Here is a 276081-nt window from a genome sequence, read left to right as displayed (position 1 = left end):
ACCTCCAGCCCCCCCCACCTCTGCCCCAGCGCGGCACCTGCCCCCACTGGGCTCCCAGCCCCCCACACCTCCAGGCCCCAGCGCGGTACCTGCCTAGGGCCCCGCGCCCCCGTCCCTGCGCCTCCCCACGCCGGGTCCCCGCCCCCGCCCGGCTCCCAGCCCCCCGCGCCCCCGGTACCTGCGCCCCCCGCCAGCAGCAGCAGCACCAGGGTCCCCAGGAGCCGCCGCCGCCCCGGCGCTGGTTTCATCCCTCCCGCCATGGCCGCGCCGCGCACTTCCGCTCGCGCCGTCATCAGCCCTCCCTAGCAACCAGGGGGACGGGCGGGCCGCCGGCCTATGGGCGCCCGCGTGTTCAGTGACGTAAATCCCCGCTCCCTAGCAACCGCTCTGGCCGACAGCCCTCCTCAGCCTATCAGAGAGCGGTTCAGGTCTCGCCCCGCCCAGCTGCCGCCCAGCTCTAGTCTCGCTGACTGACAAGCTAGATAGCCTATCACAGGACAGCTCGGCCCCATAGTAACTCTTAGACCGGCCCTCGGTGACCGACCAGTCCCATGGTAACTGTTAGACCTTCCCCCTAGCAACTACGGTGACTGACAGCTTCCCCAGTATATCAGAATACAATACAGCCCACACACTAGCAACCGGGCTGATTGACAGGCCTCACCACCTATCACGAGACGTCTTTGCCCCATCGCTATGTTTGACTCATGGCTGTACCAACCAATTGTAGGGTCCGTGGGGGGCGGGGGGGCGGTGCTCGATTGTTATTGTAGGGTCCCTCGTGGGGGGAGGGGCTGGGGTGGGTTGTAATTGCAGGGTCCCTCGTGGGGGGAGGGGCTGGGGCTGGGTCGTTATTGCAGGGTCCCTCGTGGGGGGAGGGGCTGGGTTGTTATTGCAGGGTCCCTCGTGGGGGGAGGGGCTGGGGCTGGGTTGTTATTGTAGGGTTCCTCGTGGGGGGAGGGGCTGGGGCTGGGTTGTTATTGCAGGGTCCCTCGTGGGGGGAGGGGCTGGGTTGTTATTGCAGGGTCCCTTGTGGGGGGAGGGGCTGGGGCTGGGTTGTTATTGTAGGGTCCCTTGTGGGGGGAGGGGCTGGGTTGTTATTGTAGCGGCTCTTGCATCAACCCCCTCTGACCACAACACCCCCTTTTCCAAGTCCTTCCACCTGCTGCCTGTGCTTCACTGCCCTGGGGCCAAACAACTCTCCCCCCCTTCCTCAGAGCCCTGCCCCTCCCTGTCCACCCTGCTCTGCCAGCAGCCCCAGCCTTGGCCGCCTGCCTGCTGCTCACACAACCCTCCCCGTGCCATCTCCCAGGCTAACAGGCATGGAGCACCTGCCTTGACACTGTCCCCTGCGCCGCTACGAGCCCCACCCTGGGCTGTGACGCCTGCAAGGAATCAGCCAGCGGGTGCTGGCGCAAGTGGGCTCTTCCTCCATCTCTTTGTGAGTCGCTATATATAGCGTGACAATTGCAGCTATTAATACAGCCATTGCATCTCATTGAATGTCCCCCTTCCTTCCATGCACCCGGCACAGCCCACCGGGCTCCATCAGCCCCCGACCCGGCAAGCCCACGCATGCCTAGCTCCGTGCACGGGAGCACACGCGTCAGTAGGATCAGGGCCTAAGCTAATCAGCATGGGCACCGTGGACAGGACACGTGAGTTCTATTCCTGTGACCCTGGGCAGATTCTTTTCCCCCCCGTGCCTCAGTTTCCCCTTTTTCCTGATCTCTTAATGTGTGTCTTCCTCTGTGCTCAGACAGTGCCTAACCTACTAGGGCTCTGTCCCTGACTGATGCCTCTGGACACTGCCAACGGCTGCCAAATAATAAAGAAATCAGCCCAGTAGATCAAAGTGGGGGCCAACTTCTCCCCAGTCCCGCTCCCTTTTGCTCTGGCTCACGGTTCTTTCCCAGCCTTTAATGGAGTTCCAGAGGCCAGGAGCTTCTCTGACAATATCCCCAGCTCGCCACGCTGCTGCGTGTGGGTGGGCGGATGTGATGCCTGAAAGGAGCTGAACAGAGAGCCTCTGGCTGCATTCGCCCCCAGCTGCAAACGACGCTGAGGTCATCGGACTTAGACCGAGGGGGTGAGGTGGGCTTAGGCCCCTTAAGTGCAGAGGTGGCCCCTGAAAAGCAGCGAGGAAGGCAGCGTCTCTGTACCCCCAAAGCGGGGCAGCCGGCTAGATTTCCAGCAGGAGATGTGAAGTCCTCTGCGGCCAGGAGGCTCCTGCTTTCTGCAAAAGGGAATTTAAAAAAGGAAAGTTAAAGGATCGTTTCTAGCCTGGCAGCGACTCAGTTCCTCACTTTCAATGGGGAAATACAGATGATTGGGGCTAAAATATAGAACCTGAGCCACTGGATTTTGTGGCTTTTCCAGTTTTCTGGCTGTGGGAGCTTTTATTCTGCTCTCAGCCCTACGGTATCTCAAGCCAGGCTCTGATTAGACACAGCTGCTGGGTAGGACAAGGTGCAACAGTGTGCCACAAACTCAGAGGAGGTGGAGCAGTGGAACCAGGGCTGCAGGACAGCAACTGATGGAGGCAGTGGACCCGGTGGAGAAATGCACCACTGTGCAGGTGCAGGGTGGCGATTTCAGTGTGGAGGGCTATCATGCCTAGTGGTCAGATGGCAACAGGCCGGCTGCACCCAGGATTTGACAAATCCTGAATTTGCCCCATCCCCAAATCTCATTCCAATTGTAGTGAATGAATTAAAGTCCCGACTGGTTTCACAGTCCCCTGTTCCGGTCAGAACAGGGTGACCCCACTCCATCCACCAGAGGTGACAGAGTCAAACCGACCGGCTGAGGTGCTGGGGTTCAGGCCAGCCCATGCCAGGGGCCGTGCCCTCCGGCTGTGCCCTGCCTCCCTGCCCGATGGGCTCGTGACGCGCCACGGCTTGGAAAACACAGGGCATGCCAGCAAACAGCAGCAGGCGCGGCCATGAATCATCCTCTCCCTGCAGCCTCCCCCAGCCCATGCTGCTGCAGGCAGCCTCAATCCGGGGCTGCAGTCGTGAAGCCCAGGGCTGCCTGGCGCAGGGCCCTAGGGTTTGCGACCCACCGTAAGAAGGGCCGGGCAGTGTGGAATTTTGGCCAGGCCTGAGCCCCGGCACCGCTAGGCTTGGCTGTTCAGAGCCCCGGCACCCGTGCTAGAAGCCGCTCGCTGCACCAGTTATGGATTGAAGCCCCAGCACTTCTGTACTGAGAACAAAGCCCAAGGTGCAATTCGCAAACCTTTTCCCTGCCTGCAATGTAACCCCAGGGGCTTTTCACGGAGGGTAATTCCCCCAGGCAAAGGTGGGTGGTGAGGATTGCACGTCTCTCCCTCCCACGCTCTGCTCCGTTTGCCGCTACAATTCGGGCTCCCTGCTCTGTTACTCAGCGACCCCTGCCAGGGGCGAAGGGCTGAGCAGGGGAACACACACAGGCCTTTGCAGTGGGGGAGGGGGTGAAATTAGAAAGGGGGCCTGTGCCGAGCCCTCGCAGGGGCATCTCCAGGAGAACAGTGTGGCTGAGCATGGTGCAGATTGGGATTATCTCTGACCACACCCATTCAAGATCAGGGAGCAACAGTCAGTGCCCCAAAGCACTTACCACTGAGAAAGGATGGGAGGGGAAACTGAGTCACAGAGGTGTGGGGGAAGGTCACCCAGCCGGACTGTGACAGAGCAAGAAACAGAAGCCAGGTCTTGTGAGTCAGGCCAGCGGCCTGGCCGTTAGATCAGAGGCATTCTGTTTATTGGCCTCTATTTCATTCTGAACTGGGATGTTATTATTAATACAGTCATTAAACTCTCCTATTTCATCCCCCTACCAAACCCACACAGCCCTCCAAATAAACTCCCACCTTTTGTCCCAGTTTCGCTGTATGTGCCAGTGAAAAGTGGGACAGCAGCAGTGTGTACAGGGATGCCTCCCCCAGCACTGGGATGCAGCCACCTCTGGAGTGCGGCAGGGCAGCTGTTTGTCAGGGGACCCCGTGCTCAGCGCTGGGATGCAGCCACCTCTGGAGTGTGGCATGGCAGCTGTTTGTCAGGGGACTCCTCGCCCAGCGTTGGGTTGCAGCCAACTCTGGAGTGTGGCATGGCAGCTGTTTGTCAGGGGAACCTGTGCCCAGCACTGGGATGCAGCCACCTCTGGAGTGTGGCATGGCAGCTGTTTCTCAGGGGACTCCTCGCCCAGCGCTGGGTTGCAGCCACCTCTGGAGTGCGGCATGGCAGCTGTTTGTCAGGGGACCCCGTGCCCAGCGCTGGGATGCAGCTGTCTCTAAAGGTGGGAGGCAGCAGCTGGCTGACGGTGAACATGGCAGTGCAGAACCGGGTGGGGCCAGCAGCGGTAATGGCAGGGAGAGGTGGGTTGATGCAAATTGGGCCCCTGGGGGGCGGGAGTTTAACCAGAAGCACAGGGGGGGCGGGGGGGTCACAGACTCCCCCCGTCTCTCTTTTTCTCATGTTCCATTTGGAAGGCTGGGGTTGGAGGTGGGGGGGGCACGTACAAGGGAAGTGGGGGAGCAGTGGGGGAGGGGAAGGGAGTGGGGCTGAGGGGAGGGGGTGCAGGGAAGGAAGCGGGGGGACAGGGAGATTCTTGCCGATCCTGCTGTTCCCAGCCACCACCCGGCACTTTCATGCCAAGTATTTTCTCGCTCGGGGACCTGGCAGGGCCATGCCCACACGCTGCCCACAGTGCCCGGCTCTCCCTGGGCGCCAGCCTGGGCCTTCACCTCCTCCCTGCACTGGCCCCCCCTGCCTAGCAGGCTGTGGGGGAAGGGAGGGGGCTGCTGCCCCTCCTGGGGGGTGAGTCCTTGCTGTTCACCTGCCCCCCTCCTTCCTCGCCAGCTCCAGCACCCAGCGTGAACCCCACTGCGCCATGCGGGGGGCAGAGTCCAGGGGTCTCGCTGGTCCCTGGCCAGGCTGCTCCCATCGTCCCACCCAGGGGCTTGCGGCACAGGAATAGAACCCAGGAGTCCTGGCTCTGGGAGGGAGGGGGGAGGGCGGGAGCCAGGACTCCTGGGTTCCACCCCCAGCAGCGGGAGGGGCGTGTGGCCCAGTGGTCGGAGCAGGGCTGGGGACTGCACGGAGCAGGGAGGAGCCGCCGCTCGCGGGCTGCAGGGGCCGCTGGTCCCCCCCGCCCGCCCAGCTGGGCCCGGCCCGTGGGCGGCTGGTGCCGGCTCGAGGAGCCAGCTCCGGCCGCGTGGGCGGGGGATGTGCGTCAGCGAGGGGGCGAGCGGCACGTGGGATCGGGCCAGTGAATTCCAGCCCGGCCGGCCCCGAAGAGCTCCCGGGGGGCAGGGCCAGGCCGCGAGGGACCCCGATCCCCCACCCCTCCGGGGCCCCTGACCCCACATCCCGCTGGGGGGCCCGATTCCCCACCCCTCCGGGGCCCCTGACCCCACATCCCGCTGGGGGGCCCGACCCCACATCCCACGGGGGGACTAGAGCCTCCATCCCTCTGGGGACCCCAATCCCGCAGGAGCTAGAGACCCCCATTCCTCTGGCGCCCCCGATGCCCCATCCCTCTGGGGGCCCCGATTCCACGTCGCATGGGGGGGCTAGAGCCCCCCATTCCTCTGGAGCCCCTGATCCCACATCCCGCTGGGGGCCCCCAATCCCCCAGGGACCAATCCCACATCCCTCTGGGGGCTAGAACCCCCATCCCTCTGAGGACCCTGATCCTCCAGGGGCCCGATCCCTCATCTTTCTGGGGCCTGATCCCACATCCCCGTGGATCTCCCAAACCCCCATCCCCAGGGAGGACTAGCACCCCTCAGCCCTACGCAGCTGCCCTGATCCCCACAGCCCGGGGAGGGGGGTAGAGATAGGCTGGATTCACATGGGGGGATTACATCCCCACCCCAATCTCTTTATCCCTCCGGGGGCCACTCTGATCCCCACAAGGGGCTGGAGCAGCTCAGACCCCACTGCCCAGAACTCCTGGGTTCCCTCCCCAGCTCTGGGAGGGGCGTGGGATCCAGGGCCGGCACTTCCATTTAGGTGGCCTAGGCAATTGCCTAGGGCGCCAGGATTATTGGAGGGTGGCATTTTGCTGGGGGGCGGGGGCGGCAGGCAGCTCCAGTGGACCTGCTGCAGTCGTGCCTGCGGAGGGACCCCTGGTCCCGCAGCTCCGGTGGAGCTCCCACAGGCACGGCTGCGGCAGCTCCACCAGAGCCGTGGACCAGTGCGTGGGGTGGTGAAATGGCCGTGCACCTAGGGCGCTAAAAACTACTAGCACCGGTCCTGGTGGGATCTAGTAGGTTAGGGCAGGAGGGACTCCTGGGTTTTATCCCCCAGGGCTGCCATTGACTGGTCCTGTGTCCATGAGGGGGAGAGGGGTCCCCGTGCCTCAGTTTCCCTCTCTGTAACACATGGACAGTAATGACAACGGAGCTTGCGGGAGGGGTTTGTGAGGATTCACGAGCCTTTGCAAACTGTGGGGGACCGTTATTAATGATGAGGGGGCGAAGCCACATGGGGCATCATCTCGTCTGACTTCCTGAGTCAGCCCTGGCCTGGACCCAACTGCACGTGAGAGCTGTGACTCACCCCCCCCCCCCAAGACTAGGGTGGGGTCTGCCCCACAGAGCAACTGCTGCTCAGGACTGAGGGGCACCAGCAGGGCTGGGGGTGGGGAGCCCAGGGCTGGGCTAGCAGGGGCTGTGGGTCGGGAGTGAGGGGCACTGGCAGGGCTGGGGGAGCCCAGGGCAGGGCTAGCAGGGGGCTGTGGGTGGGGAGTGAGGGGCACTGGCAAGGCTGGGGGAGCCCAGGGCAGGGCTAGCAGGGGGCTGTGGGTGGGGAGTGAGGGGCACTGGCAGGGCTGGGGGAGCCCAGGGCAGGGCTAGCAGGGGGCTGTGGGGTGCCACGGTGAGTCCCAACCTTAGTCCATACATGTCCCTGTGCACACGTGTCGCACACAAACCCTCCAGGGCCCTCGACATCATCCCCCCACCCCGCTCCACACTAGCCTGTGCTCGGCGGGGCCCTGGGGGGCTGGGACCAGCAGGAGCTGCTGCTCTGAGGCATGACAGGGAGTGGGTGGATTTGGGCGCCCGCCAGGCAGTCCCGGCCCTGCCATCTCGCTGAGCCACCAGCCTGCGCCGGGGACCTGAACGGGGCTATAAATAGCTACCGGAGCGCGGCTGAATGAGCTGCGTGGGCGCCACAGAGCAAAGGGGCAGGGGGAGGCTGGGGGGATGGGCAGGGGGTGTGGGAGAGGGGCAGGGGGCTGGCTGGGGGGGCAGGGAGCAGGGGTGGGGGACTGGCTGAGGGTGCAGGGAGCAGGGGCTTCCCCTCTCACAGCAGCAGGGAAGGGAGAAAAAGGCCACAGGGCACCTGCTCATCAGCCCCCCGCAGTGCCCATCCCTGATCCCCACATTGCCCCCAGCCCAGCCCTGCCCAGGAGCCGCACACAAACCCCCTGCAGCCCCTGGCCCCTGCCTGGAACAACAGGCCGGTGCTCAGACTCCCGTATAACAACCCAGCTCCAGCGATGGATTTGGGGAAGAAAGAAGCTTAGATCCCGGAGGAGAGCGGGAGGGAGGGGGCTGGGAACCCCAAGGGGTTAACCATGAATGAGGGGCCAGATCCTCAGCTGCTGTGAAGTGATGTAGATTCAACATCACTGACCCCAATGGAGCAGCCTCAGCCCATTCACGCCAGCCGGAGATCCAGCCCCACTGACCCCTATGGAGCTACGGCCCATTCACACCAGCCGGGGATCCGGCCCCACCAACCCCAATGGAGCTACGGCCCATTCACGCCAGCTGAGGATCCCGCCCCACTGACCCCAATGGAGCTACGGCCCATTCACGCCACCCGAGGATCCTGCCCCACTGACCCCAATGGAGCTACGGCCCATTCACGCCAGCCGAGGATCCCGCCCCACTGACCCCAATGGAGCTACGGCCCATTCACGCCAGCCGGGGATCCCGCCCCACTGACCCCAGTGGAGCTACGGCCCATTCACACCAGCCGGGGATCCCGCCCCACTGACCCCAGTGGAGCTACGGCCCATTCACGCCAGCCGGGGATCCTGCCCCACTGACCCCAATGGAGCTACGGCCCATTCATGCCAGCCGGAGATCCGGCCCCACCGACCCCAATGGAGCTACGGCCCATTCACGCCAGCCGAGGATCCCGCCCCACTGACCCCAATGGAGCTACGGCCCATTCACGCCAGCCGGGGATCCCGCCCCACTGACCCCAATGGAGCTACGGCCCATTCACGCCAGCCGAGGATCCTGCCCCACTGACCCCAATGGAGCTACGGCCCATTCACGCCAGCCGAGGATCCTGCCCCACTGACCCCAATGGAGCTACGGCCCATTCACGCCAGCCGGGGATCCCGCCCCATGGAGCCCGACAGAGCTACGGCCCATTCACGCCAGCCGGGGATCCGGCCCCACTGACCCCAATGCAGCTATGGCCCATTCACGCCAGCCGGGGATCCCGCCCCACTGACTCCAATGGAGCTACGGCCCCTTCACGCCAGCTAGGGATCTGGCCCCACTGATCCCAATGCAGGTATGGCCCATTCACGCCAGCTGGGAATCCCGCCCCATGGAGCCCGACAGAGCTACGGCCCATTCACACCAGCCGGGGATCCGGCCCCACTGACCCCAATGGAGCTACGGCCCAGTCACGCCAGCCGGGGATCCCGCCCCACTGACCCCAGTGGAGCTACGGCCCATTCACGCCAGCCGGGGATCCCGCCCCACTGACCCCAGTGGAGTTACGGCCCATTCACGCCAGCCGGGAATCCTGCCCCATGGAGCCGGACGGAGCTACGGCCCATTCACGCCAGCCGGGGTCCAGCCCCACTGACCCCAGTGGAGCTACGGCCCATTCACGCCAACCAGGAATCCTGCCCCATGGAGCCCGACGGAGCTACGGCCCATTCACACCAGCCGGGGTCCAGCCTCACTGAGCCCAGTGGAGCTACGGCTGTGGGGCTCACCTCCCATCCCACCCCCACAAGGCAGAGAGAAGGAGGGGGCAGAGGCAACCCACGCCGTGACCTCTGCTAGCGAGATGAATCACTGCTCCCTCTGCCCCAGCAAAGGCCACAGCCCACGTGGTGCTGGTGGGTGGGACTGAGCGCCAGGCTGGATCTCCCCTCCCTCCTGCCCCACTCCAGTGGGGCTGAACCCAGGGCCTTCCTCCCAAAAGGAGCTAGAGGAGTAGCACCCTTGGTGGGCAGCGGCAGTAGAAAGCTGTTATCCTCCCCGCCAGGGCAGCTGCTGTGGGGGCCACGGCACCCAGCATGATACAGGTGGGGGGACTCTGGCGATGGCACCCCAGCCATTGGGGGGAGTTTTCTTCGCCGGGGGAGCGCTAAATGGGGGGTGCTTGTCCTCAGTGCGTACCGGGAGTACAGGAGGTTAGAATCGCCTAGGGCCCAAGATGGGCCCCCCGGGGAACCGGCACCCGCTTGGCGTGGGCTCGTCAGACACTGCCCCAGGCCTCCCGCCCAGCAGCACCGAGGGGTAGGGGAGGGCGCTGTGACCCACACTCCCTGGGTGGAGACAACACGAGAGAAGCCCCCCCCCATGCTCCTTGTCCCCCTTGGGTTGGTGCCCCAGCTTTCTGGATCTGCTCCTGTGCTCTCTCCTGTGTCCTGCCCTACCTGCACCCTCCTCTCCATGGGGGACCCCCCGTGCTTCCTCTGGATCCTCTAGGGATGCCCCCTGCGCCCCCTGCCCCTGGGGCTCCCTGCACCCCCTGCCCTAGGGACCCCTGCGCCCCTCTGCCCTGCCCAGCCTGCACCCTCTTCCCTTCCCCCGGGCTCCCCACACCCTCCGCCTCCCCTGCCCCTGTCCCCCCCCTCCATGGGGACCCCCCCGTGCTTCCTCTGGACTCTCTAGGGATGCCCCCTGTGTCCCCTTGCCCTGGGGACCCCTCGGCCCTGCCCAGTCTGCGCGCCTCTGCCCCCCTCCCGCAGACCCCCCACACCCTCCGCCTGCCCAGCCTGCGCCCCCCTCCCCGGACCCCTCTCGGGGGCCAGCAAGGCGGAGGGAGGCGCCGCTGGAACCCGCCCCCGGAGCCTCCCACGCGCCGCGCAGCGCAGCCGGGCGCTGCTATTTCTCTGTAAATCCGGTGTGGGCGGTGCGCAGAGCGCAGCGGCGGAGGCAGCGAGCGGCCATCGCTGAGCGGGGTAGCGGCGGCGCGATCCAGCGGGCCCGGGGCAGCGGGACCCCGGAGACCCCCCGGCCCGGCCCCCGCTGCCTGGGAGTTGGGCTCCACAGCGGCTGGGCGGGGCGCGGCGCGGCTCCAGCCAGGCCAGTAAGCGAAGGGGGGGACATGGGGCTGGCACAGCAGGGTGGGGGGCTAGCATGGGGGGACCTGGAGGTTGGCACGGCAGGGAGAGCTGGGGGTGGGGAGCCGGGGGGCTGGCACAGCAAGGAGAGCTGGGGGTGGGGAGCCGGGGGGCTGGCACAGCAAGGAGAGCTGGGGTGGGGAGCCGGGGGGTGGCTGGCACAGCAGGGAGAGCTGGGGTGGAGGGCTAGCATGGGGGGACCGGGGGGGTTGGCATGGCAGGGAGAGCTCGGGGGGCAGGCGGCTGGCATGGCAGGCAGAACTGGGGGGCAGGCATGGGTGTTGCTGGGGGCAGGGGGCAGGGGGCTGGCATGACAGGGAGCTGGGCAGGTGGGACAGCAGGGGGAGTTGGGGGCTGGCATGGGGCATAAGCCTGGGGGCGGGAGGTGCTTGGGGGAGGGAGTGGGATGGGGGGGCTGGGGCTGGTCCTGGGGAGGGAAGCCTGGGGCAGGAGGTGCACAGGATGGCATGGAGGGAGGGGTCTGGGTTTTGCTGACACTGGACCATGAAGGTCTCCCAGAATCTGGGAGGTTGTGGGTGCTGCCCCCACCCCCCATGGCCTGGAGCAGTATTTGCCCCTTGCTGTCCAGGTGCTGAGACGTCTCCTGAGGGGCTGGCTACCCTGCCCAAAGCCAGGCCGGAGCTAGGGGGGATGGACATCTCAGGACTGTGACCCCCCCCCCACCGTTGCTGCTCAAAATTTCTTGATGGGAGAGGCACCAGGACTAAGGCGCCTGAGCTGAGATGCTGGGGAATGTGTATGGGGGGGGGTCCCTTCCTTCCTTCCTTCCTTATTCAGGGATGGCACGTCCCTGCGGTTGGGGTGCTGGGACAGCACTTTGTCCTTGTGGGGCAGTGAGCAGTGGGGCGACCCTTCCAGCCTTGTCCCCACCCGTCTGGGGGCCGCCACTGCCCCAGGGTCCTTCTCTTGGCTCAAGGAGAGAGACCCTCCAGATTGCATCGTAGTGGGACTGGGCGGGGGAGAGGGGAGATCCTGCTTATCAGGGTCTCCAAGCCAGTTGCCAACGGCTCTGGCTCCAGGGGGTGCTGGCAGTGGGGCTGCGTAGGTGCCAGATTGGAAGGGGTCAAGCTGTGCTCACAGGACTTGTGTGCCCCGGGGCGCTGAGCTGATCCAGAGAGGAACCCTTCAAAACACTGCACACACAAGCACGCCCATTGCCCTGAATCCACGGGCATCTCCCTGGAGCCCGCGGGAAACACCAACGCATGTCTCAGGCTCCCGGTGGCATGTACAAAAGCCGGATTCTCTGTGAGGGTACAAGGCACTGCCCCTTAGTGGGGGCTGGGCTACATGGGGGGGAGTGTAAAGGAGGTGCTGGGTGTAGTGTGGGGTGTTGGTGGGGTGCTGTGCAGAATGCAGTGAGGGGGGCTGCAGCCATGCAGTGGCGGGAGGTTAGGGTGCTGGGTGCAGTGCGGGGAGGTGGGTGGGGTGCAGTACAGAATGCAGTGAATGGATTGGCAGCCATGCAGTGTTGGGAGGTTAGGTTGGTGGGGTGCAGTGCAGAATCCAGTGGGTGGGTTTGCAGCCATGCAATAGTGGGAGGTTAAGGTGCTGGGTGCAGTGTCGGGAGGTTAGGGTGCTGGGTGCAGTGCAGGGAGGTTGGTGGGGTGCAGTGCAGAATCCAGTGGATGGGTTTGCAGCCATACAATGGCGGGAGGTTAAGGTGCTGGGTGCAGTGTGGGGAGGTTGGTGGGGTGCAGTGTGGGAAGTGGTGGGGTGCAGTGCGGGGAAGTTGGGGTGCTGGGTGCAGTGCAGTGATTTTGGTACAGTGTCCCGGGCTCTTACCACACACTAGCCGGTGACCTTCCCTCTCCCAAGGGCTGGGTTGGGGACCCCAACTCTCCCGGCCGTGTCGAGCTCTGGCTGGTGGCTGGGTCTCCAGTCATCTCCCCCTCCCTCCCCATGCCCTGCCCTGGCACTGACGCCCCCTCTTCCTCCCACAGGCCTGCCCCTCGCCATGGCCCTGCCCCGCACCCTGGGCGAGCTGCAGCTGTACCGGGTGCTGCAGCGGGCCAACCTGCTCTCCTACTACGAGACCTTCATCCAGCAGGGCGGGGACGACGTGCAGCAGCTGTGTGAGGCGGGCGAGGAAGAGTTCCTGGAGATCATGGCGCTGGTCGGCATGGCCACCAAGCCCCTGCACGTCCGGCGCCTCCAGAAGGCCCTGCGGGAGTGGGCCGCCAACCCTGGCCTCTTCAGCCAGCCCATGGCCTCCCTGCCCGTCAGCAGCATCCCCCTCTTCAAGATCTCCGAGAGCGGCGGGCGCAAGTCGCTCAGCAACGGGCACGCCAGCCCTGGCGAGGCCCCGGGCAAGGCCACGCCGCCCGCCTGCAGCCCCTCGGAGCCGGGGGAGAAGCTCTCCCCCCTGCCCACCCCCCAGTGGCCAGGGCGGAGCACCCCGGAGTCGGAGGGGGGCGGCGCAGAGGAGGACGGGGGGCCGCCCCCCTTCTCGCCAGGGGCAGGCGGGGATCCGGCCCCGGAGCAGCTGGACCCGGAGCTGGCGAGGACGGTGGCGGAGAGCGTGGAGCGGCTCCTGCAGAGCTGCCCGCGGGGGGGCGAGCCCGGGCTGCGCACCCTGATGAAACTCAACAAGAAGCTGGCCAAGGCGGTGGGGCACATCTTCCAGCTGGACGACGGGGACCGGCGCAAGGAGGAGGAGATCCGGCGGCACAGCGCCATCTACGGGCGGGGCGAGGCCCGGCGCCGCGACGGCAAGCCGCTCACGCTGCACGAGGTGAGCGGGGGCAGCACACGCCGCCAGGGTGGGGGGCTTGGCAGCAGGGGGGCCACAGGGGAGCCCTTGCCCAGACCACCCCCCCAGTGCAGCCACCTCTGGGGTGGGATGGCTCCGGAAGGGGACTCCTGTGTCTGACTGCAACAGTCCATGGATGGGAGGTGGGGCTGGGAGCCAGGACACCTGGATTCTATTCTGGACCTCTTGCCATCCCTCCATCCTCTGTTTATCCATCCCTAGATCCTTTATCCTGCCTTTGGCCCATCCATCCCCGGTTCCTGTCTCTCTGCCCCTCCCCATGGCGTCAAGGCTCCTGGGGTCCCCCTCAGCCCACGTCTAGCCCCCCGCCCCGCTAACAGCCTGTCTCGGCCCCCCAGCTCACCATCAACGAGGCGGCCGCGCAGTTCTGCCTGCGCGACCACACTCTGCTGCTGCGCCGGGTGGAGCTGTTCTCCCTGTCGCGCCAGGTGGCCCGGGAAAGCACCTACCTGTCCTCGCTCAAGGGAGCCAGGTGAGCTGGGCCCCCCCGGAGAGGCCCCCTGCTGGGGGGGCCCTTGGCCCTGGCGTTGCTCGGGGTATGGGGCAGCAGACCATAGAGGCTGCAGGGAGGCCAGTGGGGCGCAGAGGAGTGGGGTGGGGTGCAGGGGAGGGCAGTGGGGTGAGGGGCACAGGGGGTATCAGGCTGTGGGGAGGCTGCTGCAGACTCCTGCTCCCCCCACAGCCTCTCTCTGCCCCCAGTGCCCAGCAGAGCCGCCCTGCCCGCTCCCTCTTGTGGGGGAGGGGGGCATTGGAAGCTGCCTTCCTCATCCTCCTCTTCCTCCCCTCCATGCACAGGATTTCTCGTCCCCCCGCCTCCGCCGAGCCAGCTGCCCACCTGCCCTGCAGCCCGGCCCAGAGTTCCTCTTTCACTTTGGATATTTTCCATCTGAGCCACTGCTTCCCAGGGAGGGCGACGTTGGGGAGCCCGGGGGTGGGGGGGCAAGGTGCCACAGGTGCCGGATTGCAACCCCCTCCTCTCCCTGGATTAGCCGGGGCTGGTCCCCCCCAGGGAGTGGTGGGTGGCTGAGCCGGAGGAGACCCGGCGTTGGAGCGGCACCATGACCCATCGGCTCCGGTATCCTCCGGGCTGCAGGGTCTCTGCCTGCCCCTCGAGCCGCCGGGGTCTGAGCCCTTCTGCCCTGGGGGGCTCCCGGCAGTGCCTCCCGGCCCCTGACGCTTTGTCCTGTCGCTTCCGCACAGGTCGCATCCGGACGAGAGCGGAGCCGTGCAGCCCAAAAAGCTGAAGCAGGAGGTGGGTGCTGGGCGGGCGGGTGCCCGTGTGTGTCCCGGGGGTGCTGCTGGTGGGGGGGGGGGAAGACACCCGGCTTTGGGGGCGCTGGAGCAGCGGGCGAAGGAGAGGAGCTGGCACTGGGGGTGGGGTCCGGCTCACCCCCGCGTCAGCTACCTGCGGCTGCCTGAGCTTGGTGCCTCTATCCTGTCCGGCTGGGCACTAGGCGGGGTCTGACACCCCCTCCACCCCCCTCTAAACAGCCGCTTGCCCCGCAGGTGGGTGAGCAGAGCCGCCCTGAGCCCCTGCAGCTGCCGGGGGGGTCGGAGTCCTACGCCCCCCCGTACAGAGCCAGCCTGGAGGAGGACACGGCCAGCCTGTCGGGAGAGAGCCTGGATGGGCATCTGCAGGGTGAGTGGGGAGCGGGGGTGGCGGGGGGCTTTGTACTGATTAGCCCCGTCAGCACCACAGGGACCTTCCCCGGCCAAGGGCACTCGCCCAGATCCAGGGCAGGACAGACCCCCCCCCCCCATGTGTTCCTGGGCTTGGGGGGCAGGGTTCCCGTGCATCTACCCCCCAGAGCTGCTATAGGGAGGCAAAGACTGCAGCCCCTGGCACCCGACTCTGTCCCCGACCCCCATGGGGCCCACTGACCCACACTCGCTCTCTCTGCAGCCGTCAGCTCCTGCCCCCGCCTCACGCCGCCCCCCAGCACCGCCCCCGACCTGCCCCTCAGCCTCCCCCCCCACGGGCTCTGGAGCCGCCACATCCTGCAGCAGACGCTGATGGACGAGGGGCTGCGCCTGGCCCGGCTGGTGTCCCACGAGCGTGTCGGGCGCCTCAGCCCCTGCCTGCCAGGCAAGTCCCCGGGCCCAGGTGAGCTGCCCCCTCCAGCCCTGCTCCCAGGAGGGGGAGGGGTGAAAGGGGGTCATGGGGCCTGCGCCCCGGGGGTTAGGGATGGGATAGTGGGGGTGGGGCAGGTGCCTTGGGGTGGTACCTGGCTGGGGGAGAGAGGTCAGGATTTATACCCACATGGGCTGTTCCCTGCACCCAGCTTGGGGCTGAGAGCTGTGGGGGAGCCCAGGGGCTGCAGGTCGGGAGTGAGGGGCACCGGCAGGGCTGGGGGTGGGGAGCCCAGGGCTGGGCTAGCAGGGGGCTGCGGGTCGGGAGTGAGGGGCACCGGCAGGACTGGCGGTGGGGAGCCCAGGGCTGGGTTAGCAGGGGCTGCGGGTCGGGAGTGAGGGGCACCGGCAGGACTGGCGGTGGGGAGCCCAGGGCTGGGTTAGCAGGGGCTGCGGGTCGGGAGTGAGGGGCACCGGCAGGGCTGGGGGTGGGGATCCCAGGGCTGGGCTAGCAGGGGCTGCGGGTCGGGAGTGAGGGGCACCGGCAGGGCTGGGGGTGGGGATCCCAGGGCTGGGCTAGCAGGGGCTGCGGGTCGGGAGTGAGGGGCACCGGCAGGGCTGGGGGAGGGGATCCCAGGGCTGGGCTAGCAGGGGCTGCGGGTCGGGAGTGAGGGTCACTGGCAGAGCTGGAGGTGGGGAGCCCAGGGCTGGGCTAGCAGGGGCTGCGGGTCGGGAGTGAGGGGCACCGGCAGGGCTGGGGGTGGGGATCCCAGGGCTGGGCTAGCAGGGGCTGCGGGTCGGGAGTGAGGGGCACCGGCAGAGCTGGGGGTGGGGATCCCAGGGCTGGGCTAGCAGGGGCTGCGGGTCGGGAGTGAGGGGCACCGGCAGGGCTGGGGGGCCCAGGCCCAGCTCTGTGATTTGCTCTTTGTCTCACCGGTTACTGAATGGAAAAAAGAAACAATTGTGGAAATTCCACCCAGCCCTGCCCCCTCCCAGCCCCCGCCCAGACCAGAGAGGAAGGAAGTGGTGGGGGCGGGGGTGGATGACGTCCTGGGAACCCCATTGAAAGCAGCCTGTGGGGGTGGGGGGAGGGTGTTTCCTCTGGGGGGGCCCTCAGGCTGACCTGATCCTGTCTCCCTGCAGAGTTCGAGGACGGGCTGGCAGAGGGGGCCCCCCCAGCCCAGGCCGAGTCCCACCGGAGCAGTGTCAAGGTGGAGCAGGAGACCAGCCGGCAGTGAGCTGCCGAAGCCCCCCGGGTTGGGGGGTGGGGCCCACGGCAGCTCCCCCGTCTCCACTAACAAGCAATAACCACAGGACTGGAAGGCCCCCCCATGATCTCTCCTGGAGCTGGAGCCCCCCCCCTCTCCGTGTGCTCCCCAGAGAGCCAGGCCCAGGGGCACCGGGAGGCTGGGCAGCAAGCAGGCCATGCCCAGGGCACAGGGACAGTGCCAGCAGGGAGGGCACAGCGCCGTGAATGTAACCGGCTGGGCAGAGTCCGACTGCCCCCCCTCCAGAACCCACCCTGGCCCCCTGCACTCGCAGCTGGCTGCTCTAGCCCCAGGTCTCCCCCCAGCTGGGGTGATAGGAAGTGTAACTCTTCAGTTCCAGGAGGTTTTAAGGGGGGGTGACATTCATTTCCCCCCGGAGAGACAGGGAGAAGAAAGGAGCTGGGGGGGGGAACCCCAGGAAGAGGGAAGGGCTCTTGCAGGCAAAGCACAAGAATGGGGGGGCTGAAAGGGCCTGGGAGGGCTGAAGGGGCCAGGGGGTGATCCCGGGGGGCCTAGGAGAAGGATTCTGAGTTCAGAGGGTCTGGCCCAGCCTCCCCCGCAGGGAGGTCCTGAGGGGGGGACACCCCCCCAAATTCCCTCTTCCACCACTGCTCCCTATCTACCCCCCACATTCACCGGCCCAGCAATTGTCCCAGTCTGCAAGCCCCACACCCCAAAACCTAACACCCATCCCTGCTCCCAGCTGACCACTCCTGCAAGGCTGGGGATGTGTGTGGGGGGGACATGCTGTCCTTTGTGCACCCCCCTCCTCACCCCAGAGGCTCAGGAGCCAGCTGTTTGCACACAGTTCAGGGTACAGGGCAGAGAGTCCACCTCCCCGGACCCTGCCCCAGCCCCCAGCATAGGGGGGCCTTAGCACGGGGGGGGGGAGAGATTTAATGGGACAATCAGGGTACCCCCTGCCCCATGTCACCACCACAGGGGGGCAGAACAGATTAAATAGCCACCTGGCTGCTGGGGGGGCACCAGGGAAAAGATGGGGGGGCTCAGCACCAGTGTCACTGCCCCCAGCATATTCCACAGGAGGCTGTTCCCCTCCTCACTCGCTGGGGCGGGTCTGGGCTGCACTTTGGAGCTCCCCCCGTTCCCGGCTGCACTGGTTCGAGACCCGGACACCCTCCCGTAGGCCGCCGGCTTAGAGCATTAGCAACGTTTCCTTTGCAGCGTGTACAGTAGATTATTTATTTTGTTATTTTGGAATAAAACTTTATTTTATGGCTTAATCCCCTCTCCGCTCCCGAGCTGCAATGGGGGGTCGGGGGCTGGGATGGGAATGGGCAGCAGAGCACAGGGGGCAATAGACGAGGGGCAGCAGCAAAGGTCGGGGAGAGCTGGGCTAGCAGGGGGCTGGGGCGGGAGCGAGAGGCACTGGCTGCCCTGTGGGTGGGGGTGGGGAAACTGAGGCAGAATCTCTTTCCGTAGCGTTTAGTAGCAAAGCCCCATGCAGGCAGCGTGCATCGACTCTGCCTCTGGCCCCCTGCAGGTGGGAGGGCTGAGCCAGCTTCCCCTGCCCCCCCATGGGGCACGTGGGGCAGGCCAGCATCCAGCTCTACCCTCTGCCGGGCTGTGGCCTTCATGCCAGCCCCGGGGCAGGGCCTGTGACCAGAGACGGAGGAGGGGCAGGTGCCTAGCTGGGGGGCAGGGAAGGATGGCGGCGAAGGCTGGAGGGGAGGCCCTTTAAACCAACTCTCAGCCCCCACCCTCTAGACTCATCCCAGCCCCCCTAAGAGCCTTTCCCCTGCCCCCCCCGGCTCCTCCAGCCAGGCCCTGGGTCTGGGCCCCCCGCCCCGGCTCTGGGGAAGAGGGGAGGGGGGCACCTGCTGCAGGAACCGGCTGTGGGGATTGATCCCTAAGGGCTCTGCCCAGGCCCAGAGGAAATCAGACCTCACTGGGGGAAGGGGGCCTGGCTGCCCCCCTCCCCCTGGAAAGCTTTGCTGGTTCCTTATCCCCCTGCCCAGCCCCAGCCACTAATGCCCAGGGCCATCCCTAGGCTGCAGCGATGGGGGGGCCACATAGCCAGCCTGACCTCACTCTCCCCTGCCCAGAGAACAGGCTCCCCCCAACACGCACCCCAGGCTGAAATCCGGGCCTCCCAGAGCCCCTTCTCCAATGGGTGCTCCCTTCCTCCCGCCCCCCCCTCCAGCAGCCCAGTGGGGGTGGGGGGGAAGGAGGGTGCCCCTGCTGCCATGGGTGCCAGCCCCAGGACAGGCTGGGGGGGGGTCAGTGTGTTCCATGGTGTGATGTTTGTAAGTGGCTGATACAAGGCAGTGGGGGGGGGGGACACGCTGACGGCCCCCAAGTGCCACACTGCCCCCCCCCCAGTCAAGCCCTCAAGTGTGGCTCAGTCCCACACACAAGTCCGGCTGGGGCAGGTCCCGAGGGTCCTAGCCGAGACCCCCAGCCCCTCGCCCCGTCTCTCCTGGAGGGGAGCTGCTCTCCAAAGTGTCCAGCAGGAGGCCCCCCCGCAGCGAGGTCACCAGCTGGGGTTGGCCATGGGGTCCCCGTAGCTGCAGGGCTGTGTGGGGGGCTGGAGCCCCTCCTCCATCTGTGCCTCGTACAGGAGCTGGGTGATCTCGTCCTCCGAGGGCAAGTCCACATTGTTGCCCAGGCTGGCGGGGGGGAGAAAAGAGGTGACGGGTTGGGAAGGTGGCCACAGCCCAGCCCCCCATCCCTCCCCTCCCCTCTGGGGGCACTTACCTCGCCGCCAGCAGCTGGGGAGGGGCCGGCAGGAGGGTCCCAAAGGGCGAGACGTGGCCGGTGGGTGAGAAGGGGGCGATTTCCGGCATCTCCTCATCCATGGGGTTGGGCGACAGGTCCTCCAGGACAAGGGGCAGGGGGTCCCCCGGCAAATACCTGTAGGGCATCAAATCCCTGCGGGGCACAGAGCAGCTGGTGAGAGGGAGCTGGGGGAGGAATGGGCACCGGGCACCAGTCCCCACCCTGGCCCCGTGTCCCATTCCCCGCCCTGGGGCCTTTCTTCTGTAGGGGGCGCCAGCTCCTTCCCTGGCCCCATGTCCCATTCCCCATCCTGGGGCCTTTCCCCTCTAGGGGTGCCAGCTCCCCCCACGCCCCACCCTGGGGCCTTTCTCCTCTAGGGGGCGCCAGCCCCCGCCCTGGCCCCATGTCCCATTCCCCGCCCTGGGGCCTTTCTTCTGTAGGGGGCGCCAGCCCCCACCCTGGCCCCACGTCCCATTCCCCGCCCTGGGGCCTTTCCCCTCTAGGGGTGCCAGCTCCCCCCACGCCCCACATCCCATTCCCCATCCTGGGGCCTTTCCCCTCTAGGGGTGCCAGCTCCCCCCACGCCCCACCCTGGGGCCTTTCCCCTCTAGGGGGCGCCAGCCCCCGCCCTGGCCCCATGTCCCATTCCCCGCCCTGGGGCCTTTCCCCTCTAGGGGGCGCCAGCCCCCACCCTGGCCCCATGTCCCATTCCCCGCCCTGGGGCCTTTCCCCTCTAGGGGGCGCCAGCCCCCACCCTGGCCCCATGTCCCATTCCCCGCCCTGGGGCCTTTCCCCTCTAGGGGGCGCCAGCCCCCGCCCTGGCCCCATGTCCCATTCCCCGCCCTGGGGCCTTTCCCCTCTAGGGGGCGCCAGCCCCCACCCTGGCCCCATGTCCCATTCCCCGCCCTGGGGCCTTTCCCCTCTAGGGGGCGCCAGCCCCCACCCTGGCCCCATGTCCCATTCCCCGCCCTGGGGCCTTTCCCCTCTAGGGGTGCCAGCTCCCCCCACGCCCCACATCCCATTCCCCATCCTGGGGCCTTTCCCCTCTAGGGGTGCCAGCTCCCCCCACGCCCCACCCTGGGGCCTTTCCCCTCTAGGGGGCGCCAGCCCCCGCCCTGGCCCCATGTCCCATTCCCCGCCCTGGGGCCTTTCCCCTCTAGGGGGCGCCAGCCCCCACCCTGGCCCCATGTCCCATTCCCCGCCCTGGGGCCTTTCCCCTCTAGGGGGCGCCAGCCCCCACCCTGGCCCCATGTCCCATTCCCCCTCCTGGGGCCTTTCTGCTCTAGGGGGCGCCAGCTCCAACGCTAGCCCCAGGGTAGGCAATGGGACATGGGGCTTTTCCCCTCTAGGAGCGCCAGCTCCCGCCCTTGTCCCATTCCCCTCTAGGGGGCACCAGACTGGGACATGGGGCTTTTCCCCTCTAGCTGGCCCCAGGGTGGGGAACCCTGGGGTAGGGGTCTCGCAGAGGCGGGGGCTGGTTGTCTTACGGCGACAGGGGCTGGCAGCCGAAGGCGACGTTGGGGCCGAGGGGCAGCGGGGTGGTCGTGGTGCTCACGGGCGCCGGGAGGAGTGTCGGGGGGCTGCAGCAGGGATAAAAACGGGGAGTTTTTAAAGGGGCTGCAGGAGACGGGTAAGGTGAGATTAACCCCTTGCTCTCCAGGGACTGGGAAACACCACTGCCCCCTCAGCAAGTGCCCCAAAGGGTCCTAGAGTGGAAGCTGGCCCGGGGGGTCCAGCCCTCCCCACTGCAAGCTGGACTGGCTGGCTCGGGGGTGGGGAACAGGGCACGGGGCTTTCGATCCGGCCCCAGGGCTGGGTCTAGGGGCAGGGCAGGGAACTAGGATTCCGGCTTTTCCCCTCGAAGAGGCTGGAGTGGATGGAGGAGCATCCAGCTGGCCTGGAAAAGCTGCCGGAGCAGGTGCATTGGCCTACGGGCAGCAGCTGCTCCCTGGTTTCACTCGTACAGCATCCACCGCCCATGCCCCACGCAGCCCAAATCGGCCCTGGCCCCCTTCTCCCAGAGCAGCCCTGCCCGCAGCGCCCGCTGCACCCCAGAGCCTGGCGCGAGCGGCACTGCCCCTACCTGTGGAAATTGGAGGCACTGGGGATGCCCATGCTGGTCTCCTCCGGGGCATGGAACTGGGGCAGGACCATCTGGGCAGGGAACGCGGGAGGGCTGGCAGCAAACACAGATGCACACGGCCTTAGCACTGGGTCAGAATCTCAGGCCCCTCAGGCCGCTCCGGCAACAACCCCCAGCGTAAGGGCCGTGGCGGGAGCACACAGCATTATGGGTATTCTCCACATGCCAGGGTCCAAGAGCCTAAGATAGAGCAGCCCTGGGGCTGCTCTAATTGCCCCAGGGAGTGACACAGCAGCAGGGGACACAGGCTGAACTGCAACATCCGGGGCTGGATGCCGCAGGGCACTGGCCTCTCCCCCATGGCCATCTGGGGTTAAGACCTGGCTTGGGTCCCCGCTTGGCACAAGCTTGGCTGGCTTCATCCAACCCCTGTGGGCACAGATCGGCAGTCCGACCTGCTGGCCCCTGTGCTGGGGCCTCACATATCGACCAGGCACTTACTGAAAGCAGCAGGGTGGGAGCTGGGGTCTTACCGCATGTTGGGCGCCAGCACCTGGCACAGGTGGTCCATGGGCTGCTCGGGGGGTGGCGCTGGCAGGCTGTACATGTTCGCCGGGGCGGGGGGTGGGACAGACTCCTGGGGGGGCAGCTTCTGATCCCTGTGGAGACACATGGCCACCATTCATGGGAGCAGCATGACGGGGGGACAGTGAGAGGGGCAGCGAGGGGGGCTGTCAGGGCGTCGGGGGCACACGCATGGACTTTTACTTGTCCTGGTGGGTGCTCCATCCTGGCTCCGCCCCTTCCCCATGGCCCCACCCTCACTCCCCCTCTTCCCACCCCCTCCCCCACGGCCCTCCCACACCCCCCACACCCCCGCCCCCCCGCTGCTCTCCACCCTCCCAGGAGCATCTCCCTCCACTGGCCAAACAGCTGATGGGAGGCCAGCCCTGGGGAACGGCTGACGGGCAGCTCCGGGCCCCGGGGAACAACACAGCCTGGGGCAGGGCTGCCCCTCATACCCCACAACCTACCTTTCACTTTCCACTGTCATCTTGATGGCGGTGGAGACGTAGCCTCTGCCGTCCTTCCCCATCTGCTCCTCTGCAGGAGGAAAGAGCTGGTGAACCCTCCGGGAGTCAAACCCAGGGAAGTGGGGGTGGGGGGACACTCTGCTCCAAGGTGGGGAGGGGTCCATGTGGGGGTGGGGCCAGGCAATCCCCTCTGCTCACCTCACCACTTGGGGACTTTACCTTCCTGGGCCTGCCCTGGCCCGGGGCGGGGATGCAGCTGCACCGATCCTGCTCCCATCACCCTCTCCGGGGTATGTTGCCCAGCCCTGGATTTGATCTTGCCCCATTCGGGGCAGCACAGAACCACCCACCTGCCGCACCCTGCAAGGGACGGGGGCTGGGGGCAGAGAGGCCCTGGGGTCAGGCCGGGAAGGGGTGGAGGGCTCTGGCTCTGCTGTCACCCGCCCCATAGGCCCAGTGGGGGAGCGGTGAGCCCGCGGCAGCAGGGGCCAGGAGTCTGGAGGCTTTGGGGGTGCGTGGGGGAGCCCCCCGGACACTCACTGTTGTAGTGGCTGCCGAAGGCCTGGTCCTTGGGCTTGTCGGGATAGAGGTTGCGGAGCTGGGCCAGGTCTCGGATGCGGTCACCCAGGGAGCGGATGTGCAGGTCCTTGGCAGAGAAGGGCTGGATGTTCTCCACCTGGACGGAGCCTGGGGTGTGCACAGCGCGGCGGCTCAGCGTGGGCGGGGGGGCCCCCTGCTCCGGCCCCCTTACCCCTGCCTGGGGCTCAGCTCTCCTGCCCCCTGCTGGCTGGGGCCGAGTGCTGCGCTCTCCGGCACCCAGAGAGAACCCTGCACCCCCCCCAGCCCCGTCCAGCGAGCCCCTAGCCGGGGGGCAGGGCAGGGGGCGCCCCCCTCCTACCGTCCTTGCCGCGGATGACGTGGGCGATGGTGATGCCGCCGATCTCCGAGTCGCTGAAGCGCAGCAGGAAGGTCCCGTCGGGCTTCGGGCCCAGCAGCTTGCTGACGTACTGCTTGCTGATGAAGCCGATGATGAGCCTGGGGGGGAAACGGCCGGGGGGGGGGGGGGAACAACAGAGGGATCAGAGAGCAAGCTACAGCCACTCCTCTGTCTGCCTCCCTCCCCTCCCATTTCATTGGGCAAGGGAAACGGGGGGGCCTTTTCTAGGATGGAGGGGGAGGGCTGGGTCTCAGGACGCCTGGGTTCTTCAGTCCTCAGCACCAGGAGGGCAATGGGGTCTAGTGATTAGAGCAGGGGGCTGGGAGCAGGATGCCTGGGTTCCATGCCTAGCTCTGGGAGGAGAGCGGGGTCTATTGGTTAACCCGTGGGGGCTGGGAGCAGGATGCCTGGGTTCCACCCCTACCTCTGGGAGGAGAGCGGGGTCTATTGGTTAACCCGTGGGGGCTGGGAGCAGGATGCCTGGGTTCCACCCCTACCTCTGGGAGGAGAGCAGCGTCTATTGGTTAACGTGGGGGGGAAGGGCTGAGAGCAGGATGCCTGGGTTCTATCCCTAGCTCTGGGAGGAGAGTGGCGTCTATTGGTTAACCCGTGGGGCGGGGAGCAGGATGCCTGGGTTCCATCCCTAGCTCTGGGAGGAGAGCGGGGTCTATTGGTTAACCCGTGGGGCGGGGAGCAGGACGCCTGGGTTCCATCCCTAGCTCTGGGAGGAGAGTGGCGTCTATTGGTTAACACGTGGGGCTGGGAGCAGGATGCCTGGGTTCCATCCCTAGCTCTGGGAGGAGAGTGGGGTCTATTGGTTAACCCGTGGCGGCTGGGAGCAGGAAGCCTGGGTTCCACCCCTACCTCTGGGAGGAGAGCAGCGTCTATTGGTTAACGTGGGGGGGAGGGGCTGGGAGCAGGATGCCTGGGTTCTATCCCTAGCTCTGAGAGGAGAGCAGCGTCTATTGGTTAACCCGTGGGGGCTGGGAGCAGGATGCCTGGGTTCTATCCCTAGCTCTGGGAGGAGAGTGGCGTCTATTGGTTAACACGTGGGGCGGGGAGCAGGACGCCTGGGTTCTATCCCTAGCTCTGGGAAGACAGCGGGGTCTATTGGTTAATGCGTAGGGAGGGGAAGGGCTGGGAGTCAGGACACCTGGGTTCCATCCCTAGCTCTGGGAGGAGAGCAGCGTCTGTTGGTTAACACGTGGGGCGGGGAGCAGGACACCTGGGTTCTGTCCCTGGCTCTGCCACTCTTGAGGTGAACCCCTACACCCCCACCCCATCCAGCCTTTACCAGGCCGACGCCGAGGCACCCACCTGTCTGACCAGTAGCTTTTGAGGCACCTCTTGGTGAGGTCGAGGACCCCGTCAAACCACTGCCAGAAGGTGAATCCCCGGCCAGGCAGGATCTCCTGTGAGCAGCCGGAGAGAGGGGGTGAGGCTGGGTCCCCGAGGGCACAGCCTGCCCCCCCCAGCCTGCCCTGGCCGCCCCCCACCCCTCACCTTGTTGAACTGGGCCCAGGAGACGCTGCGGTTGTGGAAGTCCTCGGGGCTGGCGCTGCTGTTGTTGAAGATTTTCTGGGCCAGGAAGAAGTAATGTTCCGGCAGCAGCCCCTTGCTGGTCTGCACCTCCGCCATGAAACGCAGGTTGAGCGTCTCGCACATCTTCTCCCAGGGCACCCGCTCGGCCACCACGAACGGGACCCGCTCCTGCCCCAGGACACGGAGGGAGGGTCAGGCCCCAGCCCCGGCACCCCAGCCCCCTGCCCTGCCACACCGGGAGCCGGGCCACTGGGTTTCCGTGTCCTCGGGGTAGCCGCGTCCGGGCGCCGAGCGGCCCAGGCCCCACCAGCACTTGGCAGCCAGCGAGTTCGGAGTTAAACTCTCCTCCTCGTTCCTTCATTAGTGCGGAGCAGCCAGGCCAAGATCAGCAAATGAACCCAGGAGCCCTGGTTCCCAGCACCCCTGCTTTACCCACTAGACCCCACTCCCCTCCCAAAGCCAGGGAGAGAACCCAGGAGCCCTGGTTCCCAGCACCCCTGCTTTACCCACTAGACCCCACTCCCCTCCCAAAGCCAGGGAGAGAACCCAGGAGCCCTGGTTCCCAGCCCCCCTGCTTTACCCACTAGACCCCACTCCCCTCCCAAAGCCAGGGAGAGAACCCAGGAGTCCTGGTTCCCAGCCCCCCTGCTTTACCCACTAGACCCCACTCCCCTCCCAAAGCCAGGGAGAGAACCCAGGAGCCCTGGTTCCCAGCCCCCCTGCTTTACCCACTAGACCCCACTCCCCTCCCAAAGCCAGGGAGAGAACCCAGGAGCCCTGGTTCCCAGCCCCCCTGCTTTACCCACTAGACCCCACTCCCCTCCCAAAGCCAGGGAGAGAACCCAGGAGCCCTGGTTCCCAGCCCCCCTCCTTTACCCACTAGACCCCACTCCCCTCCCAAAGCCAGGGAGAGAACCCAGGAGTCCTGGTTCCCAGCACCCCTGCTTTACCCACTAGACCCCACTCCACTCCCAAAGCCAGGGAGAGAACCCAGGAGTCCTGGTTCCCAGCCCCCCTGCTTTACCCACTAGACCCCACTCCCCTCCCAAAGCCAGGGAGAGAACCCAGGAGTCCTGGTTCCCAGCCCCCCTGCTTTACCCACTAGACCCCACTCCCCTCCCAAAGCCAGGGAGAGAACCCAGGAGCCCTGGTTCCCAGCCCCCCTCCTTTACCCACTAGACCCCACTCCCCTCCCAAAGCCAGGGAGAGAACCCAGGAGCCCTGGTTCCCAGCCCCCCTCCTTTACCCACTAGACCCCACTCCCCTCCCAAAGCCAGGGAGAGAACCCAGGAGCCCTGGTTCCCAGACGCCCTGCTTTACCCACTAGACCCCACTCCCCTCCCAAAGCCAGGGAGAGAACCCAGGAGTCCTGGCTCCCAGGCCCTCTGCTCTAACGACCGGAGCCCGCTCCCCTCCCAGCTCTGGGGAAAGAACCCAGAGTCCAGCTCCCAGCCCCCTCGCCGCACTCACCAGCTCGGAGAACGCGTTGTCCCACAGCACGGTCGCCTTGGCATTGTTGTCTTGGTTCCCGTGCACAATGACCACGATCGGCAGAGACAGGGCCTGGAGGGGGGAGCACGAAGCGCCGGCCCGTCACTGGGGGCAGGGGATGGGACCCCTGTGCCCAACCCCGCCCTGGCATCAGGCCGGGCGACGGCCCAGCAGGTGCACACACCGACACTGGGGTAGGCAAGGGTCCCAGGCGAGCCCCGGGGTGCGTCTGTGTCCAGCAGCCTCGGAGGAACGGAGCCGAGTCCTGGCCCCCGATGCAAATGGACCCAGGCGTCCTGGTGGGGACCCTCGGCTCTGCTCCCTCCCCCACCGCCGCAGGCAGGGTCCAGGGGCAGGACAGGGAGCTGGGAGCCACCCTCCCCTGGAGCAGCAGCCGCGTACCTGCAGGTGGAAAGGCAGGTTGCCGGGACCCAAGGTGACGTCGGTGCTGAAGAGCACGGCGCATTTCTCCTCCGTTACCGACTCAGAGCCCTTGCGTTCGCAGCGCCTGATCTTCTTCAGCAGCTGCTGGGACAGAGCGAGTCACCCCCGGGCCTGCGGTGACACGGTCCCCCCAGGAGGGGCGCAAGCACCTTCGCTTGGCGTTACCAGAGCTCCCACCCCCAGCTCTGCCGGTGCCCCTCACTCCCGACCCGCAGCCCCTGCTAGCCCAGCCCTGGGCTCCCCCCAGCTCTGCCGGTGCCCCTCACTCCTGACCCACAGCCCCTGCTGGCCCAGCCCTCAGCTCCCCCCCCAGCTCTGCCGGTGCCCCTCACTCCCGACCCGCAGCCCCCGCTAGCCCAGCCCTGGGCTCCCCCCAACTCTGCCGGTGCCCCTCACTCCTGACCCACAGCCCCTGCTGGCCCAGACCTGGGCTCCCCACCTCCAGCTCTGCCGGTGCCCCTCACTCCCGACCCGCAGCCCCCGCTAGCCCAGCCCTGGGCTCCCCACCCCCAGCTCTGCCGGTGCCCCTCACTCCCGACCCGCAGCCCCTGCTAGCCCAGCCCTGGGCTCCCCACCCCCAGCTCTGCCGGTGCCCCTCACTCCCGACCCGCAGCCCCCGCTAGCCCAGCCCTGGGCTCCCCCCAGCTCTGCCGGTGCCCCTCACTCCCGACCCGCAGCCCCCGCTAGTCCAGCCCTGGGCTCCCCCCAACTCTGCCGCTGCCCCTCACTCCCGACCCACAGCCCCCGCTAGCCCAGACCTGGGCTCCCCACCTCCAGCTCTGCCGGTGCCCCTCACTCCTGACCCACAGCCCCTGCTGGCCCAGACCTGGGCTCCCCACCTCCAGCTCTGCCGGTGCCCCTCACTCCTGACCCGCAGCCCCTGCTGGCCCAGACCTGGGCTCCCCCCAACTCTGCCGGTGCCCCTCACTCCCGACCCGCAGCCCCCGCTAGCCCAGCCCTGGGCTCCCCACCCCCAGCTCTGCCGGTGCCCCTCACTCCCGACCCGCAGCCCCTGCTAGCCCAGCCCTGGGCTCCCCACCCCCAGCTCTGCCGGTGCCCCTCACTCCCGACCCGCAGCCCCCGCTAGCCCAGCCCTGGGCTCCCCCCAGCTCTGCCGGTGCCCCTCACTCCCGACCCGCAGCCCCCGCTAGTCCAGCCCTGGGCTCCCCCCAACTCTGCCGCTGCCCCTCACTCCCGACCCACAGCCCCCGCTAGCCCAGACCTGGGCTCCCCACCTCCAGCTCTGCCGGTGCCCCTCACTCCTGACCCGCAGCCCCTGCTGGCCCAGCCCTGGGCTCCCCCCAACTCTGCCGGTGCCCCTCACTCCTGACCCACAGCCCCTGCTGGCCCAGACCTGGGCTCCCCACCTCCAGCTCTGCCGGTGCCCCTCACTCCTGACCCACAGCCCCCGCTAGCCCAGACCTGGGCTCCCCACCTCCAGCTCTGCCGGTGCCCCTCACTCCTGACCCGCAGCCCCTGCTGGCCCAGCCCTGGGCTCCCCCCAACTCTGCCGGTGCCCCTCACTCCTGACCCACAGCCCCTGCTGGCCCAGCCCTGGGCTCCCCACCTCCAGCTCTGCCGGTGCCCCTCACTCCTGACCCGCAGCCCCCGCTAGCCCAGCCCTGGGCTCCCCCCAACTCTGCCGGTGCCCCTCACTCCTGACCCGCAGCCCCCGCTAGCCCAGCCCTGGGCTCCCCCCAACTCTGCCGGTGCCCCTCACTCCTGACCCGCAGCCCCTGCTAGCCCAGCTCTGGGCTCCCCCCAACTCTGGCGGTGCCCCTCACTCCTGACCCGCAGCCCCCTGCAATTCTCCCTACCCCCCAAACTGCTCTTCTTGACTCCTGGGCCCAAGCACTCTCTTGTCGCCAACGGGGGTGGTGGTGAAGGAGGGCACCCCAGCCAGACTCACCATGTTCTTGAAGGTGGCGCAGGACGTGATGTTGGTGGAGTTGATCTCCAGGGCGACCGTATTGTGCACGATCTCCCCAGTGCTTTCGCTGCGGGGGTGGAGGGAAGAGGGAGGGCGATCAGCGAGGGGTTAACAGCCCAGGGGGACACAGCGTACAGCGCGGGGGAGCATCTGTCCTCCCACCACCACCACCCTAGCAGGACCGGCTCACCTGAGCGGGGTGCCATAGCCACCAAGCGCCAGCTCCCGGGCCTGCTTCTCCGTCACCATGTCGGCTTTGACCACGTAGGGCTTCGCCGAGGCCTGGAGCAACCGGGGGCCCAGCAGGAAACGTACACTGGCCTGGAACTTGGTCTGGGTCTTCAGCACCTGCGGGGGCTGCTTCTCCACCAGGAAGGAGCTGGGGGGGGCAGGGAAGGGGTCAAGGGTTGCCCGTGACTTGGCCAGAAGTAGCCACAGACGCCGGCGCCGAGGCAGGAGGCTCCCAGCGTCCCAGCCCCAGACGGCTGAGATGTTAACCCCGCCCTGGCCCAAACCATCCCAGCCTCCCAGACCCACCCTGTTCTGCTCCGAGCCCCCCGCCCCTGCCCCCACCAGAGCCAGATCAGAGCACAGGGCTGGGGCCACGTTCGCCCTTCTACCAGGAGAGGCAACAAGGCTGGATAGGAGCTGGGATCCAGGACGCCTGGGTTTGAATCCCAGCTCTGGGAAAGAGGTGGTTAGAGCAGGGGGCTGGGAGCCAGGACTCCTGGGTTCGCTTCCCAGCTCTGGGAGAGAAGTAGGGTCTAGTGATTAGAGCAGGGGACGCCATCAAGTCCCATCCCCCCGGCAAGCTACTGCCCTCCCCGGCCGGGGCCCTGCCCCGTGGTACCTTTCGACCAGGGCACTCAGCACTGTGTTGAGCCGCTCCAGGAGCCGGGAGAGCAGGTCGGAGCCCAGCTCCCCGCCGACAGCTACCACCTGGTGCTGCAGCTGGAAATAAACGTCCACCAGATTCTCGCACCTGCCGAAAAAGCAACCGGGCAGGGGACACGTCTGAGCCGGCGACAATGGCCCAGCTCTGGTCCCTGAGCTGGGGCCGGAGGCCAGTCTGTGCCGATGGATCCCACCCCGTCTCAGGAGCACCACCTAGTGCCCAACAGACCAGGGGCTCTGGGAGAAAGGCGGCAGCTGATCTCTCTGCATCTCAGCTTGACACCCCCCCACCACCACCACCACCAGAGACCAGTCCAGCCAGGAGCCCTTCCTACCCTCGGGCGGGAGGGAGAGGGGCTCAGATCCCAGTGGGGCCGCCAGCAATGGAAACAAGGGATAGCACAGGCACTGGGAGAAGGAGGAGATCTGTGCCCCCTCTGGAGCCCCCAAGAAGTGGGGAGAAATGCCTCTGCCACGCCTCAGGCACGGACGCTCCTCCCTCCCCAACACCCCCCGGGGCTCACCTCTTCTGGAGCGGAGCCAGGTTCTCCTCGAAGACAGCCCCGTTCCCCGCCAGCTGCTGCTGCCGCTTCCAGATGTGCAGCCTCTTCAGCACCTGCAGCTTGGCGCCTTCCAGCTCCTTCACGGCCTCCAGGATGAGAGCGGGCAGATCCTGGGGTGAGGCAAGACGGGCGGCTTGGCGGGGGGGAGGCGATGAGCCGGCCAGCTGGGGCCCGGTGCGGTACCTGGCACCCCCTGCCTTGGAGCGACGTGTGGACCTGCCCCCCACTGCAGCCGAGCCCGGCGGGATGAAATGGGCCAGGGACGGAGCAGCTGACACCAAGCCACCTTGGCCCCCTGCCCCACATGCACATCCTGGGGAGAAGGAGGGCAAGGTGCCCTGCCCGGCCCCCATCTCTGCCCTCCCCACCAGGCCTCAGCGGAGGGGCCTGCACTAGCAAGGATATGGCAGGCTGCAGTGTCACCCCCCCGCCCCCCCGCATCCACTCACACACCAGCTGACTGTGTAATACAGCTTCCGGGAGCCTTTGCATCACTGCAGCAGGACACCAGCTGCTCTTTGCTGACAGCTTCCCAAGGCTGCAACTGATCACATGGAACCTAACCCCCCTCCACACACACCCCCACACACACCTGCCCCTCGACCCACGCCTTGCGTCTCCCTTGGGAAATCCAGAGTCTTTGCAGCCCCCCTCTCTACAAGCGATCGGATCTGCGCTCACTGGTCGGTCCGGCCACCCCAGCGTCAGCCCCCCCACCCCATTTCCAGCCTTGTCATTCCCCACACACCAGCCCCCATTACTCACGTTCCCCCGGAGTTCCCCGTCTGTCTTCAGCTGGGACTCCTGCAGCTTCGTGGGCCGGCAGGCTGCGGGTGGGGGAGTTGTAAAGCCCTGGTTAATATCCGAGCCCAGAAAACAAAGTGCCAGGGGGCTGCCTCTGGGGCTGCTCAGAGGGGCTTCTGGGTGCCCAGTGCAGAGGGGAGAGGAGCTGGTCGCAGCTGTCAGTGACAGGACTTGGCTCCAGCTACAGTGGATCACGCTGTCCGCTCAGGACGGTTCCTGGGTTCAGTCCCTAGCCCCGGGCCGCGATTCGCTAGTAGGGTGACCAGATGTCCTGATTTTATAGGGACAGTCCCGATATTTGGGGCTTTCTTATTACCCCCCACCGCCGTCTCGATTTTTCACGCTTGCTGTCTGCAAACAGGAGACGAGCCGGATGCCGGCAAGAGACTGAGCAGCCCAAGGGGAGAGATGGGGGGGCAGCGGGTGCTGACTAGGGGGAGGTTAAACGATCCCGCAGCCACATCTCCCAGCTGGGGCCGTGACGGTCAGTGCCCCGCGTGGCAGGAACGCCGGGCGGGGGACAGGGGGCTTGGCCCTGCAGAGGCCCAGGCCGCAGTCGAGGCCCCGTGGTCTGTGTCTTTTGGCAAAGGGACAGGAGAGAAGCCGGCTCCCAGCTCTGGGGGGGAGGAGGGGACGTGTCTGGGGGCGGGACACGGGGCGGGGCTGAAAGGAGACAGAGATAATGGAGCTGACGGACCAGATCCCCCCCTCCCCCCAAAAGAAGAGCTGAGGGGCCACATGCCTAGTGGGGGGGGGCTGAGCCGGGCTGGAGGCCAGGGGCTGGGGGCACATTTAGAACCAGGCAGGGTGGAGCCCAGGCCCAGAAGGGTCTGGCGGGGCCTCTCCATCTGTTGCCATGGCGACTGCATAATTAGCCTGGGGAGTGTGTCGGAGAATTGGGGTCAAGGTCAGAGCTGGGGAGACACCTCCCAGTGCCCCGCCCCCAACTCCACCCCCTCTGCACACCTCTAGCCCTGCCCACCCTGTCGTCCAATCCCCTTCCAGTCCCTCCCAACTCCGCCCCCTCTTCACTCCTCCAGCCCCTCCCCCGTCCCCCTCCAATCCCCTTCCAGCCCCTCCCAACTCCACCCCTTCACTCCTCCAGCCCCGCCCACCCTCTCCCCCTCCAATCCCCTTCCAGCCCCTCCCAACTCCTCCCCTTCACTCCTCCAGCCCCTCCCACCCTCTCCCCCTCCAATCCCCTTCCAGCCCCTCCCAACTCCACCCCATCACTCCTCCAGCCCCGCCCACCCTCTCCCCCTCCAATCCCCTTTCAGCCCCTCCCAACTCCGCCCCCTCTTGACTCCTCCAGTCCCTCCCCCCCAATCCCCTTCCAGCCCCTCCCAACTCCGCCCCCTCTTGACTCCTCCAGTCCCTCCCCCCCAATCCCCTTCCAGTCCCTCCCAACTCCGCCCCCTCTTGACTCCTCCAGTCCCTCCCCCCCAATCCCCTTCCAGTCCCGCCCAACTCCGGCCCCTCCTCACTCCTCCAGCCCCTCCCACCCTCTCCCCCTCCAATCCCCTTCCAGCCCCTCCCAACTCCTCCCCTTCACTCCTCCAGTCCCTCCCCCCTCCCCCTCCAATCCCCTTCCAGCCCCTCCCAACTCCGCCCCTACACTCCTCCAGCCCCTCCCACCCTCTCCCCCTCCAATCCCCTTCCAGCCCCTCCCAACTCCGCCCCTTTACTCCTCCAGCCCCTCCCACCCTCTTCCCCTCCAATCCCCTTCCAGCCCCTCCCAACTCCTCCCCTTCACTCCTCCAGTCCCTCCCCCCCTCCCCCTGCAATCCCCTTCCAGCCCCTCCCAACTCCACCCCTTCACTCCTCCAGCCCCTCCCACCCTCTCCCCCTCCAATCCCCTTCCAGCCCCTCCCAACTCCACCCCTTCACTCCTCCAGCCCCTCCCATCCTCTCCCCCTCCAATCCCCTTCCAGCCCCTCCCAACTCCACCCCTTCACTCCTCCAGCCCCTCCCACCCTCCAATCCCCTTCCAGCCCCTCCCAACTCCACCCCTTCACTCCTCCAGCCTCTCCCACCCTCTCCCCCTCCAATCCCCTTCCAGCCCCTCCCAACTCCTCCCCTTCACACCTTCAGCCCCTCCCACCCTTTCCCCCAATCCCCTTCCAGCCCCTCCCAACTCCGCCCCTTCACTTCTCAAGCCCCGCCCACAGTCTCCCCTCACCCCCTCTCACCTCTGGTCCCGTCTCCCATCTGCTTCCATTGTTCTGGGAGCGCCTGGATCTCCCTGACTCGATGCTGGAGCCTCTGCAGGTCCAACCCGAACTTCAGCTCCTCCTGCCTGCGGTGGAAGCTAAGCGGCAGGTGGCGATCCTAGGGGAATGGCAAAGGGGGTGGGGGTGAAATGTGAGCCGAAATCTCCGCCCCCCGCCCCCCACTAGCCCCTGTGGTGGGACGACCTCCCCATCCCCACAGGGAACTGGGTCCCTCACCGGGATCCTGCAGCTTTTTAAGTTCTGATGCTTTGGCGTCAGGCCTTTCCCTGGGACGGCAACACCTGGCGGGAGGACATGGGGCAGCTGGGGGGGCTCATTTACCCCGAGGTGAGCAATCATCCCGCAAACCACGTGGGCCGAGCCACTGCTGGCTGTCCTGTGGCTGCGAGACCCATGTGGGACCAACAAGGAGACCACAAGGCCCTATGTAATCCAAGCAGCATCTACCTAGCCATGCCCCTGCAGTCCCCTGGGAAATCACCTTGCATAGATCCCTACACCCGCCAACTGATAACGGACTAACGAGGCTGACCGGCACATCATGCACCCTCCGTCTAGGGCCCAAATCCTCCCCAGCCCATGCACAGACCAACAGACACCATCAGCCACCCAGCTGCAGAGGGGCTGGGAAAAGCTACAGGCTGGGATGGAGGACAAGGTCAGTCGCTTAGCCTGGGTGTGCACACGCGCAGGTGTGAGTCACTGACCCGTTTGAGCAAGGCAGCTCTCTCGCCCTCCAAAATTCCTTTCACGATTGCCACCAGCCTCAGCGGGTCTCTCCGATACGTGTTCTGGAATGGCGGGGTGGGGACATGGTTAGAATTAATAGTGGGAGAATTTCCACACTCCCCCTGTCTGGCACCCTGCGTCCTCACTCACTTGTGCAAACTGGTGCAAAACAGCACCTGCTCGTGGGCACAAGTGGAAAATTCCATGGCTGCGGGTATAACCACAGCTAGGCGCCCACAGGCCTTTGTCTCCCCCAGTAGCTCATCCACAGAGAGGCTGATAATGCCACTATAGATACCCGTGTTTCAAACAGCAGAGGCTCAGGGTTTGACCTCTATAGGTTCAAATTCGGCTGTTGGCCCAAGTGGGGTTGGTTACAGGGTTGGATGAGAAATGGTTTTTCCATTTCACAGGAGTTTGAGGTGTCAGAGTTTTTCCTCTGAAAATTCAAAATCTTGAACATTTTTGCCAACCAATAATCCAGAAAAAACCAACCCAACCCTGGAATGGCTCAGTTGGAAAATTTCATTTCAACAGCTTGAAAATGCTTTGTTTTGATTTTGACTTTTGAAATGGAGACATTTATTTTGTTCGTATAAAATAACTAAAATGGCAAAAGCGAAAAACTTGTTACGAATCACGGGGGAAAATAATAAAAAAAAGTTTCTTTTTTGGCAATTTTTCAAATCAGGAGCTTTGTTGAAATGATTCCCTTTCTTGTGAACAATTTCCGCTCTAAGTAATTGACGTTTTCTGACCCAAAAGCATTTCAGCTACAATTTCCTGACATGCTCCAGTTGGTTTTTTGACCCTCTCTGAATATTCCAAACAAGCTAAAAAATCAGACCAGAAGAGTGTTGTAAACGTTCCAAGATGGGCCACACAGCAGCTGGGATTTTAAGCTTCTGAAGACTCTGGTATTAGCATTGAAGTACTCCAGGCACGTAACATAAGATAGGGCTAATATTTTAAAATATATCTTCAGAAAGGGCTTTCCTTATAGGATCTGGACTTGTCTCCATGTACTGCTCATGGCCCAGTCAGGGCATAAATCTTGGATCAAACTATCCTTTTCTCTGGAACAAATTTAATTCCCTCTTTATATTTAAATAGAACTTCATGATTTTAATGGGGGGGAAATTTCAAAGATTTTTTTTTTTAATTTCCTAGGAGGAAAAAAAAAAAAGAAGATGTCATTTGATTGATGAAAAACCAAAAACTTTCCAGGTTTTCAGGTAAAAAAAAAAAAAAAAACCAAAACAAAACACACTTTGGTTTTTGAGAGCAAACCCCTCTCCCCCCAGTATTTTAAATAAAAACTAAACCAAAAATCTCAAAAAAAATTAATAAAAAAATTGGCAGTGAAAAAAACAAACCCAAGAGCGTCACCAAAAATGCAGATTTTCTGAAAAACATATTTGCTTGGCCCCAAAAACATCATTGGGGGAAGGGGAGAATATTGGCTGTAATATTTGATGTTGCAGTGGGGGGCACTGTTGAGCGTGAATGTTAACTGGTGTCTGGGACCAATGCCATGGGGGCAGGGGCTTGGCTGCGGGGTCATAAACCGAAATAAATATCGATCCCCTGAGCAGATGCAGCCATGGACACGTGCCCTGCAGAGGACAAGTTCATTCATTGGCTCAGTCAGTCCTTGGCTGGGGGACCTGTCCTGCTGGGAGCAGGCAGCTGATGTTCCAAGCAGGATTCAAAGTGGCAACTGAGGCATTCCTGGCTCCCTTTGCCATGTAACACCCTCCCAGCCATGGCTAGGTAACCCCCCCATGCTGTTTCCATAGCAATACCCTGACTCCCCCCCCCCCATTCATACCCGCCCTCAGGCCATACCTCCAGGTTACTAATGTGCTGGAGGACCTGACACTGCTGCTCGTTGCTGCTGGCAAGGCTGCGGAGCTTTTCCACCATGGCGGAGAGCAGCGCACCGGCCGCACTGGTGCAGAAGGAGTCAGTGCCGGTGATGAAATCCCTGGCGGCGGAGGAAAGAGAAAAGGAAGGAGAAATGAACGAATGCCAACATCCCGGCCTCCCCTGGCCGGGCCAACCGAAAGAACCCAACCTCGACTGGGAAGTGTCACGACTTCGGGGGCCTAACTCGGGATTTTCTGAGCGGGAGACGCTGCTCCGCTCCTCCAGGAGGAATGAAGCACTTGGATTCCTCCTACCTTCAGCGTCCGCAGCCAAGCTGGGAGGCCCAGGCGAGGCTGGGCAGCGGGGCGTTTGTCGTAGGGAGCGAGGCGGGTCCTGAGCGGCGGGGGACGGGTGTTCTGCACTCACCACGGCTGGTTTTCCAGCCAGTCGGCCAGCAGGCTGCGCAGGTCGCATGGGAACTCCCCGAAGAGGCCGCTGAACTGTTCCGGGGGCATGTGCGAGACGAAGCTCCACAGAGACATTTTGGAGCCGGCCGCCTATGGGGCTAAAAATAGACAGGAGAGGGCGGCGTGAGCCAGGCCTCCAGCTATCCACGGTTAACCCCTCAAGCCTTCCTGGCAAACGACCCATGTCCCTGAACTAGGCCTCAGGAAACACGGGCTCTATTTCTGGCTCTGCCACCGACCTCCTGAGTGGCCTTGGGCAAGTCACTTGCCCTCTCCATGCCTCAGTTTCACCCCCCTCTGTGAATTGGGGATAATGCTACTGACCTCTTTTGCAAAGTGCTTTGAAGAGAAGAGCTCAGCATCGCTATTATGTGCTGGGGCCAGCGACAAATTATAGAGAAAGGAGGAATGGATGACCCCGTTAGACCCTGATTCAACTCCCTGCTCTGCCACTGCGTGACCTTGGGGGGAGTCACGTGCCTCAGTTTCCCCATCTCTACAACAGGGAGAATAGCACTGCCTCACAGGGGGAGGGTGTGGGGATAAATACCTCAAAGGCTCATATACTACAGTAATGTGGGGGGGCAGAGAAGTACCTTAGATAGGTCAGAGGGAGTCGGGGCATGTGGGGCTGGCAGCACCTCTGTCCCATCTAGCTCTGCTTAGCTGTCGCTGGGACCACCCTATTGGCTCAAGGGACAGGCAATCATTTCTAAAGCCTGTTACCCACGCCCACCCACCTCCCTTGCACCAGTCCCCCCTTATCTCCCCCAGCGTGGGAGCATCTGGCCCCCAGCGTGGGAGCATCTGGCCCCCAGGGAGCACCCCCTGCCGCCCACCATCCCCGCAACACTTAACGAGGGGGTGGGATTCACTGCCACAAGATTTCTTGGAACCCAAGAACGCAGAACCGCTTATAGAACACAAACTGTAATGGGATGAGTTGTGGCCGGGCTATGAATCCTCATGCTCCAGGACAAACCCCACCCTCGAACTTTTGGAGGTCAGGAAGAACCTTCCTCTAGAGACAGGTTATTCTATATCTGCTTCCTGCAGAGGTTTCTTCACCTCCTGAAGCCTCAGGTCCTGGTCAGGGGGGGAGACAGACAGATCAAGGATCCGGACCAGTCTTGCATTCCATGTGTCCCCTTATTCCTCCCAGGCTCCAGTAATGGGGCAAGTTCTGCTGTTGGTTCCCGGCAGGCAAATCCCATCGGGGGCCCTGCAGCAGGACACTCCGTTTGCAAACAACAGACGGACATTTCAGGCCGGATCCTCAGTTGGGGTGTATCAGCCTCACCACTCCTCGGTTTCCAGAGAGCTGCTCTGGTTTGCACCAGCTCCTGACCTGGCCCGGTTATTTTTTCTCCCCAAAACAGATCTTTTGCACGTCGCTGCTCGGACGGGAGGCAGCGAGTGGAAACGCTGGCAGGATTTCGCTCCCTCTGGGATCCAAGCCGAGGAGCCGACCTGGGCTCGGGCTGCGTGCGAGAGCGAGCAGCCAGGGGCTCCCAGAGACAGCGACCGAGGGCCCCAACTAGCAGCTGTTACTAAACAACAACAGAGGCAAAGCACGAGAAGAGGTGGAGTCTGCAAAGGCCTCGAGGAGGCCACGGTCAAGGCCAGGAAACCAGACCAGGATTACAACATTAAGCAGCATCTCAGAGGAAACAAACAAAACCCACCAGGCTTGCCTGCTTTGGGGAAGTAGCTTTGTACGGCAGACGGGGGGATGCTGGCAAAAACCCAGGGCCTTTTTCTCCCTTTCTGCTCGCACCGTCACCTACGCGCCTGCCAAGCAGATGGAAAAGGCTTCTGATCTGCCTGCATGTGCCACCCACTTTGCACGCCTTCGGCCGGGGGCGGAGCAGTGGGGAGAATCCTTTTGCGGAGAAGGCGTTCAGGGAAGAAGCAAAGCCCTTAAATCTCACCTGTCTCCTCTGGGCCTCAGCCCTCACCCACTCCCCTCGGCGTAAAGCTGGCAATGCCGCTGCCCCAGCGCGAGCTGGGCCTGGGGATTCCCAGAACAGGTTAATTTTTGACCAAGGGATTCTGGCTCAAATGCAACATTGTCAGATAACTTCAATCTCCCAGTGCCACAAAGGCTCAGCCCACAGGAACGGAGCCAGCAGCTGCTGGTAAATACCCTCGGGTTCGCCCCAGCGAACTCCTCCCGCTTTGCGAAGCTCGGTTCAACACAGACGCTGCGCCGTGGGCCTGGCAGTGGAGCATAGCCACTGTGCAGTGCGCTCCAGCCGTGCCCCCCCATCTACCTCCCATCAGTGGGCCCTGGGGGGCAGAGAATAAGCTGTAACCCAATCTGTGCCAGCCATGCCGGCTCTGCCTTGTACACTGGGGGTGGGGCGGGGAGCAGGAGAGTGGGACATGGCACAGAGCCCTTATGTCAGCCCTATGCTAAGGAAACTAACAGCATTGGCGGGTGGGGGGATTCTCAGATGGCCCTGCCTGTCTGGAATGGCACCGAGTGAGATTCAGAGTGCGTAGTGCCCAGATACCATGGAGATGCGCAAGAACCTAAATAGAACCAAAAGGGGAAAGAAGATGGGTATCTTGCTCCCCAGCCCCCTGAGAAAGAGCCAGACCCCCTCCATTTAAAGCTTACATAGAATCATAGACTAGCAGGGTTGGAAGGGACCTCAGGAGGTATCTAGTCCAACCCCCTGCTCAAAGCAGGACCAATTCCCAACTAAATCATCCCAGCCAGGGCTTTGTCAAGCCTGACCTTAAAAACCGCTCAGGAAGGAGATTCCACCACCTCCCTAGGAAACCCATTCCAGTGCTTCACCGCCTTCCAAGGGAAATAGTGTTTCCTGATATCCAACCTAGACCTCCCCCTCTGCAACTTGAGACCATTGCTCCTTGTTCTGTCATCTGGTACCACTGAGAACAGTCTAGGTCTATCCTCTTTGGAACCCCCCCTTGCAGAGAGCCTGAAACAATAGCTCTCCACCACGCTTAGCTTGACTCTAAAAGCCACAGCCGCACCAATGAAAGGTGGGGCTATGGTGCAGGGGTAGTTTTCCCTCCAAGTAGGTTGTATCAGCCTCAGTTAATAGCGTGTGAATTCTGTCCCCTGACAACTGTCCCTGTTGAGAAGTTATTATTCCGCTCCTCACATGGTAACCACCATTCTCCACTGCGATTTCTGGTCCTGTACAGAACAGCCAGATTCAGTGTCAACCGAGTCCAAACCGTGGCCCCTTTCCCAGACCCCCTAAGGAGAGCTCCCAGGAAACAACAGCCCCCAGGGTTTGTGTGTCTCAGGGATGCTCAGGAACATTTGCAGCTCAAGCACAGCTGGGCAGGTGCTAACCTCCACACCTGGGTAGGAGGAAGAAGGGGATGCATCACAGGCCACAATCAACCATGCAGTCACCAGTGGGAGGGGACATTGGACTCGTGTGTGCCCATCACCATGGTCTCTCATTCAACTTGGAATGAAATCACACACCCTGCCTGGCACTGCACCAACCCCGTGAGGCTGCCACGCTGTGCTTTAAGCCACCTGTCCCCGACGTGCTGGCGAGCCTCAGCAGCCCTGCCCTCTAGTGTCCAGGACCACATCGCAGATAAGAGACTACTACTAGCTGCAGGCAGGGGGAGTGCTCCTTTAGCTCAGGCTGGGGATCTGCGGTTCCAATCCTGCGCCAGCTGAAATTTGGCCAGCCGCACCTGTCTCCCCGCAGCGCGCTGGGACTAGCTCCCCGAAACCGTTTGCGTCTGCAGCGCGGTGCCTTCCTGCGGGTTTCCCAGCTCCCGCTCCCTGCCATTCGCCCGCAGCGTTGGGGACGTGCGGCCGCTCGGGGGCCACTGCTCGTTCCGTTCAGACCACTGCTGACTCAGCTGCTCGTTACACGTTTCGATGGACCGGCGACCTGCGTGGCTGGCAGCGATTGCCTCGTGGATTGAGGGCACATTGGCAGAACAGCCAGGGCAGGAATCTCCCCCCCCCCGGGTTCCTCCGCGGGGCAATCGGTTTCACTTCCCTTTCTGGTGACTGGCAGCTGCTGAAGAGGCCATTTTAATCTCCGTGGCCAGGGAGTGGGGGGGCATTCGCTGACCCCCGCCCCCAGGGAAGGGTGGAGGGAAACAGCCCATTTAGGAAGGCTAGATCCTCCACAGGCTTTCTACTTAGTCATAGGGCAGCGGGAAGCCAAGGCTGCATCGACAGCTGCCAGCAGTTACTCATGAGACGCTCTGTCATTTCCTGACAACACGAGGCACAAACCCACCCACCCCCACCTTCCACGGACCCCTCCCCGCCAATCAAGCTTTGGGTCGGAAGGCACTTGTGCTGAAGGGCTGGGGAGAGGGTCTGCTGCACGCTGGCTGGGCCGTTCCCCTCCCACAACACTCCCTGGAACAGCACATGACTGAGGCCCCCGCTCGCCCACAGTTCCTGGCACGGCGAGGCCGCTCGCTGCTCGGGATCGGGGGCAGTGGGGTGAGCCAGGGGCCAGCTCCGTGCACAGGTCCCCCACCCTCTTTGGATCCCGGAATCGTACGCACCCGGCATGCAGAGATTTCAGAGGAGCCGCCTGCAGAGGAAGGAATTCCCAGTGGGTAAAGCCCAGGAGACCTGGGATCTAGTCCTGGCTTAACTACCAGCATCCCATCACTCCCCTTCTCCGAGCCTCAGTTTCCCTCTCAGCACAGGGGGGAGAGGGGCCCCATGAGGCTCAGATTTCAGGGTGATAAGAGCCGTGAGAAAGTTGCCAAGCCAACCCTTCTCTCAAAGCCTGGCAGATCCCCACCCTTGCACGGCATGAAGCAGACGGGAAGCCACAGATTGCAGCGAAAGAGCCACAGACGGCAGTTCATATGGCAGTGAAAGCCCTGCTGATTCAGAAAGAGAGAGACTGGGGCTTCCCCACGTGACCCCACTCGGGCCTGATGCTTGGCAGAGAGTCCAGCACTTGCCTTTAGCCCACAAGAGGATATGGGCAGTTTGTAATAGTAGAATCACCGGTGACTTCGGGAGAGATCGGTGCTCTCAGCACCAGACAGTGCACTGGCTGTGGTTTTGAAAACACCCCGGCAAACCTGCGGAACTCACTGCCACATGATTTCATCACACCTGGCAGAATTTCTAACAAACATCTGACATGACCCTCATTAGATGAATAATTGGAACATCCTCAGCACACGTCAGACCATCTAGATAAGGGCGATGAACTCCCTGGCCAGGGGTGAGAAAGGAGCAGGCCCACGGGACAGGCTATTCCATCGCTGCACAGGGGCTGGAGAGAAGGGATCAGGGGAGGCAGTGAGCCAGAAGACTGGCACGGTACCAGGGGGAGCTGAAGCCCAGAGCACAGGGTGGAGCTGGGATACCTGAGAGGATATAACAGAAGCCCCCCAAAGATCCTCCTCCCTGAATTTTACAACCCACCTGCATTTTGCTAGGAGCCATGGCTGCCCATGTCTGTGTGGGGAGAGCATGAGAGCAGGGGATATGGTGTGGCACTGCCAGGGAAGCTGGTCTCCATTTCCCTCCACCCTGGTCCTTGAGGATACCACACCCCCCGTCCCTGCAGCGTGCGCTCCCGCCCTCCTGTGGGAGAGTTCGTGACTCGCGGGCAGAAGAGCGACAAGGAAATTCACACTGCCAGGCTCCTCCCCGGTCAGCTGTTCCCCTTCACCACCTTGGGTATGGCATCTTGGGGGGCTAGCGGGATTCCCGTGGCAGCCGCCAGCGTCTGCGTGCCAGGAAAAGCAGGGTTTCCCTCCCACGCCGCCCAGCTGCCAGGAAAGGACTGCAGCACCAGAGCCTCTCACCGCCCGCTCCCAGGCCAGGCCTAGGGTGACCCACGACTTACGTGGCCCTGCCGGCTTCTTCCCACCCCTGCTAGATCCTGCTCCAGCTGATCTGACCTGGGCTTGGATGGCGACGCGACCATCACTCCCACTTGGCTCCCTCTTTGGCCCTCCACAACCATCCCATTTGCCTTTCCCCTGCTGCCCTGCCCAGCCGCATTCCCCTTGCTCCACACCGCCGGGTTCAGAGCCAGTTGCCCAGAGAATTTCAACCTAACTTCCATCTGCTTTGCCTTGACCAACCCAAAGCTCCCCCTGGCTCGAGAGGGAGCAGGAAGGATGGGGCACTGACCTGCTTCTCAGGGAGGGCATGCGAGGTTGTATTAAAGACCAGGAGGCAGAGATACCGTAACGGGGCCATGGAAAAGTGCCGTATATTCACCGGCCCCCAGCTGTTCCTGCAGGGTGCCTGCCAGCGGGAGGGCCATCTCTTTCAGGAAGGGACACCCAGGCCCACAGAGAGGGACAGAGAAGGGGGCAAATACACAGAGGAGCCTAGAGCAGAGATGAACTCAACTTCGGCCAGACTTTAAGGGATCCGAAGCCTTTTTTTCCCCCACTGCTTTCTACCCCTGCCTGGCCTTCCTCTTTTTTTTAGCCACAAGAAACAACTGGAGGGTGGCAGCACCCTACGCCAATTTCCTGTTCACTTCCTCCTCTGCAGCATTCCTAAATAACTCGCCCCCTGGGCTCCAGAGGCCTGGTTTCCCCCTACAGACGCCGCACAGGTTTGGGTCCCGGCTTGTCCCCAGGCCACAGCAGTTCTGTCCCCAGCTTCCCCCTGCAATTCCTCTTGAAAGCTGCAGGCGCCGCGGGGAAACCAGCGCTGGCACATAGAGCTTGGGGGCAGGCGGGGGGGACCACATCTAGCCCCATCCCAGAGGAGTGAGCCTACGTCGCAGATCTGAATCGCACCACACCTGCGTCGGCAAAGAACAGCAGGAGCTGGGCGGCCTCGCGAGCTGGGACGGGATGGGACGGTTCCTCCCAGCAGACCCTGTTCCCCAGACGCTCGCGCTCATGGGCTTTCCCAGAGTGGGGAAAAGGAAGCTCTTTTATAGCCCGGCTCCCTTTCCCACCATGCACCGCTGGCCAGCCTACAACATCCATGGTCCCCCTGGACTCCAAGTCCCAGAATCCCTAGTTTCCAGGGTCGGGGCTGGAGAACGACTTCCCTTAAAGGGCTAGACACACATGGCCCCCGCCCCCTCCTGCCGGGGAAGCTCTTGGGATTCAGAGCAGCGGGTGAAGCCCAGCAGGGACATTTCCCAGCTGTACCCACGTGATCGCAAGAAACACCCAAGGGGCTGAGTGCTCCAGAGAGACGCCTCCAGCTGGGACGTGCTCAGCACGGCTCCTGGGTGGTTCAGCCTCACCCCCATCCCCACCCCACCCCAGAGCTGGGGATAGGACCCAGGAGTCCTGGCTCCCAGCCTCACCTCACCCTTTCCTAGCCTGCTAGCCCCTGTCCCAGAGTAGGGGTTAGAACCCAGGAGTCCTGGTTCCCAGCCCCACCATTCTAACCCAGTAGCCTCCCCGAGCAGGGGATTGAACCCAGGCGTCCTGGCTCCCAGCCCCCTGCTATACTGGGCAACATTTGTAAATAAAACAGCACCACCAGGGCTCGGGGCCCCGCTCCCTCGCTGTCCGTCTCTCCGCAAAGCCGCCTGCTTGGCACGGAGCCGGGGGGAAGCTACAAGCTTCCTCAACAGGCTGCAGCTTTTCAACGCAGCTTTCGCGGCTCGCAGAGCAGCGGCCTGAGCAGGCATTCAGAGGGCGTGACCCTCATTCCCGGGCAGGCCTCGAGCCCGCTCGTCGGACACATGGTCCTGCCGTCCACGCCTGGAGATCGGATCCCCTTCCTCACCCTCACGCTCGCCCCCGGCTGTCCCAGGGTCTCGGCCTGTCGCTATCCCTAGACGGGCCCTCGGCCCCCTCACCGTTCCGGGGGGTGTCGGTCGTCCAGCATCCCCATTACCTTGTTCCGAGCCTCGTACGTCGCTGCCAGGGGGACGCGGCTGTTTAATCCATCCTGCCCCAGAGGGGGTGGGAGCTGGCGGGTCGGGGCCAGGGCTTCTCCGCCCCCCTGCCCTCTGCCCGGCTGGGGTTTGCAGTTGTGTTTCCGGCTTCGCAGGGTTTGTCGGGGAGCCAGGTGGCACTTGGTGCGGGGAGAGGCTCTGGCAGGCTGACATCAGAGTCTCCAAACTGGAACTGAAAGTAACGAAAGGCAGGAAGAGGGAGGGAGGCCTGTGGTGGGGGGCGGGGGCAGATCGTACTGTGCCCTGCTTGCAGCTCCGGGGTTGGGCCAGAGTCCTGCCCACAGCCCATCCCTGCCCCTCCAGGCCTCTCCCCGTACCCGCTGCTCCTGCCGCGCCCCCACCGGGCCCCCTTGGAAGGTCGAGGACAAGCCAGAACGGCTGGACGCAGGCCTGGCCTGAGCCGGACGGTGGCCTTGGCTTCCCAGCCCTGCCGGTGCCCCTCACTCCCGACCCGCAGCCCACGCCAGCCCAGCCCTGGGCTCCCCACCCCCAGCTCTGCTGGTGCCCCTCACTCCCGACCTGCAGCCCCCGCTAGCCCAGCCCTGGGCTCCCCACCCCCAGCTCTGCTGGTGCCCCTCACTCCCGACCTGCAGCCCCTGCTAGCCCAGCCCTGGGCTCCCCACCCCCAGCTCTGCTGGTGCCCCTCACTCCTGACCTTCAGCCCCTGCTAGCCCCTCCTGCCTCACCCCACAGCTCTGGTGATGTCCCCCACTACTCCCCAGCCCCCTCCTGCTATTTGGGTCCTGACCATTGGTGCCCCTTTAATCCCGATCCCCAGACGTTCCCTGGCTCTCTCATCCTCTCCTCTATCACTACAGAGCCCGATCGCTGTCCTCGTCCGGCCCCCTCCCCTCCCCTCGCACTGCAGCTGCTCCTGAATCCTGACCCATGGCCAACCTCTTCCCCCAGCCCTGCTTCCCAGACACACTCCAGCTCAGACAAGGGAACGCCCTGAGGAAAGTTTAGTTCATTTTCTCACAGCCGCCAAGGAGGTGGCAGGGTGCCAAGGGGCGCAGCCCGCAGGAATGCTGGCGAGCAGTTGCAATCCGATCTGATCTCTTGGCTCCGGTCCAATCCCACAGCCAGGGGCAGTACCCTGTGCTAGCGGAGGAGGGATACTCACCCACCTGTCCCTGAGCTTCCTTGAGAAATCAAACCACTGCCTCAAACCAATCTGACCCTCCCCACCCGCCTGCCCGGTCCCGTTCCCCAGCAGCACTTGGATCACGCATCCATCAGGCCTGGTTCTCACTGCTTCTCCCACTGGGCAGGCCTGAGAGCCCCTGGGAATGTGCCCTGATGTCTGGAATGATCGCTCAGCCGAAGCCCACGGTTCACCCCCAGGTCTGCCCATGGTCAGGCAGGCCAGATCCACTTGTGCGGGCGGCTAGGGGGTTAACTTGTTGGGCGAGCAGAGTGCCGGCATTGGCAGCCTGGCTTGTGTTTGCTGCTGCGTGATGCCCAGGCTGGCTGGGTCCCAGTCTCTGATCACACCACTGACGGGAAACCAACCAAGCTGCTGGACTGGAACGAAGGGGGAGCGCTCAGGGGAGGGTGCTGGGCTCCAGAGGGGGTCGAGATGCAGCATCAAGGCTTAAATGGCCAGAGAGCCCCCACTTCTGGGAACGCCTTGTGACCAGTCACACACACACACACGGGCACGAAGACACACAGACCCCCACGTGTACATGCACACAGACCTGCACACACGAACATGCACACAGACACATGGATGCACCCAAGCACGTGTGTAGCCATACATGTACAGACACATATATGCACACATACATCCATGCGCACATGTATCCATACACAGGGCTGGATTAACTCACCAAACATATTTTTGGGTCCCTATAGGGGCAATGGAGCATGGCACAGGGGAGGAAGGGGTTGGTCCCTGGAGCGAGAGACCGGCCAGGGGCAATGGCATGGCAGGGGCGGCCCCACTCTGCCCAGCCCCGTGCGAGGGCACTATTTACAAACTGGCAGGTGCCAGACGCACAATGGTCCACCCAGCACTGTGCTGCCAGCGTGCCCCATGCCATGCCACGCCACATGTCCTCCCCACCCAACACCTGAACACCCCCCACCCACCCCCGATTCCCTATGGCCAGAGCCCCCCCGGACGCACTGTGCCCAGCGCCAGACCCTGACACAAATGCACAGCCCCTAGCACACCAGCACCCCTGCACAGCACCCCCCTGCCCACAGCCCCACCACCACTGCCCAGCACCCCACACAGAACCCCCACTCACACAGAGCTCTTCCCCGCCCCCTCCCCCCAGGTCCTCCAGAGACCCAGTGGGCTGGGGAGTCTCGGGGCGCAGTGCCAGTGGAGCAGGACGGGGCCCCTTCTGGTCATGGGCCCGGCTCTGTGGCACTACTAGTGCCATTGTAAACCCGGCACTGGCCATACATGAACATAGACAGAGACCCCCGTACACACCCATGCACACACACTCAGCCGTACATATACATAGACACACCCCCAGGCGTGTACACACACACGGTGCATACTCACACAAGCACAGACATGAACTTACCTGACATCTTGAGGCTGGGTGTGGACGAGGGGGTGCCGGGGCTCAACCCTCCCTGGGGAGGAGGGGAGCCACACCAGCCTCGTCTCGTCGTCCGAGGGCCTCTGCCCTCGGGATCGCAGTCCGCTCCGGCGGTTCGGACCCTGTGTGCGGGACCGAACGGCTACACAGTTAAATACTAGGGGCCCAGCCCTTAGTTCGGGCGGGCACCAACAACACAGTTATCAGCTCTGCCCTTGCTCTGCCCTGCTCCAAAGGGCCAAAGTCAAAGGGGGCCCAGCCCTTGGTTCGGGCGGGGCACCAAACACAGTTATCAGCTCTGGCTACGGGTGGCAGGGGGAACGCAGACCCACCCACTCCTCTGCGTTCCAGCCCGGGGCTCTAATATCGGCTGACGCCGCTAGTGGCGGTCAGTGGGGAAGGGGTCCTGACCGAAACACACTGACATAGGCGCAGGGCCTTCTGCAGCCTGTCTAAGGTCAGCTGCCCCCGGGCTACTTCCAGTCTCCCCCCGGTTCCTACCTGGTCCGTTGGGGTGTCCAGTACCATGGGCTCCTCCCAGTCCGGGCAGGGCGGTAGGTCCGGGAATACCCCCGGGATGGCGGACCAGGTCTGGTCTGGCGGCTCCTCAGGGCCGTAGCGGGGATGGGGAAGCGCCGGCGGCGCCTCAGGGTCGCGGCGGCCGCGGGGGGCAAGCGCCGGCGGCGCCTCAGGGTCGCGGCGGCCGCGGGGGGCAAGCGCCGGCGGCGCCTCAGGGTCGCGGCGGCCGCGGGGGGCAAGCGCCGGCGGCTCCTCCTCGCGGCGGCCGCGGGGGGCAAGCGCCGGCGGCGCCTCAGGGTCGCGGCGGCCGCGGGGGGCAAGCGCCGGCGGCGCCTCAGGGTCGCGGCGGCCGCGGGGGGCAAGCGCCGGCGGCGCCTCAGGGTCGCGGCGGCCGCGGGGGGCAAGCGCCGGCGGCGCCTCAGGGTCGCGGCGGCCGCGGGGGGCAAGCGCCGGCGGCGCCTCAGGGTCGCGGCGGCCGCGGGGGGCAAGCGCCGGCGGCGCCTCAGGGTCGCGGCGGCCGCGGGGGGCAAGCGCCGGCGGCGCCTCAGGGTCGCGGCGGCCGCGGGGGGCAAGCGCCGGCGGCGCCTCAGGGTCGCGGCGGCCGCGGGGGAAGCGCCGGCGGCTCCTCCTCGCGGCGGCCGCGGGGGAAGCGCCGGCGGCTCCTCCTCGCGGCGGCCGCGGGGGAAGCGCCGGCGGCTCCTCCTCGCGGCGGCCGCGGGGGCAGCGCCGGCGGCTCCTCGTCGCGGCGGCCGCGGGGGAAGCGCCGGCGGCTCCTCGTCGCGGCGGCCGCGGGGGAAGCGCCGGCGGCTCCTCGTCGCGGCGGCCGCGGGGGAAGCGCCGGCGGCTCCTCCTCGTGGCGGCCGCGGGGGAATCGCCGGCGGCCTCGGGGCTCAGCGGCTTCCCGCTGAGGAGGATCAGAGGGCACGTCTGCTCCTGCCGGTGACCGGGCCCTGACTGAGGGCTGAGGCCCGGCTTTTATCCTTCTGGGTCGCCACCTGACCCTTTGAGGGGCGGGACTTCCTCCCAGTGGTTCCGCCCTGGGGGGTGATTGACAGGGCTCAACCCTCCCTGGGGAGGAGGGGAGCCACACCGCCTCGCTACGCAGGGGCACGTCCATCTAATTATATGTTGCACCAGTCTCACCACAATCATTCATAAAATCGGTCTGAGTTCAGTCGGGGCCAGCTCCCATGTGGACAAAATCAGCTCAAACCGGGTCTGTCCTGGGAGAGCCTGTGCCTGGCAGCCTTGTTAAATTATCAGATGCAGCTGAGACGCAGAGGCTGGGTTTTCTGCCCAGGGCTGCGAGGGGCCAGGTGGAAGGTGGCTGCAGGTAGGAGGAGGATAGTTCCAGTGACTAGCCTGGGCATGGAGTGAAAGGCCGCTGGGTCCTAGCATCCTGCTTTAATTGTGAGTGAGTTTTGTTGGCATTAATAACATGGTGCCCTAGCAGAAGAGCTGGAGAGACCCTGGACATTGCAGGGAGTTCTTCAGGGGCTGGGGGGCCAGGCCAGCACATCAGAGCTGGCTTCTGGAGTCGTCGCTGACTTCAACTCTCTGCGACCGGGCCTGAGTTCTTGGTTTCATGTCTCTGCAGCAACTAGCCCGCTGGCTCGGCCTGGCTCCTGGACTGGGGATTCCTGGCACTGCAATGACTGTGTGATGGCAGGGCCGGCTTTAGCAAGCATGGGGCCCAATTTGCACTCACCCGGCAGCGCCCCGGGTCTTTGGCAGCACTTTGGCAGCTGGTCCTTCACTCACTCTGGGTCTTGGGTGGCACTCAAGGACCCACCGCTGAAATGCGGCTGAAGACCCAGACCACCATCTGGTGAGTCAAAATTAAAAAGGCACCAGCTGGGGAATCAGCCTAAAGCCGGCCCTGTGTGATGGGGTAGCCTCCCTGGAGGATTAACCTGCTTGCCTGCATATCTCTATAGATCTGTAGCTCTCTTTTCTTATAGTTGAAGTATTTGGTTTATTGTAACAGGTTTATAGATTTATATTAAAGTAACGCGAGGGACCTACAGGCCAGAACCTGTGTGCTGAGCGAAGGCAAAGTGAGCATATTTCTGTCTGGGATCTTTCACCGAGATAGCGAAGTCAACACCCCCACCCATGTCAGAGACCTTTCCCCCAGCCAGATAGATCATGGTAGAATAGCACAGGGAGGTTCCACGGCTGTACCCTCTAACTTAACAGGTGCACCACAAAGAAAGAGTCGGAAGGGGTCAGGCACCTGTGCCCTATGAAAGAGGAGACCCACCTTGCTAGGGAGCCTGTACTTGTTTTCTTAAACTTTCTACGTTCCAAGGGCATGAGGCTAAATTGAGTTCCCTAAACTTTTGTTTTTAGTCTTGTTTATTAGATTTTAAGGTGAAGTGAGTTAAGTAAACTCGGAGTTAGCTCCAATAGCTCTTAGCTCCAGCTTCGTCTAAACCTTGTGCTGCTCGCTCAAGAATTAAGGAACTTGGACTGCCAGAGGCGAGGCTGGGCCTGTGTCTCTCACCACCAGGCTATCAAGGGAGGGTGTGACTATGTTAATCAAAGCTTTGTAGCATAAAATACTGCCACGGAGCTGCCAGGCGATGCTCTGGAACTGCTCCTCACAAAGCCAGTCAGGATCTGGGGAGCCTCCTCTCCGTTGGAGCAGACTGTCTGCAGGGCAAGAAGCTCACACGGCTTCACCTCCCTGGGTCTGACCTTGGAGCATTCAGCATCTTCTGTCCCTCCGTGCGCTTCCCACAGCGAGCCCACCCAGGCAGGGTCCTGGGGAAGCCACAGGGTCCTGCACCCCCACTTCGCAGTCGGACGTGACTCTCAGCCAGCCAGTAACACAGAGGTTCATTAGATGACAGGAACAGGGTCTAAAACAGAGCTTGTAGGTACAGAGAACGGGACCCCTCAGCTGGATCCATTCTGGGGGGCAGTGAGCCAGACAACCCCATCTGCCTTCACTCCTCATCCCCAGCCAGCCCCAAACTGAAACCCCCTCCAGCTCCCCCTTTCTGCCTTTGTCTCTTTCCTGGGCCAGGAGGTCACCTGATCTCTTTGTTCACCTTTAGCCATCGCCTTGCAGGGGGGAAGGGCCCCAGCCATTTCTTGCCAGGAGACAGAGTGTCGGCCACTTATGCACGCTGGAGACTTAAGAAATGCATGGGGAAACTGAGGCACACACACAGTATTCAGAGGAAACATTAAGAACAGTCCCACTTCTTGACAAATACCCTCTCTATCTTTTAAATAGCAGTAATACAATTGTAACTTTGTAACTCGGATTATTTTACCATTTAATTACTACTTCATTTATCTTAATAAAAAGTCTTTAAGGCCTTATCTGTCTCAGTGGGAGCTTCCTGTCATACCTGCGAGAGTCCTTTGTAAATTCTGTGGAGCCTGATTCAGGACAAGAACCATATTATCTTCTGATCAAACAGATTGTCAAGCCTAAAACCCATACTATCCAAATTAATATTATTAACCTCTTAAATCAGGCAACAATCCCCCGCCAAGAACCAGGCAGTGGTGTTTGGACTGAGATATAGGGGATTGCCTCTGTGCTGTTCACGACCACTTCCGTCCCACAACTGGTGTCTAGTTCATAAATGCACAAGCTTACGTAAACCACACCTAAACTCTGCATCTCTATTTGCTTTTTCTCCTATGTGTAGCTGACCCACAGGCCTGGGCTCAGCACAGGAGTAACAGATAATCAGTTATTAGTGACTAACTCATCATAAGTGGGCACTCGGAAACGGAATAGTGGACTTATGGTGTAATTTCTGAGGAAGGACAAGAATGAAATAAATTTCCCACATCCACGGGGGCACAACTGAGTCCAGGACAGATGTCTGGGGTGTTGCTGTATCTGAGTTGCTCCCAGAATATGAGGAAGACAAGGTGCTAGATAAGAATGGCCATCCTGGGTCACACCAAAGGTCTATCTCACCCAGAATCCTGTCTTCCAACAGTGGCCAATGCCAGGTGCCCCAGAGGGAATGAACAGAACAGGGAATCATCAAGTGATCCATCCCCTGTCGCCCATTCCCAGCTTCTGGCAAACAGAGGCCAGGGACACCATCCCTGCCGATCTTGGCTAATAGCCATTGATGGACCTGTCCTCCATGAGCTTATCTAGTTATTTTTTAAACCCTGTTTATGGTCTTGGCCTTCACAACATCCTCTGGCAAGGAGTTCCACAGGTTGACTGGGTGCTGCGTGAAGAAATACTTCCTTGTATTTGTTTTAAAGCAGCTGCCTATTCATTTCATTTGGTGAAAGCTAGTTTATGTGTTATGGGAAGGAGTAAATACCACATCCTTATTTACTTTCTCCACACCAGGCATGATTTTATAGACCTCTCTCATACCCCCCTGAGTCGTCTCTTTTCCAAGCTGAAAAGTTCTATTATGACAACAGTTCCATACCCCTAATCATTTCTATTGCTGTTTTCTGAACCTTTTCCAAGTACAATATTGGTAGAGGCAATATGATATTGGATCAGTTTCTGTTGGCGAAAGAGACAGGCTTTCACGCGCCACAGAGCCCTGGCTCCAGGCAAGCTGGCACGGCATGGATTATGCAATGATCCACTTGCGGACTGGTTTCCCCAGGTCCCACCCGTCTTCCCTGTGATTCACTGAAGTTTGGAGCCAGTTGGTTTCAGCTCCTCTCCCCAGCTGGCCAGGGTAATGTGCCCTGGACGTCCAGCAAGCATGATGGAATGGCGTCCCGCAAATTACGTGCCAGGCTGTTTATCCTGCTGGTCGGCCACATACCAGCCCAGGCTCCCGTCTGGCTGGCCGAGGGCAGTTGTAGAACTGATGTGAATGAAATTGTTTTTAGTTATTCATTGTATCATTGTAACTTCTGTTCACCATTTCATTACAATTGCCATTTTGCCTACATTATAACTTCTGTGCACTACTGTAATTCAAAACCCATTTTAAAATACTTACTCCGTTTTGTGGAAGGCTTGTGCTGCAGCCCCCATTTTTGCAAGCCATGCTGTAATATTATTAGTCTAGTTTAAATGTGTGAATGAGGTATGGATGGGTGATAGAATCAACCTCCAGCGCCAAGCCCGTCCTGATGAGATAAAGATCAAATACCAACGGCTGAAGACCTAGACAACAGCCCTAAGCAAAGCAAGAAGCATCCACCCTAAAAAGAAAAGGACAAAAGAAACAACAAAAGGAAAATCAAAGCCAGGTCCGAGGCTGAAAGTCAGGCCTGCAATTGACGGGTGATCCAGCACCAAACCCAGAGGCGACGTGACACAGCAAGACCTATAGACTTTGAATCCAAACTGAAAGCCTATAAAAAGGAAGGGTGAGATGAGAGACTTTGGGTAACGTTCTGCTATCAACATCAAGGGGCATCGGTGCGTGCCCGACAGAGACCCTGGTCCTCCTCGGGCTCAGCTTTCCTGGCCAGTTAGCTGCCACGAGCTACGATCCCAAGCTGCGAACTCAAGCTACAATCAGGACTGGTAACTATCCAGCAGCTGCAGAACATTTGGGGTGTGAGTGTGTGTGTGAGTGTTTGTGTATAAGCATTGAGGTACTTGCTAGTAGTTATAGATCAATAATAAATGTGGCATCTTTTGTCTTGACCCCTAAAACGATCCTGTGTGGGTTTGTCTGTACAACATTATTGGTGGAGAATGCGAAAGGGGAAGCAAGCATAGAGTCCACAGTTATTATAAAACTGGTGTGCACACCGCCAGCTTTAGCAAGCCTGGCACGACAGGAAAAAGAGTGTAAACTTTCAGTTAATTAACCAAACTCTGAAGGAAATAGGAGTTTAGGTTTAAATCTTGTTATAATTAAGAGGTGCACACACCCTCAGCCGTAGCAAGACTGAGCTAAAGAGGAGAACTCAGAGCTTCTCACTCTGATCCTGGGAAGGATTTGTATAGTTGGTGTATGACCCCCCGGTGGTAGGAAGCCGGGTGATACAGAGGGAGGCTTAGTGTCTCTCCCTCTGGCCCAGAGAGGGTTAAGTTGCTCCTTCAGGAGTTAAAAAGGGAAAATTGCTCTTTCAGGAGTTGTAAGTTGCTCTGCCAGGAGTTAAAAAGGGAAATTTGCTCCTTCAGGAGTTAAAAAGGAAAAATTGCTATTTGTAAGTATAGTAGTCTGATATTTATCAGTTCGGTTTCTTGTGTTGTAGTTGGTTATGGCACACTTGTTAGGGAAAATGTTCAGGAAGACACAGTCTAAAGACATCTTTAGAGAAAACCAGGAAACACTGTCTTTTGTACAAGAACCCACACCCTTTAAACAAGTACTACAGAGGTTTGGACACAGCCCGTGGACTGACAGGGGGCTAGGAGATGTGTGGACTATTTCAGATTTGGAGGACAGGCTGGCGAGGTGTATAATCCTGTACAAGCCTACTCCAACTAGAAGGGATTCAGCAGCAATCTGGCTTTTGTGGGATGCATGCAGGGATTTATACTCCCGCTTGGCATCCTGCCAAGAGGAGAATACCTCCCTGCATGAAAAACTCACTGATATGGAAGAAGAGGCAGACAGATGGAAAGTAATAGCGATGGGGGTGCAAAGCCAGTTAGACCCTCTCCGGGAGGCAGTCAGGGAGGGCAAACAAAGAGAAAAGAAGTTAGAGAAACAGGTCGGGGAAAAGGGAAAAATAGAAAAAGAAATTCAAGTCTTGCAGGGCATGGTAAAGAAGTTAACCATAGAAAAAAATAAAGCTTTCCCCGCTAATCACAGTCCCTTATCCAGCGCCTTAAACAAAGGCTTGGCTTCGCAAACCGCCAGATAGCAGCGGTAATGGCAGGAGAGTGGGACTTTGATCCCCAGAGGGACGTCCCTGACTGGGAAGATGCCCCAAGGGAATCTAGCGAGGGCTGGGAAAGAGAGATCCAGAGCAGCAATCCTGAGCCCAGGGGCCGGTTGCACCATTAACAGAATTACTGTAACAAGAACAGACCCAGCTGCAGGGACTAGCACAGCTACTACAACCCTCCCCGTATCAGCAGCAGATCTCCAAGCGATGGCAAAAATGCTTGGAACCCTTAACCGGGAAAATTTCTCCAAATGGACTGCGTGTGCTGCAATTGGCAAGCAGAGAAGATTTAACAGTCTCTGAGCTGAAACGTCTCATGACTACCTGTGCAGCACCCGAATTACAGGGAGTCATTGATCGGGTGATCAGAGAAAACAGGGAGAACAATACGTTCCTACCCGTTTGTAAGCCTAGGGGAACAAATGGGTCGCCGACATCTAATGATACAGGCGGCCAGTGTGATGCAGGAGCCTAATGAAGACCCCGAAGGGGACCTAGCCCACTGGGGACTAATGCAGGTCGTGGCGGGCATCACCCGCCCTGAAAATGCCCAAGGAGCCCCTGCAAATAACCCTGACACTGTACATAGGGCACAGACGCCCTGAGGGACCGTGCTGCGACTCTTCTCCCTTACTACGCCAGTAAGCTCAGCGTCTGGGCATCTCACCAGCCCGCGAGCATGACTGAGCTCCGAGATCTAATCAAACAGATCACCGCTCATTCCGGCCCTGCTCGCCAAATAAAAAAAGGAACGAGCTCCCTTCGGGGCTGCGCGTGAGCAAATAACTTACTCCAATGAGAGCGGCAGGATGGGAATAGGGGGCTCCCGAGGTCGCTACCGCGGACAGGGAAATCATAAGCCGTGGGGACGTTATTCATGGTCAAACCCCCGCCCTTCTGCAAAAAATGATAATTTCCAAAGACCTGAAGGTGAGGGACAGAATTCCTATGACTCCCAGATCCGCCGATTGGCCTGGCGGGCGGTAATGTGACAAGGAGGTGATTGGGAGCAATGGGATGGAGCCCCAACTCGAGATTTAGTCCAAGAAGCCCTAGAAGCACATGAGAATCGGGAGCGTGTAACTAGCATAGCTGCAAGAGCCCCCCGAGCAATCAGAACTAGGGGGGCCTGCTGGACATGAGCACCCCACAGAATACAGGAGCGCAGCAATGGGGGCTCATTGGTAAAATGTCCTGGGACTCTGGAGGGAGACCGTACATTTATGTCTAGCAGGAGAATCGCGCTCCCGCGCTAGCTCTAATTGATACTGGAGTCGCTGTCTCTTTAATTAAAACCGAACCACAGGTAGGGGAGAGAGTGAAGCAAGTCACTTTAAAATCTTTTCAGGGAGAGCCAAGTATGGGCTGGGAATGGGCACAGGTCCCATTCTCAATACAAGGGTTTAAAACAAAAGGGAACTTAATTCAGATCCCTGACATGACTGACGAAATTATTTTAGGGGCAGACTGGCTGTATCATAACAACATAATAATCGATTTACCTGGGGGCATATTATGGAAATTAGAAATCCCCTCTGACTGCTCCGAACAAGGAAAGCAGGATCTCATTGTGACCAAAGGGGGAGGTAAACTTGCTGCTCTCACTACAGAGCAAGCCAAGGAGCGGGCTCAAAATTCCCCACAGTCTGGACTCAAAGTAAAACCGACTGTGGAAAGGTCAATGCCTGTGTTAAAATCATAGGTGAATTGGTACCCCCTCAAAAACAGTATCCCTACCCAAAGGAAGCAGAAGTCCAACTAGTACAGACTGTACAGGACTTGGAACAACAGGGAGTTATTAAAAAACTAACTCTCCTTTTAACTCTCCCATGTGGCCAGTGTTAAAGGCAGACGGGAAGACCTGGCGGTTAACTATAGACTATAGAAGGATTAATAAAGGGTCTGTCCCCATGGCCCCAATTGTATCAGACATGACACAGGTTATACAGAAGGTACAAGCCCCTTCCAAATACTTCTCAGTGATCGATTTGGCTAACTGCTTTTTTGCTATACCCCTACACCCGGAGTCCCAGGATAGGTTTCCATTCACCATAAAACACCAACAATTTCCGTTTTGCCGACTACCACAGGGTTTTCAAGATTCCCCCACTATTGCACACCAACATGGAGTAGATATGTTGGACCGTCTAAACCGGCAGGAAAGACCGTTTGTCTTCTCCTATGTCGATGATACTCTGATTTTTGGGGACACCAGGGAACAAGAACAGAAACATACTGAAAATGTTTTGGCATTAATCGAAGAGACAGGGTTTAAGGTGAATTTAGAAAAAGCACAATTGGTGCAACCACAGGTCACTTACTTGGGTATAGTGATCGGGAAGGAGTGGAGGCAAGTGGATCAGTGCAAGGTGAAAGCGTTACTGGATATGTCTGCCCCTATGGATGTGCACTCTTTCCGAGTTCTGCTGGGTGGGGTCAATTTCCTATGGCCACATATCTATAAATATGCAGAGATCACACTTCCCTTATGGAAGTTACTAAAGAAAAAGACACAATGGGAATGGGGACCAGAACAAGAGTCGGCCTTAAATACCTTAAAGCAAAAGGCTGTCACAGCCCCGGCTTTACGCTTCCCTGATGAATCAAAGCCCTTCGTTATCAGACTAGCTGCAAATGAGGCTGCATTGGCAGCTACTCTCTTCCAAAACAAGGAGGAAGGCAAACTCTGCTGGTAGCATATGATTCTAAAAAACTGCAAGGTGCTGAGCTGAATTTTGACCCTTGTGAGCGTGAATGTTTAGCAGTCATTTGGGCAATCCAGTCCTTTGAACCTCTCACGAGCACAGCACCTATCACAATTCAAAGCACTCACACTCCCCTCAAATATATCTTATCTGGCAAATTGATCGGGAGTAAGGTCTCCAATACACGCAGTCTGGCTATTTTACATCAGGGATCTAATATATTAAGAGTATCTGCACAAGCAGAACAAATCATGACCCATCATTGGTATGATATTTTAAAGGAATGGTCCCCCTCTTGGTCTTCAACTTTAACAAGTATGTTACATCCAGTTGTTGTTTTCTTTATTCTGATAAGCTTAATGTTAATTATAATGTGTGGTACGTGCTGCTGGATGAAAAGGCTGGACTTTAAGCTAAAACCACAAGTTCACATTGTTTCCTAATATATAGCCTTAAAACAATTGCATAAAGTGTGACCCATTCAGTGCCCCTGGATTGAAGGGTGAAAAGGGGGACAATGTAGAACTGATGTGAATGAAATTGTTTTTAGTTATTCACTGTATCATTGTAACTTCTGTTCACCATTTCATTACAATTGCCATTTTGCCTACATTATAACTTCTGTGCACTATTGTAATTCAAAACCCATTTTAAAATGCTGACTCCGTTTTGTGGAAGGCTTGTGCTGCAGCCCCCATTTTTGCAAGCCATGCTGTAATATTATTAGTCTAGTTTAAATGTGTGAATGAGGTATGGATGGGTGATAGAATCAACCTCCAGCGCCAAGCCCGTCCTGATGAGATAAAGATCAAATACCAACGGCTGAAGACCTAGACAACAGCCCTAAGCAAAGCAAGAAGCATCCACCCTAAAAAGAAAAGGACAAAAGAAACAACAAAAGGAAAATCAAAGCCAGGTCCGAGGCTGAAAGTCAGGCCTGCAATTGACGGGTGATCCAGCACCAAACCCAGAGGCGACTTGACACAGCAAGACCTATAGACTTTGAATCCAAACTGAAAGCCTATAAAAAGGAAGGGTGAGATGAGAGACTTTGGGTAACATTCTGCTATCAACATCAAGGGGCATCGGTGCGCGCCCGACAGAGACCCGGCTCCTCCTTGGGCTCAGCTTTCCTGGCCAGTTAGCTGCCACGAGCTACGATCCCAAGCTGCGAACTCAAGCCACGAACTCAAGCTACAATCAGGACTGGTAACTATCCAGCAGCTGCAGAACATTTGGGGTGTGAGTGTGTGTGTGAGTGTTTGTGTATAAGCATTGAGGTACTTGCTAGTAGTTATAGATCAATAATAAATGTGGCATCTTTTGTCTTGACCCCTAAAACGATCCTGTGTGGGTTTGTCTGTACAACACAGTGCGAGAGACCGGTTGGCACAAACACGTTGGAGAGTTGTGTGCAGGACGAGCAAGGGGTGAGAGATGAGGCGGAGTCCATCGCGGGCGTCCAGCGCCCCTGCTCCGTTCCCAGGGACTGCGCCTGGTTCACACAGGATCCAGCCCAGAATACGTCACGCTAAGAGGGTGGGAAGGGTCAGGGCATAGGGGTGCTTTGGCTTTGCTGTGGCTTTCAATGGGAGATGGTGTAAAGAGGGTGCCATCCCTCACCTGCCCCCAGTGGGAAGGGGTCAGCACCGGGCCTATGCTGTTTTTGTACAGCTCCTAGCACCAGGAGTGGGGTACACCACTGGATGGAGCACAGCAGGGCTTCGTGGCCATTCCCAAGTTGCACCCCCATTTTCCAAGCAGGGCACCCCCCAGAACCTCTCAGTATAACTCTACATCCCATCTCCCCCCTACAGAGCTTACAGTCTTTATTTGTGTGAGGGCTTGTGCGGGCTGAGCCCCGGCGCCTCCAGGCCCGGCAGTTCATAACCCCAGGACCTCTGGGCTTTCCGCATCAGTTATGAGTGTAAAACAATTGCTTAAGCCTGGGCACCTAATATCTCGTCCCCCGGCACCTCTTTCATCACAAATGAAGCGCCGCCTGGCCCCCTGTAACACAGAACCTTTGCATCAAGTACAAGGCACCCCAAAGACACTGAATTCAGTGAGGTTCTTCAAGGACGTTGCAGGAAGTTGCCACATTTATCAGAGCTGCTTTCCTGTCACCGACAGTGGTTCGCGCCGCATACTGTGTAAGAACCCCAGAATGGCAGAGATGGGGTAACCCCCCTAGGAAGATCTTGCTCAACTTCCCAATAGTTCAACTATCTCTACAATGCACTTATGCAGGTCGTCTGAGCCCCTCCCCATCCAACCCAAAGCTCTGTTAGCACAACCCACTGCTGATCAGAGCCTTCAAGCTCCAGCAACTCATCTTTCCTGCTTCGGAAGTCCCAGGCTGGCAGCCGAGAAGGCAGTGGCTAAGTTAGTGTTAATTATTCCAACACTAGACATCCTTGTTGTCCTCATTAGCGACTCTTTGAATCTAGCCTGCGGTCTCAGCTTCGACAGTGTCCTGTGGCGGTGAGTTCCACAGGTTACTTGTGTGAAAAAAGCATTTGGTTTGGAATTTGATAACTTGCCATTTATCTGACTGTCCCCTTGGGCATGGGAATGTCCTGGTGCAATCAGACCAAGGGGCCATGAGCCCGGTATCCTGTCTCTGGGTCAAACTCCTAGAAGCCCCGGTCTCGGGCTAGAACTCTACAGTGCCAGGCAAACACAGAACGTAAAGAGGGTTTCTGCCCCGAGGAGCTTCCTGTCTAGACAGACGCAGAGAGGCAGGGGAGTACAAGCAACCAACGAGATAGCGCTGATGGGTGCAAGTGGCAGGACTCTCCACACACCAGCAGCCATCACCGTTGCCTCATATTTCTTCAGCTCTCCTAGCAAAGGACGGGGCTGCAGGGGGAGTTGAAGGTGGCTACCGAGGTGGCTTTGCGACTGTTTAAGGGGAGCCCCTCCCACACCTGTGGGGTCTCACAGATGCTGGCAAAGGAAGATGAAGATGTAAATTCCCTTCAGCCCGGCTAACTCCCAGTTTGGGCTGAGCTGCTCCCGGCCGTGTCCCCGTGGCAGGCGGGCAGCTCTCGCAGATGCTTCCCCATCCCATCCCCACCCTCTCCTAGGCCAGGGTCCGGTCTCCGGCAATGGCTCCCTTTGATTGCTCTTGTCCCAGCCTGGGTGAAAGCGCCGTCCTGCGGGGCCATACACCGGGCCTGGTGCGTGTCCGGGTGGGGATGCTCTCTGGTTTTACCGCCCCTGCCGACCCCTTGGGCTCTAACTCCACAGCAAGTCACCCCCCCAAACAGCCCGCCAGGGGCGTGCCCCCCCTGTGCTTATGAAAACACAATGCATCGATCCCCCAGTTCTGCACAGGTGCCGAGATAAGACCCTAGCTAGCCCGGTGCCGATTCCCGGTGCCGTGTCCGTCACGCCCATGCCAAGTGCCTCCGGTTCTATCTGCCAGGCAACGGGGTGGCGCAGGCGGCCAGGGGGTGGGAGATTACACCCACCGGCCGCACCAGCAGCCTTGTAAAAACACCAGTCGCCAGGCCTGGGCTCAGCTCCATGCTGACATCTAGTGGGTTTATTCCAAACCTCGAATCACTAAGGCCCTACCCAGTCCATTGCCCCAGCCTCCCTGTTTCAGGGGTGGGCGTTTTAGGAATGCGAATACAATTCCCTCCCATAAGGCGTGGAGTGTTGTCTCCCCACCCCCATGCACTCTGCTGAGCTTGTAATTTGGGGGGAGAGGAGAGGAGAATTGTCCCCACTCGCTTCTAAACAGAGGTCAAATAATGAACCCAAATCCCTGCTTTGCAACCCCCCTGTAGAGGTGCAGACTCACCCCTGCGGCGCCTCCTGCTGCTGTCTCGGGGAATTAGCTCTTTTACCAGCCAGGAGCACCCTCTGCAGGCCGGTGATCCGCCTGTCCTCTGGCCCCGTGTCCCTCTCTGGACCCTGGTGCCCCTTTAACTGGGGTGCTGGTAGGGTGACCAGAGGCCTCAATTTTATAGGGACAGTCCCGATTTTTGGGTCTTTTTCTTATATAGGCTCCTATTACCCCCCAGCCCATGTCTCAATTTTTCACATTTGCTGTCTGGTCACCCTAGTATCAAGCTACTGCCAGGCATCATCTAGCCTCTGCGCCCTGGGGCAGGCTGTCGTATCAGCCACTCATCACCAGCAAGGGGGATTTGGACCTGCTGCCTTGGCCCACCCCTGGGCTGCCCTTTGCAACCCCCAGTACCCACAGGCCCAATGCTAGGCTGCAGCTTGGGGCTTTCCCCAGCTCCTGCTCCACTCAGCTCCTCTGCCTTTCCCCAGCCCTGCTCCACTCAGGTACCCTGTCTCCAGTTCCCTGCAGCCAGGCCCTTCACCCTCTACAGGCAAAGGAAGATTCCCTGTCTGCCCCTGGCTTCTGTGCCATTATGGGGCCAGCCGAGTCTGTTTGGGGCACGGCCCCAGCTGCAGCCACTTCCCCCAATCAGCCCAGCCTTTTAGAGATGCTTTCTCCAGCCACAGCCCCCTCCCAGGGCTGGGGTAAACACTTTAGGGCAGGAGCAGGATAACCACCTCGCTACACCCCCCTAAACCCAGAAACCCAATAGATACACCCCCCTAAATTAAGTTCTCTGCGCTGGAAACTTTTGCCGGTACAGCAATGTCCGGCGCGGGAAGGGGTGAGTTTCTTGCAACCGTCCTGTCCCAACACAAGCCGGAACGCAGCTGCAATGACGCCAGCAGAAAGGCACGTTTGCCGATATCGCTGATTTCGTTCAGTGTAAATGATCCTGCAAACTCCACCTCTCTTTGTGCCAGGGCAAGCGGCATGTACAGCGCGAGGGGTTGCTGTGATAGCCACACTTTGCCAGCGGAGCTAACAGAGACCTGGCGTCGGCTGGGTTCCATCTGCCAGGTAGTTTGTAGAATATCGAATAGCAGGGTTGGAGGGGACCTCAGGAGGTATCTAGTCCAACCCCCTGCTCAAGGCAGGACCAATCCCAACTAAATCATCCCAGGCAGGGCTCTGTCAAGCCTGACCTTAAACACCTCTAAGGAAGGAGATCCCACCACCTCCCTAGGGAACCCATTCAGGGTTGCAAAGCGAAAGCCACGGCCCACGACTTCCTCCTCCTCGTGGCTGGTCCACGCAGCTCTTGAAATCTCCTCGCTATCCATCTCGATGCCACCAGGGGGGGCTTGTGCACCGCTAGCTCCAGCAACCTGATGGGGAGGAAAATCTGGGGGCTCGCCTTGGACCGGCCCAGGCCTGCAGGCCCCTGCCAGGTCCCCGATCTCTGCGTTTGTGCCCCTTTCTGAGAGCTGCCCTCGAGGGGTCCCGGCTCCCTGGCCCAGACTGGAGCAGAGCTGCATAGATGGGAGGTGCCCATGCCGCAGCAGGGCAGTGAGGCCGAGGAAGGGGGTGTGGCTGTGGAGGAGACGCAGCCCCAAAATGCAGCATGCAGCTCTCTGTATGGGCAGGTGCCCCCTGCGCTCCCCAGCGACTCAGTGGCAACTCCGGGACACGCTGGCTTGTGTCTTAGGGGGACGGGGCTTCCTGCTGGTCCAGTGGAGAGCCGGAAATGGGAGGCTGTGGGGAAGGGGCACTGGCAGAGCTGGGAGTGGGGAGCCCGGGGGTGGGGAGCCCGGGGGTGGGATGGCAGGGGGCTGTGGGTTGGGATTTGGAGGCACCAGTAGAGCTGTTGGGGGAGCCCAGGGCTGGGCTAGCAGGGGTCTGCGAGTTGGGAGTTAGGGGCACTGGCGGAGCTGGGGGAGAGGGAACAGCCCATGGCTAAGCCGTGCCTCAGTTTCCCCACCATCCCCTTGTCTATTTGTGGAGCGCTGGTACAACAGGGCCCTGATGTCAGTTGGATCCTCTAGATCAGAGGTGGGCAAACTCCGGCCCGCAGGCCATATCTGGCCCACAGGACCCTCCTGCCCGGCCCCTGAGCTCCTGCTCCGGGAGGCTTGCCGCAGCCCCTCCCTGCTGTTCCCCCTCCCCTGCAGCCTCAGCTCGCTCCAGCGCAAGGCTCTGGGCGGCAGGGCTGCGAGCTCCTGTGGCCTGACCCAGTCTCTGTGCTGCGGGGTGGCTGGCTCCAGCGGGGTAGTGCGACTGCCTGTCCTGGTGCTCTGGGCAGCACGGCTGTAGCACCGCCAGCCACCGGTGCTCCAGGCAGCGTGGTAAGGGGGCAGGGAGCAGCGGGGGTTGGGTAGAGGGCAGGGGAGTTCGGAGTGGGGGGTCAGGGGGTGGGGGTGTGGATGGGGGTTGGGGTGGTCAGAGAGTGGGGAAATTGGCAGCAGGGGTCTCAGGGAGGCAGTCAGGAGGAAGAGGGAGGGTTGGATGGGGCGGCAGGGGGCAGTCGGGCAGGGGTTCTGGGGGTGAACAGGGAGAAGGGGTGGTTGGATGGGGCAGGAGTCCTGGGTGGCAGTCAGGAATGAGAGGAGAGGTTGGATGGGGTGGCAGAGTGCAGTCAGGGGTCGGGGGATCCGGGGCCGGTCAGGGGAAAGGGAGGGGTAGATGGGGCAAGGGTTCCGGGGGGGCCATCAGAGGACAGGGAACAGGGGGGTTGGATGGGGCAGGAGTCCCGGGGGGGGCCGTCAGGGGGCGAGAAGCAGGAGGAGGGGTCGGATGGGGGCGGGGCCTGGCATAGGCTCCCCTTATGGGCCCTCCATACAATTTTGGAAACTCGCTGTGGCCCGCCCCTGCTCTAGATGTTACTAGTTCCAGAGGGCAGCACCCCATACGGTCCAGGGCTCCTATGCACAGCCTTCGTCTCGGCCTCCGCCCTTTCCCGGAGCGGGACGGGGGGTGGGGGCAGGAAGGAATTTCAGACAGGCCGACCCCCCTGAAAACATAATGCATTAAACAACCGTCTCCTGGCCCCCTGCCTCTGGGGCCAGCTGTGAGTCCAACCCCTGGCACTTGGGACGGTGTCCAAGCAGCCCAGCCGTTCACCCCGCAGCAGGTCCCCCTGGGGTGGCGCTTGGGTGGGGGCGGGACGTGGGTGGGGGGAGGAACGGCTGGGCCTTTCTGCAATTCTCCACATTCCTGTCATTGCTCTTCGCAGCCGGGGCTGCCGCGTTTGCAGCAGTTCATCGCTCGGGGCCTTGATGAGAAGCAGATGTGGCCTGCGGTGCCGCCCTTCCCCCCTGCAGCACCTTCTCCAGCATCCACACCCCATAGTCTGTGGGGTGCTCCCTGCTCCAGCCCCGACCTGCCTGGCTTCCCCCCACACCCAGCAGGACCAAGCAGGTCCTCTCCCGTTGACAGCTTGGGGGTGTCGCCCCCTTGCCAGGGGCAGCGATGGGCCAGGGTCTCTGGCTGTGCCCGCCTCACCCCCACATGCCCAGCGAGCTGGGAGGCAGGTCCCTCCTGGGAGGAACGCTGCACCGGCAGCCGCTGGGGTTTGTAGGGGGCTGGATGCCAGAGACCGGCCCAGGCCAGTGTGGGGGCGACACCGAGACCAGCTCTGGGTGGCTCTGAGTGCCCGGGCCCAAGTGGGGCGACTCAGACTGGGCTCTTCCCAGCCCAGCTGGAGGGGGGCAACTCTGGCAATGGCCCATGAGGTTTCCAGCCCAACCACCGCAGGCTGGGCTCAAAGCCGGGGCTCAGCCCTGGCCCTCCACAGCCCCCATGCTGGGTACACACGGGCCCCTTTCTTCTCTGCTGTTTGCTCCTTCCCTGCCCCTATGTCTCCTTCTGCGGCTTACCCCCAGGGAAATGGTCCTGCGCCATGTGCCAGGCTGGGATCAGGGGAATGGGGCAGGGAGCGAGGGGCTGCCAGGCACGTGACCATGGGCAGAAGAGGGTAGGCGGGAGGGGGGTGCTCATGGAGAGACTTCAGCTGTGAGTCCTGTCCGGTGAGGTCATTCAGAAGTGGACATTTTCCTGGCTCTGCCTCTTGAGCCCATGACACAGGGGAGTATTTGCACATAGGGCCTGATTCTCAGTCCCTCTTGGGGGGGGGGAATGCCACTCCAGTGGCCTATGGGGGCCTTAAAGCAGGTGGAAACAGCTCCTAAAAATCCCCCACGCAGGATCTCCCCCTCCCAGCCCCAGCATGGAGCTGGCATAAGGGCTCTGCGTCAGCCCTGTTCCCATCCTAGGGTCAGGTTGAGAGCACAGCGTGTAAGGTAGAGCAGCCCCGAGGTGGCTCTAATGAGGAGAGCGTGAAGGTGGCGAATGGGAGGGGAGGTGAGGATGGGGGATGAGGAGTGGTGTGTGCTCCGCGAACTGGGCTGAATGATGCCCCCGAGTGGTGGGAGCCTTCACAAAGCTCTTTGCACCCCTCGAGGCAGCAGTGAAATCAGTGGGAGGTTTGGTCACACCAGGCCCAGCCCCTATGCCCCTTCCTCCACCCCCCCGCCTGAGCTACATGCCCCCAGGCGAGCTGCATCAAATACCATCTTAAAGGGAAGGAGTGGAATTATCAGCTGAGGGGGCCCGCAGTTGCAGGGACAATAAAGGTGAAATGTCAGGGCTGGGGCCCTGCAGAGAGACAAATGAAGCCGCCTCGAGAGGGGAAAGAAATTGCTGCTGCTGGCAGATAAAGCCACAGGGTTGGACGGATTGAACGCGCAGGCCGGAGAGAGATGTCTGGGAGGATGAATGAGGGGAGGAGCACCTTGAATACATCCTGGGAGAGCGGGACCATTGCAAGAGGCTGGAAGAATCCAACCCGATCGCCCCCCTCCCACATTTAGATCTTTAAAGCGGCAACGGAGGAGCCAGGAACTGACAGGCATGTGGGTCTGAGCTCAGGCAAGGGATCAGCTGGTGAAACGTCTGAGGATGCGGGATGTGATCGGACCAGAGCTTTCATCTTTCCAAGGATCAATCGCATCTGTAGGAAGAAAGAGAAAAATTCCAGGGGTGTCTTCTGACCAGACAACGCAAGGGAAGGGGGTGGAGGTGAATTCTGATCACAGAGCTGGGGAGGGTTCAGAAAAGGACTGGAGAGTTTTAGGGACCGTGATCAGCCTCGGGAGTTCTTTGAGCTCAGAGCGGGGTAATCTCATGCTTCAGGACACCCTGGCCACAGTGGTCAGGAAAGAGATTTTTCTCCTCTGCATGCATGGGGATGAAATTCACCCCAGTGCAGAGGGATCAACCATAAGCCTTGGTTGAGACCCTCTGCAGAGGGGTGGACTGCACAGGGGGGTTATCCAGGCCTCTGACGGTTCCCTGAGCCCATGCCGATTCTGAAATTGGAGCCAGAGCATGCGGCCGTGTGTGTCAGGGCAGCCGCTGTCACTCCGGGCTGCGCTGTAGGGGAGAGCTGTTCGCCTGGCAGGCCGGACTGGCCCTGCAAAGGGATCCTAGCAGGGAAACCAGTGGCCGCTGGATGGCCTCAGCCCCAGGCAGTGCTTAGCAGCTCAGGCAGGGCGAGTAGGGAGGGAGCAAACCTAGCACTGCTGCATGGGCCTTGACCTTTTAATCTTGCTCTCCTCGCTGTTTTTCTTTGCTCAGCACGAAGTGTTCCCAGCGTAGGGGCTGCCCTGCCCCATCAGGGTCCTGGATCAGAAGCCCCCAGCCCCATCCTGCAGTGGGCAGTGGCTTGGAAGGAGGCTGAGGATCAGCCCATTGCTTGCAGACCTGTGGGAACGGTGCACAACCAGACGCCAGCTTTGCATGGTGGGGGCTGTGCAGGAAAAACCTGTCAATGATTGACCTAGGCCCAGAGGGCGAAGGCCAAGGTGCTGGGACCGCCAGTGACTCACCTTGCGGAGGGATATGACCACACAGGGTGGTGCTGGAACAGCAGCGCTGGGCCATCTCCGGCTGAGGGCTCGGCTCCGTGCTCACGTTCCTCTAGCTCAGGGGGCATCTGCCATGCTCCAGCAGCTGTCCTTAAACCAGCAGGGTCCAATCGCTTCCCCGAGCAACGCAGAGGCTCTGCGGGAGGGGGCGTCCATTTCCCTACCACTAAAATGCAGCCACCTCTGGGGTGTAAATATGCCACACCGCTCTGCCCCCATAACGCCACAGAGCAGGGCATCGTGGCACGGGGAAGGGAGGAACTAGAGGAGGTATCAATAATCCGAAATGCCAGCTCTCCATTACCGGGGGGACGGGGAGGGACACTCCGGGTCTGCTCTTTGCAAATCAGTGGGAAGATTTCAAGCCAGGCCCTCGCTCGTGTGCAAGCTGAAGGCAGGGTGGATTTTAGGAATGGCCGAGCATGGGCTGCAGCCGGTGCTAGCAGGGTTAACGGCCTTGCTGCTGACCGTGCGGGGGTGGACCGCTGGCCCTGAGGAAGTGGTGGGGGAATTGGGCCAGTGACGTTCCCCAGCTGTCCAGCACCCGTCAGCACTGAAGGCCGGAGAGCTGGGGTTGAGTAACCCTGCGGCCCCCACCCCAGCCCACTCTTTGGAAGTTGGACGTATTCCCAGGCAATGAATGAGCGGGCAGCGGGCGCTGTCCCCCGGGGCCAGGCGCTGCCCGGGGGGAACAGCTGGGCCCTTTCGAACAGCTGGCAAGGCAGCATCTCTCCCCCCACCCGATGGCGTTTGTACGGCGGCACGAAGCCACTTTTCCTTTGCCAGTCGCCACCGTCCCCCTCGCGGCTCCCACGTTCCCACATTGGCTGGGGTGGGAGGGGCTGTGAGGTCATCGTGCCAAAGCGTGACATCACTGAAGGTTGCCGTGGAGATAGTGTGATTTGTATTGGTGCATGGTGAGGTCACGTGGCAGCCTGCTGCCCCCCAGTGGAGAGCAAAATGAACATTGCCTGGTCTTCTCTTGGCCTCTCTATCCCCCTACGTCCCCCTTTATAACTCTGCTCCCGTGCGCCCCCCAGCCCCGTCGCGCCATCCCTGTACAGCCAGACGCTCCTACAGAGAGGAAGCAGCACCCCCAGTGCCCCAGAGCCTGGGCTCTACGCGCCGACCCATTCCTGCGCGTAGGACCGGACTGCCCTGGTCTGCAGTGGGTCTCAGCAGGGTGGGGTGCAGCCAGGGGCCTGTATCCATGAACGTGGTCCTGAGGCCTTGCAAAGACCGACCAGAGCAGCCAAGCTGAACAAGCATCCCCAGGTGTAAGATGGAGCCCAGACGAGGCCTAGGGGAGACTTTCCATGGCCTCCCCGGGGCTTGGCAGGGCCCCTAAGTGGACTTAATGGAGACCACAGAATCCGTCTCAGCCCAGATCCATCCAGCCCAGCGCACCCCAGCTCCAGCCAGCACAATCCCTGCAGCCCAAAGTCGCTGTTTCAGGCCAGGGCGCTGGGGCGGGGCCCCCATCACAGCACTTACGTTCACGTGCCTCTGGGGGACAGAGTCTTCCCAACGCCCAGCAGCTGGATGCCCCGTCGCGCCTGAGTGGAGTTCCCATATCAGTTCCAGTCCCAGCGACTGTGACAGCCACCGGTGTGGTTAGGATACAGGTAGACGTCTAATCCCGTTCTGAACGCTCTCAAGCCCCTGGCCTCAGAACTGTCGCTTGTGCTTGGGACAAGTTTCTCTGCCTCCAAACGTTTGTGTTTTGATTGTAAACCAGGCAGCATTGTAGACAACAGCACGGCTGGCACTGAGCGTGAGAACTAGTTCCAAACACTCTGCCTCTGTGCTGTTATGTTTCACGGTGCACGCGCGTGCGTGCACACACACACGTGCGCGCACACACACACACATGATTAAAACCTCAAACTCTCTCATGGGAAGGTTGCAACGCCCCTCCCCTGACCCACCCCCGTTTTGCTTCTTACCAGCCAGAACCTTCAGGCACAAACCCCCAAAACAGAGAGAGAGAAAACAGGCTGCTCCCTACAGCAGCGTGACCCACCTCACCCCACCTTGCTGCAGGGAGGTCTCAGCAGACTGACAGGTGCTTGGCCAGCTGAGCTTGATGCCAGCTTCTGCCTGCAATGTCTGGCATGAGCTGACGCTTCCCCAGAGAGGCCGGATGGGTTATCTCAGCTGCCCGTGCACCTCATCTCTCCTGCTGTCTGGATGGGAGACCCATACTGCCAGGCTGGGTCCTGTGTGCCAGCTGGGAATCCCAGATTCCTGCACCCATATATTCCATGTCACCTTGGGACTAGCAGCCACCAAGCAGCCCCACAACCACCTGGGATGGAGGCAAGCCCACTCCTCCACCCAGTTGGGGACGTTTCTCACCCAGGGTATGTGCAGAGGACGGCGTGAACGGGGCGTCCCGCAGACACGGCCGGCGCGGTTTCCCATGGGTTCCCGTTTCATTAGGGGTATCATTAAGCCAGGCTTCTGGGGGTCGCTTCTCTCAGCCCGTGCCCAGTGAGGGCTGCCATTCTCACATCAGTGGCTGCAAGCTTGGACCCAGCGGTCACTCGCTGCCGCCTCCGTCTTCAGACCGTGTCTATAGCTGTTCGGCCAGCTGACTGCTCTGGGTCCTTTCCATACCCGTTCAGCATCGCGGTCGAGATGCTGCCGAGTGTGCGGATCATTACACGAGGGCTGTTCCTAACAAACACCAACGAAAGGCTTTTCACTGAAAAATTGTCTTTGTCAAAAACTATTTTTGAATAGACAAACCTTTTTTGACTAAAATAGCCAGGTTTTCCATCAAAAACCCCAGACACTCCAAAACTGTCCCCCCTCCCATTTTTGGTAACCACAATTTTGTGGGTTCAAAATGAAAACATTTCGGTTTCAAACTGTAAATTTTGTTCGTTTGTTTGTTTGTTTGATTTTGCTAAAACTGGGGAAACTGCTAGTCTGGGAGTTTTCAGTTACATGTTGTTGTTGCATTTGGAGGCCAGAAATTAACATTTTTCGTTTACATTTGCGGGGCGGGGGGGGGGAGGGAATTATTTCCATGGCAAATCAAGTTCTTATGCAAATGAACTAGAAGAATACCAGCATTCTAGTTTGTTGAACACACCTCATTCGGGGGCTGTACCACGTCCTGCCACAACGAGGGGTGGGGCCGAGGCTAGGGTGCTTAGGTGCTACCATAATGCACCTAATACATAATGCGCAGCGTCTGGCACAATAGACACAGCAGAGGCTGCGACCCCCTTGCGGTCAGCGCACCACATAACGCACAGTAATAGCCAGTTCCAGCCCCGAGCTAGCCAGCCAAAGGAAAGCTGCTGGTTCCCGTGTGATGGCCAGGAAGCTGAGGCCCGGAGAGGCTGTGTCTTGTCCTGGGTCACCCTGGCAGTGACAGGAATTGAAGCCAGAGGTCTCTTGCGTCCCACGCAGCTGCTTTTACCCCAGCCCCACCTAGCCTGTCTAAACAGCGTGCCCCGTGCAATCTCGCCTGGGTGCCAATGAAATCCCCATCATGTTACCCAGCCCCCAGGCTGTGTTATTCAGCTGCTTCCCCGGCAGAGCATCAGTTATCTCTAGGACAAACTACTTCTCGGGCTCTGCGCGTGAGAGCGGCTCTGAAAGCCGGCTCCTCGACTCAGCACCCTTTGAGTCTGCAGATAACCCCCCGGCTGGGCACGGGGGCTAAGCGAGGGACACCTCACTAGCAGCCAGGCGTGGGAGTCCAGCTCCCAGCTGGAGAAGCCTAGCAGGGAATTCCCTTTCTCATCCTTCCTATGCAAAACTCTTCAGGCGGCTAATAAATCAGTGTCACAGTGCTTCTGTCCAGGGCAGAGCTGGACCACTGGGTCATTAGGGGGAACGCTGACCCCACGGCACTCTCAGAAGGTCAGAGGGTTTGCTCAGTAAGGATGCGGTAGCTTTCCTCTCCCTGTGCACTGTCATAAGCAGTGCCAGACTGGGGCAGAACCGAGCTCCATCCCGTCCTGTATTCTGTCTCCCACTTGCTCCATGGGAAGGTGCAAGAAACTCTGCAGCTATGGGAGAACCTGCCACCGGGGGAAATTTCAACCTGAACTCCCAGTTACTAAGGGTTGGCTGGTGCCCCGGGCCCTTAGATCCCTTGTTGAGCCCGGGCTGGCCTAGCCGCTGCGTTCCAGCCCCCGGAGGGGCTGCAGATGCACTTTAGCATGTGTCTCTCCCTGTACTGGCCCATCCACGCAGTCTTGGGGAGCAACCGACGGCTGCTTGCGGATCTCCCTGGGTGTCTGCTGCAGGCAGGTCCAGTGACACTGGGGGATGTGCAGGGAAATCTTGATATCATCGTCGGAAAATTCCAGCGGCGGTGGAGGCTGAAGGGGCTTTGCTGGCCACTTGGAAATGTTGGGGGGGGGGGAGTGGGTGAGATGCAAGGTGAGCAGTGACAGTTTTACCTTCGCAAACCTGCATTTCCCTTGCAGGCCAGGGGAGGGATGGCTGGATCACGCGTGTCCTGGGCACAGGGCTCATGGCACGGCTCTGGTCTCTCCACGCGCACCCTGTCTGCTGCCAGGTCTGGTGCCCTTACCCCTCCTGCGGTGGAATCCCCCAATTCTCCCGCTTTTAGGGTATATCCTGGGATGACTGCAGCCTCGCTTTGATCTCGCTCGCTCCAGTAACAATGGAGCTGGGGCCTACCCAGGGCTGAGTCTTGTGGAGAGAAATTTGGGGCCCTGGTACATCATGTTTGCGAGGGCCCCGTCCTCTCTCATTTCACCCATTTTACAGATGTTCTGGCGCCCCCCAAGCTGGGATACCTGTTCTAATTGTCCCCTCATCCCTCCCCTCTCATCAGCTCTGTTGTACAGCCGGTGCTGCTGCGGATTCACTGCTCTGATGATACGAGCTCGCTGGATCAAAGCTACTGCTGCATGTGCTGCAGTCACCCATCTGCCTGCAGTGTAGACGTGCCTCCGGACCAGGCCCAAGGCTCCAAGGTGGGGTACTGAAGACTGTGTTGGAATTGTTAAGTTACCACTTCAAAAGCGGGGGTGGTTCCTTGTTCCTTTTGGCAGGCGAGGTGACTCTGAGTCAGTCTGGAAAGAGATGGCTTTAAGCAAGCTGGTCTGAGTTGCAGCGCTCTGCCTCAGGAGCAGCCTGTTTTCTCTCTCTCTGTTTATGGGTCCTCATGTATCATCATTCTGAATTCTTAGAAATCGAGCAGCAGAACATAAGAACGACCATACTGGATCAGACCAAAGGTCTATCTAGTCCAGTACCCTGTTTTCTGACAGTAGCCACCGCCAGGTGCCTTGGAGGGAATGAACAGAACAGGGAATCATCAAGTGAAGCATCCCCCTGTTGCCTATTCTCAGCTTCTGGCAAACAAAGGCTAGGGACACCATCTCTGTCCATCCTGGCTAATAGCCATTGATGGACCTGTCCTCCATTAATGTATCTAGTTCTTTTTTGAACTCTGTTATAGTCTTGGCCTTTACATCATCCTCTGGCAAGGAGTTCCACAGGTTGACTGTGCGTTGCGCGAAGAAATACTTCCTTTTGTTTGTTTTAAACGTGCTGCCTGTTAATTTCATTTGGTGACCCCTAGTTCTTGTGTTATGAGAAGGAGTAAATGACACGTCCTTATTGACTTTCTCCACAGCAGTCATGATTTTATAGACCTCAGTCATATCCTCCCTTAGTCGTCACTTTTCCAAGTGGAAAAGTCCCAGTCTAATTAATCTCTCCTCACATCGAAGCTCTTTCATACCCCTAATCATTGGTAACTTTGCAGCAGAAGCCAAAATCACCTGACCCAATCAATTTGGAGAGGGGGGCAATGCTCGTTGTCCCCCACACACACTGGGGATGGGCAGGGGAGTTTGCCAATCAAAAGACAGCTCCTCCAAACCCACACTATAGTATTGAAATAAAAAAGTCTCCTGATCTGTGAGGGTCTGATGCATGATTTTGATCTTGAGGTTGGCAGCCCTGCATGCACGAGCTAGCTTTGATCAAGCCCGCTCAGCCCAGCTAGCCACTCGGGTATGTACCCCCATGTGGGCTTGTGTTCAGCACAGCTGGCCCATGCTAATGTGGCTACACTAGTATTTTTAGTGTGCTAACTGGTGTGACCATGTCGACATGAGCTAGGAATCCCAGCCCTAGCTCCAAGTGTAGACGCAGCCTGTGTCTCTGTTTGGTTCATAGATTCATAGACTCTAGGACTGGAAGGAACCTCGAGAGGTCATCGAGTCCAGTCCCCTGCCCTCATGGCAGGACCAAATACTGTCTAGACCATCCCTGATAGACATTTATCTACCCTACTCTTAAATATTTCCAGAGATGGAGATTCCACAACCTCCCTAGGCAATTTATTCCAGTGTTTAACTACCCTGACAGTTAGGAACCTTTTCCTAATGTCCAACCTAAATCTCCCTTGCTGCAGTTTAAGCCCATTGCTTCTTGTTCTATCCTTAGAGGCTAAGGTGAACAAGTTTTCTCACTCCTCCTGATGACACCCTTTGAGATACCTGAAAACTGCTATCATGTCCCCTTTCAGTCTTCTCTTTTCCAAACTAAACAAACCCAGTTCTTTCAGCCTTCCTTCATAGGTCATGTTCTCAAGATCTTTAATCATTCTTGTTGCTCTTCTCTGGACCCTCTCCAATTTCTCCACATCTTTCTTGAAATGTGGTGCCCAGAACTGGACACAATACTCCAGTTGAGGCCTAACCAGCGCAGAGTAGAGCGGAAGAATGACTTCTCGTGTCTTGTTTACAACACACCTGTTAATGTATCCCAGAATCACGTTTGCTTTTTTTGCAACAGTATCCCACTGTTTCCTCAAACAATGACGGTGACCACCCCTGCTTCTCTGGAGACAGTGTGTTCCTTTCTACACCTACCTCGCTTCCTCTGCTCTCCAGTGTCCCAGGCTTTTTTCTGGCCTGGCACCGTCTTTTAACAACTCTCAAGTGTTTGCTGAGAAGTGGCTTAGCTTGAGCGAATCTTTTCCTCTGCTTGTTTTGTTTTTGTGCTGATGGGTCTCTATTAAACACACGCAAAATATAAATACAGTAACAGCCCAATGACCGCAGTATAATGCAGTGTTACAGTAATGCAGTCCCAATGCATGCGTATGCGTGTTTATTTCCTTCATGCAATCGGGGAGGGGAAGGGACCGGTGGCTTGGGGCGTTGGTTAGGGTGAACGTGCATCTCCTTATTGCAGTTGGGGGCGGGATGGGGCTGGTTTGCATGTCAATGCATATCTCATGCAGCTCTGGGTGTGTGCTTTGCAAATACAGGCATCTCCCGCTTGCAAGGGTGTGCATATGATTGCAATAGGTGGGTTGCATGCATGCATGGCTACTTCTGCAAAGTGTGGGGACTCTGACTAGCATGCACAGGCATCTCCTTCTTGAAATGGAAGGATACGAGTCCAATGATGGGTTCGCGGATATGCGTATATCTGCTAGCAGAGTGGGGCCCCTATCGCAGTAAGAGGCAACTGCTTTGCATGCAAGTGCACCCTTCTCTTGTAATGGAAGGTGCAATGAGGGGATGGGAGACTTTCAGGCATACGCACCCAGTGCTCAGTGGGTAATGAGAGTGGTACTGGACTCAAGCAACTAGGTTCTGGGGCTCAAGGCACTTTACTTGCATCACGGATGTGGCAAGCTGAGATGTGCCGTGGCTATGAACTGCCAAGCCTAGAGGTGCCAGGGGTTCAGCCCTGGCAGCTCCAGCACAAATGCAGCACTGACCGCCCCCTCCTCCTGCAGTGTGGGGGAGCGGCTCTGGCCATGAGTGGGTTCTGGATTCCTGCACAGGCGCGTCCCTCTTTCGAATGCGCGTGCGTACTAGTGCAGCGTGTCGCTCCCTTGCAGTGAAATGCATCTGACGAGTCCCCACAAACATGCATCTCTCTCTGGCAATGGAAAGGGGCCATTGCAATGAGGGGCTGAGTGGTTGGTCCCCCCCTCCTTTGGGGGGTCTGCTCTTGCAACGAGGAGTGGCTGGCTTGCATGCAGGTGCATCCTTCTCTTGCAAGGCTATGCAATGGGTGTGGGGGGAGGGGAGCTGCAGGGGAATGGCCCCTCCTGATGCATGCAATGGGGGGGGGCTGCTCTGGCAGCAAGAGGGGGGGCTGGTTTGAATGCACCTGCACCTCACCCCCGCGGGCAGGCGGCTCAGCTCGGCCTGCGCCCAGGCTGGAAGCTTTGCAAAAGCGCCCCCCCCCCGCCCCTTCCAGCAAGGAGCCAAGGGGCAAGGGGAGGCGCATGCGCGGAGCCGCGTAGCCCCCCCCCAAACCCTGGGAACCCATGACGTCAGGCGGGCAGGGGCGGTGCGAGCTCCATCAGGCGGCAGCAGCAGCAGCAGCGAGTCTGCCCCGTTGCTGCACCCACCGCCCGGGAGGGGCCGGAGCCGCCGCCTCTCTCTGCAGCCGGCGGGGACCCCCCCTCGCCCAGCCCCGGGGGTCGCTGCACTTGCCCTGGGTCGCGCTTAACCCATTGCACGGGGGGGCTGCTGCTGGGTCTGGCTGCAAATGCAAACCCCGCTCCCTGCATCGCAGGGCTGAGACCCCCCCCCAATCCCCCCCCACGTCCTTTCCCCAGCCTCGCTGCTGCTGGCCGCTCTCCCCCCCTGGGCCGGGAGAGGAGGAGGGGGGGCTCTTTCCTCCTTCCCCGATTTGTGTTGGATGGTGGTGGAAGGGCTGAGCACTCTGCCCCCCGTGGAGGAAGGGCAGCCGGAGCGCAGGAGCAGAGGTGAAGCGGCTGCGAGCCTGCCCGGCCGTGTCTAGCCCGAGCCCGGCTCGCCGAGCCATGCTGCCCCCCCGGGCGGAGGTGCTGGCGGCGACCCTGCTGGTCTCGTTGGGATATTTGCACACCCTGGCCGGGATCGGGCCCATCTCTGCCCTTGACGGTGAGTTTCAGTCGCTCCCTCCCTCTTTGCAGCCTCTAAACCCCCCTTCTGCCTTTCTCCCCTCGAGGGGTGTTTGGGGCGTCCAGGGGACCCGCTTCGACTGCTCTGAGCTGTGGCCCCGCTTGCCACAGGATCCACTGGGAACCAGCCCCCTCGGGTGCCCTGGCCGGCCTGGGGGCTTTGGGACACAGGCTGACGCCGAAGGGGCTGTGGTTGGGCTTAGGGATTTCACAGTATTGTTTTGCAGTTTGCATGATTCCCCCCCCCCCCCTTGAAACAAAGCCCTGCACTTCTGGTCCATTCCTGGACCCCTCCCTTGGGGGTGGGGGAGAAAGAAGGGGTTTTGCGGGTGTGCATTCTTCACCGCGCCTGCAATTTTCATCTGGCACCAAAATATTGGGCTCCCCCCACCCCCCTGTCTGTTGCTTTTACCGCTTGTGGTGGTCTGTACCTGCAGCTTGTTTATGGGCTGACTTTTAAAAAATGTTCTGAACTCGGCTGTAAACTCCTGGCAGGACTCCAGGGCATATCTCAGTCTCTTGGGAATGGTCAATCGGGAAGATAACCCCTTGAGTGGACATCTTGCTTTGCAAATACACCTCCCCCTCTCGTGTTTTGTAGGTACTTTCCCTTCAATTAAAAAAAAAAAAGCACTCCTGCAACAAATTATGCCTGGAGAAAACATGACGATGCTTCAAAATGTGCATGGACGTGGAAGCTGCTTTTTAAAAAAAATATGGAGGGCAAATGGATGTGTTGGAAAAACTCCTGTTTGCGCTGGTATTTGGATCCTTGGTGATCTGTGTCTAGCGCTGTTATTTCATAGAAATGGTTGCTGTGTGTTTCCTACACGACCGCTTTTGCTGTTTCCTTTCTGGTTTCTATAATTCCAGGCAGCGGGGTGGACTGACTTCAGCGAGCTCCGTGTTTCTGATCTCTCTTGGATTGCAGTCTCGCTTGATCCAATGGTATTTGCATCATTGGCCTTCTGGTTCTATCCCAAGTCTGGTTTCTTTGCAGGTGGTGGAAAATGTAACTCATTCCTTTTGGCCCTGAACAGCCGCTCTAGGGAGGTGAGGACATGGGGTAGAATCCACAACTAGATGCAATTTAAAAAAAAAAAAAAGGGGTCAGTTATCAATATTTAATTGGTTCTCCTAAAGATGCATTTAAAAGCTCTGTTGCTCTGGGCTAAATTGGATGGATCTTCGTGTGGATCATCAGAGAGCAATTGAATAGTGCAGGAATCTACATTCCGAATGGCATCTGCAAAATCAATGCAATTTTTTTCCTCCCCTCCTGCAAGCGACAGGCTGCAGTGCGCTGCTGAAGCGTGACATGGCATATACCAGAGGCAGCAAGGTAGAGTTTGACCAGGCTGGCTTTGAAAAAAGCAGGACTTTCTTGGCGAGAGGGGAGACAATATAAGAATCCTCTGAAACAAACAGCTGCGGCCCTAACAGGGCGAAGGGGTCAGTTTCTGTGCTCAGCTGACATGGAAGTTGGGCATGACGAAGCCCAGAATTGGGGAAGTGTGTGCCTGTCATATATAGCTTGAGTGGCAGAAGAACAAATACTGACCTCTCCAGAGAAATGTCCTCCTTCTCCCCCACCTCAAGTCTTGTCTCCTGGAAAATCACGGCCAGGCTCTCTCTTGGTAACCTCTTCAAATCGCTAATATTTTTTGCCTGGAATCAAAGTTGTAACAGAAAAGCGGGAGGCTTGTAAAGAAGCTTGGCCGGTAGGAGTAAATAAGCCAAACCTGTTAGTTTGCTACATAAAATCGATTGTTTCCTTCCATGTTGCATGAGTCATGACTTCAGGCCTTGCAAGCTCAGATTCTGAAGTGTCAAAAATTCCATTTTGCGGCCTGTGATTATCCTGGCAACGGCAGAGAGAAAGTATTTCCTGAGTAGGTCGTCCATCCTTACCTCCTAGTCTAGACAACTGCCTTGTTTTAAGCAGGACACTTCACATTTTTTTGCCGTATCCCGTCTGCACACTGGGTACGTTAGCAAGCGGCCTTTGGCGCCGCTGAACTTTCAAAGGGTGGTAGAATTGGCCAAATTTGGAGCTAAAAGCAGAGAGAAGGTGCCCAGAGCCACTGATTTTAATGCATTTGATTTAATTTTGCCCTTTTTATATTTTGCTTGAAAAACGCCATTCTCTGCTAACTTTCCAAGGCTCTCCTAGTGCAGCCCTCTCCCCAAGGAACAGCGCCCGTTGTCAGCGTGCAGAGGAAAGACCGTGAGCTCTTTTGAGGGTTGAGGTGTTGTGTTTTCTGCTCTCCGCTCCCCCAGGGAATTGGGGCAAATTTATACTTGTTTTACACCTCTCTGGCCTGGAGAGCCTGCTAGCCAAAGATGGACAAAGGAAGGTTTCTCGCCCCATACTTTACAGAAGGACACTCAGGCACAGGGAGAGGCGGTGGCTTGCCCAGGGGGTTAGTGACAGAGCTGGGGATCAAACCTGGAATTCCCTGACTGTGAACCCCAAATCTACCTTCTGAGTGATTAGAATTCAGCCCGACTGGATGGTGCGAAGATAGATGCCAGAGCTCCAGATTCAGTATTTTCCACTCTGCAGGCCTGGTGAGGGGAGCGGGATTGTGATGGGTGGGAACCAGCACAGAACTGGACCCTCAATGAATATTGGGGCTGGCTGTGTTTTTAGTGCAAGGATCCTCTCTCAGTGTGACTGAAAGTGACCTACGGAGCTACAGGGGACGAGTGGGAGGCAGGCGTCTGTTTCCCTGGGTAGCCAAGCCCCTAGTTAGTGCTGCCATGAACGTTGCATGAAGCTGGCGGTTATTATGCATCCTGCACTGATAAGGATTTGGCCTCGAGGGCTTGAGCTCGCAAGCAAAGGCCGCACCTCAGTACGGCAGAGAAGGGGGCGTGCGGCTGGTGGGGGGTGGGCAAAGGGAGTATGAAGAGGAGAAAGAATTCTGACCCTTCTACCACTAACTAGCTCTTATCCGCTGCCTTTCTCCCATGAATCTCAAACGCCTCAGAAAAGAGGATGATGTCCTTATCCCCATTTTACAGATGGGGAAACTGAGGCGCGGCAAAGTGAAGGGGCATACAATGGAAGGAGAGCCGGACCCGGCGCTCCAGAGTCCCAGGTCACTGTGTCGCCTGTAGTCACATTGCCTGCTTCTGTAATCCGTGGGCTGCACGCAGCGTGAGATTGTGGGTCGCTTTGGGGAGCGCGCCGGCCTCACCTAACCATGGCTCCCCTGCGAAGGGAGGAGCTGTCCTCGGGGAGCCTGACCTGTGCAAACCTGCCCTGGACTTCAGTGGGGGCTTTTGCTCCAAAAGGAGCGAATGGGCCCAATGTACTTATCTCCCATCGGTCCCCTGGGCAGAAACGGCCTTTGGGAGCATCCGCAAGCTGGTTGTGTGGGATGAGGGCTCAGCGGTGGGAAAATGGGAGCTGGGCGGTTTAGAGGGAAAGGCGTCTGCAAGCCCAAAGTATAACGTGCGTAGTAACTAACGGAGCCCTCTCCTGGGTCTGGCGCTCTTGGCCGCGCCTCCAGGGGTCCGATGGGGAATAGAACCCAGGAGTCCTGCTGCTTGGGCATGCGGCTGCACTAACCACTCGACCCCATTCCCCGCTCCGAGCCGGGGATGGATCCAGGCGGCACGACTCACAGTTCTCTTCCACATCCACCTTTCCAGAGCTGTGAATAGAACCCAGGAGTCCTGATTCCCACAGGCCCCTGTCCTAGCCACTATATCCTACTCTCAGAGCCAAGGAGAGAACCCAGGAGTCCTGCCTTCCAGTCCCCTCTCTCTGACCCTCTACACCCAGCTCCCCTCCCAGAGCTGCGAATGGAACCCAGGAGTCCTGGCTCCTGTGCTTCACACAGTGGGCCTGCCTTTTTTTGGCCAGGAGTTGGTGTGGGTAACGGTTCTGTTTGGTGGCTGATACCCTGTCTTGGACTCTTGCTCAGGAGGACAAAGTCCAGTGGATGTGCCAAGGGAATGGATTTTTCGAGCCTCTATTCCGTATCTGTCCTTGGAATCTCTCCCGCCCCCTGTCCTGAGAAGCCCGGCTTGGTTTGCATCGATCGCCAGGCTGAAATCTCGGCTGTTTGTGGAACGCTTTGGTAGAGATTGGAAATAGCTGTGGTCGAAAATGGCTGGTTCCTCCGCACGTCACCGCTCCTGATGCTTTGGTGGTCTGGTGCATCTCATCAGTTCCGTTCGGGGGCTAGTCTGTGCCAGCAGCACTGTGGCTTGTGTGGAGCTCTCCCAGCCCTCTAAAAAACCCACCTCCACAAGGGGCGCAGCTCCCAGCACTGATGCCCTTCACAGCGCTGCAACTTGCTGTGTTCAGGGGGGCGTTTCCCCACCCCGAGCGCTGTAAATTGCCAGTGTAGACAAGCCCTGGGTGGTGCGTTCATGCTCCACTGGGACTGTGTATTTACCAGGACGTGTTTTCGCGTGCCAGGCCGAGAGCCACCCCAGGTTCAGCGGAGGTAAAGCGCCAGGATGCGGAACGGTTTTGGGGAGGAGAGTTCAGAGCTGTTCTGTGGGTTACGGCAGCTCTGGGGGCACCCGGCTGAGGCAAGGCTCCGTTGTTCCCCAAGTGCAGGGAGTGGGACTCTGCCCTGGAGCGCTGGCAGTCTGAGCTATAAACCCTGTTCCCAGAACAGGAACTGAGGCATAAGGAGGTGAAGGTCCAAACTGTTCTCAGAGGGGCTAGTGGTTTTGGGGTGCTGCAGTTCTGGGGCCAACCCCAGCTTGAGACTCCTGACTAGGGTCTGATTTCTCAGAGGGCGGGTGACTGGCACGCTCTGCAAACCAGGGGGGCAGGACAGGACTCAGGTGAGGTGCCCAGAATATCTCCTGCGTAGCTGGAGGATTGAAAGCCCAAACCCAGCTAGCTGCTGGTCCCTGCAGACTGGCCAGTGGCTTAATGCGTCACCCCCATCTGCACTTGTGTCGTTAGCCCCGGGTGGTCTCCTAAGAGTGATGGAAAAGCAAAACCAGCTTAGTCTGTTTCCTTGTGCATCAGACCCCTGGGCACCTGGACCCTCCTTTGTGAGGGGCAGTTGACTCGGTTCTGGCTTAATTGGGTTCCTCTTTGCGGCCAGCTAGAGCTGTTCTGTGCCTGGTCCTGGCTGGGTGCTTCCCTGGGATTTTCACCTGGTTGCAGCTGGTGGCCGGGTGCTTAGATGCATTCGGCCGATCCCAGCAGCGGGCGTGTTCAGGGGGAGGATGTCATGTCTTAGCAGAAAGAGGTCACCCACCTCTGTCCTGCAAGAGGGTTGTGCCTACCCGGGGCCTGCTGCTGTCGGTTCTGTTCCCAGCTCTGCTGCTTCCCTGCTGCGCGCCCTCGGGCAGCTACTTTCCCCTTTTGTGCCTCAGTTTCCCCTCCCAGCCCTTGAGCTCTTTGGGTGAGGGGTTGCCCCTTGCTCTGTGTCTGTGGAGCTCCTGGCGCAATGGGATTCTGATCTCAGTTGGTGCTAGTGAATACACGGGATGGTGATGGGAAGGCCGGTTTCAAAGGGCTCGTTCCTCCGGAGTGGCAGCTTTCGAAAATGAAATGGTTGAGTCCCGGCTTCCTGGAGCCGAGCACGTCGAGGAAAACTCCATCCTTGCCTTGGTGCTGAACCTCTGCCGTGCCACCCTCCCACGCCCGCTGGGCAGCCTGTCTCTTGCTGTGGAGGGATCAAGAGGAAAACATTTATCGCTTGCCCTGTCTTCGTTTCAACACTCACTGAGCTCCTTGGGCTTTTGGTCGGGCTAAGAGGGAACCTGCGACCGAGTGGCACAGGATCTGGCTTTGCGGATGGCGCTGGAGGGGAAGGAGAGCCCAGTGGTTAGCTCCTGGGCTTAGGAAGTGGGTGACCCAGGTTCAGTTCCGTGTTCCACTCATCGACTGCCTGTGTGACCTTGAGCGATTGGCTTAATGCCGCGGTTCCCTGTCTGCTGGAGGGGCCGATAATGTTTTGGTAACAGTGCGTTGTGATCTACGGATGAAAAGTGCTATAAAAGAAATCGGCATGGAACCCAGGAGTCCTGACTTGTCCTTCAGCACTCCCCTCCCCATGCAGGGAATAGAACCCAGGCGTCCTGTTCCCCATCCCCTTTATGCTGAATCCCCTGGGCCCTAGTGTTCTCTCAGAGCCGGGCCTCAGGTTCTCTCACAGAACGTGGGTGGCGGAAGAGAAGAATCCGCTTTGCTTTGAGTTGGGGCAGGGGGAACATTGCTGGAGCTCGCTGCCAGGCTAGGACGAATGTTTGATGCGAGAAATCCCGGGTGAGAGCTGGGCTGCGGAGGCCAGGAGGAGCCGAACCGCTGCGCTGTAGCTTTTGTGAGAGACTCAAAGTGCCCCTGGAACCTGGCAGGGAGAGAAACGCCAAGGAGTTTTGGTTGAGTGGGGAGCACTGGTCTTGTGGTTAAGTTAACAAACCAAGAGATGGAAGGACCTTGCTTCTGTTCCTGGCTCTGCCACAGGACCCCCCATGATCTTGGCAAGTCACTTCCCCAGCTTGGTGCCTCAGTTTCCCCATTTCTGTCCCCCACCCTTCCCCTGTTTACATTGTAAGCTCAGGGGCTCTCTTTTACTAGAACTCCGTGTAGTGCCCGGCGCAAGGGAGCCCTGATCTCAGTTGGGACCACTAGCCTGTAACACACACAACCACAAGGGGCGTTTGCTGAAGAGTCAAGGAACTGAGACAAGAGACGATTTGGCATATTGGTCCAATTGAACCATCAGCCTTTTGCCAAGGTTTTGAGATGGCAGATGGGCTGGGTTACCCCCTGCCCGTTGGCGCTTGCAAATGCCAGCTGAGATCACAGCCCCATGCGCCAGGTGCTGTACAGATGTGGAGCAAGAGATGGTCCCGGCCGCAGCGCCTTGTAATACAGGCAGCCCTTCCTTTATCTCCCATGTTACAGTCAGAAGGACCCTGAAGAGACGAGGGTCTGGATTTTGCAGTGAGTGGGATTCCCAAGGCCTGTCGTGTGAACCTGGCTAAAAGTACTGAAACAGAGCGTTCTGAAAATCTGGGCCTTTATTATGTGCCTTGGGGGGGGGAGCTGAAAACGTGGCCCCAGTTGTGGGCGCTAGCTGAGAATCCACCCCTCCCCAGAACCGGGATGTTCCAGGTATCAGCAGCTGCTGGCTCCTGTTAGCCGAGCTGCAGAGTTAATTGTGCAAGAGAAGATGAAATTCTGGGATGCGTCGTTGCAAAACCTTTCTTGAAATCGCAGCTTTTTGGGGGCTGCAGAGGCGAGGTCCTTGTGCAAGAGCCAAAATCCCTGCCTCGTGGGAGAGAGTTGCGAAATCCCCTGAATGCTGATCCTCTTTAAATTCCCTCCGTCCAGGCTCCTGACGCAGTTTGCAACTTTGGGCAGTGGAAAAAAAGAAATAGCATCCTGACCCACCCCCTTTTATTTAACCCCCCACCCATCCAAGGAGTGAATCTGCAAAGCTCCCGTGTGCCGTGGACCTGCCCTCACTGCCTTCTGGTGGTAGAATACAGAGAGTGAGAGAATTGCGGTTCACGAGTTAACACGAGGCCTTTGTCGGGGTTACAGGCGAGAGAAGTGTGAATCTGTGATCTCTTAGGAAACAGGGCCGGGGTGAGAAGAGTCGTGAGCAGACTGGAGAGCTGTGAATCGGCTGTTGTCATTTTCTGCAGCGTTCACAGGGGAAGGGCATCTTTGTGATTTCAGTGGATTGGCACTTGGATCTGAGTTCAAGTGCTGCCTCTGCCACAGGCTCCCTAGATGACTTTGCCTGCTCTGTGCCTCAGTTTCCCCTCCCGCCATACCTCTGTCTTGTCTGTTTAGCCTGTAGGCGTTTCAGGGCAGGGGACTGTCTCTTGCTGTCTGTGTGTACAGAAGTCTCCCCCTCCTCCCCCCGGCCTTGGTGGGGGTCTAGGCGCTATTGTAATTGAAATAATAAACATTAGAAATAAAAATTTTAAAGGCACCTGGGCAACATAGTAATTGTGCTGAGAACAAACTTGCTCTTGTGTGTGGCACCCGAGATCGCTTGGCAAGACAGAGATGAGGGGTTATTTTCCAGAGTGTTTCTTTTTTGCCGTATGCGTTGCTTATGTGTGTAATCAGTTTCACATCTCTCCCCCCACATAACTGTGTGACACTTCCATTAGCCACAGGGGCAGGGAACTGCCCTGTCTGTATTGCATCCAGCCCCGATCTCGTTGGGCTCATGGTGGTACTGGACTAAGAAAGCTGAGAAATCTGCACTTGGGACTAGGATCCCAGACTCCTGGGTTCTCCTCTCAACGTACTACATTGATTTACTTTGCTGCCTGGGACGAGGCTCCTCACCTTCTTTCTATGCCTCTCACTGACGTGTAAAAGTGGGTTAATGCCCCTCGCTCCCGGGTGCGATGAGGAGGATTTTTGACCATGGGCTAAGGATTATTGGGAAACCAGGATGAAATTAACAAAGGGAGAACATAGGCGGAAGTTTGACCTCTCAGCGGCTGCGGGGTTGTCTCTGGAGGGAATCCTCTCTTGGGGATGTTTCAAACCAGGCTGGACAAAGTGCTGAGGGGAACCGTCCTGCCCTGGCAGGCAGCGGAGGCTAACCAACCGAACAGAGAGCTTCTCGCTCTGCTTTCTGTGGTTCTCTGGTGATAAACTGATCCCCAAACGATCCCCTTTCTTCCGCGCAGGGCGCCGCATGCACGCCTTCCTGTAGGTTACAGTGTAAACCCACTGCCACTTGCCTGCCAATTCGAATGACATCCTGTTTATTTTAGTGTTTCCTGTTCCGAGTTGATCCTCGAGTCTAGGGGGAGCTCTGTATTTAGCCAGTCGGGAAGGAGGAAGGGTGCAGACGGATGCAAAGTTCTGTTGACTCTCTTGATTTAGTTGGGGATTGGTCCTGCTTTGAGCAGGAGACTGGACTAGATACCTCCTGAGGTCCCTTCCAACCCTGATATCCTATGATTCTAAGAGCGCCCCTCCGTTATCGCCAGTTACAATCCGAAGATGCCAGTGGCACACAGAATCAGTGAAGTAACCTTTGTGTGCAGTGGTTTTTCCTCTAACCAGTGGTTAATTGGCTTGACCATTGTCCAGGGCATTCTGTTACTGATACAGGTGCTGGCTGGGTAGCGGGGAGGACTGGAAAATGGGGGTATGTCGTGCTCTTGCTGACAGATGGACTCGTGGGAAGGCAGGGGTGGAGAGTGGAACGAGCCCCGGGACAGAGCTCAGGAAATCCAGGTTCTATTTGTCGCTCTGGCCTGCTGGGAGACCTGGGGCAAGTCGTGTGCCCGCTCTGTGTCTCGGTTCAGCCATCTGTGAAATGGGGAATAATGCTCCTCATCTCCTCTGTAAAGCACTGGGAGAGCTACTGATGGAAAGAGCTAGTTGACAATAATCATACCAGGTCTCCCTCTCCGATCTCAAATGGCCGCAAGAGAATATTTGCCGGAGCGCAAATGGGGGTTGGGTGGGAACTGGCTCTGGCAGCTGTTTTTAACTTTTTTTTCATTTGCAGACCCCTAAAAAACATTGCGTGGCGGTGCGGAGCCCTTCGGAAATCTTTAGATCGAGTCTGCAGGCACCTGGTTGAAAAATGGGGCCTATCTGGTCCCTGTTACCAGGCACCTTTGAGCAGCACCCAGTCTGCAGTGTATTTCTCCCCAGATCTCTGGGCAGGGAGGGCCGCGCTGCTGTCCCCATGGCAGAGAGCAGAGGCTGAGGATCATGTAAGGAGCCTGGATTACAGCCGGGCATGAAACCGAGATCTGTTGCACCCTAGCCACCGAGCATCCTTCCTCATCTTTGCCTCTGCAAGAATCTCCCCCGACCCTATAGATGGATGGTATCTCTTGAATGGATGCTCTGACTGGCAAAAAGTTTAAGCTGCGGGCTGCAGTTCACCTCTTGTGCACTAGGCTTTCACCACTGGTTGCACGAGGGCTGAAATTTTCACCGATGCGGGAGGAGGGCGAACCGCAGGCAGCCGGAGCCGGGGGCAGGGCGTGTTACAGGTTGTGTGAAAACACAGCCCCCGCCCCTGCAGGAATGTGAGGCTGGCTTGCCGTGGAGCAGCATTGCTGGGATGCACCCACTACTCCCTTGTGCACGTGGGCCAGGCTTGTGCTGTGTGCTTGGGGATGGGGAGGGGGTGTTGAGTCATGCTGCCCCACGCAGGGCTCAGCTTTCCAGTGAAATCAGCAGCTGTGCATTGGCACGAGGTGTCTCTCTCTCTCCCCCTACGCGTCGTCCCTTGGCTGCTCTGTTATCCATGCAGCCGGGTTGCCTCAGTGCCCACCTTGCAGGTGCAATGGCATTGGGGAGGGGGTGGCGGTGGATTGTTTCTGCCATTGGCCTTTCTGGGGCCGGGGGGGCTCTGCCTCCATGGGGGAATCCTGCCTCGGGCTGTGCCGATGGACGCTCGGTGCTGATTTTTCTTTTCGTGCTCATACTTGCTCTGACTTTGAGCGAGCTGATCTCTGTCCTCTCCTGGGTGTCGGACCCACTCCCAGTGCAGAGGGTTGGGTAGGAATGGAGACAGCTGGGTTCTGCTCATACCCCGACCCAATAAACTGACTTCTGGCACCTGGGCATTGTCTTTAGCGCTACCTGGCTGTGTCTGAGAGGGGGGCTGGCCCCATGGTGGTGACCTGTACTGCAGTAGTGGTGTGGGGGAACTCCAGTCCTGGACCAGCCCCCCTCCCTGCTGGGCATAGAGCATGATTTATGAGGTGAGTTCCGGTAGCACCTTGCAGCTCCGGTCCCGGACCAGGGCCCCATGGTGGCAGGTGCTTTACAGACACACAATGAAAAAACACTCCCTGCTCCAAGGAATTTAGCCTGGGACTCTAGACCCGATTCAGTCCACCGCAGATTCCCTGTGGCAGTTCAACTTAGCCAGTCCATGCCTCAGTTTCCCCATCTATAAAACGGGATCTAATAGCCCAGTTGCACAGGGGAGTTGTGAGGACAACTACTGGAAAGATTTTGCGGTGCCCCGCTCCTATGGTGATGGGGCATCCCGAAACCTTAGAAAGCTTTATTGACCTGCTGAAGGGTGTGCGTGGTAGATTTCCTCCAGAGAAGTGCATTGAGATGATCTTTGCAACGTACGACCATTTGTTTTTTGCACAAGCCAGTACAAGATGAACGCTGAGCTATTTACAGATCCGTTTTTGCTGTTGACTCAACTTTTTAGTCACTTACGTTTAATGTACCTTGGCAGCCAGCTCCAGGCCATGGCAAATACTTTCGAGGTTACCATTCCACTGAAACCTTTTTTTTTTCTTTTTTTTTTTTTTTCTTGTTCCCTGCCTCTGCTTAAAAAATAAAATAACATGAAGCTGGGTTGGTTTCCAGAGCTGGCTTGCTGGGTCCTATCCCGTTGCATAAGGATCCCGTCTCCCAGGCGCCCACCCCCATTTCATACGCTAAATATGGAACACGACACACCTCTTCGCCAGAGAAACTGAACCGATGGCCTCCAACCCCTAAGACATGGCAATTTACTAGTGCTGCTACTGGCGTGTTTAAAGCGAAAGCCCGTCTTAGCCGGTAGGCAGCCTGAAGTACCTCATGCTGAGGAATCCTGCTAGGTTAGAGGCTAGGAGACCCCAGGCTGGGAGCCAGGACCCCACTGTACCAGGAGCCGTGCAAATGCAGAACAAAAGACCGTCCCGGTCTCAAGGAGCATGGGGGAGGGGCACGGGGCAAGGTTTTTTTTATGTTTTTGTAAATTTTAAAATCAGGGGCAAAGGACGGACATGCCTGAATTGCACACAATAAAGGAGAACCTACCTGCCTTTCCAGTTGCATCTTTAATTGGATTAACTAACCAGCTCACTAAAAGATGCCACTTATCCAAAGCAATGTTAAGAGGGCAATTAAAAAAATTTGGAATGGATATTTACTGGCTCCGATTTGCACAGCGCCGGTTAGACAAAGGAACGGTGTGTGTGTGTGTGTGTGTGTGTGTGTGTGAGAGTTCGGTTGTGACATGTTAAATGTGCTGCATCATTAATTTAAAATAAAAAATAATCCATTTGCTTCGGAAAACTCGTTTCCTTTTTAATTTGCTGCTTCATTCAAAGCTGTAACTTCAGCCTGTTGGGGGCCGTGTGAACCGCACCGTTCTGCTGCTGTGCCCGGGGCCTGCGCTGAATTCTGGGCTGGCTTTGTTTTCTGTGGCTTGTCGGGCAAATTGTTGTTTTAATGTATCCAGAGCTCTGAAACCCTTCAATCTAGTCGAGTTATTCAAGGCGGCAGAGAGCTCCGTTCGCAGGGGCTGGGTTATCCAGCTGAGAGCCAGGCACTGGATGCTCATCGAATAACCGATTTGCGCAGCAGCTTGTTACACTCGGCCGTTAGTCAGCCACATCTTTTTGCTTTTCTTGTGCCAAGAACAGTCATAAGGTTTTACCTGTTAACGAGCCCTCTTTCGTTAGTCTCTTTGGCTTCCCAGCTGTCAGCCACTCCTCGTGCGCCATTAGCTGCGCCTAACAAGGTTGAATTAACTGCAAATCCATATGAAGCCAGGTCAAGATTTTTTTCCCTAAGTGACTCGTGGTTCTGGGGGCCTCTGTTTTTTTTTTTTTTTTTTTTTGCAGTGCTCAGCTTGAGACCTTTCCAAAGGGTTTGCTTCCCCGAGAGCAAATGCTCGGTGCTGGCTGACGCACTGCTCTCATGTCCCCAGTTTTGGGCACCCCAGATTGCTGGTTGCTTTTTGTAAATCTTGGCCTCAAATAATTTGAAGAGGCAGCAAGTGTCCAGGTTAAGATAAACCACCACATTAAATGCAACCAGAGGTTTTTTTTTTAATCCTCTAGGTTTGTGGTTCTCAACCTTTCCAGACTGCTGTACCCTGGCAGCATGTAACTTAGCTTTTCTTCTGCGTGCCACCCTGATCTAGATGAATTGATGTACCCCCTGGAAGACCTCTGCACACCCCCAGGGTATGCGTAGCCCAGGTCAAGAACCACTGCTCGACAGGAAAGTTGAAACCTCCCTTCCAGGAATGCCTTCCCTTGCTTTGCAAAGGCAGGGCAGGTTTATTTATTGTTGGGTGCTCGTGAGCTGGGCACCGGGCTGTGGAATTTGAGTTGCGGACTTATCAAATGGTGTGTCTGGGGCGATGCTCAGTTGATGAGCTCCTACAGACCTCGGCTGCCTAGAACTGCCCTGACATGTCCCCAGGGCTGGATTCTGAGATTGGAGGCTCCGTGGGGCAGGGTCCCTGCTTGACTCTCTGTTTGGGCCTGGTCTGGGACTCCTAGGTGCTGCTGTGAGACACCTACCAAAGTAACCCCCAGGGCCTCACAGTCTTCACTGGATTTCGCCAGGCCCCCCCTCGTAAGGCAGGGCCGTTCTGTTATTGCCGTTGTACAGACGGGGAACGAAAGCACAGTGAGACTAAGGATATGTGTCTACACTGCATGCTGTGCCCGGGTCTGCAAAGCCAGGTCTTATCTGGGCTCTCAGTGTCCACACTGCCCTGTAAACCTGGCTTTGCAATTGCATTTCTCACCGACACGTCCACACTGCGCTACGCAGACGTTCTGACTTGGGTCCGGGGTTTGAGCTGCGTCCGCACTGCAGAAGGCCAAGGCTTGGACCCAGGTCACCAGGCCACCCCCCAGCAGAGAGCCGGCTCCTGAGTGCTTGCTGAGCCTTGAGTCAGACTGATTTCTGAGTGGACAGGAGGGGGGTTGGGCTCAGACCTGAGTCAGAGCCCGGGTTTAGCTGCAGGGTAGACACAAGAATAGCCACACTGGGTCAGAGCATGGTCCATCTTACCCAGTATCCTGTCTTCCGATTTGGGAGCTGCATACAGAATAGAACAATTATGGAATGAGATCTCCTGTTTTCTGGGAATGAGAGGTTTAGGGTTTCCCTGGGTGGGCACAGCTGGGATTTTTTATGTTTCTGGCTGATTTTTCACATACTCATCCATATTGATCTGTTTGTTTGTCACCCCTGCCCAAAAGGAATGTGGTTCAGATACCGTAAGCCCCCTGCACATACGTCAATCCAACTTTGTGAATGTTAAGATTATCCGGCTAACCTCTCGCTACAGATATGCCGAGGTGTGCGAAACCAATGCTGTTTCTATCTGTAGGTGTCCGTTTACTTTGTAGTCCGGTGTATGAGCGTTCCCGAGTTTGCGACGAGGAGCTCGAACGCATCTCAGCAGAATTCTTTGCTGGTTTCGGGAGGTCAGTTCACAGTGCGGCGTGCATCCGGATTTCACGCACGGGTCGGTAACTGAAACGAGCCCCGCAGCTTGACGTAAGTCACGCTGGAATGGGATGAAGGCTCCTGCACCGAAAAACCAAAACAAGCCAAAAAAACTGGGGGCAGCAAAATCTCGGCGGCCGGGTCTGCAGGCTCGGGTTCTCGCAATGGCGCTCTAAATAGCTGTGTTGACATTCCCGCTTAGGCTGCGAACGCTGGCAGAGGGGCTGAGCGTAGCCTCTCCAGGGCTATTTTTAGTGTTGGAGTGCAAGGCCAAGTCTGGAGACCCGAGGCTCTGAGACTTGCTCCTGACGGGTTATTTATTGGGTTTGATGGTGCTGGTGGACTCTTAGGTGATTTGCCCCAGAGTGTCTGTGGAAGGGTGGGGAATTAGCAGCCCTGGTCGCTGACACGGGCCGGCTGCGAGTTTAATTGCAGTGGAGACGTCCTTTGCTACTCTGGCGTCCGTGCCCGTAATCCTGCACATGTAGCTCACGCCCCAGTCACGGGTTTAGCTTGACCTGCACGTTTCCTGGTTCTTGTCTGCGCTGGATGTGGTCTCTCGCTCCTTTATCTTTTCCTCCTGGGAATATAAACACCGCCTTTGGGAGAGGTGCCCAGAGCAAAGGCAAGGCAGCGAACTACTCCCTGTGTCCTCCCCTGCCTACCTTTTGTTTCAGGGCTTCATTATTGTTTGGAAAAGGAAGTGGTCAATTTTTAATACTTCCTAAAGTGCCGGCTGCCGGATGCTCCAGGTGTGAACGGCTTCCCGTCCCAGGCAGGGCAGGAAAGCAGAGAGTAACCGATAGCTTTTCCTAAGGAGCTTTTCCCATTGCAGCCACTGCAATCCTTCCTAGTTCTTTGAATCTGATTTTCTTTGAACCGGTCTTAAAATTGAATAGAGTCCTGGGTGTTTGAAGGGCATAAGGGCGTCAAGTGATCTGCTCTCCTGTATTAGGAAGGATGGACTAGTGGGTAGAGCACCAGCCCAAGACGTGGGAGAGCCAGATTCAACTTCCCACTCCGCTACCGATTTCCTGTGTGACCTTGGGCAAGTCCTTTAGTCTTTCTGTGCAAGAGTCCACCATCTGTTTGGTGGGGATAAGAGCGCTGCCCTGCCTCCCCAGGAGGCGTGGGGATACATGTAGGAAAGACAGAAGAGCTCAGATACACAGGGATGTATAACACAGGGCAAAAATGCGCCTAGCGATTCCTGCCTCAGGCCTGTTCTGGTTAGTGAAGGGGAGTTGGGGCTCCTTGAGCTTTCTCTCGTCCCCATTGTCCCCCCAGCTGGGAGCACCCCGTGGTTGCATGGCCTTGGGAAGGAAGGCTGCCTTTGCTGTTACATCAGTGGCCTTATGTGACGAACTGGGAATGTTCTTAATGTTTTCTTAGAATACTGTATGGGGATGTTGCAGGGGAGTTTTGCTGGGACTGGCTGCGTTGGGGATGGGAGAATTTCCCTGAGGGAGGATACCTGAGCAGGTAACAGGAGAACCCAGGAGGGGGGTTGGAGGCCAGGTGACACCCTCTGCCCGGGACACTGGACAAAGGGTGGGGGAGGAGCCGGGGGGAGGCTGAGTGAGATGGCTGGAGGGAGTTTCAGTTGGGAGCTGGCTGGGAAAATGGAGGGGAGCCCAGATGGGCTTTGGCCTCCCAACGGGACTCTGGCCTCCCTGCCCCGCCCGCCTCCCTGATGGACCTAACCGAGGGGGTCCTGTTGTCTGTACCTGCAAGACCTGTCTTGAACTGTGTTCCTGTCGTCTAAATAAACCTTCTGTTTTGCTGGCTGGCTGAGAAGCCAGGGGTGCAGGGCCTTGTCTCCCCCACACTCCGTGACACCTTGGGAGATGTGAGTCCATTCCAGCCCTTGCTACAAGTCACATAGGGGAAGATTTTCCACAGGAGCCATGTGATTTAGGCTCTCAAGTCTTTTTTGAAAATGAGACTTAAGCCCCAAAGTTACTTGTGCACTTCAGAAAACTTTCCCTTTAAAAAAAAAAAGAAATCTCTTGGCGACTCAGTTTCCCCTCTGTAAATTGGGGAGACTTCTCCTTCCTTTGCCTGTCCCGTCTGTCTAGACCAGGCGGAGGCAACCTGTGGCATGTGCACCAAAGGCGGCACGCGAGCTGATTCTCAGTGGCACTCACACTGCCCGGGTCCTGGCCACCGGGCCGGGGGGCTCTGCATTTTAATTAATTTTAAATGAAGCTTCTTAAACATTTAAAAAACCTTATTTACTTTACATACGACAATAGTTTGGTTCTATATTACAGACTTATAGAAAGGGATCTTCTAAAAACGTTAAAATGTATGACTGGCACACGGAGCCTTAAATCAGAGTGAATACATGAAGATTTGGCCCAGCACTTCTGAACGGTGGCTGACCCCTTGTCTAGACTGTAAGTTGTTTAGGACAGGGGCTATTCCCCGCTCTGTGTCTGCACCACCCGCCCTAGCGGGGCACCGATCTTGGTTTGAGCTCTGCTGCAATCAAAGCACGTTTCGGGGTGTGGAGTGGAGGGGCCTTGTGTCTTTTTGGAGTCCACCTGGGCCGTTTCCGGCCCATCCTGATGGATTCCCTCAGGCATCTCCTTTCGGCTCCAGCGCGTTTTCTCAGGACAGATCCAGGAAGCAGCAGACGAGACGGAGAGTCCAGACTCTTTTTGCTTTCTATGCTGCAGCCTGTTCCTTCACCTCTCCCAACATCTGTCCGGTTTCAGGCTCTTTCAGTTCTGCGTTTCGTCTGCTAAAACCCCCTCCTCCGAACCAGGCGAAGAACCCGCTTCCTGTCTGGGAACAGACTACCTGGAACAACCCTGGAGCCGCACTGGTGCAAGTGCCAAGACTGGTAGGGTAATGTCTGACTTTTGTGTTCCAGACCAGACATAACTGTACCCTGTTCCTCTTCAATCATTTCGACCAGTTACAAACAGATGGGAGGTTTCATCCTGCCAAAGAGTGTGGGGTTTTTTTGAGTTTTTAAAGTGGGGTGTCAGAGCAGAACATGAAAGCACAAATGTTAGTGTTTGCTTCACCCTGGTGGAATAAAGCCGCTTGTTTTGATTGTGCTTTTCAAACTGGCAGGAGACGCTGGTCTCCGATGGATTCTGCTGCATGGGAACAGGCTGCAAATGGTAACTGTTTAAATAGCCTTAGAGGGGACGGGGGGAGCCCAGTGGAGCAGTGTCCGATGGACACACATTGCAGACAGATTCGGAGGGCCTAGGAGTTCCTGGAAATAAGATATGGAGCTTTCGCCTCTGGCCCGCTGGCTTTGATCCAAGCTACGCTGGTTGTGGACCACAAGTCTGGGCCATTTGATGCCTGCTTGGTGTGCAAGGAGAACTCCTACTGTAGTGCTATTCAGAGGCCCCAGCGAGGTTGGGTCCCGTCGTGCCGGGCACTGCAGGGAGAGGCAGAGTCTGGCCCCGAAGAGTTTATATGAGGCTCATCAGAGAGATCAAGGAGGGAGGAGTCCCGGGGTCCGTCTACACTGCAGCACGAGCCCCGGGTTGGTAGAACTCGAGTTAGCAGGCCCTGGGTTTGTTAACCTCGGGCTGGAGCGTCTACACTGGTTTTGTTAAGAATTGTTGACTGTGGGTCCCAGCCTGGGGTTTCAGCATCTCCACTGCGTTGTGGGGGCCCGAGTCCAGCCGCCTGCATCCCAGACTCCCTAGTGGCTGCCCGTAATGCAGCTGCTTTAGCCCTTCGTTCCTGGTGCAGTGTGGGAAACCTTGACTGTCCAGAGGACAAAGGAAGTTGGCCTGTGGGGTGGGATTGGTGGGCTCCCTGAGCATGAGTCCAGTGGGGCTGTGTCTACACTGGTGAGCAGTAGGGCTTGAACTCTGGGTCCCAGCTGGACTCTGGCTTGGACTCTGGATCCGAGCCCTGGGTTAGCCCGATTTGTGGTGTAGACAAGATCGGGGTTGGCTTGAGCCTGTGTTTGAACCCTAGCCTTGGATTGCAGTGAAGACCTAACCCAAGGGACAACTCCTTCCACGTCGGCATCGCGGTGTGTGGATGGGGTGGGCGTTCTGGCACGACGCCAATTTCACTCCCCCCTCTGGGCCGATCCCAGCATATTTCCACCTTTGTTCAGACGCTCTGGAAGGGAACCCACATGTTTCAGGTGGAAAGGCCTGGATCTCTTCAGGGCCCTTCTGGGCTTTAGTAAAGTGCCTTTAAAAATTGCCAAACGCAACAGAAAATTGGGTGGAAAAATGACCAGGGGGCGGCAAAATCCCGCCCTTGTGTGGCGTGGATGCTGTGAAAAGGGGGAGAGACCCCGAGACTTGGCTCCGGCACCAGCTTTCCTGGTAAGAGAAGCGGTTTGCACCGATGAGCAGCTTGGGTAGCGGAGCAGAATGACCCACCTGCCACATTGTGTTCCCTTTGCAAAGTACCCTCTGTGCCCAGGACTCAGCCCCTCGGTTCCTGCACCGCTGGGTGGGAGGGGGAGGCAGAGCCATGCCAGAGCATCCCCCTGCACTGAGGAGCCGCGAGTCTTTCTGTCGTTGCTTGCTGTGTGGCTGGGATGCAGAAGGGCCTAGGTATTTCCCCCTGCAGCCAGGAGCAGAAAGAACCCGGGTCTGTGGCTCTCAGGTGGGCAAGGACTCTGAGTTTGGGTTGCACCAGCGAGGCTTGGAGGCTTTGAGGGGTTGTTTTGGTCCGTCTAGGTTTCGCAGACACCCCTGCGAGCGTCTGATTAATCAGACAGCTCCCGGCTTCCTTGTGGCACCTTGGCCGCTGCCAGACGGGCGTGGGGGGAAGACGGTGACTTGGCTTCGGAGAATGAACCTCGGAGGTTATGTAGTTTGTAAATGGGACACTTGTTCTGAAGCCTGGAGAGGGTTCTTCTCCCCCTCGCCTCCTTCCTCTGGCTGGGAATGGGGCAGGCGAACGGAGCTGCAGAACTTCCAGTGCATTTAAAAGAGGGGATGTTTCCCTGGGAAAAGGACATGGAATATCTCGCTGCCTCTTCTCCGGGTTTGGGCACTGACTAGCTGCCACCGCTCCTAGGCGGCGTGTGTGTGCGGGTTTCTCTCTGCAGCCTGTTGCACTTCACGCCCTGCAGGGCCCTCCCCGGGGGGCTGTGGGATGTATGGATTATAGCAGGCCGTGCCCCGTTTCATTGCGGTTGTGCCTAGAGCCTCCGGTTGGTCTGGGCCATGTCCAGCCACATGGGGAGAAACGGTCCCTGCCCCAAAGGCCTTACAATCTGAACCAGCGAAGAGTGGGAGAATGGGAGATTGTCTCTCTTCTTAGGGTGTCTTGAGTGGAGAATTAGCCCAGGTTCTTACTCATCCTCTGGTCCATACATAACAGCAGCTTGCCCAGTGCTTTCAACCCGGGCTAGTTGGCTCAGCTGCGGGGTCTCGAATGCTGCTTTCACCGGGCTGGTGCTCTGTCCACTTTGCAGCGAGGGCCCAGGCTAAATCGCTCCAGTTCTCCCCACGGTCCCATCCTGTTCCTCCTCCCCTGCCGCCCGTGTGCCCAGGAGGACGGGCAAACCGCCCTGCCCTCCGCTTGGAAAGGATCCCAAAGTGGCGCAGACTCAGCCCCGTGGGATGTGCCCTTTCCCCTGAAGTTCTAGCAGGACGAGCGAGGCCGTGGTAACTCGGGCAGGGCTGCGTACTGCAGCAGCGCACCCTGGGTGCCAGTCTCCCAGGCTAACTCTGCAGTGACGGACAGCTGGGAAACTGAGGCCTGGAGAAAGGGAAGACTGAGGCAGGTATATAGCCCAGATCCCTTTAGTGCCAGGCCGGTGTCTTAGCCGCAAGACCAGCCAGCCTTTGTCCTCTCTGGGCTGAGGTGCAAACATCAATGTTAGGTCTGCAGTGCTCGTTGTCCTCCCCCCCGCCCCCACGGTGTCCCTTCCTCTGACCTCTGCACCTTGCTCTGCGCGTCGGGCTGTCTGGGGCTGGCTTTGAAGGCGCCACAGGGTGACTGTGGTGTTGCTACAGCTGATAAGACGCCAGCTCTGCCAGCAGAAACAATGAGCCCCGGTATTGTGCCAGGGGCTCTGGGACACGGAATTACATGGGGACACTCCAAATTTAATCCAGATGTAACTGACGGTGTGAGTTTGAAGTGGATCGTCTAAACCACTTTAAACCCAGGTGTGGACATTCTCCCTTGGAATTAATGGCCTGAATCCAGGTTAGCTGAATGCAGATCAAACACACGCCCGGCCCGTGAGAGGGCTGGATTCAGGAGCTTTGCAGCATTACTGATTAGGTAACGGTAGCACAGAGATGGGGAACCTGTCGTGATGCAGCAGGCCCCGGCTGGCTGGGAGTTCCACATGTCCTGAGTCTGCTCCTCTTGCTGTTCAGTCGCTCTGGGCTCTCCCCGAGATGTTTGCACGGTGCAAAGGGTGAAGGTGCGCTCGACTCACAACCAGATGGGGCTGGCCAAGAGATCAGCGTTAGGCCTTGGTGGCAGGGCGGTGTGGGGGGTGGATCCCGGGGAGAGCAGCCAGCAGAATGATACTCAGAGGAGAACGCATCGCTCTGTAAATTCCATGGCAGCATCTCGTGCCCCGGGCTGTTGGCTCCAGCCTCGCCCACTGTTTGCTTTGGAGACTATTAGATGCAGGCCTTGGAGGGTGATATTTTGTACCTGTGCACGTGAGGAGGGTTCGTTCTACCTGCTGCCAGCCCAGCATTCCGGGGACTGGCCGAGAGTCAGGACACCTGGGTTCTGGTCCCAGCTTCGCCGGTGACCTTGGGCGAGTCTCTTCTCCGTGCCGTGCCTCTGTTTCCTCTCCCTCCCCTTGTCTGTCAGAATGGCCTGGGCTAATAGTGAGGCTGTCCAGCACCTGGCTTTACCCACAGAGCCTTAAGCTTTGCTTTGTGTTTCGTGACGTGCCCACCTGCCCTCCTCAGGGCTGCACGAGATGAGTTGTCTTCCCCTCCCCACTTACCCAGAACCTTTTTAAAACCCAAACCTCCTTTTTCCACGGGCTGTGGGTCCTCAAGGAATGCCGGGCTGGTGGTGACGGTGCTGTACTGGGGCAAGAGGGCATGGGGTCAGTTCCTAGCTCTGCCACTGATTCCTGGGGTAACCTTGGGCAAGTCACCTGGGGCCAGATTTCCAAGGGCCCTGATGTGCAGCCAACAGGCCGAGCTCCATAGAAGCGCCGAGCGTGGACCTGGGAGGTCTTTGGAATTCCGAGTTTTCCCTTGGGTTTTCTTTGCCAGAATCCCTCCTCCCAGGTGTGTGTTTGTTTTTGTTTTTGCCGTGTGTCATTTGCTTGCGTGGCCTCCCCCCCGGAATTGGCCGCATTCAGGGAAGCTCTATAACCCCCCTGTTGGCGTGGCGGGTGGTGAAAGGTGCCAGAGAGGTTTTTAACACGCTCAGTCTGCAGAACGGGTTTGGATGTTTCCATGGATACAAGAACATCTGGAGTTTTTAGTTGGTGCCAGAAGCGATGCATTACTGTTGATTGGGTGGGGGGTACAATTGACAGTTTTTTTTGGGGGGGGACGTGACCACTCCACATGTCACCTCTGGATCTAGAACAGAGGTTTGCAAACTGGGTAGAAGCTGGTGTTAAATGGAAGGCAGATACCTGGGAGTGGGGGAGTGACCCCATGTGCCCCCCCTGCCCCGGGGTCGTCTTGGGTTGGCACTAATGTAAATTTGGGAAGGGCTGTTCCCCTTGTGCTGGAGGATTTAAACCAGCAGTGAGTTAAAAGGAATTAGGAGAAGACCTGGTTTGGAGGCAGCTTATCCACCTGTACCTACTCGAGGGCTCCTCGCGGCTTGCTTCCAGGCTAATGGAGGTTGACGAGGGGACCTGGGCCCAGCCGGACCATGGCTCTGATTCGGCCTGGCAATGCCTGTGTTCACGGTGCGGGAATTCCTGAGGCCGTTTTCCCTTGAACAGAAGCAAGAGGCCTTGAGAGAGGCCAGCGGCTTGCATGTGTGTGGGGGGTGAGGGGGTGACGCGGGCAGTGGATGCTCTGGCCAGAGCAGAGGCAGAGGGAATGCAGAAAACAAGCATTTTCTTTTTCAAAACCAAACGAACCCGGGGCCCCATCTTTAACGTGTTTGTGGCTCCAGCCCCGTCCCCTGTTGTCCTTCCCAGTGACTGAATTTCCGGCTGGGGCTGGGGGCCGCGGGAGGTGCTTAGAAGGGTGTGAAAGGCTGGCTCAGCTCAGATCCCCCAACTCCCATCTGCCACATGGGGTCTTCAATGAAGCAGGCCGAGGTCAAGGTGCCACCTGCCTAACATGGTCACCTGCTACCCAAGACCGCAGAGGTAGCATTGAAATAGCCAGGGGCTGTTGCACGTTTTGTTGCTGTGGTTTGCTCCTCACGTAGATCTAATCCTCCTCCGCTGACTGGGACGAAAGGAACAGGACGTGATTCGGGGGAGGAGCGGGAGGGTGGGCTTGTTACTACGCTTAGCGGTGTTACCGTTTTTTCCCTGGTGGGAGTTAACATTAGTTTGCATTTTGCTCCATAACACGTTGCTTGGTCTAGATATTGGTGCACGTCCCACTCTCCTGGTTCTAAGAGTTTGTCTCCGTGAAAGTGACGTTATTATGAGTCTCTGTACCCAGTTCTTACCCGGCGCTTGGCAGAGGAGGTCAGTATCATTCTCCCCATTTGAAAAAGAGGGAGACTGAGGCACAGAGCGGGGATGTGACTGGCCAGCCGTCACCCAGATGTGGGTAGAACCCAGTTCTCCTGAGCCCCAGTCCCGTGTTCCACCCACCAGACACGCTGCCTCGGGTTTCAGAATAGCAGCCGTGTTAGTCTGTATCTGCAAAAAGAACAGGAGTGCTTGTGGCACCTTAGAGACTAACACATTTATTGGAGCTTAAACTTTCGTGGGCTACAGCTCACTTCATCTGATGCATGCAGTGGAAAATACAGTAGGAAGATGTGTGTGCGCGTACACGCACACGCACACACACACACACCATGAAACAATGGGTGTTACTATATGCACTATAAGGAGAGACAGAGCCTCTGCCATGTACATTGGCCAAACCAGACAGTCTCTACGTAAAAGAATAAAGAGACACAAATCAGACGTCAAGAATTATAACATTCAAAAATCAGTTGGAGAACACTTCAGTCTCCTTGGCCACTCGATCCCAGACCTAAAAGTTGCAGTATTACAACAAAAACACTTCAAAAACACTCCAACGAGAGACTGCTGGATTGGAATTAATTTGCAGATTGGACACTATTAAATTAGGCTTGAATAAAGACTGGGAGTGGATGGGCCATTACACAAAGTAAAACTATTTCCCCAGGCTTATCTCCCCCCACCCCCAAGTTCCTCACATCTTCTTGTCACCTGCTGGAAATGGGCCATTTTCATTGCAACGACAAACAGCTGCTTTTTCTCTCCTGCGGATAATAGTTCACCTTAACGGATCACTCTCCTTATAGGTTTCAGAGTAGCAACCGTGTTAGTCTGAATCCGCAAAAAGAACAGGAGTACTTGTGGCACCTTAGAGACTAACACATTTATGGTAACACCCATTATTTCATCGTGTGTGTGTGTGTCGGTCTGTCTATCTTCCTACTATATTTTCCACCGCATGCATCCGATGAAGTGGGCTGTAGCCCACGAAAGCTTATGCTCAAATTAAATGTGTTCGTCTCTAAGGTGCGACAAGGACTCCTGTTCTTTTTGCTGCCTCGGTTGGCTTTCAGATGAAAAGCTGGCAGAGTCCTGGTCGCATGCTGCCCTTTCTCTCTGGATCTGGGGGGAGGTGGGAGGATTTTTCCGCAGCGTTCCTTCCGGCATCTCTCCGCACGGGGCCCAGAGGATGACTCTTTCTGTAGCGTCTCCTCTTTAGGTGCCGGCATAAGCCGACCGCTGGCCCGAACAGTCACAGCGGGAGCTGCCGGATTCGCTCCTTGCACATCTGGCCCTTTGGTTGCCTTGCTCTGTGGGAGCTCCGCTTCTCTGACACTGGCCCCGGTGCTGGGCCTTGAGCCCTTGAGAATCTTCCCCGTCGATCGCTATGGAGTGTGTAGGGCAGTGGCAAAGTGGATCCATTGAGTAACTTAGGGCTGGGATGAGGGGAGCTTTCCCATGGGGAGATGCTTTTCCGGGTGAATTATTCTGAGTGTGCTGATTCTGGAACAGAAGCAGAGTCCAGTGTGCGCCCAGGAGCTGGGGGGCCGTCACTATTCTGGTCAGTTTCCCCGTGTAGACAAACCCTTTTTTGCAAGCCAACCAGATTGAGTGGAATAACTAATTGCACCGGTGGCCCTGGCCTCCTTCCAGGCCTTTAAGCCGTTTGGTTTATCAGTGTCCATCCAGGCCGGAATAATTTCACATCCACGCCCAACCGCTCCCTGTAACCAGATTCCCTCCCAGGGGCACCGCCAGCTCAGTGCTCTGATTGCTCACCCTCAAGTCCTGCTCTGTGACTCAGACATCCAGATGAAATGCCTATTAATCCCTAATGTAAAATTGCTTTATTGCCCAGTGCAGACCCGGTCTCTGGAGGAGCCTTCGTCTCTCCACTTCAGCCATAAATAACAGCATCCCAGCGCAGTAAAGTGCATCCGGGCAGAGCTTTAACTGCTGATGTGATAAACGCAGTTGCTTATTGCAGCAATAAATAACCCCCCAGACCTGTCAGACCAGGGCTGAGATGAGCCAGGCCGTGCTGTCCGGCTCTGCCTGGGTCTCCGAGCTGCAGTTTTATGGCAGCAATAGACAGCAGAGTTAGGGGGGAGACCCCCTCCTGGATACAGTAGGACCTTGTGGCTTCTTTGCTGGTGTTAAATAACCAGGGAACTGGCTTGGGAGAAATTTTGCAGGGAACAGTGTGGTGATGGCCTGTTTCTATGTCTGCCATTGGCCTGCTGGGCGAGTTTAGTCTCTGCTCCATGCCTCAGTTTCCCTCTCTCCCCTTTGTCTACTTGGATTATAAACTCAATGGGGCCACTGGGTGCTCCTGTAATGCATCTAATGCTGCAGAAAGAAACCCGGTAAAACTCCCTAGGGGAAAAAGGAGCGCGACCAAGCCTTGCTTGTCCTAGCCCTTTGGGGCACGGTGATTGTTTGCTCCGATACCAAAAGCTTGTTAATAACCATGACCCCCTAGGGCAGGGAAGCCTCTTTGCTTTGGTCATTGCTGGCCTTTCAAAGGAGGAAATCCATGTTTATTTCTAAGCATTTTTGTAAATCGCTATAGACTTTCACAGTTGTGCAGAATTAGGGGGTATCAGCCAATGGAGGGGGTCAGGCAGTCATTATTTAAGAACATTGAGATTCAGAAGGGGAAAGCTTTTATAACCATCACAACACCCACCCAGGTCTGAGCCGGCAGCATAAATACCCTGAAATCCAACCTCAGTAAGTTCCCAGCCCCCGTTTTTCTTCCTTAGCCTGCCTGTGAAGTCCGATGATTCTAGCTGGAAATACTTTTCCGTCGGTTTGCGGGCGTACCGCGAAATCGACGTTGACTGGCGTGGGCTGGTTAAAAATCGAACCCCTCCAGCCCTGGTCCCAGAGTTGGGCTAAGCAGGCTCAGAGGGGAAGCTGTCAGTGTGAATTGTTTTTGTGTTAAAGGCCTTGCTCTCTTCAGCAAAGAGTGTTTTCCGGTCACTGTGCCAGGAATGGCGGCATTCGGGGCATCGGAGCTCAGGAAAGACAGCCAGGAGTTTCTTCCTCTCCTGAATAAAAGGGAGCCAGTTGTAGCAAGTTCTTCTGAATGCAGCATTATCCCTGTGCAAACCCAGGGAGGGAGGCGAGCTAAACCTGGATATGCATGCCCATGTGTTTCCCCAGCCCCTGCCCGTTGTAACGTGATGCCTGCGAGCAAATTTAAAATAAATCCTCCCTCCCCACCCAGTTACAGCTGGTCTGTTACATTTTCTTACCCAGACGTTATGTGTATGATGGCAGTTCCTATATGCCTCTCCTGTGACTGGGTCCTTATGCTCGGTGCTGTACATACACGTAGGCCGGGTGTACCCTGGGGAAGGCAGGGCCTGTTGCCATGTTTAGCTAATATGATTTTGCCCTTAGCATGGGTGACAGCGGTTGTGTTTAGAACATCGTTGCTGGCCAGGGAGGTCTCTTAGCCCTTGTCCTTCTCTTAGGGCTTTGCATGCAGGGGTCTCCCAGTGGAACCCAGGCGTCCTGGTTCCCGTCCCCATTGCTTGTAGTCCTTAGACGCCACTTGCTGGCAATAGAACCCGAGACCCCGGACTTTCCCTCCCCCCCTTCTCTATGTACCAGATCCCCCTCTTAAATGTATTGGAGGGGAGAGGGAAGGCAAAGCCATGGGGAAAAAGGTGGAGGCCGAGAGCTTGGAGGATACCACTGTATCCTCTTCTGTTAGAAGAGTCCAACTGCGGCTAAATTACTGAGCCCGTTCTATATAGAAAACCCAGCGAACATTTGAAAATTTAAATTGCAAAAAAGCTGTTTTTAAAAAAAGAGCAGGATCTCGTCTTGAACCCCCCTCAGGCCGTGCCTGGCTGTCCCCTCTTTCTTCCCTGCTTTCATTTTGCAGCGTCAAGCAGGCCCATTTTTAGCTTTTACATCCAGTTACTTGTTTTGTTTGGTCCTGTCCCTGGCAGGTTACTGTTCCTTCTTCCCAAGCCTCAGCCTGTGGGCTGGGCAGAGACCCTGCTAGAGTGGAAAAATCCTTCCAGCTTTGTTGGCATCTGGTTTTAAAATGCGAGTCTGACTTTTATCCTAACCCAACGGGAGAGCGGAGGCGGGGAAGGAGCTGGGGCTGCAGAAGAAGGTGAAACCGGCTGGTTCCTCCCAGACTAGATGCAGATCTCTGTCGGGGTTTAAATTGCCTCCCCTTGGAAGTGTTTGAATTGAGGTGACCAGGGACGCCTTGTGCTTTTAGGGCGAGAGGAATCCTTAGAAGCCGCAATATGATTCCACCCCCTCCCCTCGAATTGGGGGCGGATGCTCATGGGTCAGCACCAGCATCTCCTGTTCACTTGCTTTCTTCTGGTTCCTCCAGGCCACCTTGTTCTCGTTTGCCTATGCTGATAATGAAGTAGCAAAACCCCAAGTGGGTAATAACCTGAGAATTCAGCCCCCGCCCCCCCCAAGGTGTTCACTCCTCCTGGAGATGCAGATGTGCGGCTCCGTGCACAGCCCTCTCGATTTCAGGGGCACTTCTCGCGGGCATCCGGTTGTCCGTTTCCCCCCTGCCCCTCAGGGGCTCGTTGCAGGATCGGGGCGGGAGGAATGTATTTATTCATGGAAATGAGAGGGGGATTGGGCTCAGGCTGGTTCCCTGGACTGTGGTGGTAATATTCCAATCCCTCACTCCTGACTTGCAGCCCCTCTCTCCGCCCGCTAGCGCAGGCCTGGGTCCTCCCTGAATGAAACGCGCATGTATAAATGACACGCTAGAAAATGGTGCTGTCACTGTGCAATTGGGTGCGGCCTAGACGCTCCCACTGAGTTTTGGGTCCCCCTTTGCCGGGCACTGCAGAGAGACACGATCAGAGCCGGCCCCTGCCCCGCGGAGCTTGGGGTCTGAACAGACAAGAGGTGGGAGGGGAGACAGGCGCGGAGAGGGTGTGATGTGCTCCGAGTCCTACACCAGCTGGTGGGAGAGCTGGGAATGAAATTCCTCCAGTCTCCTGGCTCCCAGCCCAGTGCCTTCTCCCCTAGAGCATTCTGGCACCCAGCCCTAGTGTAGCCCCTTGGGTTCTAGTCCCATCTCTGGGGCGGGAGTCTTGTCTAGTGGGTAGAGTGAAGGAAACGGAGTCATGACTCCTGGGATGCCTTTTCCAGCTGTGGGAGGGGAGAGGAGGAGGGGGCTGGGAGCCAGCACTCCTGGATTCTGTCCCTGGCTCGGGGAGTGGTGTCTAGTGGCTAGAACAGGGGAGCTGGAAGTCAGGACTCCTGGGTTCCATTTGCAACTTAGCCAGATCCCTTGGCCATGGCGCTTGTAGAGGGGCAGTGTGATCTGGTCTTTGGGGTGTGTGCGCATTGTTTTTATTGTGGTTAGCACCTCGGAGTTCCTGTCATGGACCCAGGACCCTGTCGTGACAGGGGCTGTACAAACAGAGTGACAGGATGGCATATAAATTGGGGTGGATGGTGTGGAGGCAGTATTATTTCTCTCTGTGTGCCAGTCCCTTCTCCTAAAGAGGGGAAACTGAGTCACAAAGTAGGGAGCCAGGTCACCCAGCAGGCTGGTGTTGGAGCTGGTGGGAGAATCCATGCCTACAAAGCCCTGTATCCTGCTGCCTCTCAGAGTAGCCTGCAAATGGCTCCCAAATAAGTGTCAATTTAAAAAATTGAAATGAAGCAAGACCCAGGTGTCCGGGGTTCGAGGATTGTGCTTTGCAGACCTATTGCTTGGGGGGTGCTATTGTAGGTTTGCAGACCTATTGTAGGGCTTGGGGAGGGGGTGGGATGCTGGCGCTTCGTAAGGGGGAACTGGACCGTGTGGAGGGAACCTGTTGATTTGTGTAAATCATGCTGAGATGGAGATGCTGCTGGCTGCTGCTTTCTATGGGGTAAGGGAATGAGGCTGCTTCCTTCTTCAGTGATGCAGGCCAGGATAGCACCAACGAAGTGAGATACGGGTCCCATCGCACCGGGCGCTGCGCACACCAAGAGACAGGCCCCAAGTAGACAAGATGCAGGGTGGGAGGGGAAGGACTTGTCTGCCCCACCGGGCTGCCGAGTGAACTGCTTCGGGGTGAACCGCTCTCTTCCCCTGCCATTTGGGAAGGGGTACGAGGGCCACTTCCTAGCGTAGCGTTGCTGTCAGTGGCGGGTAGGGATTTGCTCGTTGCTGATGTGCTGGAGCCGAGGACGCAGGAGGCCCAGAGACATCCGCCGAACCTTTCAATCCGTTCGTCCAAGCAGCTGTAGTTCTTGTTCCGTGGCAGGGCAAACGATAAACATACGCCGGAGAGGGGGACAGAAATCGAGGCGTTGCGGCGTCCTTTCTGGGCTGCCCAAAGAAATGTTTTTAAAGACCTCGGCAGAGGCTCTGCCAGCCCTTGGTTTTAAACTCCTTGCGGTCCTCCGTGGTGGTAAAAATAAATAAATAAATGAGTCCGGGCCCAGAAAAGCCGTCAGAGATTCTTTCCTGTTTTTCGTTTCTCATCTGGTGCTTTCAGCCATGTCTTGCTAGCCCCCGTGTTTCTTAGGAATGGTGCATTGCTTCTGTTGGAATATTTTTTTTCCTGCAAAGCCTTTTCTTTTCCCCAATATTTAGTTGTTTTTATGAGTTTATGCCCTGTGGTTTATAGGCAGTGGGCTGACTTGAAAGAAGAAAGGGGAGGGAAAAAGTATGTATTTGAAAAGTCAATATTTAGTTTGTAATTGAAACAGCCCTTCCCCCTCAACTGAAATAAGTTACAAACAGCAAAAATGCCTGTGGCTTTTGCAAAGGAGAATAATTCTGAGTCTTAAGAGCGTCTCGTTCATGGGAATGGAAGCTCCGATAGAGCAGGGCTGGTTTGAATGTTCTAATCCAGGGGGTCAGATGCAAGAATTGCAAAAATGTTGCATTTGAAATGTGTTGAAATCTTATATTTAAAAGAAACAAACAAACCTTCCAAGCTGTGAGCCCAGAAAGTAGCCTGCAGGATTTAAAATCCCCTGCTAGCTTGCCTCATTTTCCAAAGCAAACACTTTGACAAGTTTACGTTGGTAAGTTTGGCATAATTTTTATGGAAATTTTAATAGTGCTGAGGAAATAACTCAATCCCTCCCAACTCCAGGCTTTACTAACTTCTGTGATTTGTTTTTCTTATCACAAGCCTCATGATTTTTTCCTTAAAAGCTCCAGCTCCTGGAGTCATTGGATTGAATCTCAGCTTTCATTTTTTCAATAATCGAGATGCTTGCCTTCATCGTTGCACAGAAAAGCTTGAAAATCTAAACCCTACAGGGTGAAAACCCAGAAGGTGAAATACTTCCCCTGCCCAAAAAACCCCCTTTCATTCTTAAAAAGAAAAAAACCTCATAATTTTTAAGCCACTCATTTGGGGGCGTGGCTTGACTCATACTTCTCGAATGCTTGGAATTGGCCGTGTCCGGTCTCTGGCAAAGTACCACAAAACTCCATTATTTGAAACCAGGGCTAGATTTAATACTCTGAAACCTGCCTCCCCTGGCCTGAGCCTGAAGCATGTAAAATTTCAGGCTGAAAGGTGATTTTGTTAGGTGATATTTTAAAGGGTGCGAGAGAGGGACGGGGTCGAATTGGGTTAGGAACCAAATGCTCTTATAACCTTAAAGCATTTAAACGTGCCTTAAAGTGCCTGGCAGAATTGGGAGATTATAACCTTAGTTAGGGCTTGATACTCCAAACGCATGCATGCTTAATTTTGAGCACAGAGCGGTGCTGGTGAAGTCAGTGAGACAACCCTGTGGTCACAGCGCAGAGCTCATGAGCAGCCCTGCAAAAGCAACCCAGGCAAGAGGCGAAATCCAGATTGTTCTCTTCCCCCCCCCCCCCCCCCCCCCCGCGAGGATGAAGGCTTGAGTTTTCTGGAGTTTGTTATAGACAATGAAAGACTATTTACAACAACCAATCCTGGGAAATACTTGGAAATCCTTTCCCAAAGGGATTCTGGCACTCGATTTCCAAAATAATCTGAAGAAAAGTATGGTGGAGCTTGAAAGTGTGTCTCTTTCACCAAGAGAAGTTGGTCCAATCAAATAGCGCTCACCTCACCCACTTTGTCTCTCTTGTATCCCGGGACCAACAGGGCTGCAATAATGCTGCAAACAAAAAATAACATTCGGCAGTGAAGAATCTGAGCTGAATTGGAGACTGGCTGTTGGGTTTGAATGGCGTGGAAGGGGAAACAATCCAACAAAAACCGAGTGGATACAATTTGGGCCGTTCTCAATTGCTCTGCAACTTCTCTGAGCTTCGGTGTTCATTAAAGCGTCTCTGTGATCGCTGGCGTGCCTGCCGCTGCAGCGTGACCAAAATAATGTGCTTTGCCCTTAACAGTACAGTCACATTCTGCTTAATGTGGAACTCGGCCGGGTTGAAAGCACCAATAATGTTATGTAAAAAAAAAACCAAAAAACAAAAAACCAAAATTGCTTGGCTCTGCCTTCCCACTTCCTCAATGATATGTTAATATCACATCAGACCTTTCCTCCTTTGCCGAAGAGACCTTAAATACTTTCTCTTTAACCTCTCCAAAGCTTGGAAGTATTACATTTTAGGATCTTAAATGTTAATGCATGAAGGTGGACAGTTTGTGTGAGCGTGCTGACAGATGACTGAACCAGAGAGAACAGTCGCTTTTCTCCCGTAGCAGGGAGAATTCTGGATAAAACTGAAATGATCAGGCTGGAAAACAGAGCGAGAGACGAGGAAAAAGTGTATCTGAAAGGCATTGCTCTGAAATGCAGGTAGCTTGAGGGAATAGATTTGTAGGTATCGATTTTAAAGGCCCATGGGGAACCTTTTGGGATCATCTGATCCCCCCCCCCCCTGCATAAAACAGAGCAGAGAATTTCCATTCAGATCATGTTTCTTGAGCTTCCCGCCCCAGGAGTGAATTCAGAGTGAGCTGCTTGTCCCTGGCATGTGGTGCAGATAAGTGGGTTTTGACTGGCTTCCAAAGCGCTGGATCATGTGCACTAGCGCAGAAAGAGGGAAAAAAACAACCCAAACCAAACCCCATAAGGAATGTGGAGTTGATTCATTTTTTTTTCTTTTCCCTAAGAACATCTGTTTTGCAAATCATTCTCATTCCAGTCAATATTTATTGCCAGTGCTGTTTCCTTTGCAAAGTTAAAACCAGCCACCTCCCCCGAAAAGGAAGAGTCCAAGCAGGAGTTAGTAAAAAAGAAAACTCGCTTAAGCAAGAAATGGATCTTTCTGGTTACTTCAAACCTCTGCAAGTTTCTCTACGGGCCCTCATCACTGCAGTGTCTGTACCTGAGGTTGAAAGCGTCTATTCTGCGCTTCTCCAAACAGTTTAAAACTAGAGTGTCAGTTTCATGTTTTGACCAAAAATTGAAGGGGTATTTATTTATTTATTTATTTTTAAATAGCATCTTTCTCCTCATTATAAATGCAAGGAAGTGTGGTATAGTGGATTGAGCCACTTAGGGAAATGCCTTCGGCTGTCTGAGTTCTAATCCTGACCCCATTTGTCCTTCCCTTGATGGAAGTGTGCCCCCTGTAGGACTGAACGGCAGCGGTGGACGCTGAATGTCACAGACCTGGACCCTGCGGTGCCAGGTGCTGTACAAACATAGAACAAACAGGCAGTCCCTGCCCCCAAAGAGCTTCCAAGCAAAGTACCAGCGCTGTTGGGGAGGCACTAGCCCTTTCATTGAGTGCTCTGATGGATCGTTGTGTATGTCACAGTAGCATGCCTGAACCGTGATCAGGGCCCCTAGTTTTGAGGTAGCTCCCATGCTGAAGAGCCGACAGGGCAGACGCTGGTGGAAAGGGAAACTAAGGCGCGAAGAAGGGAAATGACTTGTCTGAGGTCAGCAGCTGAGCAGGGATTGGAACCCAGGTCTCCTGAGTCCCAATCTAGCGCTCCACCCTTTAGACCACACTGCCCCTCTATTTCCTCGCTGGAGTCTCTTCATCTCTCTGTTGATCAGCTGCTGGCGGCAACAGCGATGCTGGCCGTGTTGCTCTGTTCGAGAAAAGGGGGCTTTCTCTCCTACCGGAATAGTCGCTCGCCTTTTATTTTTAGCAGGATGGCTGCTGACTGCTAAAGAGGCAAATGTTTTCTGTGGACGGCTTGTGCAGCTGTCCCATCCCTGCGGACTGAGCCGACCATTATATCCTGCATGAAGGGCCCATTATTCTCCTCCCAAAGTTGGAGCTCTCCCCTATCCCTTCCAGTGCTGCGTCTGCCCGTATTTCAATGAAAAGCTTGGCTCTTTGTAAACGCTCCATCAATGGATACCTTCTCCGATTGTCCACCTGGCACCTTGACATGCTTACTTTGGGGACTCCTTTAACTCGCCAAGAACATCCTGCAAAAAAAAGTGTAACATTATCAAGCCGCTTGAATGGTTTCTTTTCTAAAGAGAGAACGGAGCTTTCTTTGCTGCCCTCCCCAATGTCTTTGTAACTTGCTTTTGGTCTGTAAAGCTGCCAGGAGCGGTGATGGTGTGAAAGGCTCTCTTGAAAACACATACTGGCATTGTGTGGCGTAAGAGGCTGAAATGATCTTAAACCCCAGCGATACGCACGTGTGAGCAGAGCTCACATTTTTAGCGGAGGAGCTGGGTTCGGATGCAGGCCGGTTGCAGGTTGAAATGGGACCGTGGGCGAGGGGAGTACCTTTCGCCTTTGGGTAACATGCTCGCGGTGGTTTCTCAGAGTTGGAAGAAGCTTTTTTACCTCTTTGTATCCACTAGCTCTGAAGAATTAGACGAGTCTCATCTTGAATTTCCCGGTCTAAATGTTTGCACAGGGTGGTGCATGTGTGAAGTGCTAGGTACTGGCCTGGTAGGAGTCACCGGCTGGCGCTTGTTACTCACAGCCTTATGAGCACTGTTTCTTCACGCGGCTTTGGGGGGCGTGCTGTGTCAGTTTCATGCTGCAGTTTCTTTGTTGGAGTGCTGTCGCATGTGGCAGGAGACTTTTTTTCTCTCTACTGTAGTTTGACTAGAGCCAGTTCTTGGGGCAGAGCCAATTTGTGGCATTTGGGTTGGGATTCCTGAAAGAGGAGGATGCCTGCATGTTGTTTGTGACCACCTCTGTTCCAGGACTGATGTCTATAGTGCCACATAAGTGACCTCTGGTAAGAACATACCCAGAATCGGCGTCACTTTCTCCTCCCATGGGAAACTGGCCCCCAAGTCTCCCAACAGCCCCTACAGAGTGGCCAGTTGATGCTTGCTGTGGATTTAATCTTTCTTTCTAGTGATTTCCTTCCTCCCTAGTTTTTGAGCTGGGGGACGGTGAGTGAGGGAGGGATGCAGAGGCGAAATGGGGATCGCCAAAGCCAAAGCCTGAAGCCAGGGTGGGGGAGGGGCATGCTGGTTGAGGCTGGTCTGTGCTGTGGGAGGTCATGTCTAGCCTGCTAGAATCCTGGGAGGGTGAGGGGCAGTAAATCCAGGGCATTCTTTTATATTCCCCTCCCCTGCTCCATAGGGTTTGACAAGCTTGGGGAGCTGGGATGCCCGGGGGTGTGAACTCCCTTGGCAAAGCAGGATTAGGAGTGAGAGGGAGTGGAACCTGTCAGGTCTGAAAGCACTTGAGAGGAGCCTGCGGCCAGGGTACTGGGTTTAGGGATATTTATGTGGATCACAAGATTATCGGGAGTTAGAACAGTAATCCAGAGTTTTGGCAGGACTGCAAACCCTCCTGTTTCAGGGCACGAGCCGACCTCTGGCTGTAGGGGTCAGGAGGGAACTGTCCCATGAGGCGGCTTATCCTGGAGCTGCCTCCTACAGGACTCCTTGGACCTGCTTGTGGAGCATCTGGTACTGATTACTGTCAGGCAGGAAACTGGACTCTGGGTGGCCTTTGGTTCTGATCCAGGCTGGCGAGCTGTACGTGTCTCTCTTGCTTGTATTTTTCATTGAGGGCGGTGTTTATTTCATAAGACTTGCCTGATCGGATCAGAGCCGAGATCCATCTGCTCTTGGAGTTTCTTGCCAGCCACAGCAGTGCCGGGTGCTTCAGAGAAAAGTGTAAGAACCTTGCTGTGGGCAGAGGTCTCCTGAGGGGCTCCCTGTAAAGGTCTCCTTCAATCCCTAATAGTCAGACAATAGCTTATAACCTAGTAGCGTGCAGCCATGGGCTAGGAATCTGTTGTTCCAGGTGCTGAATAAACACAGAGCAAAAATGTCCCCTGCCCCAATGAGCTTCCAGTCTCACAAGCCTGAGATTTTATATCCCTTGCCCAGCTTCTAGCGTGGACCTTCACAGCTCTGGATATTCATTTAGTCCGTGGAATCATAGAAATAAAGAGCTGAAGGGACCTGAAGAGATCGCGTCGTCCACCCCACCCCAGGCTGAGGCAGGATATCCGATCCCCCTTTGAATCTTGCTAAATGCGGTGCTTTACCAGCATTCTGTGGCAAGGAGTTCTGCAGCCTAAACTTGGCTTGTCGACACATTGAAGCTAATCTGGAATAAGGTGAAATAAGGAAATTGAGGGTCACTCGATGAAATTAGTAGGCGGCAGGTTTAAAAACAAAAGGAAGTGCTTCTTCACACAACGTCCCGTCGGCCTGTCTGAAACCCATTGCAAGGGGACGTTGTGAAGGCCAAAAATGTAACTGGGTTCAAAAAGAATTGGATAAATTCAGATAGGCCCATTGGTGGCTTTAGCCAAGAGGGTCAGGGATGCATCCCCATGCTCTGGATGTCCCTAAATCTCCAACTGCCAGAAGCTGGGACTGGACGATGGGATGGATCACTTGAAAATTGCTCTGTTCTATTTATTCCCTCTGAAGCATCTGGAACTGGTCACTGTCGGGAGAGAGGATATTGGGTTAGATGGACCATTTGTCTGACCCAGTATGACCGTTCTTAGTTAAAGAGGATTGAAATTCGTGGTGAACTCCATGTGTGGACTCTCCTATTGTGGAACGAGAGAACCTATTCCAAATTAGTTTAATCCATTTCGAAAGTGGATTATGCTAATTCGGAGCAATAGTGTCCCTGTGTCGAGCTCATTGGGCGTAGTTGATCGGGAAAAGCTATTCTGGAATATCGTCCTGTGGAGAGGAGCGCTAATTATGCTTTGTGTGGTGGGTGGGGAAGTATTTCCTGTTATCCTTGGCCAAGTGACTTTCCAATTTCACGGTTTTACAGCAGTGACAGATTTATGTTGCACTCCCCTTAGTTATTTCTCCCGGGATCCCTATGGGGACGTTGGTGGTTCCTTGCACAGACCTAAGCGGGGAAAGCAAGGCGAGGCAGGCCTCTTCGCCACAGACGCTGGAGGGAAATGAATGCAACCTTCCCTGCATCTGTCGGGAACGCTGGGTGATGGCTTGGTCATTAAATGGCAGCCAACGAGTCACATCACCCATAGCAACGGCATCTTCCCAGATGTAATTGGCATGGAGACGGGTGCATGGAAGGATGCACTGGGGGCGGGAGCTGTAGGAGGGTGAAACTCACCCCGATGTGGGAGGGAGAGGGGAAGGGGATCCAGCACAAGACCTGGACCATGTTAGTCGCACTTTAACCCAAGGCTTTGTGGGACTAGAACAGGCTTTGTCTCTTTAACAATGCAGGACACTTCTGTTGTTTTAAAAACCCGCCTCCTCTACAGCAGTATCAAGGAGATAACGGTTAATGTGTATTAACATTCGCTTGGCTTGCAGACCCGCTTGCTCTGTTTTCCAGGCTTCTGGGGGCTGTAGCAGGAAGCTCCAGAACCTAGGTACAAACCTGCCGCGGGCGCCTAGGAGAGGGTTACAGTGTTGATGGAGGCTGCGGGGTTGGGTATTGCACTTCACAAACAGTATTTAAAGACTCTAAACCCTTACGAGCTGGGAGGGGGTTTATCCCCCTCGGAGTGGGGCACTGAAGAGCCTAGTGACCTGTCCCTGCTGGCTTGGGGCAGAGCTGGGAAGGGCGCTAGGTTAGGAGACCCCGATTCTGTTCCCGGCTGGACCGCTGACTCCCTATGGGGGCCAAGTCACCCCCTCTGTGCCCCATGCGAGGTCAGGGAGCGTGATGGTTGTTTGTGTTACTGTGGTGTCTGCTAGATGCCTAGAAATGATCAGGAAGGCTGCCTAACCGAGAGTAGGGCCCCTTGGCGTAGGGGCTGCATGGACACACAGAGACAGTCTCTGTCCTAGAGACCTTGCTGTCCATACTAGATGAGAGGAAGGATCTTAGGCCTGTGCTTTTAACTCTGGTTGCAACCAATAATCCTTCCAGAATCCAGTGCCATCCTCAGTCTCCTTCTCTGCTCCTCCATTTAGGGAGGAAGCCGTATGGTGCAGGAGGAAAGCCCCGTATCTCTTCCACACTAGCAACAGGGCCAGGAGGGAAATAGACCCTCCAAATCTAGTTCAGCTGGCATGCAGGCTGTTCCCCCATGTCAGCACTCAAAGACACCCCTTTCTGGCTGCTGTCTCAGCCGGCCCCAGGGGCCTTGCACGAGGCTACAGAATGAGGTTGGGGTGGGTGCTGAGAGCCGTTGAACCAAACTTTAAACCTTGTATATGACGGAAACCACTTCAAGCCAGGGAGTGCGGCAGCACCCCTAGTTCCAGCACCTATGGGTGGGCTTTAGAGCCGCACTGCTGTTAGCATGTTTGCTTGCACCCTGCAAGTAGGAGCCTGTCTCCCTAGGCAGTGCACAGATATGCCTACAGCCCGTTTGGGTCACACTTCTGTTTTTTCTCTACAACCAGGAGTGCTGAAGTCTGTCTTTTCCCTGAAATCTGAGATTCTCTCGGTCCCGGGACGCCCAGAAAACCAGCAAACATCACCACACTCACTATAAAATGGCGAGAAATAGCCACCCTGCTGACAGTCCAATTCCCTCTCTGCGTTTCAGCCTGCTGAACTGGTCCTCACGTGAGCTCGCTCCAAAGAGCAGCCCCAAGTCCAAAACCCTTATTGCCTTAAAATACCGACCCTTCCTTATTGCAGCCGTTGTGCTGAGCATTTTAGCCGATTCTCTCTTTTTTTAAACATTTATTTTAATGAGTTTTTAATTAATTGTCTGCTGCTCTTTGCGATCTATTTATTTTTAAACAAAGCTCCGAGCTGTGGTCTCTGGGCGACAATTAGCAGCGAGCTGCTTTTTCACTGTACATGACATTCTTCTGAAAGAGAGAGCCTGCCAGCATGAATATGGAGTGAATTTTGGTTCCTTTGCCATGGTAGCTCCTAAACTTTTTTTAAAAAAAGAACACTCCCCCCGCCCCCGTGTCCTAATAAAAATCAGCCTAGATGATCATAATGGTCCCTTGTGCCTTTAAATGCTTTGAAAATATCAACAATCGCTCCCAGTGAGAGCTCGTCGAGTGTCCTGAAGAAATATGCAGCCCCAGAGTGCTGCAGAGACGCCCGGAAATCTCCTGGCACTTCCCTGTGAAACCTAACGAGCCGCTCCCTAATATTTATTTCTGTCCAGCTGTCTGCTCTGCTCCTCCGCTCCCCCTCCTTGCTAGTATCAGGCCGCTGTGTAATGGTCGTTCATCTTCTAAAGCTGGGGTGGAAGGATTTCTCTCTGGCATGCTGGCTGGCTGGGGGCATTGGCTGGCTGACCCCGGGCCCTACCCAGAGCCCTTGTTCAAGTCTCCACTCTTCCTACATGATCTGAAGTCACATGGATGTTTAGACACCGAACTCCCATTGAATTAGGTGTCTAAATACCTCTGGGATCTGGGCCTTTGGGCCTCAGGTCCCTGTCAGTAAAATGGGGACAGTGGAATTTCCCCCACCGTGGGGGGGTGTGGGTGTGTGTGTGTGTGTGTGTAGATGGTGAGGGCTCAGACACCGTGCTAAGGGTGGGTCCAGAACTACCATAGACTGCTGCAACTCTGATTTCAAAGACAATAGGAGCCTGGGGGACCTGCGTATATTCCCGTCCCGCTGGGCGTGCAGGGGACCCAGAGTGACACGACTCTGTGTGTGTGGGAGGGCGGGGGTGAGGGGGACTCTGCTTTACTGTCTGCGTGGGGCGGGTTGCAGGGTGGCTTCGGGGGCAGGTTTGCTTCTGAGCCTTGGGGGGTGCGGTGGGAAGGGAAGCAGAGGGTCCCCCATTTCCCTGGCCTCAGCCGTGTCTGAATCCCCCCGTGCTGGGCCTGTTTGCTTAAGGATAGAGTCTGAGGCCTAGCTGTCTAGGCTCTCCAGTGGCTGCTGTTGCCGTGGCGACGCAGCACCTCAAACCTCCTCAGAGGTCGGGAAAATGGTGAGGTGTGTCTGGTCTGGTGGGTGGGGTGCTGCACTGGGAGTCTGGGCTCCTGGGTTCCTTCCCCGCCCCTGCCAGCTGCGTGACGCTGGACACGGCACTTTCCTGTGCCGTGCCTCAGTTTCCCTCCCACTCTTTGTCTCGTCTTGCCGGGTGTCTGCCTGGTGCCTACTAGAATAGGCTATGGTCTCACATGAGGCCTCTGGGTGCTACTGCAGTACGGATGAGTTCTTTTACACTTGGGAAACTGAGGCACGGAGCTGGGACGTGACTTGTGCAAGGTCCCACTGTGGGTCAGAGGCGGAGCCGGGAATAGAACTGAGGAGTCCCAAGAACCGGGGGCTAAGAGTGTGTGTAAAAAAGGACTTGTTGGAAAGTGAATTGTGCTCTAGTGTGTAATATTGCAAACCAGCGTAATCTCACCAGCTGTGCTACCTTTGTGATTTAAAAAAAATGACGTTGTTTGCTCTTATCTGGGTTTTTTAAACTTTGTTTTCATTATCTAGCCTAAAAAAAATTAAACCGCCTTTGGGCTCCCAAGCACTAATTTATCCAAGTTAAATGATCTTTAAAATCTGCTAACGCATCATGGATCCTAGCTCCTATAATTAATGCCTCTGTTTAAATCTTCTTCTTTCCTTAGGGGTGAGACAAGACGGACCCTGATGCTACATGCAGAACTTTTGCTGAGACTTAAAAAAACAACCCAAAACAAATCAAATCCAGCTTGAATTTCTTGTAAATAACTTGGCTTGAGAAGAAACTCACCATGTTTATTGTTATTGTTGTTTTCTTCTCTTATGTAGCACCGAAGACATGTAGCCCTAAACAATTTGCATGCAAAGATCAGATTACGTGCATATCTAAGGGCTGGAGGTGTGACGGAGAGAAAGACTGTCCCGATGGATCCGATGAATCTCCTGATATATGTATGTATCACTTTCTTTCCTGCTAATTGTCTGTATTTATATTTTTCTACTGCATGCATCTTCCAGGGTCCTGAACTGGCAGCAACATGAAAGTTTCCTCCCTCATTCATTTTCTTTCTATAGTACTGTTCACTTGCCACATCTATAGGTGCAGGTGTGACAGGAAGTTCTTAGAAGTATAAACCGTCCATTCTGTATGACCCATCATTCTTCTGTCTACCCCAGTAGCATGCTTCTCAAATGCACTGTTTCGAGGAGACCTGCCGCCTCATGGATACCTTTGAACATCTTTGTAACACTGTTATTGTTGGAATCACTGTACACTGGAAATAAAAAGAAACGGGAAACAGAGGATTTAGCAAGAGCCATTTACGCGGAAGGAAAGAACCCTGCAGCACTGTATGCTTCCTGTCTAAATAGTCTGCGTGGGGCCTTCATTTTTGGTTCTTCGTGGGACTGTTGTCTTTGGCATTTAGATTATTTGTGTTGCAGAAGTAATGCTGGTTGGTGTTAGAGATGAAGGAACTGGGGTATAAAATGTAGTTCTCTAACCTCGTGCGTGTTTTGTTATGTAGCTCTCTTTGCAGCACAGGCTTGCATTCTGAAGCTTGGACCCTTGGTTTTATGGATCTTGGTGTTTGACCCAACTGCTCACGAGGAGTTGGTCAGAGTCCACTGTTTCGGTGCTTAAGGGTTCCCCTCCTTCCCAAAGTTCTAGCTGGGTACAGAGCCAGGCCAATGTAGAGCCTTTTCCTTCACCCCAGAAGTGGGGGATATTGGCAAGGAAAGTGCAGTGTGGAATGTTTGGCAGGCTGCTTTACTGGTGGAGGGAAGCTGAGAGGGAAAAAAGGGGGTGCTTGGGCAAGGAGCAGCCACTTTCCGAGTGTGTGTGTGTGTGTGTATAGAAATGATCTTAACCCCATTGCAGAGAGGCATGACTCTGACAGGGGTTATGCTCCTTGGTGTCTGCTGCATCCATCCTTTCCTGCAGCTGGCGAGGAGTGCTGGTCTCATGGGAGGAATCTCTGAGGCGTCAAGCTCTGAGTACCCTGGAGCGAAGAGCAGAGAGGCTGACGCAGACCTGGGGAGGGGGTGTGTCGTGGGGGGCGGGGACTGGGGAGAGTTTGATATACTTGCAAATTTGCTGCAGCCAGGAAGATAACTGGAATCTGCCCCTTTTGGGCGCAGACCTAACAGGGTACCTGTGTGCGGGAAGGGCTGGGACAGAAGAGAAAAGGGACAGATTTTCCTGGAGTTGGGAACAGCCTCTGGGCAATCAAAATAGCAGTTCCCAGATTTGTGTGTTTGGTTTTGGGTCCATCAAGTTCCTTTGCCTCAGCTGCAAAGGCTGGGCACGCCCCTCGCTGCAGAGCAGCTGCGTGGAGCTGTAGGGACTTTATGGGATATCTGCCTGGTCCAGCGAACGCTGGATCTTAAGGAAACAGAAAGAAAGGAGAGTAACAACAAACACATCTCGATTGTTCAGGAAGACCAGGGGCTTGTGGAGGGCGCCTAGGAGGGGATCTTATGTTGCTGATATGGTACCTGTGTGTGTATATATATATATATATTATATGTATGTGTGTGTATACGCCACCATGCAGAGCTTTGTGGTGCCTTTTCGTAGAGAGACAGCAATCCTCCTACATAGCATGGGGGAAGCAGCATGTGGATAGCATGCAGGACTGGGGTTAAGCAGACCTGGATTCTGTTCCTGGGTCTATCACCGGCCTGCTGGGAGACCTTGGGCAAGTCACTTCCTCCCCCTCTGCCTTGGTTTCCCTGTCTGTAAAATGGATACCTCATTGACAGAGTGCTTTGAGATCTACCACTGGAGAGCTCTAGCTGAGAGCCAGGCTCTGCTGTGTTAGGATTAGACCTTCAGTGACAAAGGGGATCGAACCACAAACACAGTGGGTGGCCCCATCTTGAGTTGGTCGTACACCGCAAGGGCTGGTCTGTCTTTTCCCCTGATGCTCTGGCAAATGTGTGTGTAACTTGCCATGCCAGTAAAGCCTCTTTTGAATTTGTAAGGACTCTTGGTGGGCTTTTCAAGTAGCCTGAAGTGTGGGACGGGGTGTTAGGTGCCTAAATCCTTTTGATTTCGGTTTCAGATGTCAAATGCTCTTTGGGCTTTTTCCATCCTCCTAGCCTCCAGCACCGAAGTCGGTTCCTGGCTGCACCATCTGAAATAAAGGTCTTTCCGAAGCGGCCTTTTGACTCAGGTTATTTATTAAGGCACAGTGACGCAACCACCTCCCGATGGGAGAGAGAGAAGACGAAAAGGCTGGGACGGGCTATCTGGCTCAAAACAGTCGGCAGCCCTGGAAAATTCCTGTGCTAAACGTGGAGGCTCTTGCTGCTGGAACACATCCATCCTGGTAGACGTTCCACGTGCCCCGTTTGTGCTCCCTTAACTGGGCTTTTTTTATCCGTCCGGACAGATGCAGCATAACCTCTAGCGCTCCCTGAAACTAACTTTCTCCACCTTTCTCCCGAAGCTTCGTTTGCCAACCTGGGTTTACCCTTGAGAAATCCATAGCCTGCCACGCACCCACAAGCACCCCACCACCCTGGGTGATTTTTCTTTTTTGAGAGACCCTTTTTCCATCCTGTAGGATCTGCAAGGGTTGGACAGACGCCTCCAATATTCAGCCACCTCTGGGATGAGAGAGCCAGGCTTTCTGCCCCAGCAGCCGAATAGGCCAGAAAGTCTGGGGAAGTGTGAAATGAATAGATTTCAAGGGAAGAAGGGATCTTTACCATCTCCTGTATAACCCAGGCCAGAGAGTTTCATTCCTTCCCTGACCTATAACTTCTAGGTCAGTTGCCTGAACTGGAATTGTGCTCATGTTCACAAACACACCTACATGTGCGAAAAAGAGAGTGGCAGGGGATCAACAAGAGGCCGGAGCCGATTTACATCCTGTCCTGAGCGACACCCGTGGACCTGTGCTCACTGAAACCACCGCACTGGGTTGTTGTGGCAGTTGTGGTGCAGAAGGTGTAGCTCAGGTGGTGGGGCGTAGCTCAGGGCTGGGTACAGAGCCCACCCATCGGGGGGTGATGCAATCACAGCCCAAAGTGGCGCCGAGCGGCATTAGATGAGTGAAGAGATTGATACTGGCCGTGCTGTTCTGTGACCTCTCTCTCGCCAGAGCCAGCCCGGGCCCTAGCTCTGCACTGCAGCTTTCTTCAGCTTGTGCCAGATGTGCGGCCCGTGGGGTCGGGCTGCCGCTTACCCCTGATGGCTCTGTCGTGTTGCATCGCTGGGGGAACCTGCCGCAGCCCCTCCTTTCCCAGCAGCCCCCTTGGATATGGCCAGCCTGCTCCTTTGGACACCTCAGAGCTCTGCTCCCACTTGGAGAAGCTTGGCTGAACACAAATGATACCTACTCCCCCCTCCACAACTCCCTCACCTGAGGGCAGGCAAAGGGGCAGGACCTGAGCAGCAGTGCTGGCTGCTCTCCTGTGGTACACCTCCAAGCAGACAGCTCGCAATCCTGCATCTCAGCTTTCCCATTCCTGCAGTTGGGGAGGGGCTTTCAGCCATCTCTGTGCTCCCCCGCATTCCGCTCAGCCTCCAGTGTAAGTGAGTGCAGCCCCGAGGCTGCTCTAACAGGTTCTACACTGTTTCCCAGGCTCGGGGGGGCTGAGAATACCCACGCTGCCATGTGCTCTTGCCACATCCCTGACCTGCCCCCCACGCTGGGGGCTGGGAGCAGAGCTGTTGCAGAATGAATACACCAGCCATGGAGCAGCGCCTGATCCTGAGAATCAGGCCCATAGCTTCTGTAATAAAATTCTGGCTGTCAGTTGAGACGTGTCTCTGCAGCCTGAGCCTGTCGTCGGCAGGGACCTTCTGGGGACCTGTTCTCTGCGCTTAGCAAGAATCCCTCAGATATATTTGCTTGGCTGAGAAGCAGCAGGCATGTTTCTTCCCAGGACTGGTTAGACTTTGTGCAGTTGGCCAGAGAGCTGGGTGACTTCTCGGAGAGGCGCGAAGAACAGGAACCAGATCTTTGGTGGCTTCCTTCTTCTTTTTCTTCTAGGATGAGCGTATTCTGATTGTTCTCAGAATTACAAAGAGCCAAGAATAAACTGCCCTTAACGCTCGGACAAGGTGTTTTCGACAGGCAGAGTGGGTAAAGGGGAAGGACTGGCTGTGTGGAACAGGGGCGGGTTGCCGTGTGGGCTGGGATGCGGAAGACTGGGTTCTGGGGTTTTGTTCCCAGTCTGCCCCGACTTAGCGGATCACCTTGGGCAAAGCCAGGAGATCAATGAAAATTCCAGCCTGCATCTCTCTCTGCCTCTCAGACAAACGGGGGTGGGGGTATGAATAACCCCACAGCAGGAGGGGCAGGGCAGTCTAGCAAGTAGAGCGCTGGAGTGGAACTCAGCTCGGGCACTGAACTTGGGGAAGTTTCTTCCTCTCTCTGTGTTCCTCTGTCACCCCCCCCCCCTTTTCTCTTTCTTGCTGTTTTGACTGTTGTAGAATCAGACAGTGTTGGGCCAGTGCAGCCCCCTGCACCGAGGCAGGGACAGGTCACCTAGGCCATCCCTGACCGGACTTTGTCCAACCAAAAGCCTCCAGTGACGAGGACCACTGGACTCAGCTTCCAGTGCTTAACTCCCCCGAGAGTTGGAGAGTTTTCCTAATATCTAACCTGGAGCTGTCCTGCTGCAGTCGAAGCCCATTGCTGCTTGTTCTGCTTCCCGTGCACATGGAGAACACTCGATCACCCTTAACGTAGTTGAAGACAGTTGTGGGGTCAGCTCCTGAGTCTTCTTTTGTCGCGACCAGACTGCCCAGTTATTTTACCCTTTCCTCACAGGTCAGGTTTTCCCTACCTTTATCATTTTTGTTGTTTTTCACTGGACTCTCTCTAATATGTCCACATCTTTCTTAAAGCGCAGCACCCAACGCCGGACACAGGACTCCAGCTGGGGCCTCACCAGTGCCTAGTAGAGTGGGACAGTTACCTCCCGAGTCTTACGTATGACCCTCCTGTTAGTACATCCCAGAAGGGTATTGTCCTTTTCCCGCAAGTGCATCACATTGTTGGCTATTGTTCAATTTGTGATCCACTGTCACCTCAGGACATTTTCAACAGTATGCTGACCCCTGGGCTAGGCAGTCAATCTATTGCACGCGCGCCAAAGGTGGCACACGAGCTGATTTTCAGTGGCACTCTGCTGCTGGCCTGGGAGGCTCTGCTGCTGGCCTGGGGTACTGGCTGCCGGCCCCACTCAGCCTACTGCCTGCCTGGGGTTCTGTCTACTGGCCCCCTGCCAGCCAGGTTCCCGGCTGCTGGCCCCGCTCAGCCTGCTGCTGGTGTGGGGTTCTGGCCGTAAGCCCCTTGCCGGCCAGGGTCCCAGCCGCCTGCCCCACTCAGCCCACTGCTGATTGGGATGAGCAGAACCCCAGGCCGGCAGCAGGCTGAGCAGGGCAGGCAGCCGGGACCCCAACTGCCAGGGGCCGGCAGCCAGGACCCCAGGCCGGCAGCAGGCTGAGTGGAGCCGGCAGCTGGGACCCGGGCTCGCTACCAGTCTGGGGTTCTGTCCACTGGCCCCTGTAAATGTAAAATGCATTACTGGCACGTGAAACCTTAAATTACGGTGGATAAATGAAGACTCGGCACACCAGCTCTGAAAGGTTGCCGACCCCTGGCCTAGCCAGTTGTTCTCCACTTTGTATTTGTGCGTTTGATTTTCCTTTTGTCTTTATTACATTTCATCGTGTTGATTTCAGACCAAGTCTCCAAATTGTGAAGGTCCTTGTGAGTTCTAATCCTGTCCTCTAACATACTCACAACCCCTTCTAGCTTGGTGTCATCCACAAATTTTACATGCATTGTCCAACTCATTGCTGAAAATATTGACTGGTACTAGACCCAGGACACAGCCTGTGGGACCGCACTACATGCATCTCCCCACTTGACAGCACACCATTGTACAGCACCTTCCACAGTGGGGCCCAGATCTCGGTTGAGACTTGTAGGTTGTGTCATACTATTGACTAGCATGTGATTTGTTGGTATCATGAACCCTGAGCTAGCATGTCCTAACACTCCTGCAGCGATCAAGGTAAAAACGTGACTCCCGGTAGCAAACTGGAAATATTTGGCACTTACGCAGCTGTTTACGTCTTCAAAAGGTTGTGCAAACATGAGCTAATTCCCCCCCACATCCCTCCACCAGGGAAGACTTAGCTTCTGTCTACACTGCAGCCTAAGTCGGCAAAACCTAGGTCACTCGGGGTGTGAATGTTCCCATCCCCACCAGCGAGATAAGTTACGCTGAGGTAAGCGTCCATGTGCACAGCGCAGTGTCGGTGCGGGAGCTTCTCTCCCAGACAAAGCTTCGGTTGCTTGTGGAGGTGGTTTGTTATGCCAACAGGAGAATGCTCGCCTATCAGCATAGAGTGCCTTCACCAGACGTGCTGGCGTGATGCAGCTGGATCAGTACAGCTGCAGAGCTGTGTTTAGAGACACAGATGCCAACTTTTCAAAGTGCTGGAGGGTGCTCGACCCCAAGGCCCCACCCCTCTTACCACCTAGTTCCACCCCCTCCCCATAGTGCCCTGAGTCCCAGCTCCTCTCCCCTCCCCAGCACCCCGCAAAACAGCTGTTCGCGGTGGGGATGGGGGGAGTGGGGGGAGATGCTGATTTGCGGGGCTGCCGGCAGGCGGGAGCTGATTGGAGGAGGCTCCCGGTGGTGGGTGCTGAGCACCTACCATTTTTTTCCCCTTGGGTGCTCCAGCCCCAGAGCACCCCGGCTTCGATGTGTATAGACATGCCTTTATTCAGCCCTCTTGGGGGTACGTACAAAAAAAATTTTTTTTAAGGTGATTTGCTGAATTCCTCTTGTCGCAGTTGCTGCGTAAGATTGCCGGGCGTGGGCACCGTTCAGTTTATTTTACGAGCTGACTGAAGATAAGCAGGAGCCCTTTAAATCACAATATAAATAAATAAAACAACCCGAGTGTCAGGGGGAACAGGGAAAGGCTCTTCTCTGGAGCTTGAAAACCCCTTGCAATAGCTTCCTGCATCTCCGCTCTGTGATTTGTGTCATGGGAGCATCTCATGGACATTGCCACGAGATGCGGGGTCGAAGTGCTGCCCTCAAGTTACTCCATGAGCTCTGCTCTCGCTCGCGCTGGTGTGTCTTCACTGCAGCAAAGGAAAAGGTGGCTTCTCAACGTGGGTTCAAATAGCAGGGAAGCCTCCGCCACTTGGGGGAGCAGGTTGAGTTCACGCTCTCCGAGGAGCCTGGGGTTGGCCTGGAGTTGCTAACCTGAGCTGCCATGTCTTCATTGCTGTTTTACCCCAAGTTAGCTAATCTGGGTTAAGAACAGATCCATCCCTCCAGTGAAGACGCACCCTGAGCAGGGTCACGCTGCAAAGCAGCAGGCCAGCTACACACAGAGCGATGGGATTAGCACTGGCGGTGGGTAAGTTGTAACTCAAACCGATCCATCCTCGCCGCATCACTCCTGCATCAACAGCAGTTGACCCACCTGCCACGTATGCTAGAGATGTGTGTGCGTGGACGGGAGTTGGAGTAGGGGCAAAAATCAGGTTATACGTTGAGCTAACCCCGCAGAGAAGACATCCCTGAGTGGGCTCCAATTGAAATCAGGGTCCTGTGGTGGTCGGTGTTTTACAAACACTTAGTGAAAGAGAGCATCTGTGGGGTGGGTGTGCGAGTGCGTGTGTGCGAGCGCACCATGTACCTAAGTAAACTGGTGCAAATCCCAGTTGAGGGCCTGGCCTGGCTCTGCTCAGCTGGGAGCTCTGTCGGCTGGTTGCACTTGTTAGCTGCCTTGTGTGTAAAGCCCTGCGGCCTCATGTCAACCTGCCCCTGGTCTAGCCTCGCTTGCGCGCACCCAGGGATATTAATAGGGATTCCTGCTTGCTTTACATCTGCTCCGGACGGAGCGAGCATGAGCAGCGGCCCAGCTGTCAACACGTGCAGGGGGCTGAGAAGCCCCTATCTTTTGGGATTGTCAGAGGGGCTTTTCTCACGCCAGTCTGGCACCGGGGGCTTCAGCTGACTCATGTCCTCCTTATCTTGCTGGCAAGGGGAGTGATTTGTTTTAAAACCTGGGGTTGCAAGGGTGGCTTCTGCATGCAGTCTCAGGGAGTGACACAACCCTGCAAGGAGGCAGCACCTTTTGCATTGCAGAATCAGACTCCTGTGGCATCAAGGGCTGATGAAATCCTATCTGTTAACTGAGAGCTGGGAAATCTGTTAAGTATTCCCCAGGAGCTTAACTCTAAGCGTGGGAGCGGTCCCTGTTGAGTCCCCACTGGTTTAATTGATTTAAGTTAAACTGGGGCAACTCTTGTTTGCAAGGGAAGAGTCAGATTTTCAAAAGATCCTAAGTCCCCTGGAATTTTATGGGACTTAAAAGTGCCTACGTCACTTTTGGGTGCTTTTGAACTTTTTACCCAAGTCTTGCTGCAGGGGCAGTGTGGCTTAGTGGATAGAACACTAGACTGGCTCCAGGGGGAGCTGGCTTCACCCTCGGGCAAGTCACGTTCCCGTGCCTCAGTTTCCCCAGCTCTGACGATAAAACTACCAACATTCTCTGTAAAGACCTCTGAGAGCTATTGATAAGAACATTGTTAATACAGATAACAAAAGGAATGTGTTAATGAGACACAACACAATGGTAATAAAACCTCCCTAAGGGACTCCCGGCCAGCCTGAGACACTGCAGCACGTGTAGAAAGTTTTCCCTGTTGATGCCACAGCCCCACTTAGCTGCCAGCACATTGGTCAAATGGGTCTGGTGCATGCGGAGTGCTCTGCTTTTATCTGTTCTGCAGCTGAGGGGGCCCTGGTGTCTGCATGGTGACAGTTCCTGTCAGGAGAGATGCGTTTGTCTCTGCGCTTGTGGTGCGAGGCAGTGAATAATCAGTGTGAATCTGTCAGAGGGGCTGGTTTTCAGAAAGTGACCTCTGAATTTCAGCCGCCTTTAAGGCATCTTCAGGCAAGCACCCCAAAATGGAAGGTCTTGGCTCTCTGCTCACTTGCGTCTCATGCTTATGTGCATGGGCGGCGGCTGCCATGCGGCTGCAGCTTTCCCTGAAAATTGCAGTAGGGTTCTGGAGGGCAGGAGCATTTCCTCTCCACATTCCCTATCGGTCCGAGGCGGCCCGGCCCAGTGTGGACACGAATATACCAGTATAAATGTGTTTATCTTGGTATCACTAACTGTAGGGGGGGAAGTGGAGCTGGACCAGGATACAGCATTGCTAGACCAGTCTAAGTGCATCTCCGTTAGACCTTGTACGGGATGGCTCTTTTCATTGAAAATGCACCATCGTCACCGTCACACGTACACCAGCGTGAAACTTGTGTGTGGGCCAGGCCTTCAGCTGTGAGCTCCTGTCTATTTTTGTTGTGTTTGTACAGCTCCTAGCACAGTGGTGGCCTGACCTGGGCCCGAGGCCGCAATCTGAATACTAAATCATAAGAATCGGGGTTGGGGCTTTAACCTACTCTCCCAAGTGGGTTTTATTTGAATGTTCCTTCCCGTCCCCGACACTCCAGCCATGTAGCTTGCGAAGTCCCCGGTCCTCACTTCGTGCTCTTCTTATCTCTTCACTCGTAGCTTTTACCCGTTTGTATGTGTCTTTGAGCCAGTGCCAGATCAATTACAGGCTGCATTTATGGGGGGAAGAATTGCTGCTTTTCAAGTGGTTTTTTGAGGTTAAAAATTCATGTCTAATTCAGCCCTTTGGGGTGTACCACAAGCTTGTCACATGTAATAAATTGGCTCGTTTATTAACGAGCAAAGACAGTTGAAAGGAAACAAAGTGGCTTGTAAATTAATCCTGACCCATTTGTGATAAGTAGTTGATCTGCTCTTTCCACAGGGATAATGGGCAGGGAGATGGGTTTTGACTGATGGACTGTGTGCTTCCTTTGGGTGCCTTCCCTTGACCTGTTTGGAAACACAGCTAATTAACCCTTAATTTGCAATTATTCTGAGCCTAGGAGAGTGGTTTTATTTAGACAGAGCTCTCTTTAGAGGCAAAAGCTATTGTGTAGTAGCTGTTAAGAAGCCTCTTAACCTAGTGAGTTGCATTGTTATAAATCAAACCGCATTATCCTCCAGAAGGGAAAGGAGCTGGAGATGCACAGACAAGCAATGGCAGAGTTTGAAGCAGAACCTAGGAGCCCTGGGTCCTCGTTCTCTGTTCTAATCATGAGACCCCTCTCCCCTTTCAGAGCTAGGGGTTCCTAGCTCCCAGCTCCTTCCTGTTCTAACCCACTAGACCAAATAGACACCGGAGAGGCTGTATAAACAGAATCAGTCCTAATGGGCGGCCTTTTAAAGTCACTACAGCCAAAACAAACAGGAATAAATGTTGCCCCCTTGGAAGCTAGGGTATTCCTGCAAAGAGCTGTTGGGGCTGCGTGTTCCTGGTTGGATCCAATGGCCTGGTTTCCTCATGGTATTGAAATGTTCTCCTGCCTCTGTCGCGTGAGGCAGAGAAGTGGGGCTCTGTGTGTCACAGCCTGAGCTTTTCTGATGGCTTCTAGGTTTTGCTGGGAGCTTGGTGCGCTGGGTCCGAAATTCCCCAACAAATCGCCAAGTGATGATTGGCTGATGATTGGCTGTTTCATAGCCTGTGCGAGTGAGGCTGGAGAGCAGAGAGATGTGTGAAGGCCTCTGTCTAGGACATGTGCTGAACAGGTCTCGTTCAGGGTTAGGAAAAGTACAGGCAGGAGGCCGGCTCTGTGACAAGAGGAGTGCGTGTCTGTGCGTGCCTCTCCTACCCTCATCTCCCCTAGTGCCCGTTCCACCCCAAGGCTCTGCTCCTCTCAGCGCAACAAAATGTAAATCGAATCAGTGCCCCTTCTTCCAAGTTCCCTGCACCATTCGCTGCTGCTAACTGGGTGCATGGATCGAGCCCTGGCCTGGACAAACCCTGTTCCCCCAGGGAGTGGGGCTGGCAGAGGCCTTGCCTTGGCTGAAGTTGCTAGCCCGTCAGCTCAAGTGGACGACTTTCGGATGCCCCTTCAGCTAGCGAGTGCGTCTGCAGCGAAGGAGAAATGGTGCGTCAGCGCGGGGAAACTCCAGGTCCTGCATGTCCCACTCCACAGGGACGTCACGTCCCCTTTCCCCTCCCCTCTACGTTGCACCTTCTTCCCACGACACATCTGCATGGCTTCCTGAATCAATGGTCGTCCCTATTCTGTGCTTGAGCTGTTCTCGTGCGTACCGCCTCTGGCTGGGACAGGGATCGCCTCTGTGATTGTAAAGCACCCGTTGTGTTTACGCTGCTCTGCAAAATGGTGGTGAAAATGGCACTGTCTGACTGGGCGGATTGCCTCCCTGTGCAGTCAGCCCTACTCGCTGGCTTTGTTCGTGAGCCCAGATTGCTCCAGGCGCTGGATTCTCTTCCTCCTGGTGCAGGATTCCACCCTCAGGTCCAGTGCCAGAGCGGAGCGGCGATGCTGGTGCAGTGCGTGGGAGACTGTGGCTTGGCCGCGATGCCTGTTGCTGTTGCAGGGAAAGAGAGGGCACAGCACATCTGGTTAGGGGACCTGGGGATCTGCCTTCAGTTCTCTCCGGGGAGCTGGGTCGGGGTTGAGTACTGTGCTGGTGGGGCAGTTCCTAAGGTAGGACATGGTACTAATCACAGCCCATGCTATGCTGCTGGAATGAAGGTGTTTCAATCCTTGAGCTGATGAGGAAGTGGTTTTATGAGGTATTTGTTATAGATTCTGTCTGCTCTGCCCATCTTCTGATGCCAAGATGAGGCTAAAAATAAGATGTGCCATCCCAGCTCCTTCAGAGGGGCGTTTTCCCCGGGTGCTGCCACCAGCAGGGAGGAAAAATACAATTTTTGGCTCGAGAGGGACCTAGAAACAGCTCCCCCTGCACCAAGAAGGGCTGAGTGCTCGGCACAAACTATCTGAGGGCAGTTCACGTGAGGGGGCGATCCAGCCGTGGAGTGGCTGCCCCAGCCAGGGAACCCCACAGGGCATCCATCGCTGGGCGCTTCCTTGCCCCTTGGGTTCCTTTTCTCGTGAGGCAGGCTCCCGTTCCTGGCTAGTCCCCGTTCTGGGGGGAGTGGGCACGTCTGGAACCCTGTGGATGTGCCTGTTCTGGCCTGCCCCAGGCAGCCTGGCTGCTTCGAGACGTGTGTCCTGACAGGCCCCGTCGAGTGGGGGAGGCTAGGTGACGCTGGCCCAGGGAGTGTGGCGTGGGAAGAAGGCGTCGCTCTCCGGGGGGATGAAGTTTGCTGTGTCTGACGAACCAGTCAGTAAAAGTGCTGTGTGATCAGTGACTTGTGTTTCCTTACCGAGGTGAAATATCTACACAGACGCCGGCAGGGGTAGGGAGATGCAGCCACCCGCTGGAGGCCAAAGCTTCATTCGGGGCACTGGCTCCCTCCACTGCCGTTAATCTGGTCTCTCCCTTTGCCCTGGATCCTTGCAAGTCCGGCCCCTCTCAGCACGGCCCTGCGCGGAGGAGCCCAGGCGGGACTCACCCTGTGTGGCTGCATTACCTGTGCTCCGTCCCCTGGGAGCTCGTGCCAGGCTGCCTGATGTGGTGTATTTGTTAGATCTCGGGTGGGGTTGGGGCAGCGCTTTGGACGGGAGACCCCAGCTACAGATTCCTCAAGGAGCACTGGCCCGTGGGATCGTGGGATAGCATTGGTAGACTCTCGGGACATGAGTCTGGGGGACCTGGGTCCAAGCTGCGTCCACTCTGCAAAACAAAGGGCTTGGCCCCTCCACCTCGCCAGTCCTAGAGCCTGAGCCCAGGGGACTTTGGGCTCAAGCCGGAATCGGAGCCCGGGGTTGTGTGCAGTGTACCCAGACTCATGGGGGGCCGATTTTCAAAAGCAGCCAAGTGACAGTAACACTGAAGTCTCATTGGAAACAAGGGCAGGTTGGACTCCTTGCCCCACATCTCAGTCATACGTGTGGACATGGGTTCTACACACATGGGAGGGTTTGGTGTGGGGGGTAAGAACACGCAGTAAACCTGCATTGTAGACATCCCTCAGGCCTGTCTTGCAAACGGCACGGTTCTCCCTCGGCTCCAGTTTTCTCTGGTTTTGTGCCGCCTGCAGGTGTTTGCATCAGAGCCCAGCGAGTGTGAAATGCGAGTAGGTCCTTTTGCGCTGGTGGCGCCGGGAGAAGGGGAGGGATCCGGCCCCTTGTTCTGGGAGCTGTCTGGGGCTGGGTTCTCGTCGCTTGCATGGACCGGGCCCAGCCGCATCCCCTGGTCCTTGCTGCAGCTCCCGGGCGTTGCTGTGATGCTGTCGAGCGATTCCCTTGCCCTCTCGGCTGAATCTCTCTCGTGTTCTGCTCTCTTCCAGGTCCGCAGAGCAAGGTGTTGCGGTGCCAACCCAATGAACATAACTGCCTGGGCACGGAGCTGTGCATACCCATGAGCAAACTGTGCAACGGTGTTCAGGACTGCTTCGACGGCTCGGACGAGGGGTCGCACTGCCGGGGTAGGGGAGCACCGACGGGTCCCCGGGGCAGCCCCCACCTCCCTCTGGGCTGAGAGACTCTACTGTCGTGGGGGGTGGGTGGGGGAAATTCCTCCTTAAAGCGTGTCCACGCTGGCTGCGCCAGTGCCAACCGCAAGCTACAAGATGTGGCCCCAGTAGAAGGTGATTTGCCCCAGTGGGTGGCGTGTTCGCACAGGAGCGATGCACTGGTGGAGGTACCTCAGTGTGACCCACCCCACCACTGTCAATGAGTCCTGGGGGCAGTGGGTTAGAAGACTTGAAGGTTCCCTCCTGCAGGAAAAATACCGATTGCTCCTGTCCCATCAGGCTGTTAAATAGCTGTGCTCTCTGCTGAGCGGAAGGAGGCGCATGGAGTTTGGGTTTGGCTTAGACATTGATTTCCTCCTTAGCCAGGGGTCTTGCTACCTTCTGTTGGGGGAAAAAAACCTTCCTTACACCAGCCAGTGTCAGCTTTTTAGTCCCTCTGAGACGTTTCTTGGGCTGAACCCAGGTGCTAAGACGGCTCTGCTAGAGAGTAGACTCCTAACTGCCCATAGCTTCCAACAGCTTGTGGTACAGACAAAACTACACAGGATCTTTTCAAGGGCAAGACAAAGATGCCACATTTATTATGATAAAATGATTTATGACCAATAAGTAATATCTTAATCCTTATACACACACATTATACCTAATACCTACACACACACCCACCCACCCGCCTATCAGATGTTCTGCAGCTGCTGCATAGTTACCAGTCCTGAAGACAGCTTAAGTTCATTGCTTGATTTTGCAGCTTGGGTTCGTAGCTTGTGGCTGTAATTGGCCAGGAAAGCCGGGCGCAAGGACGAGCTGGGTCTCTGTTGGGCCTGCACCGATGTCCTTCTATGTTGGCAGCAGAATATTACCCTCCCAAAGTCTCCCATCTCACCCATCCTTTTTGCAGGCTTGAGTTTGAATCCAGAGTCTATAGGTCTTGCTGTTTCACACTGCCTCTGGGTTTGGTGATTGATCACCCTTCAATTGCAGGTGTGACTTTCAGCCTTGGACCTAGCTTTGATCTTTCTTCTATTGTACCTTTTATTTTTAAGGTGGACTCTGCTTACTTTGTTAGGGCTCTTGTCTGCATCTTCAGCCGGTGGTGTTTGAACTTTATTTCATCATGACAGGCTGGGGCTGGAGGTTGATTCCGTCATTCATACATGCCTCATTCACACATCTAAACTAACTAATAAGAGTACAGCAGAGTTTGCAAAAATGAAGGTTGGAGGAAGCTTTTACAAATGGAGTGAGCGTTTTAAAATGGGGTTTGAATTACAATATGGCAAACAGTGAACAGAAGTTACAGTGTAGGCGAGTGTAGTGAATGGTGAACAGAAGTTGCATTAATAAAGTGAACAATTAAAAACAATTTCATGTATCAGTTCTACAGGCTGCGTCAGGCTCACTGGCTTTCCCGCATCCGGGCCTGCCTCTCGCTTTGTCCTGGGCAGTCCATGCGGCTGCAGTACAAGCTTTCCCAGCAGGTCTGCCGGAGCTGTCGCAGTCGGGGGTGTGTGTGTGGGGGGCACTTGGTCTCTGTGGCCCCTTCTGTTCTGTGGAGGTTTGCTTGGGCCAAAGGGGCATTTTAGGATGTGGCTGGTTCTCTGCTAAGAGACTGAACTGAGACCTGCCAAAGTCAGTACACACAGGGGGAGGAGGAAGCACCAAATAGTCATTGAGTGATAGTAATGTTGCATTGTTCCAGACCTGGGCTGGATCCAGTCTCAGGACCTGGGTTCCTCTGTGGAGGGACCGCTGGGCTACCCAGTTATGTAGGGGCCGTGGGGACAGCATCCCTGCCCCACAGGGATGTGGGAGGCTGACTACGTTAGACATTGTGAGGTGCTCAGATGTGCCGGATAAGTACTGAAGATACAAGTACAGAGTCCCTGCTGCTTATACGGAAGATACCTAGCTCTTATCTAGCACTTTCCCAGGGAGCGCAAGGTCATTATTCCCAGTTTCCAGAGGGGGAAACTGAGGCACAGGGCTGGGAGCTGACTTGTGCAAAGTCTCCAAGCAGTTCAGAGGCAGAGGTGGGAATAGAGCCCAAGGCTCTGGAGTCCCGGCTCTCTCCACCGTGTCCCCGTGCCTTTATGAACCACCTGTTCAGGCACCTGGAAACGTTCCCCTTTGCATAAGCATCTCCTCCTGGCTACCTGCACCAGATCCCTGGCCTGAATGTGTCCTCCAAGCTATTTGTGTAGATTCATTTTATAGAACCACCCACGCACCCCAGGCAGCTGAGAGACCAGTACAGTGTCTCAACAAGTCTGAGGCGGGAGAGAGGGCTAATCAGCGGCTGGATCTGTGAGGTGGGGAGGTTTAATTCTGTCTGACATTGGGTTACACCTACTGCAGCAGGGCACGGAGCCAAGCGGGTGCCGGGAACGCTCAGCACTTGCAAGAGCTCTCAGAGGAGGATACTAAAAAGCCAAGTTTTCCTCTCCAGTTCTCAGTGGTGGCCCTGTGGATCTCATCTGGCTGGTGGGACTCACTGCAGTCAGCTAGTCTGCGTCTCTTAGGCGCTTCTGGGGCTCCCAAGCCTCTCACCCTCTCTAGTGTGTTTATCTTTGTCACGGAGTGTGGGGGAGTCCGGCCCTGCACCCCTCTTCCTGGGACCCACAGTGACTCTCGGCCAGCCAGTAAAACAGAAGGTTTATTGGACAACAGGAACACAGGTTACAGCAGAGCTTGCAGGCACAGTCAGGACCCCTCCACTGAGTCCTTCTGGGCTTTCAGGGTGCTTGGATCCTAGCTAGGATACCCTGAATTCCGCCCACACAGCCCCAAGCCCAAACTCAAACTGCTTCCCTCCTGCCACTCCCTTCCTTTGTCCCCTTCCCGGGCAAAGGTGTTGACCTTTCCCCTCCCTTACCTAGCTCAGGTTACAGGCTCTGGCATCGTCCATCTCCTAAAGTCCTCCCCTGCTCTCCCACTCCCCACACAGACAGTCCCTACTGCATCACAATCTTCGCCCAGCCTTGAGGCACGGCAGGATTGTTACCCCCATTTGACAGATGGAGAAACTGAGGCGTAGAAGGGCAAAGTACGGTCCCACGGGGAGCTCGTGGCAGAGCTGAGGCCTTCTCTCCTGACTAGCTCACTAACCATTGGGCCACCCTTCCTCTCTGCCGCTGGAGTCTGGCCTGCCCCATGCAAGAGACGGAATTGCATCCAGTAATTCCCACAGTGGAGAGAATTGCTCCTCCTTGGATGAAAGGGGAAACTGAGGCCCAGTGAGGTGATGGGGCTTGCCCAAGGTCACATGGCTGATCCGTGGCAGAGCTGGGACTGGGACTTGGGCTTCCTAGGCCTTCACCAGCACACCTCATTGCCTCGAACGGTCACCCTGATCTCCACTCTGATAATAATTCTCCTTCCCCTGGGCCTGAGACAACAAACTAAGGGGCCAAGCCTTTTGTCTGCGGGGTTTAGGTGCATGATTCCCACGTGCTCCTAAACCCCATGGTCACTTTGGGAAGGTCACTAGCAGCCCTACATGCTCTTCTCTAACCTGACGCTGGCACGCCAGCCTGCCGGCAGTTCCCAGTGCACAAGCAACCCTATGATAACAGACCAAGGGAGGGGCAAACTCAGCAGAGGGAGGGAAAAACTATTGGCTAGTAAAGAAGCAGAGATCCCAGCTGCAACCTTCGAACAGGCTATTCCTGGTAGCAGAGAAGAGGGAGCCACAAACCTTGACTGTTCTTTTAAAAATCCCCAAGGGCTGGTATTGTACAGGCACTGTTTCCACCGGAACAACATCCTTTCAAAAAAAAAAAAAAAATTAAAACGCTAATATTGTTGGGGTTTTCTTTGGTGCATGAGCTGGGAGAGAAGGTTCTGAAATGAACTTGCAGGCCTGCCAAACACCCTGCAAAGCCGACAGACTATGTGAATGAGTCAGCTGGCCCACCCGGCTTATTAAACTTGCATACATATAACACAGAGGATTTAGAGCGGGATTGTGAGCAAATCTATACCATTTTTGCCAGGGAAAGGGCGCTCCTCCCGCTGTGTTAGACCGCCAGCTGGCCTGGGGACCGTAGCCTGGGCCGTGACCTCCCCGTGCAAAAGCAAAATGTGAACATTAGGCATATGCTGTGCCAAAGAGGGTAACCGGTGCTGGCCTGGCTTTGCTTTGCTGGCCCTTGCACTGTGGTAGATGGCTCAGAAATGGATTATGTCCACACTGCTCCTGCAGGCTTGTCTGCTCTAGAATGTGGGTGTGCTAGAACTATCCGGGGCTAGGTAAAGTGGTGACACACGCTAGGCTGGCTGCTGTTAAACCGGGATAAAGGGGAAATGAGCTATTTTACTAGAAGGCACCGTTAGCCTGGTATAACTGTGGCCAGACTAGGGGCTGGATAGATAAAACCATCCCCCTACCTGGCATCATGATGCTGGTAAAAGTGGCAAGTGTAACCCAGGCTTAATTAGGTTTAACTCTGAGCAAAAAGAGTCATGCCGGTTTAAAAAAACAACCACCCTGCACTAATGGTAGCAAGTTAAGTCCAAAGAGCGATTGATGGGAGACTGAGCAGCTCCCACTGAAACAAGTTGATCTTCTACACTGGTGTAATAGAGTGTAGAGCGTCCCTTAAACCAGAATCAGAGCATCCACACACACGTGTGGACTGGATTAACTAAATTGGTTTATATCTACATGTTTAGTTCTGGCTGTAACAGGGTCCTTGGGCTAGTGTGGGAATTTGCCATTGACACCCCCCTCTGCCCCCCATGCTCCAGTTCTGACCTTGCATCAGATTCTCCTTCCCCGAATGTCAGGGTGAGATTCACACAGCTGGAAGTGTTTACAAACCACTCCAATGCAGCTAAGCATCCTGGTTCCACACCCACTTCTGGTCAAGGTGGCAGGAGGTGTCCTATGGGAACTGGTTGTTGCTCCCTGGTTAGTTGGCGTGGTTTCCCGAAAGGCCCCCCGACCTGGACTCGACCTCTGAACCTCCTGTAAACAAAACAGAGTAGATCTGGATGGTAAAACGTTATCTGCCCTCTCCGATGTTTGTTGAGGACCCTGGCAAGAGGTTGCAGGGACCTGGTGCGAGAGGTTGTGACATTTCCTATCTGGTTTTAATGTGGTTTTGGGGCAGGGAGGGCTTTTCCGAATCACAAACAGTTTGTTTAACCACAGAACGTGTTCTCCGGGCTCTGCAGTGCTGGTTTCTGGAGATGCAGATTTGCGGGGGCTATGGGACGTGAGTGGCGTGCTGCTGCCATCCGTTTATGTTCCTGCGTCCCCCCCCGCCCCGCTCTTGCCCAGCCCTGAATGTACTGTACTAGCAAGTTAACTATCTCAGGTGTGACCCGAGCCCCCATCCCAGCCCTGCCCCTCGGGGGCAGGAACAGGGGAGTTGGGTCTTGGGGTTGCTCTGAGGAGAGGGGTGCTGGTCAGTGGGTGTTTAATGAACTGTGGTCAGAGATGGCATCTCAAACCCTCCCCTGCGTTCCATCCTAGGCCCGGAATGGAGCTCGGGCCTAACGGCTGCCAGTTACTAATAACCTGCACTGGATTTGAAGTGCTGACCCCTTACCTCCCTTCCCCCTTTTCCCACCCCGTGCCAGCCAGCCCCCCGCCCTGGGGCCAGGTCAGAGCTGGCACCCCCTAGAAGGGAAAGATCCCATTCTCCACCACCCCGAGCCAGCCAGCCCCCCGCCATGGGGCCAAATCAGAGCCGGCACCCCCTAGAAGGGAAAGGCCCCATTCTCCACCACCCCGAGCCAGCCAGCCCCCTGCCCTGGGGCGGGATCGGAGCCAGCACTCCCTAGAGGGGAAAGGGCCCATGTCCCATTCCCAGACTCCTTGAGCCAGCTGCTCCAAGCTGTGGGATGCATTTGATCACGAGGTCTCTGAGAGGGCTGCGAAAGGGGGAACACGGAGAAAAAGGGCCAGATTTTCTCAGCTTGGCAAGGTTCACGGTTAAGATTGTTTTGCACACGGATTTGAGTTCATCCCACTTTCCGCTTCCAAGCCAGGGCGGCGTTGGGCAGGAGAGGGAAAAACCCCTTCAAACAAAGAGACCTTTGTGGGCTGAAGTGCTCTTCTGCTTCCCACAATGAGTGTCCCTTCAGCTACGAAGCCTCCCTCCCAGCCCTTTGTGCATTCATTGGGTCGCAGAAGCCTGTCTTATCACTGCCGGGGACGACTGTCTAGTTCGTTCTTGCTTTGCTTGTGCGGAGCAGCTTTCTGGCTTGCATGGGGCTTTGAAAGCACGACGTGTTCCCGGGGGGTTGCAGTTAGCACCTGTGCAATGCACTCCCGTGCTAGTGAGATGGAGCATGGTGCAGTGGTTAGGGCGTTAGCTAGGAGTTGTAGGTTCAATTCCTTGCTTTGCAAGAGGCTTCCTGGGAGAGGCATTTAATTTCTCTTTACTGCTTGCACCTCAGTTTGGCCCTACCTCAGAGAGACATGTGAAGACAAATTCATTAAAGATCCAGATGCCCAGGTACGGTTCCCTATAAACGGGCATCACGTGACTACAATGTGCCTTGATATATGCAGATTTCGCTAATCTAGAGTCTGAATTCTGGTCCCCTTTTTATCAGAGAATCTCGCTGTGTGTGTAACAGAACAATGCCTACCTCCCACCTACTGCTGTTCATCAGCGGACCTCAAAGCTACACAGCCTGTCCTCACGATCACCTGGGGAGCCAGGGGCAGAGCCATGAGCCTCGCATTGCGGGTGGGGGTCCGCGGCACAGACAGAGGGGCTGGGAACTGAGCCGAGGTCTCCTCTGCACATTGCGTGGATGTCTGTATAATTACCCCCTTTGGTAGCGTAACGGGGCCCGTCAGGATGTGACCTTGCTGAGTCTGGGAAGCCGTCAGTTATTGGCAGAGCGAGATGAGCGCTCCGGGCGAGTGCTCCATTTCTCATCAGTCCCAGGCTACCTCAGAGCACTGGGCAGCATGCTGCAGATGGACACCTGATTAGCATTTATTTCATTCATGGATAGAAATTAATCTGTTCAGAGTGGGAGCCTCCTGAGTGTGGACCTAGCCTTGGGCGCAGGGGAGGTGTGGGAAGCTTGGGGTGGACCCCTCCCAGGAGCATGGATATTTAATGCATCCAGCTCCTGCCCGGGAGGCTCATAATAGACGGGCAGGGATGTGTTTTCCCTGCATTTGCTGCCTGGCTCCCTGCTGAGCTCCTTGGTGGTAGGTAGGTCTGGGGAGGAGACAGCACCGGACGATCACCACAGGGCTTCCTGGGGCCTTGCAGCGATGGTCCAAACTGCTGCCTGTTTGGACCAGGTGCTGCAGTCCAGAGCCACACCCCGCCCTGCTCCTTCTCTGCTCCAGGAGTCCAAAGAGCTCAGCACTCAATGGGAATCCTCCCATCCGCTCCCCCCACTGAGAACAATGGTGTATTCCCCTGCTGGAGAACAATGGGGGAATTCCCCCCGCTGGAGAACAATGGGGGAATCCCCCCATTGAGGTCACTGGAGTATCCCCCTGCTGGAGAACAGGGAGGAACCCCTCCCAAATGGAGAATCCCCCTGTTGCATGTATTGCCTGGAGCGTCCAGCCTGCCCCATTTCAGTGCTGGCTTCTCCAGGGCTGTCAGTTGAGGTGTACAGGGATAGGGGCAGCTAAGAACAGAGGATACTGGCTCCCTTTAGCTTCTTTATTCTGAGCGCTGGGTTTTGGGTGGGCAGGGTGCGTCCTGCTCCCGCCTCAGCAGTCCCTACAGCAAGCCTTTGTTTGCACTGTTTAAGGCGATCTCAGGGAGCATGCAGTGAACGCACACCATGGGGCTTAAATTTCACTGCAGGCCGGGCAGCAGGAGCCCAGAACCGGGGCTAGGACCTGTCTTCAGTGCACCCCGTCACGCTCTTCTTCCCTCTTTGCATGCGAGTTTCCGGAGCCCCATGGGGCTGAGCGAGTGGCCCAGCGCAGCTCTGCTAGAGAAAGGGATGTGGTCGAGGAGGGACGCGGGTGCGCTCTGGATGTGCGTGGCAGGAGCTGGGTTTCCTGCTCCTTGCCTCTTGTGGCTGAGCCTTTAAATAGGAAATGCTGAGCCATGCAGCTGAGGTTAGAGACAATGTGACTCATATTTCAGAATCAAATTCCATCACTGTTTCAAAGCGGCTCGTGCAGCCTTTTCCCGTCCTGGGCTCGGGTGACCACGTTTGTACATGCATGCCGGACAGTCTCCGGGCTTGTGGTGTTCTGATGGCCTTGGGACAGATTCTCTGTTGCCCTGGACTTCTGTGTTCCCTGAGCCACAATTGGGGATCAGGGCCCCGTTATGCTAGGCGTGTGTAAACACAGAACAAAAACACAGGTCTTGCGCCGATGATCTTGCAGTCTAACCGGTGCAAAAGAAGTGTAAACCACAGCTCTTCTGGTAGCGGTCTGCATCTGGTTTGCATTGATGGGAGCATCTACACATGGAGCAGGGTGAAGGTGAATTGGGCTTGTTGTCTTTAGAAGTCCAGCTGGGAGATACCCTGCCTAGAAATCATCAAACGTATCCTTTTTATTCCCCAGTTCCCAGAAAAGCTTTGCACACAAAATATTTGAGCTTGCAGGATATGCCTACGCTGCACAGGGTCATTGCAGCACAGATTGGTGTGTCTTGGCCAAGTGGCGGTGGGGCCATGTGTGCCCACCTAGGATAAATGCTCACATGGCTAGCCTGCCCTCTTATTCATTTGCTGCTAGTTTTAGCCAGGCGGGCTAGGTAAAATCACAGAATATCAGGGTTGGAAGGGACCTCAGGAGGTATCTAGTCCAACCCCTGCTCAAAGCAGGACCAATCCTCAGGCAGATTTTTTGCCCCAGATCCCTAAATGGCCCCCTCAAGGATTGAACTCTCAACCCTGGATTTAGCAGGCTAGTGCTCATACCACTGAGCTATCCCTCACCCCCAAGCTGGCCCCTGTATGCCTGCCTGAGCTGGAATTGCAGGGTAGATGTACCCAGAATGGGGTCCTTCTCCCCTTTTCACAGGCGGGGAGCTGAGGGCTGCGTGTGGCAGTGACCTGTTCGAGGTGTCACAGGACGTCAGTGGTAGATCTGGAACTTGACCCCAGGTCTCCCGAGTCCCTGTGCTGTGCCTTGGCTATAAGCCCGTCCTTCCCTGCTGTTACTCAGGCTAGTGGGGATACTGCTAAGGCTGGGGGGTCGGGGGGGGGGGGGGCTGGTAATGACACCACTGTTCTCTGTTCCCATCACCTGCCCAGATGTCTGAAGTGCCCACTGACCCCTGCAGTGACATTCTTCCCCCTCATCTTCTTTCTTTAGAGTTTCTGGCCAACTGCACGGCTCTGGGGTGCCAGCACCACTGCGTCCCAACACTCATTGGACCCATCTGCTACTGCAACAGCTCCTTCCAGCTGGCCGAGGACAGGAAGAGCTGCAAAGGTTGGTGGCGCATGGAGAGGATGCAGCCTGTGAACGCAGCCGCAGTGGGGGCAGGGACAGGACTGTTGGGGTGCAGCGTCAGCACAGCGGGCCACGTGTGACCAGCCCGCCTGGGGCGGGGGTAGGGTATGGGGTGGCTTCCAAAGGGATTTGGGCGCTTAGTGCCCATTAGAATACTGCAGCTTTGAAAATCCCATCCTGAGTGTCACAGTGATGTGTCGGGGTTGTGTAGTAGCCCAGGACAGAGCAGCACAGCAGATTAAACTGATTCCCTCCCCACGGAGTCCCCCATTGGAGCACTGAGCAGGTGTCCCCCATGAGGGTGAACAGGATTCTTGGATGCATCAGGAAGAGGAGATCAGCCAAGCAGGAGATGGTGTACGGCATGAGTGAGCCCAGCACTGGGGGCTGTGGCCAGGTCTGGGGTCCACTTCAAAAAGGGTGCTGCAGAATGGGAGAGGGTCCAGAAAGAGCTCCGAGAAGGACTCGCGCTCTGGGAAGCCTTGTCGCAAGAGACGAAAGAATCTCGGTCCCTTTACTTTACTCGGGAGAAGGTTGAGAGGCGACGTGATCGCGGGCTCCGAGTCCCTGTTCGGGGAGAGCAGAGTAAGAGCCAGCGGGTGGAAGCTGATGCTAGAGAAATTCAGACTGGAGAGAAAGGGGCAGATTTTGAAGAGTATCGTTTCACCAGGGCTGGGGTGGATTCTCTGTCACTCGGCTGATGTCGGTGAAAGTTCTGCTCTGGCTCAGCCTGACGTTCTGGGCTGGCTGCAGGATTCACGGGGTGAGAGTCTCTGCTCTGGGTGACAGAGAGGGACACAGACTGGAGGATTGCACTGGTCCCTTCTGGCCTTTAAACCCTACGATTAGACTCCCCTGGTGCAGGGGTGTGTGTGTGTGTGTTCCTCCCACATGTCCCATTCCCTGCTGCTCCACCGTGAGCACGGGGGGGTTCTGTCTTTCCCTGGGAGCGGACGCAGTTGTGAGATCCAGCCTTGTTTTCTCGCTGTCCCCTGCAGACTTCGATGAGTGCACCATCTACGGGACCTGCAGTCAGACATGCACGAACACGGAGGGCTCCTACACATGCAGCTGCGTCGAGGGCTATCTCCTGCAGCCCGATAACCGGTCCTGCAAAGCAAAGAATGGTAGGTGGTGGTTTTGTGGCGTGGCCTTGCTTCTGGCTGGCTCCAGCTCCCGGGACCTGGGGATGCATGCAAAGCCACCTGGCTGCTCCAGAGCGTGCGTGGCCCTCCTGCCGTGTTTGCATGTGATCTAGGGGTGTTGCATGTGCAAAGCCACCTGCCTGCCCCAGAGCGTACGTGGCGCTCCTGCTGTGTTTGCACGTGACCTAGGAGTGTGTGCATGTGCAAAGCCACCTGGCTGCTCCAGTGTGCGCGTGGCGCTCCTGCTGTGTTTGCATGTGACCTAGGGGTGTGTGTGCGTGTGCAAAGCGACCTGGCTGCCCCAGAGTGTGAGTGGCGCTCCTGCCGTGTTTGCACGTGACCTAGGGGTGTGTGCATGTGCAAAGCCACCTGGCTGCCCCAGAGCTGCCCTGTTTGCACATGACCCAGGTGTGTGTGTATGTGTGTGTGGCGATTCTGCCCTGTTTGCACGTGACCCAGGCATGTGTGTGCATGTGCAGAGTGACCTGGCGGCCACACCACACATGCGAGGTGCTTGCAGGGGGCCTGGTGTATGTGCAAAGCCACCAGGCTGCCTCGAGCACGCATGTTTTGCAGGTGATGTCGAGAATTATGACTCTCCATGTTACAGCTCAGTCTCCTGCCCCCAGACCTCTCCCCTCATATTCCCTCTTGCTTGGATCAGGCTTTGGGTTCCCTGCTGGGGCCTGGGGCATAGACTGAGCAGGAATCCAGCAGCCTGCTTAACCCTCCCTGGCTGTTCCCCCCACCCCCCTTCCAGAGCCTGTGGACCGGCCCCCGGTGCTGCTCATCGCCAACTCCCAGAACATCCTGGCCACCTACCTGAGCGGCGGCCCCGTGCCCAACATCACCCCCACCAGCACCAAGCAGACCACCGCCATGGACTTCAACTACATTGAGGACACGGTGTGCTGGGTCCACGTGGGTGACAGCGCCTCCCAGACTATCCTCAAGTGCGCCAAGATCCCCAACCTGAAGGGCTTTGTGGAGGAGCGCTCCATCAACATCTCCCTCAGCCTGCACCGTGAGTGGCCGCTTCGGTGCTTTCGCCCCTCCCACCTCCTCCTCCTGCCGCGTCTGCGCCTCTTTAAATGCACCCCTCCCACCCTGGAACAGGGGGGATCCTGGGGGTCTGGCCTGGGGTAGACACTGGATCTTTAAGCAATTCGGTGCACAAGATCCTTAGGAATCCAGTGGGCTCCGGGGCTCTAACTCCCCTTGGGATCCTGTGAAAGACCTGAATGTCTTGCGTTAAAGCCAGTCAGAACCATTTGTTTATTTATTTGGTTGAAAAATATTTGGTTGATTTAAAACAGCTTTTTCCCAAGGGCCTGCATCTTCCTCCTCCTTTTGCTTTGATCCACTCCTGCCTCCTGTTTACAATTTCCAATGAGCTGCAAGCGCAGGTCAAACGCTGCGGTCCGAGATCCATCAGCCCCTTGCGTGGTGCTGGGGGTGGGGGCGGGGGGGATCGACCGTGGTTGCTTGTTGTTTTTGTATTTGAGCCCCGTGCTTCTGTTGCCTAAATCAGCTCTGGCCGTAGCTCCATGCGGGGAGGCTGAGTCATGGCCAGCGAGTCGCAGATGGTGGGTTTAATTCAGTTTGCATCTCCTGAGCTGTAACGAGACTGCTTGCCGGGGGCGCCACTTGGGGTTTTGGGCAGGGGGGAGGCTGCAGGTTAAAAAAACGTACTGACCGCTGGGCTCAGCTGTTGGGCCAAATGGCCGGTGCTGTTTTATCAGTAGTAAAGCTGGGGAGTGACTAGGCTAGGGGGCTGGTACGGAGGCTGGGGTGGGTGGGGGGGCAGGAGGTGGCGTTTAGGACCTTGGGGGTGTGGAGCAGGATCAAGGGGCTTGGAGGGCGGAGGTTGGGGTAGACGCCGAGGGTGTGGGGGGATTATGGGTTGGAATCAGGTGAGGTGGGGGACAGGCCTTGGGCCTGCAGCAGTGCTCAGCCGGAGGACGTGCTGGGAGCACGAGGGAAGGGGGCTTTGCCCCTTTCCACCCCCCACCCCCCTTGTGGTGTCCTGGTTGCAGCAACCGAGTCCAGTTCAAGCCCATCGGAGGGAGAGTGTCCGTGGGCTTGGGATCAGGACTGTGCTGGGTGAGGAACCACAGCAAATCTGTCTGTCCCGATGTGGGAAGGGGAGGGGGTGAAACTCTCCATTCTCTGCCTCCTTAGGCAGCTGCGGAGCTGCAGCCACGGGAAGCTGGTGTGGGAGGAGGGAGGAGGCCCGGGACTATGACTCAGGAGGGCAGGGTGCCATTGCCAGCACTGATCCGTGGTGCGAGTCACCCGGTGGCGTCTGGTGTTACGTGACTTGCAGAGGGATTTGGGGGTCTAGCTCCTTTGGAAATACCGCGCCCCACCTGGGCCTCTCTTCCCCATCTGCGACATGGGCATCGTCCCCGTCTTTCATCCAGCCTGTTGGGAGTGGAAGCCTGGGCCCCATTTCCAGCTTGGGGCTGCTCTGTCCAGCCACGCCTTGCGTTAAAAAGGACGCTTTTGGTCCCAGGGACTGATCTCTGCAGCCCAGTAAAACCCCAGGGGTTCGGCCCTTCTCCTTGGCCTTGTGTCCTACGAGGACACCACAGCGTAGCTAGGACCCTGCGGGAGTGAGATGAAATCCTGAGCCCTCAGTGCAAAGTGGGTGTGTGGGGAGGAGAAAGAGCTTTCCCAGCGCCCCTCACCTTTGGACTCCGGATCAACTCTGGTTGGTTGCAGTACTGGGGTGGTGGGTGTGTGTGTGTGTGTGTGTGTGTGTGTGGCCTCGCCCTCTGCTCTTGCAGGCGACAGTCTGAAGTGAGGCAGGAGGAGACCAATCCCTGCTCTTTTTCTGCATGTGAGGAAGATGGTTTGGGGGTTTTTGGGCACCTTGAGGAGAGAGGGCCCAGGAGAGGAAGGATGATGCACTAGCCTGACAAACCAGCAGGTTGCTGGCAGCGCATGGAGGAGAAGGCCAGTGTCATGTCAGACCCATGCGTCTGTCGTGTCAATCAGGTGGGACCTGCCTTCATGTGGCAGATTTGACTCTGGACTACAGACCAGACCACGCTGAATCAGTTGTGAAATCTGAAGCTTCTCCTGAAATCCTAGATTTTTTTTTTTTGGCTTTTCTCAAAATGCACTATCAGGGGCATGGCTGGGAGCAACTGATTTCATTGCAGACTCGGGGTTTAGAGGAAGGCCCATGGCGAGCGCTGGCTGCTCTGCAGAGCAGCCTAGTGAGCCATTCATGCCGAAGGAAGGCTGCGCCAGTGGTTAGGGTTTCGGAGCCCTGGGTTTAATTCCTGGCTCTGCCATAACATTGCTGTGAGACCATGGGCAAGTCACCGAGCCTCAGCTTCCCCATCTCTAAGATAGCACCAGCCCACCTCATAGGGGGGTTGTCAGGATAAATGAATTAAAGACTGTGATGTGCTTACCTGCTGTGGTCATGGGGCCAGAGAAGAACCCGAAGTACCATCTACCTTAGGGAGATGCATTTATTTTCTCCTTGATGCCCCTTTGGGGGATGGGATTCACGCAGGGCACAGGACTCCTGGGTTCCATTCCTGGCTTTGCTGTTGCCTTGCTGTGCGGGCGTGCCATTTCCCCTTTCCGTGCCTCAGTTTCTCCACTGACCACCGTGCTGTGCTGGATTTCTTGCTTGTAATACTCTGTGTGTTGGCTAAAAGCACTCAATTGGTGTAAAACATGATCAGCCTCCCAGAGGGAGTAAGACTGATGCTGCTTTGCATCTCCTGGGAGTCTCTCCTCTTACCAGAGGGAGGTTTCAATACACAGTCTCAATTAACTTTCTGGGATAACCTCAGAGAGCTGAGAAGGTGGAGACCTCAGGCCTGGCAGCGATTTTGGCTGCTGACTCAATCTACCCTGTTCGACATGGTAGCGGAGACCTGCAGTTACTGAAAGGTGTCTGCAAGCAGCTTAATCACAGGAGTTCTGGGTGTGCTGTTGATCACTGTCTGGGTGGCTGAGGTAGTGTGTGATCTGGTTGTGTATTATACCGGCGGGCTGGGCTCTTTCTCTGTAAAGCAGTCTCTCTTCAGGAAATAGCACTTCCCTCTTGAGCTCTGCTCATCTAAAGCAGGTCGTGAGGTGTTTTGCTCATGTTAGTTTGGTGCTGGTAACTTGCACAGAGGAGGAAGTGAGAGATGATGGCTGATCGCTTTCTGGCCTCCCGAGTGCTCTGACTTCTTCCAGAGCTATCTTGTTCAGAGTTGCGTTTAGGGAGAGGAATGTGCCGCTCAAGCGGACGGGATGCTGTCAAGACAGGAGTATGTTTCAAATCCACCTTTCCTCAGTTGTCTTCCTACTGCAGCACTGAAGTGGAGCGGGAGAGTGGGGGCTGTGCGTTCCACCCCCAGCACTGCCAGGGAGTCCCTTTCTGAGCTTGTACAAGTCGCTTCATCTCCTCAGGCCTTCTCTTGTCTATTTCACTTGCAAGCTTTTCATGGCAGGTGCAAATCCAGGGACTTCAGTGGAATCACATCCACTTATGCCAGGGACCAAATTGTCCTGTTAACATAGCCATAAGCACTATACGTAAGAAACTTGATTGAGGCCTTTCAGAATAAAATCAGTAACGCTGGAGCTTCGGACTAAAGTCTGATCTCTGATTAAAATGTAGTAACTGAGTTGAGGTGAGATGAGAGTGTATGTGCAACACCTACGAATAATGCAACATTTTGGGGAGAAAACCCATGTGAAGCTTAACAATAATTTACTACTTGTCATGGGTGCAAGATTCCTCAAGTGTCCTGAGCTCCTGAGTCTGGCTCCCAAGATGTCCTGAGATTTAAAAAAATAAATACAATTAGGGTTCTTTTTATTTGACATCTCGTTTCTGAGCTGTGGGATTCGCTCGTGTTTCCAAACTTTTCTCTGTAGCCATGAGGACGAGAAGATTTTTTTTTTTTTTTTTTTTTAAAGAAAGTTGCGATTCTCATGTAGTCACTGGACTCCAGCAGCTGGGAATTAAAAACAAAAACAAAAAAACCCACAAAAGCAAAAACCCTCCGCAAACAGCGCAAGGTGCATGATAAAATCAGGAGAGGTGGCAGCACCACCGATTGTTATTTGGCTTATGCATTTCACTCATCTCGGCCTGTGAAACTAGGCAAGTGAGTTTCACTTTCTGCTTTGCTCGTGTCAGTTTGAGTTTCCAATTCTGCCAAGAAATCTTTCCAGGATTTATTTATAAATGCAAAGCTTAAATAGAACGTAAAGTTTTACAAATGTTCCTTTTACCTCCTGAGCCTAAGCTGTTCTGTGTTGAAGAGATCTGGTCTTACCATGATTTTATCTTACAGGACAGTAAAGCTCATCTGTAAATCCAGTTAGTGGCTCCTTTATTTACTTGCCTCTTTGTGGCATTTATCTACTGACAGCCGGAGTTAGGCTTCCCCAGCGCCTACTGCTAATGGGGTTTGCGTTAGCATCTGATGGGGAAATCCCAGTGCTAAAGGGTTGAGAATTACCAACCTCCCGGCTGGCGTTGCTGTGCTGGAATGATGAGTTGTGTCTGTCCGGTTCAGATAGTAGCTGCGCATCCATGGCTTTTCTGCTGAGAGATTAGTGTGACCGGCATGGCGGGAGATAGGGTAAGTTAGGGCTCTGAGCAGAGGTTGGCAGGAACCCATGTGCACGGATTTTCCTGTTTTCCTTCACTGCTAACTTTTTATTCAGCCAAATGCCCTGGGTACAGATGAATTTCTGCTTGATGATTCTGCCTGTGCCTCCAAATGCAGACTGCCGGCGTGACAACGCTTGGAGCGAGAGTTGTCACTGGAGCTAGTTTCGCAGCTGCCCCAAATGACTCAGTGAACAGTCTCTTACAGTGCCTTGGAGCCATTGCACACCCAGGGACTAATTTTCCTTCCAGGGATCACACAGGTCTTGCCCTGTTGATGCTGAGAGACACAGAGAGAGAGAGAGGGTGCGAAGGAGGAACTTCTGGTGCAGTCACAGGGAATTGCAACTTGTTGGATAGGCTGCAGGAATGGCTGGCTGAAATTTTTGTGGCTTGTGTTATGCAGTTGGGACTGGTCCCTCCATACTTTATAATCTCTGAATCTTCAGGGTGCGGGCTGGGTTAGCGGCACATGGTCCAAGCCACTTTGTTCTCATCCTGTCCCCTTAAAAAATAAAATCCCTGACGACACGTCTGTGTTTGTACAGCTCCTGGTGTAATGGGGCTCTGGTCCATGACTTTGGCTGCTTCGTGCTACAGCAATACAAATAATGCATAGTAATCATGGCTTAAAGATGCTGAAGCCAATCTGCCCCCTCCCAGGCCCTCTTTTTTTGCAGAGTCGCCAGCGATATAGTGCAAATCGAGGCCCTGCCCTGTCCCCCCAAAATCATGAGATTTGACTTAAAAGTCATGAGATTTATTCTTAAAAGAGAGTTGTTTCTGTTTGCCCTTTGGGTTTTGACCTTTCTTCCCTAATCATGAGGGCTGGAAGCTTATTTTTTATTTGATAATAATAAGAGAGAGCGAGATGAGGAAGGGTGAGATTCTAATGCAATAAGGCCATTCTGAGGGGTGGGGATTTTTTTGTTTTTGTTTTTAAAGAGTCCCAAACCTACCAAATATTGGGAGAGTTGGCAGCGCCATAGCATGGCCTGTATCCCTGGCGGTTGAGTTCACAATACAGGACGCCAAGGATAGGGTCTGTCTTGATTAGAGAAATGTGCTGTCTGGATGTAGCTGGTGGGAACACCTGGCCGTACGTGATTCACGTGAGGAGTTAGCAGCTCATCCAGGACTGGAACCTACATCGCCTAAGTCCTAGACCAGCGCCGTAACTGCGAGACCACCTGGCCGGGTTGGGCTGTGAGAGGAGCCTGATTTGCAAGGGCCTTAGACTCTTCCCCTGTCCCTGTCACGCATGTGATTCTGAGCAGTGTTTCCATGCTTCTGCCAGCCGACATGCGGCTTTAAGTTACTCTTGGAGAGGATCTCTGCAAGCCAATTTCTTTTTCATCTTTCTTTTAACGCTCTCCTTCAGTTGCAGCATTTTCACCCGAAGCTGGAGCTGATCTACTTTCAGGAGGTTTTGGGCAGGTGGTTTGAAGCCAGGCTGCCTGCTTCCAGCTGCTCCCAGACATTCAGCAGCACTCTGTCAACTTCACAGCACCCGTTCGAGGGAGCGTTTGCTCTTAGCTTCATCTTGGAAGAGTAACGAGATGCAAGCAGCTTCCTGGGCCGGTTGCTTTGCTGCTGGCTGGCACATCCCGGTCTAGGAGCAGCACACTGCATTCAACAGGCCACCTGGGTACCGTTCCCACCTTGGAGCTGCTACGTGTCCGCGGGCACGGATTGCTTCTGTGTCCTGCCTTGTCTATTTTGCTTGTGAGCTCTTCGGCCAGGGACTGCTTCTCCCTCTGCAGCATGGCCAGTTCTGGCGACCGTACCGTGCGGTCTTGCGTTTTTTGATGTTTTTACTTAAAGCCGCGTCCCTACTGATAATGACCAGGGAGTGCGTGCTACCCTTCATCGGTTGTCAGGGATTGGGAGTCCATGACTCTGTCCCCAGGCCTGAAGATGAACATTGCCCCTTCCAGGCAAAGCCTGGGCGGGAGCTCTCGTTCTCTCGGTGACGCTGACTCAGTTCCATCAAGTGGGACAGCGTCGTCCTCCCCCCCACACACCCTGCACTCTGCTCTCAGACACACCAGTGCAGTAATAAACTAGCTCCCTTCAGGTCAGGCCCCTCACACTGCATCAATTCCCCTTTGAGTTCGCCGAATAGCATTGCAGCCTCTCCCTCCCCAGGCCGACTTGGCCGGGGCTCTGTTTTCTGTGACTGGACTAGGTTCTGCCCAGCCCCCCGTCCCCAGGGCAGCTTGCATCCCAACCACCACGTTCTGTTTTAAGCTGCGGCTCCGGATTGTGAAAGGGAAGGTCTTGCTGGGCAAAGCTACAGGGGCGGAGTGGGGAGGGGAGTCAGAGACCTGGCCTGCCACAGCGCAGAATAAGAGCCTTATTTTGCCTTGGGGACTTGGATTCCAAAGAGGGGGACTTTTTTCCCCTCTCCCTTTCCTCTTCCTTTTTCTCTCTCTTTTTTTTTCCTTTTTTTCTCGTGTGTGCGCGAAAGTTCCAGCTCTGTTTCTAATCAGCCAAATCCCTGGCAGGAGCTGAATGTCTGCTCGCATTCAAGGACAAAAGGCGAAGGGGGGAGGAGTCCTTTTTCGGCAGCTTGGAACGGTTTGCCTCCCTCGAACAGTCGGCCCAGTGTGTGGTTGCTGCTTTCCCTCGCTTGGGGCTGGCCGCGAAAATGGAGCGGGCTGTGATTAAGCTCCCCCCGCTCAGCACTGGCCTCCCCTTTCGGGCCCTCGGCTTTGGAACGTCTCCTCCGTGGGCCACTGACCAAACGAACGAGCCCATTGGATGAGCATGCCTGGGTGACGTGTTTGCAGCATCGAAAGGGGGGGGGTTAGTAGAGGTTGGTGTTGGTCTAACTCGGTTCCCGATGTGAAGGAGGAAAGAAGAGTGGCCCGGTAGTTACAGAGCTTGAGGGACTTTTGCTACTGGTTTCCTTTGGGCCAGTCACTTAGTTTCTCTATGCCTTACTTTCCCATCTGGAAAATGGGCGTAACAGCCCTGGCCTGCCTGACAGGGCTGTGTGAGAAGAAACACATGGTGAGGAGCTCAGATGGATGGAGACTAGCGAAGTACCGTAAAACTCCGGTGCCAACATTTGTGTGTTAGCCTCAGCGCACCCTTAGGGGGAGGCAGAAACGGCAGCATGCCCCCAATAGTGACAGGGAAAAGGACCCACATTTTAATGGCATTTAGACACTTAAACCCTGTTGCCATCAATGGGAATTAGGAGCCTAAATGTCTTTTGAAACCTGCCTCTAAATGATTTATTTAGGTTCCCACGGCAAAACCTACATCAGCTGAGGCAGGCCGGTAACTCAACCTCAGACCCTTTCTTGGGGTTGTGGGAGTTGGGGGCCCAGATTCCACTGAAATGGTGCGGGTGGGGAGGAGGTTGCGGTAAGTGATGTGGGGGCTGGTGAGGTTTGGGCATTGGGACAGAGAGGGAGTATTGTTACAAAGAACACTAGGGCGAGATTCTGACCCCCGCGTGGAAAAGAGGGGACGCTGAATGGGGAGAAAGATGCTCCGGTACCTTAGGGGAGCAGAGCTCGGTCGACACAGAGCGCTATTGAAAATCTCACCCCGAGGCTGAGCAGCCTAGAGGGTTTAGGTGCCAACTCCAATTAAAACCCAGTCGGATTTGGGTGCCTAACTCCCTTGGGCACCTCTTAAAAATCCCAGTGTGAATGTTGGTTTAAAGCCTCTTTTGTGGCTACGTGATGCTATGGGAAGGTAAGCAAGTGTCCATACGTGAGTGTGAAAGCTGGTTGCACTATTGCTGGGACTGGCTGTTGGCACTGGCTGGAGTGAGGTGCAGGGGAGGAAGGCAGCCCCTGCTAATGCATCCTAGACCAGACCCGCAGCCTTTCCCCCAGCCTGTGAACTCAGCCCTGGGCCCGGTTAAGCTGATCCATCCCCGTCCCTGCTATTCCAGCCCCCAGCTGCTTGTTGAGCTGGCGTATTAGGAGCAAAGCTTATTGAGCAGCTGAATGAGTCTCGCCAAACTCATTTCACCAGTGAGCAGAGCAGGACTCAACTTCTTGTTTCCTGGATGCTGGTGCGAGAACGTTGCCCCCCCGGAGCTCTCAGTGCAAGGGCAGGGTCTGCCCTGGTTTGAGGGAGGCAGTGTGTCCGGATCGTTAAAACGGGGCTACGCTTGGTGGCTGATCTCTAAACCGTGGGAGCTATTCCCATCGCAGGCAGGTTTGGTCAGGAAGATCCCGGTGAGCGGGTGTTCCTGGGACAATGCTCTCATATATTCCCAGTGGAGTTTCAAAGAATTTGAGAGCCAGAAAACCAAAAAACAAAACAAAACTAACGGCTTTCAGGTTTGTATGCTGCTGAATTCTCCCAGCTTAGCAGCAGGCTGGCTTTGGAGACTTGTAATAATTAATGCCGTCTCTGTGCCACCCAGCGTCCCATTCAAACACTGGCCTCTAAACTCCTCAGGTACAAACTGTGCTGCTGGCAAAAGCTGCTGGATTGAGAGCTGTGGACGGTTCTAATTAATGTGGGTGGCATCGAGAGACCTTGTTTAATCACAGAAGCTGTATGGCTTTCACTCCCCCAGGCCAGTCACAGCAGTATAGCCCTCCAGGATGGAGGCCGCGTACCAGGATGGAGTGCTCCTGCTGTTCATTGCTGATTCTCCTAGCGGAAGGGGAATAGGTTTTTGCGTTCTCCCTGCTGCCCCTTATGCAGAAGAGCAGCCAAGCCATAAAACCGCTGCACTGTCCTCCTTAAAGCACATTCCTGCTGGGATGCCTTCCAAAGCGTTTGGCTGTGAGGAGCCAGCGGGGGTCTGTCACATCTGCTGTCACACTGGTCGTCACCCCCACTCCGTTAGCTGGGAAAGCACAAGGTTGTTTCTTACGGCCACCTGTTCTCTCGCAGCTTATCCAGAGAGGATAAACTCGTTGGGGTCGGGACCAGCTTTTTGCTCCATATATGTACAGCACCTAGCGCAGCGATGCCCTGATTTCTTATTGGGTGGGAAGTATGACCCCTAGCGGGTAGGGCACGGACGTGGGACTTGAGAGACCTGGTTCAGCCCAGCTCAGCTCTTCAGTTACTTTAATCTACCCTGGGCCTCAGTTCTCCAGCTCTAAAATGGGGAGTGGTATAAAATCCATCAGTGACTATGAAGAGCTCTGAGAGGAGGGTCAGAAGCACCTGTGTGGGCAGGTGCTTCACAATATGAACCATAAATAATTGTCGGAGACACCGCTGTGTTAAATGGGGCCATGTCAGCTAAGCATTTCTGGTAGTGCCAACCCTTGAGATCTCCTTGCAAGCTCCTAGAGGTGGGTGGGTAGGTGCTTTCCAAAAAAAGCAAGTTTCTAGCCTTGATGGTTGTGCGGAAAAAGCTGAAAACATGACCCTCAAAAGCTCTGATACCAGAAGGCAACTGAAAAGAGCCCAGGATGATGTTTTTAAAAATAAATCTCATGATTTTTTGTGCCAGTCTTGTGATTATTCTGCTGCTTGACTCATGACTGTTGAACGCTTGGGATCAGCCACGCAGTGGTTCTGAGGTGTGACAAAATCCTATTGGAGCTGGATACGTTTAACACCATGGAAGGAACTGGTCTAGATAGATCCTGTCACTGTCTGGCTCTGGGGTTTATTTTTGCTTTCCAGAAGATTGATTTAAAAGGGGCTCTGAAAGAATTTCCCCAGACCCGGAAGAGTGCTTGGGATGTCTGCAGATCTGCCACCACGGTAACAAAAATGGGGGTGGGAGGACGCAGCTTGCGGTCACTTTTCATAGACGATGCGAGTGGGTGGGGCAGTGGGCTGGATCTCAAACTGCATCCCTGGAACGTTGGCCTGTTGGTGGGACTGTTCCAAGATTTCTAGCTAAGAGGTGGCTGAGATGTCTCCATTTTTAAAAGCAGCAAAGAAAGAGTCCTGTGGCACCTTATAGACTAACAGACGTTTTGGAGCATGAACTTTCGTGGGTGAATACCCACTTCGTCAGATGCATGTAGTGGAAATTCCAGGGGCGGGTATATATATGCAAGCATTTCTTTTTGCAATGGAAACAAACAAACCCCCCAAACCCAGGAAGGGGGTGAAACATCTTCCCGAAAATGTTGGCACCTGGCCACTATTGAAATACTTTCCTGGGGCATCTACCTAAACAAACATGTCCAGGAGACTCCAGTTCACCCCATGACAAACAGCAACCAGTTCTGGTGCCAATCAACAGAAATGCTCTAGGGTTTGAGACAAATCGATTTCTACAGAGCCCGAAGTCTCTCTGAAATCAAAGTGCATTTGTCTCTCCCCTTTGCATGCAAAGCTCTTTCCTTCTGGCTTCCTTGCATGCCCCCTGCCAAGAAAGAGGCACTGATGTGAACATACTTGGCAAGAGAGCAGAGCGATTGGTAACTTTATCTGATGACTCTTCTCTTTCTTTAACTGTGTAAGAGCTGTTCCTGTACCAGGAAGTCAGGATTAGTAAGACTCGGACTTTTCAGCTTGGAAAAGAGACGGCTAAGGGGGTTATAATAGAGGTCTATAAAATCATGACTGGTATGGAGAAGGAAAATAGGGAGTGTTATTTACTCATAACACAAGAACTAGTGTTCACCAAATGAAATTAGCAAGCGGCAGGTTTAAAACAAACAAAAGGAAGTATTTCTTCACACAATTCACAGTCAACCTGTGGAACTCCTTGCCAGAGGATATTGTGAAGGACAAGACTATAACAGGGTTCAAAAAAGAACTAGATTCATTCATGGAGGACAGGTCCATCAATGGCTATTAGTCAGGATGGGCAGGGATGGTGTCCCTGGCCTCTGTTTGCCAGCAGGTAGGAATGGGCGACAGGGGATGGATCACTTGATGATTCCCTGTTCTGTTCATTCCCTTTGGAGCACCTGTCATTGGCCGCTGTCAGAAGACAGGATACTGAACATAAGAACGGCCGTACCGGGTCTGACCAAAGGTCCATCCAGCCCAGTACCCTGTCTACCGACAGTGGCCAATGCCAGGTGCCCCAGAGGGAGTGAACCTAACAGGGCAGTGATCAAGTGATCTCTCTCCTGCCATCCATCTCCATCCTCTGACAAACAGAGGCTAGGGACACCATTCCTTACCCATCCTGGCTAATAGCCATTAATGGACTTAACCACCATGAATTTATCCAGTTCTCTTTTAAATGCCGTTATAATCCTAGCCTTCGCAACCTCCTCAGGCAAGGAGTTCCACAAGTTGACAGTGCACTGCGTGAAGAACTTCCTTTTGTTTGTTTTAAACGTGCTGCCCATTAATTTCATTTGGGGACCCCTAGTTCTTGCATTATGGGAATAAGTAAATAACTTTTCCTTATCCACTTTCTCCACATCACTCATAATTTTATATACTTCTATCATATCCCCCCTTCGTCTCCTCTTTTCCAAGCTGAAAAGTCCTAGCCTCTTTAATCTCTCCACATATGAGACTCTCTCCAAACTCCTAATCATTTTAGTTGCCCTTTTTTGAAACTTTTCTAGTGCTAGAATATCTTTTTTGAGGTGAGGAGGCCACATCTGTACACAGTATTCGAGATGTGGGTGTACCATGGATTTATATCAGGGCAATAATATATTCTCAGTCTTATTCTCTATCCCCTTTTTAATGATTCCTAACATCCTGTTTGCTTTTTTGACCGCCTCTGCGCACTGCATGGACATCTTCAGAGAACTACCCATGATGACACAAAGATCTTTTTCCTGATTAGTTGTAGTTAAATTAGCCCCCATCCTATTGTATGTATAGTTGGGGTTATTTTTTCCAATGTGCCTTACTTTACATTTATTCACATTAAATTTCATTTGCCATTTTGTTGCCCAATCACTTAGTTTTGTGAGATCTTTTTGAAGTTCTTCACAGTCTGCTTTGGTCTTAACTATCCTGAGCAGTTTAGTATTATCTGCAAACTTTGTCACCTCACTGGGTGAGACGGACCTTTGGTGTGACCCTGTCTGGGTTTTTTAGGAGCAGGGAACATACCTCAGCCCCCACACACGGATCGGGCCAGCAGAAAGGGAGAGGGTTGTCTTGTGGTTTAGGCAGCTGCATGCTGTTCTGGTGAACTGGATTCTATCCATGCCTCCACCTCTGCCTAGCACAGGGAGGGGCCTGGGTCTGGGGCTGCCATAATACACCGCATCATTTAGGTTGCATGTGGCTTTGTAACTGTCCGATTCTTTTGATGCAGTTGTTTTTGGGGTGTAATTAGAAAGTTGCATCGAGGGGAAAGCACTGAGGGAAGTGGACAACGTGGCCAAGTGCTCCTCTCCTGTCTGGGATTCGGTGCTGTGAAATGGCAGGGATCAGCTCCCCGCTGCCCGTCCCAGAAGCGGGGGCCCCTCTTGTAACCAGCTCATTAGGAGCGTTGGAGATGAAGCGTGTTTTTTCCGCGGGCTCGGCTGAGGCCACGGTCGGAGGCTGGGGCTGTTGGAGGCTCTTGTCTGGCTCCAGTGACTTGGCGTCAGTCCAGTAGGAGATGTAGCCGATGGGGCCGCATGTGCCGTATCTTGGGCTAGCGAAGGAGCATGCTGGTGCCGAGATCTTTCTTGAGGGGAGCAGCATGCTCCGTAGGGAGCAGCTCAGCTGGGGTCGAGGAAGGGCGTCTCGTGGGGAACCTTCCTAGGGGTGGTGAAGGACTTGCCCAAGGTGCAGGGCTGGGAACAGAGCCCAGGGCTTCTCTTGCTACTCCTGAAGCAATGCAAACCCTGCTTGTGACAGACCGTCCCAGGCTGATGCAGGGGGGTTTAAAGGGCCCCGTGGCCACTTGACCAGTGCTTGGTCATTGCTTGGCTTGAGATCTCTCCTGAGCCCACCCACGGTCACATAGCCGGCCGGTGTCGCAGCCTGTGAAGGAACCCGGAGCAGCCATCTCCTGGAGCATGGGCGGGCTGTGGTTAGGGAGCGAGCAGAGGCCGTACCTGGGGCAGGACATTTTTCCATGCAGGAGAGATTTTTCTATTAAGCAAAGCTCTTTGCAGGGCTTATCTGGATTTCCTCTCCGAGGTAACGTCTGTATTCCCTGCGCGGCAGAGCTGCGGCTTCCTGAGCACAGAGCTGGGGGAGCGGCTGCCACCTGGTCCTTCAAGGGTTAAAGTGGCAGGGGAAGGAGATTCTGTTGCTTTTTTCCATCCCTAGGACCCAGGGCTCAACTTCCGAGGGACCAGCTACTCCGGGCTCTGCAGCCTGGCAGGGCGCCAGCTGTCAAGGCCTGGTTAAATGGGCTGTGTTAAGATTTGATCATGCAAAAACAAAAGGCAGCAAAGCCTCAGGTTACATTAGAGCGTTGGCTTCACGAGGGGGCAGCGGGCTTGTTAGACAGCTGTCAGAAACCCACACGCGAGAGCTGCCGAACGCTCTGGCCTGTGCATTCCCATCCCGGCCTCCGCAGCCACTTGCCACCCGGGCCTGGGCGTGTAATGCCTTTTCGCAGTGATTATGCACCCTGGCGATAGCCTGGGGACGGGGGAGGGGTGGGCCTGTCTTTATGCCCCAAGCCCAGGTACCTTCCAGAATGGCGATTTCCCACCCCGGTCCGAGGGGTGGTGCCGTGTGGGGTGACCTGCATCAGGTGCCTGAAATAAATGAGCGAAGTTAATTATCTTGGTAATTGGATTCCTCTCCTGACTGGGGCTGCGTGCTCTGCATCTTGTTGCATGTTGTATTTGAAATGGGAGTAATATGTTTGTTTAGCCATCTTTTATCCCTATCCCCATCCCCATTCCCATTCCTCTGTCTGTCCATTCCCATCCCTCTGTCCATCTGTCCTTTGTCTTTCTCGCTGAACTGGTGAAGACGCATTAGAGTCAGAATTTAACCTGACTTCTGCCTGCAAACCAGCACCAGGCATAGCCCCGCGGGGCTCTCCCGGGCTCTCTCCCCCCATGACCGTCGTCCTGGTTTTCCCCTCCTGAGAAGACGGTCGGTAAAAGCCACTCTGGCGATCCTGACCCCGCTGCTCCCTCTGTCCGCACACAGATGCCAGATTCGGTTGAATAGCTTTGCTGGGGGGTAAATCATAGACTCCTTGGTGTCCCCTCGCCCTGGCTTTCCTGCCACAGCCTGTCTTGGGCCATGAGGCATTGGCTGCGGAAGGAGGAGGTGGCCCGGGGCCTGGAGGCGGTGAGCATGGATTACGGTGCTCAGTGGGGTTCTGCTGGCCCAAAAATCTGCAGCAGAGTAGAACCCAGCTTGGCGGGGATGGCACCAGTACCGTCGGCCAGCCTTCCACTCCTGGGCCCAGAAACCAGGTCCCTGGAGACCCAGCTCATGAGACCAGTGGCTCTCAACCTTTCTGATACTCGGGACCGGCTTGCTGCTGTCCGACACTGTGTCAGGGTGATCTGAGGGACTGGTGCCGGTCCATGGCCCGGTCATTGGGTAACCGCACTAGGACACAGTGCTGGGGGCTGTACGCGCTTTAAAAGAGTAACACGTGGGGTCTGTGATGTAAACGAGCACATCAGTATCACTCAGAAGCGGTTTTTCTCGGGCTCTCTGTGAAGAATTGATCGCACACGGAGGGTGCATCTGGGACATCTCTCTCTGTAGGGCCCCGGTTCTTAATTCCATCATCACACAGTCCTGCTCGTAGATAAACAAAGCTTGGATGTGCTCCCATCTCCCAGAGCGGGCGAGGCTTCTGCCCAGTTTTCTCGCAGTGCAGTGGGGGGAGCAGTCCCCGAGCAGCCTGTGAAGAGAGACTTGATCGTTAACTCCACAAGAATCGTTAAACTGTGCGCGTGGCTCAAACGTAAAGGCCAGATGGGACCCTGGTGTCCTGCTATACAGTGCAGGCCCCGCATTTCCACCCCGTGTTCCCTCCATGGAGCCGGACGAGTCTGGAGCGTCTCTGTTGGAGAACACCTTCCAGTTGAGGTATAAAGCCTCCAAGCAATGGAGATCCCAGCTCCTCTCGGTCCAGCCACCCCACTGATCAGTTACCGTGACTCTCTACAATTTGTGTGTTTATTGCCAGTGTGGAATTTTTCTGGCTTCAATTCCCAGTCAGCGGATCTTATTGTGCCTTTGTCTGCTAATTTCAAGAGCTCGCTGTGACTTTTCTCGGCAGCGATCGAGATTTTTAAAAAGGTTCTCGCTCCGTGTCCAGCATAGCCCTGTGTTCAGCAGATGTAAATTGCAGGCCTGTGGCCAGGCATTCGCAGGTTCAGCGCCTGAAATGGGGCCCAGGTTTTCAAATAGCCGGATTATTCCAAAGCGATCAGTCCCTAGTAGCTGTCCGTTGAGAACTGCTGGGTGCTGAGGGCTTCGTTTGGAGGTCTTCGATTGTAAGCTCATTGGGGGCAGAGATCTGTAAGTTTGTTCAGCTCCTAGCACAGCAGGGTCCTGGCTTCTAGGCGCTGCCACATTGCCGCTGAGAAATGGCAGCTGAGCTCATTTGGAAATCCTGGGTCCCAACACTCAGTTTATCCACCACCTTCCCCCTGAATCCTGCCCCCAGCACGGCCACTTGGGAAACAGCCCTCGCAGGCCAGACAGGCCGTGACACTTCTCTCTTAAGGTTCTGCTACAGAATAGTGGGATGGGATGGGGATTGCCAGTGGTAGCTTTAGGTGTACCCCATAAGTTGTGGCAGCTAGAGAAAGGTAGACGCAGTCCTGTCTCAGCATGGGGGGCTGGGCTAGCTGGGCTCCTGAGGGCCCTTCCAGTCTCACGTTTCTGTGATCCTCTGATGGGCAGGACGCCTGACGTTTGTCTCCTGCATGTCCCGTTAACAAACTTTTTAATTAAGGAAAATTGTCCCCTGGGGGCAATGTTTATCCATCAAGTATTTTGCTGCTACAGAGCGTGTCTTGTTCTCAGTGGGGAGGGTGTGAGGAGGAGGGGGGAGAGAAATTCCTTCGGATTATAGTATTAGGTACATGTATCCAAGGGATCATTCCTTTAAAAAAAAAAGGAAACCAGTGTATTTGAGAGTGCCTGGGGACTACATTCCTGAGACGCTTTAGTTCCCCTTTTGGGGACTTTTTGAACCAAAACATTTGCACTCGCGTTTGTTTTCCAAGTTTTTATTCCCTAGAAACCACTTTCCACTTGATTTTTTTTTTTTTAGAGGATTGCATTTGACTCTGCAGCGTGTGGCTTAGTTAAAAGCAGCACTGGATGTACCATTCCATTCCTGCCCCTCAGCCCCATTAGTTTCTGATCGGGCTTGGGTGGGTTTAGTGGCTGCGGAAGAGTCGAATAATATGCGCGGATTTTAAAAAAACAAACTTTGCAGGGTTGTCGACTCCAGCTGCTTGGTCGTGGTGCTTTGGTTAGAGTTTGGTACTTTTCTCCTCCTCGTGGCTGGTCCCTCCCGTCAGGGCCGGCTTTAGGAAGTGCGGGGCCCCATTCGAACATTTTCGTCGGGGCCCTGGCAGGGATGACTTAAAAAAAAAAAATGTAAAAAAAAAAGCCTTTCATTTCTTCCAATTATTATTAATTTTCCATAACTATATAAATAATACAATTATATATTATGTACATTGCATCATATATGCTGTTAATGGCTTATTCATGACCACCATTTCACATGTGTGGGTCCCTGCCACTCCCTGTGGGAGTGCACATGTGTGGGTCCCAGCTGCTCCCTGTCCCCCTCATTGAAGCAGGTGTGCAGGGTTACTGCCCTGGGAACTGCAGGGCAGCAGTGGGCATGGGGCTGGTTGGAGGCAGGGCAGGGGCTGACTGGAGGTAGGGTCTAGCTACAGGCAGGGCAAGGGGTGCAGGGCTGGTTGGAGACAGGGGGTGTGGGGTGGGCTGGCTTCAGGCAGGGCCACAGGGGGTTGCAGCAGGGGTTGGGAGGGCTGGAGACAGGAGTGCAGAACTGGCTGGCTTCAGGCAGGAGAGTACAGCGGGGTTGGCTGGAGACAGGGCAGGGGGTTTGGGGCTGGGTGTGGGCAGGGTGTGTAGGGCTGGTGCGGGCAGAGGTATGTGGGAGCTGGCTGGCTTTGGGCAGGGCCACGGGTGTGGCAGGGGGTGGCTGGAGACAGGGCAGGAGGTTTGGCGGGGGCTGGCTGTGGGCACGGAGTGCAGAGGTGGCTGGGGGCAGGGCAGGGGGTGCAGCAGAGGCAGCTGGAGCCCCAGCCCTTTAAGTAGCCCTCAAGCCTCCCGCTATCCCAGGGCTCTGGGGGTTATTTAAAGGGCTCAGGGGTCCCCTGCTTCTACCCCGCCCCGAACCTTTTAAATAGCGGGGAGAGCCCTGGAGAATACATGGGGGCGGCGGGGCTCCGGCTATTTAAAGGACGGGGTGGCAGAGGCAGCTGGAGCCCCGGCCCTTTAAATAGCCCTCGGAGCCCCCCGCTATCCCAGGGCTATGGGGGCTATTTAAAGGGCCCGGAGCTCTGGCCGGGAGAGCGGGGCTGCGGGGCGGCTTGCCGCGCTCGGGCCGGGGCTCCGGCCGGGAGAGCGGGGCGGCTTGCCGCGCTCGGGCCGGGGCTCCGGCCGGGAGAGCGGGGCGGCTTGCCGCGCTCGGGCCGGGGCTCCGGCCGGGAGAGCGGGGCGGCTTGCCGCGCTCGGGCCGGGGCTCCGGCCGGGAGAGCGGGGCTGCGGGGCGGCTTGCCGCGCTCGGGCCGGGGCTCCGGCCGGGAGAGCGGGGCTGCGGGGCGGCTTGCTGCGCTCGGGCCGGGGCTCTGGCTCTCGGCTCGGGGCCCTCTTAGGCGTGGGGCCCGATTCCTGGGAATCGGCTGAATTGGCCTAAAACCGGCCCTGCCTCCCGTGCAGCTGCTGCATCGATGGAGTGTAACAATTCTGAGTGAATCCAAACTCCCATTGCTCTCAGTGGAGCCAGGATTTCACCCAGGCGCGAGGGCCCCCCCGCCACAGTGTGCTGGAGCGAGTCGGGAGGCTTTTCCTCCCCAGAACACCTTTGGCTTTTTGTTACAAAAACACACAGATTTCAGCCCAAACCTGAGAGATTCGTATAGGTGAAAACTCCCGTTTTCCATCAAAGTCGCGCCCCCCCCCCCATGTGTGAGAAATCCTCTTGAAATCAGTTCAGAAGGGTAAGGGCACTCCCCTGGGTAAGGGCTGGTGTGCGCACAAGGTGTAACTGAACCAGGAACCGTTCAATCATCTCATCTGACCTCCTGTATAATACAGGCTGGTGGATTTCCCCCCGGGCCCTCCTGTGTTTAGCCCAGGAGCCAGTGACTGCAGGCCAGCCAGCACGGGAACCGGTTTAGCTCAAGCTGGTAATTTACCGAATGAAGCCAAACCAGTATCGGTGGAGTGAAAACGGCTTTGGCACTGGGGACTTGAGCCAGTGTAATGAAATCAGTGTGACATTTTCTACAAGAGAGAAATCTGGAGCGCTTGGGCTGCTAGACAAGGAGTTCAGGTGGGTTGTCCGCTGTAGAAGACGGCTAAAATATAATGACATAATTCTGATTTAAAATAAATAAAATCACATCCCCCCCAGCCTCCATCTGGCCTCTGCACCTCAGCTCCATCTCTCGAGCCAGGCCTCTGTGGACATTAATCTGCAGGAGCCATTCGGATGTCTCGTAGGAGAGGATAGCACAGGGAGTGGTAATAACGGCACCTTCCCTGAGAGAAGCGTTGTTCTGACCTGGGGCCCAATCAGCTCAAAATCCTTCCTGACCACTAGCAAGTGATCAGTTGATGCCATGAAGCTTGTTTTCCTGCTGAATGAATATTTTTGAGGGACTGCCAAGTCTATGCACATTAACCTCTCTTAACTGACTTCCCTTCCCAAAGGGCACCATGGTGCTTGTCTCATATCTCAGGGCTGTGAATTCCACAGATTTTATTACAGCCCTTTCAAAGCTGTGTTGAAATCATTTGTTTTCCTTTTGGAAGATTAGTGCAGACTCACTTCCTTTCCATTTCAGGCCACGATTTATCTACGGCTGTGGAGCCTCTGACTCTCATGTTCTCGTAAACCACTGACCTACTGAAGCCGAACGCTAGATGAGTTTCTTTTCCCCTAGTTCATATTACGTAAGTTCCCCAGTGCGCTAGGTGCTGTACAAAAGCAGAACAAAAAGACCATCCTTGCACCAAAGAGTTTCCAGTGATAATTAGATAAGACACAATAAGAATGGGAGAAAGGAAGGGTTAGTGGGAAAACTGAAGCAGAGAGACATTAAGTGACTGGCCCATGGTCACTGAGGACAAAAGGGAGAGATTCTGACAGTTGGGTTCTTACTACAAAGATCCCCTTGCTTGGAGTCTTCGCATCCGTATCCAAAACTGTTGCACTGCTGTGCACTGTTAAACAGCTGCCCTGCGCACCCCAGAGGGGGCTGCGTTTGAGGGAGACGGGAAGTGATTCTGGGAGAGGTTGATTGTAAAACTCTTTGGGATCCATTGGAAGGAAAAGATGCTGTTTCATGTACCGAGATTAATTTTTCTTTCTACTCGGAAATCTGTTTAGCTGACAAATATCCAGCTTACAGCAGGGTTTGCTCTAATAGGGGATGTATTTAAGGGGAGACCATGTGGTTTAGTGGACTGGGACTCAAGAAGCTGGGGTTCTAATTCTGGTACTGGCCTGCTGGGATCTTTGGACAAGTCCTGAAAAATAGGGTTAAAGTAAAGTGCTTTGAGATCGGTGGACGCAAAGCGCTAGCTAAGGTCCTGCATATGGTGACATCAGTGGCAAAGGATCAACCCCCCAGTGCTTCGCTGAATAGGGGCCTTGATACTGAAGTTACCCAGGCTTCCTTTCAACCCTCCCGCTGGACAGCTGTGCAAGAAACCCACCAGACTGCAACTCTTTTAAGGAAGAGACTTTTTTAAACTATTGGTTGGGCAGCGCTATTTTAACAGACTCCAAACCAGGAAAACATCTGCCTAGGACCTCTTATGCAATTGCTGATTGAAGCTGCCAGCTGCCTGCATTGAGCAAGTGGCCTCTTGCACAATATGATGCTTTTTTTTTTTTTGGTAGTTGTTGCCCCCCCTAAAAAAGGGGAAAAAATTGCAACATCCCCAAAGTACATCTGGGTTATGGAAAATGCTAGTAGTGGCCCCGAGTGACTCATGTTATAAGCTGCTTTTTCGACATAACAAGTTTAGTTAGGTTAGAAATCAGCTACGTTGGCACAATTAAAAGGCAATTCCTAGAAGCCAGCTCCTCTTCCAGGAATTCTTTTAAAAAACCCAGCCATTCGGACACACCATTTGTTGGCACTTAGACTTGCGGGTCAGAATTTGTTTTGTAAAAACCAAAATGTCACTCAAAGTGGAGAAACTGAGTCCAGATCTTTTTTCCTGAAGACCAAAGATGGTGAAATTTACTGGCTGGTAATTATCCTCCAAGAGGATAGAACCCAAGAGGAAGGATGGGTTTGGAAAATGGGTTCGGTTCCTACCTCTGCTACAGGTGCGGTGTGGGGTCTTTTCTCTGTGCGTTAGTCCCCCCTCCAGAAAACACAGGTAATAACCTCTCCTGGTTATATTGCAGACTCTTTGCAGCAGAGCCTGCCTGTCACTCTGGGTACCAACAGAATCTAGCACAGTGGGGAACAGATTTAGATGCAGCTTCTAGGTGCTACTGTGACCTTAATAAACTTGGTTAAACCCTCTTCTTGAATCCCAGACTCTTGTCCCCGGGCTTTCGATTGGGATCCATTTGTACATTGCCTCGATCCAGATGTTTGACTTTGCCAGTTGTGCTGCTTTCATCCATCAAACAACGGATGACTAAGAAGTACCTGTTTGTCTGAGCAGGGCTGGGGTGTGGCTATCCAGTCTATTTTTGTTGGTTGTAGATGAGAAGGGAGGCTTGTACTCAGGTTTGCAGGGATCAGGAGAAAGCGGAGGGTGATATGCCAGGGGAGATCAGAGATGAATGAGGTCTGATACATTCAGGACAACGTCTCCAGATGATAAGCGAGTTTTATTACATTTCAGATGAAATACAGTTAACCCAGCCTGAATCCAGAAACAGTAGACAGTGGGGTCCTGGTGACTAATGAAAGATAAACAATTGGGAGGTTTAAAGGTCCAGTGGGAGGCTCTCTAGACAATAGACGCGGCTTTAATCTGAAAATAGGTATCGATTTCCCAGGTGGATTTAAAAAAACCCCAAAAAGAATCTGGACTTTGTCTGCTCGATATATCAAACAAATATTGTGTTTATTTGTAGGTCCTATACTTTGATTACTCTTTGTTTACTTAGGGTAGCAAGTTATTAACTAACTCTATTTCCACAGCTTTGTGGACACTGGGGGGGGGGAATGATTTTTATCAGCGGATCTCAAAGTGTTGTACAAAGTATAATTATCCCTGTTTACACAGGGCAAAACTGAAGCCCGGAGAAGGGAAGTGACTTGCCCTGGGTCACTCCTCAGGCCAGCAGCGGAGGTGGGAATAGACTCCAGCTCTCCCGACCCCCCAGTTAAGTGCTTTATCCTTTAGGCCACACCGTGTCCCCCACTGGCTCCTGATCGTGGAATTGCATCCCCTGGTGTAGAGACCTCTGCATCCATAGGTAGCCAGAGACATGTTGCTCTGGGCTGTCGCGGCGGGATTGGGAGTGCTCGAGGCATAGCACAAAAGAGACAGTGGTGGGTGTTTTAAGTTAACTCTGTGCTCCCTGTATTCTTGGGCCATTCAGACCCTGCCTGATTGCCCAAGTTAGAGCAGCCCCAGGGCTGGTCTAACTTTCCCAGGGGTCATGGTGAGCAGAGAAGATCTGAGAATGCCCGGAGTGCCCTGGCCACACCTCTGGTCTTCCCCCCGTGTGTCAGCAGAGCTCTCATGTCCACTCCACGCAGGGCAGGGGCTGTTTGCGGTCCCCTTAATGGCCTGGAGCGAGCCTAGGCCAACTCTACACTAGACTTCTGCCAACACAACCATATTGGCCAGGCTGCGAAGTGCAGAATTGCACCTTTGCCTGTGCAGCGTAGCTAGCTTGGGAGGGCTGGAATAATGTACCCCTCCCAAAGCCCAGTTTTACCTGTATAAGCTACGTCCACCCGTTGGAGAGCTTTGCTGGGTAGTGTGTCAGGACAGCTTTACCAGCCTAGCTATGCAGTGGTAGGCCTGGCCTCGAAGCTCCAGCCCACCGATCGTTATGACCAGGGTTTCCGAATTCTCTGTGCATGGAGGGTCGAAGAGAAGGGCTGGGCGAAAGGTTTTTAAAAACAATTTTCCCCAAAGCCGTATGGTGAGTGGGGGCTCGGGGGGAGGAGGGGAAAGCTCTTTCCAAGCTAACATTAGTGGTTAAAAATAGACCTGGATAAATTAGCTTCCAACGAACGCCCGAAAGGAAATCTCAGTTTAGCTGAGGCTACGAGAAAGAGCGGAATGTAAGAATAATAATGGTAAAAATCCGGATTCCAGCAAGTGGGGGCAGGGGAGAAAAGAAGCAGTTTGAAAAACAAAAGCCTTTGAGGAAGCGTAATGCTTTCCAGCTGCAAAAATACAGCCTGGGAGACGCTGGACGGCCTGCATCCACGCAGCTTCTCCCGGCCGCTAACAGCAACAATGCCCAGGAATTCCGAACCAGCTGCAGCTTGAGGTGCGAGTTGCATTTGAGACCAGACTTCTTGCAGTTTGCAGGGCACGAGTCCTCTTTGCTCTTGTATTATTCCTGTAGTATCTAAAGATGCCCCTATCTGGCCTCATGGTGCTAGGAGCTGTACGTGCCCAGAGAGCGAGAGAATTCCTGCCCAGAAGAGCTGACAGTTTAACTAGACGAGGGGTGGGAGAGGAACAGAGGGGAAGTGGCAGAGTTGAGAGCAGAATCCAGTTCTCTTCACGCCAAGGGTGGTGCTACCCCAGCTTGCTTCAGACCTGTGCCACGTGGGGGGTCAGACCAGCTGATCAGAGACATGTCCCTGATTGTAGGTATAACCTGACTGATCGACATGTCCTTTTCCGCTGGCCAGCGGGGCATGGGGGGTTTCAGGCCGGGAAGAATCTCTGACGTCCTGTCCTTTCTGATGTCCTCCCAGCAGTTCTGCAGGCAGGTGCCAGAAGATGGGGGTGCATGTGTGGTTTTTCCTTCCTTCTCTCTCTCTCTCCATCTGCACCGGTCCTGTGACTCTCACTCAGGGAATGGAGCCAGGGGCCAGAAAGCTCCCATTCTAAATGCGTGTGGTAGGCCCTTTCCCCCCCAAAGCCGTGTGGGTGGGTCTCTTCCCCACTCCCGTCTGTTGGTCAGATGTTAATGAATCAGCGCTGCAGGGGACGGGAGGAGTATGGACGGCCTGGGTCAGGCAGCTGGACAGATGCTGGAGGAATGCAGCACCCCTCCGGTCGGTGGGGTCGCAGCTGAGGAGGGAGAGAACGCGCCAGGGTCAAACTGGATGACTCAGCAGTACGGAGATATTAAAGTGATGGTCCAGCTCCTTAATTATTCCCCTCCCTGGAAACCAGGAGCACCAAGTGACACTGGCTTTTAGCAGAGCAGCTAGTGGCCCTCCCAGGGCATGCCCCGAAGCTGGCAGAGCGGGATAGGCCCGTGTCACCTCCCGGTGCGGCAGTGGGGGCATGTGCTTTGCTTTGGCCGTTCAGCCTTCAGCGAGGGGATGAAGCTGCGGTGCCGGAAGCCAGTGGCTTGAAAGGGCGACGGCGGGCGAGATTAGCCGTGGCTGGAGCCTGGCCTGACGCGCCTGTCGGGCGTTTCCTGGCAATGTCGCAGCTGTAGAGCAGGTTTTTTGGTCTGAAGGGCGTCGTCCCAGGGCCATGTGATGCAGTGCCCAGCCTCTGGCTGGGATCACTGTCATTTCACAGCTGGGTACTGCACGGCCAGCTCGGGTGAGACAGCCCACTTCCGGAGACCTTGGAAGAGGGACTAAGGGGTGAGAGACAAAAGGCTCAGTCTCCCATCTTACGGGAGGGGGTTGGCTTGCCCAAAGTCACCCGTGCTGCAGCAGAGAATTGACACCCCTGAAACAAGCCCGTCTCGTTCCCCTTCCACCACATCTCCCCTTCGTCCACCTGTGTGTGTGTTAGGATCCAGCCACCGGCTGGTTAGGTCAGATTTTGTATCTTTCGGCCTCCACCCTTGAGGCAGCGGTTGTACCCAGTGACACATGATGCAGCAGCCACTGCCCGGCCTGCATCTCCAGGAATGCCACCCCCTCATTGTCCCCGTGGGTCTGGTCACTCCTGGCTTCTGTGAAGTGAGATCTTGTGGCCACCCTGTATGTTGAGGGTTTTTTTATGAATAGGCTGCAGACTGTAAAGGGTTGATAACAGATGTTCAATGTTGCGCCGAAAATGCCACCTTCCACTGATGTGTCTGGACCCCTCGGCTCTGCATCAGCCACTAACAAGTCATTAAAAGGAGCCTGGATTTCCAGCGTGAGCAGGTCTTGCCGCCCCTGGAAATGGGATGGGTGAGTGGGTGACCCAGCTGAAGGGTGGGGAGCGCTGGCCAGTCCTGACCTCGGCTCTACTACGTCTTTGCTCTGTACTCAACGTATAAAATCTGAAGGCCTCTCCTCGAATCCTGGTGTTTATATACAGGACCTGGCTACCTGCGGCCCGGGCCGGGTTCTGGTGGCTTCTGGAAGAGAAGAAAATGAGACTCTGCTGCAAGGCCGCAGACTATTTAAAGAGATACTGTACCCCTTATTTCCTGGTATACTGCAATGAGCCTGCCGCTCCTGCTGGAATCCACCCAGATTGCCGCGATTTACACGCGTGGGGATTCCGGCCGGAAAATCTCATGCTGCCATTTGCCCAGCAGTGGGGAGGTTTTTCCGCATGTTATTTGCGGTGAGTCGGGTTTCACGGTCAGCAAGCCCGGCTCGTATTCAAGGGCCAGGTGTCCTAGGAGTGCCGCAAGGGGCCTGCTCTGCCTGCGATGCAACTGGCTGGGGAGGGGGAGATGATTCTTAGGTCGTTGGAGCTGGATGGGTTCATGCAATGGGTGGGTGAGGGAACTTCCAAACGCAGGGTCCCTGGCATCCTGAGTGCCCACAGGCAGGGGGGCTCTTGAAAAACCTCCTCTAGATTGAGAGGATCTGTAAGGGGGAGGGTAGATTGCTAGCCCAGATGGAGAGACAAGTCTAGGCATTGATGGGTAGGTGGTGGTGCTGTCACGGGCCAGCAGTCCACAGCCCAAGGTGCTGTATAAACACCGAAGAGCTCACAATCAAAGGAGAAGGCAAGAGGCAGCAGGTGGAGATGGGCAGGGGAGCACAAAGGGACAAATGCTGGTGGCAGTGGCCTGTAGATAGACGGACGGGTCCATATGGGGTAGAATGATAGACACGGATGTAGGGGTGTGTGGAGGAAGCTAGATGGATAGAGATGGGTAGACAGATGGATAGAAGTTCCTGTCAGATTATAAGTGGTGACCCTCATCAACAGACCTTACGTTAGCAGAAAGTATCTATCTGTCTATCCCCATCCACCCCCTCTGTCTATGGTGACTGTCACTGTGGTATTTGTGCAACTCCTCACTTGCCCTCAGCATTTCAGCCAAGGCGGATTCTATCCGCAGTGTCCCCTTGAGTAGCTCTCGTGGGGAAGGCCTGCTCCTGGCTTGGCCCACGAAGGCTGAGTTAACACGGACGTACTGTCTGTCCTGTAACCATGGGAAAGCTGTGGGAACCGTCCTGGTTGCACCAGACAATAGGTGGATGCTGTTTTACTGATGGAGTTTTGTCCTTTGGCCCCCTCCCGCCCTTTGCGGCCTTGCTCTCCCTGCTTGGTACCTAAGGGTCTCCTGGTCCTCGCGGGCTGTGCTGTTTCTCCTCGGTGCTGGGCACAGTCAGCCTGTTTGGCCTGATCTGAGATTCACGCAAGCACCATCCGCTCTGGGGCTGGAGAGGAAGTGGTTAGAAGCCAGGAGCCGACGCTTTGCCGTGATTTGCGTCAGTCTTGGCACTGTCTTTGTGACTGGAGTAAAAACCTTCCTTCTGGTCACCAAAAATATTTCCAGAGCCTTTTCCCCTCCTCCCTAGCGGGGGGTTGTGTAAATTGACCCTCGCCCCTGGCTGATTTCTGTTTGGGTTGCAGACCCGTGGGTGCTATCCAAGGGGGCAGCGGGCGACTGATTCATTCGGCCCTCACTGGGCCGTCTCTGGCTTGTGTCTGTAAATGTAACTTTTGCATCTGTCTGGGTTTTTTGGTTTGTTTTTTAATGAGATTTGCAGCCTTCCTTACACACTGCTGGGAGTTGAGCAAAGCAGTTACTCACCTTGGAGATGTTTTATGTTAAGAAAGAAAAAAAAATAAGACTACTGAGTGTCTAAGAAACAGCAGGTAGTAGAAAGTCCCTGCCTCAAAGAGCTTACCATCTCGGTAGACAAGACAGAGGAAGGCCAGCTGAAGGGGCTGGGAGCCAGGACTTCTGGGTGCTTTTCGCTCGCCCCCTCCCAGAGATAGGATCAACCTCCAAAAGTTGTCAGACTCAGCCCCTTTCTCTGATAGCTTGGCCAGGACACCTGGGTTTTCTTTAATGCTTTAAGAGGAGAGGGGAGTCTAGTGGTTGGAGTGTAGGGAAGGCAGGGAGCCTAGACTCCTTGGGTCGGTTCCCAGCTTTGGGAGGGGAATGGTGTCTAGTGGTTAGATCAGCGAGCGCCTGGGAGTCAGGCTCAGAGAACAGGTCAGTTCAGAGCTGGGATAGAACCCAGGTGTCCTGACTGCCAGTCCAGTATCCTACATGCTAGATCACAAAACTCCGCCCCCTGAAAAGAGAGAGAATGGGGGTTGTCAAACGAAGACATTTCTCTGCACCAGGCAGCCCTGGCCCCTTAAGCCAGCTCCATGGAACGCTGACCTGTTCACAGGGGAGGAATGTGGGTGCATTGAGTTTATCCGATTTAAGGGGCTTTCTTTTTTTTAATCAGCTCCTTAAACCCGGCGTGCCAGGTTCCGACTCTCACCTGCATCGGCTCCTTGGGCGGATTAACGCCGTACGGTTCCCCTCCGCCTCCCAGCTTGCCTGCCTGCGGGAGCCCAGGCACGCTGCCGGCCGCACAGTGCTCCACCCCCCGAGACCCGGCTTTGTGCTGTGCTGAATGCATCCCTTGCTGGAAGATTGCTCCCTGGCTGCGGCTTTTCGAACCATTTCTCCCATCTCCTCTCGGTGCAGCGCTGTCCCGCCTGTGACCTTGAAACCCATTGGAAAGCTCTCCTTTGCACGGGCCCGTATCACAGCCGCTCTCCTTTGTCTGCCACGTGTGGGGCTTTGAACCATAGAGTCAGAGAAACGCAGGGACCTCAGGAGGTCATCCAGTCCAACTCCCCGTGCTGAGGCAGGGCCCTGTCCGTCTCAACCAGTCCTGGCAGCAGTTTGTCCAGCCTGTTCCAGTCAATCCCCAGCCCTGTTCGAACAGCCCTGAACAGATCCGAGGCCTGTTTTCAGGCCCCTGTTTGGGGTTCCTTTCTCAAGACAAAACCTGCGCAGGGTTTTTACCTTTCCTCAGAGCTCCAAGGTTCAAACCTTTGATCATTTTTGTTGCTCTCCTCTGGACCCTCTAATTTATCCACTGTCTCGTAACGTGCAGGCCCAGAATGGGACCTAGACTCCAGCCGAGGCCTCCCTAGGGCCAAGTTGAGCGGGACAGTTACTGCCTGGGTCTGTCGCGCGACGCTCCCATTCACACACCCTGGGATGACACGAGCCTTTTTCACAACTGCTTCGCATTACTGATTCGTGTTCGACTTGTGAGCCGCTCTGCCCCGCGGCTCCTTTGCGCAGTGCCACTCCCTTGCCACTTCTTTAATGTGTCGAGGTCATTTTGAATCTAATCCTTTCCTCCAAAGTGTTGGCAACCCCTCCCAGCAGGAATCACAGATGGGGACACTTGGAGGGCTACGGAGCAGTCACCCCCGCAGCAAGCTTTCTCTGCAACCTCCTGGAGAGGGGAGAGATCGGCGAGGGGATGGTAAAAGCCCAGCTGACGAGGAATAAAGGGGGGCATTGCAGTGTGTGTCCAAGGAGCTGATTGTATGTGCTGTCAGTGCACAGCACGGGTGGGCCTGGAGGTTCGAGATGGCTGCGTGGTTTAGGGGCAGCATCTCTGGCCTGGAAATGAGGAGGCCCAGCTCTGCAGGGTGACCTTGGACAAGCTGCTTCCTTTCTCTGTGCCTCAGTTTCCCCTCCCAGCCTTTTGTGTTTTTCGCATGCAGGCTCTCCAGGGCAGGGAGAGGGTGTGGGGTGCAGTGATGTGTGTGGGTGTTGGATGTCGCCCGTCTCTGGGGTTGGAAACCCCTCTCCCACTAACCCTGGGATGTGCCCCGGCAGCGGTCAGACCCGAATCCAAGAGGGGCAGCGTGGAATTGGAAGCTGCTAGGGCTGGGTGGTGTTTCCAAAGGGGCCTAGGGAGATTAGGGCCCATGGGAGTTGGGGCCTGACTCCCTTAGGTGGCTTAGAAATTCCCAGTGTAAATGTCCAGCGGGGCGTGAGCCATAAGAATGGGATGACCCTCCTCTCTAGGCTTCTCTGCTCTACCTTCTCATCGTCGTTTCTCTTCTTTCCCTGTTCTGTTCCCTGCCCCTTCTCCTCCACCCATTCCATTTCCTTTGTTTCTCTGAGTCTTCCCCGGCCCCAGGTAGGGGGTGAAAGCAGGAGGCCTGTCCCTCTGCTGAGCCAGTCAAGGAGCGGGCCAGGCAGTGCCAGCCAGGGGGTTGGTTTGCAAACCTTCGGGGGATGATTTCCCAGAGAGCCCAGATCCAGATTTCCAAATCACAGCCGGCTTTACAGAACGGCTCAGCTCCCAGCGGTTGTGATTTCCTGGTGCGCCTGGCTCCCCAGCACTCGCCGTCTGCCTAACCTGCCTTTGTCCCACCCTAGATGTAGAGCAGATGGCCATCGACTGGCTCACTGGCAACTTCTACTTTGTGGATGACATTGACGACCGGATCTTCGTCTGCAACAGGAATGGGGACACCTGCGTCACGCTGCTCGACCTGGAGCTGTACAACCCCAAGGGCATTGCGCTGGACCCAGCCATGGGGTAAGAGGGGGAAAGTGAAGGCCAGCTGAGCCGAGGTACCTGACCTGGGACCATAACAAACCAATAGGAAACCATGGTGCTGCCCCTTGGTCAGTCCAGCCAGGGGGCACGGCTCACCCAGATGGTAACCTCTTCTCTCCTTCCCAGTGTGTTTCTCATCCGCCCCAGCTGAGATCGGGGCCTGGTTGTGTTGGGCGTGGTGCAGACGCAGGGCAAGCGATGGTCATGCTAGCAAGGGGCTTTGTGGCCGGAGGGCTCATTCTTCCCATTTCACAGACAGGGAAGCAGGCCTGGGGGGAGCAAGAGACTGGCCCTAGGTCGCCCGGCGAGTCTGCGGCAAAGCTGGGAATTCAGGCCTGATCTCAGTCCAGTGCCGTAACCCCTAAGGCCAGGAAATATCAGCAAAACTCACCAGGTGTTTTTATTGCTGTCTTCTATACCCAGGGTCCTTTAAACCAGTGGTTCTCAACCAGGGGCCCAGGGCCTGCTGGGGTCCACGAGCAGGTTCCTGGGGGTCCACCAGGCATGGCGGGTGTTAGACTTGCTAGGGCCCAGGGCAGAAAGCCAAAGCTCCGCTGTGCAGGACGGCAGTCCAGGGCCCCGAGCCTGCCGCCTGGGGCTGAAGCCACAGCCTGAGCAACTTCGCTTTGGGGGGGCCCCCTGTGACGCGAGGCCCTGGGCAATTGCCCTGCTTGTTACCCCTTAACGTCGGCCCTGGCTTTTATGTGCAGAAAACCAGCTGAGCCGTGGAGATTTTGCAGCATGTTGTGGGGGCCTCAGGAAGAAAAAAGTTGAGAACCCCAGCTTTAAACAACCTTTGGAGACAGAGACTTGTAACCCCTCCCTGTTCTCTGCCCTGGGGTGGTCCAGCTTGGGGCTGATCTTGCTTTTAGCCCTGGCAAGCTCCACTCATTTTAACCCCCTGGCAAGGGCTGAGGTTCCTCATCAGTGAGGCTGCGTCCCTGTCATGCCGGGACATTTGCTGCTGGCGTCTCAGTTCTTACCCCTCTTGTATGTGAAGCTGCTGACCCACGCAGTACGGAGCTGCCACATCAGCGGGATTGCGCTGTTTCCATTTAACAGTTTTCAGGAACCAAGATGTGTCACATCCCCAGTGGAGGGTGAATGTCTCTCCCTCCACGGAGCTTTACGTCCTGTGTTCAGTTCAGGTAACGACCCTTTGAGCAGCTGCCTTTTGGGAGATCTTGTGTGCTGGGGAGCTGGGCTGGTGACGCTGAGTCATCAGCCAGGCTGGCTGCGTGCTTGGTAGCTGCAGAGAAAAACAAGATTAGGAGTGGAAGGCGTTGCTGTGGGCAGAAATGGAATAGTGTGTGAAATCTGGCCACGTGGCGTGTGTGTGTAATCCTGCCATGTACTGTGCGCACATGCGTGTGAACTCCAGCCACGTGCGTTCCCTGGCGGTCTCATCTTGACCAAACAAAATATCAGCTACAAAGGAGACTTGTTTTTCCTAGCACCTTTTGATCTCCAGGCTTTTCGAGTCAGGCCTTGTTTAGAGGAGGAGACGCGGCAGGGGTGCAGGTGGGCTCAGCTAATGCGAGCTAGCGAGGCCTGGCCGGCAGCTGGTGCAGAGTAACCCTCCTGAGTGGACTTGCTGTCCTCGTTGGCCTAGGCTGCAGAGACCGAAGGTCACATCTGCGTGTGAATGCAGACTCTCTCCTGGAAAGCGGTGACTCTGAAAGAGTGTGTGTGTGTGTGTGTGTGTGTGTGTGTGTGTGTGTGTGTGTGTGTTGGGGGGTGTTTGGAAAATCAACTGAACAGGAGCGCCTAATGGGATGCTGCTGTTCAAAGACCTAACCCATCCTGGGATGCATAGCCAGGGGGATCTCAGGACTGGAGACCTGCTCTAGGAATTATGCACAAGCTATGCATGATCGTCCCTCCTGGTCTTGGAATCAATGAATTTTGGGATGCAGGGTTCTGGCCGACCAGGAGCAGAGTGAACTGGGGCTGGATACAGCTCTTGTCGGCTCTTGTTGCCACATTATAAAACCATGGGAATGTCTGGCTGGATGAGACCTGGCGAGATCATCTAGTCCAGCCCTCCGTGCTGAGACTGGGCTGAATATCTCTCTGCGACGTTTAAAGAACAGCTGTTCAATGCAATCTCCTTGCACCTCCGGAAGAGCAGGGCAACCCAGAGCCACTCAAATCCCGCTACCCCCTGAGTGCGCTCGGGAAAGTGCTGGGGTTTAGCTAACGCAAGCTAGTTACGCCTGGCCTAAGCGCCCCGTTTTTCTCGCTCACGCCAAGAACTCTATGCAAGTCGTCCTTGTAGGCCTGTGTCTTTCTCTGCCCCGGCAGCCTGTCTGACGCACGTGGCGTGTTTGTAAAATGGTTTTAGCTCACAGAGTTTGACCAAGAGAGATAAGGTAGCGGAGGGGATATATTTGGTTGGACCAGCATCTGCTGGTGGAGGAGATAAGCTTTCAAGCAGGGCTCTGTGTCGCTCCAAAGCTGGTCTCTCTCATGAGCGGAATTTGCTCCAATAAAAGATACGACCTCACCCACTGTGTCTCTCCAATATCTTGGGACTAACACGGCTACAGCAACACTGCCGACAGCGCGTTGAAGAACTCCAGTGTAGACAGCATGTGGACAGATGGTAGCTGGTCACGGGGCCTGAACGCTGTCGGCTGACCTCAGCGAGAGTTGGATCAGATCCTTGTGTCTCGCTCAGTCGGGTCAGCTTCTGTGGGGTTGTCGCTGGGATCCTGCTCTGGTTGCCTTGCAGCTGGGCCTGGCTTCTTGGCGCTGCAGGGAGAATGTGTCGGCACAGCCAGGCTGCAGCTGGCGGAGCTGCCTCTGTGATTGAGCGGCTGGGAGCTGTGCTGGCTGGCCAGCCTACAGCTGGAAGCTGCGCCCTGCGTGTCTTATGAGCCCATCGGCCGCCTGCCTGCGGCTAGTGACCTCGCAGTCCTGGGACCTCCACCTAAGTCCTGCAGCCGGCAATGTGGCTGCGTCTGGGTACAGCTGGTACGTTCCTTACCTGTGGCTAGGTCCTGAGTTTTCCTTCCTCCTGCTAGCAGGCTAATAAACGTTTTTGTAATTGCAGCAAGTGGTGCGTGGGTGGGTGCGTGGGTGTTTGCTTGTGGACCTGAGCTCCCATGGAGATTCTCACCCTCATCCTCTGAGCTCTCATGTCCCCTCTTTCCTCCACCCACAGAAAAGTCTTCTTCACCGACTACGGGCAGATCCCCAAGGTGGAGCGCTGCGACATGGACGGGCAGAACCGCACCAAGCTGGTGGACAGCAAGATCGTCTTCCCCCACGGCATCACCCTGGACCTGGTCAGCCGGCTGGTGTACTGGGCCGACGCCTACCTGGACTACATCGAGGTGGTGGACTACGAGGGCAAGAACCGGCACACCATCATCCAGGGCATCTTGGTGAGCGAGCGCCAGCCAGAGAGGGGGCCCTGGAGATCAGAGCTGTGCATGTGATCCCTGTTATTTATTAGGTGCATTACCTGGAGCCCCAGCCCTGTGCTGGGTGCTGTACAAAGGGCTTACCCAGCTCTTGCTTCCATTCGATAACAAAGCAGGTTTTGGCTTCCGGCCCTGGGGGGCGTGTGCCGCACAGTGGCACCAGATTCATTGAACGAAGCGATTTTGAAACCCCTGGTGCACCCGGCTGTGTGGACTCTCTGATTCTGGTTTGAGTCAAGTGTAGCCGAAGTCGAGTAGGAGTAGCTTTAAGCTAAATAGAAGCAAGCCGCTCTTGAAGCCGGCAGCCGTGTCTAGATGAGGATTTGAAGATGGTAGCAAACAAGAGTTGTAGGCCAGGAAGTGGAGGCAGCGATGCCGGCTGGGTTAAATCCCCCTCTCCCCGTACACACGGCTGTGGCACATTACCCGGCACTTTCTAACAACATCCCTAATGCAGCAACTAGTGAGACCTCGGTGAGGGCCCGGTGTGCTGCTGAGGCACCGTCGCGGGTCCTTAACGGGCATGGAACCATAACGGACCGGCCCTGTCTGTGCTCCCTGCTCAGTCGAGCCCACTGGGAATTTTCCCACTAAGCAGTTTTTATCAGAAAAGCCCAGTTTGTGGGAACAGGGTCTGTTTGTGGGAACGGGGCAGGTCCAGGGAATCTCCCAGTTCAAAACGTTTTTGGGGGGAAAATAAAGTTTCCAAACTGGCCAAATGTTTTCAAAGCAAAGGCTCAAAAAGCCTGTTTGGTTTAGCAGTTTGAGTTAATTTCTACCAAAGAAACAAGAGGAGTTTGGTTTTTTTTAAAGGTTGAAATTGGCGGATTGAACCGAATACAGGGGGCGGGGGTTGGGGGGGAGGGAGATTTAGCTTGTTGATTTGGGAAAAGTTTTGAGATTTTGATATTTTCGTCCTGATTCAGGATAGGGAATTTTTTATTTTTAAATCTGGGAAATTCTGGCGGGACGGGCCAACCGTTTCCCACCCAGTTCTGGTGCTGAGTGGGGTCCTACATGCACGTGGCTCGACCCGCCTCCTTTCCCTAGTCTGGTCAGGGCAGACTGGCGTGGTTTCCCATCGCTCCCCGGAGGCCGCTGCGTAAGCCCCAGCCCCTGCACTAGTGCTCAGAGGGCACGAGAGGCAGGGATCCCGAGCTCTGCTCCTGAGGCCGCCTGCTCACGCTCGCCCCGGCGCGGTGCTTTCAGATCGAGCATCTCTACGGCCTGACCGTCTTTGAGAACTACCTGTACGCCACCAACTCGGACAACGCCAATGCCCAGCAGAAAACCAGCGTCATCCGGGTGAATCGCTTCAACAGCACCGAGTACCAGGTGGTCACCAGGGTGGACAAGGGGGGAGCCCTGCATATCTACCACCAGCGGCGGCAGCCCACCGGTAAGGGGCTGGCTTGCGGGAACGATCCCTTCCCTCCCCTGTCGGGGTCTGGGAGCCTCGGGAGTGGTTGAAGTGCCCAGCGAAGGTGCAGGGCTTGTCAGTTCCCCTGGTGGGCTGGAACGGGACAATGGGGTGTCTGGCTTCGGGCGGCCCCCGGGGCCTGGCTCATTTCTTTCAGCAAAGGGCCTGGAAGCCCAACGGGGAAAAGGAGCAGGATTGTTCCAGGAAAGCAGAGGGGCACAGGCCCGAAATTAGACGTCATTCACAAGGACGTAGGAGCCGACTCCTGTGCCCCGTCTAGTGCTATATCCCACCATGTGGGGACAGACCCACTATTCCATCCAATCCTGAATCCTGCCCGGGCGGGGTCAGACCCACTGCTCCATCCAATCCTGTATCCTGCCCGTGCGGGGTCAGACCCACTGCTCCATCCGATCCCATATCCTGCCCGTGCGGAGTCAGACCCACTGCTCCATCCGATCCCGTACCCTGCCCATGCAGGGTCAGACCCACTGCTCCATCCGATCCCGTATCCTGCCCATGCAGGGTCAGACCCACTGCTCCATCCGATCCCATATCCTGCCCGTGCGGAGTCAGACCCACTGCTCCATCCGATCCCGTATTCTGCCCATGCAGGGTCAGACCCACTGCTCCATCCGATCCCGTATCCTGCCCGTGCGGAGTCAGACCCACTGCTCTATCCGATCCCGTATCCTGCCTGTGCGGGGTCAGACCCACTGCTCTATCCGATCCCATTTCCTGCCCGTGCGGAGTCAGACCCACTGCTCTATCCGATCCCATTTCCTGCCCGTGCGGGGTCAGACCCACTACTCTATCCGATCCCGTATCCTGCCCGTGCGGGGTCAGACCCACTGCTCCATCCGATCCTGTATCCTGCCCATACGGGGTCAGACCCACTGCTCCATCGATCTGACCCTGCATGGGCAGGATACATGCTGCACAGAACTACCTTAAAGCACAGAGTCGGCCGCTAGGGCCCAGATCCACGAAGGTATTTAGGAGCCTCCAGACTTCTGTGGATGCTGGCCTAGGTTCCCAGCCACTGTCTGTAGAGGGGGCTTGGGCACCAAGTAGCACCATCATCCCTTGGGGCTCCCAGAGAAGTGGGGCTCCCCCCTCACCACCCTGGGACTCTTGAGTGTTTCATTCCTCTGGGCAGCTTAGCCTGAGCTGCTGTTTTAATCGGTCGCTGCTCCTCTGACGCGTCTCCACCCTCCGCTGTCTCTCTCCAGGAGAGAGAGAAATGACAGCTGTCTCTAGCGGCTCCGCCGACTGGGGCTCAGGCCGGCTTGATTAATTACCATCTCATGGAAAAGAGGGAAGGAAAATGGAGCAGATGAGGCCTCTTGAAATATTGATGGCCCCTGTGTGTGGCTGCTGGTTCCCTTCCCTCTCTGGCGCTAACCTGTCCATGCCTGATGCTCCTGTTTGCTAGAAATGCTTTGGAGTGGTTAAAGGCTCCAGTGCAGGGCGGATTGCCCCCCTTTCCCCCCACCTTCCCTTTATTTGCAAGTTTAAAATCCTCTTAGCGTCTCCGGCCCGCTCAGCGGTTTCCAAAATACAAAACTAAGCTGTGGCTTTGGGCACGGGGGAGTGCGGCGCAATCCGAGCCAGTCTCCATGCAGCGCTGGCTCGCTGGAGGCGCCCGGCCGGGCAGGGAGTGGAATTGGCAAAAGCCAGCTTGGCACTGCTGCAGAAATGGGCCAGTCCTCACTGGTACTGAGCGTCTGGAAGATCGGGGTCGCACTGGGTAGTGTGAGAGAGTCCCTGCCCCAAAGAGCTCATGGTCCAAACAGACGGGCTCGGGAGAAGAAAGAGACCGGGCTGCCTGGTGGATGGGGCTCTGGGCTGGCACACTGGAGGCCTGGGCTCTGCTCCTGACTTCCTGGGCAAGTCTCTTCCTCTTTCCGTGCCTCAGTTTCCCTCTCTGTAGAGTGGGGAGAATGATCCTGGTGTGCCGTGAGTGCCCTGGCTGAGCAGTGTTGTCACCTGAGACGTGATTTGTCCCAAGTTCACACAGGGAGCTGGCGGCAGAGGCGAGAATTGAATGAACCCCAGCCCAGTTCTGTAACCACAAGGCCATTCTGCCTCATGGTTATGCCGCCTCCTTGCAGCTTGGCAGGCCGTTCTGCATGAGGTTTCCAAGGGCACGCGGCTTTGCCCTGGAAGCGCGTTGATGGGGTTGGCTAGGCGGCGACGCACAGCCACTAAATCAGGTCCTTGGTCTTTGCCGTTAAAGTGCGGAGCCACGCCTGTGAACCGGACCAGTTCGGCAAACCTGGAGGCTGCTCTGACATCTGCCTCCTCGGAAACAGCCACAAGACCCGGACCTGCCGGTGCCGATCTGGATTCAGCTTGGGCAGCGACGGGAAGTCTTGCAAAAGTAAGTGGAGTTCCTGATCCAGGAGCCAGAGCAGGGGTTGGCTAGGGAAGGAGAACAAACTGCAGCTCCTCTGGGGAGGAGCGAGGGGCACAGCAAGCTTCCGGGAAGGGAGGGAGCAAGGCAGTTCCATTGGGAAGCGTTCGCAGAGTCTGGCAGTATCCGCACGGCTAACACTCCCGTTTGCACATGCAAATAAGGCAGTAGCAGACTCCAGTGGGCACTTCTGCATTCAGAGGTAGCTGCATGCAGATCACATGCATTTGTGCATGCAAATCAGGCGTTCCTTGCACAAAGGGGCACTGGTGCATGCAGAGCTCCATTTGTCCGTGCAGTTGTGTGATTCGTGCGACAGAACAATGACACAGCTATGTCTGGAAAAGCCTTCGCTCTGGGGTGCTGCAAAAACGGGCTTTCTCCCTGGGAGGGGGTTTCTGTTGTTTGTTTTAAATCAGGAATCTCTGCGTTCCCAGCACAAGGGCCAGGAGCTTTAGGAAGAGGTAAGACATCCCACTGGGGGATGGGAATTGTACTGGCCCCTAAACCTCTCCTGGGGCAAATAGAGACCAGAAACTCTCCTTTGGCTTGTGGTTAGCACCAGCCAGCCTAGCTGCGTACAACATTGAATTCACCCGGGGCAGCCAAGAGGATCCGTTGTGAAAAGCGACAAAGTGAAAAACACGATTATGTTAGTCACTGGGTGTTGCTCAATTTCCCCTTTTCCCCACCCCAGCCCTCATCCTGAGCTGTGGGTGATTTCAGCGGAAGTTTCAGAGGGATTTGCTGATGTGTGGATTTGTTTCCCTGCATGCTGTTAACATCGAGGGCGTCATGCGAGTCGCAGAGCAAAAAGTCGGTTTGTTGCTGGTCAGCGCCACGTTGTGGTGACGCCGGCTGTACCAGATCAAACAGCCGCCTGGTGACTCGGTGGGGTCTGTGTGGTGACCTCTGCGGTGTGGGAATTTTCCCAGCCTGCGCCTGCTGTGAAGTCCAAACTCACTCGCTCCCTTCCCCGGAGCTTGGCTTTGTTAGCAAAAAACAATCATCTGTCGTAAAGCTCATCTTACACCTTTTCCCAAAGCTGGTCCGCTCCCAGAGATCCTCCTTCAGCTCGGCTCAGCCCTATAGCCCCATTCCTTAGTGGTGAAGGGTTATTGTTGGTTCCCAATTAATTCTGAGTCAACGAGCTGGGGGATTGCAGGGTTCTGGTCCCAGAATCTGGCTCAGCGGAATCCAGGTGATCTCGTTCAGTTGCTGGTTCTGGCCACGACCTAGACACTTGCGCTGAGGGCAGGGCAAAGCTTTCAGTAAAGCCCCCAAAGCACCGACCCACGTAAGAAGGTGGCAGACATCCCGAGTTAACAGTGATACCTTGTGTCATTCCTCCTGCGTGCACGGCTGCCTTGGGGATCTGACGGGAAGAGACGCAGGTCAGCCCTGTGCCTGGCCTGCCCAGCTCGCCCAGCTCCAGACAGAGATCGGCCCCCCCTTGTACAGGGTGCTCTGGGCTGTGATGTAGCCTGGGAGCTGTTGTGAATATTCATTCATGTGCCCAGCCTGCCTTGGCCATGTCTAACTTCCTCACCCTAATAACGTTTCCACACCTGTACCCTATAGGTCAGCGTATTTGTAATTTGCACTTATTACCATAGACCTCGGTTGGTTGTCGCGGCAACTTCGTAGTTGAGCATTTGCCAACATTTTATCCTAAAGTATCCCAGCCTAGTGTTGGTTCCGAGTTCTGGTGCTTACCTGGCAGAAACGTCCCCCTTCAGCGCACCTTCCCCAGCTCCCCAAAACTCCAGGTGACTGTCGGGCCAGTCCACCAGAGTGCACAGGCCTCGAAGCCTGCTGCTAACGGCGTCTCACGGGGTACCGGCCTGTCGGTTCCTTTGCGTCCCCGCTGATGAAGCTAGTTCAGTGGGCTGCAGCCCACGCCCTCGATCCCCTCTCCCGGGAGAGCAAATCCCCCCTCCCTTGGAGCCAGGGGGCTAACTTGCCAGAGGGCTGACCCCTGCCAGCAGGGCGGGGGTTCCAGGCCATCAGTGGGTTTTGAATTGCTGGTCTCATCTTTCATTTAGCCCCAATCTTCTGGGCAGTTGCTTCCTTGCATCAGGATTATCACTGGGCAAGCTGGAGCATTGCAAGCCGGGACCCGGCACTCTCTGCAGGACAGGTGGCTGCACTGTGCTGCTGTGTGCATGTGTAATCCAGTGCCGGGAGCGCCACGCGTCTCAGAACCGGCGTGCCAGGAACAGGCCTGACTCTGCCTTTCCAGCCTGGCCTCTGCGGGAGCAGCCACACTGGGCTGATGGCTCCATCCCACCCCCTTTGCCTTGCAGAGCCAGAGCATGAGCTGTTCCTGGTGTACGGGAAGGGTCGCCCTGGCATCATCCGTGGCATGGACACGGGGGCCAAGGTGCCAGATGAACACATGATCCCCATCGAGAACCTGATGAATCCCCGGGCCCTGGACTTCCACGCCGAGACGGGCTTCGTCTACTTCGCCGACACCACCAGCTACCTGATCGGGCGCCAGAAGATCGACGGGACGGAGCGCGAGACCATCCTGAAAGATGGTACGGGCAAGCGGGGAGGCGGCCCTTGGTCTCTGCCTGCACAAGTGGGCCCCAGCGAAGGCAACAGGGGTCCCTCCCCTCTGGCTCCGGGGGGGCGCTGGCCTCAGGCCTGGGATTGCCAGGAGGACAGTGCGTCTTCCTTTCTTCCCCCACCCAGAGGGTGGCCCCGACAGATCTGAGCCTGAAGGCTGCTGCTGTTATTCCCCCCCAGGGTGTCCGAGGAGCACGGGACTCTCTGGACTGGATTGGACCAGGGTCCGTCTAGCCGAGCGCCCTGTCCCCCAGCAGTGGCCAGCACCAGCTGCTGCAGAGGGAGGAGGCTGAAACCCTGCAGCTTATGGGCTAACCTGCCCACCAGAGGCATTTCCTCCTGACCACCCTTCAGCTAGGTCAGGTCATGCCCTGGAGCATGACCATGAGGAACCTCAGGGAAACCTGCCCAGGGGAGCCAGCCTGTATTATGTATCTGGCATTACTAGGAGACCACCCCACCTGCCCCAAAATCCTGCACCCCCTTTAGTGGACAGGCTTCTGCTAAGCAACTCATTTCGGTCCCTCAAGTGATTGCTACACAGCAGGTTTTTCTGTGTTGATTCCTGCATCTCCTGCCTAGCGGTAAAGCCAGCCCAGCTCACCGGTGGAGTGTCGCAGCTTGTGTTACTGATGGTCGCATACCAGCCCTCCCCGGGCACCGTGACACAACATAGCACTCCCTAGGCCAGGCCTCCCCAGGACTGCTGAATTGACCCGTTGGCTTAGAATGGGAACTGGAGGGTGGCGAGCCGGGCCCAGCGCGATGCTGCAGGTGGGATTCCCCGTGGGCAGGGATGGATGCAGGTCCTTTCCTTGGGGCTTTGTTTGGGGGCTAATCCAAGCAAGCGCTAGGATGCCTATGAGCCTGTTGCATCCACTTGGCCTCTCTGCCTCCGGCACGTCCCCATTCAGCTGGTGGGGGTTTCTGAATCCTGCTCTCTGTCCCAACCAGGCATCCACAACGTGGAAGGGATCGCCGTGGACTGGATGGGGAACAATCTGTACTGGACGGACGACGGCCCCAAGAAGACCATCAGCGTGGCACGGCTGGAGAAGGCCGCCCAGACCAGGAAGACGTTGATCGAAGGGAAGATGACTCACCCCAGGGCCATCGTGGTGGATCCCTTGAATGGGTGGGTGGCGGTGAATGGCTCCGGGGGTGCAAGGCCCTGACCTATGCTGGGGTCTGTGCAGAGCCTGGCATGACGGGGCCCTGATCTCGTCGGAAGTGGGCAGCACCGGGCACAACGGGGCCCTGATCTCGGTCAGGAGTGGGCAGCACTGGGCACAACGGGGCCCTGATCTCGGTCAGGAGTGGGCAGCACCGGGCACAACGGGGCCCTGATCTTGGTCGGGGTCTGGGCAGAGCCTGGCATGACGGGGCCCTGATCTCGGTTGGGGGTGGGCAGCACCGGGCACAACGGGGCCCTGATCTCGGTCGGGAGTGGGCAGATCCTGGCACAATCATCTAGTCCAGCTCCTGCGTGACCCAGACTAGAAAATTTCACTCTGGCGACTCCCACGGCGGGAGAGGAACCATCCTTCCCTGCTGCCTGCTTCTGCCCAGCTGTGCCCACCTGGCTGTTCCCCCCAGCTGTGCCATGCTCTGCAAGAGGAGGCTGCCTGCCGCTCACACAGAATGTCCTGCTTGTGGGAACGGGTCAGACAGGCCCTGCGGCCGGCGGGGGAGCAGAATTGCAATGTGCACACTCTTGCCATGGGCTCACCCTGCCATGGGGAAATGGGGTTTGTGGGTGTGGGTGTGTGAGATAGAGAGAGAGACATTTAACCCCAGCGGCCTTGACAGATGTCGCGCTTCCTCCTGCCAAAGACAGCCCCCCCCAGGAACAGTCGGCTGCCTATCAGAGCAGGAATCTCCCGCACCGTGGGCTGGCTCAGGGTTTCTCATCGCAGTGGGAAGAGCCCCTGACCCCAGAGGACTCCAGCCCTCCCGGGTGAGCTGGGCCTGTTGAAGCCGGGCCTGGCTGGTAGCATGAAACGACCCGTCAGGCTCCCCCTCCGCTTAGCCCGGTTCTGACCCAGGAACGCAGTGAAGTGGGTCAGGGTCCTGGTGTCTGCCTTTGCATTGGCCTTTTCGCTCTCAGCAGGGAACGGGGCGAGAGCTGCCTGGATGCCTCTATCCTTTAACCGGATGGAAATGTGCTTCTGGCTCCGAGGATCGACTTCCCGGGGCCCATGGCTCACAGGGCTGGAAGGAGAGGTCTTTCCGGGGCTTGTGCTGAGGTGCTGGGTGGGGTGGAAGAATTTACACTGAAAATACCCACCCGCGGTGCCGCTGGGGAGGGGCGTGTGGTCGCTGCTTGGGACAGAGACCTAGTTACCTGTCTTAGCAGCTACAGGCCCCGGCTGAGGTCCGGGTCTCATACCTGGAGAGCTCACGGTCTAAATAGACTGAAGGTGGGAGGGGAAACTGAGGCACAGAGCGGGACAGTGTCTTGCACCACTATCACCCAGCAGGCCAGCAGCAGAGCCAGGGATAGAATCCAGGCCTTCGTGCGTCTCCAGCCAGTGCTCTGCCCACTAGACCATGCTGCCTGACACTCTTCTCTCTCTCTCAGCTGGATGTACTGGACCGACTGGGAGGAGGACCCCAAGGACAGCAAGAGGGGCAAGATCGAACGGGCCTGGATGGACGGCTCCAACCGCAACGTCTTCATCACCTCCAAGACGGTGCTGTGGCCCAACGGGCTGAGCCTGGACATCCCGGCCAAGGTCCTCTACTGGGTGGACGCCTTCTACGACCGCATCGAGATGATCTTTCTGAACGGCACGGAGCGCAAGGCGAGCGGCCGCCCCCTCCTCCCCTCTGGCCGGCCGCCATGGCCTTCCCGTTAAGGTCACGTTTGCCAGGAGGGACTCAAGGATAATTTTACCCCACTGCTCCCCCCCCTTCACAAAATGTCTGTGGGCAGGGGCTGTCCTCCTGGGGGGCTCACTCCATCACCTCTGCATAACAGCATTGCCCCGTCTCCTGCACCAGTGCTCCGGATCCCAGCATCCCATCTCGCTGGTCCCTCGATCGTCCGTCTGCTCTGCGACCCCCAGCCTCCTCGAGCTGAGAATCCTGCTCCTCTGCTCTGCCCAGCAGGGGGGCCAGGCCGGCTTTCCGCCCCCCACCCCCCAACTGCCCCTTTTTCCTTAACCCTCCTGCTCCCTGGAGCTGGGCTTTCCGGAACAAGACGAGCCATGTTCTCTCTCCTCCCCCTGCAGATTGTCTACGAGGGCCCGGAGCTGAACCACGCCTTTGGGCTCTGCCACTACAGCAGCTTCCTCTTCTGGACTGAGTACCGGAGTGGCAGCATCTACCGGCTGGACCAAGTGTCCAAGGCCGTCACCCTGCTGCGCAACGAGCGCCCACCCATCTTCGAGATCCGCATGTACGACGCCCAGCAGCAGCAAGGTACGGGGTGGGGTGGGTGTGTGCGTGTGTGCAAAGGCCCTGGTGCACCGTCACCCTGTGCCGCGGGCAGCCGCTTGCCCTGGTGCCCAGGCAGCATGAAATGGTGCGATCGACTGCACGGCGGCGCTGGGCTCTGGGGGGAGCCTGCTGGCCTTGCTCCGTTGCGGGGCAGGCGCCGGAGGGAACTGGCTGGGACTTCGGTGCTTTCTCTCTCTGCCCCTAGGTCCCTGCCATACTGGGAGGGGTCCCTGTCTGAAAGAGCCTGACGTGGGGCCGGAGCCAGGAGGTTCCCTGGTTACTGTTTGCAGCCTGATCTCTCTCCTGCATTCCTCCTTTGCACCCCGCTTCTATCCAGACCCCAGGGGAGACCAGTAAGGTCTGGGGTGGGGGCGAGTGCTCAGCACTGCTGAGAATCAGACCCTCCTCCTCAGCTGAAACAATCCCCTTCTTCCGTTATCTCTCCATCCTTCGCTATCCATCCACCCCCTACATTGTCCTCTGCCTCTCCAGCCAGCAACCCCATGCATGCCCGTCAGTCTGTCTGTCTGTCGGTCTGTCTGTTTAGTTAGCTAGCTATCTGTCCATCCAGCCATCCATTCCCTACGTATTCCTCTGTCTCCACCCATGTAACCCCATGCACACCCGTCTGTCTGTATGTCTATCCCCTTGCTGTCTGTCTGTCTATCCCCATCCACCCTATCTTATCCCTCTATCTATCCATCTATCCTCATCCACCCCCTCTATCTATCTATCTACCTATCTCTCTATCTATCTATCCCCATCCACCCCTTTTATCTATCTATCTATCTACCTATCTCTCTATCTGTCTATCCCCATCCACCTCCTCTATCTATCTATCTATCCGCTACATATTCGTCTGTCTCTCCACCCATGGAATCCCCTCCTCCCCTCAGTCTGTCTCTGTCTATCCTTTTGTCCATCCATCCTGCCTCCCCACATGCCCTAGGGACCTGCCCCACCGAGGAGCAGAACACGAACCGTGCAAGGGGCCCTGCGCAGCTCAGCAGGGCTTTGGCACCTTGCTGAACTGGGCCCAGTTGTGGGTCCTGGTTTTCCCCAGGGGCTGAGCCCCAGCAGCACCCCCACCCCGCCCCCCTGTCGGCTGTTCTCATGCCCTGCCTTGCCCCCTGCAGTGGGCACCAATGACTGCCGGGTCAACAACGGGGGCTGCAGCAGCCTGTGTCTGGCCATCCCCCGGGGCCGGCAGTGCGCCTGCGCCGAGGACCAGATCCTGGGCCCTGACTCTGTCACCTGCCAAGGTACGTTGCCACAGTGATTGCTAGGGGGCGGGGCCATGAGCAGTAACGCCTCCCCCCCTCCTCCCGCCCCCAGCCGCGTCATGCTTTCGGGGTCTGCAGGCTGCCGAGTCCACCCCTGCCTTAGAGAGAGCGGGTCTCCCAGTCAGTCCCATGGCTCAGTAGACGTCCCAGGACTGCTCCATACCTCAGTTTCCCCATGTGTCAGACACAGACAGTGGGCAGGGAGGAGAAGGAGGCAGCCCGGTCCCAGCACAGGGCAGGGAGCCAGGACTCCTGGGTTCTCTCCCTGGCTCTGTGGCTCACTTGCTGCATCATCAGTTTCCTCGTCTGTGAAATGGGGACAAAGCTCCCCTAAGCGCCCTCATGCAGCAAAGCCCCCTGGACCAGGAGCCCGGATCCCAGTCGTCCTGGGCCTCGTGCCGCAAGGGTCAATCTCGGCTGCTCTGAGCCAAGGAGCATTTCACCCTCTCCTCGTGCTGGTGGGAGCGACACAGGAGGCCCTGGGCAGTGGGGGGAACCCAGGAGGCCTCCCCCTGCACTGCCGGCTGCAAAGGAAAATGCCTTTGTCACAATCAACCCCCCTCCTGCTTTCTCCTCGGCAGCCAACCCGTCCTACGTCCCCCCTCCGCAGTGCCAGCCCGGGGAGTTCGCCTGCAAGAACAACCGCTGCATCCAGGAGCGCTGGAAATGCGACGGGGACAACGACTGCCTGGACAACAGCGACGAAGCGCCGGAGCTCTGCCGTGCGTAGGAGCCTGTGGGTCTGGGGAGTTCCAGCTGGGTTAAACCATCCTCGGCCACTGTGATGAACAGTGTGCCCCCCCGACATCCCAGCCCCCCCAGCCCTCGCCCTCTCCGGCAGCTCTTTCCCCAGAGAAATCCAGAGTCAGTGCTGGGCTCATGACCTGGTGGAGGTAGTGGTTACAGCAGGGGGGCTGTTCCCAGCTCTGGGAGGGGAGTGGGGCTAATGATTATAGCAGGGCACTGGGAGCCAGGACTCCTGGGTTCTGCCCCCAGTCCTGGGAGGGGAGTAGGGTCTAGTGGCTGCCAGGGGGCGGCTAAAATGTCAGGACTCCTGGGTTCTATTTTCACTCTGCCACTGTCTCCCTGTGTAACCTTGGGCAAGTCCCTTTCCTCTCTGTGCCTCAGTTTCCCCAAATGGGGCTAATTCCCAGGAGGGCTTGCAGCCTGGCTCCCTAGAGCTCAGATGGATCCTGCCGGGAGAGGGGAGGGGGTTTGCACCCCAGCATCCTGAGTCTCCTTCCCCTCCCCCGCCCAGACGAGCACACCTGCCCCTCGGACCGTTTCAAGTGCGAGAACAACCGCTGCATCCCCAACCGCTGGCTCTGCGACGGCGACAACGACTGTGGTAACAATGAGGACGAATCCAACTCCACCTGCTCTGGTGAGGAGCCCGTGTGTCCGTTCGCCCCCGTGTCCCTGGGGCAGCTCAGAGCCGGTGGCTGGAGAGCCAGCGCCCCGCGGATGCAGCCTTGCAGGGTGCTGGGCCTCCGAGCTGGGCTGCAGTCTTCGTGTCAGGCATGGCCGTGTGCAAGCCAGGGCCTGACCTCGTTTGCAGGCTCGGTAATCAGTTACCCCCACTGCAGCCTCAGCTCCTCCCCTAGCTCCTCCCGCCACGGGCGTTTAGCCGGGCGCCACCAGGCTCACTGAAACGCCCTGTGTCTGTCTTGCTCCATGCCCAGCCCGGACCTGCCCCCCCAACCAGTTCTCCTGCGCCAGTGGCCGCTGCATCCCCATCTCCTGGACCTGCGACTTGGACGACGACTGCGGGGATCGCTCGGATGAGTCAGCCTCCTGCGGTGAGTGTGGGGATGGGACCTTTCCTCTTTAGGGGGCACCAGCTCCAATCCAGCCCCAGGGCAAGGGGCTGACTGGCGTGGGGGGCAGGAGGGAAGAACAGGGCTCTGGTCCCCATCCAGCTCCTCTTCCCGTCTGTCGGTTGCTCGTTCGTCGGTTTCAGCAGGCGTCCCGGGGTCTGCAGCAGGGCAGGGAGGGACCCAGCCGTTCTAACTGCATTGCTGGAGGGGGGAGCAGGTCTGGCGACATGTGGTGGGGTAAGGGGGCCCAGGCCTCATGAGCTGCCCCCTAGCTGCTGGGGCGAGAAAGGCCCCTCCACGCTGGGCAGGTTATTTCATCATTATCCCCGGTGGCTGGGGCTGATCTGGCCCGGCACTGACGTGGCCCTTTCGCTTCTTCCCCGCAGCTTACCCCACCTGCTTCCCCCTGACCCAGTTCACCTGCAACAACGGGCGCTGCATAAACATCAACTGGAGATGCGACAATGGTGAGTGAGCTCCCCACGCCCGGGGGCGCGACGCGACGCAGCGATGGGGAGATCAGAAGCAGGAGGTGCCCCTGCTGGAGCAGAGGCTGCTTTGGGGGATTTCTTGTGCTCTTTTGGCCGCAAATCTTCCCCCTCCCGGGCACCTGAATCTTCCCGCTGGGCCCCCGTGCATAGGGACTTAGCTTGCGCTGGAAATGGACGTGCTCTGCAGCACAGGCCTTGCCTACCCCACAACCCCCTCTCAGGATGCCCACGCTGGGCTCAGATAGAGTCGAAGCTCGGACGGGTGTCCGTTCCGACGGTGCTGACGGCGAGGCTGGGATTCTGCCCTCCTGGGTGCCAGTCCAGGCGCTGCCACTGGCTGCCTGGCCAGCCGTGGGCACCTCCCCTGTCCTCCTCCCCGCCCCAGGGATCTTCCCTGCGATGCAGGACGAGGGCTGCAGCGAGCGTGGTTGGACCGAGGCCTTGGCAGGTGAAACTGCTTGAGAATGAGGCAGGCTTGATCCTTAGGGGTTGCGTTTGCTTTTGTATTGTACAGAACCAGGTGGGTGTGTGGGTGTGCAGTGCACATGTGCATGTGGGTGGGTGTGCAAGTGGCTGGTCTGGTACACGTGTGTGCATACATGTGGGTGCATATCTAGGTGTGTGTGCGGGAGTGCATGCAAGTGGCTGGGCGGTGCATGTGTGCGTACATGTGTGTAGGTGTGTGTGTGCGTGCAAGTGACTGGTGCATGTGTGTGCATACCTTTGGGCGAATGTGTGTAGGCGTGCATGCATGTGTGCGTGCAAGTGGCTGTCTGGTGCATGTGGGTGCATGTGTGGTTTGCATGCACGTGTGCATGCAAGTGGCTGGTCCGGTGCACACGTGCATACATGTGGGTTTAGGTGTACATGCAGGTGTGCATACAAGTGGCTATGTGGTGCATGTGTGTGCATACATGTGGGAGCTTGTATGTAGGTGTGTGTGAAGGGGTGCATGCTTGTGGCAGGTTGTGAATGCGTGGGTGCGTCCAGGTGTGTGTATACACGGGGTGGGGGTGCGTGCGTGTCGGAGAGTGCAATATGGACCCCAGACATTTGTAGGGGTGAAGCGGATTGTCCCGTGCTCTGAGGGGCAGACAGGTTGGGGGGCAGAGAAATGCTTTAGCCGGGGCTGGGGAGCAGGCCCAGGGGAATCCAGCGTAGGCCTGGCCCGGCAGAGCACCCTCTTGCAGCGCCCCTTTGGAGCTGCGGGTCTGGATGCGGATGCAGGGATTGGAGCCTCGCAGCCTCCGGCCGGTGCTGGCAAGTTCCCAAGCAGCTGCGCATTGCAGGACGGGCTTGGGTGCTGAGGCAGGAGACGGGATTTGCTGCAGGGCTCCCCTGGTTCCTATTTGTTGCCATAACGACTCAGCAGCATTAATTTTAACTAACATCCCTGGAGCAGGCAGTGGGCTAAGGGCAGGGGAGCTGGGGCTGCGTTTGCTGGGGTTTTGCAGGGCCGGTTTCTGGGTGACGACACAGGCAGAGGATCCTTTGATTTGTGGTAAACTGTTTTCCCAGGGCTGTAATGAACCAGCCGCCTCCCCTCCAGAGGGCCAGCTCAGCCGCCCTCGGGTGTTACCTGAGCTTACAACACACGAGCATCGGCCCAGGGGGCTGGGGCAGTTTCTGGGCATTGGAGCTCAGGGCCTTGGCATTTCTCATCACCCAGCCAGCCCCCAAAAGACCCTCTGCAGGGAGCCCCACAGGGAGGGGACCAGGCGCCATCCACTGCTTCTGATCTCTCTCCCCCGTGGCAGTTTGATGTTCCCCTGTCGTCCGTGTCCGTCTGTCCAACTCCGTGTGGCTCTGCCTGGCGGTGGCGGTTTTCTGTTGCTGTTTGTTTTTTGTTCTGTGTCTTCAATGTGCCCACTCGCCTGTCTTCTGTTGTTTTTTGGTTGGTTTCTGTGTTTCAGAGAAGGATTGTGGGGATGGCTCTGACGAAAAGAACTGTCCAAAACCTACCGGTTAGTGCATAGATCAACATGTACCAGAACCCCCCTGCCACTGGTCCCCCAAAGCCTGCCACTTTTCTGGAGCGAGGGGTCACATAACTGCAGAAAAGCCACGGTTTCTTGTCATCCCAGCTGATCCACACACTGGCAGGGATCAGAGAGGCAAAGTATCTGCTCCAGCGTCCTGCCTCTTGGGCTGTCGTTTATGTCTGTGGGTAGCCGGTGTCCAGTTATTATTAATTACCTGGTGCAGTAGCACGGAGGAGCCACAGAACTAGACAGTCCCCGCTCCGGAGAGCTGCCGGCAGATCAGCCTGGTGGCGTTTCACACCTGTTTTGCACAGTTGTAAACGATGGCATGAGAAGCTGGGGCCGTGGAAAACCCGACCCCTAGGAACACGATTGATCGGGGGTTTCTCCCCCCCCATTTGAAATCTGTAACTGGTGAAAGAGAAGGCAGGAGGAGGGAGATTTTGTTACACAGGAGAAGCCAAGTTATCTGAACAGTAGGAGATATCTCCTCGGCCGCTCACTTTGCATTAGGGGAAAAGGGTCTGAGGGATTTCGGCTGGAAATGGATGTGAGGGGAGAGGGTCAGTTTCCTTCCAAATGGATGTGACAGGCAGAGAGAGACTAAAGCCAGCAAAGGATTACGGCTGGGATCCAGCAAAGGCTGAGGGCTTTCTACACGGAGAAGGGGTGGGGTTTTTTGTACCAATTTAGACGGGTTTTAAATGCTGTTGAATCAGTTCAGCTCAGGGAATCAGACCTAATCAGAGGCCTTGCGTACACTTGACCCACTGCAGCGCAGACGCTACCTACACCGACAGGAGAGGTTCTGCACCTCCCCGAGGGACTGGGACCTCGCTCTGTCTACACGGCGGCTTAACTACCTTCCCAGGGGTGGGGATTGTTCACCCTCCGAGCCAAGAAGCTGGATTGATCTAATTTTCTAGCGTAGATGAGCCTGTACAGTAATATCTGAGCCACTCACTGTCTCATATCCGAGACCACCCCCATGCGAGGCAGGGCCATGTACTTATCTCCATGGCAGCTGGGAAACTGAGTCAGGCAGCAGCTAAGTGAGTGGCCCCAGGTCACACAGGGAGCCTGCGGTGGAGTGGGGATTTGAACTCACGTCTCGTGAGCTGCAGATTGGTGCCTAACCACTGCACCCTCCTTTCTCCAGCCACTGTTTTAGCCCAAATCCAGCATGTGCTCACTTGGGGCTTGCCCAGTGGCGCTGGATAGTTTGTAAACCCGTTTTGTTCAGTTGACGCCGGAACTGTGCGTCAACTGGGCCTTCCTTTCCTGGTGGGAGTCGGGCCATCCCTGTGCGTGAGAGGTACCAATAGACGTGCCGGCGTGCGATGAAATGGAGGAGGGACTTAGGTGTGTTACGGTAGTGCGTGGACAGAGAGGGAGAGACACCCAGTCTGAGTAGCGAAAGGTGGGAGGGGAAACTGAGTCACCGAGCAGGGCCGGGGTGGGGCCAGTGTGAAGGTGACTCTGTGCCAGGCTCCTGGCAGAGCATTTTAACTCTGAACCAGTGTCAGAGCCCGCGGCTTTGAAGCTCAGTTCGGGATGGAACAGGACAAGCCCCTCCTTAAAGTGGCAGTGCTCAGGAATTGGCTGGATCCAATCAAACTTCCCGTGTACACTCATTGCAAAGGGGTCCACGGACGTGCCCCCTCGCCCCCATCCTCCCGCTGGGCAGCGGAGCCCCACCCCCGTCCCGCATGGTACATGAGGTGATCTATGCAGTTTCTGTGCTTCGTTTTCTTTTTGTGGCTGTGACGTTAGCGAGCATGTCGGGAAGGGGGGCGCGGGCTTGGGGGGAGGCGCTGCGGAAGGGGCCGACGCGAGGGGCCTGTCTCGCTCGGCCCCCCCCCATGCTGTCAAAGTAGCTGGCTCAGGTGCACCCCTGGAGCTTCCAGCTCTGCTCTGCTGGGGGTGTCCCCCCCACCCCCAGGGACACTGGGCCATGCTGCCCGGCTCTCTGTGCCTGCTGACGCCCCCCTTCTCCCCTCCCGCCTGCCCCACCCAGACAACGACTGTGGGGACAACAGCGACGAGGCTGGCTGCAGCCACTCCTGCTCCAGCAACCAGTTCAAGTGCAACAGCGGGCGCTGCATCCCCGTGCACTGGACCTGCGACGGTGACAACGACTGCGGGGACTACAGCGACGAGACCCACGCCAACTGCACCAACCAGGGTGAGCCCCCACCTCCTGGAGTCCTGCCTGCCTCCCCCCCACTAGCACCATCTTTGCACGGAGGCATGGGGTGGGGGGTGAATAGGGAAGGGTCAGCAGCGTGGGGAGCCCAGCTGCTTTCATGCTTAGGGTGTCCCCGGAGTCGGATCCCTCCCAACCCCGGACTCCGCACCCTGGGTGCCACATCTCCTTGGTTGTCTGCTCCCGGAGCCCCTCCTCCCCTTGGGGGCTGGACCCCAGACATCAGATCCTGCTCTTCCCCCTGCCCAGGTGTCAGATCCTGGATCCTGCTGCCCCCCCCCCCCAGCACTGGATCCCGGGCTCCCCTGTTGCCCCCCGGGTATCACCCTGGGTGCCCAATCCTGCTCCCTGCCCCCCACCCCCAGGCATCGGGTTCTGCCTGCCCCCCGGGCACCCAAAGCCCCCTCGCCACCCATGCCGGGTCCTGCCATGGGGCGCGGCCGGTGACACTCTGTCGCGTGGGCTCCGTTCCCAGCCACCCGCCCGCCCGGGGGCTGCCACACGGACGAATTCCAGTGCCGGCTGGACGGGTTGTGCATCCCCATGCGCTGGCGCTGCGACGGTGACACCGACTGCATGGACTCCAGCGACGAGAAGAGCTGCGAGGGCGTCACCCATGTCTGCGACCCCAACGTCAAGTTCGGCTGCAAGGACTCAGGTAACGGGCATGGGGAGGCCTCGATCCAGCTGGCGGGGGCTGGGGGGGGACACTAGATGCAGACGTGGGAGTGGAGCAGGGGCCTTTCACCAGCCTCCCTTTGGATCCCCACGGCACCCGGGTCTGGCGTCCCTGGGCTCACACCCCTGAGAACAGAGCTGCTCAGAACGTCTCTTTAAAACATGGGTTGTGAGGACATTTGGCCTGGTTGGTTTTTGAACGTGATATTTTTAACTTCACCCCTCCCCCCACCGTGATTGCCTTGAAATTTTCCATCTTCCGACAAATTTGGATGGAAACTGTTTTTCTGTCTCTTTTTTTAAATGTTTTTTTTCCCAGAGTTTTGGGGGGTCCTCGTCGCCTTCCCGTTTTTCATTGGTTGGCTTAGCCAGAGGGCGGTAGATGTTTTAAACTCTCCCTCCCAAATTGAAACATTTTCCTTTATTCATTTTTGTTTCCAATTTCTCCTTTTTCCTCCCCACAAACGTTCAGAATTAAAACATTTTCGGTTCCCTTCCCCGTCAAAAACATTTCAAACACTGAACATTTTCCTTCCCCCGGTTTTCAAGATTCCCCCTCCATCCCTCCTTGGAAACTGTCCAAACTGAATCACTTCTCTTGGCTGAAAACATTCAAACTTCCCAGTTGGGCCCAAAAAAAGAAGCGACAGGTCGTTCGCAAGGAAGCAAGTGCCAAGGATGAAAAAGAAAGAAGGGGAAAAACTGGGAGGGGAATTCAGTTAACAGCCCAGTGTTAAAATCAGAAACAGCACCAAATGAAACCGATAAAAGAGGAAAAAGCAGAAAGTCAGGAAGAAAAGTGTATGATGCTAAATTAAGCAGTAATTAAAATGAAGAATAATCAGTAAATATCAACAATTCTTGACATGAATTTACTGCGTTTAGTAACTTGCACTAAGAGCCAAAATGTCCCCCCACAGCTGTGCTGTTGTGACTGTAATTTGGGGATATGGATCGTAGATTCAAGTGGCCTCCAACTCTGACGACAGCTCCCTGGGGAGGTGGGTCCAGGGCTGGGGCACCCATGGGAAAAAAACTGTGTGGGTGCTGAGCACCCACCAGCCACTGCTGTTCGGTGGTGCCTCCAATCAGCTGTTTGGCGCCACACCCCTCCGCCTCGGGGTGAGGGCGGGAAGAGGCAGAGCAAGAGCGGGGCCTTGGGGGAGGGGACAGAGCAAGGGCAGGCCCCCCCCGCCTCCCTCCTGTTGTGTCTCACGCCACCCCGTCTCCCCTCCCGCCGCCAGCCCGCTGCATCAGCAAGGCCTGGGTGTGCGACGGAGACAGCGACTGCGAGGACAACTCGGACGAGGAGAACTGCGAGTCGCTGGTGTGCAAGCCGCCCTCCCACACCTGCGCCAACACCACCTCCGTCTGCCTGCCGCCCGACAAGCTGTGCGACGGCACCGACGACTGTGGCGACGGCTCCGACGAGGGCGAGCTGTGTGGTGAGCCGCGGGGGCGGGAGAACGGGGAGTCAGGTCTGTTCCTGACTCAGGGAGGGGAGAGGGGTTGAGTGGTTAGAGGGGGCCGGGAGCCAGGACTCCTGGGTTCTCTCCCCACCACCGGGGCTGACCGTGGCCACGCTCTCTCCGCAGACCAGTGCTCTCTGAACAACAGCGGCTGCAGCCACAACTGCACGGTGGCCCCGGGCGACGGCATCGTCTGCTCCTGCCCACTGGGCATGGAGCTGGGCGCCGACAACCGGACCTGCCAGATCCAGAGCTACTGTGCCAAGCGCCTCAAGTGCAGCCAGAAGTGTGAGCAGGACAAGTACAACGTCAAGTGCTCCTGCTACGAGGGCTGGATGCTGGAGCCCGACGGCGAGAGCTGCCGCAGCCTGGGTGAGCGGGCAGCCGGGGGGTCTGGCACCTGGGAGCAGCACCGCCAGGCCCCTGGTATTCCAGGGGGCGAATGGCACGGGCGGGCAGGTCGGGGGCTGAACCTGGTTCCCTCTGCATCCAGAGTAACACCCCACCTGGAGGGAGCGCGCGTGTGTGTGTGCACTGCAGAGACGCCAGGGGAGACGGGCACCTGCTGTGCGCACTGCAGAGACGCCAGGGGAGACGGGCCCCTGCTGTGCACACTGCAGAGACGCCAGGGGAGACGGGCCCCTGCTGTGCGCACTGCAGAGACGCCAGGGGAGACGGGCCCCTGCTGTGCGCACTGCAGAGACGCCAGGGGAGACGGGCCCCTGCTGTGCGCACTGCAGAGACGCCAGGGGAGACGGGCCCCTGCTGTGCGCACTGCAGAGACGCCAGGGGAGACGGGCCCCTGCTGTGCGCACTGCAGAGACGCCAGGGGAGACGGGCCCCTGCTGTGCGCACTGCAGAGACGCCAGGGGAGACGGGCCCCTGCTGTGCGCACTGCAGAGACGCCAGGGAGACGGGCCCCTGCTGTGTGCACTGCAGAGACGCCAGGGAGACGGGTCCCTGCTGTGTGCTCTGCAGAGACGCCAGGGAGACGGGCCCCTGCTGTGTGCTCTGCAGAGACGCCAGGGAGACGGGCCCCTGCTGTGCGCACTGCAGAGACGCCAGGGGAGACGGGCCCCTGCTGTGTGCACTGCAGAGGCGCCAGGGGGAAGCCGGTGCCCGTTGCTCCTGTGTTATGGCTGGGCACAGGCCCCTTCCTGGCAGTGCGGCTCTGCCTGCAGCCTGGCTGGTCCCAACCTCTCCTTGACGCCCCTTTTGCTCGCAGACCCCTTCAAGCCCTTCATCATCTTCTCCAACCGCCACGAGATCCGGCGCATCGACCTGCAGAAGGGCGACTACAGCGTCCTGGTGCCCGGCCTGCGCAACACCATCGCCCTCGACTTCCACCTCAACCAGAGCTCCCTCTACTGGACGGACGTGGTGGAGGACAAGATCTACCGGGGGAAGCTGCTGGAGAACGGGGGTTAGTGGTGGGAACGGACGCAGCCGCGCAAAACCCTGTGGGCACCTCACAGAGCCACGTGCTATGGGGCACGGACGCATGTGGGGTAGGGCGGGGACACATGGAATTCGAACTCTCCAGCTCCGGATCCAAAGCTGTCACCTTGGCCCTGAATCTGGAGCAAGTATCCCACCACTGCCACCATTCCGTCACCATGTCCCCCCTTCCAGCCGCTCACCAGATTGCTGTTGGAGGAACCCAATTGTCAGGGCCCCCGGGTGGTGTGAGCCTCCAGGAGCCAAGACAAGACAATGTAGCGGGAGCTGGGAGCAGGAATCTCCACCTGCAGGGCAGGGAGCTGCTGTGAATGGAGGGGAAGTTGCAGAGGGAAATATGTCCCTTGGAGCTAGTCAGGGGAAGTTGCAGAGGGAAATATGTCCCTTGGAGCTAGTCCTTGCCCTCCCCCAGCCCCGGGGGGCCCTGCCGTGGCTAGAGCATTCAGCCCCAGATAATGATACTTTTCTGCCTTTAACTGCTGATCGTTATGTGGGAGTTAATTAGCATTTCCAGCAATTCTCTAATGGTAATTACAACCCCGCAGCTGAGCTCGCTGAAAGCTCGTCCTAACCCGATTAGCGCCTCCGGGAGCCTGAAATTCCATGGGAGAGAAACCCGGGGCTCGGGGTGCAGGGCCCCAGGGATGGGGGGATCTCCAGTGACTTCAGCTCATGGGGGCAGAAGGCCCACAGCTCAGCTCCTTGCTTTGGCCATAGGACGAGGGGCCAGGTTTTCCCCAGGGCTTGAGATACTCTCGATATTTTCTTCATCTCATTTGGTCACCCTACACAGGGCCCTTCGGGGCTGTGGGTCAGGACTGAGGGGCACTGCAGAGCTGGGGGGGAGCCCAGGGCCGTGATATCCGGGGCTGCAGGTGGGGACTGAGGGGCACCGGCAGAGCTGCGGGTGGGGTGGCTGGGGCTGCGGGTAGGGATTTGGCAGAAGAGGATTCACGTTGCTTTTGGGGGCTGTCCGTGGGGGGAGCTGAACCCCCTCTGGGCTCCTGGCGGACAGCGGGGGGAGGGAGACGGGGGGCTAGACCTTAGCCCTGACGGTGCCGCGCTCCCTGCCCTGTCCTGCAGCTCTCACCAGCTTCGAGGTGGTGATCCAGTATGGGCTGGCCACGCCTGAGGGCCTGGCCGTGGACTGGATCGCTGGCAACATCTACTGGGTGGAGAGCAACCTGGACCAGATTGAGGTGGCCAGGCTGGACGGCACCATGCGCACCACGCTGCTGGCCGGGGACATCGAGCATCCGCGCGCCATCGCCCTCGACCCACGCTACGGGTGGGTGGGGGACCGCGAGGGGGCAGGCGGGCTGCAGGGTAGCTGAGCGCCCCTGGGCCCTGCCATGGAGCTGGGCTGGGCCTTCCCCCCCACAGCAGCGGCCGGAGCCCCAGTCAGAGCCGGGCGCTAATAGGGGGACTCCTGGGGGATGGGGGGGCATTGCCATGGCAGTACAGAGATGACTCACCTGAAGGTACTGGGGCCGTGGTTAGCGACCGCCCTGAGAACCGGGGGCTCACCCTGCCCCCCTTTGGCCCAGATACAGGGGTGATTGGCTCCCTCCCTGGAGCCATGCACCCCCTTCCCCTCTGCACCCCCCTCCCCAGCGACAGGCCCTCTGACTCCTTCTCCCCCCCAGCATCCTGTTCTGGACGGACTGGGACGCCAGCCTGCCCCGCATCGAGGCGGCTTCCATGAGCGGCCAGGGCCGGCGCACCATCCACAAGGAGACGGGCTCGGGGGGGTGGCCCAACGGCCTGACCGTCGACTACCTGGAGAAACGCATCCTCTGGATCGATGCCAGGTAACCCGGGGGAGAGGGCGTGGGAGGCCCGGGAGAGGGGGATCCCAGAGGGAGGAGGTATGGGGGGCCCGGGGAGGGGGATCCTGTGAGAGCAGAGGGATCCCGGGGGGAGGGGGGCATGGGGAGGAGGCTCCCAGGGGAAGGGGACATGGGGTGCTGGGCTGTACCCCACAATCTGCCAGCCCCTCGCTCCGCCCAGCCACGGCTCCAGCCTCATGCCGTGCCCTTGCCCTGTGACGGCGCAGGTCGGACGCCATCTACTCGGCACTGTACGATGGCTCGGGGCACATGGAGGTGCTGCGGGGCCATGAGTACCTGTCCCACCCCTTCGCCGTCACCCTGTACGGCGGCGAGGTCTACTGGACCGACTGGCGCACCAACACCCTGGCCAAGGCCAACAAGTGGACAGGCCACAACGTCACCGTGGTGCAGAGAACCAACACGCAGCCCTTCGACCTGCAGGTCTATCACCCGTCCCGCCAGCCGCTGGGTGAGACGCCAACGCCGTGGGCAGGGGCCGCAGCCGGGGAGGCCCCCGGGGGCCCCGTGGTTGGGGGGGGGACGCAAAACTGTGTGCCGCTTGCCTCCAGGGGAGCATTGCATGCTGGGAGCTGTAGTCCTGTAGCACGCATCCAGGGAGGTCTAGTCCTGTAGCATGAATCTGCAGGAGGCATTGCATGTTGGGAGCTGTGGTCCCATGGCTTGCATCCCGGGGCACATTGCATGCTGGGAACTGTGGTCCCGTGGCTTGAATCCAGGGGGACATTACATGCTGGGAGCCGTGGTCCCGTGGCTTGTATCCAGGGGAAGCACTGCATGCTGGGTGCTGTAGTCTGCAGCATGCATCCAGGGAGGTCTAGTCCTGTAGCATGAATCTGTGGGAAGCACTGCATGCTGGGAGCTGTGGTCCCATGGCTTGCATCCAGGGGAATGCAGCTGCATTCCAAATGGGGCTGCCCTTGGCCCCCCTTTGTGCGCTGTGGCCAGCAGAATCGTGTATCAAAGCCCCCCACAACACCCCATCTCTTTTGCTGGGCCTGGCTGTCTGTTGCCCTGGCCCCAGCATGCTGCTGGTGCAGAAAGCGCCCCCCGACGGGCACTGGCTGCCGCTGTGTTGACATGAGCAACCCCAGAGAATGGGACCTGGTGGGTCTAGGGAGCCAGAGTCACTGGGCTCTGCATCGTGAGCCTCCGGCACCAACTCCAAAGGGGTCAGGAGGGGGAGCTGCCCCTCCAGGTCCTCCACGGACGGGCTGGTATCCCAGCCGGCATCAGCATCCCTGTCCCGTCTCTCGGGGCGCAGGGAACAGGCCCGTCCTGGCAGGGGCTCCTCACTGACCTCACTCCGCTCTCCCCCTCGGCCCAGCTCCCAACCCCTGCGAGGCCAACGGGGGCAAAGGGCCCTGCTCCCACCTCTGCTTGATAAACTACAACCAAACCTCCTCCTGCGCCTGCCCCCACCTCATGAAGCTGGACAAGGATAACACCACATGCTACGGTAGGTGGGGACCCCTTGGAGCGGGTGGGACTGCTTGGCAACCCTCCCGCCCCCATGGGGCCCTCTGTGACCCCGTATACAGAGCAAGAAACAGCCTTGCCTAAGGTCGCTCAGTAGGATCAGGGACAGAACCCAGGAGTCCTGGCTCCCAGCCCCCCTTCTCCAACCCACCACACTCCACTCCCCTCCCAGTGGTGGGGATAGAACCCAGGAGTCCTGGCTCCCAGCCCCCCCTGCTCTAAGCCATGGACCTCCCTGTCTTGGCAGTTCCAGACAAGCTTTTGGTGATGGGATGCGAGGGGCACATAGCACCTCAGGGAATGGTGGTGGGAGGGAGGGAAGGAAATATCTGTGGGTGGGAGGGGTCAGAGGTGGGGAGAGCGGGGCAGGGAAGGGCGGGTGGATTGGGGAAGGGGGATCGATGAGCTTGTGGTTAGGCAGGAGGAGCAGGTGGGGAGTGGTTGTGAGGGGAGTCAGGGTGGGGGGAGATTGGTGGTGGGAGAGTGGGGGTAGGGCAAGAAGAGTGGGGCGTGGGCCAGGACAGGGGCAGGTGGGGTGAAGGATCAGGGTGTAGGTGGTGCCGGGGGCTGGGCAGGGGGAGTGGGGTAGGGGCAGCGGGATGTAGATGGGGCAGTGGGCCGGGGCAGAAGGGCACAGGCTGGGACAGGGCAGGGGGAGCGGGGCGCAGGCTGGGGCAGGGCAGGGGGAGCAGGGTACAGGCAGGAGGGTGCAGACTGGGACAGGGCAAGGGGGAGCGGGGTAGGGGTAGGGGAAGGGCAGGGGGCGTTGGGTACAGGCAGGAGGGCGCGGGCTGGGCTGGGGCAGGGGGAGCGGGGAAGGGAAGGGGGGTACAGGCAGGAGGGCACGGGCTGGGCTGGGGCAGGGGGAGCGGGGTAGGGGTAGGAGAAGGGCAAGGGGAGCGGGGTACAGGCAGGAGGGTGCAGGCTGGGCCGGGGCAGGGGGAGCGGGATAGGGGAAGAGCAGGGAGCGTTGGGTACAGGCAGGAGGGCACGGGCTGGGCCGGAGCAGGGGTAGCGGGGTAGGGGTAGGGGAAGGGCAGGGGGCGTTGGGTACAGGCAGGAGGGCACAGGCTGGACCGGGGCGGGGGGAGCGGGGTAGGGGAAGGGCAGGGGGAGTTGGGTACAGGCAGGAGGGCACGGGCTGGGCCGGAGCAGGGGGAGCGGGGTACAGGCAGGAGGGCACAGGCTGGGCCGGAGCAGGGGGAGCGGGATAGGGGAAGAGCAGGGGGCGTTGGGTACAGGCAGGAGGGCACGGGCTGGGCCGGGGCGGGGGGAGCGGGATAGGGGAAGGGCAGGGGGTGTTGGGTACAGACAGGAGGGCGCGGGCTGGGCTGGGGCAGGGGGAGCGGGGTAGGGGCAGGGAAGGGCAGGGGGCGTTGGGTACAGGCAGGAGGGCACGGGCTGGGCCGGGGCAGGGGGAGCACGGTACAGGCAGGAGGGCACAGGCTGGGACAGGGCAGGGGGAGCGGGATAGGGGAAGGGGAAGGGCAGTGGGCGTTGGGTGCAGGCTGGGTCGGGGCAGGGGGAGCGGGGTAGGGGCAGGGAAGGGCAGGGAGCGTTGGGTACAGGCAGAAGGGCGTGGGCTGGGCAGGGGGAGTGGGGTAGGGGTAGGAGAAGGGCAGGGAGCATTGGGTACAGGCAGGAGGGCACGGGCTGGGCCGGGGCAGGGGGAGCGGGGAAGGGCAGGGAGCGTTGGGTACAGGCAGGAGGGCGCGGGCTGGGCCGGGGCAGGGGTAGCGGGGTAGGGGTAGGGGAAGGGCAGGGGGTGTTGGGTACAGACAGGAGGGCGCGGGCTGGGCCGGGGCAGGGGGAGCGGGGTAGGGGTAGGGGAAGGGCAGGGGGAGCGGGGTACAGGCAGGAGGGCGCGGGCTGGGCCGGGGCAGGGGGAGCGGGGTAGGGGTAGGGGAAGGGCAGGGGGTGTTGGGTACAGACAGGAGGGCGCGGGCTGGGCCGGGGCAGGGGGAGCGGGGTAGGGGCAGGGAAGGGCAGGGAGCGTTGGGTACAGGCAGGAGGGCGCGGGCTGGGCCGGGGCAGGGGTAGCGGGGTAGGGGTAGGGGAAGGGCAGGGGGTGTTGGGTACAGGCAGGAGGGCGCGGGCTGGGCAGGGGGAGCGGGGTAGGGGTAGGGGAAGGGCAGGGAGCGTTGGGTACAGACAGGAGGGCGCGGGCTGGGCAGGGGGAGCGGGGTAGGGGTAGGGGAAGGGCAGGGGGCATTGGGTACAGACAGGAGGGCGCGGGCTGGGCTGGGGCAGGGGGAGTGAGGTAGGGGCAGGGAAGGGCAGGGAGCGTTGGGTACAGGCAGGAGGGCACGGGCTGGGCAGGGGGAGCGGGGTAGGGGCAGGGGAAGGGCAGTGGGCGTTGGGTACAGACAGGAGGGTGCAGGCTGGGCCGGGGCAGGGGGAGTGGGGTAGGGGCAGGGGAAGGGCAGTGGGCGTTGGGTACAGGCAGGAGGGTGCAGGCTGGGCCGGGGCAGGGGGAGTGGGGTAGGGGCAGGGGAAGGGCAGTGGGCGTTGGGTACAGGCAGGAGGGTGCAGGCTGGGCCGGGGCAGGGGGAGTGGGGTAGGGGTAGGGGAAGGGCAGGGAGTGTTGGGTACAGGCAGGAGGGCGCGGGCTGAGCAGGGGGAGCGGGGTAGGGGTAGGGGAAGGGCAGGGAGCGTTGGGTAAAGACAGGAGGGCGCGGGCTGGGCCGGGGCAGGGGGAGCGGGGTAGGGGCAGGGAAGGGCAGGGGCCGTTGGGTACAGGCAGGAGGGCGCGGGCTGAGCAGGGGGAGCGGGGTAGGGGCAGGGAAGGGCAGGGAGCGTTGGGTACAGGCAGGAGGGCGCGGGCTGAGCAGGGGGAGCGGGGTAGGGGCAGGGAAGGGCAGGGAGCGTTGGGTACAGGCAGGAGGGCACGGGCTGGGCAGGGGGAGCGGGGTAGGGGCAGGGAAGGGCAGGGAGCGTTGGGTACAGGCAGGAGGGCGCGGGCTGAGCAGGGGGAGCGGGGTAGGGGCAGGGAAGGGCAGGGAGCGTTGGGTACAGGCAGGAGGGCGCAGGCTGGGCCGGGGCAGGGGAAGCGGGGTAGGGGTAGGGGTAGGGGAAGGGCAGAGGGTGTGGCTCTTTGATGGGCAGCTGCGGTCGCCCCTCACGCCGTCTCTCGCGCCCCAGAGCTGAAGAAGTTCCTGCTGTACGCGCGGCAGATGGAGATCCGGGGTGTGGACATCGACAACCCCTACTACAACTACATCATCTCCTTCACCGTGCCCGACATCGACAACGTCACGGCCGTGGACTACGATGCCCCGGAGCAGCGCATCTACTGGTCCGACGTCCGCACCCAGACCATCAAGCGGGCCTTCATTAACGGCACCGGCGTGGAGACCGTCGTCTCGGCAGGTGGGCGGGGTCCCAGGCCAGGCCTGTCCCTGTGCGGTGGGGCAGCTCTGCAGCCCCCATCGCTCCGAGCTGAAGGGCAGGGGGTGCTGCTCCCCCCTGTAACCGGCCTCTTCCCTTCCCCTGCGCCCCCCTAACGTCTCTCCCGTGCCCCTTGCCTTGCAGACCTGCCCAATGCTCATGGCCTCGCTGTGGATTGGGTTTCCAAAAACCTCTTCTGGACCAGCTACGATGCCAACCGCAAGCAGATCAACGTGGCCCGGCTGGACGGCTCCTTCAAGAACGCTGTGATCCAGGGGCTGGAAAAGCCCCACTGCCTGGTGGTTCACCCGCTCCAGGGGTGAGCCACTGGGGGGCAGAAACGCACCCTGGGAAGGGGGGCGAAGGGTGCGCAGGGGGGTCGTGTGTGTGGCGGTTGTGGGTCCCAGGGGGAGTAAATGGAGGGAACCCTCAGCTTCATCAGGAAGAGAACAGAAGGGCTGACCTGAGCCTCTCCATGGGGACAAGAGCTGAGCTAGCAGGGGCTGCGGGTCGGGAGTGAGGGGCACCGGCGGAGCTGGGGGTGGGGAGCCCAGGGCTGGGTTAGCAGGGGCTGCGGTTCAGGAGTGAGGGGCACCGGCAGAGCTGGGGGTGGGGAGCCCAGGGCTGGGCTAGCGGGGGCTGCGGGTCAGGACTGAGGGGCACCGGCAGAGCTGGAGATGGGGAGCCCAGGGCTGGGCTAGCAGGGGCTGTGGTTCGGGAGTGAGGGGCACCGGCAGAGCTGGAGATGGGGAGCCCAGGGCTGGGCTAGCAGGGGGCTGTGGGTCAGGAGTGGGGGGCACTGGCAGAGCTCGGGGTGGGGAGCCCAGAGCTGGGTTAGCAGGGGCTGTGGGTTGGGAGTGAGGGGCACCGGCAGAGCTGGAGATGGGGAGCCCAGGGCTGGGCTAGCAGGGGCTGTGGGTCAGGAGTGGGGGGCACTGGCAGAGCTCGGGGTGGGGAGCCCAGGGCTGGGCTAGCAGGGGCTGTGGGTTGGGAGTGAGGGGCACCGGCAGAGCTGGGGGTGGGGAGCCCAGGGCTGGGTTAGCAGGGGCTGCAGTTCGGGAGTGAGGGGCACCGGCAGAACTGGGGGTGGGGAGCCCAGGGCTGGGCTAGCAGGGGCTGCGGGTCGGGAGTGAGGGGCACCGGCAGAGCTGGGGGTGGGGAGCCCAGGGCTGGGCTAGCAGGGGCTGTGGGTCGGGAGTGAGGGGCACCGGCAGAGCTGGAGATGGGGAGCCCAGGGCTGGGCTAGCAGGGGGCTGTGGGTCAGGAGTGGGGGGCACTGGCAGAGCTCGGGGTGGGGAGCCCAGGGCTGGGCTAGCAGGGGGCTGTGAGTCTGGAGTGAGGGGCACAGGCAGATCTGGAGGTGGGGAGCCCAGGGCTGGGCTAGCAGGGGGCTGTGGGTCATGGCTGCATGTGGGGGGAGTTGATTTGAGCTCTGTTTGTTTGTCTTGTGCAGGAAGCTGTACTGGACGGACGGGGACAACATCAGCATCGCCAACATGGACGGCAGCAACCGCAGCTTCCTCTTTACCAACCAGAGAGGGCCTGTCGGTACGGACCCCCCCCACACCCACGAACGGGGTCACCCCCTTCCCGCCTGGGGGGTGACAGCCGGGGAGGGCTCAGGGCCAGGGCCGCCCCGTGACATTTCCTGCCAGTCAGTCCCCGGGGCCACTGAGCCTTGTATGGGCCCCGCCAGCCCCTCTCCCTGCGTGCCGGGACCAGCGGCCATGTTGTGCCGGGATCCGCCCCGGTGCTGCCGCTCTCTGTCCACGGGGGGAGCTAACGGCGACTCCCCCCCCAGGCCTGGCCATCGACTACCCGGAGAACAAGCTGTACTGGATCAGCTCCGGCGCCGGCACCATCAACCGGTGCAACCTGGACGGCAGCGGCCTGGAGGTCCTGGAGGCCATGAAGAGCCAGCTCAGCAAGGCCACCGCGCTGGCCATCATGGGTGAGAGCCGGGGGTGGGGGGACCCCCAGCAGCTGGCCACTCGCTCCCTGCGCCTGGAGGGGAGGGACCTGGGGGGCAAGGGGGTGGGGCTGGGGGAACCAGGGGATGAGCGGGTGGGGGTGGAGCTGGGGGAACCGGGGTTAGAGCTGAGGAGGTGGAGAAGGGGGGAACCGAGGGATGAGGGGTTGGAACTGGGGGATATTGAGGGAGGTGGAGCCGGGGGGATATTGGGGGTGGGGCTGGGGGACATTTCCCCTTTGGGAAGCAGCCTGAGCCCCCTGCCCCCAGACGGTTGCAGGCTGCGGGTGGAGCCCGGCTGCCCGCTGGAGGCGGGCGCTGCTGCCAGGCTCTGGGGTGGGCGCTGGGCTGCAGGCAGCGGGCACGGTGCTGAGTGCCCAGGCCCCTCCCCTGGCAGGCGACAAGCTGTGGTGGACGGACCAGGCCTCGGAGAAGATGGGCACTTGCAACAAGAAGGATGGGACGGGGGCCGTGGTCCTGCGCAACAGCACCACACTGGTCATGCACATGAAAGTCTATGACGAGAGCGTTCAGCACGGTGAGAGAGCCGGGGGGAGGAGCCACCCGCCCCCAGGGAGGGTGCAGGGAGGGAGGAGGAGACCCCCCCCGGGGAGGGGACAGAGAGGGGGAAGGAGAGGCACCCCCCCCGGGAGGGGGCAGAGAGCGGGAAGGAGCTGCCCCCGCCGGGAAGGGGCAGGGAGGGAGGAGGAGACACCCCCCAGGGGAGGGGACAGAGAGGGGGGAGGAGAGGCACCCCCCCTGGGAGGGGGCAGAGGGGGGGAGGAGAGGCACCCCCCCACCATGGGGAGGGCTCTACGGGTGAAGATGTGACCCGACCACAGGAGCCGGCAGGCCCATGTACCCGACCTGGGTTATTTGGAGAACTCTGGCGATTTGGGCACCTGGCTCAGGATTTCTTGCCGTAGGGGGTTGTGGTGGTGACGCTGCAGCCGACTCCACTCTGGTTGGGAATTGATGTGTGGGGCCTGGCACTGCCAGGGGTTCCTGGGCCCTGCAGCTGGCTGGAAGCGCCCAGCACCAGGTGGGGCTGGGGCTGGATCTGGGAGTTTTTGTGTCCATCCAGTGCCCTGGCTGAAAGCCCCCATCGTGCTGATGCTGGTGCAGGCGGGTGCTCTCTGGCTGGCGGGCGGGCGGGTGATGGCTCTGGCGTCCAGCTGGCTGCGTGTGGCCAAGTGAGCAGGTCCCAGGACGGGAGGGGGTGTCCTGAAGCACTTGTGGGTCAGATCAGGATCTGCCTTGGCCAGGCCCCGGCCGCCCCGACCCACTCCCTTCTCGTGCCCAGGCACCAACCCCTGCAGCGTGAACAACGGTGACTGCTCGCAGCTCTGCCTGCCCACCTCGCCCACCACCCGTTCCTGCATGTGCACAGCCGGCTACAGCCTCAGGAGCGGGCAGCAGTCCTGCGAAGGTGAGTCCGCCCCCCCTGCCCCCCACGCCCTGGCACAGGGCCGTCCTGCTCTGCTCCACGCAGCTGCCCTCTGCTCGGGCGCGGGGCGTTGCCTCCCGGCTTCCTTATAGTGCGACCTGCGTGCAGACGTTCGCCAGCCCAGTCTGATGGCCAGGGGGACGGAGGAGAGATGGTGGCGTTTGCCCGGTGGCAGGGGCCTCCTTCCCTGTCCGGCTCCCGTGGAGTAGGGCAGGATGCCTGCTCGAGGCCTGGTACGGGGGACCGTTGCTTCTCGCTGTAAGCAAGGGCTGGAGCAGCCCCCGGGGAGTGAGACACACCAGGAGTTTGCAGCTGAGCGAGGTGGAGATGGAGGCGCCTGGGTGGAGATAGAGGCGCCTGGGCTCATCCATCCCTGGCCTCGGGCCCAGCTGGTTTCCCTTCCCCAGGCCTCGCTCCCTGCTGGCTTCTCCCTTCGTTCCCCGTTCTCCCGGTGAATCGGAGCAATGGACAGAGCCCACCCTGACCCCCTGTCCCCTAAGAGCCAGGCCCTGCCAAGGCATCTCAGCCTTGGGAGCTCTGCCCAGGGGGTTTGGGCCCAAGTCCTAATCACTCCTTCCAGCAGCTACCCACGGCCAGGGCTCTCCACTGTCACTCCACGCCTCCCTTTTTGGGGTCCCTGTGAGGGGCTCAGCCTTGTCTGAAAAATCCAGGAGTTTAAAGGGGGCTTCAGTTGAGCTCCCAGAATGGCCCATCGCGCCTGAAACTCTTGGCTTGTGCGTTGACGTCCTGCCTGCGAGCCCCAGAGGCTGGGGCCGGCACAGGACGGGCGAATTCAGCCTGCAGCCCCTGGAGACTGGCGCTTGGTTATACAAGAAGCAACTGGGTGGTGCTGGGGTGGAGCGAGTGGCTGGGTGCTGGTGATGGGGAGTGTCAGAGAGCACGGTGAGGAGGGGGATTTGATCCCAGCGACAGGGCCCAGCCTGGAGCCGGGGAGGAGTTAGCTCGGCTTAGCCAGATCCCCAGCCCAAGGGCAGTGGGTCAGGCTCTGAGCTCAATCACTTGCCTGTGGGGGCTGCTGAGAGCCCAGGGTCCGACCCCCTTCCCTGCGGGTACGGCTGGAATCATGGGGGCGATGGGGGGGGTCCTTCCCACCTGCATGGAACTGCGCCCCCCACGGAGCACTGAAATCACCCCAGGTGCTCGCGGGTTCTCGGTGTAGATATGCTCCATTGCAGCCGCTCAGGCCTGTCAGCTCAGCCCCACAAGCACCATCTGTACCGCTGGGGGCCAGAGAGATGGGTGTCCTGGCAACGCAGCCCACTGTGCCCCACATCTCCTGCTCCCCTCCTCTGCCTGCAGAGCGAAACCCGTGACAGCTGCCTTCACTCTCGCCCACGGCTCCCATGCGTCAGTTTAACCAGCGCCCTGGGACGTGGGCATGGGGGCGGGGGCACTGGGGGAGGCACATGTGGTTATGCCTCATGCTGCATCTGACCCAGTACAACCCCCCCCCCCGTCTCGGCACACACCAGCCTCGGTGCTGCTGGGACACGGGCTGGGCCGCCTAGGAGTCCCTTCTCCATGGCTCTGCTCAGACCTCAGGAAGCCGCTGCTTTTTCCCCACAGCCCAGCAGCTCCCTGGCTCCCCGGCGCTGGCAGAGACCCCGCGGGGCCTCACTGTCCCCTTGCCTTCGCAGGTGTGGGCTCTTTCCTGCTGTACTCGGTGCACGAGGGGATCCGCGGCATCCCCCTGGATCCCAACGACAAGTCGGATGCCCTGGTGCCCGTGTCCGGGACCTCGCTGGCCGTGGGGATCGATTTCCATGCAGGTGAGAGCCGCCATGCGCTGCTCTTCAGGCACCAGGGACACGGTCTCATAGACCAGGCTTTGGCCCCGACCGGAGCAGGACTAATGCCCTGCTGCAGATTGGAGGGGAGACAATGTCCCTCCCTGCTGCCAGGCAGTGCCGAGAGCCAGGACTCCTGGGTTCTGTGCCTGGCTCAGCTGCTGACTCAACGGGGGAGTCCCTTTCCTCTCTGTGCCTCGGTTTCCCCCGTGGCATGATGGGGATGGTGATGCCAGGGTGGGCAGGGCGGCTCAGCTAGCTAGCGAAAGGCTGGGAGGCGCTGGAGATGCGGAGCGGTGTTGCTGAGCGGCCCTCGCCCCCACCCTCTTCAGCTCTGGGAGAGCGGCCGATAGGCGTGAGGTTTAACGAGGCCTTAGCCAGAGCCCTGCACCCTATGGTGTCCGGAGCCTTGTCCTCAATCCCCATAGTCCCTGAGCCCCCACCCATATCTGCAGCCCTGCCCATTATCCTATTTCTGGCATGTCGTCCCCATTGCATGAGCGCCCCCAGCTGGTGAGATTTGTGCAGAACATGCCCCCTGCTGTAAACTGCCCCAGCCCTCTCGCTGCCTGCCTGACCCCCCGCCCGCTCTGCCCCTAGAGAACGACACCATCTACTGGGTGGACATGGGGCTCAGCACCATCAGCCGGGCCAAGCGTGACCAGACGTGGCGGGAGGATGTGGTGACCAATGGGATTGGGCGCGTGGAAGGCATCGCAGTCGACTGGATAGCAGGTGAGGCGCGTCCATACGTCCCCTGAGCTCCGGCCCTGTCAGGAGGGGAGCCACATGCTGGCACGGCCGGGAGCGGGGCCTGGCTCACAGGGCGCCACTGTCGCCCGCCCCAGGAAACATCTACTGGACGGACCAAGGCTTCGACGTCATCGAGGTGGCCAGGCTGAACGGGTCGTTCCGCTACGTCGTCATCTCGCAGGGGCTGGACAAGCCTCGGGCCATCACGGTGCACCCGGAGAAAGGGTGAGGCACCCATGGGGCGTCGGCTGCCCTGGGAGCAGGCAAGCCTGGACTGGACTAGATGAAACCTCTCCAGGCCTCAGCCACCGGGGTCGGGCTGGGAGCCAGGACTCCTGGGTTCAGTTCTCAGCTCTGGGGCAGGAGTGGAGTTTAGTAAATTAGGAGTCGGGCTCCCAGGTTCTGTGCTTGGCTGCTCGGGGTCCTTTAATTACAGGACTCCCCAGTATTGGCCCAGGACTCCTGGGTTCTATCCCCAGTGCTGGGAGAGAAGTGGGGTCTAGTGAATTAAAGTAGGGGGGCTGGGTTCTGTCCCCATGTCTGGGAGGGGAGTGGGGTCTGTGGGTTAGAGCAGGATGGGGATCAGTAGGAGCCAGGACTCCTGGGTTCTCTCCCCAGCTCTGGGAGGGAAGTGGGGTCTGGTGGGTTAGGCCGGGGTGGGGGTGACTAGGAGCCAGGTCTCCTGGGTTCTCTCCCCAGCTCTGGCCCTGACTTCATGCAGAACCTTGCCCCACCCTGAGGATTAGGCCCAAAGCGGCTGCTGCTTCTGGGTGCCCGTTTTGTGATACTCTCTGGGCCTTGTTTTCAGAGGTGCTGAGCACCCGTAGCTCCCCCCGTCTGGCAGCACCTCGGACAGTGCAGCCTGAGGCATCTCAGACTGGGCTCCCAAAACCACTGGCTGCTTTCAGGGACCTGCCCTGAGCCATGGAGGGGGGATCCGATGTCAGACGTGGGGTGAGCCCCTGGACTGCCAGACACCCAGGCCCACCCCTCGGCTGCAACAAGCCACTTCTCCTCTAGGCACCTAGGACCCCGAAGGTTGTGAGAGCGCCAGGGGTCAGGGGAGGGGGGCGATCCAAGCGCAGGGGGAATGTGCACAGCGGGGTCACTGGCGAGCCGTGCTCGGTGCCCCCACAGGTACCTGTTCTGGACGGAGTGGGGCCACTACCCCCGCATCGAACGCTCTCGCCTGGATGGAACAGAACGGATGGTCCTGGTCAACGTGAGCATCAGCTGGCCCAATGGGATATCGGTCGACTACCAGGTACGGCGGCCGCCGTGCGTTGCGGCACTGGTAATGGATGCAGGCGGGTGTATGGGAGCAGTTGTCGGGCCGGGTGGTTCTGAGCTACAATGGCCAATCCCAGGAGGACAGGATGCCAGGCGTGTGGCAGTTATCAGTGGGTCGGGACCACCCAAAATGCAGCCGTCCCCCTGCAGTGGGAGAGCCTGGAGGGCTGTGGAGCGCTGAGTGCAAAGCCATATGCAGCTGGGGCACTCGGATCTCAGTCCATCCTGCTGACCGGCTCGCTCAGTCCCATTGTTTCCTGCATCCACGTCTGGTATGTCTGTGGGGCGGGGCCCCGGCGTGACGATCAGGCATATCCCTTCCGACTGCTGCGTCCCAGCGCTGAGCTCCCGCGGAGGGTGCAGCCCCCTCCCCCTGCCCCCGCTGAGCTGCGTCCACCCGGGGCGGGTTGCCTCCCCCTCCAGGACGGGAAGCTGTACTGGTGCGACGCTCGGATGGACAAGATTGAACGCGTCGACCTGGAGACGGGCGAGAACAGGCAGGTCGTCCTGTCCAGCAACAACATGGACATGTTCTCGGTGTCGGTCTTTGAGGATTACATCTACTGGAGTGACCGGTACGGCCCCCCCGCCGCGCAGGGAGATGGGGGGGATCTGGAGATGTTATGCAAATGAGGCAATGCCCCTGCTTTATATTTACATCTCATTTGCATAAAAGGCAATAATTCTCGGCATGCTCCCTATCTCGCCTGTGGTCCCCTGGGGGTCCTCCAGCACTCTGAACCATAGAGACTGCTGCCTAGAGTATACCCCCGACCCACCCAGAGCCATAGAGCGCCTGCCCGGTGCCGCTCTAGCCACGCCAGTGCTGGAGCTCTATGGCTGTGGGGCAGGGTGGCCAAGGCTACGCTCTAGGCAGGGGCTCAGTGGTGTGGAGTCCTGGAGGACTCACCTGAGAGTGTGCGTGAGAGAGTGGGGGTGCAGGGTGTGTGTGTAATCCCGTGTGTGGGGGTGTAACCCCGAGGGAGTGTGAGCGTGGCTGTGCGGCGTGGGTGCAGGGTGTGTGTGTAATCCCGGGTGTGGGGATGATGGGGGAGTGGGGGTGTAACCCTGAGGGGGTTTGAGCGTGGCTGTAGGGCGTGGGTGCAGGGTGTGTGTGTAATCCCGGGTGTGGGGGTGTAACCCTGAGGGGGTGTGAGCGTGGCTGTGCGGCGTGGGTGCAGGGTGTGTGTGTAATCCCGGGTGTGGGGATGATGGGGGAGTGGGGGTGTAACCCTGAGGGGCTGTGTCAGCGTGGCTGTAGGGCGTGGGTGCAGGAGGTGTGTGTAATTCCGGGTTTGGGGCTGTAGGGGGAGTGGGAGTGTAACCCCGAGGGGGTGTGAGCGTGGCTGTAGGGCGTGGGTACAGGGTGTGTGTGTAATCCCGGGTGTGGGGATGATGGGGGAGTGGGGGTGTAACCCTGAGGGGGTGTGAGCGTGGCTGTGCGGCGTGGGTGCAGGGTGTGTGTGTAATCCCGGGTGTGGGGATGATGGGGGAGTGGGGGTGTAACCCTGAGGGGGTTTGAGCGTGGCTGTAGGGCGTGGGTGCAGGGTGTGTGTGTAATCCCGGGTGTGGGGGTGTAACCCTGAGGGGGTGTGAGCGTGGCTGTGCGGCGTGGGTGCAGGGTGTGTGTGTAATCCCGGGTGTGGGGATGATGGGGGAGTGGGGGTGTAACCCTGAGGGGCTGTGTCAGCGTGGCTGTAGGGCGTGGGTGCAGGAGGTGTGTGTAATTCCGGGTTTGGGGCTGTAGGGGGAGTGGGAGTGTAACCCCGAGGGGGTGTGAGCGTGGCTGTAGGGCGTGGGTGCAGGGTGTGTGTGTAATCCCGGGTGTGGGGATGATGGGGGAGTGGGGGTGTAACCCTGAGGGGGTTTGAGCGTGGCTGTAGGGCGTGGGTGCGGGGTGTGTGTGTTATTCCGGGTTTGGGGCTGTAGGGGGAGTGGGAGTGTAACCCCGAGGGGGTGTGAGCGTGGCTGTGCGGCGTGGGTGCAGGGTGTGTGTGTAATTCCGGGGGTGGGGATGATGGGGGAGTGGGGGTGTAACCCTGAGGGGCTGTGTCAGCGTGGCTGTAGGGCGTGGGTGCAGGAGGTGTGTGTAATTCCGGGTTTGGGGCTGTAGGGGGAGTGGGAGTGTAACCCCGAGGGGGTGTGAGCGTGGCTGTAGGGCGTGGGTACAGGGTGTGTGTGTAATCCCGGGTGTGGGGATGATGGGGGAGTGGGGGTGTAACCCTGAGGGGGTTTGAGCGTGGCTGTAGGGCATGGGTGCGGGGTGTGTGTGTTATTCCGGGTTTGGGGCTGTAGGGGGAGTGGGAGTGTAACCCCGAGGGGGTGTGAGCGTGGCTGTGCGGCGTGGGTGCAGGGTGTGTGTGTAATTCCGGGTGTGGGGATGATTGGGGAGTGGGGGTGTAACCCTGAGGGGCTGTGTCAGCGTGGCTGTAGGGCGTGGGTGCAGGGTGTGTGTGTAATTCCGGGTTTGGGGCTGTAGGGGGAGTGGGAGTGTAACCCCGAGGGGGTGTGAGCGTGGCTGTAGGGCGTGGGTACAGGGTGTGTGTGTAATCCCGGGTGTGGGGATGATGGGGGAGTGGGGGTGTAACCCTGAGGGGGTGTGAGCGTGGCTGTAGGGCGTGGGTGCAGGGTGTGTGTGTAATCCCGGGTGTGGGGATGATGGGGGAGTGGGGGTGTAACCCTGAGGGGGTTTGAGCGTGGCTGTAGGGCGTGGGTGCGGGGTGTGTGTGTTATTCCGGGTTTGGGGCTGTAGGGGGAGTGGGAGTGTAACCCCGAGGGGGTGTGAGCGTGGCTGTGCGGCGTGGGTGCAGGGTGTTTGTGTAATTCCGGGGGTGGGGGGGGTGTTGCATTGCAGAGGTGCGTGAGATCCAGGTTGGCAGTGGGGGACCCGGGCGTGTGCACACTGGCGGATCGTGGCTGGTCACGGCGGGCGGGCGCGTCCCTGCCGTGTGCAGTGACGTGTTCACGCCCTACGACGCCTCCAGCTCACTGACCTCACTCACCTTCTAGGACCCACGCCAATGGATCCATCAAAAGGGGCAGCAAGGACAACGCCACGGAGTCGGTGTCCCTGAGGACAGGGATCGGGGTGCAGCTGAAGGACATCAAAGTGTTCAACCAAGCCAGGCAAAAGGGTCCGTCCGGGGGCTGGTGTGTCCAGCATGCCCCTGCCTGGGGCTGAGCAGCCTTGTGCCTCACTCTCCTCTGCGGGGGAGTTAGGTGCTGCGGATGGGGGGCATCTGCAGGCGGGGGCACCGGGACACGTTTGTAGGAGCCCGTTGGCTTGTCTGTTCTCATGGAGGGATTTTACTCTTGTCTCTGTTTGCAAAGGCTGGGAATTATCTTGGGGCGGGGGGGGGGGTCGGTTCTGGAAGGGATATTTGGAAAAATGAGCAAAGTGCAACCCCACTCACAGGGATGAACGTACCCAGACGCGTTCCCACTCCCAGTCACACGTGTGCACCCTGACACACAAGGAGTCTCGCACTCCCTCTGCGCACGCCCCAAAGCGGCCCCAGGCGGTGTCTGCGCTACAGGCAATGGACCAGCACAGCTGTGCTGGGGGGCTGTGCCAGCGTATCCCCATTGCATAGGCTGACGGAAGGGCCTTTGTCACTGGAGTCCAAGTGCCACCTCCCCACACGACAGCCCCTGCCCTGATGGAAGCAGCCTGGTGTCTACACTGGCTTTAGTTCAGCACAGCTGTGTTGGTTTCACGTCGCTGCTGACCTGACTTTGGAGTGTCGATTGAGGCCCAGAGCGTGTTCTGAGGACTCCTGCTCGCTTTCCCGCTGCGATTTCACCCCGCAGCAGCCTGCCCCCACCAGCCCTTCCCTTCAGCTTGAATCGGGTTTTGCCCCCTCCCTTCTCTGGGACCATGGGGGAGACGTTAAAACACGTGACCCAGGAGCCGCGTTCTCTGTGCTCGTACGGTCCTTGAAATGTGGGGCATGGGGTCCGCCCAGACCTTGGGGCCCACACGCCCCCTCCAGTCTGCCACCCAAGCCCCCCGCCTCTTCTGTGCGGGGTTTGATCCGTATTCTCCTCCCCCCAGGCACCAACGTCTGTGCCCAGAACAACGGCGGCTGCCAGCAGCTGTGCCTGTTCCGTGGCAACGGGCAGCGGACGTGCGCCTGTGCCCATGGCATGCTCGCCGAGGACGGGGTGAGCTGCCGGGACTACGACGGCTACCTGCTCTACTCCGAGCGCACCATCCTCAAGAGCATCCACCTGTCGGACGAGAGCAACCTCAACGCGCCCGTCAAGCCCTTCGAGGACGCCGAGCACATGAAGAACGTCATTGCCCTGGCCTTCGACTACCGCGCCGGCGCCGCCGGCAGCAACCGCATCTTCTACAGCGACATCCACTTCGGCAACATCCAGCAGATCAGCGACGACGGCACCGGCCGCAAGACCATCGTGGAGAGTGAGTCCCCTGGGCCCTCCCTTGCTGCTGCCTCTGTCTCTCTCCTCCTCCTCCTCCTCCTCCTCCCTCTGTCCCCTCTTCTTCCTCCTCATCCCATTCCTCCCTCCTCTCTTCCCTGTCTCTCCCCTCCTCCTCCTCCTCCTCCATCCTCCTCCTCCCTCTCTCCCCTCCTCCTCCTCCTCCTCCATCCTCATCCTCCCTCTCTCCCATCTTCCTCCTCCTCCTCCCATTCCTCCCTCCCCTCCTCTGTCTATCCCTCCCTCCTCCCCTTCCTCCATCTCTCCGCTCCTCTTCTGTCTCTCCCCTCCTTCTCCTCCTCCTCTGTCTCTCCCATCCCTTGTGGCTTTCTCCCTCTCTCCCCTCTTCTTCCTCCTCATCCCCTTCCTCCCTCCCCTCCTCCTCCATCTATCCCCTCCTTCCTCCCTCTCTCCCCTCTTCTTCCTCCTCTTCTTCCTCTTCCTCCATCTCTCCCCTTCTCCCTCCTCATCTTCCTCCTCCTTATCTCAGTGTAAGGATTCCAGGGTAAAGCTTGTTATGGGGGAAGGGTAGTTGTTCAGGGATTGGCTGGGAATTTTCTGCCCAGGGCTCTAGAACCCCCATGGGGGCATGTTCTGAGTGCTGTCCCCATGGGTTTGTTCTAGAGCGGGGTGGCTGTATCATGGGTCTCTGGAACGTGGGGGTGCAGGGGGAGGAGACAGGTTCTAGAACGTGGGAGGTGCTGGCGAAGGATGCAGGTGGCCTGGGGTGTGGGGGGCAGGCAGGTGGCAGGGGGGCTCCAGAATGAGGGGGCCTCCATGTCCTGGGGCCCTAGAGTGTGGGGGAGAGATGCATCCCGGTTTCCACCGTGTAGGGATCCCCGCACCCCAGATCAGTGAGAGCCGTTGGGTGCGGCCCCAGCATGCCTCCCTGCAGCATGCCTGTCCTTCCAGTGGGTGTATCCAGGGACAGACCCCGTCCTCCGTCGCTTTCCCATCCTGCAGCCTCCGGGGCACCGCGCCACTGTGGCAGAGCCCGTCTTGACGGCTCCGGCTTCCCTTGCTGTTGGATTCCCCAGCCTGGACTTTTTATCCTTAAAATCGTTTCTGTTACCGCCTTCCCTGCCATCTGAGGCACCTTTGTCTTTCCCGAGAGACATAGCGAGGCTGGAGGCTGGCGTGCCAGCCCAATGGCTCATGCTCGAGCCCTGCTCTGGGCGTAGCTACAGCCGCCCCCTTGGGCCTGAGAGCAGCTGCTGCCCGGGCAGCATCAGCAGAGAGACAGAGCCAGCTTGGGCAGGAAGGCCTGGGGCAGAGCCTCAGCTGGCGTCGCTCCATTGACCATTTACACCCGCTGCGGATCTGCCTCCCTTTGTGAGCGTGTGGGAGCGTCCTGTCCATCTATGTGTGTGCGTGAGCGTCTCTCCGTCTGTGTGTGTGTCTCCGTACGTGTGTGTCTCTGTACGTGTCTTTGTCTGTGTGAGTGTCTGTGTGCCTCCATGTGTGTGTCTCTGTACATGTCTGTGTGTGTGTCCGTGTGTGTGTCCATTTGTGTGTGTGTCTGCGTGCATCCGTGTGTGTGTGTGTCCGTACGTCTCTGTATGTGTCTGTGTGTGTGTGTGTCTGTGTAAGTCTGTGTGTCTCTGTACTTGTATGTGTGCCTGTCTGTGTGCGTCAGTGTGTGTGTCTCTGTACGTGTGTGTGGGTGTCTGGGTGTCTGTGTGTGAGCATCTCTCTGTCTGTGTACGTCCATGTGTATGTCTCCATCCATGTGTCCGTGTGCATGCGTGAGCCTGTTTCCATCCGTATGTGTGCATGTCTCTCCATCCATCCATCCATCCATGTGTGTGAATGTCTCTGTCCACGTGTGTCCTTCCGTGTCATCATGCCTGTCTCCGTCTGTGCGGGCGTGTATCATTGTCCGTCCGTGCGGGCGCGTGTCTCTGTCCGTGTGTGCAGGCGTTTCCCAGGAGATGAGGCCCCACAGCACAGCTTGGCAGCTCTCTGTTTGCGTTACATTTACAAGACTAAGCCACTCGGCCTGAACAAGCCCTTGGCCTCCCAAGCGACTGTTCACCCCGAAACCATTGGCTTGCACTTGCTTAGTTTTATTGGTTCCTACAGCTGTCGCCGTGCACGTGCCCAGTCCACACCGCTAGGGTAAATCTCCCCCCAGCGTCATAAACTCGTTAATAAGCTGATTTACATTCACAGTATGCTTGCTCCGCGTTTATTGCTCTGGCCGGGAAAACGGTTGTAATTGATTGCACCTGGGAAAGCGAAGGATTCGGTGGGTCGATCTGCGGTGAGGGAGGTGCCTAGCGGTTAAGACATTGGACTGCCGTGGAGGAGAGCGGTGTTCAGTTCCTACCTTAGCTACAGACCCCCTGGATGACCTGGGGCCCATTACTTCTCGCTTGGGTCAGTGTTCCCATCTGTAAAATGGACTTAATCATCCATCCTTCAGCTGTCTAGACTGAGCTCATCAGAGCAGGGCCTGTGTATACAGCCTCCCGCACAGTGGGACCTGGGCTTGGCTGCGGCTCCAGGCATGACCGTAATAATGCTGGTTATGAATGTGAAGGCCCTAGAGCAGGACTGTGCCTGGGAGCTGAACTCCGTCTTGGCCTGCAGCGCCCCCTTCCCATTCCCGTCCCGGGCTGCGCTGGCCCTGGGGCACCAATGGGAGCTGTGGGGGGGCAGGGCAGCCCGGAAAGCAGGGACTGCTTTTACCCAGGAACCAGCCTGCACACACATTCTCAGGACCTGCCCCCTCTCAGCAGCCAAGGGAGGAGACACAGCAAGGCCCAGAAGAGCACATTCAGATCGAAGGTGCCCTCCTCTGCGGGGGCTGGTTGCTGAACCCAAGGGCAGAGAGCGGGATAACCCTGCCAGGAAGGCCCAGCGTAGCCTCTTCCAGGTAGCTGCAGGGCAGCTCAGCGATGGATGAGCAAGCACCTGTGCACAGTGGAGCTCCTGCGGGGCTCCGTCTGCTCCATCGTTTCTCCCTCTCTTCCCCGGGAAGTGCTGCCCCCCAGAGGCTGCTGCGGCTGCGGCCCATGTCACGGAGTGTGGGGCAGTCAGGGCCCTGCACCCCCCACTCCCTGCGGTTCACCGGGACTCTCAGCCAGCCAGTAACACAGCAGGTTTATTAGACGACAGGAACACAGTCCAGGGCAGGTCTTGCAGGTACAGACAACAGGACCCCTCAGTCAGGTCCATCTTGGGGGGCAGGGAGCTTAGAACCCATCCCTGGAGCTCCCTCCATTTCCCCAGCCAACTCCAAACTAAAACCCCCTCCAGCCCCTCCTCTGGCCTTTGTCTCGTTCCCGGGCCAGGAAGCACCTGATCCCTTAGTTCTCCAACACCTTCAGTTGGCACCTTGCAGGGGAGGGGCCCAGGCCATCAGGAGACAGGGTGTCGGCCATTCTCTGTGCAGACACAATCGCCCTGGCCCCCTAGGGCTCTGCAACAATCCCACCCCCTTATCCCACTGCCTAGAGACTTAAGAACTGCCTAGGGGAAACTGAGGCACCCACACAGTATTCAGAGGAAACATTAGGAACATTCCCACTTCATCACAGCCCGTTTCCCCAGAGTCTCCAGCCTTGCCTTATTCTGCAGCCTCTTCCATTGCTCCAGAACTGCCTGGATGTGAAGATGTAGACGGTTGGGTTGGGCACAGTGGAGGCTGGCGCCAGGAACCAGCACAGAGCTGGGAGGGCCCTATGGGAGTTTGCCAGCCCCCGGAGCAACAGAGTGTAGGGCAGGGGCCAGCAGACCACAAAGGTCTAGCCGGAGCAGCCAGGCGTTGGTTTGTCCAGGCAGTGGGCGGGCGTCACCCTTCCGGGAGCACAGGTGCCCCAGAATCTTGGCCTGCGTGGTGGAGATGACAGCCAGCGGGATGGCGAAGGACAGAGGAAGAGTGCCATGGCATACACTCGTTGGCTGGCCTGGGGAGAACCACGAAGCAGAAGGATTGGCGAGTGGAGCAGCGGCCAGTGCTGTGGCGGGCACCTAGATGGCAGCGGCTACTGCGGGCGGGCACCATGCCCGCTGGCAGCGATAGGGATGCGCCACGGCCAGGAGGAAGGTGGTGGCGGAGGAGCTGGCCATGCCAACGAAACGCAGGAGCTTGTGGAGGCTGGCCCCGAAAAGCCGCACTTGTGTGGTGGCTGCCGCAGCGGCAAAGGGCATGCGGGCCAGCTGCGGCACATCTGCCAGGCTGAGGTTGACCAGCGGCAGCACCGTGCCGCGCTGGCGCACCGTGGGCTTCATGAGGATGGCGAACGCCAGCCCCAGCTGCCCCAGCAAAGCCATCTAGGGCAGGGATAGTGCTCCGTCCTTCCCAGGCCCAGGTCCTCCTCTCCCTGCTCTGCTGGAGTCTGCAGCCTCCCTCCCGGCTCCTCCACCTCTCTCCACCCCCTTGCCAGCCCCCTCCGCTCGCAACAGCCCCCTACGCCCTGGCTGTTCCCCTCTCAGCATCTGTGTGCTGGATGTGGGGCTGTTGGGAGGTGACCATTGCATGGTGGTGGAGGGGCAAACCGAAGCCCCACACATGGCGTGAAGTGCTGCTTGGCATCTCTTGGAGAGCCCCATTCCCTGTATCCTCCACCACACGCCTTCCCCAAATCCCCACCACGGTTCACCCTGCGTTGCCCCTAAGCCAGGCTCCCCTTTTCAAAGCCATCGTCCCCGTCCAGCCTGCTGGTTCTCCGCAGCAAGGCCGTTTGCACAACCAAAAGTATCCCAGCGTTCTGGAGGCAGCTCCTTGCACGGCACGGAGCCGTTTCCTGCCGGGCGCATCCTGCTTCATGGCTGATCTGACTCTGGCACAGGAGCTGGCGAGCGGGTCGGAGCAAAGAGCAAACTCCAGCCGTGCGCACGCAGCCCGATTCGCCGTTCCGGAGCTGGGTCGCGCCGCGCAGGCCGGCTGCTGTTCAAACGGACTCAGCACCGTGCAGCAGCCCCGGAGGGACCTGACCAGCGCCGTGCGCCCAGCGGGACATGCTGGAGTCAGCTGCATGCAAATCCCCAGCACCATATGAATATTAAACTCCTCGTCACCGCTCTCCTCCCTGTCCCTTGCCAGTCCTGGATAATTACAGACACTTCAATGGGATTTAAAGGCCCAGCGACGCTTGAGATCATCCTGATTGTTGTGTGCGTCTCGTTTACATTATTAAAGCTTGGGGCTTAGCGGAGACTAAGCGTCTCTCCGCAGAGCGGGGGCGCGGGCGGCGGCGGCTGAGTCCCGCATGCCCCATTCGCTCTTCAAACACAGACTCGAGGCACGGCAGCGGGTGCGTCGCTCCCTTCGGAGACGGTCGCATTAGCTCCTGTTGTTTATTCACTTCGCTAGTTGAGCTGCACAAACCCAGCTGTGCCTGGCTGGTTCATTCCAACGCGCCTGGTGCCCGCGGTGGATCCCAGAACGTCTGGCTTAGCCCTTCGGCTCTGGGGCAGCTGTGCTGACGGGTACTCAGCTCGGGGATGCTGCTTGATGTTTTGCGTACAGTAAAGAGGGCGGTAGTGCCTCGCCAGACGCCGAGATCTCTGCAAAGAAGTTCTCTGTAACCCAAATTCAGATGGGAATTCAGGGAACCCCAAGCCCCCAGCTGTTCCCTGCGTACACCCCAGTGAAAGGGGCAGGGCGCTCTACCCTGAGACCGGAAGAGAGAGGGTCTTTTCCCTGCTCTGCCTCCGTTCTCCCGTTGGTACCGCGGGGATAGCAGCACTGGCCTGTCTCCCGCGGGTGGCAGGATAAACGCTTAGCAACGGAGGCATCCTCGCGCCATGGTGCTGGGGGTCAGAGAAGCGCCGTATGTGGCCAGCAGCATTCCTGGGAGATGCCGGGAGCATTTCCTGGGAGTTTATTTAATGCGATTACAGTAAACAGCCATCATGCCTCCGGAGGAGCTGGTGCCGGTGGTTTCCAGCTGCCAGTGTCCGTCTCTGAGGCAGTCAGCGGAACAGCAGAATGAATCCGAGCGACTTCAGGGCTGACACCAAGGCGCTAGGACTAGGGAAGGCTCATGACCTTGCTACCAAAGCCTGGCTGAGGCCCTTGTCAAATCTGAGCCCAGTTTTACTGGATGACTCCCCAGGGAGACCAGCCCAGAGGACGCACGAGCCGCTCCTGGTTGGCTGAGTGGCGTGTCACGCGTTTTGCACTAGTGTAAGTGACAGCACAGTGATGGGACAGTGCTGGGAGAGCCCTTTGTCCCGGAACGCGCTGTGTCTGAGCCGGTGTCATTTCTGCGTCGCTCCGGCGGAGTCAGCCTGAGCCTCTGGCCCCAAAGCCCACGTTAGAGCTGGTTTCTGCCCTTGCGATGGTGTGAATCCAGAGCAGCCCCACTGATGTCTGCACAGCTTCGCCCTGTTCCCGTCAGCCTCCAGAACCGCAGCGTCGGGCTGGAGGTGGGGAAATGGCGATAGTGGAGGGGGAGAGGAGAGAGTCGGGGTGCTGCAGATGGTGGTGTGAGCACTGGGCATGGAGGGCTGGTCTCGAGCCTTCTGCCATTGCAGGCCTGGGGGTTCATGGAGTTTTGAAAGTCTTTCCACTCCTAGCGGGGGGGGGGGGGGCGGCGGGGGAGACTTGCTGCAGCATTTCAGTAACATGACAAGTATCTCGGTGGCTTTGCTTTCTCGAGCCCTCACCAGAGGCGGTACTGTGGGCACAGAGAAGTCAGGGCTTTGGTTTGTAAGTCTATTTCCACAGGACGATGGCAGTAAAGGGCAGGGTGGGGGGCACGAGGGCACTTGACCTTGTCGCTCCAGGGGCTTTGCTGTTGCACACCTGATGCGTGGGACCCTGAGCTGTCTGACTCCAGCCTGACCCCCTCACTGCTGCTGTTCGCCTGTGTCCCCCTGCTCCATTTCGCTGCCGCGCTGGTGTGTCGCCACCGAAGCGCTGGCCCACGTAGAGGATACCAGCTCTACTGCTGCTCCAGGCCGAGGGAGCTCTCCTGCAGCTCCAGGGCTGGAGTGCTGAAGGTCCCAGTTCCGAACTCGCTGGCAGGCTGGAGCAGGGAGGGGACGGCTCAGGGAGGAGGGGCCAGCAGCTGCAAAACATCTGGGCGCTGAGTGTGGGGAACGGCCTGGCTGGCGAATCTCATCCCAATCTGTGGCCCCCCTACAGATGTGGGCTCAGTGGAGGGGCTGGCATACCACCGGGGCTGGGACACGCTGTACTGGACCAGCTACACCACGTCCACCATCACCCGGCACACGGTGGATCAGAGCCGCCTGGGGGCCTTCGAGCGGGAGACGGTCATCACCATGTCGGGAGACGATCATCCCCGAGCCTTCGTGCTGGACGAGTGCCAGAAGTAAGCGCTGGGGCCTCGTGCGGGCGAGCGGACAGCCTGTGCGCGGGGCTGGAGGAGAGCCCCCTGCCGCAGGCCTCAGCCTGGCTCCCCCATTGCCGGGGCTTAGGGGATACAGGCAGCCTCTCTGGGGCTTTGCCCTCTTGAGGGTGCTGCAGTGCCCTGGGTGACTGGGACACGTGTAACCGGGGGTAGGCTGGGCATAGCAGAGCTCATTTCACACACAGGCTGTGGGAACGTCCAGTCACGGGCATTCGGGGCTGGATCAGAGCCAGTGTCCCCTGGAGGGGACAGGCCCCGTGCCCCAATCCCTGCCCCCCTAAGCCAGTGAGTTCCCGTCCTGGGGCCAGATTGGAGCCAGCGCCCCCTGGAGGGGAAAGGCGCCGTGCCCCATTCTCTGCCCCCCTGCACCAGTGAGTCCCCCACCCTGGGGCCAGATCGGAGCTGGTGTCTCCTGGAGGGGAAAGGCCCCTTGCCCCATTCACTGCCCCCTTAAGCCAGTGAGTTCCCGTCCTGGGGCCATATTGGCGCCAGTGCCCCCTGGAGGGGAAAGGCCCCGTTCCCCACCCCCCTAAGCCAGTGAGTCCTCTGCCCTGGGACCGGATCGGAGCCGGCGCCCCCTGGAGGGGAAAGGCCCCGTGCCCCATTCTCTGCCCCCCTGCACCAGTGAGTTCCCCACCCTGGAGCCGGATTAAAGCTGGCGCCCCCTGGAGGGGAAAGGCGCCATGTCCCATTCCCTGCCCCCCTAAGCCAGTGAGTCCCCTGCCCTGGGGCCGGATCGGAGCCGGTGCCCCCTGGAGGGGAAAGGCCCCTTGCCCCATTCCCTGCCCCCCTGCACCAGTGAGTCCCCCACCCTGGAGCCGGATTAAAGCTGGAGCCCCCTGGAGGGGAAAGGCGCCATGTCCCATTCCCTGCCCCCCTGCGCCAGTGAGTCCCCTGCCCTGGGGCCGGATCAGAGCCAGTGCCCCCTGGAGGGGAAAGGCCCCTTGCCCCATTCCCTGCCCCCCTGCACCAGTGAGTCCCCTGTCCTGGGGCCGGATCAGAACTGGGGGCCGGAGCTCCCCAGTCCCAGAAGCCAAGCGGGCCGGCCCCAGGGGGCTCCGCATGCAGCACCGCCCGGCTCAGCCCCCCCCCTCCCCGCAGCTTGATGTTCTGGACCAACTGGAATGAGCTGCATCCCAGCATCATGCGGGCCACCCTGGCCGGCGCCAACGTCCTCATCATCATCGACCAGGACATCCGGACGCCTAACGGGCTGGCCATCGACCACAAGGCTGAGAAGATCTACTTCTCCGACGCCACGCTGGACAAGATCGAGCGCTGCGAGTACGACGGGTCCCACCGCTACGTGAGTGCCGGGGACGGGGGCCTTGCTGGAGGGCGGGGGCCTGGGACAGGACCCAGACCAGGCCTAGTGAGAGTTGGCTGGGTCCCCTGGAGACGGGCAGAGTGGAGCCAAGATCGGCGTTCTCACCACGGTGGGGCAGAGTGGGCAGTGATGGGCACTCGCAGGGCAGATGGCCTGACCCTGGGCACAGCCTCCTGTGAAGGGTAGGGCCCCCCCAGTCCAGGGATTGTCCAGCGTTGGGGGCGGCTGCAGCCGTTGGTCCCGTCCGCCCCCAGGCTAACGGTGTGAGGCACCCGGCAGGTGATCCTGAAATCGGAGCCAGTGCACCCCTTCGGCCTGGCCGTCTACGGTGATTACATCTTCTGGACGGACTGGGTGCGCCGGGCGGTGCAGCGGGCCAACAAGTACGTGGGCACCGACATGAAGCTGCTGCGTGTGGACATCCCCCAGCAGCCCATGGGCATCATCGCCGTGGCCAACGACACCAACAGCTGTAAGGGAACGGGCCGGGAATTCCTGCCTGGATCCCCCACTGCCCCTCGTGCCCGCCCTGCCCCACCCCGTCCCCTGGGCAGGCTGGGAGGGGTTCTCCCCATAGAGACCTGTCTCGGCCCCTCCCCACCTCTCCCATCCCCTGTGTGGGCTATGGGTGGGGATTTACCCCATAGAGACCTGCCCCTGCCTGTCCCGGCCCCTCCCTAGCTCTCCCGTCCCCTGGGCAGGCTGGGATGGGTTTGCCCCATAGAGAACTGTCCCGGCCCCTCCCCAGCTGTCCTGTCCCCTGTGCGGGCTATGGGTGGGGATTTACCCCATAGAGACCTGCCTCTGCCTATCCCAGCCCCTCCCCAGCTCTCCTGTCCCGTGTGCGGGCTGGGGGGGGGGGTGGATTTACCCCATAGAGATCTGCCCCAGCCTGTCCCGGCCCCTCCCCAGTTCTCCCATCCCCTGTGCGGTCTAGGGGTGGGGATTTGCCCCATAGACAACCCCCTCCCCACCGGTCCTGATCCCTCCCCAGCAGACTGCTGAGCCCCCCATTCAGCACAGGGGCCTGGCCCCTTGGCTCTGGGAACCTGCCGGCCAGTCCCAGCGGGAGGGATCCTGCACCCACCCCTGCCCTAGAGCGTTGGCCGGGGTCTCCGCTGGGCCTGTGTGTGACTCTGCTCTTCCCCTGCCCCTAGGCGAGCTGTCCCCCTGCAGGGTGAACAACGGGGGCTGCCAGGACCTGTGCCTGCTCACCCCCAAGGGGCACGTCAACTGCTCCTGCCGGGGCGAGCGGGTCCTGCAGGAGGATTTCACCTGCAAAGGTGAGCGCCCCGGGGTTATGCACCCTGCGCAGAGGGGAACCAACCCTAGGAATAAAGTGGGAGGGGAACAGGGCTGGGAGGGGGATAAAGGGGAGAGAGAGAAGGAGGGGGGATGGGGAGGGGTGGTGCACGTGGGCAGGGGGATGCAGAGGGCGTGAATGTGGGTGGGGGTGCATGTGAATGGGGTGAACAGGGAAGGGGAGGGCAAGGTGCACATGGAAGGGGGATGCAGAGGGCGTGAATGTGGACGGGGGTGCATGTGGGTACGTGGATGGGGGAGGGCGTGGTATGTGTGGATGGGGGAGGGCGTGGTACGTGTGGATGGGGGAGGGCGTGGTACATGTGGAAGGGGAATGGGGAGGGCATGGTGCACGTGGAATGGGGTGCACGTGGAAGGGGGATGCAGAGGATGTGAACGTGGACGGGGTGCACGTGGACGGGGAATGCAGAGGGCGTGAACGTGGACGGGTGCACGTGGATAGGGAATGGACGTGGACGGGGCGCACGTGGATGGGGTGCACGTGGAAGGGAGATGCAGATGACGTGACCGTGGACGGGGGTGCACGTGGACGGGGGAGGGGAGGGCGTGGTGCACGTGGACAGAGGCTCTTCCCTACGCTCTCTTCCATCCCCAGCCCTGAACTCCACCTGCAATGTGCACGAGTTTGAGTGTGGGAACGGCGAGTGCATCGACTACAGCCGCACCTGCGACGGCACCGCGCACTGCAAGGACAAGTCCGACGAGAAGCAGTCCTACTGCAGTGAGGGCCTCTCGCACTCAGCTCCCCCCGGGCAGACTCCTGGCTCTGGGCTGGCGTACGGTCTAGTGGGGAGAGCCAGGGTTCTAGGAGGCAGCGTGCCGTAGTGGCTGGGATGGGGGAAATGGGAGCCGGAGCTCCCGAGTTCTGGTCCCAGCCTGGAGTATGGTCTGGCTTGAGTGGGATTCTCCTGGATTCTCCGCCGGGCATTTCACTTCGCCTCCCCGTGCCTGTTAGCCAGGGCTGGGGCTTGCTGACCGTGCCGACGGGGGCAGCTCTATAAAGAAACAGCAGGTAACAGGTGCTGGGGACCCCCATTGTCTCCAAAAGCACCATGAGCGACCCGCACAGCCGGGAACATTGCTCTAGGACTCCAGCGTCTGAGCCTGGCGCCTGATGGTGCGTTAGCTTAACTCTGAATGACCCTGTTCCTGTGCTCGGGGCAGAGCTGGGGAAGGCTGGGCCATCCCATGGGGGGCCTCTGAGCCCCCCGACGCTGCTGTAATGCCCTTTGCTCTCCGTGGTCCCCCATGGGCAGTGGGAAGCAGAGAGGAGCTGTCACGTGCACGGTGCCTTTGTGCCCAGCCTGCGGCCCTGGCTGGAAAGCCCCTTCGAACTGCGAACGAGGGGCCAGCAACCCCCTGAGCCCCCAGCTCCCCTCTCCACTCCTCCCCCACAGGCAGCCGCAAGTGTAAGCAGGGCTTTCTGCACTGCATGAACGGGCGCTGCGTGGCCAACGCGTTCTGGTGCAACGGCATGGACGACTGCGGGGACAACTCGGACGAAGTGCCCTGCAACAGTAAGCGATTCCCCTCCCCTGCCTGGCACTCATGTGCCGTGGGCGGCTCCTGGCCCAGGTGGGCCTGGCTCTGTCCCAGCTGCCCTGTCGCTGCCGTTGCCTGCTGCATGATGGAGGCAGGACTGGAGAGCAGCGGATTGGAGGGGGGTCAGACTCCCAGCTCGAACCTCCACAGCCGCATTTCCCAGACCCGACCTCGGCGGCGTTCTCTGCGCAGCAGAACAAATGGGAGCAGCTGTCTGCCTCGGCTTCTCCTGCCGTGGCTAGGAATCCCGACCCGTCTCCCAGCGGTCAGGGAGATTCACTCGGCAGATACTCGAGTGAGATGTGGGTATTTCGGGACGGGGGGTGGTGGTGCTGGAGCCATGACGTACCTGGAAAGAGAGACCCTCTATCCCGAGGCGGTTTGCTGCATACCTGGTGGCTCAGGGCTCTCTGTACATGTTGTAAGTAGAGGAGAGTTCAGATAACCCCGTGCTAGGGCTGCCTGGGCAGCTGTGTGTGCAGAGCACCGGCGCATTTGCATGTGGGAGACACATACGTGTACACACAAGTGCTGGCGTGTTTGCCCATGGGAGACTCATGAGTTCAGGCATGTTTACATGTGGGGGACACGTACATACACAAGCACCGGTGTGTTTGCATGTAGGGGACACACACGTACACACGTGCGTGCGGGCATGTGGGGGACGCACGTATACACGAGCGTGGGCATGTTTGCATGTGACACACATTTTGCCCAGAGAATTTTTGCATCAGTCCCAAACTCACCAATGTAAAGAGAAGCAGAGCCCCTTGTGGCTGGAGTCCGACCCCCGCTGGGCGCAGAGCACTAGTGAACACGGAGGCTCCGTTCCAAGCAGAGCCCCGGGAGGAGGCACCAGCTCACGTGTGTTCCTGCTGGGCAGGCAGGGTTGGCAAGGCCGTGCTGCCGACACCCGAGAACTGCTGATTTTGGCATGGCTGACACTGTGGCAGGAGGAATGTGGTGCCCTGACCAGAGTCGTGGCGTGTGCCCAGATCTGCATGCCGCCTGTGCCAGTCCTGCGTATTGGGGAGAGGGCCCTGTGCACATTGCCCAACCCTGCTCATGATCCCGGTGCACGAGGGGCCAGGTTCCCGGTGCTTCCTTTCCTTTGTCAGGCAGGGGCCTGGCAGCAGGGGTCTGAGTGTGGAGCCTCCTCCGGAGAGGAGCAGAGTGAGGGGCCGCTCCCAAAGTGTCCTGTCAGGCTGTAGGGGTAGGGGCACAACATGAGTGACAGTCGGGTCCTCCCCGTGCTGCCAGCTACACCTGGGCAAAGACTGCCAGGCCTGGTGGGAACATTCTGCAACCGCTTCACCCAGGGGTACCTGGCCTGGGGTGCAGGGTTACAAACCCCTCTCAGGGAAGGACCAGGGTCCTGCAGGGAGAGCTGAGCACTCTGCCACTGAGCATTAGCATGGGCAGCGTGCTCCCCATTGCAGTGAGCGCGAGGGGGGCTGTATGCCCCATTGCAGTGAGCGCGAGGGGGGCTGTATACCCCATTGCAGTGAGCGCGAGGAAGGCTGTATGCCCCATTGCAGGGGCTGCCCACCAAGCCCCCCCATAGCTCCAGTCTGCCCCCCTTGTCGCAGAGACCAGCTGCACGATGATGGAGTTCCGGTGCCGGGACGGGAGCTGCATCGGGAACTCGAGCCGCTGTAACCAGTTCATCGACTGCGAGGACGCGTCTGACGAGATGAACTGCAGTGAGTGTCGGCACCGTGCAGGGGGGACCTCCCCTCGTGCCCCCCCCCCATGGCATGTGTCCCTTCCCTTCCCTGGCTCAGAGCTGCCCCCACCCCCAGACCCTTCCGCCGGCCTGTACCCTGCTGTGAGCCGGTTCTTCGGGGGTGAAACTCGCCCGCGCTCCCCTCCCGACTGAGGCCAAGCCAGGTTATTGTGTCCTGGGAACAGGCCCGGCTGCCCTGTCACTTCCAGGCTACTCTGCACAGCCCCTGACGTGCCGCCTCCCGACAGCTCGTCAGAAGCACTTAGCGAGGTGCAGCGAAACGCTGGGCGTGGGAGACGGGCAGAAGGAATCGGCGTGGGTGGGCAGGGCTGGTAGCAGGGGGGCACCAGGGCAGCAAGGGATCTTCTCCCTTGGCAGTGACAGAGGAGGGCTATGATGGGGGAGGGAGGACGTGTGTGTGTGTGTGTAACTGAGTGTGTGCACGGTGTGTGTGTGCATGTGCCCGTGCGTGTACTATTCGTGCACCGTGTGTGTACTCGTTTCTCAGCGGTTCCCCCAGTGGCAGAGCATCGGTCTCCCCTTTTGGGGGTGATTGGGGAGCTGTCCCTCCAGCCAGGGCGTGGGTGGCGGCTGCTCCCCCAGCCCTGCTCAGCTGCCAGCCGGAGTTGTGAGGCTGCAGACGGCGGAGGGGACTCCCCGCCAGGGAGAACATGCAGTGGAGTGGCGGCTGGGAGCTGGCCCCTGGCCCGCATGCCGAGGGCAGTAGCCACTCCGGGCTTTCCCGTAGGTGCCACCGACTGCAGCAGCTACTTCAGGCTGGGGGTGAAAGGCCTGACGTTCCAGAAGTGTGAGCATACGTCGCTGTGCTACGCCCCGTCCTGGGTGTGCGACGGAGCCAACGACTGCGGGGACTACTCGGACGAGCAGAACTGCCCGGGTGAGAGCAGGACTGGCCGGGGACGGGGCCAGGGAGCGTGGCAGGCAGGCAGTCATGGCAGGGCAGGGCACTGCTGGTCCCTAGCTCTGTGTGTGTGCCGGGGGGTGCAGCTGTGTGGGATTAGGGGAGGAGGAAATGGCGCATGGCTGTGCTGAGAGCAAACGATTGCACACAGGGACGGGGAGAGGCGTCCCTGCCTGGGGAGTTAGTGACTATCCAGCCCCAGGGGACGGGTGGGGGAGGCACAGGGCTGGGATCAGGGAGGATACCCTGGTCTGCAACATGCTGCCCGGCTGAGCTTGGGTACGTCCCTGCATCTCTGGGCCTCAGTTTAGTCTGTCTCTTGGACGGAGTCTGGGCAGCATCTCAGGGCCCGGGGCCCCTGTCCTGGTCAGGGTCCGGCTAGCACAATGGGACCCCCATCCCACTCGAGGTCCGGCCAGCACAACGGGACCCCTCCCCGTCAGGGTCCGGCCAGCACAACGGGGAGGGGAGTTTCTCTGGGTGCCCCTGTTGACCCCACACTGTGCCGGCTGATGGAGCTCTATGCAGAGCCAAGCCCAGGGTTCGCTGTGCGGTGTAGCCAGGCTCAACCGGTGTCACCGAACAAACCGTGGTGCCTTTCCTGCCCCCACCCAGGAGTGAGGAAACCCAAGTGCCCGGCCAATTACTTTGCCTGCCCGAGTGGGAGGTGCATCCCCATGACCTGGACGTGCGATAAGGAGAACGACTGTGAGAATGGCGAAGACGAGACGCACTGCAGTAAGCGCGTGAGGCGGGGAGCGTGGGGTTGTGGGAGGAAGAGCATGGAGGGGACAGACTGTAGTGAGCGCCCCCCCCCCCCCCAGTCGTGATATTCCCGGTTCCTATGACGTGAGTGAGGTTTTAAATCTCTCACATCAGGGATCACCCGGTCCCCCCCCGCCCCCGGGGCTGGGCGCTTAGCGCAGACCAGCCACTCCACTTTTCCCTTCTCTAAAGAAGAAAGATCCAATTTCCCAGCCTTGGCTTTATGGTGCTGCGAGCGCAGGGGCCCTTTACACGTTTGCACACGTTTTGTGCGACAGCTTCACGCTTATTTCGGGGCCGGCGTGAGTTGAGTGCTGGGAAGGTGACCCTGACAACCCTTGAGTTGTCAGCCGGCTGAACAGAACGATCAGGGTGGTGGTAGATACCTGTCTGGGTGAGGCTCTCGCTGGCCTTCAACTCGGGGGGCTGCTAGAACCCCCATTTTGATCACTTCGAACCTATCAACGTGGAACTTCCACATCCAGCGTTCACCGTCCCCGTGATCCCCATGCGATCTAGGCCCTGCCTAGCGTAGAGCCGGTGGTGTCACCCACCCAGCCACCACTCAGCCCCATGCCCTGAGCCACAGCTGCAGTCACCCAGCCGAGCGTCCTGTCCCCCTTGTTCCCTAACCGCCACCTCTCCCTTCCCTCCCAGATAAATTCTGCTACCCTGTGCAGTTCGAATGCAACAACCACCGCTGCATCTCCAAGCTGTGGGTGTGCGACGGGGCGGATGACTGCGGGGATGGCTCCGACGAAGACAGCCGCTGCCGTAAGCCCGTCTCCCCTGCCTGGGGGAGTGGGGGGCAGAGAGAGGAAGGAAGCCTGGCAGAAGGGGGCCAGGGGTGTCTCTTGGAAGTGCAAAGCCAAGGAGCCGTACCTTACCTTTGGGGGAGTGGGGACTAGTGGTTAGAGCAGGAGGGTGGTATGAACTCCAGGGTTCTGTTCCCAGCTCGGGGAGGAGAGGGATGTCTAGTGGTTAGAGCTCGGGGGCTGGGAGCCAGGACTCCTGGGTTCTGTTGCCGAATCTGGGAGGTGAGTCTAGTGGTGAGAGCAGCAGAGTGGGGAGTGGGGACTCTTGGGTTCTGCCACTGATTTGCCAGGTGACTGCCCTGTGCCTCAGTTTCTCTATTTGCAAAATAAGGGGGGATGGCTCCACTCCTCTGTGAGGGGGGTGAATGACTCACTGGGTTGCCAGTTCTTCTAAGACCCTTCACTAGAGGGGATGGTGGACGTGTTGCCTATTTCTGGGGCAGGCCGAGGGAGCGACTGCCAGCAGGTCCCCCGGGTTGGGGGTGGGGGTGGATTCACACTCAGGCGGGGTCCTGACCGCGCGGGCTGCTTTGGGGATCATGTGAGACAACCCCAAAGGGGCCCAGACACAAAAACTAGCTGGCCTTCAGCTGGCCCGAGCTGAATGTTGCCCCCGGGCACGGAGCCAGTGCACCCCTGGCAGCATGTGCTGAGCTCACCCGCCGGGACCTCTCGGGGCATACGGGGGTGAGGTGCCCAGGCCCCTCACTGCGCTGGAAACAGCCTCTGTGGGGGAGCCCTCCCGGCACCCCCCACCCTGCTTCTCTCTCAATACTGCCGTGTGTCTGGCCGCCCTGCAAGCCCTGCTCGCTCCTCTGTCCCCTGCAGGGCTGACCACCTGCAGCACAGGGTCCTTCCAGTGCCCGGGCACATACGTGTGCGTGCCAGAGCGCTGGCTCTGCGACGGAGACAAGGACTGTGCCGACGGCTCTGACGAGTCCTTAGCTGCTGGCTGCTGTGAGTCGCCCTGCGGCTGCGCTCGCTTCGGGGGGTGGGGAAGGGAGCAGCCTATGGCCTGGGGAGCCCCTGGGCTGGGGAGCTAGGGCCCCTGGGCTGTGGGCTAGGGCAGCCAGCGAGCCGGGGAGCCACTGGGCCGAGGAGCCAGCAAGCCAGGGGGCCCCTGGGCCGGGGAGCCAGCAAGCCAGGGAGCCCCTGGGCAGGGGAGCCCCTGGGCCGGGGAGCCAGCAAGCTGGGTAGTCCCATTGCCGGGGAGCAGTGGACTCCGATGCTATCACCCATAGGCTGCAGCGGACCAGATGGTGCTGCTCGGGAGTCAGGCTACCTGGATTCCAGTCCCACGTGACCTCGGGCCCCCCAGCCCCGTGCCTCAGTTTCCCCATCTACATTTCTCCAAAGGCGGGGAAGGGGTTGTGAGGCAGAGCTGGCTAGTTTGCCCTGTGTCTGCCAGCCTGGGCCCCTGTGTGAGGGCTGGGGGAAGTTGTGGGGGGCCTGGCCTCAGAGCGCTGAAAAGCGGCTCCTCGTTGCAGTGTACAACAGCACGTGTGACGAGCGGGAGTTCATGTGCGCCAGCCGCCAGTGCATCCCCAAGCACTTCGTCTGCGACCACGACGATGACTGCGGCGACGGCTCCGACGAGTCCCTGGAGTGCGGTGGGTGCCGGCGTGGAACGGGGTGGGGAACTGGGGCTGCCTCCCCCCCACCCCCAGCCCTGGGTCTGCGGCTCCCGGCTCTGAGCGAGACACGCAGGGGGGCGGGCGAGACCCAGTTCCCACTGAGTTTATCAGAGTGGTGGGTGAGGCTGTGTGAGCTACCAGCCCCGTGGAAAAGGCCGCTCCCGGGCACTGGGGGCAAGCAAAGTGCCAGCTTTCTCTAATCCTGTCTGGGCCGTGCCCGCATCTCCGGGCGCCGGCCTGTGGTGATGCGCTGCTCCGCGTGCGCCAGCTCCGAAGACAGGGCCTGGCGCCAGGGGCAGCTGGCCTGACCACGTCCCCTCTCTTGGCAGAGTACCCGACCTGCGGCCCCCACGAGTTCCGGTGCGCCAACGGCCGCTGTCTCAGCAACAGCCAGTGGCAGTGCGACGGGGAATTCGACTGCCATGACCACTCGGACGAGGCGCCCAAGAACCCGCGCTGCACCAGCTCCGGTAGGTGCCCAGGGACGGTGTTCGGAGCCATTGCCATGGTTTCTGCCCCTTCCCTCACTTACATCCCAGTGGGGTCTCTCGTGCTTTGGCCCTGGACTCGGTCCCTTTCTCCCCTGGCCAGCAGGGGGCAGTGTGCCCAGCCCTGAGCGTGGCCCCAGCTGGTGCATGGGGAGGGCTGTCGATGGGGTCCCCCAAGCCTGGCGTCTGCAGTGACCCCCCCCCGCCATTGTTCCAGAGAGCAGGTGCAACGACTCGTTCTTCCTGTGCAAGAACGGCCGGTGCGTGCCCGAGGCCCTGCTCTGCGACAACAACGACGACTGCGCCGACGGCTCCGACGAGCTGAACTGCTTCCTCAACGAGTGTCTCAACAAGAAGCTGAGCGGCTGCTCCCAGGAGTGCGAGGACCTCAAGATCGGCTATAAGGTTGGGTCGCTGGGGGGCAGGCCCACCCTGCGCCGTGGGGGACGGCAGGGCCGTTGAGCAAGAGAAGCTGACGAGTGAGCCTGGCTCCCGGCGGCTCTGAGCGGGAGTAGGGGGTCAGGTGGCTCCCCACTCGGCTAGTCCACCATTTGTGTGTGCACACGCCTGGTGTTTGTGGCGGGGAGTGTGCATTCACTATTTGTGCAGACGTGTGCCCAGGCACTGCGTGTGTGCTTCGTGCGTGCCCGCCTGCTAGTTGTGCATACCTTGGCTGTGTATTTGTGCGTGTGCACGTGCGGTGATGGTGCGCGCTCACGCCGTTTGGGCACGTCCAGGTGTGTGCCTGTTTGTGCCCTGGGGTGTGCACGGTCAGTGCGCACGCGTGTGCCCCTCCGTGCTGCAGGGATGCTGGTAACTGCTTCCTGCTGCCTCCTGCAGTGTAGATGCCGGCCTGGGTACAGACTGAAAGACGACGGGAAAACCTGCATTGACACTGATGAGTGCACCAGCACCTACCCCTGCAGCCAGAAATGCATCAACACGCTGGGGAGCTTCAAGTGCCTGTGCGTAGAGGGCTACAAACTCAAGCCTGACCACCCGACCAGCTGCAAAGCCGTCTCAGGTGAGAGCAGCTCCCGGGGGCCTGCGCCGAGGGGCTTTGCCTGCCGGGGGTCGGGGGAGCAGGTTTGCGAAGGATCCTGCCGTGTCCGAGGGGTTGGACGCTTCGTTGGTATCTCTGCACCAAGGGGCTCAAGGAGAGCGCCCGTCAGGTCTGGCCTGGCAGGCTGCGTTGCCGTGCGCCCTTGCTGGGCTGAGCCAGTGTCACACCAGGGAATCTGGTTCCCCCGGCGGTTTTGCTGGGTGGTTTCTGGCTGACGACTGGGGGCAGGCTGGAGAAGTCCAGGTTTGGCCTGCCGCAGTGCAGATCTCAGTGCCTTTGGCCGGCTCCATTCAGAGGGTTGGTGGCTGGGGGGGCAGTTGCCACTAGCTGCAGGGCCCATGCAAAGCTGAGGACAGCATTGGAGTGTGTCTGTGCCTGGGGAGGAGGGATCTGACCCCGTCTGATGCACCTCTTGGCTTTCCCTTGCAGACGAAGAGCCCTTCCTCATCTTCGCCAACCGCTACTACCTGAGGAAACTCAACCTGGACGGCTCCAACTACACGCTGCTCAAACAGGTGCTGCCGAAAAGGGGGCGTCTGCGTCTGGGCAGCAGCTCGGGCGTGGCCTTGAGCTGGGCTGCTCCGGTTGGGGGTAGGGTGGGCTGGCTCCTGGGGGGGATTGCACCCCTCCTCCCCCGTCAGGTTTGGGGCTCGGGGAAAAGGCTCCCTTGGTTTAAGGGCTGCTCCTTGGAGGCCGCAGCCCAACCCACAGCCATGCAGGCTGGGTGGGTGATAGACCCTCCTTCCACCTCCGCTTTGCCTCTGTGCCCGAGACGTGCCTACTGCTCGGGAGGCGGAGTGGGGGAGGCTCCGTCTCGCTTCCTGCTGTGAGCGCTAACGCCAATCCAGCTCGCAAAGGAGCTCCTTGGTAGCTGGCTGCAAATATGGTAGGCCCTACGCAAACAGTAGGACTGCGCTGGTTAGGCCTCAGCTGGAGTATTGTGTCCTGTTCTGGGCACCACATCTCAGGAAGGATGTGGACAAATTGGAGAAAATCCAGAGAAGAGCAACAAAAATGATGAAAGGTCTAGAAAAGATGACCTGGGAGGGAAGATTGAAAAAATTGGGTTTGTTTAGTCTGGAGAAGAGACAACTGAGAGGGGACATGATAGCAGTTTTCAAGTACATGAAAGGTTGTTACAAGGAGAAAGAAGAAGAATTGTTCTTAATCTCTGGGGATAGGACAGGAAGCAATGGGCTTAAATTGCAGCAAGGGCGGTTTATGTTGGACATTAGGAAAAACTGCCTGGCTGTCAGGGTGGTTAAGTACTGGAATAAATTGCCCAGGGAGGTTGTGGAATCTCCGTCGCTGGAGATTTTTAAGAGACGGTTGGACAAACACCTGTCAGGGATGGTCTAGATAATACTGAGCCCGGCCATGAGTGCAGGGGACTGGACCAGAGACCTCTCAAGGTCCCTCCCAGTCCTGTGATTCTAATAGGACCTTGGTAGCTGGTTACATCTATGGTAGGTCCTACGTAAACATTGGCTGTCCTTGTTTTAAACCTCTTGAGTACAGAGGCTTGGAATCATGGGTGGGGAGGGGCAGGAGGTGGCTCTGTTTTTAAGGAAGGCCCAGTTAAAAAGCGACTGTGGCAGTGCCCCCTTTCCACCCCCCCCCGGCCAGCAAGGGGCATCAGCACGAGGCCTAATGCATCTTCCTCTGGGCTGTGCTGGCCCCAGGGGCTGAACAACGCCGTAGCTCTGGACTTCGACTACAGGGAGCAGATGATCTACTGGACGGACGTCACCACGCAGGGCAGCATGATCCGCCGCATGCACATTAATGGGAGCAACGTCCAGGTGGGCGCTGGGCTCCCCCCAGGGGTGCCCTCTTGAGGGACCCAGTGGGGAGGGGAGCGGGGCGGGGCTTCCGGGGAGGGCTCACTTTCCCAGGGGAGTGGGGTGGGGCTGCTGGGCAGGGCCATGCGTATCTGGGACGGGGCTGGGTCTCTGGGTGGGGCCCCATGTCCCTGGGGGAATGGGGCAGGGTCCCAGGGCAGGACACACTGTCCTGGGCGGGAGGGGGTGGGCCGGGTAGGGTCTCTGGGTGGGGCCTGTGTCCCTGGGGGAATGAGGTGGGGTCCCAGGGCAGGACCCACAGTCCTGGGGGGAGGAGGGGGGACAGGCCAGGGTCTCTGGGCGGAAGCGGGGTGGGGTCCTCTCTGTGAACAGGCTCTGACTTGTCGTGTTCTCCCAGCAGGTTCTTCACCGCACCGGTCTTAGCAATCCCGACGGGCTGGCCGTGGACTGGGTGGGCGGGAACCTGTACTGGTGCGACAAGGGCAGAGACACCATCGAGGTGTCAAAGCTGAACGGGGCCTATCGCACGGTGCTGGTGAACTCGGGGCTGCGGGAGCCGCGGGCACTGGTGGTGGACGTGCAGAACGGGTGAGGGGGCATGGCCGGGTCTCACCTTTCCCTTGTTCCCGGACGTAGGACGCTCCGAGCTCCCTTCCGTGGGCTGGCGCATCAACTCCTGCCCGTGGCACCCCCCAGGATTTCTGTTCTGAGCGGGGTGCATGGAGTCAGGACTCCGGGGTTCTGTTCCCACTCCCAGCTCTGCCTCTTACACGCTGGGAAACCCCACTGCCGCTTGGTGACTCGGTTTCCCCTCCTGTGCGGCGGACAGAAGAACGCTGTAGCAGGGCTGCTGGTGCTGTTTCGGTTGACTCAGCCTCTCTCGTTGCTGTTCCCTTTGTGCCCTAGTTACCTGTACTGGACAGACTGGGGTGACCACTCCCTGATCGGCAAGATCGGCATGGACGGCACCAACCGGAGCGTCATCGTAGACACCAAGATCACCTGGCCCAATGGCCTCACCCTGGACTACATCAACAGCCGGATTTATTGGGCTGATGCCCGGGAGGACTACATCGAGTTTGCCAGTCTGGATGGCTCTAACCGGCACATCGGTGAGGCCAGCCGGGAGCTGCCGCTTTCGGTCAAACACAAATGGTTTTAGCCTGGAACTGGGAGCCAGGACTCCTGGGTTCTGATCCCAGCTCTGCTGCTGACTCCATCTGTGCCCTTGGGCAAATGATCTCCCTGTTGCTTCTTGCCTCAGTTTCCCTATATGGGAACTAGGGATGAGCTGTACCAGCTGTGGGATTCACAGAGAGCCACGCTGCTGTCGCGCAAGGCAGGTGATCGGCCCCTGCTTTATAGGCGTGCAGAGGGATAATTAATGCTGGTGCAGCCAAGCTCACATATATTAACATTAAAGTCGTCTTAAAATCACATCCCCTGCCCACTTCCAGTCCCCGGCTCGAGTGGCCTGGCATCTCCCAGGTTTAGGGGCTCGAACCCCCGGGCTCTGCTGGGGCCACAGCCTGTAGGTGACTCAGCAGCAGGTGATTGCAGTGTCTGGCCTGTAGAGGGCGCCACGTGCATACCTAGTGGCACAGGGCTGCTGTGCTCCGTCCTGCACGACTCGGGGTTCACCTTGGGGCTGGGGGCTGCGTCCCTGCCTGGCCTGAGCTGCCCCCTCTCCCTGCAGTGCTGAGCCAGGACATCCCGCACATCTTTGCGCTCACCCTCTTCGAGGACTACATCTACTGGACCGACTGGGAGACCAAGTCCATCAACCGAGCCCACAAGACCACCGGAGCCAACAAGTCCATGCTGATCAGCACCCTGCACCGGCCCATGGACATCCACATCTATCACGCCTACCGCCAGCCGGACGGTGAGCGGGAGGGAGCCCTGGGCGGGGGGCAGTCGCCGGGAGCCGGGTCAGCAACGGGGAACCGCGGCCCCGGGGGACCAAGGCACGAGGCTCCCTGATTTCACACCGTCTCCCTGGGGGTTCTGAGGGAGGGGCGGGGGCCCAGCTGGCACTGAGGGGGTGAGCGCCCAAGGCTCTGGCTTCTGGATCCTGACAGTGGCTCTATTTTGAGATGCATCCTCGTGCCCAGCTGCCTAAACAGCGGAGGGTCGCTTGGGAAACGAGTCACCAGCCCCACACTTGCCATCCAGCGTCTGACCTGCCGGCTGGGCAGTCTCCAGCCACACACGCTCGCCCACGGCTTCTGGAGTCTGGGATCAGGACCCGGCAGGTGGCTCGGGATCCAGTGGGGGTGGTTGGAGAGTCACTACCTGCTGGGTCTGCGCTTGGATCAGACCGCTGCCCGGCTCCGCTTCCCATGGGATGCCCCGGATTGCGTGGGGCTGGGGCTCACCCACCGGGGTCCAGCCCTGTGCGGAGTGGGGCTGGGATGAGGGTGAAGGAGAGGCGGTGGGGGAAGTATGTGTAGGGGTGACACACAGCGAGGGAGGGGGGCCACCTGCAGAGCGGGGGTCAGGAGCCTGCTGCGCCCCCAGACGGTCTCACCCCAGTGCGCTCTCTCTTCTCCCCAGTCCCCAGCCACCCCTGCAAAACCAACAACGGCGGCTGTAGCAACCTGTGTCTCCTGTCCCCGGGCGGCACCCACAAGTGCGCCTGCCCCACCAACTTCTACCTGGGCGGCGACGGCAAGACCTGCATCTCCAACTGCACGGCCAGCCAGGTAACCCGCTGCTGCCAGGGCCCCGGTGTCTATGTGTAACCGCAGCCAGACTTGGAGACGGGATGTTTCAAGGCCGGAGTCTCTTACTCCTGGCCCCCTGGAGATACGGGGCTGAGGCTTCAGAGAGGGGAGATGTGGGGGAGTCAGGGTAGGCACCGCGTCATCCCAGCTCTGGGGGGGGGGCGGAATCTACCCCTCTTGCTCTCAGTGCATCTTGCTGGGCAGGGGTAGAGCAGGGAGAGAGACCCAGAGGGAAAAGCTCCCTGTCCCAGTTGGTCTTGGGGGTGGCCCCCATGCTGCTGCCCCTGGGCCCTGCCTGGAGCCAGCCTCACGGCCTCGTCTCTCTGCCGCAGTTTGTTTGCAAGAACGACAAATGCATCCCTTTCTGGTGGAAATGCGACACGGAGGATGACTGCGGGGACCGCTCGGATGAGCCCGAGGATTGCCGTGAGTGATGAGGGGTGGGGGGGGCACAGCCAGACCCAGGCGCTGCTGCTCCCAGCCCCATAAGTGCCCCCAAGGAGAGGCACAGGGGGCCCTGCCCCTGCCCGCTCGGAAAGTAGGGTGGGGTCCCCTGCTCCAGCAGCCGCCACTCCCAGCATGGCTCCCGACAGCTGAGAATTCCAGGCCCTGGAGGCGTCCCCGGCGCCGTGTGTGGGGATGAAACGTTTAGCAGGCTGGGAATGAAACGGATCCTTTGCTCCAGCCCTGAAAGCCAGTTACTCTGGGCTCCCTGTTGGCATCTCGGCAAGGTCTGCCAGCTGCAGAGCCCCAGGCAGCCCTTCCCGCCGGGGTGCCACAGGGAGAACCTCGCTGAGCCCCACCCCACCACCCCCAGGAACCAGGTGGTTTATGAGTCAGAGGGGTTCGTTCCCTCCCGGCTCCACTCCCCTCACAGAGTCCTAGGGGCCACCTTGGCAAAGCGTTCAAACCCCGGCCCTGCTGCTGCCTGGGGAGCGGAGAGCAGCACAGGGCCTGGCTGGGGGCGGGGTGGGACCCCGCAGCTGAGCAGAGCTGGGCCTGCCGACCGCCTGCATGGGAGAGTGCTGGTGACTCAGCAGGGGGTGCTCTCCCCTTGGCCTGATACTGTGGGCGGGGGGCTACGCAGCTGAGTCCTTGGACTTGGTTGTTAATGAGCCCAGGTGGTTCTTGCAGTAATGGGATGTTTAATGGCCAGTGCCCTGCAGCTCCCTGAAATCTTCCTCCTGCTTTTAATTGCAGACGGGAGTCTTCTTTGCTCCCTCTTCTCATGGGCTGTGTAGTGTTGCTGCATGCTGTTAAACAGCAGCCATGTCCCACCCCAGAGATGGCTGCATTTCAGTGAGGGGTGAAATGATTTATATCTGATTTTTGTAAACAAGTTGTGGGCCAATTTCCTGCCACCTCTGCAGCCCCATTGGCTCCAGTGTGAGGAGGAGTGCCTCCTCATGGTGGGGTAACAGCTTACTGCTGCTCTCGGCTAGTGGGGCTACTCCTTTGGCTCATGCAGTAGGGGCCTGTGCTAGTGGTGCTGGCAGTCCAGGGTCCCTGGGGCAGGCAGGTTTGCCCTGTGAGTTTCTCCCAGCACTGCGGAAATTGCAGGGTTCATCCGGTGCGAGACGTCACCACCTCCCTTCTCTCTCCCCCAGCTGAATTCAAGTGCCGCCCAGGACAGTTCCAGTGCTCCACCGGGATCTGCACCAACCCGGCTTTCATCTGCGACGGAGACAACGACTGCCAGGACAACTCGGACGAGGCCAACTGCGGTATGGCCCCTGGACGCCTGCGTCCCTAGCAGGGCTCCTGATCCTACAGTGTCCCAATAGCGGCACTGCAAGTCCAAGCCAGGAGTGAGCTCTCCCCTCACTGTGTCCCCTTTTCTGTCCAGATATCCACGTCTGCCTGCCCAGCCAGTTCAAATGCACCAACACCAACCGCTGCATCCCTGGGATCTTCCGTTGCAACGGGCAGGACAACTGCGGGGACGGCGAGGACGAGAAGGATTGTCGTGAGTGACCTCCTCACAGTGGGTGCTGGGGAGGGAGGGGGGGCTCCTGCCTGCGGGAGCTCAGTGTGACTGGGCGGGAGGGAGCTTGCTTCCTCCCCTCGCTCTGCTGTCTGCAGCATGGCCAGCCCTGCTTGCTGTATCCCGGCTGGAGTCGCTGCTGTTCTGATTCAGATAAAGACTTATGCCTAATATCTAGTAGCAGTGAGTTCCACAGGTTACCAACTAGCCAAACAGCATTTCCTCATGCCGTTTGAAAGGCGCTGCCTTGTTCCCATCCTCTCGTCCCCAGGGCTCACTGGGTGGGGGCTCAGTTAGCCTTGGTGTTAATTAGAAAGGGCTTATCCCTGCTTTTGAGGCCAGAGGGAGGGAATTCTCCCTCGAGCCACCTCAGGGCCACCCATGTAACGTGCCTGCACTGCCCATCATGTCGCTGTGGGAAAAGAGGCTCCTGATTATCCCAGCCGTGACTCAGAGGCTGCTGCGGCGTCCAGGAGCATTGCTGGGCACTTTTCCCCAGGCCCCCAAAGCTATCTGTGCCAGGAGCCCCAGTTTCTGCTGCAGGGCCCCCCTGATGCCCGTTTCCTTTGTGTCCCCCGTGCAGCGGAGGTGACCTGCGCCCCCAACCAGTTCCAGTGTGCCGTCACCAAGCGCTGCATCCCCCGCGTCTGGGTGTGCGACCGGGACAACGACTGCGTGGACGGATCGGACGAGCCTGCCAACTGCAGTAAGGAGCCGCTCCCCCGGTGCCTGGGGAGGGAGGGCTGGCAGCCTTGGAGCCTGCGGCATCCTGCCCCCCTTTGTGCCCCAACTGAGCCCCATTGCTGGCAGGGATGGAGGCTTTGTGCTGGGGACAACTGGCCCGCTGGGATGTAGACCGAGGACCCCACAGCTCTATCCTTCAGCCACAGGGGCTGCAACATGGGGAGCCCTCGGTGGGGGCGGGTAAAGAGGCGAGTGCTGGCCCACGCCGACGCTAACTCCCCTCTGCCTCTTCTCCCCCAACTCCAGCACAAATGACGTGTGGTGTGGACGAGTTCAGGTGCAAGGACTCGGGCCGATGCATCCCAGCACGCTGGAAATGTGACGGGGAGGACGACTGCGGAGACAGCTCAGACGAGCCCAAGGAGGAATGCGGTGAGCTGGTGCTACGGGCAGCAGGGCCGGGCTGAGTGCCTCGTGCATCTTCTGCTACGTTCCGGGGACAGCTCCGCGGATCGGGGGTGGGGGGGCTGATGGGCTCTGAGGGGAGTCACGGCTGCCTCTCTTGTCCTCTGTAGATCTGCTCACGGCACTCCACCTCTTGGGGCAGGGCACCTGCATTCAGCACACTCACACCTCACTGGGGTGCCTGCCCCCCGGGTGGGCAGATGAAATTGACATTGGTCTTTTTTTCCCACTTCACCACCTTCATTCCTGGCCTCTCCCTCCCCCCATCCCTTTTCATGGCAGACGAGCGCACCTGTGAGCCGTACCAGTTCCGCTGCAAGAACAACCGGTGTGTGCCAGGCCGCTGGCAGTGTGATTACGACAACGACTGCGGGGACAACTCGGACGAGGAGAGCTGCAGTACGTGCCACCGTCAGCCCTAGGCTGGCCCGGGTCGGGGGGACAGGACTCGGCCTCCTCCAGCTGGGGGAGGCCTGTGGCGGATGCACGGCCCCATACTCAGGCAGGCAGGCAGGCATGGGTTGGTTCTGCTGCTGGAGGTCAAACTGGGGGGCAGACAGGAGAACCCGCTGGGCTGCTCTTGGACGGGTCGATGAGCTGATGCACATGGGGCTGCTTCCTTGCAAGCTGCATCAGGGGGCTGCCCTGTAAGCAACGTGTCTCCTGGCTCCCCCAGCGCGGTCTATTGTGTGTCCTGGAGAGAGACAGGAAGGTGATCTCAGCGCTGGGATCTGGGCACCACGTAGGAAGGGGTGTAGTTTCCATGAACGCAGCCTTCCCTTCCGCAGCGTGGCTGCTCTTAAGTCGCTTCCCCAGTGTCTTGGATCAGGTTAGCTGAAGTGCGACGTCAGAGGATCCATGCGACACTAAATCACTTTCAGCTAATCTGCTTCCGCGGCTGCACCAGTAAGGTGTGATTTTAAACCGATTGAAGGTATGTCTCCACCGGACGCAGGGATGGAAATCACACCTGCTCCCGTGTAGACACACCTGTGGCAGAAGGCCATCTGGACACCCTGATGGCAGTTCAACTGAAGCCGGTTAGGATCAGCTTGAGCTGAAATCAGAGGGTCACCACACGGGTTGGCACCAAGTGAACGAAACCGATGTAACTGATCCAGCGCGAATGTGCGTAGAGACGAGCCTCGCCCAATCAGACTGCGTAAACTGGTTCTCGGACCGTGGTCCTTGCCCCTCCAGTCTCCTTCCAGGCTTTAGGATGGAATTTCTTTTTTTCCTTTCTGTTGCTCTCATGTCGTGTATTTGAGTTTGTGCCATTTCACCTCATCTTACGTTTTTCTCCATTTTCACACTGTCGTTACGGGGCGCTCAGAGGTAGGTTCCTGCCAAAATCTTCTTAATTCCGTGTAAAGTGTTCAGTAAATAAATCAACCAGCCAACCTGGAGCAGAGGGGTTGGGGAGCGGGTGAGACACCAACCCGGACAGTCATTCTGAACCTTATCAGCTGAACCTCCCCAGAATCTGCTGCCCCCGGGCACAGAGAGAGCCAGGGTTAAATATTCCTGCCTCCGGAACCGACCAGGACCCATGCATGGCTCATATTTAGCTCCAAGTTCTTCCCCCACCCCATCTGCTACTACAGATTGACCCAGATTGGTCTGCTCTCCCCAGCCTCAGCCCCCGTCTGCACCTCCCATCCCACCCTCTTGCTGCCTCCAGAGGGGACATGGCGCATGATCTCCCCCGGGTGGAGCAGGAAATGGGGGTGAAAGTATTTCAGCGAGTTCCTCCAGGCTGGGGCCAGCAAAGCCATGCGTTATGGGGGCGGGAGCAGATCCCCGTTCCGAGCCGGGATTGCTGTGACATTCAGAGCAGCTCCGCGACACAGCAAGCGAGTGCCAGGAGATTAAACGCGTTCCACCTGTCCCACCGCCACCAGGGGTGGCAGCTGCCTGCAGCCAGTGCACGAGCGCCATAGCCGCTGACCGGTCAGTCTTGGCCTGTCCCTGCACGGGAGCGCCCCCTCCTTCTGTGCCGGGGCTCCCAGGGGGCGGGGATTAGGGATGGAGCTGCAGCCAGAGGGGGTAGCTAGAGCTGGGACTGTCCCTCCCTCCCTTCCCGCCTTGTCCCTCTGGGGAAGCTGGAGGTGGCATTTGAAGTCAATACGAGCCATGCACCTCTGTGGCCATTTCCCCAGCTCTGCTTGCTCCCCCGGCGCCGCTGAATGAGTGTCTGTGTCCGCTCCCGCCCGCCTGGTTAGCCACGCCGCTCACCGGGGCCGCCCCGTCTTCTCTCCCCTCTGCCTCCAGCACCCAGGCCCTGCTCGGAGAGCGAGTTCTCCTGCGCCAACGGACGCTGCATCGCCGGCCGGTGGAAGTGTGACGGGGACCACGACTGCGCCGACGGCTCCGACGAGGTATGGATAGAGAGAGGGGGCGGCTTCCCCGTGCCAGCCAGCCCTGACCTGCCCCTCTGAGCTCTAGGTTCCAGGCTCCTACAGCTGCCAGTGGGGCTGGGGCCTCCTGCTCGTGGGCAGCCGGCCTGGCACCTGGGTAGCTTGTGACTCACCGGGGCTGGCTCTGCCAGAGCCCATCCTCATTTCGCCCTGGTGGGATTTTCTGCGGGGCTGTGTCCTGTCTCCCTGGGCACCCCCTCGCTCACCTGCTGTCTCCTCCCGCCCTGCAGAAGGACTGCACGCTGCGCTGCGAGTTCGACCAGTTCCAGTGCAAGAACGGGCACTGCATCCCCATGCGCTGGCGCTGTGATGCTGACGCCGACTGCATGGACGGTAGCGACGAGGAGAACTGCGGCACTGGGGGTAACAGCAGTACAACGGAAGGGCTCACACACACACATCTCACGGCCGCGTTAACCCTGGAGCCTAATGAGGGAGCCAGCCGTGCTGGCGTGCAACCATACACCCAACCTGCATGTGCAGTCGGGCATTTGCATTTGCATTGCAGGGCCGTGCTTGCCAATAAATAGAGGGCAAAAACCTGCCGCTGGGTGTCTGCCCCGCAGGTCCACGGGCCAGCTGTGGCTGGATGGGGAGCGCTGCCCCTGGCCTGGGATCAGTCTCCTGGGCTCCTTTCCGATCAGTTGGCTAAGGAGGCTCCAGCAAGTTCCTGTCCCCCTCCCTGCCCCCAGCGCGGCCCCCTCCCCACGAGCGCGGGCCCTGACGCGCCCGTCCCCCCTCCCCACAGTGCGCACCTGCCCCCTGGACGAGTTCCAGTGCAACAACACCCTGTGCAAGCCGCTGGCGTGGAAGTGCGACGGAGAGGACGACTGTGGGGACAACTCGGACGAGAACCCCGAGGAGTGCTGTGAGTGCCCCCTGCCCGGCGCCGCTCCCTGGCTAACCCACCTCCACGCATGGGGTGGGGGCACTGCTGCTGCTGGAGCGGGTCTCCGGGAGGCATGGGCACGTGAGGGCGAACCTTTTGGAAATGAAGCTGCAGCAGGACGGGGTGGATGGCGCCCTGAGCTGACCCAAAAAATCCTCTGTCCCATCTGGTGTCGTGCTCAGGGTCAGCCCATTGCCAGCCTGGGGAGGCAGGAAGGAATTTGATCCCTGGTCCGATTGGCAGGGATCGAGGGGAACAGAGAGTTTGGAGGTTAGCGTGGAGGGGCTCCAGTTTGGTCTGGGGAGAGCACTGGGTCCTTTTGCCTCCCTCTGCCCCATGGGGCATGGATCTCCGGCTCTCCCACCCAGGCAATTCCCTGTCACCGCCAGGCCCTGGGGGGCCCCGGTCTCCCCAGTCTCTGCCTGCGGCTCACAGTTCTCCGAGGGCTGACCTGTTTGAGTCGGGGTCAGACATGGGCGGCGGGTGCTGGTAACGCCCGTGCTCTGCAGCTGGGCAGGCTCCGTGGGCTGATAGCCTGGACCCCGGGTGCTTGTGAGCGGCTCACAGAGCCCAAGTGACTGGCCTAGCAGGCGAGGCCGAGCTGGGGAATGGGCAGAGTGTCACTTCTGGGAGGGGGAGCAGAGGTTTTGGGGGGTCAGCCCAGGAGGGGGCACAGGCTGGGGGGAGCGGAGTGGAGTTTATGGGCCTCTGAGTCTGGGGGATTTCCAGGGAGTTTTGTGTCAGACCAGTTTGGAGCCAGGTTCTCCAGCCAGACCCTGCAATGGAGTCCTGGCCCCTGGGCCCATTTGTGGTGGGGAGAGGGCTGAGCCAGGCAGTGGCGTCTCGGTTCACCAGCTCCTCCTGTCTGTCGCCGGCGCAGTGAGGTTCCAGTGCCCGCCTGGCCGACCGTTCCGTTGCAAGAACGACCGCGTGTGCCTGTGGATTGGGCGTCAGTGCGACGGCATCGACAACTGTGGGGATGGCACGGACGAGCGGGACTGCGGTGAGCAGCCCTGAGGTCACTGCCACTGCCCCGCTCCAGAGATGGGCAGTCAGGCCTGGGCAGGAGCCCCACCTTAGCCATGGCCACAGAGCAAGTCACATATAGAGCTAGGAACCCAGGAGTCCTGGCTCCCAGGCCTCTGCTCTAACCCCTTGATCCCTGTCTGCTCCCAGAGCCAGGAGCAGAACCCAGGAGTCCTGGCTCCCAGTCCTCCGCTCTAACCACTAGGTCCCTGTCTGCTCCCAGAGCCAGGAACAGAACCCAGGAGTCCTGGCTCCCAGTCCTCCGCTCTAACCACTAGGTCCCTGTCTGCTCCCAGAGCCAGGGATAGAACCCAGGAATCCTGGCTCCCAGCCCTCTGCTGTAATCACTAGCCCCACCCCATTCCCCATTGTATCCTTCCTGGGGCAGGGAACATGTGTCTGTCTGTGGGGCAGGGGTCGGTGATGCTTTAGCCCCCAGGGATGCTCCCATGCTCTGGTCTCAAGCCCACTCCCCTGCCGGCCCCCACAGAGTCGCCCACCGCCAGGCCCAAGACCTGCAGCCATGAGAAGAACGAATTCCTCTGCAAGAACAAGAAATGCATCAGCTCCCTCCTGCGCTGCAACTTCTTCGACGACTGCGGGGACGGCTCGGACGAGGAGCAGTGTTCCCGGGGCGGTGAGTGGGGTGTAAAGCGAGTCTCTCTCACCACACGTTGTAACAGTTCACAGGCAGCCAGGAACCCCTCTCCCAGGTCAGAGTCCTTCCGGTGATCGGTGGTGATGTCCTGAGCAGAGAGAGGAGAGAAGGAGCGGCGAGTTGAAGATCACCGTCTCTCATTTTTATATCCCCCTCCCTCTGTGCGGGTTACCCCCAGCTGGGGGGCAGCAGACATGAGGGTTGAATCTTCTCTGTGAGGAAATGTAAATTTCTTGTTTACACCTTCCTGCTGCTGAAGAAGGGTTACTTAAACGGGCAATCGCTCTTTAACACCTGTCTGGGGTGCTAGTGTGTCTGTCTCTGAAAAACTAGTTTGCAGCTGCTCGTCTGAACCTTGGAACAGGTTATAACAACGATACACAGTAGAATCTTATAATTTCACATACAGTGTTGATGCACGTATTGGACCAGGATAATAATGTTCAGCAGACTATGAGTTTTCAAATGATTCCTCACAAGCAGGGCCGGCGCTACCATTTAGGCAGTCTAGGCAATCGCCTAGGGCGCCAGAATAATTGGTGGGCGCCGTTTTGCCGGAGGGGGCGGCAGGCGGCTCCAGTGGAGCTGCCGCATGGTACCTGCGGAGGGTCCGCTGGTCCATGGCTCCGGTGGACCGTCCGCAGGCACGACTGCGGCAGCTCCACCGGAGCCACGGAGCACCGGACCCTCCGCAGGCACCACTGCGGCAGCTCCACCGGAGCCGCGGAGCACCGGACCCTCCGCAGGCACCACTGCGGCAGCTCCACCGGAGCCGTGGAGTACCGGACCCTCCGCAGGCGCCATTGCGGCAGCTCCACCGGAGCCGTGGAGTACCGGACCCTCCGCAGGCGCCATTGCGGCAGCTCCACCGGAGCCGTGGAGTACCGGACCCTCCGCAGGCACCACTGCGGCAGCTCCACCGGAGCCGTGGAGTACCGGACCCTCCGCAGGCACCACTGCGGCAGCTCCACCGGAGCCGTGGAGTACCGGACCCTCCGCAGGCGCCATTGCGGCAGCTCCACCGGAGCCGTGGGACCAGCGCGCGGGGCGGCGAAATTGCCGTGCGCCTAGGGCGCTCAAACCCCTAGTGCCAGTCCTGCTCACAAGGCATTCTTTGTACGCAATGTATCATAGTATTGTAAAAGTGGTGATCGTAATAGTACAGACTGTCACAGAGGGCAGGGCTGGGGTAGCAGGGGCTGTGGGTCAGGCTTGAGGGGCACCGGCACGCCTGTTGGGGATTGCCCAGGGCTGGGCTAACGGGGCTGTGGGTTGGGATTGAGGGGCACCGGCAGGGCTGGGCTAGCAGGGGGCTGTGGGTCAGGCTTGAGGGGCACCGGCAGGGCTAGGGGAAGCTCAGGACTGGGCTAACAGGAGCTGCGGGACGGGAGTGATGGGCACCGGCAAGGCTGGTGGGAGGGAACCTGATTATCCCAGCCGCTCTCTCCCTCCGAAGTTTTCCTCTGTCAGGGCTGGGCCAGTGTTCCCAGGTCGCCTGAAAGCTGTTCTCCTATTGAGGTCCCATGTTTGCCCACAGATGCCACCCTGGGGGGAGGCGGGTGCTGGCTCCGGGGCAGCACGGCAGTTGGCACTGTCTTTGGTCCCATGGCCACGCCCTGATGAGCCGCTGGGCCCTTCGTCCCCCTTGCAGATCCGAAGATGTACGACTGTCACACCAATGCAACCATGTGCGGGGACGAGGCCAAGTGCGTCCAGTTCCAGACGGTCATGTACTGCACCTGCCGCAGCGGCTTCCAGAAAGCACCTGACAAAAACACTTGCCAAGGTACCAGGCCACTGGGCTCAGGGATCTGCCGGGGGAGAGGCCAGAACGGAGCCCGGCCTGGCCTCTGCCTGCCAGGGACCGGGGCTCAGTTGGACTCCAGGAGGAACCGTGCTGCCCACGGACACAGGGCGGGTTCAAGGAATGGAGGGGTTGCCTGGTGGGTAGCACACTCCCAGGGCCACACCCGGCTGTGGCCACCACAGCCACTGCCTTTCCGGGGACGTTCTTCTGAAGGAGACAAGGCCAAGATTTCCCAGAATTCCCAGGGACTCTGGGGAAGAGGGGCCTGGTTTTCAGATGGCGGGTGCCAGGAGTAGGACTCAGGTGTCCTGAGTTCCAGTCGAGTGCTTCGCCCACTAGACCTTGGAAGCACGTCCCATGAACACTGCCCAGGTGAGGGGCAGATGACTGGCACCCTGACCTTGGCCTGGTGGACAGCACTGGCAGTTTGGGCAGCACGTGGCATCTCAGCACCCTCTAATCTGTTACCCCTGTGCCTGGAGCTCTCCGCAGACGGCCCATCCCTGGCCCAGCCCGTCTCCCCAGATGGCCTGTCACCCCCAAGTAGCTGCTGCTGCCTCCCTGCTTTGGGGAACTGCCGTGCTGAGCAGCTGGGGGGCATGATCCCTGGTGCCAGCACCAGGAGAGAGCTCCGCTGCCTGGAATGGGCGGTGAACGCAGACACCCCCGGACCTTTGGCCTCAGCCCACCTTCCCCTGGAGCCCTGAGCTGTTGTGTGCCAGCCCATGGCTGCAGTGAGGGGCTGTGTCGCCCGCCCCCGTTCGGCACCTTCTGCTCTCAGGTAGGAGTGCCCTGGGGCAGGCCCCCTGCCCCAGCCCCTCACAGCCTGTCTGCCTCTGATCCCCGCCCAGACATCAACGAGTGCTCGACGTTCGGGACCTGCTCCCAGCTCTGCAACAACACCAAGGGGTCCCACGTCTGCAGCTGCGCCCGCAACTTCATGAAGACCCATCACACGTGCAAGGCGGAAGGTATGGGGGGCGTGTGGGGCGTGGGCGGTTTGGATGCGTGTCCAGCTGAGCTGACGTCTCCCTGGCACCCCAGCTCCCCTCTCTCCAGCCGTCTCAATCCCTTCCCGTCCCTGCGCTCCCAGCATCTGTCCCGCCTGGCCCAGGGCAGGATCCACGTGGGATGCACCCCATGGCGGGAGGCCGCTGGGCTCCACCCTGGCCCCTCCGCCCGTCCCTGACCGCAGGAACGAGCCAGAGCCGCAGCTCAGTCCCGCTGGCCGAGCCTGCGGGCACGTCCCCCCCAGTCCCTCAGGCAACAGCTCTCCCCCCGCAGGCTCGGAGCAGCAGATCCTGTACATTGCCGACGACAATAAGATCCGCAGCATGTACCCCTTCAATCCCAACTCGGCCTACGAGCCGGCCTTCCAGGGCGACGAGAACGTGCGCATCGACGCCATGGACATCTACGTCAAGGGCAGCAAGATCTACTGGACCAACTGGCACACGGGCAAGATCTCCTACCGCGAGCTGCCGTCGTCCGCCGCCTCCACCGCCTCCAACCGCAACCGCCGACAGCTGGACGGGGGCGTCACCCACCTCAATGTGAGCGGGCGCTCGGGGCTCCGGGGGGCCGGGGCAAGCCGGGCCAAGGCACTAAGGCCCCGCCTCTCTCTGCCTTCCAGATCTCGGGGCTCAAGATGCCGCGGGGCATCGCCGTGGACTGGGTGGCCGGGAACGTCTACTGGACGGACTCCGGGCGCGATGTCATCGAGGTGGCGCAGATGAAGGGCGACAACCGCAAGACGCTGATCTCAGGCATGATCGACGAGCCCCACGCCATTGTGGTCGACCCACTCCGAGGGTACGAGACTCCCCACCCCGCTCAGACCCCTGTCCCACCCTGCACTCCCCCCCTCCCCCATATCCAGCCCCCGTGCCCCAAGCCCTGTCCGCCTATATCTGGCACCCATGGCCCTGCCCCCCCCCCGCTCATATCCAGCATCCACACCCCACCCTGTCTCATGCCATAGTGATCGACCCACTCTGAGGGTAAGAGACACTCCCCCTGCCCCCATCTGTCACCCCCACCCCGTATCCAGCTCCCCTGTCTCACCCCTTCCCTTCATTTGCGCCCACACACCAGCCTCATATCCAGGCCCCCACATCTGCCACCACCCTTCCCCATAGCACGTGCTTCCCATCTTACCCCAGGGCAGTCTCAGCTCGCCCCAGTGGGTGTCTGGGTATCCACCTGGGGCTGTGGGTGGGAAGATCCCTGCTGGGCGTGAGTGCCCAGTGCCCTGGCACTGTGAGGCGATGAGGTAACTGCCATGGGGAAGCACCAAGGTCCCCCCCTCGGGGGTGGTGCGGATTAACCCTTCGAGGGCCCGTCGTGCCCCAGGCAGGGCTCCCAGCGCACTGCCGACTCCATCCCTCATCTCTGCAGCACAAACAGGCCACTGAGGTCAGTGGGGCTGCGGGCACGGGCACTGCAGTGTCAGGGGCTGGGCTCAGAGCCCCCTGCCAGCAGCCTGTGTGCCCGGGGCCATGCTGCTCCACCCCTTCCCCAGAGACCCCCTCCGCCACGACCTTTCCTCCCTTCACAGGACCATGTACTGGTCCGACTGGGGCAACCACCCCAAGATCGAGACGGCCGCGATGGACGGGACCATGAGGGAGACACTGGTGCAGGACAACATCCAGTGGCCGACAGGTGAGCAGGGCTGGGCACAGCAGGCGGGGCAGGGGATCCCCCTCCACCCAGCCAGGGTTCAGGCAGATAGCGTGCTCTGGAGTGAGGGCACTGAGCCAGGACTGCTGAGTTCTCTTCCCAGCTCTGCCACCCTGTGACCTGGGTAGGTTGCTTTGTGACTCGGTTTCCCTTGTCTGTAACCAATGCCCGTACGAAGCACTTGGGGATCTGGAGAGTCTTTAGTAACACCCCATGTCTGCCTGATCTGCCCTCTTCCTGGGGGACCCGCAACTGGGGACTCTGGGAGCTGGGCCCTGCTGCCGTCCTGCCCGTCTGGGGGTGTCTGGCCGGCCATGCTGCAGCCCACGACTCGGCTGCTAGAACTGCGGCCGACGGGAGCTCAACACGTGTCTCCCCGCAGGCCTGGCTGTCGACTATCACAACGAGCGGCTGTACTGGGCCGACGCCAAGCTCTCCGTCATCGGCAGCATCCGTCTCGACGGCACCGACCCCGTCGTGGCCATCGATAACAAGAAAGGTGAGAGGCCGCTGCAGAGACCCGGGCTGGGCTGGGGCAGGGGAGGTCTCCCTAGGACGGGCAGCCACCACCCACCCCCTCCCAGTGCCCCGTCCTGGCTGGGGACCAGCGGCCTGGCTGAGCCGGGGCACGGGGATATGGCATCCTGTCTCCAGAGCACACCATGAGACAGAGGGACCGGAGCTCATCCCTCACTGCCCACAAGGGGTCACCAGTGAGCAGCCGCAGAGGAGCTCCAGCAGGAGGCCTGATACCAGGGTAGAGGGGCCCTTGGCCAGACACACAGCAGGTATCCGGTTACAGCTGCGCCCTGAGCTGCAGGGCCGGCCTCTGACTCCGCGCCCCTGTCGCCCCAGGACTGAGCCACCCCTTCAGCATCGACATCTTTGAGGATTACATCTACGGCGTCACCTACATTAACAACCGCATCTTCAAGATCCACAAGTTTGGGCACGGGCCCGTCACCAACCTGACGTCTGGGCTGAACCACGCCACCGACGTGGTGCTCTACCACCAGTACAAGCAGCCGGACGGTGAGTGCCGGGGACCCCCCAGGGCTGCTCGGCCTCCTCTGTCCTGTCTGGAGCACGCCCTGGATTACAGCATTGGCCACTCCTGTCCGCAAAGGAAAGTGGGGTCACAACCACTGAACAGCCCCCTCCAGTCAGAGCTGAGGCGGCCAGGGCTGGGGGACACCCGGTCAGATGGGCCTGTTGGTCTGATCCGGGGCAGCAGGGAAGGAGGCCGGATACCAGGGTAGATGGGCTTGTTCGGCACCGACGAGGGAGGGGAAACAGGACTCAGAACTCGATAGGCCCCTCTGACGCGGGGAGTCACGGCCTTGCCCTAGAGCGAAGGGGCCAGGCAGCCAGCCGGAGCGGGCAAAGCCAGGAGCGACACCAGGATGCCGGGCAACCCCCACCCTGTGCCTAGGGGCAGCCTGGGAAGAGCCTCCGAAGGGTGGAGCTCCATGCACTGGGCCCCACGGGGGGTGCTGTGGGGCCATGTACCCCCCACCCTGCACTCCCCTGACACACACACCTCTCTCCTCTCTCCCAGTGACCAACCCCTGCGACAGGAAGAAATGTGAGTGGCTGTGCCTGCTGAGCCCCAGCGGCCCCGTCTGCACCTGCCCCAACGGGAAGCGGCTGGACAACGGCACGTGCGTGGTGATCCCCTCACCCACCGTCTCACCCGTCGGTACGTGGTGCCACCCGGGCAGGGGGAGAAGCTGCAGCAAGGCCACGCCCCCTTAGCATAGCCGCAGGGGTTGCTGCCCCGGGGGGGGCGCCACTGGGTGGACAGCGCGTCTCCCAGGGTCAGCACATTCCCACTGGCACTGTAAGGGTTAAGATTCCCCCCGGCCCAGTGCAGGGCATTGCTCCACCCAGAGCTGTGTGCCCACCGAGCACGGTACCAGCCCCTCCGCTGGCACCCTGTCCTCCGTGCCCGCCCCGCTCACGCCTCTCCTGCGCTCTCCAGTCCCAACCAGCGACACCTGCGACCTGGTCTGCCTGAACGGGGGCAGCTGCTTCCTGAACGCCCGCAAGCAGCCCAAGTGCCGCTGCCAGCCGCGCTACAACGGCGAGAAGTGCCAGCTGGACCAGTGCTGGGAGTACTGCCAGAACGGGGGCACCTGCGCCGCCTCCCCATCAGGTGAGGGGCACTGCCAGCCAGGGCCGGGAGATGGGCCCGTGGGGCTGGGGGATCCGACAGGGCTGAGCTCAGGGCTGGAGGGGCTGGTTGGTGTGGCTGGGAGCTGTGGGTGTTCAGGGATATGGGGCTGGCGGGGCCGTGCCCCTGAGCCCCCCACACCAGCGTGGGAGGAGGCGTGGGGGCAGATCCGGCTGCCCTCGGTGCTCAGAGCTGGGCAGAGGGTCCGAAGCCCCGAGGCTCCAGTGTCTGTCCTAACGAACGAATCCCGCGGCCCTACCCCGCTGATTCCTTGGCCCCCTTCCCAGGGATGGCAACATGCCGCTGCCCCACGGGCTTCACCGGACCCCGGTGCAACCAGCAGGTGTGCGCCGAATACTGCCTGAACAACGGCAGCTGCAGCGTCAACCAGGGCAACCAGCCCAACTGCCGCTGCCCGGCCGGCTTCCTCGGAGACCGCTGCCAGTACCGTGAGTGGGGCGAACCGGACGCCTGGGTCCTCTCCCCAGCTGGGAGGAGAGTGGGGTCTAGTGGTTGGTAGGGGGGGGAATTGGGAACCAGGACTCCTGGGCTCTCTCCCCAACTGGGAGGGGAGTGGGGTCTAGTGGTTGGTCGGGGGTAGGGGTGGGAGCCAGGACTCCTGGGTTCTCTCCCCAGCTGGGAGGGGAGTGGGGTCTAGTGGTCAGAGAGGGGATGCTGGCGTGGGCCCTGCTGTTCCCGCCACTCCTCCCTCCCACTGCCCACCCTCTCCCCCGCAGGCCAGTGCTTCGACTACTGTGAGAACGAGGGTGTGTGCCAGCTGGCGGCCGACGGCACCAAGCAGTGCCGCTGCCTGCCGCAGTACGAGGGTTCCCGCTGCCAGGTCAGCAAGTGCTCCCGCTGCCAGGAGGGCAAGTGCAACATCAACAGGCAGACGGGCGAGGTCACCTGCACGTAGGTGTCTGTGGGGCTGGTCCGGCCAGCGCGGCTCCTGGGCAACTCGGCCCTCGGGCCCAGACGCTGCCGCTCACGGGGAAGGGTGCCACCCCGTCTCTGCCCTACAGCTGGGGGGAGATGTGGGTGGGCATGAGGAGGGATCGGGGTGCATGTGCTAACCCTGCCCCGTGTCTGCCCTACAGCTGGGGGGCACGAAGAGGGATCGGGGTGCATGCACTGACCCCACCTCGTCTCTGCCCTAAAACTGGAGGGAGCATTGGGGAGGCATGAGAAGGGATTGGGATGCATTCGGTGACCCCACCCCGTCTCTGCCCTACAGCTGGGGGGTAGTGGGGGGGCGCAAGGAAGGATCGGGGTGCATGTGCTGACCCCACCCCATCTCTGCCCTACAGCTGCCCAGGTGGCAAGATGGCACCAAGCTGCCTGACCTGTGACAACTACTGCCTGAACGGGGGCACCTGCACCATGAACGGCAGGACGCAGATGCCGGAATGCCAGTAAGCACCGCCCGGTCCCACGGCAAGGGGGTGACGGGGCTGTAGGGTGGCTCTGCCGGCCGGGCACTTCCATGGCAAAGCCCTCGCGCAGGGCCCAGCTCAGCCCCCAGTCCTGCCAGGAGCCCAACCAGAGCGCAAGCTTGTGGGATGTGCCCCCTGCTCCGAGTCTCAGCAGAGCCCCCCAACGGGGTGTCTTCCCCCCCCCAGCGGAGGAGGCACGAGTGGCAGGGACATCCGCTCTGCGAGCCCCCCAGTCCAGACGCTCTCCGTGCTCCCCTGCCCACTCCCTCCCTGCTCCATGTGCCCCCGCCCCCCCGTGTTCCTGCTCCATGTGCCCCCCCCCCATTCCTGCACCACGCTCCCCTCTAACCCTGTGCTTGGCCTCCCACCCCGCCAGGTGCGCGACGGATGTGACAGGGCTGCGGTGTGAGGAGTTTGTCGTCAGCGAGCAGCAGAGCGGCCGTATGTATACGGGGGGGGGACATTTCCCTGCCCCCTGAGGGTCCCCAGGGTGGGAAGGCGGGTGTCTACACCCACAGAGCCAGCTTATCCCACTGCCCCCGCCCCGAAATCTCAGAGTCCCTTTCAGCTGGCAAGGGGCTGAGCCCCCCCCCCCCCCCACCCCCCCAGGCCCCTCGGCACCAGGCCCAGATCGCCCCAGACAGCGAGGAGCCCACCCCTGCCCCAAATCGCCCCAGACAGCGGGGAGCCCACCCCTGCCCCATGAGCTGGACCTGGGGAGGGTCGGGGCCCCCCAGCTGTGCCCTGACGTGCTGCCTGTCCCTGCCACCCCAGGAATGGCCTCCATCGTCATCCCCATCGTGTTGCTGCTGCTCATCCTGCTGCTGGGCCTGGCTGTCTTGTGGTATAAGCGGCGGGTTAAAGGGTGAGTTGGGGGGGCCTGGCACCGGGCTGGGGGGCAGGGCTTACCGGGACGGGGGGCAGGTTGGAGGGACCTGGCCCTGGGTCGGGGGGCTGAGATTCTAGTCAGAGGGTCACCTGGCTGTGGGGCTCTGCCCCTGTAATATCGATGGCCCCCTCCCTGCAGCATGGGGCTCCCCATGCCCTTTGCCCCACACCCCCCCACCTCTGCCCCCCATGCCCAGCGCTGACCCTGTGCTCGCCCTGTGCTCCCCAGCACCAAAGGCTTCCAGCACCAGCGGATGACGAACGGTGCCATGAACGTGGAGATCGGGAACCCCACCTACAAGATGTACGAGGGGGAGCCGGAGGACGACGTGGGGGAGCTGCTGGACGCCGACTTCGCCCTGGACCCGGACAAGGTGAGGGTGGGGGCGGGGGACGGAGCCGACCCCACCGGAACCCTGCAGCAGTGGCACCATTAGCCCGGGGCAGCAGGGGCTGCAGAGGGGGAGGCTCTCAACTGGGGTAGGGTTGGGGGACGGGACAGAGGCTGCAGAGGAAAAAGGGGGGGACAGTGGGAGACTCCCCCCCATGGGGACCTTCTGTTCCCCCCTCTCCTCACCCCTTGCTCTCCCCGCCAGCCCACCAACTTTACCAACCCCGTCTACGCCACCCTCTACATGGGAGCCCACAACAGCCGGAACTCGCTGGCCAGCACGGACGAGAAGCGGGAGCTGCTGTCGCGGGGCGCAGACGACGACCTGGCTGACCCGCTGGCATAGGGGGCAGGGACGAGGGGGGGTCGGGCAACCCCCTAGCACAGGGGGCAGAGATGGGGGAGGAGGCTCCGGTGCCGTCGGTTTGGAAAAGAAGCCGATAAAGAGACAAGCTGGGGGGGGAGGGGGGGCGACAGACACTGTATAAATGTACAAATGAAGGATTATTACTTTTATATGTGAGCAGTATTATGAGTTGTCTATCCGGGGCCAGGCTCCCCCCAGGGACGAGCCGGCATCTCGGAGCGGGCACAGCCAGGGGCCGATGCCGGGGGGGGTCAGAACGGGCACAGCCAGGGGCCGATGCCGGGGGGGGTCGGAGCGGGGGCAGCCAGGGGTTAAGGGGGGGGTACCCGGCTTGGCTCCATAGCGCTGGGGAGCTGGCTCCAAGGCTGTTGGGAGATCCCCCCCTTGGCCGGGGGGGGGGGTGCATGGCAGCATTAACCCTGCAGTTGCCCCCCCAGAGCTGCTAGCTCCTTCTCCTCGCTGCAGTTGAAACCTGCCACGGTTGGGATCCGGTGGGTTTCGCCCCCCCCCCGGGCACCGTGTCCGGCCCCCCCACCCCCCCGAGCTATGAACAAATCAGTCTGGGGCCGACGCCCCGGTGACTCGATCCCTCCCCCAACACGCAGCCCCCCCACCTGCCAGCAGCTGCAGGGGGAGGAGCCAGATGGCGGGATAATAGCTCCTCCCCCTTGCCCTCAGCCCCACCCCTCCCATCCCCTTTCACCTTTGCAATCCTGTCCCACCAATCCGTTCGCTCCCTCCAACCTGACCAATCACCTTCCTTCCCACCCAGGCTCCCATCCAACCAGTCACCTTCCTTCCCTCATCCCGCTACCATCCCACCAATCACCTTCCTTCCCTCGTCCCGCTACCATCCCACCAATCACCTTCCTTCCCTCGTCCCGCTACTATCCCACCAATCACCTTCCTTCCCTCGTCCCGCTACCATCCCACCAATCACCTTCCTTCCCTCGTCCCGCTACTATCCCACCAATCACCTGCCCCAGAGCACTCTAGCTGGGATCTCCCCCCCCCCCAGCATTGATTCCTGGGGGGGGCTCCTTCGGGGCCGGGGGCGCTTGGGGGCCTGCACCCCCTGGCCCCGCGGCTGGAGCTGGGGCGCTGCCTGGGGGCAGAGGGGTCCTTGCCTTGCACGTGCTCCTGCGGCCGAAGGGGGGGCACCGGGCACCGCGCCGGGCACCCCCCCCCGCCATGTTCTGCCCCGGGCCCGGCTCAGCTCCACTCGTTTCTCACACAGGCAGTTTTAAACCGACTCCAGTGAGCTGGCGTTTGTAGTGGGGGCGGGGCCCCTCCGGCCTTTGGCTGGCGGCCCCTTTTCATACCTTTTGCTGGGTTACTTTACAGCTACACAGAGATTGTTATAAATAAAATTTGTAAAAACTGAGGCCCAGCTCCTGCTGCTTGGGGGGCGGGGGGGTTAGTGCGCCAGCCGTCAGGAGAACGGTTACGGCAGCGCCAAGTTGTCCCACCTGGGATTGGGGCTGCGTTGTCCCAGCTGCTACAACCCCTGTCCCATCACATCAGAGCCCGGTCGTGCCGACCCAGGGCAAGGGACAGCCCCTCCCCGTCAGACCAGAGCCCGGTCATGCCAACCCAGGGCAAGGGACAGCCCCCCCTGCCCCCGTCAGACCAGAGCCCGGTTGTGCTGACCCAGGGCACAAGACAGCCCCCACCCCATCACACCAGAGCCCGGTCGTGCTGACCCAGGGCAAGGGACAGCCCCTCCCCGTCAGACCAGAGCCCGGTCGTGCCAACCCAGGGCAAGGGACAGCCCCCCCTGCCCCCGTCAGACCAGAGCCCGGTCGTGCCGACCCAGGGCAAGGGACAGCCCCCCCTGCCCCGTCAGACCAGAGCCCAGTCGTGCCGACCCAGGGCAAGGGACAGCCCCTCCCCGTCAGACCAGAGCCCGGTCGTGCCGACCCAGGGCAAGGGACACCCCCCCCTACCCCCATCAGACCAGAGCCCGGTCATGCCGACCCAGGGCAAGGGACAGCCCCCCCTGCCCCGTCAGACCAGAGCCCAGTCGTGCCGACCCAGGGCAAGGGACAGCCCCTCCCCGTCAGACCAGAGCCCGGTCGTGCCGACCCAGGGCAAGGGACACCCCCCCCTGCCCCGTCAGACCAGAGCCCAGTCGTGCCGACCCAGGGCAAGGGACAGCCCCTCCCCGTCAGACCAGAGCCTGGTCGTGCCAACCCAGGGCAAGGGACAGCCCCCCCTGCCCCGTCAGACCAGAGCCCGGTCGTGCCAACCCAGGGCAAGGGACAGCCCCTCCCCGTCAGTCCAGAGCCCGGTCATGCCGACCCAGGGCAAGGGACAGCCCCTCCCCGTCAGTCCAGAGCCCGGTCATGCCGACCCAGGGCAAGGGACAGCCCCTCCCCGTCAGTCCAGAGCCCGGTCATGCCGACCCAGGGCAAGGGACAGCCCCCCCTGCCCCGTCAGACCAGAGCCCGGTCGTGCCAACCCAGGGCAAGGGACAGCCCCTCCCCGTCAGACCCGGTCGTGCCAACCCAGGGCAAGGGACAGCCCCCACCCCATCACACCAGAGCCCGGTCGTGCTGACCCAGGGCAAGGGACAGCCCCTCCCCGTCAGACCAGAGCCCGGTCGTGCCAACCCAGGGCAAGGGACAGCCCCCCCTGCCCCCGTCAGACCAGAGCCCAGTGGTGCCGACTCAGGGCACAAGACAGCCCCCACCCCATCACACCAGAGCCCGGTCGTGCTGACCCAGGGCAAGGGACAGCCCCTCCCCGTCAGACCAGAGCCCGGTCATGCCGACCCAGGGCAAGGGACAGCCCCCCCTGCCCCGTCAGACCAGAGCCTGGTCGTGCCAACCCAGGGCAAGGGACAGCCCCCCCTGCCCCGTCAGACCAGAGCCCGGTCGTGCCAACCCAGGGCAAGGGACAGCCCCTCCCCGTCAGTCCAGAGCCCGGTCATGCCGACCCAGGGCAAGGGACAGCCCCCCCTGCCCCGTCAGACCAGAGCCCGGTCGTGCCAACCCAGGGCAAGGGACAGCCCCTCCCCGTCAGACCCGGTCGTGCCAACCCAGGGCAAGGGACAGCCCCCACCCCATCACACCAGAGCCCGGTCATGCAGACCCAGGGCAAGGGACAGCCCCTCCCCGTCAGTCCAGAGCCCGGTCATGTCGACCCAGGGCAAGGGACAGCCCCCCCTGCCCCCGTCAGACCAGAGCCCGGTTGTGCTGACCCAGGGCACAAGACAGCCCCTCCCCGTCAGACCAGAGCCTGGTCGTGCCAACCCAGGGCAAGGGATAGCCCATCCTGCCCCCGTCAGACCAGAGCCCGGTCGTGCCAATCCAGGGCAAGGGATAGCCCCCCCTGCCCCGTCAGACCAGAGCCCGGTCGTGCCAATCCAGGGCAAGGGATAGCCCCCCCTACCCCCGTCAGACCAGAGCCTGGTCATGCCGACCCAGGGCAAGGGACAGCCCCGCCCCGTCAGACCCGGTCGTGCCAACCCAGGGCAAGGGACAGCCCCTCCCTGTCAGACCAGAGCCCAGTCATGCCAACCCTGGACACAAGACAGCCCCCACCCCATCACACCAGAGCCCGGTCATGCCGACCCAGGACAGCGCCCCCCCCGCCAGACCAGAGCTCGGTCGTGTTGACCCAGGGCACAAGACAGCCCTCGCCCCATCAGGCCAGAGCCTGGTCAGTCCAGCACTGGGCTGGCCCCAGGGCAAGAGACAGGCCCTGCTGCAGAGTTCACAGTCTAAACAGACCAGGAAGGGTCCTTATCCCCATTTTACAGCTGGGAAAGTGAGGCATGCAGCAGGGAAGTGACTCGCTCAAGAACTGCAGCAATATCCCAGCCCTGCACCTTAACCACCCCCCATCCTTGGTCTGCCCATAGCAGGGACAAGGGGCGTTCACCTGGGCCTGTCCCTGCAATCCATCCCTCAGGGCTGTTCGGGGTGGTGGGCGGCAGGGGTGGAGGAACAGGGCTTGCCCTGCCTGGCAATTGGACATGGGGGCGGTGAGGGGAGCCGCCTTCTGGCCCTGAGGTTGGGGGATGTGACAAAGTGGGAATGTTCTTAATGTTTCCTCTGAATACTGTGTGGGTGCCTCAGTTTCCCCTAGGCAGTTCTTAAGTCTCTAGGCGGTGGGATAAGGGGGTGGGATTGTTGCAAAGCCCTAGGGGGCCAGGGCGATTGTGTCTGCACAGAGAATGGCCGACACCCTGTCTCCTGATGGCCTGGGCCCCTCCCCTGCAAGGTGCCAACTGAAGGTGTTGGAGAACTGAGGGATCAGGTGCCTCCTGGCCGGGACAGAGACAAAGGGGAGGGGGGGGGTGGAGAGTTTCAGTTTGGAGCTGGCTGGGGAAATGAAGGGGGCCCAGACCCGGAGTCCCCGGGGGATGCTCGGGAACTGCTCCCTACGAAGCCAGGCAGGGCTCTGGAGAGCCTCCTCTCTCGGAGCAGACTGGCTCCAGGTCCAGGCGCTCACACGGCTTCACCTTCCTGGGTCTGACCCGGGAGCATTCGGCCTCCCCTGCCCCTCCGTGCGCTTCCACAGTGAGTCCGCCCGGGCGGGGTCCTGGGGCAGCCAGGGGGCCCTGCCCCCCGACTCCGCAGCCAGACGTGACTCTCAGCCAGCCAGTAACACAGCAGGTTTATTAGACAACAGGAACACGGTCCAGGGCAGGTCTTGCAGGTACAGACAACAGGACCCCTCAGTCAGGTTCATCTTGGGGGGAGGAGGCCAGAGCCCCGTCTGGGCCCCCTTCATTTCCCCAGCCAGCTCTGAACTGAAACCCCCTCCAGCCCCTCCTCTGGCCTTTGTCTCTGTCCCGGCCAGGAGGCACCTGATCCCTCAGTTCTCCAACATCTTCAGTTGGCACCTTGCAGGGGAGGGGCCCAGGCCATCAGGAGACAGGGTGTCGGCCATTCTCTGTGCAGACACAATCGCCCTGGCCCCCTAGGGCTCTGCAACAATCCCACCCCCTTATCCCACCGCCTAGAGACTTAAGAACTGCCTAGGGGAAACTGAGGCACCCACACAGTATTCAGAGGAAACATTAAAAACATTCCCACTTTGTCATGGGGAGCAGGAAGTGGCGGGAGGGGACAGCAGGGGTTCTAGCGACTCCTGGGTGAATGTGGCACCGGTTTAGTGGTGCTAATCTGCCCTTACTTGGTACTGCCACAAGGGGGCAGCAGGCCCCCCCCATTGTCTCTCCCTTCCCATATGGCCCCATATGGCTTCCTGCAGAGGAATCTGGCCCCATCTCAGAGGCCGAGCCCCTGAGCCAGACAGGGGTTAGCACCGAGGAGCCGAGTAAGTGTCAACCCCCTTGCCCTGGTGCTGGAATATCACCTTAGCTCTGCCCCAGAGCACCACACCCAGGCCAGCCGCCTGCTCCCCAAATGGGTGGCACCCCCGTGGGACCTGGGTGCACCAGGCTGCTGAATGTGTGTGTGCGCACCAGCGCGTGACACAGCCTGAAGGGGGCGTGAAAACTACAGCCATGTTCGGGGGGAGGGTTCCTTAGCGCCCCGCCCTACCCCTCTGCCTGATGTTAGTATCACAATTATTAGCACCACCAAGCAAGTTGCAAGCTTGTTATACAGAGCTGAGAAAAGAGGGGACGTCCCGTGTACTGAGGGACTGTCAGCCGCCCAAGCACCGGGCGAGCCCTAGCGTGGGCAGACAGCCCCGAACCCAGCTGGGATGGATCCACAGGCTTGGTGTGTGCTCCCAGCTCAGGGTGGCGGGGGCCCTGCAGAGCGTCAGCCCCCTTAGGGTCACACTGGCTTGTTGGGGGGAGCCCCCCAGCCTCCTCATCTCCTGGGAGTGAACCTTGGAGCCGCCTGCCCCCTGCAGCGATTCCCCTGGACGGGGCACCTGGGGGAGACTTGAGTGACCCAGCCAGCGCTCTGAGGACACCCTGAGGTGTCATGGAGCAGAAAGTTACAGCCTGGTCCCTCGGGGTCACTTCAGAGCCCAGAGCTCGCTCGCACCCCCACTTCAGCCCCAGTCCAGAGTGTGTCCTGTTTCCAGTGCCCCCCCCAGCCCTCCTCCGTCCCGGGCCCACATGATCACCCAGCCTGTTCTCCAGTGGGTCAGACCTGCTGGCTTCCCGCCCAGCGAGTTCCTAGGTGCCAACCAGCTGCGTCATTGTCCGGCCCAACCAGCCATGCCACAGTCACACAGAGCCCTGGGTCTCTGCAAAGAGCAAACAACCTTCCCACGCCCCCCACCCAGTTAACCATGCGCCACGTAGGGGAGACTGAGGCACACACAGGCCTCATAGAAACTTTTATGAAAAATTCCCCCTTGGTCATACGAACACAGCCTCAGAGATCAGGCAGCCCCCGGCACCCCAGGGAGCTGCAGCACCTTGGCTTGGAGCTGTAGGGTGCTGTGGTGCAGCCTGCACCTGGAGGTGGGGGGCCTCTCCCTCCACCCCAAGAGGTGTCGGCGTCTCCTTCACTGGAGCTTTGTGCAAAGAGTCCGGACAACCCCCCCACGCCAGGCCTGCTCCAGGGTTACTGGGTGCTGAGGCAGGGGCTGGACTAGCCGGGTCCCTTCCAGCCCCACATGGCTTCTGCCTGCCCCCCCCGCCGGCCCCCAGACCATGCTCCCTCCCAGCTACTCTGGGGGCTGAACAGCAGCAGCTCCCCACCCCCACCCAGTCCTGAGTCTCTGGGCCAGGCCCTCCTGACCCTAGCTCCCCTCCCACGAATGCTGCCGTGCCCCCCCCATCCCGTCCCTCCCCACATGTGGGCCTGCTGGGGGCTGGACGGGATCCCGGCTGCATGCGGGGGAGCCCCCACATCGGCCACCAGATGGCGCCAACGCTCTCAGGAACGCAGCAGAGCAGCGCCTGGGAAGGGGATGGGGAGAACTGGGTTTAACCCCCCAATGATGGGACCATCGCCCCCCCCAGGGAACACACCCACACGGAACCCCCCACCCCACCCCCCCACAGTCTCATCCAGCTGAGGTAGCAGGGGGCTGCGGGTCAGAAGTGAGGGGCACCAGCAGGGATGGGGTAGCAGGGGGCTGTGGGTCAGGAGTGAGGGGCACTGGCAGAGCTGGGGTAGCAGGGGGCTGTAGGTCAGGAGTGAAGGGCACCGGCGGGGCTGGGGTAGCAGGAGATTGTAGGTCAGGAGTGAAGGGCACCGGCAGGGCTGGGGTGGCAGGGGGCTGCGGGTCGGGAGTGAGGGGCACCAGCGGGGCTGGGGTGGCAGGGGGCTGCGGGTCGGGAGTGAGGGGCACCGGCAGGGCTGCGGTAGCAGGGAGCTGTGGGTCGGGAGTGAGGGGCACCAGCAGGGCTGCGGTAGCAGGGAGCTGCGGGTCGGGAGTGAGGGGCACCAGCAGGGATGAGGTAGCAGGGGGCTGCGGGTCGGGAGTGAGAGGCACCAGCAGGGATGGGGTAGCAGGGGGCTGTGGTTGGGAGTGAGGGGCACCGGCAGGGCTGCGGTAGCAGGGGGCTGTGGGTCAGGAGTGAGGGGCACCGGCAGAGCTAGGGTAGCAGAGGGCTGTAGGTCAGGAGTGAAGGGCACCGGCGGGGCTGGGGTAGCAGGAGATTGTAGGTCAGGAGTGAAGGGCACCGGCAGGGCTGGGGTAGCAGGGGGCTGCGGGTCAGGAGTGAGGAGCACCGGCAGAGCTAGGGTAGCAGGGGGCTGTAGGTCAGGAGTGAAGGGCACCGGCAGGGCTGGGGTAGCAGGGGGCTGCGGGTCAGAAGTGAGGGGCGCCCCCAGGATGGTGCCTGGCACAGACACATCTGTAATGGCCTAGATCCAGCTGTAATGCAGTTTCCTTCACACAGATTTACCCACCTGGGGGCTAAATGGACCATGGACCCAGCTCCTCCCTCAGCCCTAGGTTGGGGTGTGGGGGCTGAGCTAATGGAGCCTCGAGGACCGTCACTTGCTTGGGCACCTTTCATGAGAGCTGGGGAAGGTCGGCCTGTGCCCCACACACAGTGTCCAGCCCTTGGTAGGGGGATCCGCAGGGCCCTGCCCCCAGGAGCTCTGAGCACGGCAGGCGGGCGCCCAGCAGCTCGCTGACAGAAGCCGGAACAGACCCCTGGTGTTCTGGGGCCCAGCCTCGTGCTCGGGCTGCGGCACCACTGGCCCCAGGTCATGCGGGCTCAGTGCTAAGACGCATCCCCGGCCCACAGGATCCTCCCGGGACATGCTGGAGCCTGGCCAGCCAGCAGGGCAGCTGTGGAACCAGGAACAGAGCCCAGGTGTCTGGCTGTCCCTGCTCTACCCACTAGACCCCACTCCCCTCCCAGAGCTGGGAGAGAACCCAGGAGTCCTGGCTCCCAGCCTCCTAGCCCAGCCTTGCTAGATACTCTCAGGCCTGACCCTTCTACCAGAGACTTCGCTGTGTTAAAACCTTCCCCTCCCCTCCTCCGGTCGCCTCCCCGCTGTGTGTGTGTGTGTGGGGGGGCTGGCTGAGCCCCCCGGCCTGTCAATATTTAGCTGAAGACTTTGCTGTTGTCTTTGAAAAGAAACAAACAGGTACATTAAAGGCTCCGTGACGGCCTGCACGACGCTCCAGCCTCAGATCTATTTTCATCCTGGCGCTTTGTTCACTTATCGGGTCTTAAATCTCCACCGGGGGGGGGGGGGGGGAGGGAGAGGGGGGTCTCTCTTCTTCCTTTTCCAGTTTTTTTTGTTTGTTTGTTTTGTTTTAAAGTTTCGCTTCGCGGCTCGGCCGATATTCCAGCCGGTTGGGCGCGTCGGCTGCGTGGGCCGAGCTGAGGGCAGAGAGGGCATGAACTTGGGCCCCGGCGTCCCTTTGCCACACAGAGCAGGCAGGAGGCAGCGAGGTCTAGTGGGTTCGGCATCAGAAGGGGCGCCAGGACGCCTGGGTTCTATTCCTGACCTTGGGCACGTCACAGCACCGATCTGTGCCTCAGTTTCCCCTCCCACTCCTCGTCCATTGAGCCTGCGAGCCCGTCGGGCCAGGGCTTCTGTCCTGGAGGGGTGGGTGGGACTGGAGCCGGGGCCGGGCGGGAGGGTCCCGGTAGCTCTGTGATCTGTTGCCGATGGGCCCAGGGGAGCCAGAGGGGTGGGGATGGGAAAGTGCATCCAGGCCCTAGTACTGCCCCCCGCTTCCATGCCCAGCGCTTCCCAGGCATCCCCCAATGGCCCAAGGAGGCTGGCGGGGCACAGGGAGATACCAGGATATGCACCTTCCGTGGTACCCGGGTCCTTCCCTCCCCTGCATCCCTGGGGGGATCATCGGGGGATGGGGATTCCTCAGCCCCCCAGATCTGATCATTGAGGAGTTTCCCTTTAGCCCCCCCAGCCCCACGCCCCAGACCTCCCCCTCAATATTTATGCTCCCCATCCCTCTCATTGCTCAGACAGGCTCAAGTGACTCAGTTCAAACCCCCCTCATGCCACCTCCCCTCCCCAGCTACATCTCAACTTCCTCCCACCCCCCATAACAACAGCCCGTATCAGCCTGTTTCCCCTGCCCACCCCCAGCCCCTCCATGTCCCCCCCCCGCCCGGTTCTAACCCCCCAGGATAACTCAGATCAGGCGTGTCCCCCCCCCACCCAGTTCTAACCCCCCAGGACAGATCGGATCAGGCATGTCCCCCCTCCTGCCCGGTTCTAACCCCCCAGGACAGCTCGGATCAGTCGTGTCCCCCCCCCGAGCAGCAAAGGGGGCTGGAGGGGGGGTGCTGCAGCAGACACACACAGCGATGCCATGGGGGGGTCATGGAGCGTGGGGCAGTCAGGGCCCCGCAGCCCCCACTCCCTGTGATTCACCGGGGCTCTCAGCCAGCCAGTGACACGAGGGTTTATTAGCCGACAGGACACAGTGCCAGGCAGGGCTTGTGGGTACAGCCAGGACCCCCCAGCCAGGTCCCTCTGGGGGGCAAGGAGCGTAGGCCCCAGACTCGGGGTTCCCTGCCTCTTCCCAGCCAGCCCCAAACTGAAAGAACCCCCCCCCAGCCTACTCACTCCCCCCCTCCTCTCTTTGTCCAGTTTCCCAGGCAAAGGTGTCACCTGGCCCCACCCGCCTCCCAGTTCAGGTACCGACCCTCCCCTAAAGTCCCCCCCCGCTCTCCCCTCCCCCATGCAGACAGCCCCAGGTCAATCGGCCCCCCTCCCTGCTGCGTCACAGGGGGGGGTCAGACTTGGCTCTCAGCTGCATCCCACCTGGCCCTGCTCCAGAGACCCCAGACCCACCCCATGCCCAGCGCCCGGGGCAGGAGGCGAGTGGGGCATCACCTGGGAGGAGGGATCGGCCGCCTACAAGCAGCAGCATCCAGAGGTGGCGGCACCGAAATGCCGACGATTTTCAGCATCGCCTCTGGATGACGCTGCTCGTCCGCCGGCCAGTACCTGGGCGCACTTAGCCATGGCACCCGCGGGCATCTCCTGAGATCCCTTCCAACCCTGATCCATGAGTCTCTGACCCCGCTGCTGGCCGGGAGCATGAGTCTTCCCCACAGAGCCGGGATCCCCACCCAGCGGCTAACGGTTTGGGAGCTCCAAGGTGTCTTGCCCCCCATGAGGGCCCCTGCCAGGGCCCCGCCCCCCAGCTGCAGGGGGTGCTCAGAGCTCTGCCCCTCCATGCCCCTGGCCCAGCCATGGTGTGAGCAGGAAACTCCTGGGGGATTCGTCCATAGGCAGCACCAACTTGGGGGGCTGGGTCCCTCCCCCATCCCCCCATCAGTCTCCTGCTCTCTGCGCCAGCCGGCCCTGACCCCCTGCAGGGCCCCCCAGCATCCCACAGGCAGGGGCCCTGGGGCAGCCCCAGAAATCGGCCTTTGCTGCTCTCTGTAGGTCAGACAGGACAGGGAGTGAGTTGTTTCCAGGTGAGTTGGAGGGAGAGTGGGGAATGGAACCCAGGTGTCCTGGCTCCCCGTACTGCTCCCCCCGCTCCAACCACTAGACTACACTCTCCTCTCCCCGGGCTGTCTCTGCAGCACTGGCCATGTGGGACTTGGGGGGGGGCAAAAAGCTGAGATTGCACAGACACCCCAAGATCTGTCTGCCAGCCCCCCTGGGCCCCACACCAGTCTGTGCAGAAGCCCCCTCCCCGGCTAAGCTGCCCCCCACCCCACCCATTGGAGCAGACAAGTGTTGAGGACAGCCCTGCCCTGGTGACTAACAGCATTTTGGGCTGTATAAGTAGGGGAATTGCTAGCAGATCAAGGGATGTGATCACTCCCCTCTATTCAATATTGCTGAGGCTTCATCTGGAGCCCTGTGTCCAGTTTTGGGCCCCCCACTACAACAAGGATGTGGAAAAATTGAAGAGAATCCAGCTGAGGGTGTGACAAAGTGGGAATGTTCTTAATGTTTCCTCTGAATACAGTGTGGGTGCCTCAGTTTCCCCTATGCAGTTCTTAAGTCTCTAGGCGGTGGGATAAGGGGGTGGGATTGTTGCAGAGCCCTAGGGGGCCAGGGCGATTGTGTCTGCACAGAGAATGGCCGACACCCTGTCTCCTGATGGCCTGGGCCCCTCCCCTGCAAGGTGCCAGCTGAAGGTGTTGGAGAACTAAGGGATCAGGTGCCTCCTGGCCGGGACAGAGACAAAGGCCAGAGGAGGGGCTGGAGGGGGTTTTAGTTTGGAGCTGGCTGGGGAAATGGAGGGAGCTCCAGGGCTGGGGTCTAAGCTCCCTGCCCCCCAAGATGGACCTGACTGAGGGGTCCTGTTTCTGTACCTACAAGCTCTGCTTTGGACTGAGTTCCTGTCGTCTAATAAACCTTCTGTGTTACTGGCTGGCTGGGAGTCCCGGTGAACCGCAGGGAGTGGAGGGTGCAGGGCCCTGTCTCCCCTGAACTCCGCGACAGAGGGCAACACAATGATCAGGGGGCTGGGGCACATGGCTTACGAGGAGAGGCTGAGGGAACTCAGATTGTTTAGTCTGCAGAAGAGAAGAGTGAGGGGGGATTTGATAGCTGCTTTCAGCTACCTGCAAGGGGGGGGGGGGTCCAAAGAGGATGGAGCTCGGCTGTTCTCAGTGGTACCAGATGACAGAACAAGGAGCAATGGTCAAGTTGCAGTGGGGCAGGTCTAGGTTGGATATTAGGAAACACCATTTCCCTAGGAGGGTGGTGAAGCCCTGGGATGGGTTCCCTAGGGAGGTGGTGGGATCTCCATCCTTAGAGCTGTGATGGAGCAGGGGCTGTCTGTGTGGGGGATGGGAGAGCAGGGGGTGACTTTAGGGGAGGGACAGGATCTTTAAGCCTGTAACCTGAGCCAGGTAGGGGGGAGGGGGTTAGCACCTGGGCCCGTGAAGCTGGACAAAGGAATCGGCCGGCTGGAGGAGGGGCAGTTCAGTTTCGGTTTTGAGCTGGGTGATGGGAATTCAGGGGATCCTATGCTGGGATCCAAGCGCCCTGAACCCCGAGAAGGACTCGATGGAGGGGTCCTGGTTGGGCCTCCAGGCTCTGCTGTAACCTGCAATCCTGTTGTCCAATAAACCTTCTGTTTTACTGGCTGGCTGAGAGTCACTGTGGGTCCCAGGAAGAGGGGTGCAGGGCCGGACTCCCCCACACTCCAGGACAAGAAGTGTTTAAGGTCAGGCTTGACAGAGCCCTGCCTGGGATGATTTAGTTGGGGTTGGTCCTGCTTTGAGCAGGGGTTGGACTAGATACCTCCTGAGGTCCCTTCCAACCCTGCTAGTCTATGGTGGGACTAGATACTGAGCGGATGCTAGTGCAGCCCAGGAAGGGAGTGGGGTCTAGTGGGAGGAGGAACCCAGGAGCCAGGACTCCTGGGTTCTCTCCCCAGATCTGGGAGGGGTGTGGGGAGGGGGTCTAGTGATCAGAGCAGAGGAGGCTGGAATCACGACTCCTGGGTTCTACTCCCCCTTAGTGTGTGACAGTGAGCGAATCACGTCACCCCTTTGTGACTCAGTTTCCCCGTCAGTAAGAGCAGGAGAACCCTTCCCCAGTCGCCAGCCCAGTGGAAGGGAGGACGGCTGGGCAGACCTGTTGTCTGCAGACAGGGGCGGAGCACGGCTGGAGAGTCCAAGGACGGGAGCAGCTGAACATCCCTGTCTGGCCGTGGGCCGGCTGCCGACCCCTCTGCCATTGCAAGGAACTGGGGTGGGAACCGCCAGCACTGAGGGGTCATTGACATCAGCCACCTCTGGCCCAGCTACTCCCCAGCCTCCCCGAGAACCAGGCGAGAGACCGTCAGCTCCTGCGGACCCCCCACGTCTGGGCTCTCCCCACTCTGGGGCAGAGCTCGGCCTGGCCTGGCAAGCGCTTGGCTCACCCCTGAACAGGGCAGCTGGTTACTCGCTGTGTCGGGGTCTTTCCTGCCCCTCTCTGCCCGGCTTCCTTTGCCTTCCTCCTTTTCCAGCCCCTCGTCCGCCTTCCCCCGGCCTCGTCTTCTTCTGCCCACCCCTCGTGTCGCCTTCCTTCATGCTGCTGTCCCCGCGCGTTCGAGTCCCTTCCCCTGTTCCTCGCACGCTGCTAGTCCCCTCGGGCTGTTCACACACACACGTGCACATGCACAGGCATGCACACATGCATGCACAAGCACTCACAAGTACATGCACATGAGCACATGCACAGGTGCACACACACAGACGCACACGTGCACTCACAAGCACACACACATGAGCACATGCACAGGTGCACACACAGAGACACACACGTGCACTCACAAGCACACACATGCACACATGTTCACATGCGCACACATGCACATGCATGCACACATGCTCACAGACACACATGCACACACGTGCACTCACAAGTACACACACATGTGCACGTTCATGTGTGCACACGCACATGCAGGCACATGCACACAGACACACATGCACATACATGCACACAGATGCACACACATGCACACCGGAGCCCCCACCGGCACCTGCGAGGGGAAGCTGGAGGAATGAGACTGGAATCTATATTTTCCCCTCGGAAAGGACGGACCGACTGTGGCTGGCGCTGGGCGCTGCAGACACCTTAGGCAGCAGATGGGTGCGGTGTGCATACACAAGCAGTGCGTGTGGGGGGGGTGCTGCCCCTTCCTCCCCACCTGGCCCTAGTTCGGGGGGGGGATGATTGGCCCCCTCTGCTTTCTGACTCCGTTAACCCTTTTCTGACTGCACTCGGCTAGGCAGGCTGGGTTGGTCTCTGTCTATCCAGAGTTAAACAGCTTTGCCCTGCCAGGGGGGTGGGGGGGCGTTATTGTACCTTTATTATTATTTACTAGGGGGGCTGATTTCATGCCTTGGACTCAGGATTCCCCCCCCCCGCACTGAAGGGGGTGTGTGTGTATGGGAAGGGGGGGGTGTATGGAGGGAGGGGGGCGGGGGGGCTGTGATATGGGAGGCAGCCCCAGACTCCCCCAGCCCAAGACTCCTAGGGGGCTGGATGCCCTGGGGGGGTGCACATAAGGAGCCCACTGAGCCTGAGGGGGTGCCTGGTGATGGGGGGGCTGTCCTGACCCCCCACACCCCTACACTCTTCTCAGCCCCCCGCCCAACTCTCATGGAGGATCAGGAGGGTCCCTGGAACTTGGAGGATTCTGAGGGGCAGGAGCTGGGGGGGGGGGCTGAAGTATTGGGGGAGTTGGTGTCATCTTACCCCTCCCTCAACCCTGTGGCACTGGGGTGCTTTTGGGGGTCACTTTCTCCTGGCCCCTCCCCCATCCAGAAGGGGGGGTAGGTGCTTTTGGGGTTCACTTTCGCCTGGCCCCTCCCCCATCCAGAAGGAGGGGTAAGTGTTTTGGGGGGTCACTTTCTCCTGGCCCCTCCCCCATCCAGAAGGGGGGGGTAGGTGCTTTTGGGGTCACTTTCTCCTGGCCCCTCCTCCATCCAGAAGGGGGGGGTAAGTGTTTTGGGGGTCACTTTCTCCTGGCCCCTCCCAGCCGCATCTCCCAGCGCAGGGAGCCCGGCCGGGGGGTGGGGGCGGGCTGGGATTGGCGGGCTGGGGAATTAAGGGGCTGGCCCCAAGTTCCCGCCCCCCCCCACGCCCTCCCCTCGGCGGGGAAGCTGCGCTGCGCCCCGCGCCAGCCTGCGCTGCGCTGCCCGAGAACTGCGGAGCCAAACTTCTGCTGCCTCCGCCGGCGCCGCTGCCGGCTCGGCCCCCCCGGGTCTGAGCGGCCCCCCCGAGCTCGCCCTGCCCCGCTCCCGATGCTGGCGGAGGGTTTGTCCCTCCACCATGAAGCTGCTGCGCTGCCTGCCCGCGATCTTCAGCCACTGGCTGCTGCTGAAGGTACGGACCGCCCGGGGGGCGCAGAGGGGCTGCGGGGGGTGGACACGGTGCTGCGGGCGGGCGGTGGTAGCAGAAATACCCCGTGGAAAAGTGAAGTTGGTTGGGGGAGGTGTTTGCTCCTGCAGGGTGGTTTTTAAACGGGGGGGTGCAACTGGGGGGGGCAGGGAATGATCGCTGTGCTCCCCCAACTTTGCGCTTGCTTACTCTGACTCCACAGGATGTGGGGGGGGCAGGCTGGGGCGAGGCAGGGGGCAGAGTTAAGGGGGTGGCTGTGGGCTGGATGGCGAGGGGGCACGGGGGGGGTGGATTGCAGAAGCGGGGTGGAGAAAGGTACCTGCAATCGGGGAGCTGAATGCTTTGGGGCGGGGGCTGCGTCTCTCAGTCCCTGGGCGGCTGATTTGCTGTGGCAACGAGACCCTGTCGCTTTGGAAGTGTTCCCATAAAACCCCAAACGGGCGATTTTTCGGTGGGGGGCGGGCGGATTGTAAAGCAGCCAAAAGAACCGTCTGGCAGCTGCCAAAGGGGACAGGACTTGAGAGACTCGCCTGGGCGTGCGAATCCTTTAAATATAGCCAGGGTGGCACCTCTGGCTGTCTCCTCCCGCCCCTGCTGCTTGGGTACGCGTCTGCCAGGTCATGGCAGCCTCGCGGGGCTGGGCAAAGCCCACAGAGACACCCACATGCACCCCGCTGGGCAGGGCAGGTGGCACTGGCTGCCCAAGGCTGAACCGGGCTCCCGCTGTCCCGCTCTGGAGCCCGAGGCTGGAAATTAGCACCAGGGAGCTCCCCGCAATGGCCGTGGTCATTCTAACTGTGCACGATGTGTGTGTGCGATGCACAATGAATGTGCACGGCGCACGATGCGTGTGCGTCTGGTACACAGCGCATGGTGCACGATGCGCGTGCATCTGGTACATGATGCATGTGTGTGATGCACGATGCATGTGTGCAGCACACAATGCGTGTGCATCTGGTACACGATGCACATGCGTGATGCACAATGCGTGTGCACAGCACACAATGCATGTGCATCTGGTGCACATGGCACAGTCTGCAGTACATGGGGCTCCAAGCAGGGCTCTGTGGGAGAACCATTCACCCAGCTGTTCCCCACCTCTCCTCTCCCCATGGCCGGGTTATTCCCGCAAGCCCTGTTCCAGCCTTTAGCGCATGCGCCCCCCCCATGGGGCGGTATCCGGCTGGTGGGAGCGGGTGTATTGATTACCTCTTTCCTGCGGTTCTCTAGGCTGAGCCACAGTTCGGCACAGGCCAGAGGCCGGCCCCAAATTCCTTCTTGTTTGAACCCGAGCAGATCTCGAAGACGTCCAGCATTGACTGAAAAATCTGCCAGTGCTGGAGTATCCATCACAGCCCTTGGGAAGTTGTCCCCGCGGTTAGTTTACCCTCTGGGTACGTCTGTGCTGCACGAAAGCCCAAATCTGCCCGTGGCCCCGAGTGACCGAGGGGGCAGGGGGCTGTCGGCGGACACGGGGCTCAGGGATCACGGGATGAGGCTTACGCTAGCACGGTGGCTGGAGCTCAGGCTCCGAAACCTGCAGCGGGAAATGGCTTTTTGCAGTGTAGACGGACCGGGAGTGTTAACATTCAGCATTAATTTGTCTGGCTTCCACTTCCAGCTGCTGGCTCTCGTTAGACTGACGAGCCCCAGATTAGCGATTCCTGCTCCTGTGCAGACATCGCTTCCTGACGCGGCTTCAGTTCTCAAGTTTGTCCCCTGCCTGCGGGGTGGGGAGTGAGCTGGAGCCTGGGCTGGGGGGAACTGGGGCCGCTCCGCATTGTGCTGGCGGAGGGGTTGGGGGGTGTTTGGAGGGTTCTGGTCCCTGCGTACGCACGGGGCCGAGCATCGCCTGTAACACACCACAGATAGTTTCCACCCCTTTCTCGCACTGGCAAAATCCCACTCCTGCCCTAGGGAAAACCCATCTCCCATCCTGACGCACTGTCTCCTCGGAGAACCCTAGCTCCAGTTCTGCTGCTTGTGTCAATCCAGAGCGACGCTGTTGAGTTAAATTTGGATTGACATGGATGTAATGGAAATCCGGCCTGGCCAAGGAAAGCGTTGGGCCATAGCCACAGCTGGTGTCGGGATTAGGCAGGACGGAGGCTGGCCCCTCGGCCGTGCTACCCATGAATCCCAGTCAAGCCCCTTGTAAGTTCGCACGAGCGGAAAAGCACTTAAAGCCAAGTGTGATTAAACAATTGTCAAGGACACCCGGCCTCGGCCCCGCCTGTGCTCCTGGGCGTCGCGCCTTTCGGTCCCGTCTTCCCGACAAAGTGTAATAAATAATCAGAAAACCAACTTGCCACTCCCACAGCCTGGAGATTGGGAACAGCCGAATTTCCACCCCCTGCCCGGCAAGAGCTTCCAATAGGGTTGATAAATTTTTGATTTCGTCCTCGGCTAGCTGCAGCATCTTCCTCTGCCGGCGTGTTTGTAATAGTCCTTTCACAGGTAACTGGCGATGCAACACTCAGGGCCTGCAAATCGGGAGTTAAGAGGTTTTGCTTGGTGGGTTATTCCCCCCCGCCCTCCCCTCTTTTATTTTTGCTGTGTTATAACGGGGGGGTGGGGGGAAATGTGTTGGGCTCATTAAACCGCAGGGTGGGGAGAATCTGATTTCATGGTGATCCACTTTTACTTTTCACGTCTCAGTCACTTCTGCTCTCCCAAGGTTAGCGTGACCAGCAGCCCGGCTGCGCTGTCTTTGGATTTCGGGGGCGGGAAGGGGCTCGCCACCCGCCCACCTCGTCCAGCTAACTTGGAGACTGAGTCTCTCCCGAGACCAGCGGGTTTGTTTGGATCCGATGAGGAGCAGGGCCGGCTTTTCTTCTGATTTTCCTCCCCGTTGTGGGAAGGCAGAAGCCAGTGGATTTCGGTGTGATCGGTTGGCGTGCAGAGCATGATCCTGCAGAAGGGAAGTGTGTGTGTGCGCGTGTGTGTGTGTGTGAGTGTGTGTGATGCTCTCAGCCCCATGCCTCCAGATCTGCCGCCCTGGGGAAATTAACCCCCAGCCCCCTCTTACCTGGGCCTTTGTTGTGAAGCTTAAAAAACAGGGGCATGGCCGGGGGTGTGGGTGCGGGGTTTGTAGTGCCTGGCGATGCATCTAGCCATGATCCTGCAAAACCACAGGGTGCCACCTCCAGCGTGTCAGGAGCTGTTCAACGATTCGTGCCCCAGGGGCTCTGCTGGGGGGAAGGGGAAGGATTTTGGTGCAAACCAACCAGCTGGCGTGAAATGTGCAGGATGGGGCGGCTGGTGGTTCCCCGCTGTGGGTTTCACCTCCCACCCCCATGGCATGGCTGGACCCCCACAATCTCTCAGCTGAACCCCCAGGTGGGTCCTGATTGGGGGAGTTAGCTGGGGAGAGGGGGGACGACCTGGGTTCATTCTCCCTCTGTGCCATTGGGCGAGTCGCCTGTCGCCCACTTCTCTGCTGTGAAACGGGCTGAAATTGGGCAGCTTGCGAGGGGCAAAGGGGGGGCTGGTGACGCCGGACTCCCGGCCCCTCCCCGGTGCATTGTCGGGGGAGGGAATTTCCCCCGCTGGGCCTCAGGATTCAGTTTTATTTGCAGAAGCTCCTCCGGCCGCCAAGCAATTCAGCCCCCTGCCAACGAGCCCCCGGCCGGACCCAGCGTGGCAAGAAACTTTGAATCCCTGGCGAGTGGTGAGGTCGAGGGGCCGCTGGCTTGGCTGGGGGGTTGAATGATACTAAGGTGCCGGGTCTCGAACCCAGTCCCGGGAGGTGGCTGCGAGGAGCGCAGATTGCAAACAAACAGCTGATATTTTCCTCCCAGTGCCTGGAAGCACCTTGGGGTACAGCGGGGGGGGGGCCTTGCCCAGAGCTGGGGAGGGCAACCTGTAGCCATGGCTACCAGTGGCTTTTGGGGGACGGGGCTCTCCAAAGGCTCCCGTGCTTGGGGGGGATTGGCCGGACAGCCGGGCTCCTGGATCTGCAGCTGCCGTGTTAGTGACGCGTTCAGGGCCAGTGGGTTGTGGGGGAGGCTGTGTCTGGGGAACCCCTGGATCAGACGAGCCCCAGGGAGTGCCCCAGCCCCAGCCGAAGCAGAATTTGGCTTCCCGGCAGGCACTTTGAGACAGGGGGTGTCTCTTGTGGGGGTCTGGGGGGACCCCGATTCTTATGGGGAGCTGCTGGTCCCAGGAATGACTCTCATGCTGAGAGGGGGCAATGCCGAGGGGAGGTTCTTGGGGAGCAGCAGATAGGAGATACTTCCTCGGCTTCAGGCCTGCAGACCACCCCCCTTCCTACGACTTGCCCGGATGCCTGGGTCCCGGGAAGGACCTCTGCCAGGAACTTTTCGTTTTGTTTTTGGCAGTGGGTGATGGGCAGAAAAGAGTTCGGATGTGACAGTCTGGGCCTGGCCTGAGATAAATCAGTTCATGGAGGGAGGGGGGCCAGGCTAGTCAGGTTGGGGCTTGACCCCCTCAGGGCGGAGCCGTGGTGTCTCCAGGTCACACTTCCTGCTGGCCGCCGGGCATCCCGCACCCTGCTCGCACCCCGGTTCCAGGAGGATTTGAGGCCTGTGAGTTCGGCTGGCTGGAGAATGGAGCATGTAGGTCAGAGCTGGGGGAGCTGGGAGCCAGGACTCCTGGGTTCTATCCCCGGCTCTAGAAAGGAGGAGGGTAGTGGTGAGAGCAGAGGGTGGCTTGGCAACCAGGTGGTCTGGCTGTGTCCTAATCGCTGCTGGTGACTGGCAGTGCAGCCTCCAGCACGTCCCTTCCCCCCGCCGTGCCTCAGTTTCCCCCTCTACAAAATGGAGGTTGTCACGGAGTTGCAGGCTCAGGATCCGGATGCAGCTGGCCAGGACTCTGGGACGGGGTCTCCCCTCGGGGCTCACTCCCCCTGGGCGAGGAACTGGCTCGGCTTTGGCACCTCATGGGTCTGCCCTCAGTCATGCCGTGAGCTCCCCTGGGGGAGCCTGACATGCCCCCCAAGGGCCCTGCCCCCCCCCCGCGGCCGGCAGGGACTCCCAGGCAGCGGGTGACAGGTGTGTTGTTAGTCGCTGGGAACCCAGCGTAGGACAGGGCTGGTTAGCACCCACCAGGGACGCTCAGCAAAGTGCATTCGGGAGGGCAGAGCCCAGGGCCCTCCCCCTGAGTCCCAGCCCAGGAAACTGACCCCTTCCAGCTGCCCCCCCCGGGCCAGCAGGGCACCTGGTGTCTGTTCTCCAGCACGTCCGGCTGATCCTTGCAGCGCTGGGGGCCCCTCTTGCCAGCTACAGAGTGTCGGCCGTTCTCTGCAGCCCGTCGGCCGTCACCACTGCCCTGACGCACCTTATCCTACACCACCTAGATATTGAGTAGCACAGAGGGGAAACTGAGGCACACACCGTATTCAGAGACAATGTTGAGAACATTCCCACTTCATCCTGGGAGTGATGCCTCCCCCAGGGGCGGGAACGCAAGACAGCAGGTGTTTGCCAGGCACCGGGAGCACTGAGGACTCTGCCCACCGGAGCCTCGACCCCCAGCCCTGCTGCAGCCCCCCTTCCCAGGCCCCCATGCTGCAATGCGGCTGGCAGCTCCGGCTGCAGGTTGCCCAGCTGGGGCCCGGGAGCTGCGGGAAACACCCAGTTCATTCCCCTTTCTGCTCCTTTTCCCTGATCGCCCCTGTAGGCGGCCGAGGACCCTGGGACTCCGTCTCCGGGGGCTGCCAGGTGGCCTCTTCTCTGAGCAGATGCTGCAGCCCCTTGGGAGACCCCCCCCCCCCGATCTCGTCTGGGCCTGACGTAACCCCCTCCTGGTTTGTGCTGTGTGACTGACTGGGAGGGGAGCAGGGGCTGGTGGTTAGAGCAGGGGGGCTGGGAGCCAGGACTCCTGGGTTCCGTTCCTGGCTCTGCCATGGAGTTACTTGGCTGCCGCTCTGCGTGAGGAGTAGCGATCCCGGGGCCTGGTTTGTAGGAGTGAGGTATTAACCCTGAGACCCCGATTTCCAGCCCCTGCCTTGGTTGCTGCACCCTCTGCCCTCCCAGAGCCTGGGAGAGAACCCAGGAGTCCTGACTCCCAGCCCCCCTCCCTCTAACCACTAGACCCTGCTCCTTCCCCCTCGTTATGGAAATACACCCCCTCCACATGTCTCCACATTGAATTGGGCACGTGGCGTTAATCCCGGGGGGCAGGCCTGGCGGGGGGAGCTCAGCTTGTGTCAGGTGCCTCGGGGATTTCTGATTGTTCACTGCCCTGAGGCCCCTTGGAGTGCATTAGTCGGGGGGCATTGCAAGCCCCCCCTCCGCTGAGGCCTCATGTGCTCCTGGCTCAGACCAGCAGGGGGAGCCCTTGCGCACCATTCCCCATCCTCCCACTCTGGACACAGCCACTCCAGCTCTTTGTACAGCACCGTGCGCCTGGCAGATGGGGGTTGGTGAGGTCTAGTGGGAGCGAGAAGGTGGAGCTGGGAGTCAGGACTCCTGGGTCCATGGCTCAGGGTCCTCCCCCGACCCCTGCCTGGGTGGGTATGGGGCACAGTAGCTGAGGCAGGGGCTGGGCTGTCAGGAGGAAGGTGTGTGGTTTATGTGGCAGCAGGATCAGCCCAGCCTGGCCCCAGAGCCACTGTGAACACGGGGTTAACG

At 58.9% G+C, this 276081-nt stretch overlaps 5 protein-coding genes and 1 long non-coding RNA gene across 16 annotated transcripts in view; 3 read left to right on the top strand and 3 right to left on the bottom strand.

The window, feature by feature from the left end:
* Positions 1-293, bottom strand: part of NEMP1 (nuclear envelope integral membrane protein 1) — a 15520-nt gene extending 15227 nt beyond the window's left edge. For both annotated transcript variants that reach the window (XM_050926039.1, XM_050926040.1), the window contains exon 1: positions 179-293. In XM_050926039.1, coding sequence (XP_050781996.1) covers positions 179-293 — 115 coding nt within the window. The remainder of the gene's footprint in view (positions 1-178) is intronic.
* Positions 294-10264: 9971 nt separating this feature from the next.
* NAB2 (NGFI-A binding protein 2) lies at positions 10265-16995 on the top strand. Of its 3 annotated transcripts, XM_050925645.1 has the most exons (7): positions 10265-10277; positions 12276-13066; positions 13444-13577; positions 14306-14357; positions 14612-14744; positions 15009-15209; positions 16319-16995. In XM_050925645.1, exons 2-7 carry the CDS (start codon positions 12290-12292, stop codon positions 16411-16413), a joined length of 1392 nt encoding a protein of 463 aa, XP_050781602.1. In that variant the 5' UTR covers positions 10265-10277; positions 12276-12289; the 3' UTR covers positions 16414-16995. The 3 variants fall into 3 exon arrangements, with proteins under 3 accessions (XP_050781602.1, XP_050781603.1, XP_050781604.1); XM_050925646.1 differs by lacking the exon at positions 10265-10277 and having other exon boundaries at positions 12112-13066; positions 15009-15191; XM_050925647.1 differs by lacking the exons at positions 10265-10277; positions 15009-15209 and having other exon boundaries at positions 12112-13066.
* Positions 16996-17632: 637 nt separating this feature from the next.
* On the bottom strand, positions 17633-46798 carry STAT6 (signal transducer and activator of transcription 6). 6 transcript variants are annotated; one of them, XM_050925638.1, is made up of 23 exons: positions 46621-46798; positions 44017-44249; positions 36160-36298; positions 35713-35851; positions 33843-33926; positions 33094-33232; positions 30866-30927; positions 30062-30210; positions 29494-29625; positions 28834-29022; positions 28623-28710; positions 26672-26794; positions 26249-26341; positions 24740-24946; positions 24554-24648; positions 23198-23334; positions 22840-22986; positions 22300-22369; positions 21799-21924; positions 21266-21358; positions 20670-20762; positions 19162-19335; positions 17633-19073 (listed from the first exon to the last, which is right to left on the bottom strand). In XM_050925638.1, the coding sequence occupies exons 3-23, from the start codon at positions 36273-36275 to the stop codon at positions 18938-18940; spliced, it is 2592 nt and encodes an 863-aa protein (XP_050781595.1). In that variant the 5' UTR covers positions 36276-36298; positions 44017-44249; positions 46621-46798; the 3' UTR covers positions 17633-18937. The 6 variants fall into 6 exon arrangements, with proteins under 6 accessions (XP_050781595.1, XP_050781594.1, XP_050781596.1 ...); XM_050925637.1 differs by lacking the exon at positions 46621-46798 and having other exon boundaries at positions 44017-44364; XM_050925639.1 differs by lacking the exons at positions 44017-44249; positions 46621-46798 and adding an exon at positions 37130-38032.
* A 27942-nt stretch (positions 46799-74740) lies between these two features.
* On the top strand, positions 74741-254550 carry LRP1 (LDL receptor related protein 1). Of its 2 annotated transcripts, XM_050925636.1 has the most exons (89): positions 74741-75292; positions 115129-115251; positions 128604-128741; positions 138058-138177; positions 139197-139325; positions 140104-140367; positions 169703-169865; positions 173053-173275; positions 174524-174713; positions 176974-177117; positions 179457-179693; positions 180679-180859; positions 182306-182528; positions 182958-183147; positions 184302-184427; positions 185030-185170; positions 185707-185832; positions 186131-186247; positions 186652-186732; positions 190756-190923; positions 191420-191602; positions 192867-193067; positions 193218-193463; positions 194317-194514; positions 195633-195837; positions 196196-196360; positions 196606-196850; positions 197727-197858; positions 201020-201247; positions 201410-201584; positions 202719-202813; positions 203067-203216; positions 203632-203772; positions 204538-204663; positions 206340-206471; positions 207090-207224; positions 207338-207467; positions 208380-208506; positions 208956-209107; positions 211542-211666; positions 212587-212958; positions 220075-220264; positions 221405-221609; positions 221910-222102; positions 222788-222913; positions 223549-223674; positions 224351-224470; positions 226085-226198; positions 226970-227119; positions 227759-227881; positions 228566-228682; positions 229552-229680; positions 230211-230333; positions 230687-230827; positions 231063-231250; positions 231686-231869; positions 232338-232423; positions 233591-233710; positions 234111-234298; positions 234617-234822; positions 235407-235595; positions 236267-236415; positions 236769-236862; positions 238044-238160; positions 238283-238402; positions 239004-239126; positions 239411-239536; positions 239852-239968; positions 241841-241947; positions 242217-242349; positions 242735-242854; positions 243756-243878; positions 244392-244538; positions 246211-246345; positions 247218-247337; positions 247651-247919; positions 248000-248178; positions 248924-249030; positions 249431-249547; positions 249904-250080; positions 250607-250747; positions 251030-251203; positions 251509-251670; positions 251959-252133; positions 252529-252633; positions 253031-253095; positions 253429-253519; positions 253772-253916; positions 254139-254550. In XM_050925636.1, exons 1-89 carry the CDS (start codon positions 75193-75195, stop codon positions 254277-254279), a joined length of 13644 nt encoding a protein of 4547 aa, XP_050781593.1. In that variant the 5' UTR covers positions 74741-75192; the 3' UTR covers positions 254280-254550. The 2 variants fall into 2 exon arrangements, with proteins under 2 accessions (XP_050781593.1, XP_050781592.1); XM_050925635.1 differs by lacking the exons at positions 74741-75292; positions 115129-115251; positions 128604-128741; ... (8 more) ...; positions 180679-180859; positions 182306-182528 and having other exon boundaries at positions 183033-183147; positions 190870-190923; positions 234108-234298.
* A 66-nt stretch (positions 254551-254616) lies between these two features.
* On the bottom strand, positions 254617-255469 carry LOC127035601 (uncharacterized). Of its 2 annotated transcripts, none has more exons than XR_007769883.1 (3): positions 255278-255469; positions 254780-255240; positions 254617-254739 (listed from the first exon to the last, which is right to left on the bottom strand). It is a non-coding gene; the product is annotated as an uncharacterized LOC127035601 (long non-coding RNA). The 2 variants fall into 2 exon arrangements; XR_007769882.1 differs by lacking the exon at positions 254617-254739 and having other exon boundaries at positions 254766-255166; positions 255204-255240.
* A 13900-nt stretch (positions 255470-269369) lies between these two features.
* NXPH4 (neurexophilin 4) overlaps positions 269370-276081 on the top strand; it is a 20371-nt gene continuing 13659 nt past the window's right edge. Inside the window, exon 1 of the mRNA XM_050925682.1 lies at positions 269370-269473. Coding sequence (XP_050781639.1) covers positions 269420-269473 — 54 coding nt within the window. The 5' untranslated portion in view covers positions 269370-269419. The remainder of the gene's footprint in view (positions 269474-276081) is intronic.

This window comes from Gopherus flavomarginatus, chromosome 16 (genome assembly GCF_025201925.1).
Source record: "Gopherus flavomarginatus isolate rGopFla2 chromosome 16, rGopFla2.mat.asm, whole genome shotgun sequence".
Lineage (NCBI taxonomy): Eukaryota > Metazoa > Chordata > Testudines > Testudinidae > Gopherus > Gopherus flavomarginatus.
This window is presented reverse-complemented; position numbering and strand designations above follow the sequence as displayed.

Coding starts and splice junctions, on each gene's coding strand:
- LRP1 (XM_050925636.1), top strand. CDS start 75,193: ATGCTGCCCCCCCGGGCGGAGGTGCTGGCGGCGACCCTGCTGGTCTCG. Junction 138,178..139,196: donor GGACAGGAAGAGCTGCAAAG/GTTGGTGGCGCA, acceptor TGTCCCCTGCAG/ACTTCGATGAGTGCACCATC. Junction 231,870..232,337: donor CAGCTGCAAAGCCGTCTCAG/GTGAGAGCAGCT, acceptor TTTCCCTTGCAG/ACGAAGAGCCCTTCCTCATC.
- STAT6 (XM_050925638.1), bottom strand. CDS start 36,275: ATGTCTCTGTGGAGCTTCGTCTCGCACATGCCCCCGGAACAGTTCAGC. Junction 33,927..35,712: donor AGCACATTAGTAACCTGGAG/GTATGGCCTGAG, acceptor CCGCCATTCCAG/AACACGTATCGGAGAGACCC. Junction 22,987..23,197: donor CGTCATCCGCGGCAAGGACG/GTAGGAGGGGGG, acceptor TGCACACCCCAG/GCTCCGTCCAGGTGGAGAAC.
- NAB2 (XM_050925645.1), top strand. CDS start 12,290: ATGGCCCTGCCCCGCACCCTGGGCGAGCTGCAGCTGTACCGGGTGCTG. Junction 14,358..14,611: donor CCAAAAAGCTGAAGCAGGAG/GTGGGTGCTGGG, acceptor CTTGCCCCGCAG/GTGGGTGAGCAGAGCCGCCC. Junction 14,745..15,008: donor CCTGGATGGGCATCTGCAGG/GTGAGTGGGGAG, acceptor CTCTCTCTGCAG/CCGTCAGCTCCTGCCCCCGC.